Source organism: Pinus tabuliformis, chromosome 8, assembly GCF_031772625.1.
Source record: "Pinus tabuliformis cultivar Carrire ecotype Pingquan chromosome 8, CPIR1, whole genome shotgun sequence".
NCBI lineage: Eukaryota > Viridiplantae > Streptophyta > Pinopsida > Pinales > Pinaceae > Pinus > Pinus tabuliformis.
In genome coordinates, this window is record NC_142294.1 from 299673808 (window position 1) to 299962165 (window position 288358).

The 288358-nt window shown below is 39.7% G+C and overlaps 2 protein-coding genes and 1 pseudogene across 5 annotated transcripts; 1 reads left to right on the forward strand and 2 right to left on the reverse strand.

Moving 5' to 3' along the window:
* Positions 1 to 38940: 38940 nt before the first annotated feature.
* On the reverse strand, positions 38941 to 216228 carry LOC149235308 (uncharacterized). Of its 4 annotated transcripts, none has more exons than XM_089372072.1 (4): positions 215951 to 216218; positions 141187 to 141280; positions 59706 to 60071; positions 38941 to 38982 (listed from the first exon to the last, which is right to left on the reverse strand). In XM_089372072.1, the coding sequence occupies exons 3-4, from the start codon at positions 59977 to 59979 to the stop codon at positions 38942 to 38944; spliced, it is 315 nt and encodes a 104-aa protein (XP_089228198.1). In that variant the 5' UTR covers positions 59980 to 60071; positions 141187 to 141280; positions 215951 to 216218; the 3' UTR covers position 38941. The 4 variants fall into 4 exon arrangements, with proteins under 4 accessions (XP_089228198.1, XP_089228197.1, XP_089228195.1 ...); XM_089372071.1 differs by lacking the exon at positions 38941 to 38982 and adding an exon at positions 49638 to 49785 and having other exon boundaries at positions 215951 to 216220; XM_089372069.1 differs by lacking the exons at positions 38941 to 38982; positions 59706 to 60071; positions 141187 to 141280 and adding an exon at positions 179150 to 179915 and having other exon boundaries at positions 215951 to 216228.
* LOC149235309 (uncharacterized) lies at positions 78962 to 108794 on the forward strand. The gene is made up of 3 exons (XM_089460989.1): positions 78962 to 79015; positions 108007 to 108258; positions 108381 to 108794. The coding sequence occupies exons 1-3, from the start codon at positions 78962 to 78964 to the stop codon at positions 108582 to 108584; spliced, it is 510 nt and encodes a 169-aa protein (XP_089317115.1). The 3' UTR covers positions 108585 to 108794.
* Positions 121499 to 121894, reverse strand: LOC149235310 (pyrophosphate-energized vacuolar membrane proton pump pseudogene; annotated as a pseudogene).
* Positions 216229 to 288358: the final 72130 nt, after the last annotated feature.

Consider the following 288358-nt stretch of genomic DNA (forward strand, 5'->3'; position numbering starts at 1 on the left):
CCCTTGTAGCGCACTGGTATGTTCACCTCTGCTGGTGCTGCTACTTCTAGTGCTCTCCAGGATGCTGCTTCATGTTGCTTCGCTAACCATTCCACAACGAAGTTGATCGGTTCATTGAGTCTGGAGGAGTTATAACAATATCTCCATGGGTCCTCCTTCGCCCAATGACATGCCCCGTGGATCCAGTTGAACTGTACTTTCGCGCAGTGATCTTTCACAAGACAATGCAGGTCATACGAATTGTAACTTTGGAGGTCGAATGGGTACTTCTTCATCTGCTCTACTTCGAAATCCATATGCTTGAAATTATGGATCTCGTATAACCCAATGTGCAGTGGAAGAGCGGGCCAAGGTGCCTTCTTCTTCCGGTGTAGCCTAGCTGTCAATCCTGCCTAGATGTGATATGCTACTTCCTGCATGACAAGTATGTCCAAGGCAAACTTTGGTAGAACATGCGAAGGCTTCTTGGCGTTGTACATCCATATGAAGGTGCTGGACGGTGAGGCATGCCAATAAGTAATGTCTATCAGTGCCTCCATTGCTGCCTTCAACATGCAAGGTGGATCCTGTTTGAATATAATCTTGTAAACCGGGGTGACAAAATGATCGGATAACTGTGTGATAACTCCTCTGAAGCTGCATTCAGATAACATCTTACAATAAGTGTTCACAAAAGTCTCCACTGGTGTCCATGCCCACTTCAAGCCTGGGAACTCCTGTCGGGCACAGATTGCATCCAAGATGTAGGCGGACATGTAGATTTTTGCTTGCATACCTTTGGGCAGCTATTGAGCCCTTGTTATATGTTCCTTCAGCTGATGAGCTAGCATGCTAGACCAGTTACATGCTTTTCCCTCTCTGGCCAGTTGGTCTAGCGCAATCACCCAACTCTATGGGAAGGTTTCCGTGCTTTTTTAGCCATACATTCGCATGAAAATATGAACAAGTATTGATACACCTTCTGCAGTATCTTCGTCTTGTAGACCTGGTTGGATGTCATCCTGAATTTAACCAGCTCTTTCACCCAGTTCTTCAAAATGTCTCTAGAGTTGGCATTGCTACTAGGTAAGCTGAAGGGAGTCTCCATGATGGTCAAGGGCTCCGACATCTGATACATCTCATCATAATCCTGTGCCCTGAAGGTAGCAATCTCTGTCCCGCTGACACTGCTCAATGTCATTGTCTCGGGGTCAGTGTGTGAGACGATCCAATGTATCATGTCGACACATTGGAGCATGGAATACCTACATGCAATCCGGTATAAGCCAGACTTGTGGATATTCACATACACCTGACGGTCTTCGAGGTCTTCCCCAAATTTTCCTGCAAATGCATCATTGGCCTCTTGCTATTTTAGCTTGATGTTCTTGTCTAGAATCAGCTTGGTATCTTCATAGATTAGTAGACTTGCGGACACTCGCTCAACTGCTGCTCCAATTGCACTTCCATTAGTGTCCTTTGATCCTGCTCTCTTGGAGGCCATTGATCTTGAACTGCAAAGAGGCGGAAAAACACCTACTAGATTTGTAGACAAAGCGACATGCATGGCAAGAAATTTGTGAGTGAAAACCAAAGAAAACTTGAGGAAAGGCATGCAACATACCTGGGGATTTATTGGTAGGGATTGTGTAATTTCTTTTGGGAGGCTAGCTGACTGGCTGCTGGAATTGCATAATGCACAATTTCAGTTGGCAATAATTACAGATCTAGTGACAACATTGCGCAATTTTCTGGGCCAGCAGTCACTAACCCTCAGAAATGCACAATGCAAGCCTGGAGGACAGCTCCTGGTCAAAAATGCGCATTTCCTAAGAGGAAGACATAGCCTTCCCTCTCAATATTATGCAATGTTGTCTTGGTGAGGCAAAGTCCGGGCCAAGGCTGCCCAGACCAGCCGACGGGCAACTAAAAGCAAATGTGAAAGTGAATGCATGGCGATACTGAGTGTAAGCAGAAGTGAATGATCTCACATGCAAACAGTGAATGAAATATTCAGAAACGGAACAACATGCATGTTGGTGAAGCGAGTCGCTGAATCGACGACCACTCATGCAAAATAGTTTCATGCATGTGACAACAGTGAGATGTTAACGAAAACAGAAACGATGCTAGTACAAGCTAGTATGCATGTAAATGACAACAAGCGTTCAAAGAAATCAAGTAAACGACTCACACAAGCGAAAACACAAAAGGTGACATAAATGCTGCAAAAGACAAGTGAAGACCACTTACCTGTGAATAGCTGAGCTGGATGTGTCGAAGAGTCCTGAATGTGCTGTGGGATGTTAGAGCTCCAAGATCGATGTGAATAAATTAGCTCTGATGCATCGAATAAGTAAGTTCAAAGCCATGACGCGCATGCCACAAATCTAGGAGAAAGCAACACTTGGAGGAAATATTCTAAAATGATCTTTGCATGTAACCTCCAGCTACTAAAAATAGCTCCCTAAAATCTAGGGATGCTTTTTGCATTTTGCTTTTTCTATTCTGGGAAAAAGTAGCCCATGGAATGCAAGTCAAGTTTTCTTCGTCCCGGGTGGAACCGGTCAAACCAACTGCACATGCAAGAGCCTGCTCAACTGCTGGGAAAAAATGCGCATTTCTGGGAGGGAGCTGGGCTAGCTGCCTAGGAGATTTGTGCAATTTCTGGGAAGAGTAACTGACTTCTGCTCAGGATTGTGCAATTCTTGGGCTAAGCAGCCCTACTGGGAGGAATTGCGTAATTTTCTAGATGAAGCTTGACTGACAGATTTACGCAATTCTGGAGCCTAGTAGGCTTCCAGATGGAATTGTGAAATTTCTAGAGGGAAGGCTGGTTGCCCTCCAGAATTGCGCAATTTCTGGAGGGGAGGCTGGTTGTCCTCCATAATTGCACAATTTCTTAAGGGAGCTGCTCAGCTTGCAGCTGGACCAAGTACGGGGAAACAACCTGTGAGGAGAATGTAACAAGCTTTGATGGAAATGTTGTCCTTCTGCAAGAAAATCACTGAAGCTTGTGTACTTGATGAAGAAACACATGCTGTTGTGAAAGGTTGGTAGGGAGACTCCAAAACAAAGCTAATGAAAAATTTTGGAGGGTGGTTGTAGCCGCTACAACACTTGGTGACACACTGGTATAACTCCAGCTCTCTGAATGGATCTTGTTCGTGAAAAGCAAGTCTAACACCTCCGGAAGTATTGTTAAATTATTAGTTCATCTTGGTTTCACACTAGCTTGATTGTAAGGTGTAGCATCTTCCAAGCTCTTGGTTAATTGACACACATTCCAAGCCAAGGAAACACAGTTGTTTTGATTGGGGTTGAGGGGTATATTGGTGCACAAGCAGTATAGTCGTCAGAGTCTTAGTTTCATCTCTGGTGTTGCTCCGCTACTAGCAGGCCTGGACAGTACCCGGAGGGAGTCATGCAGGAACACAAACATCACTCCGATGCCAACGAACCTAGTCAGTACCCCGGTGGAGTTACTTGCATCACCTCTCTGCGCATGAATCCTTTCTCTTCTTTCGCTGATTCATTTTTCATTTTTTCTTTTTCACTTTTCATTTTTTTATTTTTTCATAATTGTTCATAACACTTATTCATTTCAGAGGTGGAAGAGGGATCCCGACTTATTGAGAGAAGAAGAGGTTGTTCCTTTAGAGAAGTAGTTTATTGTATACCTCTAACGTTCCTGTTAAGGTTTTCCCCCTCACCTTACTCTACTTGACTGATCTGACAAGGGTTAACCCAAAACGACCTTCTAGAGTAGGTGACACTAATTAGCGCACAAGCGTTGTGTTTTCACCAAGGTTCACTTTGAACAATACATATTTTCCATCGACGTATCACAGACTAAAAGTAACAAGTTCTTCATATAGAGGGAGGATGACAAATAACCAAGTAGTGATAGCTGCACAAGGTCTCTTGTACTTTACCCAGCTTGTTTCAAGAGTTAGACATGGTTTCATGCAAAACTAACCTACGAACAAAACAAGCAAACAAACAACAAAGCAAAGCAGAAGCAGTAGCAAACGCGAAAGCAAAGTAAACAAACAAGTAGGAAAACAAACAAACAAGAAAAGAAAGTAAGAAAACAAGCATGCAAGCAAACAAACTGAAAGAAAAACTACCCCTACTCCTAAGCTAAAGCTACATGGGTCTGATCACATGAAGTGATATTTCCAATGCAGCCATCGACGCATTGGTTGACCCATGTTGGTGAAGGCTTGGTCTGCAAGCAAGCCGATTGTGCGAACCAACAAACAAGAAAGATATAACAATGAAGACAAACACACTCCATGTTTAAAAGTGTCCACGGGACATAAGTGAGTGCAAGTGTGTGACATGTGGTCCGTGGAGTTGTCACGGTGCTGTGCGACACTGCGTGTAGCTTTGAAGCATACACATACTCTTGACTGTGACATGCAAGCAAACGAAAGAAACAAAGACAACTTGCGTCGTGTACGTGTGCTTTCAATGTAAGAATCCTCCAATGCATGAGCGATGGGATCGTGTAGTTCAAGTGGAGGAAGCATGATCCGTGTGTGAGATTTATCTTCAATGCATACAAATGAGTGATGAGGAGCCTCGGGTGATTGAATAGTTTCTTGATCAGAAGTGAAACCAAACTTCAGGACAACGAGGGCCTGACATAACCATCAGCTCGGGTTGAAGTGCTTCGATAGTCTGGGTGTTCTGACTTCATCATCAGATAGATCATCATAAACCGATGGCTTTGAAAAATCAACTGCGATATAATCATGATCGTGATCGAATATGGGAGTAAATGGATCACGAAAGCCACGATCAGAAAAATCAATGATTTCATCGGCACCCTCATGATTTGATGAATCAAACAGAGGGGTAGATGAAAAGCGAACAAATTCATCCTCCATGTTTTCGGAAAAGGAAGATGAAAAATCAAGTGTATTTTCAATGAATGATTCGTCCTCTCCATTGTCGAATGATGGACTGGCATCTGGTGTGTCCTGCGAGTGATAAAAAATGGGTGCATCTGTAGATGACAATATACATGTGAAATCATGGATGGCAGGTTCACCAAAGATGTCAGGAAAGAACAGAGGAGGCTCGGATGGAAGGGAGTCATCCTTCGCCGAGTGTTGATGCTCAATCTACCTGTCATACTCTTCATGAATGACAGTGCATATTGGTTGTGCAACACCAACTCCATTAGTGGCTTGATCCTCGTTCAAAACAAGTGTAGAGTTCAGAATGGAAGAACACAAGGCAGTATCATCCGAAGGAACAACCGAGTACGAAGACGAAGGTTGTGGTGCAAAATGCATATGATAACTCGATGGAATCACAACCAAATCTGCGCGAAAATTAAGCGAAGTGATGTTGGGAGGGTGACAACTGAACAAATGTGTGAGCATGATCTCCCGCATCACTTTGCAGTGGTGGAGCTGTTTAATGAGGGGACGGTGGATAGTCACTTATGACAGTGACCATGTTTGTCTGTGATTGTGCAACTCCATCACTGAAGAATGTTAAGCGAGGCTTGAGTTCAAACTTCTTCTTGGGACTAACAGATTTCTTAAGGCAATACTCGAATCGGTCCCAAAGATAGAAAAATTTCATCTAGCTCTTCGGAGCTTGAAATTGCAAATCACGGAAGCGCTTCCAAAAATCCATAGGCAATTCATGCGGAGCCTTCCATTTTTGTAACAGTTTTTGGTCAAGATGTTTTGGATCAAAATGATAGAAAGTGTCTTCAATGAGATCACAGAAGTGCTAAAGTGAGTGCACGCTGTCAGCCGACAGGCTACATAACCATCGATGTGGAGATTCATTAAGTGTGTATGCAAGCAGCACACTGGCTTATTCGTCAGAACATCCATCTTCCTCATGAAGCATGGAAAGAAAGTCATGTAAAAACTCCAGCAAGGCCACTTCGCCTTCACCATCATACGTGTAAGTGGACAAGAGTTCGAAAAACTCCCTCGTGATGGTAACAAATTCGGCATGCGAAAAACATCACGGAGGGAGAAGAGTGCAAGACTCCATGATTGATACGCAAAGGTTCAAAATGGGATGAGAGGACACAGTTTGTCATTTGGCCCTCCTTCTAGCACCATAAATGTTGACGGTGTTGGAACCGCCAACATGTCAGGGGATCTCCCTGGTAAGAATTCCCAATTAGACCTCAGACCGTTTGGTGTAGGAGTCCCAGCAGTGGGTCGTACGGTAATGCCTTGACCACGATTTCATGCAGAGGCAAGTAAGATGTCCCTATTGGTAGCAAGGGTGTGACAGTTGTGACGAGTCAAGGAAGGTGCATGAGAGGTTCTAACACATGGGGAGTGAGGTGAGTGCGCCCCTTGGAAACATGTAATAGTACTTGACTTAGAAGGGAACACACGAGCAAAGATGCATCACCAGCTGGAAAGCAAGATAACAAGCAATCCAAAGTGATGTTCAAACCAACATCACATCTGCAACAAGATTCATACAATTGCATACAAAATAGTTCATACACAAATGCGTAAGTTAAATAACATACATTTCTACAACAACCAGAATAGTCCAACTACAATAACAACATATGCATGAAAACGTGATGGCTCTGTTATATTAAGAAGTGTAAGTTCCAGTCATACAATACATCCATGTACACCCACTAGTTCCAATAGTGGAACGTTACAGCCACAACCGCCTGCTCCTCCAAAGATATATACTAGCTTTGCATAGTGGAGAAGCCAAGGCACGTTACAATACTGTCCAAGCTTTCTCTAAGATACTCCTATCAAAGCTTGGTTGACCAAAAGCATTTACAATGAGTTATGAGGGACTATTTATAGCAAAGGGAGGGATGTCCCTTGATATTCCCCTTTGTGACAGTTCATCTACCCTCATGATTCTTCATCTACTCTATGACTGTTACATCCAACTATCGACACTTGAACTTACATTTGACAATTACATTACAATGCACATGAACCCATGTGAGACAAAATGGCTTTAGAAAGCCATGCAAGGCATCACTATGACTCGGATAATCGTGGGAAGTCTAACTCTTCGACATCCTCTCAATGACCGACACTAGCGAACTGATGCCAAGATCGGTAGTCTGTGATGGTGTCTGTATACTCCAAGGTGTCATTTTTATGGAACCGGACTCTTGCCTCCATAACATCCTGGTACACTACTCAGGCTCCTCTGTCCAACTTGTCTGAAAGCACGCGCATCATTGCCTTCAGTGTGACTGGACCTGCAACATACTTGTGCATGATGTCTGCACTGATTGGCAAGTCTGGGCTGGTGGCTATGGGCATCAACTTGTCAAAGTACGAGTCAAGCTCTAGTCGTGCCTTTGTCTTCACGTGGTTGAGAGTCCCAATAGATTGGATCACATGTGCGTGCACCACAACATCCATACTCTTGAATATACGTGCATGGGAAGCCTGTATATTAGTGATGCACTGCAGGAGATCTTCATAGTTCTGGGTCTGACTCCAGATGCATGCCTTCAGCTCGACCGCTCTGGGCTTCATCATCTTAGGCAAGTGAAGCAGGGCTCCCTTGTATCTCATCATCCATGTTTACATGTAATCAACATCAGCATGCACGTTCAACAATATATGTGCTCCTCTAGCACATCACTATTGCCATCCTTTGAGATGGACGACTGCTTTATGCACAGTACCAAACTTGGAATACAACGCCCGCATGACTGTGTCAAGGGACAACACTTCATCTAGTATTTCCTTCTTCAATTCTACTTGGGTGGATACTGTAACCAATTCTCCTCCCTGCTTGGCCATCTGTAGTTCCTTCACCATTCACTTGTTCTCAACTATCTAAAAGCGAACACTCGAGCTAGTGGCTTTGGCATAAGCTCTGGTAGCATCGGCCAATGCTGTTGGATGTTTGCGCATGTCAGACACGATCACTCATTCCTCATACTGCGCAGGAGATGTGTGATATTCCGGAGTCGACACTCTGCGAGATTGCACAAATCTATGTTGAGACTCATCGAATGAGATGTTGTGCATCTCTCCTTCCATCTGATCTGCAAGGATCTCAGTGTCTCCTTGGTCGCTTAGGACTTGCTCATCTTCTGGATGCGGTGAAGCTGGTGGGTCGAACTCTTGGTGGCGAGGCATGAGGTTGGTGTCTTGCTCTAATTCTTGCCACTCCATATCCGTATCCATTTTTTCAAGTGCTCGCCCTATCTTCTGAGAGAAGTCCTGCTCCTATGATGACTCACCCTGTTTGATTATTGCTAGCTATTCTTATGAGTCCACTACTTGTATGGGCACTGTTTCACCCGTCTGCACAAGATGCGCCCTCTGCTATACCTGTTATTGTTGCACTTCCTTCTCCTGTCTACGCAGCTCCTATTCCTTCCGGAGTTGCTCCTTCAACTCATGCAACTTCTTCTTCATTTTCTCCATTCTCTGTTTCTCTCTCTGCCTTTGTGCGTTTCTCTTGTCGCGTCATTGCCTCCTTGCCTCTATAACCATAACTGCTTTCTCCATAAGTGGATTGTTGAAAATAGCAACAAGAAATGACAAAAATAGAATCCAGAATATTCCAATTTTAATTTGTCCTTGAATTAAAATTGTGAATTAAAATCGAATTTAGTCTCACCAACTGCTTGGAATTAATTAATTAATTCATTATGGATTAATTAGTTGGAGAAATTCAATTTAGAAGTCTTTATGAAGTCATGCAACAATTATCCCTTAAATTAAGGATATTATCCCTTAATTAAGGAGATAAGATTGAGTTATATTTGAGTTGTAATTAGTTAGCTCAGTTTACTGAGTTAAGTCCAATTAAATTAGTTCCAAACTGTTTGAGGAACTAATTGTGAGTTATCAGTCAGTTGATGCATGCATGCACTCAACTAGTGTACTCCAGATAACTGAAGATTCCCTCATCAGAAACTCATGCATGTCTATTCTGAGAAAGACCCAGTTGAGCTAAATGTCAAGGACAGTGTACTATCAGTTGCATGTGTTTTCTCCTATAAAGGAAACTCATGCATGTAGAAGGAACAAGGTTCCTTGAGGATTGCACAGTTCTGACAGTGTGTTAGAGCAGTGTGTGAGAGTAGTGTTCCATTGGGTGAAGGAGATCATCCCAGAGGAACTCCGCAAGGAAATAGGAGCTTAGAGGGTAGAGAGGAAGGCTTGTGAGAAGCTTTGATTGCCTGTGAGCTGGCTAGCTGTGAGAGCTAAGGTTTTGTATAATTCTGATGTATTTCCATCTTGTATGATAATACAGATAGTGGGGTTTTTAGCTGAGGCTTTCCCCTGAGTATTTTCTTTGTTTCATGTGTATTGATTCTTCTTCTTATGGTTATATGTGTTCAACTCTGATTCAGCTCAATCTTTAAGCTTCCGCAAAGCAAATTGATAGTAGAAGTAAATTATAGTATTTTGCTTTGGTATATTGCATTATCGGGTTAATCTATAATCAGATTTTCTACATAGGCCTCAGAGCGAGATTTGTAGAGAATTTGCAGAATTTCTACATGGATCTGCTCGGAACTTGCAGCTTTGCTCTTCCTCCATGCGATTGACAATCTTCCTCTTTCCCTTGTTGCGCAATGGTATGTTCTCCTCTGCTGCTGCTGCTACTTCTGGTGCTCTCCAGGATGCTGCTTCATGTTGCTTCGCTAACCATTCCACAACGAAGCCAACCAGTTCATTGAGTTTGGAGGAGTTGTAAAAATATCTCCATGGGTCCTCCTCTGCCCAATGACATGCCTTGTGGGTCCAGTTGAACTATACTCTCGCGCAGTGATCTTTCACATGACAACGCAGGTCATATAGATTGTAACTTCGGAGGTCGAATGGATACTTCTTCATCTGCTCTGCTTCGACATCCGCATGCCTGAAACTCCAGATCTCGTATAACCCAACGTGGAGTGGAAGAGCGGGCCAAGGTGCCTTCTTCTTCTGGTGCAATCTAGCTGTCAATCCTACCGAGATGTGATAGACTACTTCCTGCATGACGATTATGTCCAAGGGAAAATTCAGTAGAACATGCGGAGGCTTCTCCACGCTGTACATCCGTATGAAGGTGTCAGATGGTGAGGCATACCAATCAATAATGTCTATCAGTGCCTCCATTTTTGCCTTCGACATGCAGGGTGGATCCTGTTCGAATATCATCTTGTAAACTGGGGTGAAAAAATGATCGGATAGCCGTGTGATAAGTCCTATGAAGTTGCATTTAGTTAACATCTTATAATAAGTGTTCATAGCAGTCTCTGTCGGTGTCCATTCCCACTTCAAGCCCGGGAACTCCTGTCGGGCACAAATTGCATCCAAGATGTAGGCGGACATGTAGATTTCTGCTTGCATACCTTTGGGTGGCTGTCGAGCCCTTGTTACCTATTCCTTCAGCTGATGAGCCAACATGTTGGACCAGTTACATGCTTTGCCCTCTCTGGCCAGTTGGTCTAGTGCGATCACCCAACTCTGTGGGAAGGTTTCCATGCTTTCTTGGCCATACAGTCGGCATGCAAAGATGACCAAATATTGATACACCTTCCGCAGTATCTTCATCTTGTAGACCTGCTTGGGTTTGATCCTGAATTTAGCCGGCTTCTGCACCCAATTCTTCAAAATGTATCTAGATTTGGCATCGCTGCTGGGTAAGATGAAGGGAGTCTCCATGATGGTCATGGGCTCCGAAATCTGATACATCTCATCATAATCTTGTGCCTTGAAGGTAGTGATCTCTGTCCCGCTGACACTGCTCAATGTCATCGTCTTGGGGTCAGTGTGCGAGACGATCCAATGTATCATGTCCGCGCATGGCAGCACATAATACCTGCATGCAATCCAGTATAAGCTGGACTTGTGGATGTTCACATACACCTGGCGGCCTTCAAGGTCTTCCCCAAATGTGCCTGTAAATGGATCATTGGCCTCTTGCCATTTTAGCTTGATGTCCTTGTCTAGAATCAGCTTTGTATCTTCATAGATCAATAGACTTGCGGACACTCACTCAACTACTGCTCTTGTTGCACTTCCATTAGTGTCCTTTGATCCTGCTCTCTTGGAAGCCATTGATCCTGAACTGCAAAGAGGCACACGAACACTTGCTAGGTCTGGAGACAAAGTGAAATGCATGGCAAGAAATCTATCAGCGAAAACCAAAGAAAACTTGAGGAGAGACATGAAACATACCAGGGGATTGATTGGCAGGGATTGCGCAATTTCTTTTGGGAGGCTGGTTGATTGGCTGCTAGAACTGCGCAAAAGGAAGTCTGGGCTGTTTGGGGAGGTTGATTGACTGCTGGAATTGTGCAATGCACAATCCAGGCTGGCTGATTGGCTGTTGGAATTGCGCAATGCACAATTTCAACTGGAAATGATTGCAGGCCCAGTGACTGCATTGCACAATTTTCTGGGCCAACAGTCACCGTCCCTTAGAAATGCGCAATGCAACCCTGGAGGACATCTCCTAGTGAGAAATGCGCATTTCCTGAGAGGAAGACAGAGCCTTCCTTCTTAGGATTGAGCAATGTTGTCTTGGTGAGAAAGAGTCTGGGCCAAGGCTGCCCAGACCCGCTGACGGGAAACTGAAAGAAAATGTGAAAGTGAATGCATGGTGATACTGAGGGTAAGCAGAAGTGAATGATCATGTATGCAAACAATGAATGAAAGATTCAGAAACAGAACAACATACATGTGGGTGAAGCGAGTGAGATGCTAATGAAAACTGAAATGGTGCTAGTACAAGCTAGTATGCACGTAAACGACAACAAATGTTAAAAGAAATCAAGCAATCAATACTCACACAAGTGAAAACACAAAAAGCAATAGAAATGCTGCAAAAGACAAGTTAAGACCACTTGCCTATGAATAACTTAGCTGGATGTGTCGAAGAGTCCTGGATGTGCTGTGGGATGTCAGAGCTCCAAGATCGATGTGAAGAAATGAGCTCTGATGCGTCGAATAAATAAGTTTGAAGCTCATGACACGCATGCCACAAATCTAGGAAAAAGCAACACTTGGAGGAAAGATTCTAAAACGATCTTTGCATGTAACCTCCAGCTGCTAAAAATAGCTCCCTAAAATCTAGGGATGCTTTTTGCATGTTGCTTTTTCTATTCCGGGAAAAATCAGCCCATGCATGCAAGTCAAGTTTTCTTAGTCCCGGGTGGAACCGGTCAAACCAACTGCACATGCAAGACCCTGCTCAACTGCTGGGAAAAAATGCGCATTTATGGGAGGGAGCTGGGCTGGCTACCCAGGAGATTTGCGCAATTTATGGGCAGAGTAGCTGACTGCTGCCCAAGATTGCGCAATTCCTGGGCTGAGCAGCCCTGCTGGGAGGAATTGCGCAATTTTCTGGATGAAGCTTGATTGGCAGATTTGTGCAATTCTGGAGCCCAGCAGGCTGCCAGATAGAATTGTGCAATTTCTGGAGGGAAGGCTGGTTGCCCTCCAGAATTGCGCAATTTCTTGAGGGAGCTGCTCAACTTGCAGCTGGACCAAGTCTGGGGAAACAACCTGTGAGGGGAATGCAACAAGCTTTGATGGACAGGTTGTCTTTCTGCAAGAAAATCACTGAAGCTTGTGTACTTGACGAAGCAAGACATGCTACTGTGAAAGGTTGGTAGGGAGGCTCCAAAATGAAGCTAAGGCAAAATTTTGGAGGGTGGTTGTAGTCGCTACAACAATAGGAAAAGCGCAGTCGTAGAAAATGGTGTGTGTTATTTGCAGTGCATATTTCTAGTGACAAAGGTAAGGAAGTTGAGGGTGTATATTTCTTGAGTAGGTACTTGGTTTTACAACAGTTTCAGGATGTGTTTCCAATAGAGCTTATAGAGTTTCCGCCTCACAGAGAAGTCAAATTTTCTATTTAGTTGGTACCAGGGGAAACACCAGCATCAAAGGCACTGTATAGGATGAGCACTCCAGAGTTGATAGAACTAAAGTTGCAGTTGAAAGAAATGATTGACAAGGGATACATTAGGCCAAGTACATCAGCATGGGGTGCACCGGTATTGTTTGTGAAGAATAATGATGGTACTCTCAGGTTGTGCATTGTTTACAGGTAGTTGAACAAGGTGACAATCAAGAACAGGTACCCATTACTGATGATTGATGATTTTTTCGACCAGTTGAAGGGAGAATTAATGTTCTTGAAGATTGATCTGAGATCCTGATATCATCAAGTACACATCGAGGAAGATGACATTTACAAGACAAATTTCTAGACCAGATACGAACATTATGAGTTTGTTGTTGTTCCATTTGGTTTGACTAATGCTCTAGGTACTTTTATGTGCTTGATGAATAGTGTGTTGCATCATTATCAGGACAAGTTTGTTATTGTATTCATTAATGATATACTAGTATATTTTAAAAGTGAAGAAGAGCATGCCAAACACTTATCAACAATATTGAGATTGCTAAGAGAGCATCAGTTGTATGCTAAGCTTAGAAAATGCAGTTTATTTCAGATAGAGGTACATTACTTGGGACATGTGGTTTCCAAGGAAGGCATAGTACTATATCCATAGAAGATAAGGACTATCATGGAGTGGGAAGCTCCTAGGATTGTGGATGAGGTAAGATCATTTATGGGTTAGTAGACTATTACAAGAGGTTCATTAAGAACTTCTCATAGATTTCATATCCCATCACATCATTGCAATGGAAAGGTAAGAAGTTTGAATGGAAAAAGGAATGTGCAACAATTTTGAGCAGTTGAAACAATTGTTGATACATGCTCTAGTTCTAAAGGTTGCAGATCCGGATAGAGAATTCGTGGTATGCATAGATGCTTGCAAAAGAGGACTCGCTGGAGTTCTTATGCAGGAGGGACATGTAGTATGCTATGAGTCGTAGAAACTGAATGAGCACGAGCATAATTATCCAACACATGATCTTGAGTTAGCAATGATCATCCATGCATTGAAGATGTGGAGGCACTATCTTCTTGGCAGGAGGTTTGTACTGATGAGCGATCACAGTGGATTGAGGTATCTATTTGACCAACTGAATTTGAATGCTAGGAAAGCTAGATGGTTGGCCACGATCAATGAGTTCAATTTTGAGATCAAGTACATTAAAGGTAAAGAGAATAGGGTTGCAAATGCTCTTAGCAGGTGGATACAGGTGAACCACATAGCAGCTATGAGTTCTTATGGGACATATTTACAGGTTCGGATCTTACAGGCAGGTCAACAGGATAACAGGTACATGGAGCTCAGGCACAGGTTACAGCAAAATACAGTTACATGCATATGTATAGGTGCAAGTACAGGTGCACAGGATGTGGACTATCGTCTCACAATAGATGGCTTGATCAGATTTAGGGACAGGATATATGTGCCAGATGAAAACGAGCTCAAGAAGCTTATCTTGAGAGAGTTTCATGTGAAACCATATTCAGGTCACCTGGGATATCAGAAGACATTGACTGCGGTGAATAAGTTCTACTACTAGCCGAACTTGAAGAAAGAAGTGGCAGAGTTTGTGGCGAGATGCTTGGATTGTCAACAGGTAAAGGCAAAGTGTAAGCATCCAGGTGGGTTACTACAACCAATCTCAATTCCAAAGTGGAAATGGGAGGTCATTTCCATGGACTTCATCACAGGTTTTCCGAGAACATCTAGACAACATGATTCCATCATGGTTGTGGTGGATAGGTTGACTAAGGTAGCACACTTCATTCTAGTGAAATCTACCTATTCAGCTAGTGATGTAGCACAAGTTTTCATCAGAGATGTAGTGAGGTTGCATGGTGTTCCAAAGAATATTGTGTCAGATAAGGATGCTAAGTTCACTTCTAGGTTTTGGAAAGAGTTATTTACATGTTTGGGTAGAGAGTTGGCCTTCAGCAAATCTTATCATCCATAGAAATATGGACAGACAAAGAGGGTCAACAGGATATTGGAGGATATGTTGAGGATGTATGTTATGCATCAACAGTGAAAGTGGGAAGAGTATCTTCCACTCGTAGAGTTTGCATACAAAAATGGGTATCAGGAGTCATTGAGGATGAGTTCATTTGAGGAAGTCTATGGGCAGAGTTGTAATACTCCTATTAGTTGGAGTGATCCAGTTAACAAGGTATTGATAGGACCATATATGTTGGTAGAAATGGAGCAGCGAATGCAGGTAATCAAGAAGAATCTAAAGGCATCACATGATAGGCAGAAAAGTTATGCATATCTGAATAGGTTGTTTAAGGAGTTTCAGGTTGGGGAACAAGTGTACTTGCACATCAAGACCAAGAAGAGCTCGTTGAGGATTGGATCATGTGCCAAGATGGCACCGCAGTTTTTTGGACCTTTCAAGGTTCTTGAAAGGATTGGACTAGTAGCCTATTGACTTGCACTAAATCTGACAATGAAAGTCCATGATTTTTTCATGTGTCATTGCTTAAAAGGTATGTTAAATATGTTGATCATGTGATTTACTAGTCTGTATTGGAGGTGGAGCAAGAAGGAGAATTCCAGCCAGAACCTCGAGGTGGAGCAAGAAGGAGAATTCCAGCCTGAACCTCAGTGTATATTGCAGAGAAAGATGCTCATGCTCCAAAACCAAGCAATTGAGCAGGTTAAAGTGCAGTGGAAACACTTTGGGCCTGATGAAGCTACATGGGAGATGGTAGATCTGATGTAGGCTATGTATCCTTCTCTATTCGCTAGTTGAGCGAATGTTTTGGTATATGTGTTGGTGCGATGTTTTGGTTTATGTACATATGGATGTAAATATCGCCATGAGATGTGTTATAAAGCTCCAATAAGCAGTATGGTGTCATGTCATTATGGTTGTCATGTTAGTTTGCTTCTCAACAGGTTGATCATTGTAAATACTACAACAAGCTAAATTATAAAGCTCCATGAGCAGTATGTTTTTCTTTCAACGACCTTGTTGGTTGTAGGTGTCATGAACACCGAGGACAGTGTTCCCCCAAGGGGGAGGGTTTTGTAACAACCCTGGTCAAAATCTATGTAATAAAAGTTAATAAAGGAAAAATAATAACCATGGTCATGATACACGTATTCCAAGCTGAATGTTGGGCGAAAACATAGTGATGGGGATCACTTGTGAATAATTAATGGTTAAGGAAATTAGAAAAGGAAATGACTAAGGCTTTGGAAAGAGAAATTGGCATTAATTGGCATTTTCTTTATGAAAATAATGGAAATTTAGAGAAAATGAAGGTGAAAGGTCACATGTTGCATGTGAGGAGGAAATTGAAGGAAAATAATGGAAAATTTTAGAAAATAGAGGCCTCACTAATTAAAAGGCTTATGAGGATCAATTCATGGCTTTTTGGTCAGTTCAGTTTGGAGCTCTCATTCTTTCTCTCTCTCTCATACTCTTGGATACTTAGAGTTTTATTGGAGCACTCTTGGAGGAGTGTGGAATACTTGGGATTTGGAGCAAGAAGGCGAAGGAAGAGCAGGAAAGCGCAAGAGGACATCAAGATCAACAACTACAACAGGTTTTTCTTGCAAGTACCAAATTGCATGTATGGTTTCTTACTAGTTTTGACATGCATGACATATGCATGTGGTTTCTTCGTCAGGATTTGTCATTGACATAGAGGATTGCTTGGATTGACAATGGTTTTTCCTAGCCTTCCATTTCCTGGATAGCCATGGCGTTGTGGAAGTCTTTCCCTTTTTTTTGGTTGGTTCTCATGTTCCTTTGGTTGTGGGTTGAGTTAATAGTCTCGGAGCCTTGGTTGGACAAACACTCTGGAGCGCTTGGTCGGTTGAGTTATTAGTCTTGGATCCTTGGTTGGAAAAATGCTCTCGAGCCCTTGGTGGCTTGATTTATTAGTTCCTAGAGCCTTGGTTAGACAAATGCTCTGGAGCCCTATGACAACTTTGTTAAGTTATGGTATGTTCTATGCTTATAACAGTTTACTTCTTTTTCTTATTATATTCCACCGATTAGCAATCACATGTACATAAAGTAAAGTGAAGATAGAACATTAAACGATCGACAGAAAACAAGCCAAGACAAGAGACACAAGATGTGGCGGCTAGCCAGGGACAAACCCCACAATGTGTGGGGAAACCCTTTGATCAAATCTTCTTTTATCTTCAATAATTCAGCAGAGAGAAATAGTACAATAAATCTGATTCATATCAGCAGTAGCAAACCCTAGATCAGTAGCATCAGCATTAGCGACTTCATTATCAAACTAGGGCAGACCATATCTCACAAACCGACAGTCGGATTGACTTCATTCCACCACCAAAAGTTTCAGCTTCCAGAGGAGGTTCAGATGAACCTACAGCACAGTTCAGATGAGGAGATCTTCTAGGCCACGCAAGTCACTCTTTACTTCTGCAGTTGCAGCTTCAATTTCAGCAGTTTCCAGCTTCAAACTAGGGCAGTCGATATCTTGCAAACCGTTCGTCGGATTGACTTCATTCCACCACCAAAAGTTGCGGCTTTCAAAGGAGGTTCAGATGAACCTACAGTGTAGTTCCAAAGAGGAGATCTTCTAGGCCACGCAAGTCAATCTTTACTTCTGCAGTTGCAACTTCAAATTCAACAGCTTCCGGCTTCACATGTGTGAGAGAGAGAGACCCATTTCAGCTCAGTAGAGAAGAGACTCATATCTGCGGAGTAGAGAGAGAGAGATGTGATGAGATGAGTGAGTCCAAATGAGGAAAAGTCCTCTTATATTTATACACAACGTTGGTGGGTGAATAGATGCGACTGTTGGGCTTCTGAGCCTACATGAGTTGTAGGTCGGCTTGATAATAATTCCATAATCAAAATAAATTCATATCTCCATGAATACTTATCGGAATTGGATGATCTTTATATCAATCCTACACCTCTCGACGAGAGGAATCTAATAAAAATATTATTAGCCATGAATAAGATGACCCACATGAATTTTTGCCCTGGTTGCCAATTTTAACAAGCTTGGGTTGAATTATTAGTCCTAGAGCCTTGGTTGTACAAACGATATGGAGCCTTTGGTGGGTTGAGTTACTAGTCCTGGAGCTTTGTTGGACAAACGCTCTAAATCCCGACAACAGATATGGGTTGAGTTACTAGTCCTGGAGCCTTGGTTGGAACAAACACTCTGGAGGCATGGATAACTTAGCTAGAGACCAATTTGGTGATGGTTAGTGATGCCTGACTGTGAGGTGGAATCATTGGTTGACGGTTGAGGTGGTTTAGCCTCTGGAAGCCCTGGTTTGATTTTGATGGATTTGTTCTATGAGATCCCACATTCATACTTGGAATATGGCACAAGGGCGATTGGTTGAAGATAGATTTGGTTCAACCAATCTATGGTTGGGTGGAACGTGGAATTCTTGAATATGGTTGGCCTTTGCATTCATCAATAAGATCTCTCTTTCTCCCTTGTGTTTTATGGGTAAATATACTTGTTTATATGTGTCTTTTATAGCTGTTATATCCATGACATTTATATTGGTTATATGTTGGCTATGAATGAGTTTTATGGCAGTGAAAATGTATGGCTCTCATCATGTTTTGGTTAATCACTGAATGTACAATGAATATATGGCCTAATATATGGTAATACAGTTATTTTGATGAGGCATCAATGCTTCTTAGTGATTCTCAAATAAGTATGAGACCCCTATGCTCAAATTTGTTGTTTAAACCTCTAGAATGCATATTTGTGACATGTTTGACAAAATGCCTATCATGGCTAGTAGGGGTCCAGTCAACTCCTTGTTTAAGTATTTGCATCCGTATCATTATTTTGATGCTATTTTTCATTTTTGGAAGTTTCATGTAGTTGTGGGCAATGGCCTGAGTCCTGGCCCTAAAAAAGTGGCACAAAATCCGGAGTCATTCGCAGAGAACTACCTGGAAAAGTCCCCAGTTGCATGCATGCCTTGTTGTGGGAGTGACTAGAAAGTCCCAATCGCATGCATTCCCATGTCAAGGGAGTGACTGAGGCTTTAATGCAACAAAATATCAGTTGGTCTCAGGGTCTAGTCACCTGGATGGGATGGATGGCTCCTGGGGTTTCTGTTGCAGGTGTAGAAGGTTAGGTTGTATGTGTTCCGTCAGTTCCACTTCCTTAACTGATCCATAGAGAGTTGAATCATATCATAGTAACTCTTCATCACATGTTTACCCCGGTTGGTCGGTTACTTGGGTAGATGTGGGAGGAGGTGTTACAACAATGCAGCAAAGGGAAGCAGTCATCAAAATTCCAGCTCTCAGCATATGAACGTGGAATCAAATGCCTCTCAAGTAAAACTTTCTTACCATAATAAAAGGGAAAGCTACTAAAAGATGTAATATACTCCTAGGAAGTTCTACTTCAATGGTCAATTCTTCACTTGTCATAATTTTGGTCATAAGGTTGTTCAATGTGTCACTTATAAAACTATTATGACTAAAGAAGTAAGAAAACAAAAGAATGAGATTAGTCAAATAAATACTCTTACAATGCTTTCTCACCTCTCCAATATGAAACAAAATGTTCTTTTTGCAATAAATTTGGGCATAAAGAAACTAAATGCAGAAGCATAATGAGACCATCCCCTCAGCATGAACAAAAGGCAATAACATCCAAGGTATGGAAAAAGAAAACCATAGAATTTGAAAATTGTGGTTTAGATTTGTATGCAAGAAATAAAGAAAATCTGTGGTACATTGATAGTGGATGTTCAAAGCATATGACAGGTGACAAAGACAATTTTATGTCCTTTAATGAAATAAAGAAAGAAAAGAATGTAACCTTTGGAAATAACTCACCTGTTGCTATCAAAGGGAAAGGAATTGTTTTGCTAAAGAAGAAGGTTAAGGATGAAAATGTTTTGTTTGTTGATGGATTAAGACATAACTTGTTGAGTGTTAGTCAAATGTGTGACCAAGGGCATGAGGTTGTTTTCAGATCAAAGAATTTTGTGGTACGAAATCTCGATACAGGTAAGATCATAATAAAGGGAACAAGAACTCTAGGCAATGTCTATGTCTTGGAAGGTGGCCAAGAGCATTGTTACTTGAGCAAATCATAAAAAAGTTAGTTTTGGCACAAAATATTGGGACATCTAAGCTTCACTCAATTACACAAGTCAAGCAGAATGGGAGCAGTTCGTGACTTGCCTAACATCTCTCTACCAGAAAATAGCATATGCAAATCATGTCAATTCAGTAAGAAAACCAGAGTTCAGTTTAATGCTAAAGAAGGTACTTCAAGTAAGCCACTTGAACTTATTCATACTGATTTGTGTGGTCCTATGAGAAAGAAATCTCCTCAGGGGTGAACAATACTTCATATTATTCATTGATGATTTTACAAGAATGTGTTGGATTGGCTTATTGAAACATAAAGATGAAGCATTTGATAAGTTTAAAGTTTTCAAAGCTCTAGTATAAAATGAGTTAGATTTGAAAATAAAATTTCTTACATCTAATAGAGGAGGAGAGTTTATAGCAGATGAGTTTTTTGAATTTTGTGAACAACATGGCATCAAAAGACAATTTTCTATAGCTAAAACTCCTCAACAAAATGGAGTGGAAGAAAGAATGAACAAAACAATCCAACAAATGGCATGTGCCATGTTTGATGAGTCTGGAACGACTCCTACCTTCTAGGGGGAAGCAACACATACAACTGTTAATATCCTTAACAAAGCTCCTGTTCGAGTAAAAAATGATAAAACTCTTTATAAACTATAGTTTGGTAATCCTCCAATTGTAAAACATTTTAGAATTTTTGGAAGCAAATGTTACATAAAGAATAATGATGGTAAGCTTGTAAAGTTTGAATCTAGAGATGATGAAGGAATCCTCCTTAGATACTCCTCTAGAAGAAAAGGATATAAATGTTATAATAAAAGGCTTCAAAAGATTGTTGAATGCATAAATGTTGTGATTGATTAAGCATCCACATGTACCAAAAGGGAATCACTAGCAAAAGACAAACATGTTCCTACTACAAGACAAAAGGTTGTAGGAGAAGGAATTAGTGAAGCATCAAAAGAAGGAAATGAAAGCATAGAAACATCAAAAAAGACTCCTTCATGGTATGTTCAAAAAAATCACCCAGAATATCAAATTCTAGGTGAAAAGGGAGCTGGAATACAAACTAGAAGAACCCTTGTTGGAACTTGTAGTTACCTAGCCTTACTATCCACAATAAAACCTCAAAATGTAAATAAAGAAAAGATGAATGTTGGATTAAGGCAATGGATGAAGAACTCGATCAAATATAAAGGAACCATACATGGGAATTAGTACCAAGACCTCATGATAAAAATGTTATTGGGACAAAATGGATGTTCAAAAACAAACTAAATGAAAATGGAGAAGTAATTAGAAACAAAGAAAGACTCGTATGCAAAGGCTATGCTCAACAGGAAGGAATAGACTTTGAAGAAAAATTTGCACCAATAGCTAGACTTGAATCCATAAGAATGTTTCTTGAATTTTCAAGCTTTCATAACTTCAAAGTATTTTAAATGGATGCTAAATCTGCATTTCTAAATGGGGACCTAGAAGAAGAATTTTATATTGAGCAACCTAAAGGCTTCATCCCAGACAATGATAAAAATCTTCTTGGCAAGCTTAAGAAGGCTCTGTATGGATTAAAAAACTTGTTTGGTCAATTCAATGTCCTTGAATTGGCAATCATAAATTGTCAACCAGGGTGCGTAGACTGATGAAGTATGGGTGCACAATATGTGCTTAGAAGTTATTCATTAGGTCGTTATGTATTTGTTAAGATCTAAACTCAAGATGGGGCAGTGTTTGTTAATTGTATCAGTGTTGTAATTCTTAGGGATGTTGATTAAGTTTCCTAGGAATTAATCTCTATCCAATTGGTTTGTAGATGATGTGAGAGTGATTTTTCTAATGTAGATTGTTTGGGATTTTTGACCTTAAATCTCTATGCTGCAGCTCCTAATTCTCTAAGTGCAAAAAGAAACCTATTTTATCAGCTATGAAGGAATACTATTGAACTCAATTTTTTTAGGAGAGGTCCTCTTGCTTGTTCAATTTCTGCTCAAACAAAGTAACCCAAGCAACATCTATATTGTGAATTGAACACACTTAAATTACGCTGGATAATAAGCAAAGGAAAGAACTGTGCAGTACCAGGTATAAAGAAAATTAGATAACAGTCTAAACTAGGTATAAAGCAAATTAAAGTTCTTATGCAGATAACAATTCGCTGGCGAGATCATTATGCAGCATTGTCACACAAAACAGAGCAATTGAAGAATTAAAGGAAATCATATTGTATTTGATTAAAACCTGCCACTGTTTGTAGGGGCCCTCCACATAGTAGTTCAGAGCTTCAAATCAACACAACGCTTGCACACAAAAACCAATTCCATTCACACGAAATTCACAAACTGTTCATAAACATATCATTCGGTGCACACCCAAATAACAATGCGGCCATTAGCTTTATAGCAGGTCTCTTGGCATAACTGTATGAAGATTTTAAGCCTAATATCTCTTAATCCTATCTAAACTTATATCGTTAAACCGTCGTTTTGCTATTCTGAAAGCAAAACGATAAGGTTTCAGCTGATCTCGGGTTCTGTTCTACATTAATCCGGTGGTTGACTTGGAGTTTGACTACGATCTCATGTGCTTCTTTTAGCAAACAATTTCGAGTGGATAGGAAGGTATCCATGAGGGAGTCATCCTCTATCCATCCGCACCTTTCGCTGTTGACCTGGAACTTTGGAACCTCGCGAACAATGAAGACAGCTACGAAATCCTGGACTAGCTGTGGAAACAGACTGATTCGGTAGCCAATTGTAACTTTAATTAAAACAATAGGGTATATAGTTGAATATGAACAAGAAAACATACTAATGCATACCTTCATCAAAACCTGGTAGATATGGCTTTATTTAAGTGGTAAATATATATGAAAAAGAGAGGATCTTTAGGCAAAAAGGATGTCATGGTAGGACAATCTTCAGAGTTTACAAGGAAGGAATAGACTTTGAAGAAAAATTTGCACCAATAGCTAGACTTGAAGCCATAAGAATGTTTCTTGAATTTTCAAGCTTTCATAACTTCAAAGTATTTCAAATGGATGTTAAATCTGCATTTCTAAGTGGGGACCTAGAAGAATAAGTTTATATTGATCAACCTAAAGGCTTCATCCCAGACAATGATACAAATCTTGTTGGCAAGCTTAAGAAGGCTCTGTATGGATTAAAACAAGCTCCTCGTGCATGGTATTATCGTCTTGACATGTATCTTCAAGAAAAAATATTCATAAAAGGGTCAATAGATAGCAACCTATATATAAAATTTAATAAAGATAAACTTTTGATAGTTGTTGTTTATGTAGATGGCATCATATTTGGAAGTAATGTAGAATCTATGAGTCAAGAATTTGCTTCAGTTATGTAGCAAGAATTTGAGATGTCTCTACTTGGTGAACTAACATACTTTCTTGGTCCTCAAGTTCAAAAAACAAAGAATGGTATCTTTCTCTCACAAACCAAGTACCTCAAGCAGATTTTTAAGAAATATGGAATGGAAGATTGCAAGACTGTATGCACGCCAATGGTAACATGATGAAATCTTAGTCGAAATGATGATTCTAATTCAGTTAATCAACCAGAATACAGGTCTGAAGCTTACTCTACCTTATAGGCACAAGACCATATATTATGCATTCGGTTGGGATTGTTAGAAGATTTCAAGCAAATCCTAAAGAAACTCATCTCCAAGCAGTTAAAAGAATATTCAAGTATCTACAAGGAACTCAAGATTTTGGTTTGTGGTATCCTAAAAATGTAGACTTTGCACTACATGCTCACACAGATGCAGATTGGGTTGGAAATATTGATGATCGAAATAGTACTAGTTGAGGAGAATTTTATTTGGGACCTCACCTGGTATCATGGTTCAGCAAAAAATAAAGCTCCATCACTTTATCTACGGTTGAGGTAGAATATCTTGATGTTGCATCTTATTGTACTCAACTTCTATGGATGATGCAAACATTGCAAGACATTCAAATCACTTGTACCTATTCTTTGTGACAATACTAGTGTCATAAGTATTTATAAAAATCAAAAACCAATCATAATCCAATCAAATATCACTTTCTAAACAAAAGGTCAAACTGGAATATGTTCTTTCAAAGGAACAAGTTGTAGATATATTTACACAACCACTTCCACGTGATTCTTTTGAATAGTTCAGATAGAAACTAGGAGTGATCTTTGCTTCATCACTTTGTTAATTATTCTAACAGACATTTCATGTTTAGGGGGAGCTGAGACTTTAATTAATACAATTTAATTTATGTACGCTGATTACATGAAGGACAATTGAGTATATACACGAGTTTTGATCTATACAGTTGCGTATGTTTATCTGAGATGAAAAAACAGTGGGACAGACTCAAGGAAAGTATCTGATATGCTTAAGTTAGTTATTATTTATGGTTCTGACAGTGATTGGTTACAACATGTTAATGATGCTCAAATTTTACTTAGAGATAATGATGGTTCATGAGTTATTGTAATGTGTCATTGTTGCTTTTGATGACTTTGCTGATGGATGAGTTGGATATGATAATAACTGGCACAAGTTCAAGGGGAGCATTTGTTATGCTTCTAATAACACATTGTTGGCATTATAGTTGAGCACTACTTACTAAATGACGATATTTTTCATTGCTTGCTGACATTGATGAAGAGATATGCTAAAGATATTGTTGATGATGCTGCCTGCTTTTGTTCCTTTATGGTGTATGGTGGTTGCTGATGACAACATGGTCTTGCTACCTCACTATTGAGGTCTCCAGTTTTGGTTATAAATGTCATATCTATCTCTTGATGTAAAGGTCATGTAAAGACCCATGTTGTAAATCATTGTAAAACTCAGTCAAGTATGGACTAATAGGGTCTAGTCACTTATGTAATATTTTGGGCATTTGATGTAATGATGGGTCAAACATGTAACTCCCACTATGTTGGGTGATCCATGTAATCATGGAGTCATTGGTCATAGTAAAGGTCATAATTGGTTGAGTCATAGAGTCATGCAATTCATTTCAGAAGATTCATCATATGCTTAGGGGGAGCATAGTCAATATACAATGTTGATATTCAACAAATTAGATCTACAAGTACTCATCTCTACAAAACCTTCAATCAACATTGGTCAGCCCATTGCCCTTGATGTCAATGGGGGAGAGAAGCTTGGTTCTTAGCTTGGTGTGTTTACCAATGTGTTTGCATGTATTTACAGGTGGTGGTAACCAAACACCAAAGTGGTTGCCATCAAGTCCAAAGGGGGAGATTATTGGCATTATGGATAATGCGTTGTCCTTGATGGCAACCTACTTGATAAAGATGTCAACATTATGGTAACATGATAATTATACAGGTTGGTAAAATGTGACAGGTGAGATGTACAAAGGAATGTCAAGTTTATAGATAGAGGTATGATAAAGAAAAAGTGTGAAAAAGTATACGCGGATCTTGTGAACCAAGATCGCGTACATACGCAAGTATGGTGAAGAAAATTCGCGTACATATTCGCACCATGGTAATTGGAATACTATGGGTATTTACCATGGTATTGGCCCATAGTAATGAGCGTCCCAACTGATATTTGATCCCATCAAAGAATACCATCGACATTACTAAGAGATTGCCCTAAGGTATTGGCTAATGCCTAAGCTATATAAGGAGATGGAGATCAAAGTGTTAAGTGTGCAAGTTTTGTGTTATCTATGAATGATTTGATCGGAAACAAGTGTGCACCAAGGAGAAAAGAAAAGACACAGATTTGAAAGATCTGAAGTATGGTGTCATATGTGATTGTTGAAAATACCTAACAATGATAGATCTATGGTGATAATGATACTTTGACATGAATACGTGACATTAAGGGTTGTGAAGTATGCTTTGTGGTTGCAGTGAATGCATGATTCAATGATTACAAAACTGTACGTTGGTCTAATTTTGAGAGGTCATGTACATAAATAGATCATCTTCTAAGGAGTCGCGTGTACATTCTGTGAAAGTTCAGAATCTATACACAGGTGTCAAACATTAGAAGCACGTACATACATGAATGTGTTTTTGTAAAAGGCGCCTATATCTACTAGGATTTTTTAGTATGAACTGTTGATGATGTTTGATCAATGTTGTTATGTTTGCTGCTATCTGTCAATGAAGTCTCTCTTATGATAATATGTGTTTGACAGTACTGGTTGGGTTGAACTAATTATGGTATGGAATGTTGACTTGTGATGATATTGTTGTATGGTGATCTTTATTTGGTTTAGTGAATTGTGATGGTTTCAGTATGTGATTCAGTGTGACAGTGATTCAGATTCAGTTATTAGTATTTTGAGATTTGTACGCAGGTTTTCTTCTGGGGAGGCGCGTACATATGCATGTATTATTTAGAATAATAATGTATATGTTTTAACACATGATTGATCAGGTTCTGCAATGACAAGATTTGATTCCTATAATGAACAGAGTATGGTTTGGTATACTGGTGAATGGTTGTGCACAGATATGATCTGTTATAAATTAGTTTGATCTATTTGCATTGGTTGATTCAGATTCAATGATTGATTTGATGATTCAGTTGGTTCGGTAACTAGGTAGTTTATTTCAGAATTATTGGGAGTGGATCTAGTTTGAAACATTCTGAAAAGTGATCCACAAAGAGTTGAGGATAACAATCTTTAGAAAGGGGGTTGTAACTCCCTTCTAGTAGGAGCTGGAAAACGAGAGAAAATCGTAGCCTTTTGTAGGTAGGAGCCCACATGATGGTTAGATTCTATGTCAGTACAAGATTGTAAGGGGTTTCTTTTTAATAAAAAATAAGACAAGGACAAAAACAACGATGATTTTCTCCCACATTGGGTTTCCACCTAAAATCCTGGTGTTCATATGGTTTTTGTGTGTTGATGTTTTATCTACTTTTTAACTACTCATAATTACTAATTAATTGATGAATAATGATGCATTGATTAATTTTGAACAAATGATGAAATTAATGATCACATAATTTCTTTGGATATATGCGGGCTTCGTTAATAACGGTAGCGTACATACGCTAGTTTCCTTTATAACAGTAGCATATACAAATCATAATAAAAAATTTGGAAATTGAAGTGTGTAAAATATTGATTCACCCCCCCATCAGTATTTTTCCTAACATAGTGGTCTCAGAGCATTCATAGGCTATAAATCTATTTCTACCATGAATTTGGAGTGAATTTGGGTAACTAATATCTTGAAAACAAATTGCTACAAGATTGACAGGATTGCTACAAGATTACTACTTCTTGAGATAACTTGCTGAATGCCCAAGAAAATAAAATGAAAATGAGATGAGACAAATTTTATTATTAATTAGGATGTCTTAGGACTCCATTCCAAGTGGAATCACTCAAAAATACCCTTGTTAACATGTGCTAAAAAATAATAGAAAATTACTACTCTAAAAACCGAAAATTCAAGAATTAGTGAGCTAGTCAACCTATCAAATGCTTAACTTGATCAAGTGAAAATGTTGTGGGGAAAATTTTGTTATTAACTTGAATGTTTTATGAATCAATCCAAGAAGAATCAACTTGAAAGGAGCTCATTAACACATTCTAAAAATTAGTAGAAAATTACCACTATGTTGTTACAAGATACTTCCATAAATTCTAGATTTGTGAACTAATAAACCAATTCAAGTAGCTCAATTATGAATATGACTTTTCAAAGCTATTCTAAGGATTCATCATACTTGTGAACCTATAAATAACTTACAAAATGACTTACTTCAATCATTTAACCAATATAACCTACAATAAAGGAAGTATGAATAGTAAATGAAGAAATAGGAAAAACAAGAATAAGAGATGCACGTTAATAAGAATTAAAAATAAGAAAAATAAATTGTACAATAGGGCTCTGAGGCTCCTGGGATGGCCAAGCCCAAGGATATTCATAATCCTATGAAGGAAACCAAACTTTAGAAGCTGCAAATGACACCAAACTTCATTATTTGAATAAACCATAATACATCTCTACTAGAAATGCTAAATAACAAGTTTTCTTCACAAGAAGACTAAGAAATACATGACCCTAGAGGAAAATTCGAATTGGTACTTATACAAATTGATGGGGTAGCATTTTCCTTGAAAGGAGGAAGCCTTCCCCTCCAAAATCTCTCAAATAGTGGATCTGGTTCCCAACACTAGGAATTTGCATTAAATGACAGGGAGCACATTCATAGATTTTCTCAATCACTAGAGCTCCAATTTTTTTTCAATAATTTCATCATATCCTGTTCATTTATTATCCAATTTTGGTCCATCCTCTAGTAGGGAGCAAGCCCCTAACTTATCCCAGCCTCCAAATCTTCATAATTTGTCCAATATTCTCACAATATTTTACAAAAATAAATAATATTATGCACAAATATGCAATTATCTCTAAACCTTCATAATGAACATATTAAAGCTAAAAATATTTCATCTAATGCAAAAAGAGCGATTTAATATACTAAGGGATGGTCAGATGGGCCTTAATTTTGTCTAATTTGGAGGCCCATCAATTATCATGGGATGTTGATATCAATAATTACAATATGCTATAATGAAATATCATAACCCAAGCTATATTAAGAGATTCAAAAATTTGATGATAGGACCAAAAAACTAAAATTAATAAATTGAAAATGGGTTATCATGGGATATGAAATCAATAAATATAAAATGCTATAATAAAATATCACATCCCAAGTTATATTGGAATATTCAAGAATTTGAAAATTTGATGATATGACCAAAAAATTAAAATTAATAAGATTGATGAAAAGGGAACATGTTATTATTGTTTGTAATATAAGGAGCTAGGGGTTTCTATTTGTGTGGTCTCACATTGCAAGAATGCAAGATTGAATGTACTGTAAAAATGCTTAATCATTAAAATAAGATCACTTGAAAGGGATCATGTTATTAATTTGTACAAAACTAAGAGACATGTTTTTATTTGTCATGGTTTCAAATAAGAAGAATTCAATGAATTGTGTCTCTTTAATCAAAGAATGTGTAGGGCATCCAAAGCCACCAAGAATTTGATTTAGTTGAAAGGAGGATATCATGGGATGTTGAAATCATTAAATACAATATGCTATAATGAAATATGATAACCCAAGTTAAGTTATATGGGTATATTCAATAATTTGAAAATTTGATGATTTGGGATATTCACTAATTTGAAAATTTGATGATATGACCAAAAAACTAAAATTAATAAATTGTAGTGGTGAAATTTGAAAATTTTCTAATTAAAACAAGTGATTTAATGAAAAATAATAGTGGTTTGATGGAAAAAAACTTGTGATACTTATGGTAATTTGAATGCAACAAAATGTGAAAATAAGCTTAGCATATTTGAGTTTCACCTTTTGCCAATTTGACTTAGTGGAAGTGTTAAAAAATAGTAAATTTATATAAAAGTGATGATTTCTTTCTTTAAGGGAAAAATGAATTTTAATTAATATAACAAAAGTACACTGTTTATGGTATTCATAAGTGGTGTTATGCCTTTTACATTATATTCTTAAGTGTAGTATACCCGGGGGATAATAAGGGGTACAAAGGGAGGCACCCAAGAGAATAATGTAATGAATAATGTAAGGATGATAAATAAACGAGCCATAGAAAATAAATAAAGTGGTTAACCCACATTATGCAATGTACCACAAGTAGTTAGGAAATAATGTGATAAGACCATGGTATTGGATGTATGGTATTTAGAGACCCATGGTATTGTATGTATGAAGCCTATATAGAGGCTAGAGACTCTCCATTGAGGATGTCAAAGATTATTGTATTGACAAGCATATGGCTTGTGGAGTGATCTCCTTCCTTAAGGAGTAGTTGTATGCTGTTACCCTACCTCAAGGGTTTAATATTAATAAAGATCTGAAGTTCTATCATTATTTTGTTATTTCTTGGGCATATTTGACATTTTAATTTATTTTCAGGTCAGATCTAAGTGTCTCTAGCCTCTATATAGACTTCATAAATACAATACTATGGGTAATTACCATGGGTCTCTAAATACCATACATCTAATACCATGGGCTTATCACATTATTTCCTAACTACTTGTGGTCCCTTGCATAATGCGGGTTAACCACTTTATTTATTAATTATGGCCCATTTACTTATCATCCTTACATTATTTTCTTGGGTACCTCCCTTTGTACCCCATATTATCCCCCTTAGGTATACTACATTGCGTATGTATGTTATGAATCAACCTATCAGGTGGGAGGACTATTTACAACAGGTGGAGTTCGCTTACAATAATGGTTACCAAGTGTCGTCAAAATGAGCCCCTTTGAAGCTTTTGATGGGAGGACATGTCATGTTCCACGGAATTGGTGTAGACCAGTAGATAAACTCATGCTATGATCGATTCAGTTATAGGGAATGTAAGAGACGGTTAAGAGGATTAAACAAAATTTGAAGGTAGCTCAAGATAGACAAAAAAACTATTCAAACTTGAAAAGAACACATAAATAATTCAAATTCTGGGAACATGTTTATGTTAAAGTAAGACGTAAGAATAATTCCTTGAGTTTGGGAAGTTGTTCTAAATCAACCCCTCAGTTTTGCGAGCCATTTGAAATATTAATCAGGGTTGGGTTGGTGGCCCACCAGCTAGAATTACCAGCTCATATTAGAACTCATAATGTTTTTTCATGTATCTGTTTTAAAGAAGTATGTACACGACCTAGCTCATGTAATTGATTAGCATTTGGTATAGGTCGAACCGGAAGGAAAATTGCAGGTCGAACCACTATAAATTTTGCACTGAAGGGATATTATACTAAGGAATTGAGCCATTGCCCAAGTTTAATTGCAATGGAAGCACTTTGCGCCTGAAGAGGCCATTTGGGAACTCAAAGATGAGACCAAAAAGACGTCCTATATTGTTTGCATGAAGGTTGATGTTGGTTAAACACCGAGGATGGTGTCCCCTTTTTAAGGGGAGGGGAGATGTAATACCTCGAGAAAAACTTATCTTGTACTTTTATTTATTTCTCGAAAATTAAAAAATACATGTGTTTTAGTATTGTTTTATTTTTCTAAAAAATAAAATAATAATGAATGAAAATTTATGTTAGAACATTAATCCTCTCATAAATATGTTAAGAGGCTAACATGAGATATTAACCTCTAATTGTTAGGGGAAACAATTGAAGTTAGTTATGCCTAAAGAGGCAGAAAAACAAAAAGAAAAGAAAGGAGAATCCTCCTTCTGTCTTTTGATATTGAGATTTTGGAAGAGAAAAAAAGGATTGGGCATAGAAAACACATACCACCAAAAATAGGTTACAGGTTGGAGAGAAATACCCTGTGGTGGATCTGTACTAGGTATTGTGGTAGATTAATACGATATCTCGTTAACCTTGCCAGTGGGAGAGAAAGACCGGTAAACCCAACAAAGGGTTAACATGACGTTGTGAAAGGTTGTGGATGTAGAGAATTGCAATTATTTTTCTTCTTGGTTTTACCTAACAGTTAGAGGGAGAGATTGGGGGGGATTAACCAAACAAGTAAGTTCAAGGCTAGGAGGAATGTGGAATCCACTAGTTTATTTATGAAGTGACTTTAGATAAGTATTTTTACTTTGGAGTAAAAATAGAAGCTAAGTGTTGTTAATATGTTGAAAAAGAACAAAATTTAATACTGTTCTAAAATAAGGTATATCAGTAAATATGATGTTTAGGCTAACTTTGTGATCACCGGAAAACAAGAAACATGCATAGGTCTAAACTAGAAAACCTATGTTAACAAGTGAAATTAGAAAAAAAAAGTAATTTATGAATACTGTTAAGAAACCAACTCACAAAAGGATAGAAAATATAGATCAACGCCTTAGAATTCAGCCTCTTCGAGGGGGCAACCTCCTTTACATTACACAAATGAACAATTCTTGGATGATACAAATGACTAAACCTCCCTTCTATATATAGGAGTCTAAGGGGTCACAATATAATCAAGCCGACATAACAGTAATAACATAAGGGCACAAAAATAACAATAGTGGGTTTCTATGTGGCATACTAACAACAATATGGGGACAATATGGGCACAATAATAACAATAAGGGATACAATGACAATAGTAATGGGGGAATCACTAGTATTATAGGGGCCTAACATGCCCCTCTCCTTCCAAAAAGCGTTGTCCTCAACGCTTGAGTAGTTCTGGATGCTTTTGTATAAAATTCTCATCCTCCCATGTGGAATCTTTAGCGGATAAGTTCTTCCACTTGATGAGATACTCCAAAATTGATCGATTTCGTAGTTGTCAAGTTCTTGTTTCTGTGACTGCTTCCGGTTCCAATATGATTTTTCCTTCCTCGTCAAGTTCTAGCAATATTGTTTGAACTGGGAGCTTGTCACCTATAACCTTCTTTAAACATGAAACATGGAAAACTAGGTGCACTTGGGAAGCTGCAGGAAGCTCCAATTTGTATGCCATAGTACCAATCTTTTGCAACACCTTGTACGGACCATAATACTTTGGTGATAATTTATTATCCTTCTTAGCTTGCTTGAGGGGCATTTGCTTATATGGTTGTAGCCATAGGAATATCTAGTCACCTATATGAAAACTTCTTTCGCTGCGATGTTGATATGCCTGTTGTTTCATTCTATTCTGCACCAACGTGAGGTTATCCTTTAAGAGTTAGAGAACTTGTTGTTGATGCTTGATGTGATGTTCCACTGCTTGAACCTTAGAATTTTCTCTTAAATATGATGTGATGGATGGTGGATGATATCCATAAAGTGCCATAAATGGGGTCATTTTTGCTGCAGTATGGAAGGAAGTGTTATACCACCATTTAGCCAGAGCCAACCATTTGACCCATTGTGTCTGTTTATCCTTCCAAACATTTGTTTACTATCTCAGTTTTCCCATCAGATTGAGGATGATAAGATGAGCTATGAGCTAACTGAGTACCGAGACAAGAAAATAATTCTGTCCAAAAATTTCCAGTGAAAATGGGATCTCTATCACTTACAATAATCTTTGAGTTTCCATGTAGCTTTTGAATTGTTTCCATAAATGCAATAGAAACTGTACTGGCTTTAAATGGATGTGATAATGCACAAAAGTGTGCATACTTGGTAAGTCTGCCAACTACCACCACGATGACACTCTTTCCTTTGGACTTGGGTAAACCTGTGATAAAATCCATTGAAACCTCCTCCCAACGTTGGCTTGGAATGGATAAAGGTTGTAATAAACTTGGGGTCTTAATTGTTTCAACTTTATTTTGTTGGCAAACCAAACATTCTGCCACAAAATTTTGAATATTCGATTTAAGGCCATCCCAAAAAATTCCTTCTTAACCCTGTGGTAAGTTTTTAAAAATCCTGAGTGCCCTCCTAAGGGAGAAGTGTGCAATTCCATAAGAATATTTAGTTTGAGTTGGGAATTCTTACATAGGTATAAACGATCTTTGTACCATAACGAATCATTTTTCCAGCTAAATGTATCAGATGTACTGGGATCTTGTTGTATCTTTTGAATGAGTGCCCACACTTCTTCATCATTCTTCCATTCCTCCCTTGCTTCGTTTATCCAATCTGGTTGGATAATAGAAATGGCACACAACAATGATTCCACATCCTCATCCTTTCTTGAGAGTGCATCTGCCACAACATTTTGCTTCCATTTTTTGTAGATGATTCCAAAGTCATAACCCAACATCTTTGTGACCCATTTTTGTTTCTCTTCAGAGGACAATCTTTGTTCTAAAAAGTATTTAATACTATCATGATCCGTTTTTACCTTGAAGTGTCTTCCCATTAAGTAGGGTTGCCATTTCTTAAGTGCATGTAGTATTGCCAACATTTCCTTCTCATAAATATCTTTGTGTAAATACTTTCCCTTGATTGGACGACTTTTGAAAGCAATGGGTCTTTCATCTTGCATTAAAACAACACCAATTCCATTTCCTGAAGCATCACATTCCACAATAAAGGTTTTGTGAAGTCCGGCGTAGCTAAGACCAATGCTTGGCACATTGCCTCTTTAAGATTTTCGAAGGCCTTTGTTGCTTCTGGAGTCCATGAAAATGCATCTTTCTTCAATAATGTTGTTAGAGGTGCTACTATTCTCCCACAATTCTTAACAAACTTGCGATAATACCCTGTCAACCCGAGAAGTCCTCGCAGATGCTTTATGGATGTGGGGATTTTCCATTCCTTAATGGATTTAATTTTGCTACGGTCTACCTTAACACCTTCATGAGAAACAATATGACCCGGATATTCCACCTCTTGTACTCCAAAGAAACATTTGAAGCTTTTTGCATATAATTGTTTCTCCTCCAATAGTTTGAGCACCCTGTCAACATGTTCAACATGATCCTTCCAAGACTTGCTGTAGATTAGTATATCATCAAAAAATACTAACACAAATGTTCAAAGGAAGGGTTTGAAAATGGAATTCATCAAACCTTGAAATATAGAAGGTGCATTGGTAAGGCCAAAAGGCATGACCAAAAATTCATAATGACCCTCATGAGTTCTAAATGATGTTTTCGGAATGTCTTCAGTCTTCATTCTGATTTGATGATATCCTGAACGAAGATCCAACTTGGTGAAGTAAATTGATCCATGCAATTCATCCAATAATTCATCAATGACAGGAATGGGAAATTTTTCTTTAATAGTGAGCTTGTTGAGCTCCCTATAATCCGGACACATGCGCCATGATCCATCCTTCTTGTGCACCAATACTACTGGAGCAGAGAAAGAACTTTGACTAGGTTGAATTATACCATCCTCTAGCATTTATGCATCCATACATTCAATTTCACTCTTTTGGGCATAGGGATATCTGTACGGCCCGATGTTTGGAGGAACACTTCCTGGAATCAAATGAATAGCATGATCATGATCACGAATAGGTGGGAGACCTTTGGGAGTCTCAAATACCTTGGAATGATTGTCTAAGACTTTTTGGAGATCTGGAGAAATAGATGATTTCGATGTGGGAACCTCTAGCGAACATAATTATGCAATTACACCTCGTTGTTCCTTTTTTAGAAGCTTTGTCATACCGTTAGAGCTGATTATCTTTCCCGGTTTCCCTGCAATACCCCTTAATTCAACTTCCTTTCCTTCCGCACAAAATTTCATGAAAAGTTCTTGAAAATTAAAAGCTATTGTACCCAAGGATTGTAGCCATTGGACTCCTAGTACAACATCAACACCACCCATTGGAATGGAAAGCATTGGGCTATTCAATACATATTCTCCCATGGATAGCTTGATATTATGGCACTTTCCCGAGCAATTTATGGTTCCTCCACTTGCAACCATCACTTGACACTCTGGTGATGGATATAGGAAGCAATTCAACTACTTTGCTATCTTACAATAAATAAAATTATGGGTACTTCCCGAATCAATCAACATTATTACCTTTTTCTTCTGATATGTCCTTCTATCTTGATAGTTTTAGGAGTGGTAATTCCAGCCAATGCATTACAAGATATGGCCGGATTCATTTCTTCTTTATCTAGGGTTTGTTCCTGGAATATATTCTCTTCTTTTGACATTTCTTGTTCCTTTTCTTCCTCCTCTTCACAATCTATGTAGAATAATTTCTTCTCAGCACACTTATGACCTTTAGTGTATTTGCTATCACAACTGTAACAAAGCGCTTTTGCTCTTTTTTCTTCCAATTGTTGTGGTGTCAACCTTGTAGGTTGTAGAAGACTAGGAGCAACAACACTTCCATCTTTATAGTGTGAGTGGTAGGATTCCTGGTTGACATAATTTTTCTTTCCATTTTTCTTGCTAACCTGAATGCCTTCTCCAATGAATCAGGCTCCCAAAGGCGAACCTCATGTTGGATATTATCCTTTAAAGTCACTATGAACACATCAATCCTATGCTCATTTGGAACATATTTTACCCTTATGTTCAATTTTTGGAAGTCTTCAATGTGCTCCATCATTGAACCCTTTTGTTTGAGATTTATCAATTGGCTAAAAAAAGTGTTGCTTTTTGTATCCTCATAATGTGCTATCATTTCTTCCGTAAAAATTTCCCAAGTGAGAATTTGTTTACGAGAGAAAAGCCATCGATACCATACAAACTGATTTGATTCCAAATATAAAGTTGCAATACATACCTTTTGTGTGTTTTGCACATTATGGAGATCGAAAAATTGCTCAATCTGTAGTATCCATGTTCCGAGATCCTTGCCATCAAACTTCCTCATATCGATTTTTGGAACATGGTGGGTCTTTAATTCAACATTAGAGTCTATGAAATCATAATTAACATTTCTTTTTTTTCTCATCATGAGTTTCCTTTACTACCCTTTCACCATTAGTGACCATTTCTTGTAGCAACTTATTCAAATTTATCTTCAATTCTTCCATCTTATCGTCCATGCCATTCATCTTAGCGTCCATGCCATTCATCTTAGCTTCCACGCCATCCATCTTAACTTGCATGCCATTCATATTAGCTTCCACGCCATTCATCTTGGCTTCATTTACCTTTAGTGAGAGTGAAATTTGTTGTACTTGGTCTTGTAATTTTGATATATCATGTTGCATTTCTTCCTCTTCTTCACGAGTCATGCTAGAGCTTTCAGGTTGCTTACTAGGTGTTTCCATTTTCTTTCTTCGGGGCATTAATTAATGCTAATAATTCTTCACTATTCCCTTTGAATTCCTTCAAACTAATTTTTCAAACCAATCTTATGCAAAATTAAAAAAAAAACTACACACCTTTTTTTTCACTTTGTAAGAGCTCGATATTGAATCTGTTGTATCTCTGTAACTACGGATCTCGAATATCTGAAATCTCGTCCTGCGGTAGCCCTTTGAGTCCTCTTTCTAACCCGCAAGTTTGATCACAATTGGATTCTTCAAGGAAGATTTATGCTAAATCTCCCACGGTGACCTGATTATAGACAAGTTCAGTAGATCGAACTTGTACGACGTGCCACGTGTCACTGTTTCGACCTTAGTACCTGAAACTGATACACAGAAAACTACAGACCGTCCTCTTTAACAAAAGTTATGACGATTTTCCATAGGTCACCTGTTTGGAATGTAATTCGGGAGTATGCAAAAACCCTAACTTCATCAGATCATATCTCCACAAATATACTGATTCAAGCTCTGAAATTCAGACCCGAAGTTTATAACGATTTCGATGCAAATGGTTTTTTGTGCAGCGTCTGAAACGTCGCAAAAAAAGAGTTATAGCGAAAATTCCACGATGACCTGTTTGGAGTAGCGAAACCCTAAAATCCAAAGCTCTGATAACAAATGTTAGGAAACCAGCTCACAAAAAGATAGAAAATATAGATCAACGCCTTAGAATTCAGCCTCTTCGAGGGGGAAACCTCCTTTACATTACACAAATGAACAATTCTTGGATGATATAAATGACTAAACCTCCCTTCTATATATGAGAGTCTAAGGGGTCACAATATAATCAAACCGACATAACAGTAATAACATAAGGGCACAAAAATAACAATAGTGAGTTTCTATGGGGCATACTAATAACAATATGGGGACAATAGGGGCACAATAATAACAATAAGGGATACAATGACAATATTAATGGGGGAATCACTAGTATTATAGGGCCTAACAAATACATAATAAGTTGTTGTGTTAAATAAGTATAAAGTAAGAGAAACAAATCATAGAAATTATAAGCCCTATTGAAGGGTTACAAAACAATCTTTTATTTAAAAAAAAGGGTAAGTCTTTTATCTGTTACCATTATGCACATAATATATTATACTTACTATTATGGAAGGGTTAGGACGAGGGTTTATACCCAGGGTAGACACTTGGAATCCTAGGAGTGATGCATCGCTTTCCAGACTCCATAGAGTCAGTCGTGAGTATGGGAGGGCTATGGCACAAAACTGACAATGGTTTTCCCACTACAAGAATCCATTAATGTCTTTGGACTAACAAGTAAAATATTAGTATATGCATCATTGTGTGTATAAATATGTATATATATAGTTATTATAACTACTATTACCCCATGTCTTTCATTAAGTAATGAGTACTATATTCCATGTAATTAATAAACAACAAGAAAATAAGATGAGAGTGTCTTTGAATGACTAGGAATACAAAGATTTCTTCCTAAAAAAAAAAGAAACCCACATAATTGAAATGTTCCAGTAATGTAACCATGCATAAAGTGTTCAAGATTTATCTAGTAACTATAAACATAGTACTGACAAACATGAATTCAAAGTGGGTTCTTCTCATAATCGTTGCAAGATAAGTTAAAACTCTAAATATAGTTAATAGTTAAGCCATTGTGTCCTGTAGGAAAATATTGGAAAATAAATAATATACATTGAAGAACGCATCAGTATAAATAAGCCCTTGGACGGGTTCAGCCTTCAAGGGCCTTCATATATCTACTTTATACATTTTTCACCACAATATGGTCTTAAAGCCTACGACCATAAAAATTATTGAATATAAAACACTTTACATAGTTAAGTAAAATTTATATAAAACCCTGGCCCTCACATTTCTTCAGGCACGAATTCTCAAATAAAATAAGTTTGCCCTCACATTTCTTCAGGCACGACTTCTCAAATAAAATAAGTGCAAAACCCTTGGCCGGAACAAGGTTTAATTAAAAATAAAATAAGTGCAAAACCCTTGGCCGGAACAAGGTTTAATTAAAAATCTTTACAATTTGCAGTATGGAAATTAAGCCCAAGCTGATGCAAGGCATGGCTTGGAAAGAAGAAAATTTTGGCAATATTTATAACTTGGAACCCATGCAATGAACCAAGCAAAGTTAAAACCCTTGAGAGATAGAATTTGATAATTTGGGTCACTGCTCCTTATGCTTACCTAAGAGAAAAGTGGCCAGAGTTAGAATCATTCAAAAAATTACAAAATGTAACCTATATTTGGGCAGCTTGAGTGAGGGTTGTAAATACCTCAAGGAAGATAAAGGGATGTAGTATTTCCAACAAGCAAACCTACAAAGAACATGAGAGGATTATTGCAAGTCAACCAAAAAAAATAGGGGGAGAAAAGCACTTCAGAAAAATCAAAAATATATTCATGAATCCTAGACCAAAGTTTACCCTGTGATGGGAACAAAATTTCACCCGGCGAAGCTGGAAATATGGTCATTTTGGAGTGGTTGGAACTTAAATCTTAGGGAACAATTAACTGTCTCAAAAGGGAGGAAACCCTGGTTGGTTCTAGGCAATCCAAACCTGCCATGTCAACTAAGTAAGAGTAATGGAGTTTGGAGGAAACCTAAATAGATTATGGATTACCAAATGCAAGAAAATTGAACTGGGTGTGAGTTTTTCCACTCAAAAACCTTATGGATTTTACTTGTGAAGCCGATGTCAGAACATATGCCTCTAGTATGGCTAACTGAAGAGCCACACCATAATTCGTAAGCTAAGGAAGAATTTACAAGTAACCTCTTGAGTCAAATGAAAAGCAACATTATGGTTTGGAGCCGTAGTGCAGAGCTCCTCTCCTCGCAAGAACAAACGTCACAATGAGAACTCGATGAAGCGTTTGGGTTAGGTAGTTACCCAAACCCTTACCCGAAGCCATCTTCTCTGTCCAATTTCCAAGATTAAACCCACACCTCAAGAAAAAGTGTTTAACCATGTACCATATTGATATGACGTGTGTTCAATCTATGTGTTTTCCAAGCTATGCATGACCTCTGTGTTAAGTATAGAAACATAATCAACTTCTAGACATTGCAAGGTTTTTCACCGAAGAGGAATATATGTTAAAAATATGAGGAACCTTTATTATGAGTCTGAAAATTGAGGTGTTGCATTGTTTACAAAGGCCAATACCATGCATTCCATCGAGAACTCAAAGGAGTATAATATATACATATATATGTGTTAAGAGCAAGCATTGCGAATGGACAAAACATTAAAACAAGTGCCATAAATATATACATATAAATGTTATGTATTCTTAGGTTGCCTCCTTTATATATATATAGGAGGTCAAAGGTCTTAGGTTTCCATAATGAAACCAATTCTGAATTTAGCCGGAAGGAAGCCTTATGGACGGGCCATGCACGAACAATAAAGGTTCATAGTATAGTGTTCTATGTGCATATGAATCCATGGGAGTGAATGGAGATAAAGACAATGTATACCAAGGGGAAGGCTATATAAATTGGTTAGATAGTTGAAAATAAAAGCAAAAAAAAATTGTACAAGTTCCACGGCTGCTAGTTTTCAAAGAAAATTGAATTTATTCTTGTAAGTTCTTACAGAGAAATTTAAGGAAGTAGAATTTATTAAAGAGTTTAGACTTCTGTGATCCATATTTGATTGTTAGAGATTTTAGCAAAATCACATAGAGAATCATTTGTCGACGCGTTTCGAACCAACTAGTGTGGTTCATCGTCAAGACAAGTTGAGAAACAAATCTGAGCAATCCGTTAAATAGAGTATGCAGGTCCTTCAACGGCTATATAAACGGCTATATGAACAGGCAACGGTTAAAAAGTCCTTTAACGGTTAAAATATATAAAAATAAATAAATAAATATATATATAAATATATATTTATTATTTTTATTATTTTAGTTATTATTATTATTATTTTTAATTAATTAATTATTTATTTATTTATTTATTTACAGTAATATTATTGTATTATATTAACCTCAAGTTAATATTACTATATTAATTTTAAATTAACATTTTTGAATATTATTATCAATAATAGATTAGGGTAATTTATATTTTATTTTTATATTCTATTATTATTATTATTATTAATTTTCATTTATTTATTATATATATATATATATATATATATTTTATTTATTTATTTATTTATTTCTTCTTCTCTCTTATATATATATATATAAATATTTATTTTATTTTTATTTATTTATTTATTTTATTTTTTATTTTTTTATTATTATTATTATTTTATTTCTCTTTTTCGAATTATGTAAGTAAATTGAACAATTTTAGAAGGAGATGTTACATATGGTATCGGAGAAAGGTTTCAACATTGATACCTTTGAGGTAATCACGTTGTTATTAATTTAATAATTCCGGTGTATGTATAGAGAGAGAGAAAGAAGACAAGAAAGATAAACTTTCAGGGCACACAATGGATGAACCGCAAGGAGGAACCCACGTAGGGGAAGAAGAAATTTATGTACATTTGGGACAACATGCACAAATACCCACCAAAGAACTGTTAGATATGACGAAGAAATTTTAGTCAGAATTAATAAACTTGCGAGCAGGGCATGAGAAATTACTAAAGGCTAGCACAAAGTAGGAACAACTCAACAAAAGTTTAATAGAAAAATCAAGCCCCAAGACAGTGGAAATAGTGAGGAATGAGGAGAATCGGGGTGAGACCTCCAACAAAACACTGCTGAAAATGTGGCAGAAAGTTAGGAGGAAGGGTCAAAGGAAGCAGAGGAACACAGTTCCTCGAAAATGCAGACAAACTTAGAGAAGAAATGTAGAATATAAATGCATGGACAATTTAGAAAGATCTAACCCCCAACCTTCGATGGGGAAACGAAAGAGGTTTCTTAGGCTTAGTTGCTTAAAATTAACATATACTTTCAAGTATATGATTATTCCACATAATTAAAGGCCAACTTGGCTACATATCAGCTGTAGGGAAAGGGATCCCTACGGTGGGAAGAATGAGGGTAGTCCATAACCTAGAAGGGAAAGAGTTTGTTTGGGAAGAATTCCAACATTTATTTAAAGTGAAATACCTAACGAAGCATTATTTTGACAACAAAGCCAATGAATTTCGTCAACTGAAATTGGGGAAATGACTATGGATGAGTTAGTCAACAAGTTTACTCATTTATTGCATTATGTACCATACCTCAAGAATGAAAAGGCAAAGATACAATGATTATTAAGTTGTCTTCCACCATCGTTGAAGGAGAGAATCGAGTATGATAACCTGAAGACTATGGAAGAGGTAATCAGAAAGGCTCAAATATGTTATCAATAGGCCAAACAAAGGAAAAAAAATTAGAAATCTTGGTCCAATAAGAAAAAAGACCAGATGGCTCAAGGAGGAAAAAGTGGAAAGTCTAGGCCCTTTAAGCAGCCCAGAAAAAGTAACTATAACCGGAGTTGGAACAAAAATAGCAATCAACCAACAAAAAAACACAAGGCAAATCTCAAGTTCGGTCTAAATAAGTAGATGTCAGTAAAGGAGGTATTGGTAAGGATAATGAGCCTCTAAGGTGTTGGGGTTGTAAAAAACCCCATTTATTGTGAAACTGTCCTTACAATACCCGGTTTGTGCAAAATTTACATCACCTTTAGGAGGCCTCTACAGTCAATGACGTGGCCAGAAACATACCACGTATTAATGTGACACTAGAGGGGCGTCAAGAAGAACATCAGTCCACAATGGTGGAAATTGAAGGTACTATTTTGGACCAAACTATTTATGTATTAATAGATCTTGGCGCTAACCTAAGCTATATTACCCCTTAGGTGGTAGGCAAGTGTAAAATTAAGCCTGAAAAATATAAGAATTCCTAGCTGGTTCAACTGGCCACGAGGACAAAAAGAAAATTTACAAACTGGCTAAAGGCATGTTCAATAACTTTAAATGGAATTCAAACTACCATGAACTTAAATATTCTACCCTTGGGCTCATATGGAATTTTGATAGGGGTGGATTGGTTGAAAAGGCACCGAGCAATTGAAACTGTCTAGATAAAACTGTCACATATACAATTGAAGACGGAGAAGCGTAGGTTATAAGGGGCATACCCAGGCCTATATCTATACGGTAGATATTAACCTTGCAACAAAAAATGGTTGCAATAAAAGGATGTCAACTTTTCACAATCCAAGTGGAGGATATTTCTTTAAACAAAATTGAAAAATATGTAAATGAGTTGGAAGTTATTAAGAACTACTCGGATGTGTTTCCAGGGGAATTTTGGGCTTTCCCCCAAAAAGGGAGATAAATATCTCCATAGGATTAATACAAGGGGCAACTTCGGTGTCAAAATATCCTTATCGGATGAGTGTATCAGAGTTGATGGAATTAAAAATGCAATTGCAAGAAATGTTTAATAAGGGATATATCTAACCTAGTGTGTCACCGTGGGGTGCACCAATGTTCTTTGTAAAGAAGAAAGACAAAACCTTAAAACCTTTAGATTGTGTATTGATACAGTCAATTAAATAAGTTCACTGTTATAGATGATTTATTCGATCAAGTAAGAGGGGCGATTGTATTGTCAAAAATAGATCTCAGATCTGGTTATCACCAATTGAGGATTAAGGAGGAGGATATACGAAAAATAGCTTTCCGCACAAGGTATGGACATTATGAATTTACACTGTTACCCTTTGGACTCACCAACGCAATTGCTACCTTCATGTGTTTGATGAATAGTGTGTTTAGTAAGTTTCTAGATAAGTTTGTGTTAATATTCATAGATGATATATTAATATATTCTAAGACTCCATAAGAACACAAACAACACTTGGAAATAATGTTGCAAACCTTGCGTGAACACCAGTTGTATGCAAAATTTAGCAAGGGCGAGTTTTTCCAGGACAAGATACAATATCTTGGACATGTAATATCAAAGGAAGGTATAATGGTAGACCCCAAGAAGGTAAGGGCCATTCTCGATTGACTAGTTCTAAAAGACATGGGATATAAGATCATTTATGGAAATTATTGGGTACAACCGCATATTTATAGAGGGTTTTTACAAGATAGCGCATCCCATAACTTCTTTGCAGAAGAAAGGTGTGAAATTTGTGTGGACACAAAGATTCTAGGAAAGCTTTGAGAGACTAAAACACCTTTTGACAATAGTACCGCTACTAAAAATAGTTGATCCGGATAAAGAATTTATTGTATGTATAAATGCATATTTAGAAGTCCTTGGGGAGTTTTAATGCAAGAGAGACATGTGGTAGCTTATGAGTCCCAAAAATTAAAGGAGCATGAAAGAACTATGCGGTCTATGATTTAAAATTGGCGGAAGTTATTCACGCCCTAAAGATGTGGAAACATTATTTGATTGGCAAGAAATTCACTTAAATTACATATCATATAAGTTTGAAATATTTTTTCAGCCAATCTGACATGGATGTTATGCTAGCTAGGTGGATGGTGTTCTAGTGACTATGATTTTGACATCAAGCACATAAAGGGGAAGGAAAAATAAGTGGCAGATGCGTTGGGTTGAAGTTTAAGACACTTATGCGAGATAATTGTGAGTAGAAGTGAAACCATTTTTCCAAAATTAATAAAAACAACATTAAAATGTCAAAATTATGATATGATTTGTAACATTTTGAGGAACGAAACTGCCCAAAAAGAGCAACTAAAGTATGAAATCAATGAGGAGGGTATGTTGGTATACAAAAATAAACTATATGTTCTGAATGAAGACGAGATTAAAAGATTAATTTTAACTGGATATCACAAAAAGCCATATGCAACACATCCAAGATATCAGAAAATGATTTCTACACTTAAAAAAGGAATTTTCCAGGGATAGAATAAAGAGGGACGTTGTAGAGTATTTGGAAAGATTTCAGGAGTGCCAATTGGTGAAGGCGAAACACCGAAACCTAGTAGGATTGTTGAATCCCTTACCTATACTAGAGTGGAAATGGGAGGTGATATCACTAGATTTTATAACTGGACTGCATATAACCCAAAGGCAACATGACTTAATCATGGTAGTTGTTGAAAAATTAACTAAAGGTGACCATTTTATACTTGTTCAATCTACCTACAAGGCTATGCAAGTGGCATAAATTTTCATGAAAGAAATCTTTCGACTTCATGGCATACCTAACACCGTAATATCAGATAGAGATGCAAAATTTACCTCAAACTTTCAGAAGGCTCTGTTTGTTAGAATAGGCACACAACTTAATTTTAGTGTTGCGTACCATCCACAAACTAATGGGTAAATAGAAAGAGTAAATCAAGTATTTGCATATATGTTATGTATGTATTTTATGAATCAACCTTTCGAGTGGGAGGATTATTTACACATGGTGGAGTTCACTTACAACAATGGTTACCAGGCATCGCTCAAAATGAGCCCCTTTGAAGCTTTAAATGAGAGGACATGTCATGTTCCAATGAATTGTTGTAGACTCGAAGATAAACTCATGTTGGAACCGAATCAGCTACAGTAAATGGAAGAGATTGTTGAGAGGATTAGACAAAAATTGAAGGCATCTCAAGATAGACAAAAAAGCTATGTAGACTTGAAAAGAACACATAAAGAATTCAAAGTAGGGGAACATGTTTATATTAAAGTAAAACCTAAGAAGAGTTCTTTGAGCTTGGGAAGTTGTTCTAAATTGGCCCCTCGGTTTTGCGAGCCATTTGAAATATTAGCCAGGTTGGGCCGATGGCCTACCAACTGACATTACCAACTCATATTAGAACTCATAATGTTTTTTAATGTATTTGTTTTAAGGAAGTATGTACATGACCCGACTCATGTAATTGATCGACTTGTTGTATAGGTCGAACCAGAAGGAGAATTTCAGGTCGAGCCATTGCAAATTTTGGACTAGAGGGAGATTATACTTCGGAATTGAGCCATCGCCCAGGTTTAATTGCAACAGAATGACTTTGGGCCTGAAGAGGCTACTTGGGAAATGGAAGATGAGATGAAAAAGACATATCCTATGTTGTTTGCATGAAGGTTGATGTTGGTTAAACACTATGGACGATGTCCCCTTTTTAAGGGGAGGGGAGATGTAATACCTCTAGAAAGACTTATTTTGTAACTTTTATTTATTTATAGTAAATTAAAAAAGGTGCGCTGGAATATTGTTTTATTTTCTAAAAAAGAAAATAATAGTGAATGAGAATTTATGTTGGTATAATAAATCCTTTCAAAAATATGTTAAGAGGCTAACATGAGAGATTAACTTGTAATGATTAGGGGGAAACAATTGAAGTTAGTTATGCCTAAAAAAATTATAAATCATAGAAATTATAGAAATCATAGAAATTATTACCCTTGTTGAAGGGTTACATAGTAGCCTTTCCTTAAAAAAAGGAAAAGTCTTTTATTTGTTATCGGTATGCAAAAAATATATTTATACTTACTATTATGGGAGGGTTAGGACCATGGTTTATACCCAGGTTAGACACTTGGAATCCTAAGAAGTTTTGCATCACTTTCTGAACTCCATAGAGTTAGTCCTGAGTATGAGAGGGCTAGGACACATAGAACTAACAATGGTTTTCCCACTTCAAGAATCCATTTATGTCTTTGGAGTAACAAGTAAACATTAGTATACACATCATTGTATATAAATATGTATACATATAGTTATCATAACTACTATTACCCTGTGTTTTTCATTAAGTAAGGAATATTATATTCCATGTAATTAATAAACAACAAGAAAATAAAATGAGAGTGTCTGTGCATGACTAGGAATACAAAGATTTATTCCAAAAGGAAGACCACATAATTGAAATATTCCAATAATGTAACCAGGCATAAAGTGTTCAAGATTTATCCAGTAACTGTAAACATAGTACTGATAAACATAAATCCAAAGTGGGTTCTTCTCATAATCGTTGCAAGACAAGTTAAAAATTTAAATATAGTTAAGAGTTAAGCCATTGCATCATGTAGCAGAAGATTAGAAAAGAAATGATATATATTGAAGGACACATCAGTCTAAATAAGCCCTAGGATGGGTTCAGCCTTCAGGGACCTGCATGTATCTACTTGAAGCCTATGACCATAGAAATTATTGAATATAAAACCCTTTACATAGTTAAATAAAATATAAATAAAACCTTGGCCCTCACATTTCTTCGGGCATGACTTCTCAAATAAAATAAGTGCAAAACCCTTGGCGGGAACACGGTTTAATTAAAAATCTGTACAAGTTGAATTATGCAAATCAAGCACAAGATTTTGTAAGCCATGACCTGGGAAGAAGAAAATTTTGGCATTATTTAGAACCTGGAACCCATGTCTTGAGAGAGAGAATTTGATAATTTGGGTCATCACTCCTTATGCTTACCTAAGAGCAAAGTGGCCAAAGTTAGAATCATTCTAAATAGCCTAGAATTTGGGCGGCTTGAGCAAGGGTTGTAAATACCTGAACGAAGATAAGGGGATGTAGCCCCTCCAACAAGCGGACCTACAAGGACCATGAGAAGATGAGTGCGAGTCGACCATAAAAAAGAGGGGAAAAAAGCACTTCAAAAAAATCAACAATATGTTCATGAACCCTAAACCAAGGTTTACCCTGTGATGGGAACAAAATTTCACTTAACGAACCTGGAACTATGGTCATTTTGGAGTGGTTGGAACTTAAATCTTAGGGAACAATTAACTTTCGCAAAGGGGAGGAAAACCTTGTCACTTCTAGGCAATCCAAACCTGCCATGTTAACTAAGGAAGAATAATGGAGTTTGGAGGAAACCTAAATAGATTATGGATTACCAAATGAAAGAAAATCGAACTAGGTGTGAGCGTTTCCACTCAAAAACCTTATGGTTTTTACTTGTGAAGCCGACGTCGGAACATATGACTCTAGTACGACTAACTGAAGAGCCACGTCATAATTCATAAGGAAGTGTGGGAGGAAAGGGTATGCATTTTTTGTTCTTCCAGAAAAGTGGAAACAGAAAAACATTTCATTTTAGAATGTGAGGCCTTCAAAAACAACAGGGAAAGTTATGCAGATACGCTGACAGCTAGCTCTTGGGATAATCTATTTAACGAGGGGTTTGTCGAGAAGATGGGAGCATTTATTGTGAAGTTTCACAAAAAAAAGGCCGAATACATCAAGCAGATGAAGAAGCAATCTGTCCCATAAGCTATCTTTAATCTCGTAAACGTTAAAATAATTTCTTGCTTCTTCTTTCTTTCTAAAAGAAGGAAGAATTTACAAGTAACCTCTTGAGTCAAATGAAAAGTAGCGTTATGGTTTAGAGCCGCGATGTAAATCTCCTCTCCTCGCAAGAACAAACATCACAATCAGAGCTCAACGAAGGGTTTGGCTCGGGTAGTTACCCAAACCCTTACCCAAAGTAAATCTACTATGTCCAATTTCCAAGATTAAACCCCGATCGTTGATGACAGCGAAGATAACACCTCAAACAAGAGGGTTTAACCACGTATCATACCGATATGACATGTGTTCAATCTACGTGTTTTCCAAGCTATGCATGACCTCCGCATTAAGTATAGAAACATAATACACCTCTAGACATTGTAAGGTTTTTCATCGAGGATGAATATATGTTAAAACTATGAGGAAACTTTATTATGAGTTCGAAAATTGAGGTGTTACATTATTGACAGGTCGAAAAGGCCAATACCATACATTTGATCGAAAACTCAAAGGAGTATAATATATACATATATATGTGTCAAGAGCAAGTAATGCAAAGGGACAAAACATTAAAACAAGTGCCATAAATATATACATATAAATGTTATGTATTATTAAGTTGCCTCTTTTTTAAAAACACACACACATGAGGTCAAAGGTCTTAGGTTGCCATTCCAAATTTAGCTTAAGGAAGCCTTATGGAAGGGTTATGCACTAACAATGAAGGCTCATGATATAGTGTTGTAAGTGCATACGAACCCATGGGAGTGAATGGAGATAAAGACTAGGTATACCAACGGGAAGACTATATAAATTTGTTAGATGGTTGCAAATAAAAACAAAAAAAAATTGTACAAGTCACATCGCTGCTAGTTTTCAAAGTAAATTGAATTTATTCTTGTAAGTTCTTAGAGAGAAATTTAAGGAAGATAGAATTCCTCAAGTGCATTTTTTTTTTAATTGCGAATTATGTAAGTAAGTTTAATAGTTTTATCACGAGATGTTACATCCCCTAACTAATAGAAACAATAAAACCATGTTTACATAATTTAGATCTCGTTATGTCGAGAGACACATTCTACAGAACTTTGAACAAAGGAACATAAAACATGCAAGTATTAGACAATTAACAAGAACCCCTTAAAAAATGACTACTTCCCCTAACTAACAAACACGGTAAAACCATGTTTACATAATTTAGATCTCAATACACCCAGAGGCACATTTTACAACCCAATAAGAGGGACATGTATAATTCTTTCCATGTTCAACCTCGAGTTGACACATGTCCCTTTTAAAATAAATAAATAAATTATTTAATAAAAAACAATGTTGGCTATAATAAAAAGTAAAAATGAAATTACATGTTGGATTAGTTTTAATTAAAGTAATTATAAAATATCAATAATCTCACTTTCACTCTACTATTTGTTGATATTTATGATATTACAACAAATATGAAAGAGATATGGTATATATATATATATATATATATATATATATATATTTTCCCAGAAGGAAAAATCATAACTTTTCATTAATTTTGAAAAATTACATATAGTAGATGTCTATGGCATATGCATAACTGTTTGGCCTAATCCAGTCAAGTAGCTGTAAAAAAAATTATAAGTTATGGCTTAAGTCATTCCCAAAAGCGCTGTACATATTCACCTCACAGGGTGTACTCATTTTGTCTAGTAAGCAGAGTAGAAACATAAATATATACATATAAAGATACTGTGTATCAACTAAAAATAAACCAAAAATTTAGGGCCTATCCGCCTTGGGATATGCCCTATCAATCTAGCGTCAATGATAATACTGATACTGTTCTGCACCAAACTGTTCCTGAATCATCCACAGGCCTCTGGGGTGTGTCGTGGCCTCCTTGGATAATTTGTCAGCAGCCTCGTTACGTTCCCTGTAAATGTGTTGACAGGTGATAGAGTTAAATTGTGCCTTGAAATCCATAATTTCATCCAAGATGTTCCTAAGTGTATGAGCATGACAATTATTGATGTTATTGAACCAATTAATGATGATTTTGGAGTCTCCGAAGATCTGTAGATTAATGCATGAATGTGCCAGTGCAAAATGCAAGAGATGTCTGAGTGTGATCAGTTCTGCAAAATTATTGGTTCCCTCTCCCTCTCCTAGTGATATTTTGTAGTGGTGTTGCTCAGATAGGAATAGAATGATTCCCCCCCCCCCCCCCCCACATCCCTGTGCTTGGGCGGCTCCATCAAAGTATGCCCACGGTATGGAGTGATCGATCGTCTCAGAGGTGCGGGAGCGGATTGTAGGAGGGTGAGATTCATCAGGGATTTCATGGTAGGCTGCGATAATTTTTGTTGTTGTAAGTGGCCATCGGGCCTCTATTCCTTTGAAGATATTTCGTTCCTTGTCAGCCAGATGGACCAACAGATAAGGAGAGGGAGACATAGAGATTTTGCATCATGATTCGCAGCAGTCCAGTTGTTCCATGCTTCAAGTACCGTAAGACCTCGCCATCTGCTATGTTTGGAAAGGAGGTTTAAAACATGTTGCCACAGCTGTGCACACTTCAGGCAATGGAGAAATAAGTAGTCATTTGTCTCCTCAGCCTGTTTACAGAGAACACACAAATGTGGTCCATAGTGAGATCGGTGCATAAGGTTTGCTCCGATTGGTGTCTTGTTTTTGAGCACGTTCCACATGAAGAGTCTGGTTCTTGGTGGCGCTTTGAGCTTCCAATCTTTCCCCACCAGTCCAGAAGTACAAGTGGTTTGCGCTCATTGAGAAGGTTGGGATAGCTAACTTTTGGGGAGTACTTACCATGATCGGCAGGGGTCCAGATAAGTTGATCGAGACCTTCTTTGATGCGTACATGGGCTTCTTTCAGGGCATTTATGTACCCTTCCCAGATCTGCTGCCAGTGTTCGGGGATACCCAATTTTGAGCAGATAACCATGCCTGTTCGAAGATGGAGCTATTCTCCAAATCTGTTATCTGTGCAATCACATTGATATGCCTCTGATTTAGAAAATGGATGAGACCTGGAGGTAATTGATGCATGTTCCCCCCTCCTATCCACGGATCCATGCCTATACGGGCCAAATTGCCATAATTTATTCTCCATGCGAGACCCTCTCTGATGAAAGGCAAAGTATGCAGTATTGCTTTCCAAACCATAGATACCCCTGTTCGAGGCCGGGGGGGTATACGAATCCAGTCCATAAGATGACGAGGCCAGATATATTTGTGGTATGAGACTTCAGTCCAGAGGTTTTGTGTAGTGAGCAGGATCCAACCCATCTTGGCTGCTAATGCATGTGCAAACACTAAGAGGTCTTTGAATCCCCAACCTCCCCATTTCTTAGGGAGAGCGATGTGCTTCCATCCTACCCAAGAAATAGTTTTCCCTCTTTATATCCATTCCAAAGGAATCTACAACAGATCTTCTGAATGCGAGCAAGAATTCCTTTACGAATCCATGCCAGCGACATCCAATAAACGGGGGTAGCCTCCAAGACAAATTTAATGAGGACAAGTCGACCAGCTCTTGAAAGGAATCTGTGGTTCCAATTTGTTAGTCGCTTCTCAATTTTGATCACAAGCCAAATCCAATCTGCAATCCTGTAGCAGTGGGGTTTGATCCAGAACCCCAGGTACTTGAGGCCATCCTCTAGATGATGTTGTTGAAAGGGGAAATTTTGATGAGCAATTCTGGCTTCTAGGGGAGATGTATTGGAGAGGGTGATGGTAGACTTGGAGTGATTTGCTTCCATGCCAGTAGCCAGGGAAAAAAGAGTGAGGATATCATGGAAGGTAGATGAGTCCCGATGGCTTCCATTTAGGAATATAAGGACATCGTCAACAAAAAGTAGATGGGTGAGATAGCATTGGTCACTCATTTTCAGCCCTTGTAGTCGCCCATCCCTCTTGGCCGATGCAATGAGTCTGCTGAGGCCTTCCATTACAATCAGAAAAAGAAGCGGGGAAAGTGGATAGCCTTGCCGAAGGCCTCTCTTAGCATGGAAGAAATGAGATGCATAACCATTTATGAGGACACTGAAAGTTGCCGAGGTGATACAACACATGATCCAGTCGATGAAGGGAGGGGGGAAGCCCAAATGGGTGAGGATCATTTTGATATAGAGCCAGCTGACCCGATCAAATGCTTTAGCTAAATCAATTTTGAGGATTGCCCCTTTTAGCTTTTTTGTTTTGATGGAATGGAGGGCCTCTTGGGCAGTACCAATTGCTTCATGGATTTGTCTGTTCTGAAGGAAAGCAAATTGTTCAGGGGAGATGTGGCGAGATAGGATGGGTCTGAGCCTGTTAGCAAGAATCTTGGCAATGATTTTGTATAGACAGTTACAAAGGGAGATGGGACGAAAATCGTTGAAGGATGCAGGGGAGTCGGATTTAGGGATCAGGGCAATGAAGGTGGAGTTAATGGCCTCATACATACGCCCAGAAGTCATGCGTTCTTCCACCACCTTAAGCAGGTCTTGTCCAATGAGCTCAAAAAAAGCAAGGTAGAATTCGATTGTCCAGCCATCTGGCCCTGGACTTCTATCTTTTTTGAACCATTTCAATGTACCTTCTAGTTCCGCCTGAGTGACGGGGGATGTGAGCTCCTCAGCTGTATCCATGTCCACAAATCTGGGGAAGTGTCCCGCAATTATGACAATTTCAGCAAGAGTGGCACCAGGGGGTGCCTTGAAGAGGTTCCTAAAATGTGAATTCCCCAGGTGGGAGAGCTAATTAAAGGTAGTTTCCATGCTCTCATCTTCCATGGGCATATTCTAGATAGTATTGGTGACTTTCCTTCCCTTGGAAAAGTTTTGGAAGAACTTGGTGTTCTAATCTCCTGCTTGTAACCAGACCGCTCGACTTTGGAGTCGCCAGGTTTCTTCCTGTTCCCTCAAAATTTTTGACCTCTGATTTTCCAGATTTATTAGATGAGACTTTGCATCAGCGTATATGAATCCCCTGCTCTGGTCATCTAGAAGAGTGGCCAATGACAGTTCAATTTCAGCAAGGGTATGGTCATCCCTCTTAGATTTTTCCTTAGCCCAGTTAATGGAGAGTCTCTTGAGCTTAGAGAGGTTGGAGCAGAAGCCTTCTGCCAAAGATCTCCCCCTGAATGGCGGGTTTGTAAGCCATAAATCAGTAACTAGCTGAATGTAGGATGGGTCCGCAAGCTAGGTGGAGTTGAATTTATACGGTGCCCTTGGTTTTTGAGGGGGGCCAGAAATCTCCATATAAATGGGGGAGTGGTCCGATATACCTCCAAAACCAACCCATTGTCTGTATAGGGAGAGTTTTTGTATCAGAGAGTCCTTAATCAGAAATCGATCTAGTCTCCTGGCCAAAGCAACCTCACCCACTCTCTGATTCCGCCAGGTGGGGAGGGGTTTTATCATAGGGATATCCGTCAGATGATGTTGTTCAAGCAGCAACTCCATAGTTTCTGTAAGCGAATCCACCTGTGCATTTGTCCCCCAAGATTCCCCGAAACCTATGGAGAAGTTCAGGTCACCACCAATGATGAGATTATCCAGGGAAGTGAGTGATAGATTGAGGAAGTGGTTCCAAAAGGCCTCTTTGCTATGACATGGCCCATATACATTGATCAAGCGTAGATCTATCCCTAGTTTAGATGACAAAATGTCCATGCCAATGAAACCAGCACCCCCCCAGGAGGCCTTCAGGTTAATGGTACGGGGGTTATATCCCATGGCCAGACCTCCAAATCTCCCTATGACATCAAGGGATTGAAAGACCCATCCAAGCTTCAGAGAGCCGAGAGTGGGGGAGGTACTGTCAGCCGCTCCCAAAGTTTCTTGTAGGAATATGATATCAACAGACTCAGATTCAAAGAGTCTTCTGAGGGCTAGCATTTTGGGTGAGCTATCCAGGCCCCTGCAATTAAAGGAAATCCACTTCATGGGGGTGGATTTGAATGGGTGTTCATAGTTTTAAGAACCCGGTCAAGTGATGATTGTCTGCCCGAGGCCACTTCCGCCCTAGCAATAAGGATAGCTTTGGATAAATGGGATTTATGATCTCTGTTGGATTTGAGGGGGTGGGGAGTGGGGGTCAGGCCCAAGCCAGAGGGGGTAGAGTTGTCCTCAGATAGGGGGAGGCAAGGCCTGAGGTTGTAGGAGTGAAGGTATAGAGGAGGGGGATCAGGAGGGAAGGATGGGGGGGTGGTCGAGAGGACCGACAGGTGTGTGGCAAGGGGGCAGGGGATGGTGGAGTGGGAGTAATCCTGGACCGATGCAGATGCAGTGTGCATATGCAGTGCAGTACATGCAGGAGAAGAAATAAAAACAGAGTCAGAGAGAGGAGGAGTACCCGAGGAGCAAGCAACCTAACCAGCGGCCCTCGATCTAGTCATCGGTGAGGAGGGAGGACGGGGAGCGCTTGTAGTAGCCCGGTGAGATGGAGATCCCTTCTTGCTCATTGCCATGGCAGCATGTGGAGTCGTCCCAGGGATGGATGTAGGAGCCTTTTCCGCCTCACCTTCTGGTCCCTTAGGAGAGTCCGAGTCCCCTCGCACCAAAGGGCATTCCTTGAATAAGTGTGGCACTTGCAACATCTGAAGTGGACTCCCTCGTAATCTAGGATTTGTATCCTGGTGAAATTCTTCCATTGCAGGGTGATTTTCTCCTCCAGTCCTTCTCTCGTATCAAGGTGTACCAGAATGCGAGCCAGAGATCTGTTTCTGGATTGTATATAGGTCCTATTGTAGTCCAAGTAGGTTCCCAGCATGTTCCCGATTTGGACAAACACATCTTCAGACCAATATTGCAAGGGGAGTTTAGGTAGCCTAACCCATAATGGTCCAACCCCAATCTGTTCTCTTTCAGGATCGAAGAGCGGGCTCCAACGCTTTAGCATGACTGGGGCCATTTCGATGTGCCAGTATCGAGCAAGAGCCCAGTTGGTGTATTCCTCTTGTAGGAAATAGAGCACAAACTAGCCGCGAGGTAGAGTCTGCACTTCAGGTAGGTCTTTGAAGATGTTGCCCCAAATCTCCTTGACCCATAGGCTGTGTCGTTCTGCGGAGTAGGCATGGCCTCTAACCCTGCCCACCAGAACCTTGCCAACTGTGTTTACTACCTCGCCCATGTTCAAACCTTCTCCAAATTTGAGTGTGAGATCCTTCCCCGAGGCCTTCACACACTTTACCTTTCGCTTAACTGATCTGGGCGCAGTCGGTGGTCTTGTAGAGGGTCTGTCGTGCCTGGTGCTCCTACTGGTGACTCTGCGCAGGGTGCCAAACTTTGATGACCGGGGTTTCGAAGCACCCAGATGGGAATGTCGTGGATGTAACCGCCGCAAAGGAGCAAGGTATGCCAGGCTCAGGGATAAGTTGCACGGGCACGACGAGATGTTCTAGCCCAGATGTGGGTGTGATGTGTGGCGAGCGTAAAAGGTCACCAGGAGGCAAGGGTTCGAAGGGTAGGAATGATGGAGAGCAAGCTGCGAGCAGGTGTAGGGTCGCTGGTGAGAGCGAGGGGCAATCTAGCTCCGGAGAGTCGATGGAGAGGGTTGCGAAGGGGAGGCTGGATGTGGACGACCCAGGTAAGGTAACCACGGGAGGCGGGATGGAGCGAAACGAAGCAGTCGAATCTCAGAGAGCGGTTATAGCTAGCGTAGGGTTAGGGATTCTAAAAATAGGGATATCGGGGTTAGGGTCAATGGAATAATCAACCTCCTCGATGTCCATTTCCTCCATGCTGCAGCAAAATCGGGGGTAACAGGAAACGACGAGGTCAATAGAGGGCGTGGAGGGTATCCAACAAGTAGCGTGGGGTGACAGCAAGTCTGGAACGGAACCAACGGTTACAGAGGGTAAAAACTGCGATTAGTTGTATCCACTGTTCGGAACGATCGCCATCATCCTTCGCATGTATTGCCAATTATCGGTAAAAATATTTCACTATCACTCTCAACCATAAATGAAATATTTCCATGTTCTTGTAAGTAACCTAATTTTATACCTTGTCAAGTGGGTGTAGCTCGCATGGTAGGGAGGAGTTTCTCTTATCCTTGCCACTCGGTTCCAGTCCTACCGAAATTGACATGCTCACTCCTTGGGAGGAATTTCTACATGAAAGATAGTCGGCTCACCTAAACATGGTTGGGTTTTCCATGGATGTAGCTAGCGTCAATCTCACCTAGACATGGGTGGGTTTTCCGTGGATGTAGTTAGTATCGATCTCACCTAGACATGGGTGGGTTTTTTGTGGATGTAGCTAGTGTTGATCTCTAATACAGTGAACTATATGAAAAATAAATAAATTATATCAATTTTAAAGAGAGATAAAATAATAAAAAACTCTTATATTTTCAATTTTGAGTATGTAGAAGACACTGGTTCAAATACGGTATTGGGAAGCAAGGATTGTGAAACCTCAATATCCACGAGTTTTTTTGCCAAGTAATATTTCTATTCTCTCTCATCCATCTCTGTATATAACTCTTCTACTTTTTAAAAATATTTCAATACATGACTTAAACTATTTGAATATCCATATTAACTAATTTATTTTAATATCAACTTCATATAGAGATAATGAAAACATGAAAAATAAATAAATAAATTATTTTAATGTTAACCATAATAAAATATTTCAAAAGCCAAAGAAAAGAAGTAATTAAAAGAAAATAAATTCATTTACTTCCTAAAAATAAAAACAAGAAGAAAATGAATAATTCATTTAATTTTTAATATAAAAAATTAATATATGTCAACCAAAAAATATTTATATTAATAATAATAAATCTAATGTAAATCATAAATAAAACATTTTAATATAAAAGGTTAGATAATATTAATATGCATTTAAAAATATAATAAAAAATTTAACGTAAATCACAAATAAAACATTTCTATATAAAAGATTAAATAATATTAATATGCATTTAAAAATATATTAAATATTTTAATGTGAACGTGTTTTGATATATAAGTTATTTTTTTTTTTTTTTTTTTTTTTCTGTGTAAAGACTAAGCTATTGTATTAAAAAGAAGAAAAAGTATTTACAAAGAGGACATAGCCTCTGAGGATGCATAAGGCCACCCTCTGTCAGAAGAACAAAGCAGGTGCGAGTGGCCACCTGAATTACAAAGAGAGATTCCAGGGAAGTGAGCATAGGCGAAGCAGTTACAGGTGGCCACCTGACTTACAAAAGAGACCCCATCAAAAAAACAGCAGTAAGCTGAGTTGGCGAACCATTGAATCATAGCATGTGTCTTGTGGCTTTCTGCTGGTAGCATTGTAACGAAGGAGAGTAAAGAGACCATGATTTCCAGAGTTCTGGAGACACCACGAACTTTGAAAGGTCCCCTACCCAATAACAAAAACTGGGCGCCGCGGATAGAGAAGAAACCCCACCAAAATCTCCAAAACATGACCATTAAACAAGAGAAGAAGCAGGAATTAAGCCTTCGGAGTCTCACCTTGTGCATTGTTATCGATTTCTGGCTGGAGAGGAAGCCAGTCAAACATGGTAGCATCTCCTATATCTTCCAGGCGGATTTCCGGTGGATGAACCGGCTGCGGATGCGTGGCCAGTCCAACAACAGTCTCCACAGGATTAATGTCATCTGGAGGAGGATCTACAGCATTACCAACCTCCGCATTCGCCTGGACATTACGAATTTGAACTTGCTCCCCATCGTCCTCCTCTTGGCTAACAGTGTCCTCCTCTTCCTTCGTAGCAATCACAGTTATCATGAAGGAGACAAGCGATTGATTTCGCCTGCACTTGAAGGTGAAGCGGGAGGTATGAACCTGGCTTTCAGAAGGATCTGACTCCTCTGAGGGAGAAGAAGGAGGCGCGACAATGGCCAGCGGAGGAATTGCTCTGGCTTGAGCTTCCTGCCTTCTTCGTATCCCCCACACTCCCCCTCTTCTCGGGACTCCTCTTTGACGCGGGGCCATGAGCAAGGGAGATCTTAAGCACTTAACACTGAAAGACGAAGTGCCAGGATGCAACCCAGAACCCGTAATCCCTGAAAGGGGAGGCCAAGTCGTGACTCTTCCACACTGAAAATCCTTAAGAGAGGCCGAGACAGAATTATGGTACCGCGCTTTCCCCTGCACAGCCGAGAGTAAAGAGAGCGCACTCTGAACAGAGGTGAAACCTCTGCAACTCCTCACAAAGTCAGAATTGGGCACCTTACCACCATCATCACCAGAATTCATAACAATACACCACGCATTCCCAACCTGGAGCCAATGCTCCATAAAATAGGCATACGCTTGGAACTGTCTGGAACCAGACAGAGCATCTCCCATCGATTCAGGGTACAGGGCGCTTAAAGTCGCCATGCTTAAACCCATCTCCCACATTCCTTGCCATCTCCTCAGCATTTAAAGACTTTAATGCTTGCAGAACCGTCCTATCTAGCCACCGAATGATGCCAGCTGCCCGATGCAACATGCTCAATCGATCCTCAAGCTGCCACCCGCATCCGGGTTATAAGTTATTTTAATAGCCATGTTAAGCAAAATATTTTAATGTCAACTATGTTTATATTATATATAGTTTAACAAAAAAAATTATGTAAATTTGATAGAAAGCAATTGGAAAAATAAAATAAAAATCTTATACTTAAAATATTTCAATTAATCTAATTATTTTACATTTTTTTTAGGCAATTTTGTTTGAAATCTAGTGAAATTTGTTGAAATTACAAATTTAAACTATGTAGTCTACACAATCCAAGTGTCCAAGAGAATTTTCAAGAAATTGAATCCATTTATGCATTCAAAAATGTTGTTCAAACAATAAAAAATTACACATGTAGTCTACACAATCCAAGTGTCCAAGAGAATTTTCAAGAAATTGAATCCATTTATGCATTCAAAAATGTTGTTCAAACAATAAAAATTTACACACTTTGTCTCTCTCTATATAGTAACCACTGATCTATCAAGTGCTGAGAGTGATCAAATCTCTCTAGTTGCCAACCCTTTTTCAAGTCCTGCACTTTAAAAATGGTTGGCACCTCAAAACATTTCATCCCTCTCAGCTCCTAGTAAATCTATGGTTAAAATAAATCTATACTGACATAGTCATAATTCTGAAACATTAATGTAATCATATTATCTTACCCATCTCAAATAACCTAAAGGAAAAAATCCTGTTATCTCTCTATTACAGGAAAAGTTGGTACTCAGGCACACACCAGAATTCGGTTCTTGAAAAAGATTTTAATCTACTCCGAAGCATAAGAGAGAAACACTGTCGGACATGGTATAAATACTTCAAGATTTTAATCTACTCCGAAGCATAAGAGAGAAACACTGTCGGACATGGTATAAATACTCCCACATGAAAACACGATCCGACCATGCTCTGTGCATATACGACAAGACGGGCCTTCTTTCATAGGTTTATCACATGTACAGAAGATCCAAATCACAAGAAAAGGCTTTATATTAATAGCAAATCACTCAAATTTATTAGATGCCAATTCCAAGACAATTTATGGAAAAGTATATGCATAACTTCAATTCATTGAATAATTTTACAATCTGTAAAATTTGAAATACAAATTTCCATTTCAACATGAGGAACATGGGGATAACTAGGATTATATTTGTAAGTGACATTCAAATTCAAACCGTACATAAATGAGCTTCAATTCAATCTCATAGTGATATGATAGTAGCTTCTCGGCCTTGTCACAAAGTCATTTATGGGTGCTTGCATCTGAGAATGATTCATGCCAAAATCCTCAATCCCAGTTCTTTCCATCAAAGTGTTTGATTTCAACATACTTAATAGTACCGGGGTCAACACAATTAAGATTCAGGGCTACCCCAGCCTTACCTGGATGGTCTCGTTGGATATAGTATGAAGTTATGCCACAGATCTTGCAGAATATATGCTTTGCGGTATGAGTTCCGAAAGTGTAGGTTGTTAGACACTCTTTGGATTCTTCTTGCAACTGGAAATCACATTCTGGGACCCCAAAATAGATAAGGCCTCGCATGGAGCAATTAGAGCAATTGCATTTCCCGGCTTTAATGTCCACGGGTGCCCGTGCTTCCCATCTCACACGTCCACAGTGACAACCGCCCTTATGGACAACAAAATCGTCCATTACGAGGAACTGAGGGTCAGCTCAACGAATCTTCCACTAGCTGGGGATATGCTAATAATGCAAGCTTTACAAACGTCAAGTGAAAGCAGCACCTGTAGTGCACTGGCAACTAGTTAGATCATCTAATTAGCATTCTTGACACTAGCTTTTCAACAACATTATCTGGAGTTGGCCTAATCAAACTTTATGATTGAATGAATTTCGAATAGCTGTCCAAATAAAACCCTGCCATTCAAAAACTCAAATCTACTATACATGTGAAAGAATCAAATAAAAACCATTAGAACGTTTCATATCCATGTGTCTTTGATGTTCCAAAACGCACCAAATAACTAGGGACCTTAAAAGCATTCGAGGCATTGAAATATTTTGCTATTCATGGATTCCATTTCATAACTGCTTCCCATATTGTTCAGGATACATTCCCTGAATGTTTTCCAAAAGAAACAATCATTTTAATCCAGGCATTTTTGACTAGCAATCCAATCTTGAGGTCTAAACTTCTGTAGATGACATAAAATGAAATTCAACTTCCGTTTTAACTTCTATTTCATTCTCAAACCAGGCAGGCTTTCTATAGACAACCCTTTAATTTTTTGTGAGGTACACAAGGAAAACAGGAAAACACCAATCGGTTGAGTTATTTCTGGAACACATTTCATCCTAAGTCGCTCTTTACATCTATACGATTTCAGTGCTCACCACGGTCGTGAATGCTAATGCAGTATTCACAGCCCTGAATCTCTTTTAAATTATTGAGCTAGTTGGCTGAGGCCGAGATGAAAAATATATTATAAAAGGAAGTCAACAGAGTTTGCTATAAAATGTTTTTAAGAGAAGGAAAATGATTGGAACATAAAATTGGTGACAAAGAAATAGAAAAGATAATGCATTACTAGTCATGTTAAGTTCAAATACAGGGTATCTATTGTTTTCTAAGAATGAAATTACCTGGAGCATATACTGTAACTCAATATGTTATTTATAGCATGGACAGAAGCAACCAAGATTTCTGCCAATATTAGCACTTATCATACCCTTCCACATAGCTCGTTTAACAGATCCCAATTCTATCCATAGCCCACTAAATCTTCATGCTGGGAATGCTTTCCATCCACTTCCAAAGGAGTCTCTCAAGTTTGCAGTATTATCATTGTCACTAATGTTGTAGTATTATCTGTTAAATACTCATCAAAATGTGGACAGATCCCATAGCCCACTAAATCTTCATGCTGGGAATGCTTTCCATCCACTTCCAAAGGAGTCTCTCAAGGTCGTAGTATTATCATTGTTACTAATGTTGTAGTATTATCTGTTAAATACTCGTGAAAATATGGACAGAATTTAGATAATCGCTGAATGCATATTATTCACAATGATATACATATTTATACGATGTCTAATGACCCTTGGTTTTCATATACCAAGTGGTCTCTTGGACTCCAATGACTGTTCACATTCTAGACCATAACCCCCTTGGCGGATTAGGTGTCCAACATTCCCCCCTTAATCCGAAGGGGTATATATGAGTCCAAGAAGAGAGTTGTAATACAAAAATGCAAAGATGCATGGCAGCAATTGGCTGAATGTGCTCTTTGAAATGATGGTATAAGGTGGGAGAACTCGAGGTCTCAACCAGTGGTGGTTTAAGGATGACCACCAATATTGGAATGCTTAGTGCAGTTCCTGGAACAGTTCCAAATCTCGCTAGAAGTTGAAGTCTTTTGCTAGGGGAAGTGCTCCCTAATGTTGTGAAAAGGGAGACCATTGAAGTCTGAACCTGGAATGCTTGATGCAGTTCCTGGAACAGTTCCAAATCTGGCTAGAAGCTGAAGTCTTTGCTAGAGGAAGTTTTTTGAAAAGGGAGACCATTGAGGTCTCACCCTGTGGTGGTTTAAGGAAGGCCACCAACCAAAGGCATGCTCATGAGGAATTGCTCTGTCTCTGGCTACAACTCTGAATCTGGGTATGGCTGACTTTGGCTCTAGGCTCAGGCAGCAAGCTCAGGCTGTGGCTCAGGCTTGTTTGACGTATCTTTGAAGCTTGTAGATGACCATCAATTCCCCCTTTGTCAGATACAAGGTGAGAAGAGGAAGAAATCTCAACTACAAGGCATGTCTATACTCGAGAACAATTTTTGTGCTATGACCAAAATATCTTCTTGGTTGTTGAAGCCCATTGCCAAGAAGTGATCCATCCAAGGTGAATTTTTGTTCTCGCAGGAGGCTTGTTTCTGAAGTACCTGTTTGAATGATGAGTGTGCTTACCATAATGCTCACAAGGGTGAAGATCAAAACAATGATCTTTCACACGGCCAACTTGATCACAATGTTGACATTTGACAATTTGTGGCTATCGTGGAAGAGGAGCAAAATATGGAACAGGTGAATATGACTAGTCTTGAAGAAATCCAGCACTATGACACTGGATTGGCTTGGAATAGTCTGAGATGTAAGAGGACACATCCTTGTTATATCCAAGATTAGTTTTGTGCTTGTTACTGACAAGCTCTTCCCAAGGTTTGATGATGGGCTTGGTAAGTGCAACTTGAGCTTTTGCATCTTTCTACAAAACTGCTCCTAAAATGGGTACTTGATGTGTCAACCTCAATTTCAATTTCTTGTTGCTGATGGGAGTTTGTCTCAATCTTAAACATAGGATTGTTTTGAATAAAAACAAGTTCATAATCATGTCTTTTTTGTTGTAATTCATCTTGTTGTAGCTATGTTTCAAGATGCAAAAAAACAATTTTGTCTAGTGCATTTTGTAGACAGATTCTAATATCGGAAAGAGTGTCCTTACCGATTTGGATAGTGTTGTCAACAACAGAGTGTATCAAAGCATTTAATAACTCTAATATTTCACCAATTAGAGCCATTTTCTCAACAAAAATCATGGCTCAATAATCCCAATGAAAGTTGTAGCAAGGTTAGACAAACCCCAACTATTGAAGATTCCAAAAATGAAGAATACCAGTTGTGTATCAAACTATCATTGAATATATAATGCAGGCATAAATATCTCTGGTATATGAGAACAATTCAAATGCCACTACAGCCTCAAGGGTTAGCTCAGTTGGTCGAGTTCCCGTTGCTAAGTACCTCATCAGTTGGGAGGTCACAAGGTCAAATCTCCTCGACGCCCTTAGGGTTTGGAGGGGCTTGTTTGGCCGGTGGGTTGATCTGCCTAGATTTTTCTCGTGGATGTAGCGGCCACCCAATTTCTGTGAACCGCCCTTAAAAAATACTCAAATGCCACTACATAGAACTTAGAGCTCGGTGAGAGACGAAAAAAATGTTGCCAGTTTCCTCGACTATCTAGAAGCAGGGAATGCATATAAATATCATCATACACACCACCATCTGTAGCAGGGCAACAGGCCAGAAAGTTGAAGTCAAGAAAAAGAACCAACCATTTTAACGCTCACTATCTATCACACAACCAATAGACACAAACTTTTGTGGATTCAAGCTGAGAACAAACCACATTAACCTCAAAAAATCATTACAACACAATGCGCAGACAATTGGCCAGAAGAGAAAACTGTTTGCCACAATATTTAAGTAGGGGAGGCTATTGAAGTGAGGACGCGATTACCAAGAGGTGGAGGCTGCCAATTTCTAAACTAAAATAGTGATGTGAGGTTGACCTTCGCATTAATAAACAACAACACTATGCATGCAATACAAGAATTTCAATTTTCTTAACCCAAAGAAGAAGGGCATGTAACAAATTAACTGACTCACCTTTGGGGCTAGCAGGAAACGACTACAATCTTAAAGAAACTCCACAAATAAATTAGAGGAAGACCAGAGACTATGCATGTGTGCTTGAAGACTGGAATACGAAGAGACTATGTGTTTTACAACTACGTCAACTTGTCATAGTGTGCACAGTATGTAATATGGCTACATTTGCAACCCAACTCTTGTTACCAAATCACTATTTCCTGTGCCCAAAGCTTCAACCCATCCTTCGTTTGGTGCATCTCGCCATGCCTTGCCCTTTGTCTTTCGATTACCTTGGGGCACCTCGACAGTGTTCCCTTTTGTGATTTAAGAATCCGTGGATTGGAACGGAGGTTTGATGGCGTTCTGCGAGAAATTAATACAGTGCGAGGTTATGTTTTCCAGTGAGACAACAAACTGCAGGATATAACCGATAAAGTGGACTAACATGGCACCGAGATAAATTTAGTGCGGGAACAAGTATCAGAGATAGCAAATAAATGAAATAGTAAGTGCACAGATATCGGACAAAACGCTCTTCAAGGCAGAATCCAAAACAAAAACGGTCGAGGGCAGCAGTTCTGATGAGCAGACAAGATATGGCAGCAATTCTGATGAGCAGTGAACAAAATTGACATGGAGAAAAAGGCCACAAAAAAAATGGCCCACACTTGAGTAGGGTAGGAACTCACCCGCTCTGATACCATGTTAAACACTCATGAAAATGTGGACAGAATTTAGATAATCGTTGAATGCATATTATTCACAATGATATACATATTTATGCAATGTCTAATGACCCTCAGTTTTCATATACCAAGTGGTCTCTTGGACTCCAATGACTATTCACATTCTAAACCATAACCCTTAGCAGATTAGGTGTCAAACATTATTATATGTTCATCAAATATTATCATCAATTCAAGCCCACCATCGAGAGTTCTAGTTGTGTATCTCAGGTAACAATGTCATTTCACTAGCTATGTGGTATGGAGTTATGCCACAGATATCGCAGGGTACATGTTTTGTTGTATGTGTGTGAAAGTGTAGGTTGTCAAGCTCTTCACATTGTTCTTGTAAATCGACAGTGCATGGTGGGGCAATAAAGTTCTTGTTGTCTCACATGGAGAAATTAGAGTAATTGCATTTCCGGGATACGATGTCCATGGGTACTTGTGTTTTCCATGTCACACGTCCACAATGACAACTGCCCTATGCGCAACAAGACCATCCACTACCAATAAGTCAGGGCCAGCTCAACTTTACAAACATCTAGTATGAACATCAGTTGTTCTACATTGATAACTAAGCTGGGCCACTAAACTAGCTTTATTGACACTAACAGTTTTCAACAACATTATCTACCAATTCGCTGGTGCAGTTAATCAAATTTTATGATTCAAAAGTCTGTCCAAAGAAAACCGTTGACATCAATGTACATTATTGATTTGGGGCTTCTGCGATCTGTATTATGTGTAGTGTTGTCTTCCGGAGTCATCGCATACAAATTATTGGAATCGACGTTTCGAACCATCCTCCGTGGTTCATCATCAGGATAGATCCATGAGTGAAGAAGTCAGGACTCAGTAGTGTAAATAAATAAAGGTGAGGGTTCAAAACGTCAATTCCAATAATTTGTACACGATGACTCCGGAAGACAACACTACACATCAATGTACATGTTAACCAATCAATTTAAAAACCATTAGATCCTTCTATATCCAAGTGATTGGCATTTCCAAACAGCATCAAATAACAAGGGACCTTAAAAGGATTTGAGGCATCACTATATGTTGCTAATTCATATTATTCCATTTCAGAAATTTGTTCCATATTGTTGTTTGGGATGCATTTCTTGATTGTTTTCAAAAAGAAACAATCGTTTTACTCCAGGAACGTTTCTACTGCCATCCAATGTTAACTTCTAGCTCAAAGACACTAGTTGGAGGGATCACAAAATAAGTGTGCAGAGAATAAGATAGGGTAAGAACTACCTCTTCTCCTCTCAGATGATGACCCGTCAACCAAAAAAGGGCCATTCCGACAATAATCCACCCAGCATCCTAATTCAAAACCTGCAGATTTAACCTCCTGGAGAAGAACAACATCAGGCTTAACATCCTTCAAAACAGTTCTTACCTGCACTTTTTGGCTAGGGATAGTCATCCCTCTCATGTTCCAAGATAGAATAGGCAGCTTCTTTCAAGAGGAACTTCATTTGCTAGATCCTTGAACCTGTTATCAGTAATAAAATCTCCCAACATTGCAAGCTGGTGCCCAGGCAGTTAGGAATCTTTTCGCAAGAACTCAAGGAGCAAACTTCAGGAGTGTATGGTGGAAGCCTGCCATCTGCAGAATTGTCAAAGTTCATTTGAGGTTGGGGGAGAATGGTGGTCCGTTCAAGCTAATGGGACATTAAGGCTGCAAGGATAACACTAGAAGAGGATAGGATTTTTCTTGAGAGAGATATTTTTAACTCCCTGCAAGAAGAAGCTGCTAAGATGGAGTATTTAAATAGTAGCAAAGAATATGCAGCTAGAGGAGCCAGAGTCTATTATTTCTACAGTGGATTCAAGATGGTGACGAGCCTTCAAAGTTTCATTTTGATTCCCTAAGGAAGGAAAATGTTTCCGAATAGGTGCTTGGACTCTGGATTCCAGAACCCTGATGGTTCTTTGGAGGAAGATTTATCTCAGATACAAAATATGTTTGGGCTACACTCTCAAAATATTTTTTCTTCCTAAGCTTTATCTAATAGAGTAGTTGATGCCAAGAACTGATGTTATAAAGTCATTCCCATAAGATCTCCCTCATGGAAAGATATAGACTGAATGGTGAGATTACTACGGATAAACTTCTTGTTGCCCTGAACTTAATGAAATATGGCAAATATCCTAGACTCGGTGGCCTACCATATGAATTTTTTTTATGAGAATGTGGGAAACTATGGGTGAAGACTCGTATGAGATGACTAAGGAGGCTTTCTTTCCAGGGAAATTGTCAGAATCTTTGAACCGAGGCTTGATTAAATGCAATCTAAAGAATGTTGTCAGAGACTCTATTTGTGGGTGGCATCCCATAAAGTTGGTCAAAGTTTCTTATAAAGTCCTAGCCAAGAGAGTGGCTATGCAGTTTCAAAAAGTCATTGCAGGCATTTGTCAGATGGGAGCAAACTAGTTGTGTTCAAGGAAGGTTTACTTTAGATATGGTTATTTCCGTTTTATTTCTGTTTGAGAGGCTATGGAATGGGCCAGAGAGACTTGACAGAGTTCCATATTCATCACCGAAATGGTGCAATGCCTTGGCTTCGGTGCTCATTGTGTGGATATGGCGAATAATCTCTTTTTGCATACTTCAGCTTTTGTTTCAATGAATGACACCTTTTCTATATGTTTTAGTAGCAAATCCTCGGGTTATCTTTTTAATGCAGCTAAGATACAAGCGAAACTATAGGGTATTTCTATTTGGTACTGATATGATTAATAACAATTTTGTTGATGACCCCCTAATCTTTGTTGGTGATGATCAAGAATCGGTTAATTTTGTCAAATGTTGCCTTAACATTTTTTGCTCGAGCGTAGTGGTAAGGGACTACAAGTCAAACTTTTGGCTCATTGGGCTTAAAGATCATCCTACTAAAATTCCTAGAGCCTACATATTTATCCACCCCAACGTGATTGTCAAATATTTAGGGATTCCATTTGGTGTTGGTTTCTGCTTTGCATATGCAAGAATGGTGTTTACAAACATTGTAGTTGAAGCTTCAGTATTGGCAATACGAAAATCTCACCCTTGCTGGAAAGTCGACTATTGTTTCCACAATTCTTTAGATATCCCGTATTTACTATGTTTCTTGCTCACTACCTAACCGTACCTAGTTTGGAAAACTGGAGAAAAGCATGAGGTCCTTTTCATGGGCCAAATATGGAGGCAAAAAAGGCCTAGCTATAGGCTTAATAGATGTTACTTCTCAAGGTAGATTTCTTGTGACCAAGTGGGTAATCAAATTCCTGGAAGGTTATGCTCCATGGCAACTCCTTTTGCAATATAGAATTTCTCAAGCTCAGCATAACCTCAGAGTGTGAGGATTTTGTGGCTTATGTGATATTATTGCCTCTCCTTAGAATTTTGGGATCTTCCATTCTAAAAAGTATTTGGGGGATGATACTTGTTACCTTAAAATCTAGCAGGCCTTTTGAGAGGCCTCACAAGGCAAAGGCCAAATCTTGTTCCAACAATGAGTTGGATTTCCATTGTCACCTCAACAATCCTGCTCCTGCTCTTCAGTGGAATTTCACCACATGGGAGGCTTCCAAGTTTTCACCTAAAGGATATTCTAAGCTAGATGGCTCAAGGTGATGTGAATGAAAAGCTAAGAAAAGGTACTTTTCAATGGACAAGGGCATAATTCTTTATGTCTAGGAGCTGTGTGCCATATACAAAGCCCTAAAGAGGCACAAGTAAGGTTTTCAAGATATGGATCAACAAAGGGATGCCTAGGCATACACGCACCAAGAAAATATTTACAAATGATTTAATCAACAAAAAGAGAATGAAAACCTTCAAATTAAGTCCTATGTTGAAGCCCTAGCTAAGGTTAAGGTTTTTCTAGGGCACAAATTTATTAAGGAGGATGGCATCAGCCTTATTAGAGCAAATTCAACCATGAAAAATGCTATATTTTGAGTGCCAAGGATCAACAAAGATGAATTCAAACTACTTAAGCTCCAATGTCCATCTAATTAGTGCCCTAATTGAATTCGGCCTTATGCCCTAGCTCTAGCGGTTTGCCTTAAAGGACTTAGAAAAATAGACAAGAAGAAAAGATAAAGGTTTTTATGATTTTTGACCACTAGAAGGATTCCCATTGACTATTCCTACTTTTAAGAGAAATTAAATTTATGCTTGGAGTAAGGGGAAAACCCTAGTTTTCACTTGATAAACCCTAATTATATTTTTATGAGGGGAGAAATTAAATAGGGGAAAGCTCTCTAGGAGGTCCACTATGGTACTAAAGAAAGTCAAATTTAGCATGCAATAATCAAGCAAGATTTTCCATAAAATATAAGCAAAAAGAAAAACCCTAGCATAATTTAATCACATGAAAAACAATAAAATATATAGTTACACTTACAATTCTTCCAAGAAATAGCCTTCTTTCAATCCCAAAAAGACATCTCCAAGACACAAATCATTCTCCAATAGCAATAGCTCCAAAAAGATCACATCTCCACAAGTAGCGAGTTACATCTAGGCTAAGTCGAGCTGTCTAAAGGAGGCAAAAATCCACAACTGATGATGAGAAAATATAATGGAGTGATCCTCTATTTATATGAGGTCAATCACTTCCATTAATTTGTCCAGAAGCCCTATGGCATGTTTAATTTTGAGGGAACATGAAGAAAATGGGTTACAAGCCAACCCAATAGCTCAATACAATAAAATAAGCCACTAATAGGCCACATGTTTGGGTCGAAAATCCTCCCAAACATGACCTTCTAGGACTAAAAAAGCTCCAAAAATGCAAGAATAGATGCATCTCCAACCATCATAATCAATCATGGATTGACGGTGAGCCCTCAAATCAAGCCTCAAACATCTCCATGTGTGTAAATCCAACTCTTGGTGTCTTGTGTCATGTCCATGGGGGTTGTTACCACTCAAACTAGCAAGGGTCGGGAGGGGATCCTATAGAGCAACTACTAGGTCGAGGGATAACAATGGAGCGATAGCCCACTGTCACCTAAGCGAAGGCTCCCTGCTCTTTACGAACTTTCACCAATGGGAGGAGACCTGATATAAGGGGAATCACCAAATGAATGGATCAATAAGAGGATGAGTGATTTCAAAGGCCTATTCACAAGAGAGACTCAATTATATGGCTTTCTTGCTTGAAAAGCAAGGTGATATGCTCTATAGGAAGGGATAAGAGGATTCTTGAGGCTAGGGTTTGGGAATATATCTTGTCAAGAGGTTTCCTAGACCTGAAAATCCTAATGGAGAATTGGCCTTTATGTGATCTTTGTAAAATTAGGGATGTAAGGTTATGGGACCACAAAGTATCAAGTGGACCCAAAATTAGGTCAAGAGTGTGGAGTTGATCAACCAAGGAGGGGCTTGACCTAATTATGGAAGAGAAGAGGATCAAAGGACAAATTTTCTTTTGAAGATTGAATACAATGATCCAAATGAGGACACTAGCCAAGGGAAACCTAGGGCAAGAAACGATCCTAGAGCTAGGGCTTGCTATATCTCGGGATCCCACCATCGGAATTGCTTCAAATTTGGAGGGCCTCTAGAGGAAACCCTTAGTGCAGTTATGTACCAAAAATCGAGGTGTTTTGATGGCTACAAGGGAATTTATGTGACGCCCTAGGTGACCTATTAAGGCTAGGCCTAGAAAGAGAAAGGGAGACAAGAAAAATAAGCGTTTAGGTGACCACCAGTGGATGGATTAGTGCCTTGCCTTTGGGAGAGATGGAGTCAAGGTGAACTTGTGATTTGGAGAAACTATACCCAATCAAGGAGGCCTTTAGGCAACTTCACATGGCAATTAGGGCATGAGAGCAGCTACCCAAGGATTTTATTTTTTGATGCGCAATGTTCGATGACTTATCAAGATGTATTCAACAAAAGTAATCTCCAGGAACATTTACCCATTCATATATGACACATGAAATGATGCAACGCTTCAAAAGATCAAAATTTCCACAATTTCGCATAGAATAGTAGTAAATTTCAGACCTAGATAGAAAAAATCCCAACAACATTCATGTGACAAAGTAAATAACAAGAATAAACATGAAAAAGATCACTTACATGTACAAATGAGTATATCCAATCATCAAATTATGCCAATAATGAAGCTCCAAGACCAAGAAGATAGAATCCAAACATCAAAATTCATCCATGAAACCAAACTCGTCCTCCAAAAGGGAATGCAAAATTCTCCAAGTAGCTACTAAACCCAAATCCAAGTGATGATGAGAGAAATGAATCACCTCTCATCTATTTATAGTATTTATACCATCTCTAATTGTTAATTTTAGGTATGTTCTATGCTTAGAACAATTTATTTCAATTTTCACAATTAGCTAAATATCTTTTACAGATTAGAAATCACATCAGCATAATAGTAAATTGCAGATAGAACATAAACATAAATCGCAGAAGACAAGAGGACACAAGATGTGGCGCTAGCTAGAGACAAACCCCAATGTGGGGAAACCCTTGATCAATTCTTCTTATATGTTTTTCAATAGTTCAACACAGAGAGAGAGATAGTACATTTACAGCAGAAGTCAACACTTTGACTTATCTAAATAAGAGCATAGATCATCTCTAAGAAGATGATACATGAGGTAGCTAAACTCAATTGAAGACATGTTGCTTCAGCTGATTCCCCACGGTGACTCCCTCACCACGTTGCACCTATCATTGTGCTGCACCTCACTGTGCTGCACCATGCTGCACCCATCATCACTATGCTGCATTTCATCATGCTTCATTAATCATGACTGTACCCATCACTGTACTGCGTTATGTACCGTTGTCCCATGTACCATTGCTGCACCATGTCCAACAACACTGATCTACACCATGCTGCACCATTACTTCTGTCATGCTGCCACACTGCTTTAGCTGCTGGCTATGACTTATGGCCTAGCCCAACGGCAAGATAGATTGCAATATTCAACACTTTGACCTAATATACGACAAAATCTCATTCCAAGTTTGCTGCCAAACCACTGTGGAAATTGTCACTAGTCTAGAGCATCTAATCTGCCCTCATCTCATTGACTTCCACAGGCTGCCTTAACACTATCCAAATCTGATCCTCCTCTAGGATCCATCACCTACAAGAAATGTCATAGATAACATACCTTAGCTCACTGTTTTGAGGTCTGATTTGTTTGCTGCAAACTAGGCCTGGTTAGGGCATATCACAGTCCCTTTGCCAACCTTCTTTTCCGCCCAGATTTGCTCCAAGGTGATGCGACTGCCCTTCCTTGTGGGGATGAGACCCTTCACTGTAATCCTGGGCAGTTCTAGCCCTTACAAAGTCCTCGGCCTGCCCTCAATCCCTACGGCATGCTACAACAAGCTTCCACAGGCCTGCAACAACCTTGTTAAGGGTTTGCCCACCCTCAAACGTCCTCAAAACAGTCCCTCCTTGCCTCGGCCCTCTAGGAAGGTACCTTGGCCCTCCTAACAGCAACTCAACCTTCACAAAATGACATTGAAACAACCTCCAAAACCCACGCTGTTTTGTCCCTCTTTGTTGAGGCTTAGTCACAACAGGAAGGTGCCTTACTCGACCTATTTCAGGAGGATTTCTAGCCCAGAACAGTCCCTAATTATTGCGGCCCTCCAGCAAGGTACTTCTGTTGATCTAAAGATGATCTGAGGTTGTCATTGATGTCAACCCAAGCAACACCAGGGGCTACCCTAATCTTGCAAGGGAATTTTGACTTGACAACTTGGGCTACCCTGATCTTGTAAGGGAATTTTGACTTGACAACTTACTCTATTTTGAGTCAAGGATCTTCTAGATAGATTCTACTCGTCGAGATGTTTCCGTTGATATATGGCACACCAAGTAATTCTTTCCGGTTTGAGAAATATTCATGTTTGAAGATAGTAACCCCAGTTAGTGGGCTAAAACACTATGGGGTTGTGGCATGGCACTCATAATTGGTTTTGATCATTGAATAGTCATTAATTAATCATTTTTTAAGCTCCTAAAATCCCTCCAACATTCTCTATAGAAGCCCCTCTCAACTCTATAAAAAGAAATCTCATATATCCTCCAAATGTAGTGATTGTGGCATTTTCACTATAACTTCATTTCTGCGAAGTCTTAGATTCTGAAATTAAACCCATTTCATTTGCAATATTGATGAATGTCGTGATTGAATTTCAGATCTTGGTTCACTATATTTTTGGAGATATGATCTATGGAAGTTAGGGTTTTTGCAGGCTCCCGAATTTCATCTCAAAGAAGTGACCTTGGGAAAATTGTCATAACTCTCTCTAAGAAGAGGATTGGAATTCTGTAAAAGTGGAGGATAGTGCACGGACTGTAGTTTTTTGTGTATCAATTTCAGAGCCGGAGGAGGAAACAGTGACACGTGGCACATCGTACAAGTTCGCTCTACTGAACTAGTCCATAATTAGGTCATTGTGAGAGATTGCGCATAACTTTGTCTTGAAGAGTCCAAATCGGGTCAGATCTATGGCATTGGAAAGAAGACTCATAGGGCTTCTACAGGACTGAATATCACATGGAGGGGATCTGAAATCGCAGAGATACATCAGATTAAATATTGTGCTCCTAGAAGGAAAGAAAAACTAGATCAAGTGTTGTCAAGGGGTGCAAAGGACCAAACTTTCTAGGGCAGCGAAGAGCAAGGTGCAGCAAAATGATGTAGCAGAGGTAAGATACAGGTAAGTATCTTCTGTATATGCATGTTCATCTCTTAATTGCATTAGGTTCTTTGTATTCTAATTTGTTGTTTTTGTTTAGCACTGACATATGCTCTACAGGATGAGGTAAGTTTTGTCATTATCATGTCATGGGTATTTCCTTGAAGACGTTTTGTAGGTATTATATATTCATCAAGAGAAGACTCAATGCATAATCTAATGTTATGAAGAATGAGAAAGGGTAGCATGACGAGCAGCAATCAAGGTGCAAAACAACAACAAGAAGTTCACCACATGGAGTCTTCAAGTGGGCAGCACTGCGTACAGATATTGTAAAAGTATCATTGTACAGAGTCATTGTAAAAGTTGTACAAGTGTCTATCTGCCAAGAGTTGAAGAGGTAGTTTCAAGAGGTCTAAGATCATCATTAGGTGAATGTGTCATAGTTGGGGTTATGGTCTAGTGTGTTGTCTTCTTCTACATCATTCTATATCATTGTAAAGTGGACCATTTTCCCTGGTATGGGAGTCCATTCTTCTTTTATTCTTCTATAGGGTGGTAGGGTGGTGCTAGGCTGGTGCATGAAGTCACCAACAAGTTCAAGCCTGTGAAAACTTCAAGGTGGTAGGGTGGTGCTAGGGTGAGTTGTAGCTCATTGGGTGTTGGGGCATCCGTTCAATTGACTACTGAAGAATCTCGGGCGTTGGAGCGTCCATCCAGTGGGAGCTGGAGAAGAATGCTTTTCTAGATTCTAGGAAGTTGGAGCTTTCTTTTCAATTGGAGTTGAAGATTAAAGAATTATTAGAAAAATGTTCGGTGGTTTTTGACCCGGAGGGGGTTTTCCACCTAAAATTTTTGTGCCTCCTGTGTTCTTTTATTCACTATTGTTACTGCATAAACATTAATGATAATTGAAGATTAACTAATTCTCTGAAAAGATTTAAAAGTGCTAAGTGCTAAGGAACACTAATTCACCCCCCCTCTTAGTATTTTCCATCAATTGGTATCATAGCTTGGTTCCTTCAATAGCAGTTTAACCACTGGAAGGAGATCATGGAGCATACCAAGAATGGTGTACCTCTATTCAATGAAAATAATTATGCACTCTTGAAAGGAAGAATGGAGGTCTATCTCTTGGCACAAGGTTACGAAGTATGGGACACTGTTCAAAATGGCTTTACATCAACTGCGGATGAAAAAGGTAAGAAGAATTTGGTAAGAGAGTCAATCTTGTCTATGTAGAGTATGGATGTGTCATGTTACACTTTGTAAAAGAGTCAATCTTGTCTATGTAGAGTATCCTCCAAAAACTTGTCATCTATCCTCTTCAAGTCAGCCTACAAACAATGAAGGAACTCTCTAGAACAAGTCGGCCTACCTCCAACAGTCATGTCGGCCTAAAGGACTTGTAGTGAGGTGTATATATCTACACACTCGTCCTCCATTTGAAGTAAGTAACTCAATCGGGATTCGGTCATAGAAGAAGTGCGAGATAGAGGTGAAACAAAAGTGCGAAAAGGAGTTCAAGAATAAAAGTGCGAAGGGGGGAAAAGAGGATTCTTATGGGCAGTGCGAAGATAGGGTTTTTCTGGGCAGCGAAGGTTCTTTGATTTGGGGTAGCATCGGATGTGCTCTAATCACGAAATTTGGTGGAGAGGTTGGGGCACATGGGATCTCCAATACCCAGAAAGGGTTTGAGCAGATTCTAAATAGATCAGGAGATATTAAAATAATTAATATTTTTAATGGAGTCCCTAAGTCTAAACTTAGGGAAAATAAAATATTAATGTGTATTAATATGAATATGTGTTAGAATGGTCCAAAAGACATAGATCAAGCCAGATCTAATCTTAGCCGTTGATTAGGGTCTTAATCTTGGACGTTGAGATGTCAATAGGAAAAGTATAAGAGGCTTGAGGGTCACTTGGAGAATACACCAGAGTGATCAGTCATTCTATTCTCTAGAGCGGGGTTTGCTAAGAGAGATAGAATCAGTGATTGGGAGAGCAGTTGAGGGGCATTGAGTACAAAGAGATAGAGAGGCAGAGATAGTGTCAGGATAGCAGCAGAACAGCGAGAGAGAGAGACGCAGGAGCAGCCATTGCTCACGCAGGGCCACATAAAGGCAGCTAAGTGCTCCACAGAGCACCAGAGGGGTCAGCATAGCTGACGCAGAGGCTTAGAGAGTTGACGCAGGGCCTCCTAGGGCTGACGCAGGCCAAGATAGGCTAACATAGGGCCATCACTAGGTAGGAGAGGCTGACGTAGTCCAGATTGGGCAGACACTGGGGTTTCTGGGGAAGATTGGTGCTGAGTAGCTGCCGGAAGGATTATCCGGGTTTCAGCGAGTAGATTTGTTAGAAACTGAGAGGTATTACTGCCAAGGAAATTCTTTGTTGGGTAGGTCAGTTTCGGCACCCAGATTGTACTCTGATATTGCTTAATAAGAAAACCCTCAGATAGCTGCACCGGTTTTCCCACATTGGGTTTTTCCGGGGACATTAGTCCAAAAATAATGGTGTCATGTGGTGTGTTTGTTCTTGTTTCTTTTAGTTGCTGATTTGTAATATGTTGAGCATGCACTAGTGTTTATTTTCAGTATTTACATTGTAAATAACTTGTTAAGGAAGATAACAAGTAGGTAGGAATAAATCAGATAAAGTGCATGGAGGGTTTCTAACTAAGTAAACTTAGAAACTTCAACAATGGGCAGTGCGAAGATAGGGTTCTTCTGGGCAGCGAAGGTTCTTCTGGGCAAACAAAGGAGAAGGACTCTTCTGGGAGGCTGAGATAGAAATCTAGAGACCAAGTTTCTCTAGAGGAGACCAATGAAGACCTAGTGACCAAGATTCTCTAGGGGAAGTCGAGAAGAAGTAGTGTTAAGGATAGAGACCGTGTTTCTCTAGAAGGGAGCCGAGGAGAGCAGTTCGAGATCAAGAAGAAAGGCGAGAAAATAAAATGGGAGAGGCAAAGCATCAAGGTTAGTGACAAGGTTTTTGGGAGGATACTAGAGTCAAGAGTCTGTGTCATGGTCTTGGTACTTATCAATTGAAAATCTAGAAGAATAATTTTCATCGGGTTTTCCTCTCAAGAGGTGAGAGGTTTTGGCCCTGGCTGAGAAGCCTACATACTGTGTCACTCGTCTTTTATTGTGCATATTGGTAATTGTCTTGATGAAGAGAACACAATAATAATATAATGAAGAAAAGACTATAAGCAAAGAAGTAAAATTACATCACAAGCAATTATCAAGTAGAGAAATCCTTAACTCTGAATGCCCTAGAATTCTCAACAGGAATGGTGAACTAGGTGCATCATCCTCATCCAAAAGGTGGAACACGAGCAATCAATGAGTGGTGTTGGGGATCCATGAAGTAATCTCTGCTATGGTGGTGGCCCATGGCTCTCGACGCTCACCATACAAGTGCCAATGTGGTCATCTGGAGGGTTAGGACCCCATATAGGGAGACCAAGCCTCAAATGGAGACCCACCTGCAATCTTGCATAAGATCCAATGCGTCCCCTTGCCCTCCAATACAACAAAAAAATTAGAATAATCAAGTAAAATAGCTTACAAGTCATGGAATCAATGGGGCACTTCATGGTGGCATGCCCTTCCATAGTGGCCTTTGGCATGTACAAGTGTTTCCAAGCTCAATAATGGGGGTTAATCAAAGACCCTAGTAGGTGGTTTCAACTTTAAAGCGGGTGACATGTCCAAGGCACATCCATCAGGTGGTAGGTGGCAAATGATATAGTGATGGAATGGAGTGGGGGTCAGAGGAATGTTCCAAGCCACATGCCATGGTACAAGGGTAGCTATATAAGGGAAACCCAAACCTGGGAATATGAGTGTAGGAGGGAGCAAATCGTGGTTCATGAGTTACCCCGACCTTTGTTTTTCCACTCTTATTCATATGTCTTTTGCCTTTGATTGATTTTTCTTCATAATTGCTCAGGGCTCCAAGGGATAAGAGCATGATGTGTAGGATATAGTAGTAGGTACCCCCTTTTAAGGTGGGGCATTTCATTGCTCACCAGGGGTTGGGACAATCATGGGTTCTTTTATGTGGAGGGGGCTCATCTATGGCCCATAGGAACCAGGGTGATGGCCATAAATAAGGGGTAGAGCTCATGTTTGACTTTTGCCTACATGCTAAATTTGTATGTCTCGACCATCTTTTGCATTTTGTGGTACATTTCCTATTGAGAGTGGCCAAATTATGTTTTTTCTTTTCTTTTTAGCTGCATCAAACTCTGGGGCATCATCCCAGGCTCGACCCAAGGTGTGGACAAGAGGGGAAGGCTAACCCTATGTGAACCCAGTGGACCCGGATGGGAAAAATGATGAATGCAGTTAGAATGAGCGGAAGGGAGTGATGTATATGGTGTCGAGAAGCGGGACCACGCAACCACAATCAAGATTTCCCATGTAATGCTAACCCTAAACTTAATGGCCAGTAAAGGAGATTCCATGAGGCTAGGATACAAGGGTAACCACCAAATCGAGCGAAGGAGACAAGAGTACAGACCTAATCCATTCTTTCCGCCGAATCCCTCCACCAATCCATGCCCCAAAGTGTCCATGAAAAGTAAGGAAAATTACTCAACTATACCAATGAAAAGCCATACCTTCAAGGTCGAGAGGCCCACATTCAAACATATAGCAAATGGGCAAGGGACCACATGGCTGGCTCAGGTGGCAGAGATAATGGCACATCGAGTTATCTGGTGGCTACAAGGGGTTGCTGGATTCTGGTTGATGACCATCTAGGAGAAAAATTTTCTCCTATGGATACTACCCACAAGTGGTGGGTAACATCTAGCTTCAACTGGGACATGAGCTCTCGAAGAGGTGTGAAAAGCTACTCGAACGAGAGGTCATGAGAACACTAGCAATCTCTTGGTACCGCAGCCCTGTTACCTGCACAAATCAAAGACCAAGCACATGGGGTAGCATGTTTTTCTGGTGTCTTATGATCACCCATGCTTAGTATTAGGCCATAAAATCAACAAGAAATTAAATGCAAATTTAATCTAAATGCAACAACTCTATCATGAAAATACCATATGATTGTTAGTTCTAATGAGGAAATGTGCATGCAATGCACCCTACCCTAATATGCATATAATACAGTGTCAAGTGTCAAGGAAAGGGGTGATACGACTCAACTTGACCAGTTGTGACCAAAGTTCACCATTAAGTTTGGCAATGTAGTAAAAATCTTCCCCGACCTTCCCGTGAATCTTGACGGGCACGGGGTTTTTATCTACCAAGACCACATCCCCAACCTTATATTCCTTTTTAAGCTTCCACTTCCTCTTTGCTTCGTGATTTGGTCGCTTGAGAATATAGACTTCTTGTGAAGGGAGAATGGGAGAAGGCTTCTTAGCCTCATGTGTCTTATAATATGGGATAGGCCCTAGCTTGACCACATGAGTAGGGTAGGCAAGGTCTCTATAGAGAATGAAAGGGGTCCCATCAAATTGCAGAATGGTGACGTATGATAAGTCCATTTGAAGTTGACCACCAACAGTGGCTCCCCATTTTCTAGATAACAACATCCCCCAAACATCAGGGATATCTATGACCACAACATCCATAAGCAATGATATATTGGGGTTCATAGCCAAATAAACCTTAAGATCTTTTATGAGGCCCTCTACTTCAATGGGTTGGGAGTTGAAACCACACACACTTTTATACCTTCGAGTGATGTTAAGACCCAATTGCTTCATGACCTTTAGTGGCATGATGTTTGCGGAAGCCCTTGAGTCTAACATGCAATTATGTAGTAGAAGGTCATTGACAGCTAAGGTGAGTAGGAATGGCTCGTGTCCTGGGTTTAGATCAGGAAGGTGGATGTTTTGTAATGCTACAGGTAATTCCTCCTCTTCAAACCCCAGGGATTTCTTAACTTGCCATTGTTGTCAAGGAAGCTTCACAATCTCCTTTAATGGAACTTGTACGGTCATCTTCCCTATAGCAGTCTCTAAGTCGATATCAAGCTCAACCTCTTTACCCTTATCCTTTTTGGTGGGTTCTTTCTTTTGAGGATCCTTTTTGGGATTAACTTTCTTCGGGGATTAGGGGGAACTTTAAGGAGGAGTTCTTTGTGATTGGGATTAACTTTCTTCGAGGGATTAGGGGGAACTTTAAGGAATAGTTCTTTGTGAGGGACTTGCTTGGGAATTGAGTCATTCTTGTTGGTTTCCTTGGAGGTTGTGGGGTTTTCGTTGTTGTTCTTTCGTGAATATTGGACCCCTTTGAATCTTCCACTATCATCAGTGTTGAGGATTGACTCCTTTTTTTCTTCTTTGAGAGTAACCTCACTAATGGGAGGATGAGTATATGAATCCCCAAGAAAAATGTTGAAGGCTTCAGATTCCACGATATTACATTGCTCGTTGACTTCTTCATCATCACTCTCATCCTCATCACTTTGTTCATCTTCGGAGGACGAATCTTGCTCCACAATGTTTGTTGGAGCCAAAGTGTTGGGGACTTGAGAAGAGCTTGGCTTATCCTCTTCATTTTGCTTCCTAGGGAAAGGTTTTCCTTTTGGGATATAACTTGATTTTTGGGCCTTTTCCAAGGCAGTGAGCTTGTTCATGTAGAGCCTATCTCGTGAGTTCATTTCTTCGTTGAGTTTTTCCATTTTCTTAAGAAGCACTAAAAGGGTTTCTTCGGTTTGATCTTTGGACTTCCCCTCTTGACTTCAGCCTTAGCTTTAGGGTGTTCATCTACATCCATCTTGGAAATTCGTAGGTTTTGTTCAACTTCTATGACCATCTCTTTAGCTTCCGCCAAAGTCTCAGGTTTCTTGTCCCTTAGAGCATATGTTACATGTCCCCTCACAACTTTGATGAATTTGTCAAGTATACCAACATCAAGGGGTTTCAAATGGTCGGGAATGACCCTAACTACCCTATCAAATTTTTGAATGAATTATTTGATGTCTTCCCTTCGCCTCGATATTTGGTAAAACTTCTCCTACGCGTCACATGACCATTTTCTCATGAACTTATCCTCAAATTGGTTAGAATTGTCAATGCATCCTAGGGAGGACTAAAGTACTGTTACCGCTCAAACTAGCATGGCACCTAAGGGGGATCCCTAAAGGGCAAATGCTAGACCAAGGACAACAAATGGAGACTTAGCCCACTATCACCTCAGCTAAGGCTCCCTTTTACTTATGGACTTTCATTGATGGGAGGAGACCCAGTATGTATGGAGTCACCAATGAATGATAAGTCAATGAGTGGATATGAGTGACCCAAATAAACCCTTTCCCAGAGGAGTTTGAAGGATGGAGCTTGCTTGCTCTCGAAGCAAGGTACTATGTATTCTAGGGAAAGGAAGAGAGGATTTAAGAGTTAGGTTTATGAGATGAGACTTGTGAAGGAGTTCCCCAATCCCTAAAATCCATGTTGTAATTGGTATCCCAGATGGTTCTTGGAGAATGGTCTTTCAAAGGAGCGAGACCATATGGGGCCAAATGGACCTAGTCTAGGGTATGAGGAAAGAATATAGCAACCAATGATATTCTTACCCTAGAAAACATGGGGAAAGGATCAAAGAAAGTATTTTCACCCAAAGATGTTGCTTTGACCCTTTGAGGTACTATCATTGGGGATGGCAAGGCAAGTTTTGATCTCTGAGCTAGGGCTTGGCTTTTCTCCCAACTCCACTATCGGAATGGCTTTAAAATTGGAGAGCTAGATGAAGGACAGTGCAGGAGACCCTAGGAGATCGATTTTTTTTTGTGGCTAGCTTGTATGGAAATTGATGCCCTAGGTACCCAACTTGGCTAGACCTGGAAGGACGTGAAAGAACATGATTTTTAGTGACCACCCTTGGTAGATCAGTGCCTTAATCTTTGGGAGAATGGAGTCTATGTTGAATATGAGTAGGATTTCTTGTTTCTCAGTCAAGGAGGCCTCAAGATCACTTCAATTGCCTTCTAGATCAAGAAGCAGCCTTGCAGCTTTTATACTTCGATGTGCAAAGGGAATGGCTTATTAAGGTCAAATTCTTTGATAGAATTACCCCTAGGAGATTTCGCTCATATTACATGGCCCATACATTGAGAGATGCTATAATAGAGACAAATTCCACAAATTTAAACAGTAAATGCATGCAACAATTAGCCCTAGAACAACGAAAATCTCAATCCAACGTATATGACAAAAGTGAACAAGAATAAGATTAAAAAGCATGTACTTACATGTAAAAGATGAAGAATTTCAACCCTCACTCCGATTATCAATTTTCCTTATCACTCCATGCATTTAGTTTTAAATCCAAGCATGATAAAAATTCTAAAATCTGGGAATGACAATATTTTTTAAAAACAAAAATTTAGAGATTTCAAATCCACTGAAATTGCAGAAATAAAACACAGCAAAATTATGGCAGCCACACACAGAAAATAACACAATGATTTTTGGTCAACGTGACCCTGGAAAAACCCCCTACAACTCTTGGGGAAAACCAGTTTGAGAGCTCTTCTTTATTTCTGAAAATGCTTTTACAGAGAAACTGAATTACACAGTGAAAATACCAGCAACCACAAATTACAACTTATCTTGATTTTCGGGCTTGAACTCTGCCTTGAAAATCGTGCCAATCAGCGAATAGCCAAAACAAAAAATTTCCAGCAATAAAACAACATTAAATGTTGTACGACCTACCTCGAAAAACATGCCTGGAACATGTTGTACGGAGCGTACGGATTTCAGTAGTATGACTGCCTCAAAAATCGTGCCCAAACTTGCCTTGAAATTCTTGCCCTTGCTGTTGTCCCTCTTCCTCGTCTTCTGTGCCTCTCCTGCTATACGGTTTTGCCTTGGGATGCGTGCCAATAAACGCTGCTGCCCAAATTTGCTGAAATGTCTTCTTGTTGCTCTCCTTCACTTCCTCACTCCTCAGAAATTTTCTCCTTGCTCTCTCTTCTCTTTCTCTCAAATGCTCATAAAAGAATGATTTTATTTTTTTTTCTCTTCTCTTCTCCTTTTACTCTCTAAATGACTTTTTGGGTTACCTTAAGATCTAATCGTTGAGATTCATTTAGATCTAGGGATGAGAATAAATGTGCATTTAATTCTCACTTTCTATTTTTTAACTCACCCACTTAACTAAAGACCCACTTAGCCTTTTATTTCCATAGTCACTTTTTCACTTTCTAATTCTTCATTGACTTTAACAAAGTCACCTTTAAATTAGAATGTAACTTTACCACATATAAAGTCACTTTTAAATTAAATTGACTTTACCACTTATAAAGTCACTTTAGAAGAAAAGTACAAATAAATTTGGACACTTTTCCCTAGGCCAAAGAGCAAAGCCTTAGGGAACCACTTGTCCTCTGGTACCCAAATTTTAACACTCCCTCTTAGCGAGGAAAGTGTTCCTCACCACTCCTATCTTGTCTCTGAAGTAGACATGCTTGCCCTGTGGTAAGGCTTTGGTGAAAATGTCTGCTACCTACTCATTTGTGGAAATGTACTCGAGCTTGATAGCTCCCTTTTGGACATAGTCTCTAATGAAGTGATACTTGATCTCAATATGCTTTGATCTGTCATGAAAAACTGGATTCTCCGTGAGTTTTATGCAACTCTGATTATCACAGTAAATTACTAAAGGTCTCAAAGCCTGACCAAATAGACCAAACAACATCTTACGAAGCCATATGGCCTCACAACTAGCCAAACTAGCAGCCATATACTCTGCCTCAACTGAGCTCAATGCAACTGACTCTTGTTTACGGCTGATCCACAACACAACTGATGAACCCAACGCAAAACAGCATCCGAAAGTACTCTTCCTATCTGAAGCACAACCTGCCCAATCTGAATCCGTGTACCCTGCCAATCTCAGTCCATCACCCTGTCTATAATCCAGACCAAAATCCACAGTCCCCTACAAGTAACAAAGAATGTGTTTTGCAGCCACCCAATGCACTCTCCTGGGCTCACACATGAACTGACTCACAGTGTTAACTGCAAAACATATATCTGGTCGAGTGTTGACCAAATACATCAATTTACCAATCAGTTGTCTATATAGAGTAGGATCCACCAACTCGGAATCAGAAGCGTGAAGCTTCTTCCAGTTAGTGATCATAGGTGTAGACATGGGTTTGCAGTCCTCCATGTGAAATCTGTTAAGAATATCCACAATGTACTTCCCTTGTCCCAGGAAGAAATGCCCCTCCTCCTGCCACACCTCCAATCCCAGAAAATAATGCATCAAGCCGATATCCTTCATCTCAAACTCTGAAGCAAGATCTCTCTTGCAGCACTCAATGAGTCTCTTTGCACCAGTGATGATCAAGTCATCAACATACAACACCAGAATGAGAGGCTCCTCATCCACCACAATGAAGTATAGGTTCGGATCAGCCTCACTCTTTCTGAAACCCAACTGTTGCAAGTATGTATCAATCCTCGAGTACCAAGCTCTAGGAGCTTGCTTTAGGCCATAGAGTGCCTTTTTCAATCTGCATACATGGGACTCCTTCCCATGCACCTCAAAGCCCTGCAGCTGCTTAATATAAACCTCCTCCTGAATGAAGCCATTGAGAAATGTGGTCTTCACATCCATCTGGTGGATCTTCCAACCCATCTTTACTGCAATCGATATAATGGAGCGAATAGATGTATACCGAGCTACGGGAGCGAAGGTCTCCTCATAGTCAACTCCCTCTACCTGTGAGAACCCTCTCGCCACAAATCGAGCCTTGAACTTCTCGATGTTGCCATCTGCAACATGCTTTATCTTGTAGAGCCATCTAGAAGTAACAACTGATTTACCTTCAGGCCTCGGCACTACCTCCCAAACATCGTTCTTCATAATAGAAGAATACTCCTCCATCATGGCCTCTCTCCAGACCTGCTGGCTGGCTGCCTCCTCATAACTAGAAGGCTCGGAGTCAACAATGCTTGTTACCAATGCCATGTAACTACAGAACCACTCAGGTGGTTTACTCTCTCTAACCTGTCTCTTTGGCCCAGCAACTGATGTGGCCTCGCGCAAGGTATCTTGAAGCCACTTGGGCTTCCTCTTCCCTAAGCATACTTCTCCCACCGGAGTGAAAGAATCCTCATCATCATCAGAAGCCTGAACTCCTGAAGGCCTGCCAACTAACCTCATGCCTGAATCTGTGCCTGTAGATGCTGAAGTACCGTGCGAACTGTCCATTAGTGGACTACCCTGTGAACTGCTCTGCATGCTGCCCGAAGAACCACCCACCTAACTCTGAGAGCCACTGCTCACTGATGGCCCTGACACTGTAATCGATGTACCTCCTGATCCTTGTGACTGACTCATCTACTCCTGAGGGTCTGGTGACTCTGGATACTCTAACTCCCGTGACCTCTTGAAATCTCTCTCCTCCTCGAACTTCACATCCCACCTGACAATCACTTTCCTTTGCGCAGGAATATAAATCCGATAAGCTTTCGAGGTCTCGCTATAACCCATAAAGATGCCCTTGTCTGCAATGGGCTCTAGCTTGGTCCTGTTCTCCTTAGGGGCATAGGAATATGTAAGTCACCCAAAGATACGAAAGTGCCCAACATCAGGCTTCTTCCCAGAAAAAACCTCCTCCGGAGTCACATTCCCCAAGGCACGATGTGGACTCCTGTTCTGCAAGTACACAGCAGTGTTGCAGGGCTCTGCCCACAAAAATAAAGGTAACCCCTGATCATGAAGCATGGCTTTGGCAGCCCCTACAATGGATCTGTTCTTCCTCTCCGCAACCCCATTCTGCTAGGGGTTGTAAGGAACTGTGAACTCCCTCCTAATGCTTGTCTTAGCACAAAAATCAACAAACTCACCAAGGGTATACTCCCCTCCATTGTTCGACCTGAGGACCTTGATCTTCCTACCTGTCTGGGTCTCCACAAGAGCTTTGAACTCTTGAAACCGCTTAAAGGCCTCACTTTTGGTCTTCAAGAAATAAATCCAAGTCTTCCTGGAGTGGTCATCAATGAATAAAACATAGTACTCATAGCCACTCAAGGATACATGAGACATCCTACCACTCACATCGGTATGAATCAAGTCAAGGATCACGGTCGCTCTGCTGTCACTGTTGGGAAAAGGGGATCTGGCAAACTTCCCCATAGCACATCCTCTGCATACATCAAGGTGATCAGAATTGAAATCTGGCACATCAGTGGTGATCTCCCGCAATGTACTCAAGGCCCCATGATACATGTGCCCCATCCTGTGGTGCCAAATCTCACACAACTCTGAACTACTAGATCTGCTGTCGGTCCTATCTCGGGTGATGCTAGTCAATGGCATCAGGGGCTGGAATGAGAACTTGTACACCTTGGCATGGCGCACACCAATCACTCTAGCTGAAGAAGCTGGAGTTCCCTTAGGATATATAAGCACCTGCCCTCTCCTGAACAACACATCATACCCTTTATCCTCAAGTGCTGAGATGGATATCAAGTTCTTCTTCATTCCAGGCACATATAGAACATCTCACACTTTCAAGGGAGGTTTGGGTCCCCTAACAAATGTCAATGTCCCCACATCGACTGCTCTAACAATGTTTTCATCACCAAGTACTACCTCCATATAAGTATCATCCTCTAAAAGCTCTGAGAAGTACTCTCTGACTCCTGTCATGTGGCGGGAAGCGCCACTGTCAACATACCAAATGCTAGAAGATGCTCTGCTAGTAGTGGGGAGTGCACACTCCCTCTAAACCTGTATGGCAGGTGATCTTGCACTAGTGGCCTCACAAGCTATGAACCCAAACTCCTGATCAAAGCTCTCTGCAGAAGCTGCGATGGGTTTGTCTCTCCCTTTCTTGTTCTTCTTCTCCGACCACACAACAACATAGTGTCCCAACTTTTGACAAATCCAACATTTGACCTTGGAATAGTCCTTCTTCTTGTTCTGTTGCTTGCATTTACCTTTGCCTTTGCCTCCACGGTTGGAAGCTTGCTTCTTTGCTCTGCGCTTTTTGCCTCTTGCTAACAATGCCACATTGTCATCCTCCTCCACCTGTTTGGTTGCCCCAAGATGGTTCTTTCTGATCTCATTCTGAATGCAATCATCCCACAACCTCTCCCAATCTAGAAGGTTTTCCCGTGCAACAATGGCATCCATAAAATTCTCCCAAGTCTTGGGAAGACCATTCAAAGCAATCCTCACCAACTCAATGGGTGCAATGATCTCACCTACGACTACCAACTCATCTCTCACTGAAATGATCTTTGTGAGGTATGTTGTAGCACTATCAGTCTTAGCCATTTTAATGGCCTTCAATTTTTCCTTTAGGACCATTTTTCTGTTTTCATTTGAGCTCTGGTAAAGACTGGTCAAGGCTGTCCACATCTCATGTGCATAAGTCTTTCCTCTCACATGAAGAATGACATGATCTTTGACTCCTTCCAGAATCAATCTTTTTGTCTTAGCATTTTTTTTGTTAAACTCTGCCAACTGTACAGGGTCAGCAGGTACTGCTACTGGGTGTTGTGTGGTATTTACCATAATGCCCCAGACTTCTGCCTCCTCAAAGATGCTTTGGATTCTCTCCTTCCATGCATTGTAGTTGTTTTGCCCATCCAACCTGTCTTCAACTTTCAAACCCAAAGACATGTTTCACTGTCCTACCAAACTGAAATTTTCAAATCTGTGGTAAAGGTTTATGTTTTCTGTGTAAAAATCAACTTGCTGTAATTTTCACTTTGCTATCCCAAACTGCACTTTTCAGCCAACCAAGCTCTATTACCATGAAGAATTTCAACTCCCACTCCAGTTATCAGTTTTCCTTATCACTCCATGCATTTAGTTTTAAATCCAAGCATGATAAAAATTCTAAAATCTGGAAATGATAATATTTTCTGAAAACACAAATTTAAAGATTTCAAAACTACTGAAATTGCAGAAATAAAACACAGCAAAATTATGACAACCACACAGAAAATAACACAATGATTTTTTGTCAATGTGACCCTGGAAAAACCCCCTACAACTCTTGGGGAAAACCAATTTGAGAGCTCTTCTTTATTTCTGAAAATGCTTTTACAGAGAAACTAAAATACACAGTAAAAATTCCGACGACCAGAAATTACAACTTATCTCGATTTTCGTGCTTGAACTCTGTCTTGAAAATCGTGCCAATCAGCAAACAGCCAAAACAAAAAAATTTCCAACAATAAAACAACATTAAATGTTGTATGACATGCCTCGAAAAACGTGCCTAGAACTTGTTGTATGGACCGTACGAATTTCAGCAGTACGACTGCCTCGAAATTCGTGCCCTTGCTGTTGTCCCTCTTCTTTGACTTCTGTGCCTTTCTCCTGCTATATGGTTTTGCCTTTGGATGCGTGCCAATAAACGCTGCTGCCCAGATTTGCTGAAATGTCTTCTTGTTGGTCTCCTTCACTTCCTCACTCCTCAGAAATTTTCTCCTTGCTCTCTATTCTCTTTCTCTCAAATGCTCATGAAAGAATGATTTTTTTTTAATCTTTTTTCTCTTCTCTTCTCCTTTTACTCTCTAAATGACCTTTTGGGTTACCCTAAGATCTAATGGTTAAAATTCATTTAGATATAGGGATGAGAATAAATGTGCATTTAATTTTCACTTTCTATTTTTTAACTCACCCACTTAAATAAAGACCCACTTGGCCTTTTATTTCCATAGTCACTTTTTCACTTTCTAATTCTTCATTGACTTTAATAAAGTCACCTTTAAATTAAAATGTAACTTTACCACTTATAAAGTCATTTTTAAATTAAATTGACTTTACCACTTATAAAGTCACTTTAGGAAAAAAGTACAAATAAATTTGGACACTTTTCCCTAGGCCAAAGATCAAAGCCTTAGGAAACCACTTGTCCTCTGGTACCCAAATTTTAACAAAAGAGTATATCCAACCATTCACAATTGACAAAAGAGAAGCTCCAAGAGAAGATAAACCAATATCCACACATCAAAATTCATCCATAAAGCTCCAATTCATCCTCTAGAATAAGTGCGAAAATAAGCTCATCTCACTTATATTTATATACAACTTAGGTGTTCGAATTAGCCTCTTTGGCCTACATAAACCCCTAAAAGAAAATAATGTTTTTAATAATTCAACTTTTGGTGACAAGCCCACCAAACTTGCTCATAAATGGAAAAGTAAGCCTCTCAAGAGGTCAAATAATAATATATGCATGTCGTAGGGCCCTCTAAGAGGCCTAACGAGGTCCATGGGTGCCACAATGAAGAATAGGACCCTCAAAAGCAGTGGACAAGGGGTTGGCCCCTTATAATAACTTGTGGTGCTCCAAATGACATGTGGGGGCACACAAGTGTCTTCATGGATCTCCAAACAAATCGAAGATGCCTGTAGATTGCCTACAAGGGCTAGGATGGTGGTGTAGGTGGTGCCACATCATCGTGTAAGTCCTGGATCATCCACCACATGTATGGTGTAGATCTGGGGCTAGCCGGCATGATGGATCAGGTGCATTTTCCTTGTCCAATAAGTAAACCACGAGCAATCTCTAAATGGTTGTGGGGATCCATGGAGTGCAAATTGCTGCTGTGGAGACCCATGGGTCTCAACGCTCACCCTACATGTGTCAATGTAGCCCTCTGGAAGATTAGGACCCCGTATAGGGAGACCAAACCCAAAATGGAAACCATCTACAATCTTGCATAAGATCCAATGCGTCCCCTAGCCTTCTAGTACAAGTCATTAGAGAAATAGAGTAAGTGAACTTACCTAATCATGGACCACAGGTGGGGACTTCATAATGGCCTGCCCTTCCATAATGGGTTTCCGGATGTGCCAATGTCTCCTAAACTCCAAATGGGGTTAACCAATAATCCTATTAAGTGGTTTCTACTTCTAAAGGGGATAATATAGTCAAAGTACATCCTTCAAAAGGTGGTGGCATGTGACAAATAGGTGAATAAAGTAGGGAATGAGAAGGGACAACACTGAGTCACATGTTGGGGTACAAGGGTAGCTAATAGGAGGGAGACCCACACTTGGGTTTATAATGTGTAGGAGGGAGCAATCGTGGTCATGAGGTGCCCCGACCTTGATTTTTCCACCTTTCTTTATATGTATTTTGCCTTTTTATGATTTTCTTTAATTAACTGCTTGGGGCTCAAGGGGTTAGAGCATGATGTGTAAGATATAGTAGTGCATTCCCCCTTTTAAGGTCAGGCGGTTTATCGCCTGTCGAGGGTTGGGACAATCATGGGTTCCTATATGATGAAGAAGACTCATAGAACCTGTAGGAACTAGGGTGATGGCCATGATGATGGTGTAGAGCTCATGTATTGGCTTTTGCCCACGTGCTAAATGTATTTTGTTCCGACTATCTTTTGCATTTTGTGGTACATTTCCTTGTTGAATGTGGCCATATATGCTTTTCTCTTTCTTTTTAGTCGCATCAACCTCTAGTCTTCATTGCAGGCCATGATCCAAGGTGTGGGCAAGGGGAAGGGGCAAACTAACCGTATGTGGACCCAGGCGAAAGAAATGATGAATGGGGTAATAATGAATGGAAAGGGGGTGTTATAAGCGGATAAGGGAGCGGGACCTCACAACCAAAATCGAGGCTTCCTGTGAAATACCATCCCTGGAACCAAATGGTTAGTAAAAGAGATCCCATGGGGCTAGAATCCAAGGTTAATTCCTAAATGAGGTCTAGGGGACAAGCACAGACCCAACTCACTCTTTCTGTCGAATCCTCGCATTAATCCATGCCCAGAAGTGTCCATGATAAACAAACTACAATACTTAATTTCCAAATGACAAGGCATACCATTAGATTCATGAGGCCCACCTTCAAATATACGATCATGGCAGATGGGCGAGGGACCACATGGTTGGTTCAGGTGGCGAAGAAAATGGCACAATGAGCTAGCTGATGGTTGCAAGGGGCTGTTGGCTGCCAACTGAGGACCATCTTGGAGAAAAATTTCTCCTAGGGATATTACCACAAAATGGTGGGTAACATCTGGCTCCAACTGGGACGTGATCTCTTGAAGAAGTGGGCGAAGGTACTCGAACGGGATGTCATGAGAACTCCAACAATCTCTTGGTTACTGTAGATCTGTCACCTGCACATATAATAGATGGAAAAACAAGGGGCAGCATGCTTTCGCGGCGTCTCATGATTGCACATGCTATATGTTAGGCCATAAAATCAACATAAAATCAAATATGCCAATATGCACCTATCTACCATGAAAAATATCATATGATGTTATTTCTAATGCAGAAATCAACATGCAATGCATTCTACCCTAACATGCATATGACGAAGCTATTATTAAGTGTAATCATAAAGCCAGTGCAACCAACATATCATCAAGTCAATATAAATATATGATTACTCATGCAGCAAGTCCCAAAGCGAATGCAAACCCAAACACATGGAGGATGTTATGGGCGGGAGGTGGGAAAATATGATGCCCACATATGGATGATTATGTGAGAAGAGGTAAGAAAAGGATGTAATCTAGTCCATGAGATCTTCTCTTGCAACCAAAATATAGAGATGTCAACAACCAAGCTCATAAACTTTCGATGGATGGCGACCTCCGACATATCACTTCCATCATTGTCATGGCTTATGGCCTTCATCGGGTTATGATTAGCAGGAAAGGGAAAACGATGAGATGGAGAAACACAAGTAGGTTGCACATGATGATTACACTGGAGAGGGGAGACTATGGAGTGATCAAAACCCCGAGGGTGCGTCCAAGGAGGAAAAGTATAATCAATGATGGGCTTTTCCTTGACACTATACTCGGGAGGGGAAAAGGGCTCACAGTTACTTGAGATCATATGACCAGGGGTGAGGGAATCACTTGATGAAGACCCAAGATGATGACCAATAGGAAACAGGGAGAAAGAAGTATTGTATTCAACGGGTTGTGCTTTCCCAAAGTCATAATCTAAAGGCTCAAGTGATTTGAACATAGAATCATTCTTAGGAGAAGTGGGAGCCTTATCAATTCCCTTAGTATCAAAGATCGGGTCTCTCTTAAAAGGAAAGTTGATCACTTCCCACTACCCCTCTTTATGCAAAGGAAAATGAAGATTCTCCTTCCCAAGGGTATCAATGGGTATGTCATCATAAATAGTGCCCGAGGGGAAGGGAAGATCAATCTCATCCTCTTCCTCCTTGTCAGTGTCATAAATGGGAGCACAATCAAATTGAGGACCAACAATTTCCCATTTTTCCTTTTCAATGTGGAAATAATCTTTAATGTCATCTTTCAAGGGGCTAATGGAATCATCTCTCTCAAGGTTTTCAAATGAGGATTCATTGGGAGTAATATCCTTGAGAAACGTAGGGTTAGTCTCAATTTCACTTTCCATAAATTCATCCTTCCGAGCACATGTGTCCTCAAAATTATCATTTTCATCATGTGCACCCAAGGACTCGTCTTCTTGTTCATTACCTAGATTCTTAATGTCTTGATGATGCTCCATGAAAGCTTCCTCTTAGATGCTTAATGCAGGGTGTACTTGAAAATGTCTAAGAAAGCCCTCAACGAACTCTTCAATAGATGAAATGCTCCTAGGTTCATGATCAGGCAACCATGAGTTATGGCCATTGAGCGACCCCATGAACAATAACATAAGGACATCTTGGTGGACAACCTTCTCTCTTGAAGCATGCGCATTAAATCTTTTTACGTGGTTAATTGCAGAGAGTGGATCACCATCAAACACGGGCATCCCACGCAGCATCCTTCTCGCGACATGATTAGGATGTCCATGGATGCTAGCAATGTCCAAAGCGGGAAATTTACGAAAGAATGAACACCTATTTGAGGTATACATGAAACATATGTAGGAGTCATCAGGGTGAAATTAAAGATGCCTAGAAAATGCTTGCTTCACCCTACAATCATCGACCTTAAAGTTCAATGAAGAACTAGGGCTTCGTTCTTCCAATGGAGTCGCCAATAATGATATGTCAATATGTCATATGGGTAACAAAGCACACGTTTCGTGTCCCCGACAACGACGCCAAAATGTTACCGCTCAAACTAGCAGGGGACCTAAGGGGGATTCCTAAAGGGCAAATGCTAGACCAAGGGCAACAAATAGAGACTTAGCTCACTGTCACCTAGCTAAGGCTCCCTTCTATTTACAAACTTTCACCAATGGGAGGAGACCCAGTACATATGGAGTCACCAATGAAGGATAAGTCAATGAGTGGATATGAGTGACCCAAATAAACCCTTTCCTAGAGGAGTTTGAAGGATGGAGCTTGCTTGCTCTCTAAGCGAGGCACTATGTAATCTAGTGAAAAGAAGAGAGGATTTGAGGGTTAGGTTTATGAGATGAGACTTGTGAAGGAGTTCCCCAAGCCCTAAAATCCTTATTGGAATTCGTATCCTATATGGTTCTTGAAGAATGGTTCTTCAAAGGAGCGGGACCACACGGGGCCAAGTGGACGCAGTATAGGGTATGAGGAAAGAATGCAGCAACCAATGATATTCTTACCCTAGAAAAGGTGGGGAAAGGATCAAACAAAGTATTTTCACTCGAAGATGTCGCTTTGACCCTTTGAGGTATATCTTTGGGGATGGCAAGGCAAGTTTTGAGCCCGGAGCTAGGGTTTCGATTTTCTCCCAACTCCGCTGTCGGAATGGCTTCAAAATTGGAGGAGAGCTAGAGGAAAGGTCAACATAGGAGACCCTAGGAGTTCAATTTTTTTTTTATGGCTAGCTTGTCGAGAAATTGATGCCCTAGGTACCCCAACTTGGCTAGACCTAGAAGGAGGTGAAAGAATATGATTTTTAGTGACCACCCTTGGTAGATCAGTGCCTTAATCTTTGGGAGAATGGAGTCTATGATGAATATGAGTAGGATTTCTTGGTTCCCAGTCAAGGAGGCCTCAAGATCACTTCGCTTGCCTTCTAGGTCAAGAAGAAGCAACCTTGCAGCTTTTATACTTCGATGTGCAAAAGGAATGGCTTATCAAGGTCAAATTCTTTGATAGAATTACCCCTAGGAGATTTCGCTCATATTACATGGCCCATACATTGAGAGATGCTATAATAGAGACAAATTCCACAAATTTAAGCAGTAAATGCATGCAGCAATTAGCCCTAGAACAATGAAAATCCTAGTCCAACATATATGACAAAAGTAAACAAGAATAACATTAAAAAGCATGTACTTACATGTAACAAAGTATATCCAACCATTCACAATTGACAAGAGAGAAGATCCAAGAGAAGATACACCAATATCCACACATCAAAATTCATTCATAAAGCTCCAATTCATCCTCTAGAAAAAGTGCGAAAATCTCAAGAGAGAAAAGTGATCCCAACCAAAGTGATGATGAGCAAATGAGCTCATCTTACTTGTATTTATACACAACTTAGGAGTTCGAATTAGCCTCCTTGGCCTACATAAGCCCCAAAAAGAAAATAATGTTTTAATAGTTCAGCTTTTGGTGACAAGCCCACCAAACTAGCTCATAAATGGAAAAGTAAGGCTCTCAAGAGGTCAAATAATAATCTATGCATGTCATAGGGCCCTCTAAGAGGCCTAATGAGGTCCATGGGTGCCACAATGAAGAATAAGACCCTCAAAAGCAATAGACAAAGGGTTGGCCCCTTGTAATAACCCGTGGTGCTCCAAATGACATTTGGGGGCACACAAGTGTCCTCATGGGTCTCCAAACAAATTGAAGATGCCTGTATTACCCACAAGGGATAGATGATGGTGTAGGTGGTGCCACATCATCGTGCAAGTCCTGGATCATCCACCAAGTGTATGGTGTAGATCTTTGGCCAGCTGGGCATGATGGATCAAGTGCATCTTCCTCGTCCAATAAGTGAACTACGGGCAATCTCTGAATGGCTGTGGGGATCCATGGAGTGCAAACTGCTGCTGTGGAGGCCCATGGCTCTCAACGCTCACCCTACATGTGCCAATGTAGCCCTCTGGAGGGTTAGGACCCCGTATAGGGAGACCAAACCCAAGATGGAAACCATCTACAATCTTGCATAAAAGATCCAATGCGTCCCCTAGCCTTATAGTACAAGAAGTCATTAGAGAAATCAAGTAAGTGAGCTTACCTAATCATGGACCACAAGTGGGGACTTCATAATGGCCTACCCTTCCATAATGGGCTTCGGGATGTGCCAATGTCTCCTAAACTCCAAATGGGGTTAACCAATAATCCTATTAGGTGGTTTCTACTTCTAAAAGGAATAATATAGTCAAAGTACATCCTTCAAAAGGTGGTGGCATGTGACAGATAAGTGAATGAAGTAGGGAATTGAAAAGCGGTATCCCTGGGTCACATGCTGGGGTACAAGGGTAGCTAATAAGAGGGAAACCAACACTTGGGTTTATAATGTGTAGGAGGGAGCAATTGTGGTACATGAGGTGCCCCGACCTTGATTTTTCCACCTTTCTTTATATGCTTTTTTATGATTTTCTTTGATTAACTGCTCGGGGCTCAAGGGGTTAGAGTATGAAGTATAAGATATAGCAGTGAATTCCCCCTTTTAAGGTGGGGCGGTTCATCGCCCACCGGGGGTTGGGACAATCATGGGTTCCTATATGATGAAGAAGGCTCATAGAACCTGTAGGAACCAGGGTGATGGCCATGATGATGGGGTAGAGCTCATGTATTGGCTTTTGCCCACATGCTAAATGTATTTTGTCCTAGCCATCTTTTGCATTTTATAGTACATTTCCCTGTTGAATGTGGCCATATATGCTTTTATCTTTCTTTTCAGTACATTTCAGTCGCTTCATTCCAGGCCATGACCTAAGGTGTGGGCAAGGGGAAGGGGCAAACTAACCCTATGTGGACCAAATGGAGGAATGTGAACCCAGCGAGAGAAAGGATGAATGGGGTAATAAGGAATGGTAAGAGGGTGATATAAGCAGATAAGGGAGCAGGACCACACAACCAAAATCAGTGTTTCCTGTGAAATACCATCCTGGAACCAAATGGTCAGTAAAAGAGATCCCACGAGGCTAGAATCCAAGGTTAATTCCTACACCGAGTCTAGGGGACAAAAGCATAGACCTAGCCCGTTCTTTTCGTGAATTCCCCCATTAATCCATGCCCAGAAGTGTCCATGATAAGAAAACTACAATAGTCAATTTCAAATGACAAGGCATACCTTTAGATTCGGGAGGCCCACCTATGATCATGACAGATGGGCGAGCGACCACGTGGCTGGCTCAGGTGGCGGAGAAAATGGCACAATGAGCTAGCTAGTGGCTGCAAGGGGTTGTTGGCTATCGGCTGAGGACCATCTTGGAGAAAAAATTCTCCTAGGGATATTACCACAAAATGGTGGGTAACAGGTACCACTCCCTTGCTTGCCCCTCGAGAGACAAAGCAAAAAGCATCATGATTCTGTCTTCATGAAATATCATCCTAGGAGGAATGTTCCAATAGAGTTCTTCAACATGGTCACAGGAACTTATGGTAGCATCACCCTTAAACTTGGGAAGCCAGTTATTATACTTCTCAGGTAAAGGTTTGGGGTTTGTTACCCACCACCTATGGGTAGTGTATATAGGAGAAATTTTCTCCTAGATGATCCTCAGTCGACAGCCAACAACCCCTTACAGCCACCAAATAGCTCAATGTGCCATTGTCTCCGCCACCTCAGCCAGCCATGTGGTCCCTCAACCACTTGTCATGATTGTATGTTTGAAGGTGGGCCTCTCGACCCCAAAGGTATGACTTTTCATTGGTTTGATTGAGTAATTTTGTTTACTTTTCATGGTCACTTTTGGCATGGATTGGTGGAGGGATTTGGTGGGAAGAGTGGGTTAGGTCTGTATTCTTGTCTCCACTGCCCAATTTTGTGGTTACCCTTGTATCCTGGTCCCATGGGATCTTCTTTACTGGCCATTGGCTTCAGGTTTGGCAATATATGGGAAATCTCGATTTGGTTGTGTGGTCCCAATTCTCGATACCACCTACATCATCCCCTTCCACTCATTTTAGCCCCATTCATCTATTTTCCCATCCAGGCCCACATGTCTCCACATAGGGTTAACCTCCCCTTCCCCTTGTCCACACCTTTGGTCAGGCCTAAAACAATGCCCCGAAAGTTGATGCAGCTAAAAAGAAAAGAAAAAGCATAATTTGGCCACTCTCAACAGGAAATGTACCACAAAATGCAAAAGATAGCCGGGACATACAAATTTAGCACATGGGAAAAACCCAGACATGAGCTCTACCCCTTATTTATGGCCATCACTCTAGTTCCTATGGGCCCTAAATGAGCCCCCTCCATCATTAAGGAACCCATGATTGTCCCAACCCTTGGTGAACAATGAATTACCCCACCTTCAGGGGGTATCCACTACTACATATTACACATCATGCTCTCATCCCTTGGAGCCCTAAGCAGTTATGAAGAGAAATTAGTCAAAAGGCAAAAGGCATATGAAGAAAGGTAGCAAAACAAAGGCTAGGGATGTACCACGATTTGCTCCCTCCTAACTCATATACCCAGGTGTGGGCTTCCCCTATTACAACTACCCTTGTACCATGACATGTGGTCTGGATGATTCCCCTGATCCCCACTCTGCTCCATTATTATATCATCTGCCACCTACCATTTGAGGGATGTACCATGGACATGTCACCCCCCTTTGGAGGTTAAATCCCACTAATAGGGTCATTGGTTAACCCCCCTATTGAGCTTGAAGACACTTGTACATGCCAAAGCCCACTATGGAAGGGCATGCCACCATGAAGTGAGGGCAAGAGGACGCATTGGATCTTATGCAGGATTGCAGGTGGGTCTCCCTATACGAGGGGTCCTAGCCCTCTAGAGGGCCACATTGGCACTTGTACGATGAGTGTTGAGAGCCATGGGCCTCCACCATAGCAAAGCATACTTCATGGATCCCCAACACCACTCTTTGATTGCTCGTGTTCCACCTTTTAGATGAGGATGATGCACCTAGTTCACCATGCCCAACCGGCTCCACACATGCACCATTCACTTGGCAGATGTTCCAGAGTCCAGAGAACGTTTCCTGCTGCAGAGGGATGGCTTATATCATCATCCTAGCCCTTATAGATGGTCTACAGGCATTTTCGATCCACTTGGAGACCCATGAGGATGTCCTTGTGCCCCCACAGGTTCTTGCTTGGGAAACAAGGGGCCAACCCCTTGTCCACTATGTTTGGAGTCCAGTTCTTCATCATGGTACCCCTTGGACTTCATTACGCCTCCTCAAAGGCCCAACAACTCACTTTGTTCATCATTTGACCCTCTTGAGAGGCTTCTTATTATGTTATTGAGCTATTTAGTGAGCTTATCACCAAAAGTATTGTTATTATGCACATTATTTTATTTTAGGGGCTCAATTAGGCCAATTTAGCTAAATCGAATTCATCAAAGCGTGTATAAATAGAAGTGAGATGATTCATTTTCATCATCATCACTTGGATTGGGTTCTTATCTCTTGTGAGATTTTCGCTATCCCTTTTGGAGGAGGATTTTGGATGTAATGGATGAACTTTGATGTTTGGATATCTCTCTTTTCTTAGAGCTTCATTATTGGCATAATTTGGTGATTAGGTATACTCGTTACACATGCAAGTAATATTTTCATGTCTATTCTTGTTATTTACTTTAATACATTGATGTTGCTGAGATTTTCGCTATACTGGATCTAAAATTTATTGATTTTCTTATGCGAAAATGTGGAAATTTAGTCTTTTATAGCATTGCATCATCTCATGTATCATGTTTGAAAGTGTGAATGTTCCTAGAGATTGTTTCTATTGAACACATCTTGATAAGTCATCGATCATTGCAAATTGAAGTATAAATTCTTCTAGCAGCGGCTCCCATGCCCTAATTGCCATGCGAAGTTGTCTAGAAGACTCCTTGATTGGGTGCAGTTCCTCTAAATCACTAATTTCATCTTGACTCCATCTTCCCCTAAGGATAAGGCATTGATCCTTCCATAGGTGATCATTTTCAAAGATAATTCCTTGCACCTTCCCCTCTTTTTCTAGGTCTAGCCTCCATAGGTCACCTAGGGCATCACTTTCTCATGATTTAGCCATCAAAAGAATTCAATCTCTTTCCCACAACTGCACTGGTGTGTCCTCAAGGAGCCCTCCAAATTTCACAAAATTCCGACGGTGGGATCTTTAGATATTTCAAGCCCTAGCTCGAAGATCAATTCTTGCCCTTGGTTTCCCATTGGCTAGTGACCTCATTGGGATCATAGCATCAAATCATCAAAAGAAGATTATTTCTTTGATCCCCTTCCTTTCCCTAATTAGTTCAAGTACATCCTTGATTGATCAACTCCATATCCTTGACCTAATTTCGAGTCCACTTGGCCCTTTGTGGTCCCGCAACTTGTTGACTCCAATTCCACAAAAATCACTTAGAAGCCAAGCATTCATAAGGCCTTTGAGACTAAGGGCTTCCTTAACAAAGCATACTCCCAAACCCTATCCTTAAAAGCCCTCTTAGTCCTTCCTAGAGAGCCCATCACCTTGCTTCTAAAGCAAGCAACCCATTTAATTGAGTCTCTCTTGCAAATAGGCTTAGGAATCAGTTCTTTATCTTATCATTGACTATACGTATTCTAGTGATTCCTCACATACTGGGACTCCTCCCATCGGTGAAAGTCCGTAAAGAGAAAGGAGCCTTAGCTGAGGTGATAGTGGGTTATCGCTCCATTGTTGCCCTCGACCTAGTAGTTGCTCTATAAGATCCCCTTCTAGGACCCCTGCTAGTTTGAGCAGTAACAGGGTCATCACTCAAGTTTAGAGGGGCAAAGACACTAACCAAACACCTTTCACTTTTAGTCATTTTAGGTTGTTCTTGGTTTAGGTTAGTGCTAGAATTTGTTGCCATTTTCAGTGTAGAATCTCTGACCTTTTCAAACTCATGGAGAAGGGCAGTTCTAACAGGTGATGTAGTTCGTTCTCGCCTTCTTGCGGCGGCCCTAGTTAAAGGAGGAATGTTGTCACCTTCAAGCAAACTAGGGTTTTGACAATGAATGGAGTTGCTAGAGGAATATTTGAATTGTCGTCTATGAATCAATTCCTCAATGGTACACTAGGGAGGTAGACCTGCTTCCTTCCCGACAACGGTGCCAAAATGTTACCGCTCAAACTAGCAGGGGTCCTAGGAAGGGATCCTATAGACCAACTGCTAGATCGATGGGCAAGAATGGAGCGATAACCCACTGTCACCTTAGCTAAGGTTCCCTTCTCTTTACGGACTTTCACCATGTTGATTTTGGGTAGTATCGGATGTGCTCTAGATCCGAAATTTTGTGAAGGGGCTAGAACACATGAGATCTCCAAAACCCAGAAATCGTTTGGAAAAATCCCACCCGGATGAGGAGTTATTAAAATAATTAATATTTTTAATGGGTTCCTAAGTCTAAACTTAGGAAAATAAAAATATTAATGGGTATTAATAAGAATATGGGTGAGAAACTTCTAAGTGACGAGGATCAAGTATGCTTTAATCTTAGCCGTTGATTAGGCTTAATCTCGGGCGTTGATTCATCAACAGGAAAAGTATAAGAGGAGGCTTGAAAGTCAGTGGGAGATACACCAAGAGACCAAAGAGTTCGATTTTTCTGGGGCGTGGTTTGCTAAGAAATTCGAGATAAGTGATCTGAACTGCGTTGAGAAGGGTAGTTCAGCAGAGGGACTTCAGTCCAAGGCCGAGGATACATAGCAGAGAAACAGAGTAGCAGCAGGAGAGACCATGCAGCTCCAGAGAGGGTGACGCAAAACCTAGAGGGGCTGACGCAGTTCCTTAGAGGCAGCGCTGGGGTTTTCTGTGGGGCAGAGAGAGCAACAGTTCAGCATATCGACTTCTGAGCAAGGGAGGCTCACTGAGAGGGTGACACAGTTCCAACGCAGAGGAGAAGCCATCGCTGTCCAACACTGGGAACAACAATTGTCATCTGTGGGGTTTGATCATCAAGTTGCTGAATTTGCCAAAATATCTGTCTCTGAATAGAGGTACTTCTGCCAGGTTTATTCTCTGTTGGGTGAGCCGGATTTGGCACCCTAGTTGTATTCATAAATCTGCTTAATAATACAAACCCTCTATATGCTGCACCGGTTTTCCCGAATTGGGTTTTTCCGGGGACGATTGTCCAAAAATAACGGTGTCCCTTGTGTGATTGTCTCAGGTTATTTCAGTTCATGATCTGTATATTTGTGTAGTCTGCAATAGTGTTTTCATCGTTGTTTAAATATTTAAATAACTTGTTGAATGTAAAGAACAAGTAGGAGATGATAAACCAGTGATTGCAGTAGGATTTCTGATGTGTAGATTCAAAAATTCTCACATGGTATCAGAGCATTGCAGATCATAGGACACTGAAGACACCAGCTGAGAGATCTAGAGAATTTGCTGCAGAGAAGCAGCTGTCCTGAGTGACAGCGTTGTTTCAGAGGCAGAGGAGCAGCTGCAGGAGTGACATAGAGGCTCACACAGTGCCTACGTCAACATTTCGAGCCTGCAGAGGGTGACACAGAGCTAGAGAGGAGCCCACGCAATGACTGCGTCATCTCTCTGAAAGGTTTGAATCAGCCAGTTGTCGGGGCTAGAAGAGCAGAGCAAATTCGATTTGAGGAGCTGGTGGGACATTGTTTCTGTTGGTGCAGAAGAGTGTCTGCGGAGACAGAGCCGAGGTAGAGGGAGTCTGATGCAGGAGCATCGGAGCACACTTAATTAAAATTTAAATTCAAAGCTGTGAAAGGGGAAACGTGGACAATCATTGTAAACCGGGGCAAATTCTGTTTAAACAGAGCTAAATTGATGGAATTGATAAGTCTCTAGAAGACTTGATTAAATGTAATTATCTGCCATGTATGCGTATAGAGAGATTTAGGGGTTTGATTGAGCGATTGTGGGAGAAACTCATGGATCGTAAACGATTCCTCCCTTTGTAATTTCCTATATAAGAGAGTCTGTGTTGTGTGAAAGAGAGATATAGAGTACGCAATGTAGCCACAGGGAAATTTGTGATTCGGGCCGTGAGGCCTTAGCCTGTAATCGAGTTCTGTATATAATTGAAATATGTGTGTTATCTGGATTTTGTGTGTCTGTGTATGTTTACATATATATTCTTTACTGTAAATTGCGTGTGCAAGTGTAAGGGACGAAGTTCCTATGAACTTCGCCTTAAACAAGTATGGCAGAGATAAATTTGTGTTGTAACGTAATTCCATCGATAAGCGAACGAGAGATCCGTTGGATCTGAGAATAGATCGTTTCAATCGCAACTGGAGTCGATTGAACAGCACAGCGGAAATCGTCAGATCGACGGATAATAATGGAGGAAGAGGAATGGCGGAGATTAACACCACGTGTTAACAGAAGGATGGAGCAGTATTCCCAAGTGGGAAGTGGTATCTCGCGCGCCCTAAAGGTGGCAACAGGTATTTCTAAATTCTACGCGATTAACCTTAGCGGTCGACACGTAGCATGAGAAAACTACTTTTCTCGCATGCTCGCGACTTGATAACGATCGTGCAAGAATTTGCGCAAGATTACGCGATAGTCGTTAGATCAAGCGGGACTGACCAACAGTGGAGATCGTCCGGGCTAGTTGGTGAGCGGACGACGCGATATCCGTTGGATCTCGAGAAGTGAGATCAACGGTGCAGATTGAAGAGCTCGGCCTGAGGAAAAGTCAAAGTGGGACCGGCGGTGATTGGTCACGTTTGGTGTGAAGTCCGTTGATTAAAATGCTTATGATGTATACGTGGACCCATGACCCACAGGTCCACGCGTGAATTATGTAAAGAGGCAGCTTTGCTGTGATCACTTTGGTATCAGAGCAGAAGAAAATTCTGTGGGCAAAAGAAGGAGGTGCAAATATGTTGTGATTTGGTAAGTGTGTGGTCTTTATATTTTTGTGCAGGTCGCAGCAGAGGAAGGTGAGAAGATTTGCAGCAGCCTAGAGCAAGGAGTGCTCATATGGTTCCAGAGGAGAGAATTAGAGAGATGCCAAAAGACTGAGCTCAAAGGAGAGAAGCTTAGTGAGGTATCATGTAGCAGGGAGACTTGTTACTGCAGAGGTTTTGTTGCAACTCACGAATGTTGTTACGAAGACCAGAAGCATATGACCAGGAGGTCATAAATTTTTGTACCTCGAGACTCTGATGCAGGAGCATTGGAGCACCCTTAATTAAAATTTAAATTCAAAGTTGTGAAAGGGGAAACATGGACAATCATTGTAAACTGGGGCGAATTCTGTTTAAACAGAGCTAAATTGATGGAATTGATAAGTCTCTAGAAGACTTGATTAAATGTAATCCTCTGCCATGTATGCGTATAGAGAGATTTAGGGGTTTGATTGAGCGATTGTGGCAGAAACTCATGGATCGTAAACGATTCCTCCCTTTGTAATTTCCTATATAAGAGAGTCTGTGTTGTGTGAAAGAGAGATATAGAGTACGCAATGTAGCCACAGGGAAATTTGTGATTCGGGCCGTGAGGCCTTAGCCTGTAATCGAGTTCTGTATATAATTGAAATATGCTTGTTATCTAGATTTTGTGTGTCAGTGTATGTTTACATATATATTCTTCACTGTGTGAATGTAAGGGACGAAGTTCCTATGAACTTCGCCTTAAACAAGTACGGTAGAGATAAATTTGTGTTGTTACGCAATTCCACCGATAGGCGAACAAGAGATCTGTTGGATCTGAGAACAGATCAACAGAGGAGAGTTTCAATCGCAACTGGAGTCGATTGAACAGCACAGCGAAAACCGTCAGATCGGCCAGATCGACGGATAATAATGGTGGAAGAGGAATGGTGGAGATTAACACCATGTGTTAACAGAAGGATGGAGCAGTATTCCCAAGTGGGAAGTGGTATCTCGTGCGCCCTAAAGGTGGGAATCGATATTTCTAAATTCTACACGATTAACCTTAGCGGTCGACACGTAGCACGAGAAAACTACTTTTCTCGCGTGCTCAGAACTTGATAACGATCGTGCAAGAATCTGCGCGAGATTACGCAATAGCCGTTGGATCAAGCGGGACTGACCAACGGTGGAGATCGTCCGGGCTAGTTGGTGAGCGGACGACATGATATCCATTGGCTCTAGAGAAGTGAGATCAACGGTGCAAATTGAAGCGCTCGACCTGAGGAAAAGTCAAAGTGGGAACGGCGGTGATTGGTCACGTTTGGTGTGAAGTCCGCTAATTAAAATGCTTTCGATGTATACGTGGGCCCATAAACCACAGGTCCACGCGCGAATTATGTAAAGAGAATTTGCTGCAAAGAAGCAGTTGTCTTGAGTGACAGCGTTGTTTCAGAGGTAGAGGAGTAGCTGCAGGAGTGACGCAGAGGCTCACGCAGTGCCTGCGTCAGCATTTCGAGCCTGCAGAGGGTGACGCAGAGCTAGAGAGGAGCCCACACAGTGACTGTGTTATCTCTCTGGGCCAGCGCAGAGCTTGAAAGGTTCGAATTAGCCAGTTGTCGGGGCTGGAGGAGCAGAGCAAATTCAATTTGAAGAGTTGGTGGGACGTTGTTTTTGTTGGTGCAGAACAGTGTTTGTGGAGACAAAGCCGAGGTAGAGGGAGTCACTGCCTTGACAGATTTTGAGCCAAAGAAATCTAGATCCGGGTTGCAGCAGCAAAGGAGGATTGGAGAGGAAGTGATTCAACAGTTGGCGAGAGGATTTCTGTGAAGGAAATCAGGACTCAAAGGGAGTCTAGAGGAGCCTGTTCCTTAGAGGATTTCTTGCGCCAAAGAAATTCAGATCCAAGTCTTGCTAGATTGACAGCAGGAGAGGGAGAAAAGAACCAGTCCTATTTTTGAGCAAAAATGGCATTGAATGGGTTGAGGGATCAAGACAGATTGGATGGAGCATCCAATTTTGTCATCTGGAAGGCTAGGATCCTGGCAATCCTAGACAAGCATCGCATCAAGGACTATGCCTTGAAGGTAGTTGCTAAGCCAGTCAACGTTGATCTGTTGAAGAAGTACAAGGAGGCCCAAGCTAAGGCCAAGTGCATGATCCTAGACGGGGTCAAAGATCATGCTGTACCACGCATTGCTTAGAAAAACACAACATGGGAGATGTGGAAGGCGCTGACCACCTTGTATCAAGGATCTTCTGTCCAACGGAAGATGCTATTAGAAAATCAGCTGAGACAATACCAGATGTAGAAGGGAGAAGAGATCAATCCCTTCCTTCTCAGGTTGCAAAGCATTCACGACCAGTTGACTTCCGTGGGGTCTACAACAATTCCTAAGTTCATGGTCAGGACTGCCCTAAATGCAGTCACTAAGGACTGGGAGACTTTTGTCCAAAGTATCTTGGGCAGAGCAACTCTCCCTAGTTGGGAGGAGATGTGGGTAGCTCTTCGACAAGAAGAGCTAAGGAGGATGACAAAGACAAGGAGTAGCGGCAAGGGAGCCCAGGTCAAGGAGGAGGAGGAGGATGTAGCTCTCGCATCGTTGGGACAACAAGGGAAACATAAGAGAAAGGACATAACCAAGGTTAGATGCTTCAACTGTGGGGAACTGGGACATTATGCCACTCAGTGCCCCCGGAAGAAGGGCACAGGGGAGGCTTCTGACTCAAAGGATGCTCCAACGAAAGCTAACAAGAAAGGCGAGGATGACGATTGCGCTATTGTCACTCACTGCTTTATCAGTCTTTAGTTGCCTCAAGTGCCAAATAGCAGTGAAGTCTTAGAGATAAATCAAACCCTCTCCATTGCCTAGTGCTCAGAAAGAGCTTTCCAACGGTATATGGAAGTCCAAGGATGGACTCCTATAGCAGAAGTTAGAGCATGTTGAGGTTACCCATGGAAAGCTCAGCAATCAAAGGAAAAAACACCAAAGGACAAAGGTAAATCGCAATCGGGGTCCGGGAGCTAATCTCATCGCATATCGGCCATCCCGCAATCCCGCAGTCCCGCAGGTCCCAGAGCATACACTTAAGGTTATTGGTGGTTCGCAATGTCGAATGCCGATATCGCAGCCCGCAGTCCCGCGACATTGGCGATCGGCGGGGTTCTGAACTTAAAAGACCTGTAAACCGTTGATCTTGCGATATAGCGGTACATCGTCGGGGAGGCCGAAAAATCATTAACAAAGTAAATGCATGGAAAAACCAAGGCATGGTCACTCCCTTCTCTCTCCTCCACGTGGCGGTACGACATATCAGCGATGGGCAATCCTGCATCCCGAATCCCGCATGAACTGCATATCGGCGATTGGCAGTTCTATCACTCCCAAACAGTGTTGCACGAAGCGCCCCCCCCCCCCGGATCGAAGCTCCGAAGCGTGCCCCGTACGGAAGCGCCCAGGAAGCGCCGTACGAAGCGCGCTTCGTGAAATTTTTAGCGCTTCCTGGAATTTCCGAAGCGCCGGCTCCGAAGCGCGCTTCGGAGCAGGAAGCGTGCGCTTCACGCACGCTTCCGTACGCTTCGGCGGAAAGGGGCGCGCCCAAGGGAGAAAAACACATTTTTTTTAATTTTTTTTTTAATTATGTTCACTCAACCTTAAGGGGGTGGGTTAGGGTGAGGTTAGAGTGAGGTTAAGGTGAGGAATGAAAAGAATAAAGCCCCCATTCATTCCTCATTTTCTCACTTTGAGTTTATGAGAGTTGGAGAAGAGAAGAGAGGAGAGGAGAAGAGAAGAGAGGAAAGGAGAGGAGAAGAGAGGAGAGCTTGGAGAAGTGAAGAAGGAGGAGCTAGGAGAAGGAGGACGAGCTTGGAGCAAGAGCTTGGAGGACTTCATCTACAAGAGCTAAAGAGGTAAGTTCAAACCCCAAACTCCCTTGTTTTTTTGAAATTTTTTTTGTATTTTTCTCCTCCCTCTCCTACTCTTTCCCATTGTTTCTACTTGCTCCTTTATTTACAGGTTGCCGTTGTCCACCACCTATATCCATATTCCAAGATGGTGTTCTTTTGGCTTCTATGTATCATTCCACTCTTGGTTTTAATGATGGCAAGGGTGAGGAATAGAAGGGACGAAACAGAAGAGGACATTGGTGATGGTCCTAATAGTAGTGACCCAATGTATGATGAGGAGGAAGGGTTTGAAGAGGAAGGGGATGAACTTGAAGGGGACACTGAAACACAAGATGGGAAAGCTACATCAACACCCTTGTGGAACTATGTGACCAAACTTGATGGGGGAAAGGGTGGTGGATCTTACAAATTTGTGTGCCCTCATGGTTGTCATGGAGGAAAACCATATTGTGGTTCATATACCCGTCTGAGGAGGCATCTTTGTGGGGTGCTGGACAGTGATGAAAAAAAGGGTTCTGTGGGGGTACAAATTTGCCCAAACATTTCAACTGAAGAAAGAAGAAAATACATCCAAATAGAGATGGCTGCACAACAAAAAAACAAGAAACAAAAAACTCATTCTGAATCAAGTGCAACCTCTAAATTTGGTAGTTGCTCATCTCCTCATGGTACTTCTGCAAGCTCTGGAGGTAGAAGAACAATAGGGGATTTCCTTAATGTTGCTGGGAGGGATGATGTGGATGGAAAGATAGTCCGTTTTCTTTGTGCTTGCGGTGTACCATTCAATGTGCTTCGCTCTCCCTATTGGCATGAAATGGTAAAGGCCATCAATGAAGCCCCAAAAGGATACAAGGCCCCCAACTATGAGAAAGCTAGAACAGTGTTATTAGAAAGAGAAAAAGCTAAGGTTCAAAGAGCTTTGACACGTTTTACAAATGAGTGGGTAGATTCTGGGGTATCCATTGTATCAGATGGGTGGACAAATATTAGAAACCAACATTTGATAAATGTTCTTGGTGTTTCTTCTAGTGGTGCAGTATTTATTGCATGTCATGACTCCTCCTCCATCACTGCATCTGCACAAAACATTGCAGATCTCCTATTGAAATCAATCAAAGATGTTGGTCCGAATAATGTGGTTCAAGTGATCACAGATAATGCAGCAAATTGTAAGGCAGCAGGAAAAATTATTGAGCGTACTCATCCACACATCTTTTGGTCTGGGTGCCTGGTTCACACATTGAACCTTTTGATGCATGATATTGTGAAACACAAAGAATGTGGGTGGATTGCTGAGGTTTACAGGAGAGGGAAGCAGCTCATTAAATTCATCACAGGGCATACAAGGGTAAACTACTTCTATGGCACTTACTCCAAGTTGCAATTGCTTAAAATTGCAAAGACAAGATTTGCTAGTTATTACCTCACCTTTAGGCGGCTAGTGAAGGTGAGACAAGCTTTAACTAATCTGGTGTGTGCTGAAACATGGGATGAAATTAACACTGACATAGATGGTGCTAATGCAGTCAAGGACATTGTTCTTGACAGTTACTTTTGGGGACAAGTTAAATATGTTTTGCAATTCACCAAACCAATTTATTACATGATCAAGTTTGCAGATTCAGATCGACCAGTAATTAGGGAGGTGTATGAGCAAATGGATAGCATGTTGGGGCAGATTAAAGACATTGTTGAGCCTAGAGATATCAACTTGTACAATTATATTCGTGTAGAGGTGCAAAACCGATGGGAAATGCTAAATGTTCCATTGCATGCATTAGCATATGTTTTGACACCTAAATACTATCATCCATCATGGCTTTCAACACCAGCACCTGGGGGGGGAAGCAGGAGAAAACCACACCAAGATCAAGAGGTTCACCAAAAATATATGGCTGCATTGAGTAAATTAATCCCTGATGAGGAGGAGGCTGCATTGGTACGGAGACAGGTGAGCAACTATACGCTCAACACTGGTCCATTTGGGAGCATGCATGCAATTAAAGATCGAGAGACTTTTTCTGCTCTTGAGTGGTGGAACATGCATGGAGGGGGTACTCCACTTCTACAGAGTTTGGCATTGCGGGTGCTATCACAGGTGGTAAACACTTCTTCTGCAGAGAGGTGTTGGAGCTCTTATGCTTTCATCCACAGTGTTAAAAGGAACAGGTTGAATTTAGACCGGGCAGAGAGCTTGGTTTATGTTCATTACAACTTGCGATTGTTGTCCCATTACTGTGAAGATGCAAAGTCTAATAAAGACTTGTTGATTTGGGACAAGAATCCAGAGGAGCCCAATTTGGAGGATGGAGTGTTGCGACTAGAGCAATTAGAGGATGCTCTTATCCAGGTATGTCCATTGTGGTATGAATTTTCCAATTTTCCCTTATAAAGCATTTCTCTAATTCATGTTTTTAATTTTTTTGTTAACTAGTGTTTTTTTTTTTGCATGAATTTTTTGAGCAATTCTAGGATGATGATGACCGTGTTGATATGCCACCACCCCCACCCCCATCTGGTCCCTTGGTTCCTAGGTTCCATGGTTCAACACCAACAGCAGGGGGTTCTTCTTCATCAGTGTCAGTGCCACGACTTCCACAGGCACCATCTTCTTCATTGCCACCACGTGGAGGCCCGCCACCACGTTCTATTCGTGGTGGAAGGAGGAGAGATTAGTAGATATATTCACAATCTACTACTTTTTGTCATAGATTACTCATTAGACTTGTAGACTTGTGAATTTGAATTTTGAACCTTTTTGGCTTGGCGGTGACCAAGTGACATATTTTGTAAACATTATTATTTGAATTTTGGACATGACAAATGTTGACAGTTGCTCACTTGCTAGATAAATCATAATATGCTCTATGTTTTATGTTTTATAATATGCTTAAATGTTTTATGTTTTATAATATGCTTAAAAATTTGATGTATGTTTGTAATAGCTAGAATATAGATGATTGTTGTACATACTAGTAACTACAATGGAATCATGGATGCCATATCTATCTTGATTTATGCAAAAATATGCATGTTTTCATGTCTTCTACAATTAATTTGGTATTTGGGATGTTTGTTTTGAGTATAAATGCAAAAAAATATAAAAAAAATATATATATATATATAGCAGACGCTTCCGCGGACGCTTCGCTTCCTAGATTTTTGGAAAATGACGCTTCGGCGTCCCCGCTTCCAAAAAACGCTTCCGCTTCGCTCCCGCTTCGTGCAACATTGCTCCCAAAGCCTTGCGGGGTCACGATTCTGTGATATAGTATAAAATCGTCGAGGAGGCCGAAATCATTTTATAAAGGAAACCCATGTAAAACAGGGTTGGGCAGGCCATTTTCTCTCCTCCAGGGAGGCCACGTGGCGGAATATGATTGGCCCTTATAGCTGACATGGCAACTGATATCATCAGTGACGTGGCAATACGAAGGACACGTTTCAAGCTGATTTGGCATTTTCAGGGGTCAAATGGGGGCATTTTTGGGTGACACGTGTCACCACTCACAAAGTGACACGTGGCAGTGATGACGTCACCCCACAGATCAGCGGCCGGCATCGCGCAGAGTAAAGTTCATTCCCCCGCTGATGACCCTCCCCGGCCTACGATTGCGATATGCGGGGGATCCTCCAGGATGCGATATGATTTATTGGTTCTATCTTAGGAGGATTTCGCATCCGGACAAGTCGGTCTACGCTATGGATAAAGGTAAATGGCCTTTCCTTTCCCGCAGTTGCGATTGCGATATCCTGGTGGGTCCAATCCCGTAGATCGGCGATCGCAGGGGTCTTGGGGAAAAGCTAAAGGTAAAGCACTGTAAAGCGTCGATATGCGAGATTTCACGCAACAAAGAAAAAAGGCTCCCGCAAAGGCTTTCCAAGGCTCTAGTGCCTGAAGGCTAAGCCCTTGGTCTCAACCCTTGGTTATATGAAGAAAACAAAGTAAAGGGGGGCTATACCAAAAGAGGCCTGAAGGGGGGCCGAAACTCGCCTGTTTTACGTTATCCTGGTGTTAAAGACCGGCACCTGCAAGTCATCCGTATTACACCGTAAGCACAACACCAGGCGTATCAGAGTGCCAAAAGGGTTTTGCAGGGCTCTTAGGGCGGATGGGTCAACAGCTGTGATATTAAATGAAGTATGGGGCAACATTAAACCAGTATGGGGAGGTTCAGTAAGACTTAATGGCTCGGCATGGAGCCTCACTCCTCTACACAACGAAGGACCACCGAAACAGGCACTTGCAGCTACCCACTCCCTATTTCACATAACTGGTCCTTCACGCAATAAAGGCAAAAATGACAGAAAACAACCCCGCAGCAAAGGAACGCATCACAACAGGGACGTGGCTTGATCAAGGGCCTCCACTAGAACAGTAGGGGGACACCTCCTCCTTCATCTTTCCTTTTTTTCCTTCTTCCATTAGTTCTGCAGTTAGCATTTATTTCCAAGAAAGGGAGCAAATCCCCATTGTAATCTTTTTAGGCAGCAGGAGCTATCACAGGCTGAGGCAGCTAGTACATCAAACAGATGGCCTTTGGCTGAGATATTTTGTAACAGTAATTCCAGATCCCCCTCTTCTTATAAATAGGGGGAAGCAACATTATACAAAGGTTGGCAAGTTCTAGAATTTCTCACCCGCAGGGTCTGATTCTGAGAAGCCATTTTGGTTCAATTTGTTTTTAATGGGGGCTTCACTGATATCGTGTTGAACGTATGGGCTGGTTATTTGGACCCTTTGAGATAAATGTTGTTTCCCTGTTGATTCCAAGCATGATTAATGTGCAGCATGTTCCTCTCGGTAATCTCATTTCATCTGTGTTTTTCTTCCTTTGAAATAGTATAATGAATGCAGTTGGCTCCTCTTAAATCTATTGATTTATCTTAGTTGCTCATAGAAGATAGTACCTATTATGAATATAATTCATAACAAGTAAATAAATAAAATAAATGTAAATATTAAATAATCAAATATTTTTAGATAGAGGAGGAATGACCTGTTGTAGAGTTTTGATTAGGTTAAATAGTCATTAAGTTAAGTGAAAAGGCATGTCTAAAAGAGATGCCCAATCACGAAAGGTCACCTGCTGAGGTATAAAAGCAGGGTCCTCATTGTAACATTCATAACACATACATTTTATATATATAATAAATTATTATTACAAATACCTTTGTGTAGTTTTACATTAAAGACATCAAGCTATCAGTTTTGTTGCTTCAGTGGTATCAGAGCCATGGCGCACAATATAATGATGCGAGTCTTTGAACGTTGTTTGCAGCACAATGTGCCATTACGTTCACGTCCTGAATGCGTTAAGTAGTTTAGTAAAATTCAAGAAGCATTTCAGTGTTTAGAAAAATCAATTGCAGAAGTTAAAGCATGTCAAGAGGAGATCGATGATATGGAAGATAATAGCGACAATGAAGAAACGAAACTAGGTGAAGCAGAAAAAGAAGAAGAATTCGACCAAAATGTTGATAATGATGAATATGAAAATGATACAAATCGAGATGAGGATTTAGATAAAGTTGATCTTGATGTGAATGAGGATGATCTAGATCAAGATAATGATTCTGATTCTGATAATGGAGAGGAAGACATGAATCCACATAGTAAAAGTGGAGGAAACAATGCCAATTATGGTGAAGGGGAAGATATCAAAAATTTTGATCTGGAGGGAGACAAAGAATCTGTGAATATAAATGATATGGACACAGATAGTGAGAATGAAGAAAATGCAGGAATTCATGTTGATGGGGAAGAAGGTCCAGTAGATGTCTGCGTCATTGAATTGAGTGGAACAATTGGGGATATTAAATCAATGCCATTCATTGAGTCTTTGTGTCAACTATCATATTTAGTTGGGCCAAAAGACTTTTGTTGGGTCCATGTAAACCTTGTACCTTTTATAGGTGTTGTTGGAGAGCAGAAAACCAAACCAACACAACATAGTGTTCGGGAACTAAGAGCATTGGGGTTGACACCTCATTGGCTATTTTTTCGAAGATTTCAGCCCTTACTAGAGAATAATAAGGAGATGCTGTCTCAATTTTGTCATGTTCCAGAAAGCAACATTCTTAATATTTATGATGTATCAAACATTTGCCATGTCCCTTTATTGCCAAGGTATCAAGATTCAAAAGGCACACGCAATAATAAAATAGTTGAATATATTAAGTTTTTCTAAAACCCCAGATTCAGAAGGAATGGCACTAAAGACAGTATTAGATTGGTTATGCTTAAATATTCCTGGAAATGAGATTCCCCTGAAGTTCTCAAGCTTTGTGGTGATTAGTGTCATTTGCTCCCAAAGTATTAATAAACTAAACTGTGAGTTGAGTTTTTCATTCTTGAATTCAATGGAAGAAGAAAGGGAGGAAGGGATCAGTGCCGAGCTAATAAATATTTGTTCAATTCGACCATTGGACAGAGATATAATTAATGCATCCATTAGGAAGACAAGTCGACTTGTGACAGTGGAAGAAGGCTTTCCACAACATGGAATTGGTGCAGAGATCCGCACTTCTGTGGTTGAGGAAAGTTTTGAATATTTGGATGCTCCTATGGAAAGAATCAACTCGGTGCGTCCCGCAAAAGCTCAACGTGATTTTCCGCAGAAGCCCGACCACTGTGCGTCTCGCAGAAGCCCGGCGTCGTTTCCCGTGGAACAGGCTTACGCCGCGTCCGAAGGTTCTGAGCCGCTGTCGTTTCCCCTCGAACAGGCTTACGCCACGTCTGAGGTTCTGAACTATCGTCGATTGCTCCGTTTGTGGTGCTATCGTGGTCTATTAACGGCGGTCAACAGTGAACCCTGCCCACAATCAATTGTCGCCTTTGACTCCACCTTCGTCTTCCACCCACGTCCCTGCCATCCACGTTGTCAACTCAGCTCACATCCCAGCTGCCCGATATCCGGTTGACCCTTGCCTGCGGCGGCGACGGTGTAAATCGTGGTGGTCTGAATTCTTGATGCCTCCAGTTATCAACGTGTTGTGCTTTTTCGAATCGTGATGAGATATAGTCGTAACCCTAAGGTTACATAAGTTAAAATTAATTTAATTAATGTATAAAATTAATTTAAATTAATTTATAATTAATATAAGTTAATTAATTAATTTATATGATCTATTTAATTAAAATATATATATGTATATATATATTATTAAAAATATATATTATAAAAAAAACAACATTGTTATTAAGAAGAAAAAAAATAGAGTTATTAAAAAAAAAAAATTAGTGTTAAAAAAGAAAAAGAAAATAAAAAAATTTAGAGTTATAAAAAAAATAATAAATAAAAAAATCCAAGGAAATATTACTGATGAGCTACATGACGAGAGGATGGCCAAATTATCCAGATTATATACATCAAGGCGACAGACACTAAGTGAAGAAAATGCACAACGTTAAAGCTTCGAGGACAAAGCTTCCGAAGGGAAGGGCTATGCTATGAATATAATTCATAACAAGTAAATAAATAAAATAAATGTAAATATTAAATAATCAAATATTGATTAGGTTAAATAGTCATTAAGTTAAGTGAAAAGGCAAGTCTAAAAGACATGCCCAATCACGAAAGGTCACCTGCTGAGGTATAAAAGCAGGGTCTTCATTGTAACATTCATAACAAATATATATTCTATATATATAATAAATTATTATTATTAAATACCTCGTGTATTTTTACATTCAAGCCTCCAAGCTATCAGTTTTCATGCTTCAGTAATAGTTTTTATGCTTCAGTGCCTGTGCTTATCACAGACCTATATGTGTTATTCACTAGCATTGCAGTACCTATAAAATTACAGATTTACTTGTGCATTTGATTAACCTGTAGGACCTGTATTAGTCCAGATCTACGTTAGCTTTTGGCAAAGAATGATACCCATGTCATGTTTGATCTGAAACCTTCTTTTTCACTCCTCTATTTCTATCATTTCACCGGAAAACCATGGTTTAGGATTTTGTTTTGTTTACAACCCTATCCATCGAATTCCACTTTCTGCTTGGAACATTGTTGCCTAGGATTCTATTTGTTACAACCCTATGCATCTATTTCCTTCCTTCCTCTCCTTCTCTCCACCATTACTACAACTTCAGTTTTACGCTGTCTCATTTTCGTGTGTCGGCCACCAGAAAAAGAAGTCATTTCTCTTTGAGATTGCCCCAATATACCCCTTCATTTGGATCCATGTATTGGCTTGAGTCTACCTTAATGAAGGCCTATTGAACCAAGCCCCTCCTATTATCTTTCATTACATGGCAATTGGAGTGCTGCAAACCCCTCAAATATAACCTTTCATGCACTCCTCTATTTAAGATGTCCTAGGCACTGATCTACAATCAACCCAGAGGCCGCCTCTAGGGAGCTTTCGTGCAAGATTTAGCTACAACATCTTTTTGGCGTCGTTGCCGAGGAACGGATTAGAATATTTTTCCCTGGGTACGACAAAGTTTTACATTTCCCCTGTTAGGTGAGCAAGGGAAGTGTGGGTTGAAGATCTCTCACCTTGGCGACTCCACTGTCAAATTTATGGTAAACATCTTGGCGACTCCACTGTCCCTATCTCTATTTGATCATCCTAGATTTCAAGCAGCCCCATACTCACTCAGATGCTACAACAGCCCAAAACTCTCCCTACTTTTGAAGCTAAAATCAATCACATAGGGAGGTTTTCAAGATGGCCCTTCCTGCATTCCTGGCCAACCAATTTGCCCCACTGGATTTCTCTTCTATTGTTGGTTATCCCAATCATGTCCCTGCATGTCATGAGTGGAATTCCTATTTGCCTAGATTCAGTGGGAACACAGAGAGAAGACCTGACCAACACCTCAAAGACTTTCACGAATGCATGGAGCAACAAGGTATTTTTCTTGAAGATGTACAAATGAAGTTGTTCAAGTGGTCTTTAGATGAGGATGCTAGAGTTTGGTTTAAAACGATACCTCGTGGCAGCATATCTTCTTTGAAATGTTTTCATACAACATTCTATCAATATTTCAAAATATTTTATCCACCAAATGCTCTATTTGAAGATTGTTGCACACTTTGTAATGATGAAGATATTCCTGAGGTAAATAACCCTATTGAAGATGTATGTGAGAGCTCATTCCAAGAAGATATCTACTCACATCAAGAAGCATCTCCCCATGAGCAAGAAAGAGAAGAAGGAAACACCATTGAGTTGCCAATAAACTCTTAGAGGGCTTATTCAGTTGAGTCTGATGTTTCTCCTTCTTATGATGAATATAACTCTGATGAAGAGTCAAGTGATGCAGAGCCACAATGCTTCCAGTCAGGGGAAGCTGCGCAAGAAGAGGAAGCCCACTAGGAAGTCAGCGAAGAGCCTCCAGTTCGCAATGCTCATCTTTCGCCTAGAGAACAAGACCAAGACCCTCCTCCAAAGCATGATTCATATTATTCAGAGGAGGAAGAGATGGTCGCTAGGGTCAAAAAGGGGTCGTTTACTAGCAAGTGGGGAGAAGGCTCCCAGCAGCAAAACTTTCAAGAAGAGCCCGGAGTCGAAGGACCAAGCAGTGTCTGTGATTACTTATTGCAAAAAGGTCCTTGCCGGGAAGTCTCAGTAGGCCCTCTCGTCTCTAACTCTTGCAACTCAGAAACTGAAGATTCTACTACAGATTTCCAAGAAGGTTGGCCCGTCGACAAATGGGTAACAAATGATCAGCAACAAGCTTTTCTCGAAAAGTCTAAAGCTGTGGAGCTGAGAAGTGTTTGTGGTTGCCCTGGCCAAGAGGATATTGGTTAGCAGACTGCTCATGAAAAGGAGGCAGCTGCAAATTTTCCTTGTGAATTCCATGACCCTGTGGCTGAGTACATGAGCATATTTTTAAGCCAGCAGCAGAGGTTGTTTCAACAGCATGTATCAGGTTCCTTGTTTGAAGACTTTTCATGGTGCATGCTTGTTTTATTTTTATTTTTCAGCAGCATGAAGGCACTAGGTCCAGTACTCTAATGCTGACCTGGCTCCATTGGAGGGTTGAACACACTTAGCTGAATTAAATTCTGTGCATAAGTAGGAATGTACATAAATAAGCTCACCAGCTGAGCATTTACTTTCCAGTTGTTAGAATTTTTATTTCTGCATTTTAGATTGAGGAGGAAAGTCCCATGGAGATTTTATGATTATAAATATCCACTATATTTCTGACTCCATGCCCAATGGTGAAGGATATTGGTCTGCAGGTTCTCAACACCTTGCCAGCAAGGCACTATCCCCAGTAGGAACCAATGTTGTCACTCATTGCTTTATCAGTCTTCAGTTGCCTCAAGTGCCAAATAGCAGTGAAGTTGAAGCCATTTCCAACGCCACAAAAACTCTCAGAGATAAATCAGACCCTCTCCATTTCCTAGTGCTCGGAAAGAGCTTTCCAATGGTATATGGAAGTCCAAGAATGGACTCCTGGAGCAGAAGCTAGAGCATGTTGAAGTTACCCATGGAAAGCCCAGCGATCAAAGGAAAAAACACCAAAGGACTAAGGTAAATTGCAATCGGGGTTCGGGAGCTAATCTCATCGCATATCGGCCATCCTGCATCCACATATCAACGATCCCGCATCCCGTAGGTCCCGTAGTCCTGCATTCCTACATCCCGTAGGTCCCAGGGCATACACTTAAGGCTATCGGCGGTTCGCAGTGTTAAACGTCGATATCGCATCCCGCAGTCCCGCAATATCGGCGATCGGCGGGGTTTTGAACTTAAAAGACCTGTAAACCGTCGATCTTAAGATATAGCAGTACATCGCCAAGGAGGCCGAAAAATCATTAACAAAGTAAATGTGCAAAAAAACCAAGGCCTGGCCACTCCCTTCTCTCTCCTTCGCCTGGTGATACGGCGGTACGTCATATCAATGATGGGCAATCCTGCATCCCGCAATCTCGCATGAACGGCGTATCAGCGATTGGCGGTGCTATCACTCCCAAAGCCTTGTGGGGTCGTGATTCTGCGATATAGTATAAAATCACCGGGGAGGCCGAAATCGTTTTATAAAGGAAACCGATGCAAAACAAGGTCGGGCAGGCCATTTTCTCTCTCCTCTAGGGGGGCCACGTGGCGGAATATGATTGGCCCTTATAGCTGACATGGCAGTTGACGTCATCAATGACGTGGCAGTACGGAGGACACGTGTCAAGCTGATTCGACATTTTCAAGGGTCAAATGGGGCATTTCTGGGTGACACGTGTCACTACTCACAAGGTAACACGTGGTAGTGATGAAGTCACCCCGCTAATTGGCGATCGGTGATCGTGCAAAGTAAAGTTCATTCCCCCGCTGATGACCCTCCCTGGCCTGCGATTGCGATATGTGGGGGATCCTCCCGGATGCGATATGTTTTATTGGTTCTATCTTAGGAGGATTTTGCGTCCAGACAAGTTGGCCCGCGCTATGGATAAAGGTAAATGGCCTTTCCTTTCCGCAGTTGCGATTACGATATCCTGGTGGGTCCGATCCCGCAGATCGACGATCGCAGGTGTCTTGGGGAAAAGCTAAAGGTAAAGCACTGTAAAGTGCTGATATGCGGGATTTCATGCAACAAAGAAAAAAGGCTCCCGCAAAGGCTTTCAAAGGCTCTAGCGCCTGAAGGCTAAGCCCCTAGTCTCAGCCCTTGGTTATATGAAGAAAGCAAAGGGGGGGCTATACCAAAAGAGGCCTGAAGGGGGCCTGGAACTCGCCTATTTTACGTTATCCCGGTGTTAAAGGCCCACACATGCAAGTCATCCGTATTACACCGTAAGCACAACACCAGGCATATCAGAGTGTCGAAAAGGTTTTGTTGGGCTCTTAAGACGAATGGGTCAGCAGCTGTGATATTAAATGAAGTATGGGGGAACAGTATGGGGAGGTTCAATAAGACTTAATGGCTCGGCATGGAGCCTCACTCCTCTACACAGCAAAGGACCACCGAGACAGGCACTTGCAGCTACCCACTCCCTATTTCACACAACTGGTCGTTCACACAATAAAGGCAGAAATGACAGAAAACAGCCCTGCAGCAGAGGAACGCATCACAGCGGGGACATGGCTTGATCAGGGGCCTCCACTGGAACAGCAGGGGAACACCTCCTCCTTCATCTTTCCTTTTTTTCCTTCTTCCATTAGTTCTGCAGTTAGCATTTATTTCCAAGAATGGGAGCAGATCCCCATTGTAACTTTTGAGGCAGCAGGAGCTATCACAGGCCGAGGCAGCTAGTACATCAGACAACTGGCCTTTCGCTGAGATATTTTGTAACAGTAATTCCAGCTCCCCCTCTACTTATAAATAGGGGGAAGCAACATTATACAAAGGTTGGCAGATTCCAGAATTTCTCACCTGCAGGGTCTGATTCTGAGAAGCCATATTGGTTCAATTTGTTTTTAATGGGGGCTTCACTGATATCGTGCTGAATGTATGGACTGGTTATTTGGACCCTTTGAGATAAATGGTGTTTCCCTGTTGATTCCAAGCATGATTAATGTGCAGCATGTTCCTTTCGTTAATCTCATTTTATTTGTGTTTTTCTTCCTTTGAAATAGTATAATGAATGCAGTTGGTTCCTCTTAAATCTATGGCTTTATCTTAGCTGCTCATAGAAGACAGTACCTGTGCTTATCACAGACCTATATGTGTTATTCACTAGCATTGCAGTACCTATAAAATTACAGATTTACTTGTGCATTTGATTAACCTATAGGACATGTATTATTCCAGATCTACGTTATCTTTTGGCAGAGAATGATACCCATGTCATGTTTGATCTGAAACCTTCTTTTGCACTCCTCTATTTCTATCATTTCACCGGAAAACCATGGTTTAGGATTCTGTGTTGTTTACAGCCCTATCCATCGAATTCAATTTCTGCTGGAACATTGTTGCCTAGGATTTTGTTTGTTACAGACCTATGCATCGATTTCCCTCCTTCCTCTCCTTCTCTCCACCATTACTACAACTTCAGTTTTAAGCTATCTCATTTTCATGTGTCGGCTACCAAAAGAAGAAGTCATTTCCCTTTGACATTGCCCCGATATACCCCTTCATTTGGATCCATGTATTGGCTTGAGTCTACCTTAATGAAGGCCTATTGAACCAAGCCCCTCCTATTATCTTTCATTACGTGACAATTGGAGTGCTGCAAACCCCTCACATATAACTTTTCATGCACTCCTCTATTTAAGATGTCCTAGGCACCAGTCTACAATCAACCTAGAGGCTGTCTCTAGGGAGCTTTCTTTGTCTCTTGCTGCACTTGTGCTGCAGGTGCAAGATTTAGCTACAACATGTGCCATGAGTGCTCATGCACCTTTAGAGAAGAGGTGGGGCGACATCGAGTTGTAGTCGGGAGGACTACATGTGGGGCAGGATCCTTGAGGTGCCCAAACTCTTGGATCACATACGGCTACGGGAGCCCTTAATGACAGTAGCAAAATGACGAGTGTCGGTTGGAGCAATGTGTGATGGAGCGACAGTGGCAAAGCTAGAGTGCCAAAGTCCGAGGCAGCGCAGTGGATGTTGTAGCAGTGCGAGAGGCACAAAGCAGTTTGCAGCAGAGGTAGCTTCAGGATCACGAGGCATCCATATTGACCAGGATGTCAGTTTTTGGGTGAATTTTTCAATTGCTTACTTCTCAGCAACTGAGTTGGAGTGCAACAATTAGCAGTGGCAGTGTTATGGGCAGCATGAGGCAGCATTTTGAGAAGGAGCTGCAGTACAGATGTAGCAGTGACAGTGGCAGAGTCATGGCCAGCAGTACAGGAAGCAGCGGTGCAGTGGATGAAGGGCAGCAGGCCAAGCATCAGCAACACAGAGGACCAATGCAGTGGATCAGTGTAATGCTTCTATGGGGAAGTATTGTTAGAGCACATTCCTCGCTAAGAGAGAGTGTTAATTTTGGGTAGCATCGGATGTGCTCTAGCTCCGAAATTTTGTGGAGGGGCTAGAACACATGAGATCTCTAGAACCCAGAAATCGTTTGGAGAAATTCCACCCGGATGAGGAGTTATTAAAATAATTAATATTTTTAATGTGTTCCTAAGTCTAAACTTAGGAAAATAAATATATTAATGGGTATTAATAAGAATATGGGTGAGAAACTTCTAAGTGACGAGGATCAAGTGTGTTTTAATCTTAGCCGTTGATTAGGGACTTAATCTCGGTCGTTGATTCATCAATAGGAAAAATATCAGAGGAGGCTTGAGGGTCAATTGGAGATACACCAAGAGATCAAAGAGTTCGATTTTTCTGGGGCGTGGTTTGCTGAGAAAGTCGAGCTAAGTGATTTGAGTTGCAGTGAGAGGGGAAGTTTTGCAGAGGGACTTTAGTCCAAGGTCGAGTATACATAGCAAAGAGGCAGAGCAATAGCAGGAGAGACAGTGCAGCTCCAGAGAGGGTGACACAAAAGCTAGAGGGGCTAACACAGTTCCTTATTAGTAGCGTTGGGGTTTTTTGTGGTGCTGAGAGAACAACAGTTCAACATATCGACTTCTGAGCAAGGGAGGCTCACTGAGAGGGTGACGCAGCTCCTAGAGGAGGTGACGCAGTTCCAGCGCAGAGCTTGGAGCAGCCTATCGTTGCCCAGCACTTGGAACAACATTTGTCATCTGTGGGGTTTGATCATCTAGTTGTTGAATTTGCCAAAATATCTGTCTCCAGATAGAGGTACTTCTGTCAGGTTTATTCTCTGTAGGGTGAGCCGATTTGGCACCCTAGTTGTATTCAGAAATCTGCTTAATAATACAAACCCTCTATGTGCTGCACCAATTTCCCGAATTGGGTTTTTCTGTGGACGATTGTCTCAGGTTATTTCAGTTCATGATCTGTATATTTGTGTAGTCTGCAATAGTGTTTTCATCGTTGTTTAAATATTTAAATAACTTGTTGAATGTAAAGAACAAGTAGGAGATGATAAACCAGTGATTGCAGTAGGATTTCTGATGTGTAGATTCAGAAATTTTCACACACCGATGGGAGGAGACTCAATATAAGGGGAATCACTAGATGAATGGATCAATAAGAGGATAAGGAGTGATTTCAAAGACCTAGTCACAAGAGAGACTCAATTATATGGCTTTCTTGCTTGAAAAGCAAGGTGATATGCTCTCTTGGAAGGGTTAAGAGGATTCTTGAGGCTAGGGTTTGGGAATATATCTTGTTAAGAGGTTTCCTAGACCCGAAAATCCTTATGGAGAATTGGCCTTTGTTGGACACCTAATCCCTAATGGGTTAGTGTGGACGCTGAATGGACAAAAGTAGTCCAAGAGACCTTGGGATGTGAAACCCAACGGTCACAACAATGTACTATAAATGTATATCTCCTATTAATAAAAAATGTACTTTCATGTTTTATCATTAATATTTCTCTTGCTGCCCATGTGTGTTTAACATGGTATCAGAGCGGGCGATTGTTGGTCCTGCTCCATTTTGAGTCATTGTAATGAGCCATTATTTTCCTACGAATACTGACCTATCATTTAGGTTGCTTTGAATGCTTGTCAGTGATGCGCTCTGTATATTCTGCCAGGCAAAAACGCTTCTATTCTGCCCTGCAAAAACTCTCTGCGTAACGCTTGGTATTCCCATTGAATACCTGCTCCTACAATGCTGTCAGCGTTCCATTGCCAGCGTTCCTACAGTGCTGCCAGCGTTTTTGTGCAGCGTGAGGTTTGACAATGGAAGTCCGCAAGCAGAAGCCCATAACAGCACCAGATCGAAAGGCAGTAATGAAAGCCTTCCCGACACCCTTCCTGGCTTCTAGTGTTGTTCTTGCATTTGCGTAAGTTGCAATTTTCATTCCAAGATAGCCAAAAAGGATAGATGTCAAAGAACCAAGCAAGAAAGCTATTGTGCTGAAAATAGCATTAGCAAGGGCTGGCTTTTTGTACATCACTTCTTTGTTGTACGTGCATGGCTGACTTTTTGTACTGAATTTCTCCACTGAACCAAGGAACAGAAATATAAGGGCAGCAAAGCAGACCATGAAAATACCCATGTACTAGTACTCGGTGAATAAAAATGAGTTCGCTCCTTCAGAGATGGCGTTCTGGATCTCAGCGCATTTATTGACGACATTGTGATCGTTCAGCCCTTCCTCTTCTTCGATCAAGTACTCACTGTAGCCATTTTTGTTGTTATTGCTAGGCGTGTGTGAGTGGTCGGGTGACACCTTAACGCGGGACACCAGAACCCACTGAATTAGAGCGAACCCGATACCAATAACGGCAGCCACCGGAATTAAAATCTCCGTCAGGGTTTCAGAGAGAAGAGCGCCCCCCATTGTTAGAGACCTAAAATAAAACGCAGGGCAGCCGAAGCTGAAACGTTACCAGGAGAAGAATAGGGAGAGGCCCCTAAAAAAAAAAAATAAGAATGAACCAGGCGTTCGTTGTGCGGAATGCAGAGAGCATATGGCAGCTCAATAGACGTATTCGAACCCATGACCTCTAGCTGACGCCACATGCGCCTCTTCGTTGCGGGGGAGAAAAGTTGGGTTTGTCTGTAGAATCTTATGAGACCTGACATCACCACCACATGAAGCTCCATTTATTTTAGATATATCATTGTGGCACTGCTCAAATTAGTTGTACTCATTTACTACTGCCTCAGCCGAGGACTGTTCCATATGCAATATCATTATGGTGCGTCCAAGCTCTAACAACAATGCACCCAAATTTTGCATCATAATTCCATTTCGCAAGGCAGCAGCCTGAATCTCACTGCGTGCCAATGCATCAGTTACAATTGCTTCTGCGTGGAAAGTTGATCAAGTGAAGCTCCAGCTTGCTGAGTCAATAACTGTTGTGTGGACCGAATGACTGCTGGTGTTGGCAAACCTCCAGCAGCTGATTTTAAACTCGAATGATGGTTCTCAGTGGTTATATACCACTGTCCGCTGTCTAAACGCTTGTGAAGGCTACTCTTACGCGTGTTTAAATGCCACTTCACTCTGCGTCCATACATCCCTCGCCACTAGCTTCTTCTGCTCCAGCGTTTGGCACCTCTTCTCCAACGCTTGGCACCTCTTCGACACCAGCTTTTGGTGCAACTTCGACACCAGCATTTGGTTCTACGACATCTACTCCATTTGGTGGAACATCTACTTTTGGACAAAATCCTGCATTTGGAGGATTTCGATCACCAAGTCCTGCTCAATCAAGTCCTTTTGAAAGCACTTTTGGACAGACACAGCCAGCTTTTAGGAGTCAACCTTTTGGTGCAAGCAATCAACCTGCTTTTGGTTCAACTAGCACACCTGCATTTGGATCTACTTCAACACTTGCCTTTGGTCAGACAATTGCCTTTGGTCAAGCATCTGCTGCATCTACACCAGCTACATCGTCTTCCATTCCTTTTGGTAATAAACCACCTGGATTTGGCAGTAGCACATTTGCATCTTCACCAGGTTCTGCATTTAATTCACCATTTGGAGCGACCTCCTCATCCACCCCTTTTGGGACAGCTTCTTCAGGTCCATCTCTTTCTGGATCTTCAACAACATCAGCCTTTAGAGTGGAACCCACGCAGGAATATGTTCATAAAAAAAAATATGTCATATGGACCCAATCCTTTACTTGGAAGATTAGTTGGTATCAACAAAATAACAACTTCAGAAGCAAGCTTCTCTATTTCTGTGTTTTGTTCGTCTAGTTGAATTTCCAACAGATATTTTGGTTATCAAGGTGCGGTGAGGCGATTTTGTCGATTTCTGCATGGGAATTTAAAAGCTTTAACTGAACCTGTGGATTGTATGTGAGAATTGACAGAAACCCAGAGCAGGAGATGATGGACAGAGTTTGAGGCCATTCTTGTGATATCGTAGCGTTAACCATATGCTATCTCAATTATTGAGGCTACACAAATTTTGGAGCTTTACAAGTTGGATTTCTGGTTTGGTACGAAAGTAGGAAACGTGGTCATTTATTGATTTGATTGTTTGAATAATGGAGAAAATTCATGGATTATTGGAGTTTTTAAGCACTCTAATATTATCTACTGATGGAAGCACAGTTAAAGTCAGCAAAGACACTCTCAAAGATATTCAAACATCTTTACAACATGCACAGGAAAACATTGATTTTTTGCAACTTGAATCTCAGCTACAACGAGCAGAATTACAACAATGGAGTCATCATTCTGAACCTGTTTTTGTTCAAAACAATGAAACAGACTCCCATAAACAGCAAGTCAATATTGTTGAAGCTCATTCAGATCCAGTGCCCAATAAAGCAGCAGTTGTACATGCAGATGCAAAAACTCAGTCTGCACTTCCCAAGCCTATCATCAGACCTTGGGAACAGCTTGTCTACAACAAGCACAAAACTGGTCTTGGATATGACAAGGACTTGTCCTTTCATATTTCAGACTACTCAAAGCCCATTCAGTTTCAGAGTGCTGGATTCATTCATGACACTTCACCTGCTCCTCATGACAGTTCAGCTTCAGCTGTTCCAGACTCTGCCCCTCTTCCACAGCAACAACAACAACAGATCGTGAAATGCCAACACTGTGACCAAGTTGGCCATCTGAGAGATCACTGTGTTGATCTTCATCCATGTAAGCACTGTCATAAAAAAGGCCATTCTTCACACAGATGCTTCAAAGACAAACGTCCTGCAAGAACAAAGATTCATCTTGGATGGATCGCTTCTTGGCAATGGGTATCAACAGCCAAGAAGATATTCCAAACACATGTTAGAACTTGTTCCAGAGTATTGAACAGTCTTGCAGTTGAGTTTTCTCCATCATCTCACCTTGTATCTGACAAGGGGGGAAATGATGGTCATCTACAAGCTTCACAGCCACATCAAGCGAGCCTGAGCCACAACCTGCCACACCAGTTCCAGAGTTGTAGCCAGAAACAAAGATGCCCATGAACATGCCTTCAGTTGGCAATCTGGGACACTTCCTCTAGCAGAAGACTTCAGCTTCTTGCCAGCTTTGAAAGAATTCCAAGAACAAAATTGAGAACACTTCCTCTAGCAGAAGACTCCAGCTTCTTGCTAGTTTTGGAAGAGTTCCAGGAATTGCATTAAGCATTCCAGAGTTGTTGGTCATCCTTAAACCATCACAGGTTGAGACTTCCCTTTTCAGGTTGAAGTTCTCCCTTTTATGCGGGGTGAGACCTCCCTTTCATGGTTGAAGGTTTCCCTCTTCAAAACAATAGGAGCACTTCCTCTAGCAGAAAACTTCAGTTTCTTGCCAATTTTGGAAGAGTTCCGGGAACTGCACTAAGCATTTCAGTGTTGGTGGTCATCCTTAAACCACCGCCCTTTTTACCAACATTTCAGAGAGCACATTCAGCCTAGTGCTACCATGCATTTTTGCACAGTTTGTATTACAGCTCTCTTCTTGGACTCATACATAACCCTTCAGATTAAGGGGGGGAATGTTGGACACCTAATCCTCAATGGGTTAGTGTGGAAGCTGAATGGACAAAAGGAGTCCAAGAGACCTTGGGATGTGAAACCCAACGGTCACAACAATGTACTATAAATGTATATCTCCTGTTAATAAAAAATGTACTTTCATGTTTTATCATTAATATTTCTCTTGCTGCCCATGTGTGTTTAACAGCCTTTATGTGATCTTTGTGAAATTAGCACCATAAAGTTGTGGGACCACAAAGGACCAAGTGGACCCAAAATTAGGTCAAGAGTGTGGAGTTGATCAACCAAGGAGGGGCTTGACATAATTATGGAAGAGAAGAGGATCAAAGGACAAATTTTCTTTTGAAGATTGAATACAATGATCCAAATGAGGACACTAGCCAAGGGAAACCTAGGGCAAAAAATGATCCTAGAGCTAGGGCTTGCTATATCTTGGGATCCCACCATTGGAATTGCGTCAAATTTGGAGGGCCTCTAGAGGAAACCCTAGCGCAGTTATGGACCAAAACTCGAGGTATTTTGATGGCTACAATGGAATTTATGTGATGCCCTAGGTGACCTATTAAGACTAGGCCTAGAAAGAGAAAGGGGAGGCAAGAAAAATAAGCATTTAGGTGACCACTAGTGGATGGATTAGTGCCTTGCCTTTGGGAGAGATGGAGTCAAGGTGAACTTGTGATTTGGAGAAACTATACCCAATCAAGGAGGCCTTTAGGCAACTTCGCATGGCAATTAGGGCATGAGAGCAGCTACCCAAGGACTTTATACTTCGATGTGCAATGTTTGATGACTTATCAAGATGTATTCAACAAAAATAATCTCTAGGAACATTCACCCATTCATACATGACACATGCAATGATGCAACGCTTCAAAAGATCAAAATTTCCACAATTTCGCATAGAATAGTAGTAAATTTCAGACCTAGATAGCAAAAATCCCAACAACATTCATGTGACAAAGTAAATAACAAGAATAAACATGAAAATGATCACTTACATGTACAAATGAGTATATCCAATCAGCAAATTATGCCAATAATGAAGCTCCAATAATAAGAATATTTAATCCAAACATCAAAATTCATCCATGAAACCAAACTCGTCCTCCAAAAGGAAATGCGAAATTCTCCAAGTAGCTAATAAACCCAAATCCAAGTGATGATGAGAGAAATGAATCACCTCTCGTCTATTTATATGATCTCTAATGAGTTCAATTTGCCTAATTGGCCTAAATGAACCCCAAATAATGCAATAATAACATCCCTTGGTGACAAGCCCACCAAGATAGCTCAATGACATAAAAATAAGCCTCTCAAGAGGGCAAAATGATCAATAAAATGAGTCGTTGGGCCTTTGAGGAGGCCTAATGAAGTCCAAAGTGTGCCATGGTGAGAAAATGGACTCCACACATAGTGGACAAGGGGTTGGCCCTTTGCTTTCCAAACAAGTCACTGTGGTGCTCCCAAGTAGGTGTGGGGGCACAAGGACATACTCATGGGTCTCCAAGTGGATCGAAAATGCATGTAAACCATCTGTAAGGGCTAGGATGATGACATAAGCCCTCCCTTGTCTCCTCTAGTGAGACATCCTCATTTGGACCCTGGAACATCTGCCAAGTGCATACTACAAGTGTGGAGTCGACTGGGCATGGTGAACCAGGTGCATCATCCTCATACAAAAGGTGGAACACGAGCAATCAATGAGCGGTGTTGGGGATCCATGAAGTAATCTCTGCTATGGTGGAGGCCCATGGCTCTCGATGCTCACCCTACAAGTGCCAATGTGGCCCTATGGAGGGCTAGGACCCCGTATAGGGGGACCAAGCCCCAAATGGAGACCCATTTGCAATCTTACATAAGATCCAATTGTTATGAACAAAATATAGATATAAATAATGTAAATATAAATAATAATAACACATCATAAATAATGATAAATTAGTAATTAGTTAATGAAGAGGTATGTCCCTAAGGACATGACCGTTCATAAAGGGACACCTGCCTAGGGTATATAAGCAGGCCCTCACACTCATTGTAATCATCTCACTTGTATTCAAATATTCTTATATAATATATTATCTATTCCATGATGGACATTCTTATATACCAGATATTTTGAGTATTCTTGTTCCGTATACGAACTTTGTTCATTACATTGGTATCAAAGCATTCCTCTGAGTATACGAACTTTGTTCATTACATTGATATCAAAGCATTCCTCTGAGTATACGAACTTTGTTCGTTACATTGGTATCAGAGTTGTTCGATCCTCTAGCTGCTCCACCGCTGCACAGAGCCAGTTTGATCCGACTCTTGGCCATCGACTCTTCATCAACTTTATTATTGTTGCAATTCAAACATCTCACTACAAGTTTCTGGAGATTCTCCATCTTGTTGTTACGCCTTTGGCCACTTCAAAAAAAAAAGATTAAAAAAATTGAAAAAAAAAGTTATATAAAAAAAAATTATATAGGAAAAGAAAAGGGTCTATAAAAAAAATTAAAAATTAAAAATTAAAAAATAAAAATAAAAATAGAATAAAATAAGAAAAAATAATATATTAAGAAAAGAAAAGAAAACATATATTATAGAAAAAAAGTGCAGGTTCTCTACTATTGCAGTGGTACGGTGGCCCAACGAAGTCAGATGATTCCAATTAATTATTATACCATATATACACATTTAAACCGTTGTGAGCCTTATCTGCCCCAACCAGATGCTTTCTACACTATCGTCCACACTCCACCACCCCGCAACCGCACACAACTCACCTGTCGTCGCCAACCATAGTGAGCCGCTAACCTTGCTGAAACCACCGTCGTCAGGCAACCACACCAACTCTGCAACCGTCGTCGAATTGTAGTCGACGGATAGCCATGCCGCACTGCAAACTCGCCTACCCCACACTCATTCCCCTGTTGTACGCTACATAGTCGCCACCCCCACCGGTAGCAATTCCTCCACCACCGCAAGACGAATCACCCGCACCACATTTTCTTCCCCAATATTGACATTCTGCAGTAAGCACCATCGACCCATAGTCGCTCCAGCCGCCATCATTGACCTGAGTGCAACACATTCCGTAATTTGTCCTCGCAGTACGGCAGTGCCCAGTCTCCTCATGTTGTGCGACCACCGTTGCCACCATCGAAGCAACGAACCATTGCTCAAGCTGCCACCGCCTTAACCTTCGTCGTCATCTGCAAGTCGTTTGCACGTGTTCATTGCAAATACGAGGTGGCCAAATCATAGACATCAAATTACTGGAAATCAGTGGTCAATGAAAAATTCCACTCGCTGTCACCAGCAGCAGTCGCTGATGCACCCGCACCTTCATCCACTTCACTAACTTGCTACAATGCAACAATCTATATGTTTCATTGATTAAGCTAGCTAAGCCAAGAGATAAAAGTGCCAATTGTCCAACCATTGTGGAGTCACGACCCTCTAAAAAACAACATTAAATAAATAAATTGAGATGGACTAAATTTATGACTACAAACATTGCCATCGAATTAATAAAATTCATTCCCTCCATTAATAAAACAATCGAATTATTGACTCTGGTCGAAATTATTAAAAAAGAGTATCAAAGAAGAAAAAAAAAATAAGGGTATAAAAAAATAAGAAAAGAAAAGCAAGGGTATATACTAATTAAAAAAATAATTATTACAAAGTGGAATTTAAACGTTTAAAAAATTATAGAAAGTTTAATACTATTTAAAATTAAAGGAAAAAAAGATACATATAAAAAAATTATAAAAAAAAAGTAAAAAAAAAACAAGGAAAAAAAGGGTTATATTAAAAAAAATTATTAAAAATATTATAAAAGTGATTTGAGAAAGGAATTCAAGAAAAGAACAGAAGATGAGTTCCACACAACAATCATTATTTTGGACTAAATGTCCATTTTGTATAACATACATTGAATATCCATGGATTCATAAAAATTGCGAATTATGTTGTCCAACATGTGGAAAATTATTTAATGCGGAAGAATGTCAAGATGACGTATTGATGCAAATCACAGAACGAGAGGAAAAACTTGCAAAATTGGAACAAAGATTAATAAAGGGCGAGGAAATTTTGCGTCTAAGGGACCATAGCCAAAAGTTACTTGCGAAGGTCAAGAAGTCCAAGGAAAGAAAAAAAAATAGAAGAAAAGGAATGTGTCAAGAAGAAATTCAATGAGATTCTATCAAAGAAGAAAGAAAAATATTGCGCTTAAAAGACCTAAATCAAAGGCTATTAGAACAAATTAAGTGTTTAAAAAATGAAAAGTTCAAATGCCAAAGTAAAGTTGACTTGGAAAATGAGGAACTCTTACATCTCAAAAACCATAATCAGAGTCTACTCACTCAAATTAAGAAACGTAAAACTGATAAGAAATCATTGAACAACAAATTAGAAGAATTTATCACGAAAGAAGTGTCGAAGTCTTCAGTCCACGTTGAAGAAAAAGATACGAACATTGATCCAATCAATATCACAACTCAAGAAAATGACAAACCAGTTGAAGGAAAAACATATTCAGATGTTGCAGTTCAGAAGATGGAAATTCCAAGTGAAGATTTTGTATCCAATTCAGCAACACCGCACTAGAAGTAAATCCATAAATGCCACACCCATGATAAGGCAAAGTCAAAACAGAAGAACTCCTTATCGACATTCAAATCACAAGAGCAGACTTTTCAATCAATCTACATACTAGTATCACTCAGAACATAAACAACAAACTTATGTTCCAAGGAATACTGAAGTTTGTACAATCCACTCATGTGATAACAATTCATCACAAGTTTTTAGCCACTGCAAGATTCCACAGAAGATTAACTTAGGATGGTCTGATCCCTTCTTAGTGCGACAATTTTGTTTATCACTTAGAGGATCATATCAACTTGTATCAATGAAGATGACAGTTCTGAGACGAGAAGACATTCGAAACAAAAAAAAAGATCAAGCCTTTTCATCAGCAAGCTTTGAGGACAAAGCCTTTTTGAGGAGGAAGGCAATGTTATGAATAAAATATAGATTTAACTAATGTAAATATAAATAATAATAACACATCATAAATAATGATTAATTAGTAATTAGTTAATGAAGAGGTATGTCCCTAAGGACATGTCCATTCATAAAGGGACACTTCCCTAAGGTACATTCTTATATGCTAGATATTCTGAATATTCATGTTGCGTATACGAACTTTGTTTGTTACACCAATGCATCCCCTTGCCCTCCAATACAACAAATCATTAGAATAATCAAGTAAAAGAGTTTACAAGTCATGGAATCAATGGGGCACTTCATGGTGGCATGCTCTTCCATAGTGGGATTTGGCATGTACAAGTGTCTCCAAGCTCAATAATGGGGGTTAATCAAGGACCCTATTAGGTGGTTTTAACCTTTAAAGGGGGTGACATGTCCGTGGCACATCCATCAGGTGGTAGGTGGCAAATGATATAGTGATGGAATAGAGTGGGGTTTATCGGAATTCTCTAAGCCACATGTCATGGTACAAGGGTAGCTATAATAAGGGAAGCCCACACCTGGGTATATGAGTGTAAAAGGAAACAAATCATGGTTCATGAGTTACCCCAGCCTTTGTTTTTCCACCCTTCTTCATATGCCTTTTTCCTTTGATTGATTTTTCTTCATAGTTGCTCGGGGCTCCAGGGGATAAGAGCATGATGTGTAGGATATAACAGTAGGTACTCCCTTTTAAGGTGGGGCATTTCATTGCTCACCAGGGGTTGGGACAATCATGGGTTCCTTTATGTGGAGGGGGCTCATCTAGGGCCCATAGGAACCAGGGTGATGGCCATAAATAAAGGGTAGAGCTCATGTTTGGCTTTTGCCCACGTGCTAAATTTGTATGTCTCGGCCATCTTTTGCATTTTGTGGTACATTTCTTGTTGAGAGTGGCCAAATTATGCTTTTTCTTTTCTTTTTAGCTACATCAATCTCTAGGGCATCATTCTAGGCCCAACCCAAGGTGTGGACAAGGGGAAGGGAAGGCTAACCCTATGTGGACCCATGTGGACCCAGATGGGAAAAATGGTGAATAGGGTTAGAATGAGCAGAAGTGGTGTATATGGTGTTGGGAAGCAGGACCATGCAACCAAAATCAAGATTTCCCATGTAGTGCCAACCCTAAAGTTAATGGTCAATAAAGGAGATCCCACAGGACTAGAATACAAGGGTAACCACCAAATCGAGTGAAGGAGACAAGAGTACAGACCTAACCCACTCTTTCTGCCAAATCCCCCCACCAATCCATGCCCCAAAGTGTCCATGAAAAGTAAGGAAAATTACTCAACTATACCAATGAAAAGCCATACCTTCGAGATCGAGAGGCCCACCTTCAAACATACAATCATAGCAGATGGGCAAGGGACCACATGGCTGGCTCAAGTGGCAGAGATAATGGCACATCGAGCTATCTGGTGGCTGCAAGGGGTTGTTGGCTTCTGGCTGAGGACCATCTAGGAGAAATTTTTTCTCCTATGCATACTACCCAGGAAACCCAAAAGGGAAAACCTGCTTTCTTTGTTGTGGTATTTTATTGATTGTTCTTGAGCAATTGGATCTATTACAAAGCAATCTGTCTCTGAGAAAGTGTTCTGCTTCTTCTCACTAATCTCAGTTGATACAATTGATCTTGGCCTGCCTTGATCAATAGATCTCGACCCTCTAAGACGCAACAATTCCCCTGTTGAATAGCCTTGACTTGCCCTGCTTCTTGCTTGATCCCAGCTCCTACTTCCTTGCACACTGGAGCCCCTATTTCCTTGCGCACTTCTCCTATTTCCTAGCGTACAAGGAGCTCATAAATCTTAGGTCACTTGTGGCCCTGTTTCCTAGCGCAAATGTACTCCCATTTTGTAGGGCACAATCTCCTAAATCCTTGTGCACAATTGATGCTCAATTCTGCACTCTCCATAATCAAAGAATGATCTCACAAACTTGTGAACAAACTTGTAAAATCATGTGCCTTCGTCCTTCTCCTTATAGACCCAATTCGAGCATGCAAGGGACCTAGCTCAATTTAGAAGCTCGAGTTCTGATTGCAAGTTAATTGAGAGTCTAATTGATTCTTTCTACAATCAAAACTTGGAGTCTTAACTCGTTCTCCCTTCAATCAAGACTGAAGATTAACTCGCTCTAACTGAACTTGTGACTGCCACCTCATTCTGTAGTCAAACTAATGAAGACTCCACTTAACTAAAGCTCCAACTCTACGTATTCCATCTTGATGATTATTCCAGTAAACTCGAAATAAACTCATCCTAACTAAAGTCCAACTCATGAGTTCGCACTCATGCTAGATAAAGACAAACTGAGGTCTTCACTAGCTAAGGCACAAACTAGAAGACCTTTACTCGCTACATTTTCAAGAATTTGAAGATCTAGTTCAAGCTTGATTTGAAGTCCATGTTTTGGTGTATTGAAGGTTGGGTTCAGGTTGGAGCCTGCAATTACTGTAAGTTGGTGCTTATTGAGGATTGGTGTCCTCATCTTCTTGATGGGTTGGGACCTAGAATTTTTGTAAGTTGATGCTTACAAAGGATTGATGTCCTCACAAGAGATTGTAATAAATTAAAGATTGTTTTCAAGTATTTCTTCTTCAAATTTTGATTTGCACTTTAATCTTTGTGTTCATACATTGTGGATGATTAATTATGTGATGTGAATTCAGTTTCAAGATTAACTAAGTGAAAATTTGTCAAAAGTAATGAAATATTGATTCACCCCCCTCTTACTATTTTCAATAGTAAGCATGGAGTGAGTGTGCCCACTAGGCCTCTGCTGCTCTGTGAAGAACCACTTGAAAAAACCATCTCAAACTCAAGTAAAAGAAAACCACTCATTAGAGACAAAGACCATAAATGCATCATAGTGGACCATATTTAATTGTCAAGAGCATAGTAAGGCTTCAAATTGGGATCACCAAATATCTAACTAGATCAAGTCCTATAAAATTGTTCCCTACCTTGTTAGAGGTGGCTAGATAATCAACCCTATTAGATACTTCCAATTCCTAGGGAGAAGTGACATGTCCAAGGTCAACCCTTCAATTCATAGGTATTTGTGATAGTGGTGTTAATGGAGGGGAATGACTCCATGGCTAGGTTCCATGAACACAGTACCAGCTGATGGTGGTCCATCATCCTGAGTGCAATAGATGTATGGAGGGAGCAATCGTGGGGGCATAAGTTACCCCTTTCCTCAACCTGCTTTTTCCACCCCTTTAGTGCACCTTTTACTTCTTTTTGATAATGCTTTGATATGCAGCGTAGCTTAGGTGTCCTAGCTTGCTTTTAATGATATAACATTTATTTACCCCTTAAGGATGAGTCAGTTTTTTGCTCATCAGGGTTGGAACATGCAAGAGTTCCTTATGATGTGATGGAGCATCTAGTGATTAGGAACCGAGTGATGGCTAATGAAGGGGGTAGATCTCACGCTAGGCTTTTTCCCATGCATTAATTATGTCTCGACCATCTTTTGCATTTTAAATTTTCTTTTTCTTTTATTGTGGCCATCTTATGCTTTTATCTTTCTTGTAGTTGCATCAACCTCTACGACAAAGATTTCAAACCCTAACTCAAGGATGTGAATGTGAGGGTGTTAAATCACAATAAACCAATGACAACAAACCCAAATGATGGATGCGAAATCAAGGGAATGATGAAATATGTTAAGTATGGGGTGGTTATGGACATACTACTTCAATCCAAGTTTTCCAAGTAGTGCCCTTCCTATAACCCTAAGGCCTCAGAGGAGGTCCCACTAGACTAAGGGTAAAAGCCAAACCCCCAATAAGGTGAGAGAACAAATTTACAATCAAGATCAGTGAAACATCTAGATCACCCCTTTATCCATGTTAGAATGCCCAAAATATTAAGTAAAAGCACTCGACTACAAAATGATTAAAGTACCTGTTGAGTGGTAGCCCACCTTCATTCAAAAGGAATGTTGGATGGTGATAGGTTTATGACTCGTGCAAATGGTGGAGGAATGTGGCATATCATCATAACTAAACAATGTATAAGGCAATTGGCTAACTGGTTGTCCAAGATAGGAGAAAAGTTTTCACCTATGGGGTTATCCACTTTGGTGGGTAACAATACTCATGCATCTATGAGGGAAATTTACAGCAACAAAATTGGTTGGGGTTTGGCTAATCGATTGATTTGGAGTTGGAAACCGAAATACCAAAGTATAGTTGAAATCCCTTGCATTCAAGCTCTAAGATGAAGTAGGAAAGGGATTTTCTTTTGGAAATATTTATGGGACTTGGAATCTTGATCTTGAATTGATTGGATAACTCTTGCTTGCTAAAAATCTCGTTGAGCTTCTAATAGAGTAACTATTAGTGAGATGTAGACAATAGAACTTTATTCCTCCATAAAAGTACTACAAAACGAACATTTTTCATATCCAAAGCCCCTACATTGAATCTTGGATGCGCTTCAATGCTTACTAAAAATGGATTGCATAGTGTTCGGACCCTCAAAATCTCCTGTAAGCTCCAAGTCTTTGCCTGGTTCATTATTTATTGGGGTCTACCGAAAAAGTTTTGGTTAGCCAAAAGTGGGTTCATTGATAACAAGAGCTTGGCGTACAACAAGAAAACCCCCTAGCATATTATATGGAACTATAAATTTGCAGGAGACTACCGACAATAGGTTCATCTTCAAATCCCTACTATTTTCCTAGGCACCATCCATTGGCATGCAAGTCTTATAGGGAATTCAAAACAATTGGTTTTATTTGACTTCCTGGGTTTATGGAATTGCAATTGAATTTCATCTAGATTTAATCTTTGGAAAATGTGTTGCAAAGTATCTTTGAGAAAAATGTAAGCCCATTTCCCTTCCTTGAATCCTAGTGGGAAGAGGTACCCTCTCAATTGCTTGCCAAAGGCTACTTGTTGATTAGGGATGCCAAGAAACAAGATGCTTCTACTTATTCTGATTTGATTTCAGTCTTAATAGCGTTGATAAATCTTCACTATACATCCTCCTTTGCTCTTGCAGATATTGTCGTCCTTCTATGTGTGTGTAGTATTTTCTCCCAATAAAAAAATCTTCTGGTCTAAATTAATTGTATAGGCGATTTGAAAATAATTTGGTTTTTCCTCAATCTTAAACTTGATGAGTGTAGTATTGGCATTCCTTCATTTTCTAGTACGGTTCATAAAGAAGAGAGGAAGCCACTAATAAGTTGAGTTATTTTATAAGTGGCATTCCTTCCTCAGGTGCTATTATCCTACATCTATATGATTTGGATTTCAACATATTTTATGGATGCTACATATAGCCTAAGTGCAGTATTCAATTTTCACATTCCTCTGCTCATGCCAAATGAAAATTCCTCGGTGTTAATCATAGTGCACACAAAAACTTTTAATGCCCTTAGGTGGATATGAAGTTGAACCTCTATGAATAATCTAAAATTCCAATTATATTATTGAGCTAATAAATTGTGGTTAATCAAACAATTTTCTTATAGACAAAGCCCAAAGAATTTCCTTGAAAATGCTTTAGAGAAGGTGCATAGAGAAGATAACTGGAACACAAAATTGGTGTCATTTTATATTCAAATACATGGCACCCATTGTTTTTCGAATAGCTTGCAACATTTGTTTGTAACTTAATATGTTGTTTTACAGAATGGACAACAACAACCAAGCTTCCTGCCAATATAACATGTGGCACCTTTTAATTGTTCAACTACACAACACCCCTTTGCATAGTACTATTGTAAGATCCCTTCATATCCAGAGCCTAATGGAATTGTGTTCCATCCACCTTAAAGGTGTCCCTCAAGGTCTTGATACAGTATTATCATTAATGTTGCATCATTATCAAATGTTGCATAAACTAGTATGATCAGTTCAAACCCATCATTCAATAAGTATAAACTATAGTTGTATGCATCTCAAGTACTAAAGGCATCTCATGTTTCACCTTTTTGAAGCTTTTCGCATTCCATATGCCTTGAAATTATCAAGAGACACATTATTAGGTAGCAATAATTGGAATATTTCTTCCATTAGTGAGCAACATACATTCTTCTTGCATGAAGAATAAAACCTTTCAAAACAAGACATAAGTATCGTGTTTCATCTCAATAAAAAGTGGTGAAAAGGTGTTACCAATTCAAGTCTTCAAATTCCCCATTCAAGTTAGTGTCACCATGTGAACATACATCAAGGGCTACAAAGGACTGGGATGTGGATCTTATAGCCCATAATATAGTCTTTAAGCAACCTTAATTTATGCATACTTTAGCAACCAAAAGTGGAGCATCTAGTGCCAACAAGTTTTCAAAACTATGAGACTACTAGCTATCAAATTTGTGATATTTTGAACTCATGGATCAACCCTTTTTAATTTTATGTACTATGCCTTATAGCCTAAATGGCAAGGCCCTAGTATACTCATGAGTCAAAACGTGTCTCTTCCCTTTTTTTGTATTTAGAGGAATCGACAACTAGGTCGAGCTTGTACTCATGTGATATGGAGTCGATTATGACCACTACCACTAAACCTCTAGATGAACCTATGCGCGCCCCCAGGCATAGTCCACACAGTAAATCAGGGGATTTGAACCTCAAACCTTAAATTTTCACAACATATTCATGTAATAGTGATCGCCAATCAAGTTGCGCCCCTGGCGGCATCAAAACTTGTCCCTTGACCATTGAAGTGATAACTCTTTGAAATGTATCAAGACAAATTGTCTTACGTACCTAATGTCTCTCATGGTCTTCGAATAGTTGTATTAATATATTAAATTACCTGTAAGTTGTTTAATTCTTAGTAACTTAGTAAGTTGTGTTCTCCTCTCTTTCTCTCTATATATAGTTTCTGACACAATTTTGGTGGTGTCATTATCAGTGGTTCCCAAAACTCATACCCACTTCAGAAACCACAGTGGTTACCAAAACCCATACCCACTTCAGATAGCATAATTGATTCCAAGTTTCAGGTCATGATCTGAGTTTTAGGTCATGATGTGTTTCCCCATCCCTTCAGGGCAGTTGTTCTGCATTGCTTTTCTTTAAGTTGAATTTATATAACAACTATCAAATTAAAGAATGTTGAAGAAAAATACCAGTTCTCGCTGTTGTACACATTTTTTTGTGTTATTCCTCTTTCTTTCTCTCAGTGATTGCTTAACTCCATGTGGCTCATCTTTTTGTCTTCTTTTATTATTGATAGCTTAGGTTTAGGAGTCGTTAGGGCACTTCCACTTTATATTACATTGGTAGTACCTTTTTTTTAGTTCCTTGGACTTATTTTTGTGATCAAAGAACAAAATTATCTTATTTTAATATCTATATATTTCTACATTTACTTATTTTAAGATTTTTTATTTTAGTTTTCTCTAAAACCAAGTTATACTCTTACCTTCATCTTACATTATTTCCCTTGTCTATCTCCATTATTAATTCGTTTTACATGTTGAGCTTTAAACAAAGGTGTTTCCATGTTTTTTTTCTTTAATGTCCATCATGTTCTTACTCTTCAACTTTGCCAAGTACATAGGTCATCTCATGTCCATCATGTTCTTACTCTTCAACTTTGCCAAGTACATAAGTCATCTCACTGGAACATATTTAATTGCTCGTGTGGAACTTCAACTAAAATGTGGTTCACTATTTCACCACAGAAGTAAGACAAAGTTTGAATGCACCTTACCATTTGATATTCTATTAGTTTACCTCAAGGGTCTGAGAGTCTATTGATGTGACTCCATTTTCTTTAATAGGACAAAGGAACTTGGATGTCAATTATTGTTGGAATACTAAGAGGGGGGAGAGGGGGAGGGGGAGGGGGAGGGGTGAATCGATATTTCACTTTTTCTTACAATTTAAATTTTAAAAATCACAAGCATTAATCAATAAGATCATATGAAGAGTACACAAAAGATATATGAACAATTTATTTATATTACAAGGGAAGCTACAACTTTCGGTTTACCAACTACGACTGGAAGGACTACAACCCCAGATTTACCAGCTCTCACTAGAAGGACGCGACAACCTCCTAAAGGAAGCTACAACTTCCTTCCCTAGCACCACCTTGCCACCCTCAACAATAAAAGAAAGAACAAAATTCTTGGGCTCCCATACTAGGGATAATGACCCAAATACAACAATATACAGTCACTATTATCTTTGCCTAAACATATTCAACTTCAGATCTGCTCCAAAAGGTATGTCATTGTAACTTTGATCTCCAAAGCAACAAAATAGAATAATTCATACCTTCAATCAACTGTTTTAGATATCCCTTAGAACATAACCTTGGATTGTTGCTTTTAGTAGCTCAGATCTCCCTCAAAACTCTGCCTCAAAAAAGATTGTTGATATGCCTCAAAAGGTAACTCAGATCTGCTTCAAGACTTCTACAAGGATGACATCAGGGTTTGCTCCAAACTTCTACAAGAATAACTTCAAGATCTGCTCCAAACTTCTACAAGAATAACTTCAAGATCTGCTCCAAACTTCTACAAGAATAACTTCAAGATATGCTCCAAACTTCTACAAGAATGATGCCAAAAAGAACTTCAAAAATTGTGCCAAAATCCTTTAAAAATGTGCCAAAAGTCCTTCCATAGATAGCCTCCCCAATCCGGCCTCTCCTCGCTTCCGATTCATGAAATATGAATCCCAGAAACACTTTTTTTCTTCGTTTGTTTCAACTGATCCGAATTTTCCTTGAGCAAATTTCTAAAATGTCTCCTCCTCACACCTATATATACTGCATTCGGTGTCTAGACTAGGCCGACTTGTCCACCTGCTGGGCCGCCTTGTCCACTAGCTAGTTTGGTTTGTGCAATTGGCATAATGTATAGTGAATATTCAAAAAACCATTTCTCCTCAACCGTGAGAAGTTAGAGGGAGTTCCATATACCGTTGGAAAGGTCTCGGAATAAGCTTTCCAACCATGTATGTTATACTTCCATTTGAGCTAGGTAAATGGAGTAAAAATGCATTCAAAGATAGGGTATCCAAATGGAGCATCAAAAATCCAAAAATCATTTCTCTTCAACCGTGAGGAGTTAGAGGGAGTGCCATATACCATTGGAAAGGTCTTGATGAGGGCTACGTGATGATATAGTCCTTCCTTGAATTTGCTTTGGCTTTGACCACCTTTTCCTTGATTTTCTTTTGACTGTCAATTTTGCATTTGAGGGCTTAAACCCTTTTGCTCTTTAGGGCTTCTTGAACTATTATCACATGCTTTGATCATCCCAAAGCTAGGGCATCATCCCTAAGATTAGGGCTTTGACATCAATGACAACATTACTCAACAATGACCCATTCACCCTTTGACATCAATGACAACTTTCATCCAACAACTATTTGGCCTACTTGAAATTTGATAATTAACCTTACATTATACAAGATCCAATACATCATAATTATAATGTTAATGAGAATATTTTTATATAAGCGGTGCCTTTCTTATTAATATAATAATTGTTTGGTGATAGGATGAATAATTCTCCTGTAAAAAAGGTTTTATAAGATATAAGTTCAACCTACCATAACATTAATTATAATGTTAATAAAAATGTTTATAAAAACAGTACTTTTATTAATGTAATAATCAATTGACTGAAAAATAAATCGGTGTTTTATAAATTCAACATACCATAACATTAATTATAATGTTAATAAAAATGTTTATAGAAACAGCACTTTTATTAATATAATGCTCAATTGACTATAAGATGAAGAATAAATCAGTGTTTTATAAGTTCAACATACCATAATGTTAATAAAAATGTTTACAGAAATAGTACGTTTATTAATATAAAGGTCAATTGACTGTAAGATGAAAAATAAACCACCTCCTCTGTGAAAAATGTTTTGTAGCTGATATATGTACAAAATAAACATCAGATAAAACAGTGATTCCAACCCTTCATTAAGGCCGTTGGGACTTCCACCGACCCAATTACATATGTTGTAACTAACTTTGCTTGGGAACTGTAGAATGCTTTGTTTTAATAGCTTGGGGACAGGGGACACCCAAACGGCCCCTATTTCTAGGGAATTTTTAATCGAAATCAGATTAAAAATGCCACGAAATGAAATGATAGTTCCACAGAATTACAAATTCCAGCAATGGAAGAACTCTACTCCTAGGGTTTTGGGCCTTTGAATCCGCCCATAACCTTAAAATCCGAAAAATAAGTGCATCGGGCGGAACTTTTGGCCAGATTTCCATCGGAAATGGGACTTCTAATATACGAAATAGAATCTCTTCATTAAGGAAATTTTTTCATTATTTTTTTTCCAGCTGGAGCCTAAATAGGAGTTAGCCGTTAATGTTGAAGGGAAAAAAGATTTACCCACCAATAACCTGCTACCAGTAAAACGATGTAACTAAGATTGTACACGACTCACACAAGTAGGAATGGAGTACTGCCAACATTCTCGACCACGGGAAAATCCTATTGTAATCGTCAAGAGCCGATGAATAATCAGCCTACGGGTACATTAAATCCTTCAACTCAACGAATTTGATGCAGCAGACTTTTTACCTTCGGGGATTTGGCTGTTTATAAGAAACCCTATTAGGGTTTTTGCCTAATTATAGTTAGGGCTCTTGGGATCCTAAAACCAAAATTGGCATATTAGATTGAAAAAACAACCAAACTCCACAGCAATTAAACTAAAACAACATGATTTCTAGTAATTCAGTACCTCCAACAATTCTTGTCCTGGTAACATATCAAACTCCAATCTAAATTTAACTGCCTAACAGGTTCGTTATAATTGTAGTTATAAAAATTAGAAAACAAGTAAAGACAGACAGAATTAGAGTTATAAATATTAAAAAACAAATAAAGACAGACAGAATTAGATACGTACATAAGAGATTACAACCTGAAATGACACACACCCGCCCGCAGATAACGCTAGAGAGATCTCCGTTCTCGTTCGGTGATTTTGCTTTCATTTATTTCTGCAATTTGTTTTTTTCCCATCAAATCACAAGTCAAAGTCAAGTATAGATTATGTTACAATTCTCAATTTTAATTTTTAAAAATGTTAAAAAATAAAAAAGAGTTGTTTTAGTGCGATTTTTTGGACTTCACCATCCAGAATCTGACAGAAAAATTTGAGGTGAAATCTTAATTTGTATTATTTAAACTGGTTTTTTTTACTATATATGAATTCAGCACTCTGAAAAACTCTATGACACTTAAATTCTGCAGGGGATACCCATCAAGCTTGTGATTTCAATAAATTCATACCAGATTTTAGAAAAATTAAACCAGAAAAACTCACTTGGAAAGCTTCCAAAAAATCTTATTAAATACAACTCCAATAAAAGCAATTAAAATTAATATTTAATTATAAATAAATAGATAGAAATTAATATTAAAAAATAAAAACAATTGAGGTTATTAATATTTAATTATAAATAAATAAATTGAGATTTTTTTAGTTTTCTTCAATACTATGCAGTGTGTTTGGTTTTTTTTTCCAGATATTATGCATGAGAGTAGATGTAATTTAAGTAATAGTGTGTAAATGTGATTAATATGTTGAATGTAATATATGATTTTTAATTATATTAATATTTATGTTTATTTTAGGATTTGATTTTAAAAATTTTAATTTAATTATTAAGAATTTTTAAATAGATGGTAGAGATTTAATTTTTATAGGATATTTTAGAATATTTTTAGTAGTATATACAAATTAAAAATTGGCAAGTAATTATGTTTTTTTTTTATTTAAATTCATTAATTAAAAAAATGTCATATGAACAAGTGTCATATAAAATGAATTAGGATTATTGATAAGTTGGTATTATAACAAAGTTTATTTAAGAATCTCTATAATAAAGTGAAGTGAATATCCATGATTAAGAATCTTGTTACATGTTTTTTTTTCTAAATGTATATGCATTTAACTTATATAGCAATTCTTCTTCTCAATAATAATAATAAAATAAAATTATAATTTAATTACTTTTTATTAAAAAAAAAAAATTAGCAACTTGAAATGTATTATGAAGCAAGTGTTTTGAAGTTTATTATGGATTGATATCTATCAACATTTACCGTCTATTTAATTAATATGGTTGCACTATTATGTAACGTTAGTAATTGTTTTTAACAGTGTAAGAAGGAATATAGAGCATAGATTCATCTTAACACCGAATCTATCAAATCCCCTGAGGTGCAAACCTTTTTAAGAAGACACTTAAAGAAAGATTTGTACTTAAAGAAAATTTAATCGCTATAGAGGCTTGATAGATATGGGGTTAAGTTATATATATGTCATGTGTCACCCATGAGGTGTAGAATAGTTGGTTTGCATGGGGTTTAGTCCCTGTTAGGCCACATGTTCAAACCTCATGGGGAGGGGTTGAGGATGGAAGCTACTTTGGGGGAATTAAACTTCACTAAGGGTGTCTAGGCTTGTACATTCATGGTGATAAGCATCCCATTGTGGGTTGATCATTCTTCTCCCATCCAATAACACATCTTCTTCATCTTAAGCAACAAACTAATAAAATGTTTTAACCATAAGAAATCTTTTATTTTAATTTGTTTCATATAATGTATACATAATTAATTGAAATATTTTACTCAATATAGTCATTGAAATATTTTATTTATGACACACAATTGTTATTAATATTTTTTCAAAATGTTGGGCCACGGGGGCCATCTCAATTGGCTATCATTGTGTTATGAAGTATTGTGTAACCATGTGATTCAAGGTTCAAATCCCCATGGGGCAAACCAACAAAAAAAAAATTGTTCAAAATGTTATATACCAATTCCATATTAAGTATTTAAAGAATTAAAAATATCCCCGATACCTTGAATTTAAAAAAAAAAAAAAAAAAAAAACAACAACAACAACAACAACAAAACAAAACAAGTTTCAATGGAATAAGAGCTCTCTCTTTCTATTTGATATTGAAATATTTTACTTAACGTGCATATTGGAATCTCTTATTTATAACCCATATTGGAAAAAAAAATTGTTATTAATATCTTTTAAATGCTACATATGAGCTCCATATTATGTTTTATTTATGACTGATACTAAATTATTTTTCTGTAACACGCGCGCACACACACACCATATGTCAAATGAAATAAATGAATTGCACATCTCTTTTATACTAGATTGTAATATCAATATTTTTTTAGATAGAATGTGTGAACTCCATATTGAATGGTGAAATAATTACACGTCTCCATTATACTAAAAAGTAGAAAGTAATTGGAGGGAGAGGGTTTATTCTTAATCCTAGAGGAAAACAAGTGTTTAAGTAGTCCTAGGGGCTAGGCAAGCATACCAACAAACAAGGTGAAATGTATGGCCTCTCGCTGGGGCTAAACTTGGCCAAAGAGATGGAAATCACCAAGATTGTAATATTGGGGGGCTCTCACCTCACCATTCAAAATTTATATAGAGGCTCTTTCCCAAAAGACAATCAACTTAAACAATTTCTTTACACAATTATGAGTGACTTGGAATGTTTTCACCTTAATACTTTTTTTCATATCCCAAGATCTCAAAATATTGCAGTTGACTTACAAGCAAAAATTGTGTGTCTATTAAAAATGGGCCAGATTGACATCAATGACTCGTTTGGATGGAAAAACATCTCATGACTATATTCTCTCCATTCGTAGCATCTATGAAGTTTATTAGAGTTGCTTTACAAGCCCTTTCAAAAAATGAATTTAGTAATAAGAAAGTCTCTTTCTAAATCCCCTTCCTCCCCCATATTGGCATCAACTATATAGTTTATGGATCAAATGGTTGGAATTTCAAATGGGGTAGCATGGTTGGTTGTAAGCGCACACACCATGCAATGATCCTCCCAGTATTTTTGCATGTGTTAAGACTTACGACAAGATGATATTGCAACCAACGAGCAGATCTTACAATTGAAACTTTAATGGCTTCAAGGAGGTGGGTTATTATGGACCTTAATGGTGAAGGGATTTATATTGCGTGTGAATTCTTTGGTCCTAGGCTTAGATTCATCGTATGCATCTAGTTATGTCGCAATTTCCCTCCATGCTGGCTCAGTCTGCAATGGGATCGAGTGAATTCCCCTCTATGTCAAGTGACTATTCTCAAAGATGAGGGTGTTATTTGGTGCACTATGGGATTTATTTAGGTCAATTTTTTTTAGTTATCTATACATCTGGTAGAGAGTGGTTCTCACATAGTTTTGTGGGGAGTGATTTGTGCAGCCCAATTAAATCTAGGGTGTTGTGGGTCTCTATGTTAACTTGGGAAGCCAAACTCCTCCTCATCTGAGCTCGTGACAATGCAATTGGTTTTTCTAGCCCGTCGTGGATAATTTGGTTGGCACTGTAGACACAATTCTCCCCAAACTTGTTTGTGGCAACTCCTGTGTGCAATGGATTTCTTTGTTGGTTTGGGAAGTTATAATTTCTTGTTATTCTAGTTGTGGCAGTGCAATTGGCTTTTGGGTATACTACTAAAGAATATTCCTTGGGCAGCTCCGCTCTCCTCATGATAATAGGTACTCCTTAATCTTCTTTGTGGATTTTCTCCACATGTAGGTCTCTAAAACTTTGCTTTTGGTACTGGAAATCTCTTTATCCCTCTCTCCTATGTTTCTTGTGCAGTCAATGCCATGATCTCTTTGGCTCTCCACCTACTCTTCTTTGTGATATTAAGCCACCTCTCTCTGCTTCCTCTAGAATTCTCTCGGACGGTAGCCTTATAGCCTCTCCTTGTTGTCTCAACTTTGGTCCCTGGACTCCCCTGCCCCCTATCTATATAATGATGTCTCAGAAAGGAACTCCAAAAGTTGTTGGTGGTTGTAGCGCTTTTCATGAATGTCCACAACAATTCGTAGACTGACATCTTGAAAATACGGACTTACATTAGAAATCCCACTAGCAGGTAAACATTCTCATCGTTCTCATGGACGAATTTCAGACACTTAAGGAAAACGCCAATTGTTAGGAGGATGAAATTGATGCTCTATGTCGGCAGCTAACTGAATTGCAAATGTAGTTGGATAACATAGAAATTCAAAGCTCTATAAGTTCAACACTTAGCCACTCTCCTTAACAATATGTAACTCAATCTAAACAGACCCCTCACAACATATTTTACCCCTTTTTATCATGACCTCCTTTTCTAAATTTGTCTTTTTGTTAGGCAAATTTTGCAGAATTCATGGGAATTTGGGATCAAATGAGAGAATCAACCTACAAACAGCGCACAATAGGGGTATGTGACACCTCAAGCACCCAAACATATTTAGGGGTGAGCTCAATATCATGGGATGTATTTCAGACAATTTTGTAGCATTTGATTCTACAACTTTTGTCATAGAACAGGCTGCCCAAACATCCTTGAACTATTGGATCAAATCATATGCTGGGAAAGGAAAGATTACACTTGCTGAGAAATCAAAGATCACACTTGCTTGAAAATAAAAGAGCACACGTACTTGAAAATAAACAATACGTCTACTAAAATGGAAACCAACTAAAGTCAAAGCACTACAAGACAATGTAAACCTACTTACACATTAGCAACAAATCACTGGCACAAAACCATACCTTGATGGGCCCATGCTTCAGGTTGACCTATGCCTCTACGGTCTTAGTCGTTCAACACAGGCCAAAGACTTAAGCTTCCAAATTCATATAAAACAACACAACAAAATGAGATAATGGATATTAACACATACACAATGCATATTGTTCATGAATATATATATATATATATCCCATAAGAGTGTTAGTAACCCTTCCCAAATATCTTGAGCCACCATGAGAGCCTCTAAAGAATGGCTACATGCCAATTCGTGATACTATATAGTAGCATAACGTTGGTTGTGCCTGATAGTAGCAGAATCACCAGGGTTTTCCCTTAACCTTGCTAAGTTATTAACCACAAGGTCGTTCAATGGATACTCTTCTCAAACCATTAGTCGAGCCTCTAGTTTTGTTTTTCCATGAAAGTATGAGTCTCTTTTCCGCTTAACCCAGTTGGTGATATAGGACATAAAATCTCAGATTTGGATATCCCCAACAAAAGGGTTGGGTTTCCAACAAGAATTATCTAGCAATATGAAGTTAAATAAGTATAATTCACAAAGTATGTTATGGTCCAGTGTGTCTGAATTGTGGTATACTTCAATGAAGGTTTCAAGTTGATTTATTTCATGAGGTTGACTATCCCTAATTTGTCTTAATCAAAAAGATGCCTATAGATCATGTAAGAAAATAGGGTAATCCCTTGAGTGTACTTGGCAGGTAGAAATATTTGCATCGATCTATCAATTTGCTTCTTTCAACTTTTTTTCTTTCTGGTACAAGTCTTTCCACTTGGAAATTTGATTCTTCCATTTTTCCTCTTGAATTAGATACATTGAAAACCATCGTTGTTTTTCCTTTTCTATCACCTGTCTATGGCTCTCCTTATTGATGCCATTGTGGCATATCAGGTTTTAATTGAAGAAAGGCATAAGTGTTGGTTAATATGTCATATAGAATGACATTAATAACATGTTGGGCTTCCTTAGTGTACCCTTCAAAAAACATCTTGGCCTTGGCTGTGGAATCTTCCTTCTAATCTATGGCATGAAGTAAGGGCCCTAAATTGTTTAACATAGGCCCATGTCATTTTAATTTAGCTTTAATCTTTTCATTCTTTAAAATCAATTTCTTTGTTTGTTTGAGCAAAGCCTAATAACTAGGGATACGAAATTAAAAAGGTTTAGGGTTTACAACCTTACCTTTGTTATGCTTAACTTTCCTAGATTTTCTACTACCAGTGCAAACCTTGAAGGTTGTGGGTAGTTCCTCAGTAATTGTATGCCTTATGCTTGGAATGGGGCTACATTCTCAATGCCCTCCTCACACCTAGAATTGTGAAGTTCCTCTATAATAGTTTTAGGTACATTAAAATTTATCTCCCCAGGTGGTGTCATTTCCTCCACTGAGTCTGAAGTCTCAAAGCTAAGAGTTGGACCTTTGTCTTTCCGAGTCTGTGGAAATGTTGAAATTCTGGAAAGATGTCAATGCCCATTTGTTGAAGGGGCCTTCGAACTTACTTGTTTACTTCTAGGTATGACAATTTCTCTCGACTTACTTCTGACACCTCAAAAAAATACCTCCCATGATATATCCAACCTATGTAACTCAACTTTGATTAACATCTTGATTAGGCCCTGATGATATAACCCTAGATCAAGGTTCTTCATTTTTTTTCAAACTAATGTAGTCGTATGCATCAAGATCTTAAGCAAGAAATACACCATATTAAAGGGTTTACACCTTGTTAGGTGCATCAAGATCCTAATGTGATAATGGTAGACCAGGATATATCTCCCTTCGCACATCATGAACTTCTAAATAACAAAGAAAACATATTTCCATAGAGGAAGTAAGGCCTCTTTGTGAATACCTTTCCTTAAATATGGGAGTGGGGATGGCCTTTGCAAGAAAGACACTAGAAGTCTCCATCAATTTTGAAATTATTCAACCAATCCTCTCCATCCTGAGAAAGTTTAGTTACTACAGAAATCATCAGCTCATTAATCATGATAGTAAGTTGCATGACAAATGCTCATGCTCCATTAAAAGTCTAGGAAAACTCCAGCGCAATGGATGTGTCGTTCCCTTGGAATCGACCAAGGAATTCAACCTACCTGACTTCTACAAACACGCTCCATACCTCGGGCTTAATCTAAATATCATTGATATTTTCGAGTTCAATACAATTGATGGTGCCTCCCATGCATTTCTTCCATGTAACCCCTACACTACAAATTAGTTTTCACATCACAAACCACTCCGTAATCATACCCTATTTGAATGAATGACCATAATATGATGGGTGACTGTTTGAATGAGCCAAATCTCAACAATTTTTTTGAGCTATGAAAACAATACTTCACCTGTTGCGGAATGATGTAAGGTGGCAAACTTCTATATTTCACACAATGTATGCACCCTACTCCTGTGATCAGATATGGAATGGCCTCTGTCACGTGAACATGCCTATTTGGCATGTTCATTGTTCTAGGTAGGTCAACCTACTATCGACTTGGATGATGATGAGTCGCCTATGTAGAAAATATCGTTCAACCTACTTTTGAGTTGGATGATGACAAGTCACCTAGGTAGCAAAGATCGTTCAAGAAACATCCCTCCAATTTTAGGAATAACTCATCGTGGTATGCGTTATAGGATAATGACAAAGGCCCCATGGTATATGGTTGAAATGGGTTAAGAGAGTTTTATAGTGTGTGCTAGGAATATAGGTTAGGAAGAAAGCCTTATAAATATTTTAGGATTTAGGATTATAGAAAGGATTTAAGCCAAATTCTCCACCCCCTTGTTTTTTAATTTTAATTTTAGTCCTTAGACTTAGCATAAAGGTAGATATAGGGGTATAAAGGTTTTGAGCAAAGATTTAGTCCTTCGACTAAAAATAAGCAATAGGATAGCAGGAGGTTAAAATAGTGATTAATAGATAGGCTAGGAATGTCAAAAAGAATTTTCAATGGGTAAAATAACCAGGTACACATATTATTCTCTAAATATATTTAAAATATCTGCTTAAAGAAAAACCAAGAGGCTAGAAAAGAAAGCACTTGGATAATAGGAAAAATTGCAACGTGGGCATGTTTGCTCGACACCATGTTCATGCATTGAATGTAATTCTGCAACCCATCCTGAAAAATAATTTATATATCATTAGTGCCTTTTATGGAAAAGATAGGTGTGGATAACTTAGTAGAAATTTATTCACAAGTACTTTTTCTTTTACACTTCGTTTTTTTTCCTCCTTTTTTTTCATACTTTGCTAGCTAGTGTCCCAGTTTTCCAGCAAAATTTATCCTATTGCGCCTTTCAAAAAGGTTTTCACAGTAAGAAGGATTTTGTCCCTAGTAACTTGGCCAGAAATTGGTTTTCCAATATTACTAGGTGCTAGAAGTTCCCGAGACCAAGTTTTTGTTGCTATATTTTTTTTTTAACATGGGACTGCAAAATCAAGAGGTTGTGGGAGGGGATAGATTGACCATCTTCTCTATGAATTCTAAATCATATTACTTAACTAATTCCTTGATGAACTCCTCCTTGGACTTGGGCCTCTAATATAGCCTTAATTGATGCTCGTTAGCCATCAATGGTGTCCATTCATCACAATGGTATGAAGCCTTACAGACCCATTTTCAAACATAGTTTTAACTTGTCCCAAACATCGAGTGTAAAAATTCCCTTTAAAATCCTTGTATCTTGAATCAAATAATAGGGCTCAATCCCCTTCTTTGAATTTCTTCTTCTTGATGAATTTGTTGTGCCACTTTGCTCACTGCTACTAGATGACAACCGTATGTTGTATGGCATCCTGGTGGAATTCATCAAGTTCATTAAGTTGGTCCATGATCCGAATTTAAACAAGAACGCAACAAATTACAGATATAACCATAAAATACATAGATGCAACAGAAATAACACTTCCTTTCATTAATATCAAATAATGAAATATGCTTACAAACATAATGGAAATGAGACTAGCTTAGGTGATGGTAGCTTATCTCTAAGAAGAGATGTGGCAGCTACATGCCTCTGAACTGAGTTACAATGAGGCTCAAGGGCCTTTTTATTATTGAATAATAAGAGAAAACCCTTAACAACCAAAACCCTAACCCGAGGAGATGTAACACCAAGAGTTTATGGGCCTCGTTGGGGTTAGTTGGGCAACCAACTTCCCGGGGTCGTAACTTGGTCATACTATCTTTGTTTGACGCGCATGATACCTCGTTGGAAAGATCTCTCCAAGGACTACAACTGAATATGTGATTTCAATGAAATTTCCTAGAATAATATTGACAAAAAAATGTCGTTTAGGGCCTCAAAACAGCTCCGGAAGTTCAGGACCTGAAAAACTGCCAAAAATAGTAAACTGTGCTATAATTAAGGAAAAAAAACACTGACAAAACAATGGTGGGGTTCCAAGTGGAATAGGTGGGTGACCACCAATATCCACCTACATCATTCCTCCCCCCTTAGGAAGCAATGGTCTCCATTGCGTTGAGTTCCTCCATGAGATGAGGAAACTTCTGCTGAACTTGGTCCCTAGTGAGCCATTTTCCTTGGTGCAGGAGTTGGCCGGCTTTGACAACTCGATACAATTGGATCTTCTGCTGGCGAGTGTTCTTGATCTGCGTGTCCATGATCCGATCAGTTGCAGCTTGTTCCATGCAGTCTGGATTTAACTCTATTGGTGTGAGTTGTTCTGCAATGTCGGATGTGTCCAGTAATGGTGGAAAGTATGGCCGAAGGCGATCCACATTGAACACTGGGTGTAGGCCAAGGAATGGGGGAATGTTGAGCTCAAAAGAATTATCTCCCACAGCCTTGGTGATGGTGTATGGCCCATATCGAAGCGGGTGAATCTTGTGGTGGGGCCCAACGAGGTGCTCCTTCTGCAAATGTAGCCAAACTTTGTTGCCCACCTGGAACTTGTGTGGCACCTGATGTTGATCATGTCACTACTTGTACTTAGCATTGGCTTTTTCCAATATGTCATGGACCTATTGGCGGATGTGTTGAATGTGCTCAATGAAGCTATTTTCCTTGTCGGCTTCAGATTTGACATGAGCTGAATCTGCCTTAGTCACTGCAAATGGTATGGCCACATCAATGGGACATAGTGGCTGGAATCCCAAGCCCACCTGAAAATGGTTGTAGCTAGTTGAGCTGCGGAGAGCTCGGTTGTAGCTGTGCTGGACATAGGGGAGGCTCTCATCCCATGTGTGTGGATGCTTTGAGTTGTACATGTGCATAATGTGTATGATCATCCTGTTGACGACCTTTGTCTGGCCATTAGTTTGGGGATGGAAAGTTGTGGACTTAGTGAGCTTGGTGTCCAACATCGACTAGAGACTGGACCAAAATGTACTGAGGAACCTGTTGTCCCGATATGAGATGATAGACTATGGGATCCAAAAGTGTACCCACACTTGTTTAAAGAAGAGTTTAGCAGTGGCTTTTGCTGTGATACTCTTCTTGCAGGCTGCCATAATGGCCATCTTCGAGAATCTGTTGACGACCACAAAAGCATGGTCGTTGCCAGGCTTAGTAGAAGGAAAGCCTGACATGTAATCCATGGAGATGGATTCCCAAGGTCGACTGGGGGTAGGCAGCAGAGTATAGAGACCTTGCTTCTTGATGGTCGATTTGGCAATGGTGCAGGCAGTGCACGATCTGATGTACTTCCCGACATCCTGTCAAAGATTCAACCAATAGAAATACTTTTGTAGTACTGCTACCATTTCTCAACCCCGAAGTGCGTAGTGGACCAACTGTAGTGCGCTAACCAAATCATCTTCGCACACTCACTTGAAGGAACAAAAAGGTGTCCTAGATGGCATAATAGATCATCTTGGAGGTGAAAATCTGGAACTTGCTGACCCTCCAAGAGCGTATGGTATGTGTGGCTGAATTCTGGGTCACTTTTGTAGATAAGTGACCAATCAGAAGTCTCGTGCCCACACGAATTGAGCACGGTCGTTAACGCCATGATCGGTGGTCGGTTGAGGCAGTCTACAACATTATTTGTGCTGCCCTTCTTGTACTTGATATTCAAATGGAACTGTTGTAGGTATGTGGACCACTTATGATGGTGATCATTTTGCAACTTCCCTTATGTTTGTATGAACTAGAGGGGTCAGTGGTCTATGTGGATGACCGTTTCCTTCCCAAAATGTAATGCTTTCATTGGCGCCAAGCATACATAATGGAATACATCTCTTTGTCATAAGTGGGATACTTCTAGACTGTGTCTGGAAGTGTCTCACTGTGATATGCCACTGGATGCCCTTGTTGAGTAAGGACTGCCCCAATAGCATAGTCAGAGGCATTTGTCTCAATATCAAATGGTTGTTGCAAGTCTGGTAATGTGAGCACTAGTGCAAAGCAGAGGCGATGTTTCAACTCTGCAAATGCCTTCTGTTGAGATTTGACTAAAAGAATTTTTCTTTCGCTCCTCCTTTGGTGACTTGACTCAAGGGCCAAGTGATATGAGAGAATCCCAACATGAACCTGCGGTAGAAATTGGCAAGACCCAGAAAGTTGCGGAGCTCTGTCAGAGTGGTTGGGGCTGGCCAATCCCGAATGACTTGGATATTGGCTGGATCCACATGCACCCCCGTTCATCAATAATGTATCCCAGATACTGAACCTGGGTCATGCCAAAAGTGCATTTCTCCAAATTGGCACACAACTTGTGTTGCCGCAGTGTTTGGAGAACCTGTCGGATGTGGTGGAGGTGCTCTTCCCAACTTTGGCTAAAGATCAAGATGTCATCCAAGTATACCACTACAAATGAGTTGGTGAATGGTCGCACGATGTCATCCATCAACCTCATGAAGGTTGCATGAGAATTTTTCAACCCGAAAGGCATAACCAACCATTCGAAAAGGCCCTCCTTAGCTTTGAAGGCAGTCTTCCACACATAAGAGGGTTCAATTGATACCTGGTGATACCCTGACTTCAAGTCTATCTTGCTGAAATATTTTCCCCCCTTGAGTTGGTCCAGAAGGTCATCAATCCGTGGGATCGAGTACCCATTCTGAACAGTGATCTTGTTCAACGCCTGATTGTCAATACAGAGTCTCCAAGTCCCATCCTTCTTTTGTACCAACACGATCGGGCTCCCACAAGGTGATGGAATCAGCCGAATGTGACCTTTCTGCAGCAACTCTTGAATTTTCCTCTTGATTTGATCGTTCTCCAGAATGGAGCACCATAGATCGGTCCATTGGGTAATGACGCACCTGGGGTTAGATCGATGGAGTGCTTGACCTGACAGTGTAGAGGCACCCCTACAAGGGAGGTGAAGATGTCCTCGTACTCCTCCATGACCTTGTCCATCTGTTGTTGTCATGCGGAAGGGCCCTGTTTGGAGGTATTGGCCACCGTCTTCTTCTTTCCTTGAGGGCGTATCATCAGGAAAACAAGTTTCCCGGTTTTTGAAATGAGCTTACTGCATTATTTTGTAGTAACCAGAGAGATGGCGGTAGGCGGTGCTACCTCCGGTATCCTGTACAACTTATTTCCCAATGTAACAATAACAGCGCGAGGCCTTGACTCATACACAACATGTCGCTTCCACAAGTATGGTTGGCCTAATAATACATCATAAACATCAAGGGGAGCAACGTCACATAATACCTCATCCGTGAAGGGCTTGATGTTGTATGGAAGGTGACATTGTTGGCTCATGCACAGATCTCGTCCTTGGTGAAGCCACCTGATGGTGTACGGTTGTGGGTGTGTTGTGGTCGGTAAGCCCAGCCGCTTCACGACCTCTACTGCAATGAGGTTCTTTTGGCTTCCGCTGTCGACAATGAACTATAGCAGGGAACCCTTTACCCACATCTGGGAGTGGAAGAGATACTCCTCCTCCTCTGGATCTTCAGGTTCCTCCTTCTGGATCTTTGTGGTGGCAACGGTGGCGTTGGGCTCCGCATCAATAATCTGCTTCCCTTTGTCATTCCCCTTGTCGGGTTCTAACTCATAGTTGGAACATGCATCTGATTCTGAAGCCTTTAGCTTGGACACCAGTGACTGCTTGGCCCGACACTCACTTGTGTTGTGGGTGGAGCTTTTATGGAACTCACACCAATTTCATGTGTCCTTCTTCAGCTTCGCAATGTTGTCCTTTGCTTGTGGCCTTGGCAGGTTGTCTCGGGTCGTCCCGCCTTGGCTTTGTCTTTTTTTCTACGGTTTGGGGGAAGATTTCCCTTGCTTCGGATTCACAGATCCAAAGTCTCGCTTCTTCTGTTTAAATTTCTGCTCGATCTTGACGGTGTATTGGTACACCGTGCCAAGCGAGGAGATGTCTAGGAACTCCATCTCGTCTTGGATGTATCTATGTAGGCAGTCGTGGTACTTGAGTACCAAATGTTTCTCAGAATCCTTGATAACAAACTTCATGCGAAGGGTATGAAAAACATTGCTAAACTCCGACACATCTTGGTCCCTTCCCTACTGCAGCGTGGTCCACTTTATGTATTTATCATCGTAGCTCCCGATAGGGTAGTACTGCTCCTTGATGGCGTCCCGGAAAGAATTCCAAGTGGGAGTGGCTAAAAACAGTGAGGTTGTGCTTTCATCCTTCTGCTCACAATAGGTTTCCCACTAGTCCTTGACGTGGGGGGTGCTTTGAGAAGAGCATAAGTAATATTTTCTTGGCTGGAGAAATCATGAACAAAAAAATATCCTTCTAGCAGATTCAACCTTTTACCTACTGTGTCTGCATCTATTGGGCCCTCAAATATGGGAATGTCAAAGTTTACTTGTACCTTAAAAGGTGTGGAGCCTCCAGAGTGGCTGTTATATGTGGATGCGCTATCGATTAGTCATTGACTGTTATTGATGCCCTCCTCTTCCTCCACCCTGCAACTCCCCCTCTGAAATCGATCTCCTTCTCTTTGAGAATCGATCTTCCTTGAGATATTGATTATCTACCAGTGTGTCTCCAAATGATCCTCAAGTCTTCTCTTATACTTTTCCTGTTAATGAATCAACGGACGAGATTAAGTCTCTAATCAACGACTAATATTAAAACAGAATTGATCCTTGTCTCTTGGAAGCTTCTCACCCTTATCTTTATTAATACCCATTAATATTTTAATTATCCTAAGTTTAGACTTAGGAACCCATTAAAAATATTAATTATTTTAATAACTCCTCATCTGGTTGGAATTTCTCCAAATGATTTCTGAGTCTTGGAGATCTCATGTGTTGAATTTTCTAAGTCTATCCATTAGAAAATTAATATGTATTCTGCTAGTTTATTTCTTCTACTTGTAAATTTTGAACAAGTTATTTAAAACATTTAAATACAGAAATAAACACAATACAGTCACAACATCTATAGATCATTAGCTGAAAGAAAACAAACACACAAGTGACACCATTATTTTTGGACAAATGTCCCCGGAAAAACCCAATGCGGGAAAACCGGTGCATCTATTCTTAGGGTTTATTATTATGTAGTATTTCCTTAAGTACAATTAGCTGCCTAACCGGCTCACCCGACAGAGAAAAATACACGGTAGCAATACCTCTATAATCGGAAACAGGTATTCAGAAAACCTGTCCCACGAAACCCTCTCTGACGACTCTAAAGCACAGTGATGGCCCTTCTAGCCTCTGCGTCAGCCTTTTGCTGACATGTGTTAGCCCCAAGACCCTCTGCATCAGCCCTCTAAGGCACTGTGCAGCCTCTGGGACCCTCTGCGTCACTCCAGCAGCCTCTGTGTGGATGACGTAGTCCCTCTGGCCTCTGCATTGTCTCTGTTGGGCTCTACATGGCTTGAAATGGTTGTTTCTCTCACTCTCCCTGCTTCTGTGTTGATATCTCAGTACTATCTCTACCTCTCTGTCCAATACTCACTGCCCCTCGCTGCTAATCACTTATTCACTTTTGCTTAGAAACCCCGCTCTAACAAAATGAATGACTAATCGCTCTGATGTGTTCTTCAACTGACCCTCAAGCCTCCTCTTATACTTTTCCTGTTGGTCCTTCAACGGCCGAGATTAAATCTCTAATAAACAGCTAAGATTAGATTTGGCTTGATCCATGAATTTTGGAACCTTCTAACCCAGTTTTATATTAATATCCATTAATATTTTATTTTTACTAAGTTTAGACTTAGGAACTCCATTAAAAATATTAATTATTTTAATATCCCCCAAACCGGGTACAATATGTCCAAACCATTTCTGGGTCTTGGAGATCTCATGTGATTTAGCCTCTCCACCAATTTTCATGGCTAGAACACATCCAATGCTACCCCAAATAAACGCTACCTCTTAGCGAGGATTGTGCTCTAGTAATACTCCTCACTGAGCATCACACTGATTATCTTGCACCGGTACCTATGCTAATGCTAGGCCTCCCCACCCAACATCCTCTGTATTGTTGCATCCTATACTACTGCCCATGGCCCTGCCACTACCACTGTTGCATCTGTACGGCAGCTCCCTCTGCATCCGTGTTGCTACTGGTCCATCCTCTGAACACTGCATCTACACTGCATCCCCCTCTCATCATGTTGCATCATGCTACTACACTACAACTCAGTTACTGAGAAGTAAGTATCTGATCCACCCAACTTCTAACATCCCTGTCAAGCTAGAAACACTCCCGATGTTGAAGCTCCTTCTGCCGCTAACAAGTGCTCCCACTACTTACCTCTGCGCTGTTGCAACAACTCCCTACATCTCTCACCGTTGCAACCCTCTTTGTGCCATCTTGCACTGTTGCAACACTGAGGGAGAGGTGAAGAAATCACAGGATGGCGAGGCATGGTTGCTTGGCAGGAGGAAGCTCTTCAAGCTGCATGACTATTCAAAGAACATGAAAGCCAGAGTAGCTACATTCAGTCTAAAAGGTAAAGCAAACATTTGGTGAGAAGATGTGAAGAATGTTAGAGGTATACATGAGGAAGACTTGAATTGGAATGAGTTTGAACGATTATTCAAGAAAAATTATCTATCAGAGAGATACTTTGATGACAGGGCAAAAGAATTCTATGAGCTAAAGATGGGATCTATGACAGATGATGAGTACACTAGTAAGTTCTTGGAGCTATTGAGGTATGTGTCTTACCTCAAGGAGGAGAATATCAAGATTCAGAGATTCGCTAGTGGGTTACCAATGGCATTCAAAGACATAATTGAGTTTGATGAGCCTAGATCATTGAAGGAGGCCATCTAAAAGCTAAAGCATTGATATGAACAATTGAAGTGCAAGTCTGAGACTAAGCCAGACTAGAAAGGTAATGCAAAGAACAAGGGAAAATGGGACAAGACATGAGTAAGACCACATGATTCAGGTAATAAAGAGAATGTTGTGCCACTTAAGAGATTCAATGCATTTGGCAGAGGATATGGACATCAATCTGAGGAGCAGAGTAAGGAGCCCGTGCGGTGTTGAACTTGTGGAGGAGAGCATCGCAAGAGATATTGTCCACAGTATAAGGGTGGTAGGACTCAGATATATAATATACAGGAGGCACAAACTATTGGGGATGTTGGTCAGAGTGTCCCTCGTATCTATGCAGCATTGGATAACAAATAGGAAGACCATCAGGCATCTATCATTTATATGGATGGTAAGCTTTGTGATCAAGTTATTTATATTTTGATTGACCCTAGATCTAATTATAGCTATGTTAGTTTTGACTTGGAGGATAAGTGTGGTTTGAGTAAGGAATTGCATGAATAATCTTGGTTAGTGTAGTTGGCTATAGGTACAAAGAAGTGAGTTCATCATTGGGTAAGAGCTTATGCATTTTATTTGAATGGTATGCCTACCATAGCACATTTGAATGTATTACCGTTGGGATCATACAATATGTTGTTGGGCATGGATTGGTTGTACCTTCATAGAACCAAGGTGGATTGTTATGATAAGGCCATTGAGTTCTTGGATGACAATGGAGAACCTAGAGTCTTACAGGGAAAGAAGAAAGCCACATCAGTTAGGATGGTAACAAATATGCAGGAAAAGCGCATTCGCAGGAAAGGGTGTATGTTATTCGGTGCACATTTCTAGTGACAAAGGTAAGGAAGTTGAGAATGTAGATGTGTTGAGAAAGTACCCAGTTCTAAAACAGTTTCAGGATGTATTTCCTAAGGACATTACAAATTTTCCACCTCACACGGAAGTATAATTTTCTATTGAGTTGGTGCCAGGGGCAGCTTTGGCATCAAAAGCACCTTACAGGATGAGTACACTTGAGTTGGTAGAGTTGAAGCTACAGTTGAAGGAAATGTTGGACAAGGGATGCATTAGGCGAAGTGTATCAACTTGGGGTGCATCACTCTTGTTTGTGAAGAAGAAAGATGGTACTCTCAGATTATGCATTGACTACAGGTAATTGAACAAAGTGACCATCAAGAACAGGTATCCGTTACCGAGGATTGATGACTTGTTCTACCAGTTGAAGCGAGCAGCAGTGTTCTTGAAGATTGATTTGAGATCCGAACATCACCAAGTACACATAAAATAGGAGGAAATTTACAAGACATATTTCCAGACTAATTATGGGCATTGTGAGTTTGTTGTAGTTCCATTCGGTTTTATTAATGCTCCAGCTACATTTATGTGGTTGATGAATAGTGTGTTGCATCTGCATTTGGATAAGTTTTTTATTGTGTTATTGATGACATATTGGTATATTCTAAAAATTAGGAAGAGCGTGCCAAGCATTTAGCAGCAGTGTTGAGGTTGTTGAGAGAGCATCAATTGTATGTTAAACTCGGCAAATGAAATTTCTTTCAGACTGAGGTGCACTAATTGGGACATGTTTTCTCCAAGGAGGGCATTGCAATAGATCCAGAAAAGATAAGGGCCATCATGGAGTGGGTTGCTCCTAAGAATGTAGATGAGATAAGATATTTTATGGGATTGGCAGGTTGTTACAGGAGGTCCATCAGGAACTTCTCACAAATCACTTATCCTATTACATCATTGCAGAGAAAATGTAAGAAGTTTGAATGGACAAAAGAGTGTGAGGTTAGTTTTGAGCAGCTTAAGCAGTTGTTGACACATGCACCAGTGTTAAAGATTGCGGATCCAGACAAAGAGTTTGTAGTATCCATAAATGCTTTCAAAAAGGACTTGGTGGAGTCCTTATGTAGGAGGGGCAGGTGGTATGCTATGAGTCGCAAAAACTAAATGAGCACAAGCAAGACTACCCCACACGTGATCTTGAGTTGGAAGCGATCATACATGCATTTAATATTTGGAGACACTATATTCTGGGCCGGATATTTGTGTTGATGAGTGATCACAATGGGTTACAATATCTATTTGACCAATCGAACCTGAATGGTAGGTAGGCTCAGTGGTTGGCCACTACGAGTGAGTTCAATTTCGAGAATAGATATATCAAGGGTGAAGAGAACAAGGTGGCAGATGCTCCTAGCAGGTGGATACAGGTAAATCACTTAGCAGCTATGAGCTCCTATTGGATAGACTTACAGGATAGGATCTTGTAGGCAAGTCAGAAGGATGTCAAGTATATGGAGATTATGCAAAGGTTGCAACAGAGTACAAGTATAGGTAAATGTGGTGGTACAGGTACAGGTACAGGTCCAGGATTAGAGGATGTGGACTATTGCCTTACAATAGATGGATTGGTTAGGTTCAGAGACAGGATATATGTGTCAGATAGCAATGAACTCAAGAAGGTGATCTTGAGGGAGTTTCATGTGAAACCTTATTCAGGTCACACAAGTTATCAGAAGACATTGATTGTAGTGAAGAAATTTTATTATTGGATGAATCTGAATAAGGACGTAGCAAAGTATGTGGCTAGGTGTTTTGATTGTCAGCGTGTTAAGGCAGAATGTAAGCATCCAGGTGGACTTCTACCATCGATTATGATTCCAGAATGGAAATGGGAGGTCATTTCTATGGAATTCATCGTAGTTTTTCCGAGGATAGTGAAACAACATGATTCCATCATGGTTATTGTGGACAGGTTGACAAAGGTTGTTCACTTCATTCCAGTGAAGTCTACGTTCTCAGCTAATAATGTAGCACAGGTATTCATCAGAGATGTGGTCACACTGCATGGTGTTCCGAAGAAGATCGTTTCAGGCAGGGATGCAAAGTTCACTTCCAAGTTTTGGAAGGAGTTGTTTGCAAATTTGGGCACAAAGTTGGCCTTCAGTACAACTTATCATCCGCAGAAAGATGGACATACAAAAAGGGTCAATGGGGAATTGGAGGACATGTTTAGGATGTATGTGATGCATCAACAATGAAAGTGGGAAGAGTATATTCCACTGGTAGAGTTCACTTATAACAATGGGTATCAAGAATATTTGAAGATGAGTCTATTTGAGGCATTATATGGGCGGAGTTGCAATACTCCCAACAGTTGGAGTGATCCAGTTAACAGGGTGTTGATTGGACCAGACATGTTGGAAAAAATGGAACAGGAGATGCAGGTTATATAGAAGAATCTAAAGGTAGCATAGGATAGGCAAAAGATCTATGCAGATCAGAACATGTTATTCAAGGAGTTCCAGGTTGGGGAACAGGTGTACTTGCGCATCAAACCAAAGAAGAGCTCCTTATGATTGGATTATGCGCCAAGCTGGCACCATGGTTTTGTGGACCCTTCAGTATTGTGGAGAGGATTGACCCAGTAGCCTATCGACTTGCATTGCCTCCAACAATGAAATTCCATGATTTTTTCCATGTGTCATTACTAAAAAAGTTTGTTAAAGATGTTGATCATGTGATTGACTGGTCTATATTGCGAGTGGAACCAGATACAGAATTCCAGTCGGAGCCTCAATATATATTGCAGAAAAAGGTTCTCATGCTCTGGAACCGAGCAATTGAGCAAGTTAAAGTGCAATGGAAGCACTTTGGTCTTGATGAAACTACATGGGATATGGTGGATCATATGCGAGCTATGTATCCTTCCTTGTTTTCCGGTCGAGGCAAAGCTGTTTTGGTGTGGTGTTTTCGTATATGTCTTGGTATATGTTTTGATACATGTTTTGGTGATGTTTAATATATGTACATAAGTATATGGATGTAAATACCTCCATGAGTTGTGTTATAAAGCTCCAATAAGCGGTACGAGTGTCATGTCATTATGATGTTATATTTGTTATGTTTTCATGTTGGTTTTCTTCTCAGCGGGTTGATCATTGTAAATATTGCAACGACCTAAGTTATAAAGCTCCATTGTCAATAATTTTTCTTAGAACAATATTGTTTTTATAGTTGTTTTTGAACACCGAGGGCGGTGTTCCCCCAAGGGGGAGGGTTCTGTAACATCCCTAGTGAAAAATCCATGTAATAAAAGTTAATAAAGGCAAAATAATAACCACGGTTGATGGGACACTTATTCCAAGCTAAATGTTGGGAAAAATCATAGTAATGGGGATCATTGATGATTGATTAATGGATAAGGAAATTAACAAAGGCAATGGCTAAGGCTTTGGAAAGGAAAATGACATTTTTGGCACATTTATTTATGAAAATAATGGAAATTAAGATAAAAGGGAGGTGAAAGGTCACATGTTGCATGTGAGGAGGAAAATGAAAGAAAATACCGGAAAATGAAGAAAAAGAGGCCTCATTCATAAAAAGGCTTCTGAGGATCAGTTGGTAACCTTTTGTTAGTTCAGTTTTGGAGCTCTCTCATTATTCTCTCTCTCTCTCATACTCTTCGATACTTAGAGTTTTCGTGGAGCACTCTTGGAGGGTGTGGCATACTTGGATTTTGGATAAAGAAGGCAAAGGAAGAGGAGGAAGGCGCAAGAGAACATCGGGATCAGTAGCTACAATGGATTTTGCTTGCAGGTATCGAGTTGCATGTTGATTTGGGGTAGCATCGGATGTGCTCTAGCCACGAAATTTGGTGGAGAGGTTGGGGCACATGAGATATCCAATAACCAGAAAGGGTTTGGGCAGATTCTAAACAGTTCATGAGATATTAAAATAATTAATATTTTTAATGGAGTCCCTAAGTCTAAACTTAGGGAAAATAAAATATTAATGTGTATTAATATGAAACTGTGTTAGAATGGTCCAAAAGACATGGATCAAGCCAGATCTAATCTAAGTCGTTAATTAGGGACTTAATCTCGGCCATTGATATGTCAACAGGAAAAGTATAAGAGGTGGCTTGAGGGTCACTTGGAGAACACACCAGAGTGATCAGTCATCCTATTCTCTAGAGCGGGGCTTGCTAAGAGAGATAGAATTAGTGATCAGCAGTTGCAGCTGAGGGGCATTGAGTACAGAGAGACAGAGAGGCAGAGATAGTGCCAGGAGGGCAGCGCAGTAGCCGGGGAGAGTGACGCAGAACCAGCCAGGGCCCACGCAGGGCCATGCAAAGGCATCCGGGAGCTGTGCAAAGCCTCAGAGAGGCCAGCGTTGCTGACGCAAAGGGCCAGAAGGCTGACGCAGGGCCTCCTAAGGCTGACGCAGGGCCTCCTAAGGCTGACGCAGACCCATCCAAGGTGACGCAGGGCCAGCACTGGGCAGAGAGAGGCTAACACAGTCCAGAGAGGGCATACGCTGGGGTTTCTGGGGCAGATTGGTGCTAAGGAGCTGCTGGAAGGATTATTTGGGGTTTTAGCCAATAGATTTGTCTCAAACTGAGAGGTATTACTGCCAAGGAAATTCTCTATTGGATAAGCCAGTTTCGACACCCAGATTGTACTCTGATATTGCTTAATAAAAAAACCCTCAGATAGCTGCACCGGTTTTCCCACATTGGGTTTTTCCGGAGACATTGGTCCAAAAATAATGGTGTCATATGGTGTGATTGTTTCTGTTTCTTTCAGTTGTTAATATGTAATATGTTAAGCATGCACTAGTGTTTATTTTTAGTATTTACATTGTAAATAACTTGTTAAGTAACAGAACAAGTAGGTAGGAATAAATTAGATAAAGTGCATGGAGGGTTTCTAACTAAGTAGAGTTAGAAACATCAACATGGTATCAGAGGGTGATTGCAAATCATAGGAGGACTGAGGACATGAGCCGAGCGGAGCAATAGTAGCAGAAAAATAGTTGTCTCGAGGTGATAGAAGTTGTTTCTAACAGAGCAACAACAAGGGAATAGTGACGCAGTGCCTACATCATCAAGGGTGAACCGGGAAGAGGCAGCGCGGAGGCTAAGGAAGGACAATGGAGCCTCACGCGGAGCAACACAGAAGTTGGGAGGGCTGACGTAGTTGGCTGAGGAGGTCGGGTTGCTGGTGTCGTGATTGCGAAGAGCCTAGGAGCTCTCACCTTCATGTTGTTGGGGTTTAGAAGGCTGTGGGAATATTGTAGAGTGGAGCTGTTGAGGTACTGTAATCAGAACAGTACCTGACAGAGCAAGGCCAAGAGGAGTGAGTTGCTGCCGAGGGTTTCTAGCCGAGGAACCCGGTTCAGTGGTGCGGTTTCACAAGATGATCAAAGTAGGGGGCATCTCGACAGCGGCAGAAGGATTTCCAAGAGGTAAATCATGACTCAGAGGGAGTCCAGAAGAGAACTTCTAGACGGGAAGTAGATACTCGGAGGAGTTGAACAGAGAACTTCCAGGAGGGAAGTAGAAGAGCATCATGGCACTACACGGAGTAAGAGACCAAGATAGATTGGACGAAGCATCAAACTTCGCAGTCTAGAAGGCCATAATATTATCCATACTTGACAGAAATCATGTCAAGAACTTCACCTTGAAGGTTATAGCTATCCCAGTCGACCCCAATGATAACGACAAGTACGAGGAGGCAATGGCGAGGGCCAAGAGCATCATCCTTGACGGGGTCAAGGACCATGTAGTACCACACATTTCCGAGAAGGAAATGGCATATGAGATGTGGGAGGCCCTCGAGAAATTGTACCAGCATACTTTTGTGCAGAGAAGAATGCTACTTGACAATCAGTTGAGGTCGTATTAGATGAAGAAGGGAGAACCGATTGACACCTTCCTCAGAGAACTGAATGAGATCCGAGATCAGTTGACTGCTATAAAAGCCATGCCGAATCAGGAGTTGATGGTGAGGAAAGCCCTGAATGTTGTCTCAAAAGACTGGGAGGTATTTGTCCAGAGTATACTGGGCAGAGGGACTCTCCCAACTGGGGATGAGATGTGGGCGGCTCTTTGTCAGGAAGAGATCAGACGGCAGTTGAAGATGGGTAGCAGCAGCAAGGGGATCAAAGTCAAGCAGGAAGAGGAAGATGTTGCCCTAGCATCTGAAAGCAGGAGAAGTGGAAGAAGAAGGATCTCTCCAAGATCAAGTGCTTCCACTGTGGGGAGTTGGGTCATTATGCGACCCAGTGTCCAAGGAAGAAGAGTAAGGGAGAGTCTTCTAAGACTAAGGCAGCGCCAACAAGGGCAGAGAAGGAAGTTTTGACAGGCGATGACTGTGCCATGAGTGCACACGCACCACTTGAGCAGAAGTGGGGAGACATCGAGCTGTGGTCAAATAGACTACAGGTGATGAGGGACAGGATCCTCGAGGTACCCAGCCTCTTTGGATTTACCTTGCTACGGGAGCCCCGAAGAGGAGTAGCAGGACTAGCTGAGTCGGGTAGAGGCGGATGCAGATGGAGCAGCAGAGAGAGCTACAGTGCAGCAGTCCTGAGACAGCACGAGGCTAGCAGGTTTCAGTAGTGCGAGAGGCACAGGAGTGTTGCACCAGTACAGGATGGCACAGAGAGGTGTGCAACGTTGCGAGATGCAAGGAGTTGTTGCAACAGCGTAGAGGTCAGAGAGGGAGCACTTGTCAGCGACAGAGGGATCTTTAGGATCAAGAGGGTCTCTAGCCCAACAAAGAGGTCAGAGTGAGATTAGTTACTTACTTCTCAGTAAATGGGTTGCAGTGCACAGTGGGCAGCACGATGCAACATGATGAGAGGAGGTGCGGTGCAGATGCAGTGCTGGGAGAAAGGACCAGTAGCAGCACAGATGCAGAGGGAGTTGTCGTACAGATGCAGTAGTGGCAGTGGCAGAACCATGGGCAACAGTACAGGCTACAACAGTGAAGAGGATGGTGGGTAGCAGGCCTAGCATCAACACAGGGACTGATTTCGAATGATCAGAGTAATACTCAATGAGGAGTATTGCTAGAGCACAGTCCTCGCTAAGAGGGAGCGTTGATTTTGGGTAGCATCGGATGTGCTCTAGCCACGAAATTTGGTGGAGAGGTTGGGGCACATGAAATATCCAATACCCAGAAAGGGTTTGGGAAGATTCTAAATAGTTCATGAGATATTAAAATAATTAATATTTTTAATGGAGTCCCTAAATCTAAACTTAGGGAAAATAAAATATTAATGTGTATTAATATAAAACTATGTTAGAATGGTCCAAAAGACATGAATCAATCTAGATCTAATCTTAGCTGTTGATTAGGGACTTAATCTCAGCCGTTGATATGTCAACAGGAAAAGTATAAGAGGAGGCTTGAGGGTCACTTGGAGAACACACCAGAGTGATCAGTCATTCTATTCTCTAGAGCAGGGTTTGCTAAGAGAGATAGAATTAGTGATCGGGAGTTGCAGCTGAGGGGCATTGAGTACAAAGAGACAGCGAGGCAGATATAGTGCCAGGAGAATAGCGCAGTAGCCGGGGAGAGTGACGCAGAACCAGCCAGGGCTCACGCAGGGCCATGCAAAGGCAGCCGGGAGCTGTGCAGAGCCTCAGAGAGGCTAGCGTTGCTGACGCACAGGGCCAGAAGGCTGACGCAGGGCCTCCTAAGGCTGATGCAGACCCATCCGGGGTGACGCAAGGCCAGCGCTGGACAGAGAGAGGTTGACGCAGTCTAGAGAGGGCAGACGTTGGGGTTTCTGAGGCAGATTGGTGCTGAGGAGCTGCCAGAAGGATTATCAGGGGTTTTAGCTAGTAAATTTGTCTCAAACTGAGAGCTATTACTGCCAAGGAAATTCTTTGTTGGGTAGGCCAGTTTCGGCACCCAAATTGTACTCTGATATTGTTTAATAAGAAAACCTTCAGATAGCTGCACCGGATTTCCCACATTGGATTTTTCCAAAGACATTGGTCCAAAAATAATGGTGTCATATGGTGTGATTGTTTTTGTTTCTTTCAGTTGTTGATCTGTAATATGTTGAGCATGCACTAGTGTTTATTTTCAATATTTACATTGTAAATAACTTGTTAAGTAACGGAACAAGTAGGTAGGAATAAATCAGATAAAGTGCATGGAGGGTTTCTAACTAAGTAGAGTTAGAAACTTCAACATTGCATGTATGTTTTTCCTCACTAGTTTTGGCATGCATGGCATATGCATGTGGTTTGTTGTTTATGACCTGTCATGGGCATGGAGGATGACCGGGATTGACAGTGGATTTAACTAGCCTTGCCATTTCTTGGATAGCCATGGAGATTATGGGTTTATTTCCTTGTTTTGTTTTGGTTGGGTCTCATGCTTCCTTAACTTGGGTTGGGTTACTAGTTCATATAGCCTTGGTTGGACAAACACTCTGGAGCCCTGTAACAGCTTGGGTTGAGTTACTAGTCCCGTAGCCTTGGTTGGACAAACGATCTGGAGCCCTCGGTGGGTTGAGTTACTAGTCATGGAGCCTTGGTTGGACAAACGCTTTGGAGCCGGGTAAAATTTGTGGCTTGAGTTACTATTCTTGGATCCTTGGTTAGAACAAATGCTCTAGAGCCCTAGAAGGCTTGAATAGAGACCAATTTGAAGATGGTTTTGTGATGTTCGACCATGAGGTGGAATCAGTGTTTTGATGGGTTGAGGTGGAGGGCCTCTAGAAGCCCTAGATGATTTTGGATTGATGTGTTCTATGAGACCCCACATTCATGCTTAGAATATGGCACGAGGGTGAATGGATGAAGAGAGATTTGGCTCAGCCATTCTATGGTCGGGTGGAATGTGGAAGTCCCATCCCGGGTTTTGATTTTGCATCATCAATATGAGGTTATTTCTCCTTGTATTTATATGAGTATTATATTGGTTTATATGTGGATCATATGGTTGTGATTTCATTGGTATTTCTGCTGCTATTATGTTGGTTATGTATGTGTTTTATGACAGTAGCTATGTATGGCTCTCATCATGTTTTTACTTGTAAATGAATGAACAATGTATCTATGACCTAATGGATGAAATGGTAGTTAATGTGTTGAGGCATCAATGCCTCTTAGCGATTCTCAGCTAAGTATGAGACCCCTATGCTCAGATTTGTTATTTACACATATAAATTACATATTTGTGATATGTTTGGCGAAACTCCTATCATGGCTAGTAGGGGTCCAATAAGGTCTTATTCATGTAATTGCATTTGTATTATCATTTCCTTGTGATCTCACTATTTTGAAGGTTTCATTCAATGTTGGGAAATGACCTAGGCTCTGGGCCTGAAAAAGTGGCTCAAATCCCAGGGACACTAGCACAACACTGAGAAAAATAGTCCCTGGATGCTGGCATGCATATAGCATGGGAGTGTCCAAAGCCTCCTGGACACTGGCAGGCCTATAGCATAGGAGCTTCTGGGGGTCAAGTAGTCGAAAATCTCAGTGGGACCCAGGGGTTGGTTGGTAGAAAGGCTAGGATGGTTCTTGAGGGTCCTAATGTTGATGTTCAAGTTCTGTATGGTGTGTTTCTATTGGTTCCACTTCCTTAACGTGACTTAGGAGGTTGAATCATATCATAGTGGCCTCTCATCACATATTTACCCCGGCTGGCCGATTGCTTGGGTAGATTTGGGAGGAGAGTGTTATAGAGTGGTATCAGAGCATGTTTCACCCCTTAGATTGGATGGGTTGTGTGCGTTGGTCAGTCATGCATGTCGGTTGCATGTGTGTCTCTTATGCTTGCATTCCATGTGCTTGTTGCATTTGCATGGTGTTGATCATGGTTGTAGTGATGTCACCTTTTAGAAGTTGATTTTGTTATTTGGAGTGCATCGTCGTGAGTATATGACTGGTTACATGTTGTTATATGTTGCTTACATGTATCATTTTTGTATTATTGGTTGCATTCTTGTATGCTTGGTTACATTCTTGTATGATTAGTTACATGTATCATTCTTGTAAGCTTGGTTTCAAGTATTGTTTGTTTATGCTTGATTATATGTGTTTATGTGTGAGTGTGGTTGATTACACATTGCTTATGTATGTTAATGTTTGCATGTGGTCAAGTGTACAGTGATGTAATGGTTGTTTTCATGCATGAGGTTGTGGTATGCGTTGTTGATAAGGTCATGCATTGATGACTGGACCCTAGCTAGAATGATGGTTGCATGGTTATATGCTTATGTGTTATGTTTCTATATGATGTTATGATTATGTTATACATGTATCACGTTGATTTGTTGATCTTTCAGACAAGGTATCCTCCCCGAGCTATACTAAGGTACGTTGGTTTATTGTGATTTGGTTTAGCTGACATGATATACCTTGCAGGAAGAATATCAAATGGCTAGAAAGATGATATACTACCAAGACTCTCCCTATGAATCAAATGAGCAGTATGGTGTTGGGAATTATTCTAATTTGGCAGATACACTGAGAATCTTAAAGGAAGAAATAAGGATTTGTAAGGCAAATAATGATATAATCATATGGGCACAGGAGAAGCTAGCAGAGGTAAATGCAGTGATACTTCATAGTTTGTCAGATTATCAACGACAAGAACCACTTCGGATTGGCCATGAGCAGGAGGAAAAAACAAATGGGTCGTATGGCAATAGGTTGCATGGGGTTCACAGGTCAGATAGAGGTGACACAGTGAGAGATGGCAAATTGTTCGACACTCCGAATAGGAGAGGTGATAGACACAAGTACCATTCTAGTTCTGGTTCTGACAGGCATGATGATCGATATCGTTATCATCCGTACAAGAGGAGTGATAAGGGATACTTTCCCAATGAGTTTAAGAAAGCAAAGCCACCTACATTTGATGGAGAGGTGAATAAATTACAGGATGCAGAGGCATGATTGCTTGGCATGAGGAATTTCTTCAGGCGACATGACTATTCAAAGAACATGAAAGCTAGAGTAGCTACATTCAGTCTCAAAGGTAACACAGACATTTTGTGGGAAGATGTGAAGAATGTCAGAGGTACATATGAGGAAGACTTGACTTGGAGTGAGTTTGAATGGCTATTCAAGAAGAAGTATCTATCGGAGAAATACTTTGATGACAGGGAAAAAGAATTCTATGAGCTAAAGATGCGATCTATGACAAATGATGAGTACACTAGCAAGTTCTTGGAGCTATTGATTTATGTGCCTTACCTCAAGGAGGAGAAGCCCAAGATTCAGAGATTCACTAGTGGGTTACCAATGGCATTCAAAGACAGAATTGAGTTCAATGAGCCTAGATGATTAGAGGATTCCATCTAAAAGCTAAATCATTTCTACGAACAATAGAAGCGTAACTCTAGGACTAAGCCAGACTGGAAATTTAATACAAAGAACAAGGGAAAATGGGACAAGAAGCGAGTAAGACCACAAGATTCAAGTAATAAAGATAATGTTGCACCACCTAAGTGATTCAATGTGTCTGACAGAGGATAGGGACATTGATATGAGGAGCAGAATAAGGTGCCTGTGCAGTGTTGGACTTGTGGAGGAGAGCATCGCAGGAGAGATTGTCCATAGTATCAGGATGGTAGGCCTCAGATATATAGTGCACATGAGGCATAGACTATTGGGGATGTTGGTCAAAGCGTCCCTCATATCTATGCAGCATTGGATAACAAACAAGTCGACCATTAGGCATCTATCATTGAGATGGACAGTAATCTTTGTGATCAAGTTATTTTTATTTTGATTGACCCCTGGATCTAATTATATCTATGTTTGTCCTGACTTGGTGGATAAGTGTGGTTTGAGTAAGGAATTGCATGAAGAATCTTGGTTAGTGCACTTAGCTACAAGTACAAAGAAGTGAGTTCATCATTGGGTAAGAGCTTGTGCATTTGATTTGATTGGTATGCCTATCATAGCACATTTGAATGTATTGTCGTTGGGATCGTAGAGTATGTTGTTGGGCATGGATTGGTTGTACCTTCATAGAACCAAGGTGGATTGCTATGATAAGGCCATTGAGTGCTTGGATGACAATGGAGAACCTAGACTCTTATAGGGAAAGAAGAAAGCCACATCAGTTAGGATGGTAACAGGTATGCAGGAAAAGCCTAATCGCATGAAAGGGTGTATGTTATTCAGTGCACATTTATAGTTACAAAGGTAAGGAAGTTGAGGATGCAGATGTGTTGAGAAAGTACCCAGTTCTACAGCAGTTTCAGGATGTATTTCCTGAAGACATTACAGAGTCTAAGGATGTATACTTTTCTATTGAGTTAATTCCAGGCGCAGCTCTGGCATCAAAAGCACCTTACAGGATGAGTACACCTAAGTTGGTAGAGTTGAAGCTATAGTTGAAGGAAATGTTGGACAAGGGATACATTAGGCCAAGTGTATCACCTTGGGGCACACCGGTTTTGTTTTTGAAGAAGAAAGATGGTACTCTCAAATTATGCATGGACTACGGGCAGTTGAACAAAGTGACCATCAAGAACGGGTATTTGTTACCAAGGATTGATGACTTGCTTGATCAGTTGAAGGGAGCAGCAGCGTTCTCAAAGATTGATTTGAGATCCGGATATCACCAGGTACGCATCAAAGAGAAGGAAATTTACAAGACAACTTTCTGGACCGGGTATGGGCATTATGAGTTTGTTGTAGTTCCATTTGGTTTGACTAATGCTCCAGCTACATTTATGTGCTTGATGAATAGTGTGTTGTGTCTTTATTTGGATAAGTTTGTTATATTGTTCATTGATGACATATTGGTATATTCTAAAAATGAGGAAGATCATGTTGAGCATTTAGCACCAATGTTGAGGTTGTTGAGAGAGCATCAGTTGTATGCTAAGCTCAGCAAGTGCAATTTCTTTCAGACGGAGGTACACTACTTGGGACATGTTGTCTCCAATAAGGGAATTGCAGTAGAACTAGAAAAGGTAAGGGCCATCATGGAGTGGGTAGCTCCCAGGAATGTAGATGAGGTGAGATCCTTTATGGGATTGGCGAGTTGTTACAAGAGGTTCATCAGGAACTTCTCACAGATCGTTTATCCTATTACATCATTGCAAAGAAAAGGTAAGAAGTTTGAATGGACAGAGGAATGTGAGGCTAGTTTTCAGCATCTTAAGCAGTTGTTGACACATGCAACAGTTTTAAAGATTGTGGATCTAGACAAAGAGTTTGTATTATGAACAGATACTTGCAAGAAAGGACTTGCTAGGTCCTTATGCAGGATGGACAGGTGGTATGCTATGAGTCATGAAAACTAAACGAGCACGACCAGAACTACCCCACATATGATCTTGAGTTGGCATTGGTCATACATGCATTGAATATGTGGAGACACTATCTTCTGGGCAGGAGATTTGTGTTAACGAGTGATCACAGTGGGTTATGGTATCTATTTGACCAACCGAACCTAAATGATAGGCAGGCTTGGTGGTTGGCCATGATTAGTGAGTTCGATTTGGAGATCAGATATATCAAGGGTAAAGAGAATGGGGTGGCAGATTCTCTTAGCAGGCAGATACAGGTAAATCACTTAGCAACTATGAGCTCCTATGGGACAGACTTACAGGATAGAATCTTGCAGGGAGGTTAGCAGGATGTCAGGTATATGGAGATTATGCACAGGTTGCAGCAGAGTACAAGTACAGGTGAAGGTCCAGGTGCATAGGATGTGGACTATTGCCTTACAACAGATGGATTGATTAGGTTCAGAGACAAGATATATGTGCCAGATAGCAGTGAGCTCAAGAAGGTGATCTTGACGGAGTTTCATGTGAAACCTTATTCAGGTCACCCAGGTTATCAAAAGACATTGACTACAGTGAAGAAATTTTATTATTGGTCGAATCTGAAGAAGGATGTAGCAGAGTATGTGGCTAGGTGTTTTGATTGTCAGCGTGTGAAGGCAGAATGTAAGCATCCAAGTGGAATGCTACAGTTGATTGTGATTCCATAATGGAAATGGGAGGTCATTTTCATGGACTTCATCATAGGTTTGCAGAGGACAGTGAGACAGCATGATTCCATCACGGTTATTGTGGAGAGGTTGACAAAGGTTGCGCACTTCATTCTAGTGAAGTCTACGTTCTCAACTAGCGATGTAGCACGGGTATTCATGAGAGATGTGGTCAGACTACATGGTGTTCCGAAGAAGATCGTTTTAGACAAGGATGCAAAGTTCACTTCCAAATTTTGGAGGGATTTGTTTGCGGGTTTGGGCACAGAGTTGGCCTTCAGTACAGCTTAACATCCACAGACAGATGGAAAGACAGAATGGGTCAATAGGATATTGGAGGACATGTTGAGGATGTATGTGATGCATCTGTAGCGAAAGTGGGAAGAGTATATTCCACTGGTAGAGTTCGCTTATAACAATGGGTATCATGAATCTTTGAAGATGAGTCTGTTTGAGGCATTGTATGGGTGGAGTTGCAATACTCCCATCAGTTGGAGTGATCTAGTTAATAGGGTGTTGATTGGACCAGACATGTTGGCAGACATGGAACAGGAGATGCAAGTTATAAAGAAGAATCTAAAGGCAACACAAGATAGGCAGAAGAGCTATGCAGATCGGAACAAGTTGTTTAAGGAGTTCCAGGTTGGGGAACATGTGTACTTGCACATCAAACCAAAGAAGAGCTCCTTACGGATTGGATAATGTGCCAAGCTGTCACCACAGTTGTGTGGACCCTTTAGTATTGTTAAGAGGATTGGGCCAGTAGCCTATCGACTTGCATTGCCTCCGACAATGAAATTACATGATTTTTTCCATGTGTCATTACTTAAGAAGTATCTTAAAGATGTTGATCATGTGATTCACTGGTCTGTATTGCAAGTGGAACCAGATGGAGAATTCCATCCGGAGCCTTAGTGTATATTGTAGAAAAAGGTGCTCATGCTCTGGAATCGAGCAATCGAACAAGTTAAAGTGTAATGGAAGCACTTTGGGCCTAATGCAGCTACATGGGAGATGGCGGATTAAGTGCGGGCTATGTATCCTTCCTTGTTTTTCGGTTGAGGCAAAGAAGCTTTGGTGTGGTGTTTTGGTATATGTCTTGGTATATGTTTTGGTACATGTTTTGGTGATGTTTGGTATATGTACATATGTATATGGATGTAAATACCACCATGAGTTGTGTTATAAAGCTCCAATAAGTAGTATGGGTGTCATGTCATTATGATGTTATGTTTGTTATGTTTTCATGTTGGTTTTCTTCTCAGCAGGTTGATCATCGTAAATACCTTAACGAGCTAAGTTATAAAGCTCGGTCGGCAATATATTTTTCCTACAGCAATCTTGTGGTTATATGTGTTGTTGAACACTGAGGATGGTGTTCCCCCAAGGGGGAGGGTTATGTAACAGCCCTGGTGAAAATTCCATGTAATAAAAGTTAATAAAGGAAATTGGCAAAGGCGATGGCTAAGGCTTTGGAAAGGAAAATGACATTTTTGGCACATTTATTTATGAAAATAATGGAAATTAGGAGAAAAAGACTGTGAAAGGTCACAGGTTGCATGTGAGGAGGAAAATGAATGAAAATAATGGAAAATGAAGAAAATAGAGGCCTCATTCATAAAAAGGCTTCTAAGGATCAGTTGGTAACCTTTTGTTAGTTCAGTTTTGAAGCTCTCTCATTATTCTCTCTCTTTCTCATACTCTTGGATACTTAGATTTTTCTTGAAGCACTCTTGGAGGGTGTGGCATACTTGGATTTTGGAGCAAGAAGGCAAAGGAAGAGCAAGAAGGCGCAAGAGAACATCGGGATCAGCAGCTATAGTGGATTTTGCTTGCAAGTACCGAGTTGTGTGTATGTTTTTCCTCACTAGTTTTGGCATGCATGACATATGCATGTGGTTTGTTGGTTATGATCTGTCATGGGCATGGAGGATGGTCGGGATTGACATTGGATTTACCTAGCCTTGCCATTTCCTGGATAGCCATGGAGATTGTGGGTTTATTTCCTTATTTTTTTTGGTTGGTTCTCATGTTCCCTTAGCTTGGGTTGAGTTACTAGTTCCTAGAGCCTTGGTTGGAAAAACACTCTGGAGCCCTGTAACAGCTTGGGTTGAGTTACTAGTCTCGTAGCCTTCATTGGACAAATGCTCTGGAGGCCTTGGTGGGTTGAGTTACTAGTCTTGGAGCCTTGGTTGGACAAATGCTCTGGAGCCCCGTAAAAGTTGTGGGTTGAGTTACTAGTCCTGAAGCCTTAGTTGGAACAAACACTCTAGAGCCCTGAAAGGCTTGGATAGAGACCAATCTAATGATGGTTTTGTGATGTCCGACCGTGAGGTGGAATCACCATTTTGATGGGTTGAGGTGGAGGGCCTCTAGAAGCCCTGGATGGTTTTGGATTGATGTGTTCTATGAGATCCCACATTTGTGCTTGGAATATGGCACGAGGGTGAATGGATGAAGAGAGATTTGGCTCTGCCATTCTACGGTCGGGTGGAACTTGGAAGTCCCATCTCGAGTTTGGATTTTGCATCATCCATATGAGGTTATTTCTCCTTGTATTTCTATGAGTATTATACTGGTTTATATGTGGATCATATGGTTGTGATTTCGTTGGTATTTCTGCTTCTATTATGTTGGTTATGTATGTGTTTTATGACAATAGCTATGTATGGCTCTCATCATGTTTTTACTTGTAAATGAATGAATAATGTATCTATGACCTAATGGATTAAATGGCAGTTAATGTGTTGAGGCATCAATACCTTAGCGATTCTCAACTAAGTATGAGACCCCTATGCTTAGATCTGTTATTTAAACTTGTAAACGACATATTCGTGATATGTTTGACGAAATTCCTATCATGGCTAGTACGGGTCCATTCAAGGTCTTGTTCAAGTAATTGCATTTGTACTTTCATTTCCGGGTTATCTCATTGTTCTGAAGGTGGCATTCAATTCTGGGCAGTGGCCTAGGCTCTGGACCTAAAAAAGTGGCTCAAATCTCGGGGACGTTGGCACAGCACTTAGAAAAATAGTCCCTAGACATTGGCATGCCTATAACATGGGAGTGTCCAGAGCCTCTTGGACACTGGCAGGCCTATAGCATGGGAGCGTCTCGGGTCAAGTGGTCCAAAATCTTAGTGGGACCCAAGGGCTGGTTGGCAGAAAGGTTGGGATGGTTCTTGAGGGTCCTAATGCTAATGTTCAAGGTTTGTATGGTGTGTTTCCGTCGGTTCCACTTCCTTAACGTGACTTAGGAGGTTGAATCATATCATAGTGGCCTCTCATCGCATGTTTGCCCCGGCTAGTCGATTCTTGCATAGATGTGGGAGGACAGTGTTACACTCTTGCTCCTCGTCGGTCATTTGGCATGGTTCTAGATGTTTGTACAATTTCTCCCTCTCGAACACAAATCACTCTTGCTGAGTTCATGCTCGATGGGAGAATCCTCTAAGATTTTCTTTAAATATGCTATGTTAATTTCTTATGAACACTAGTGGATTTATGTCACTATTCACCCCACACATATTCTCTAACCATTTACTCATTGGTGTTGTGAGGTTAAATCTCTCCTTATATTAAAAGTTGTATTTTACTCCACTGGAATTAGGCTATAATCCACCCACATAGCGTTTGACTATTAAATTGTTCTTCCATAATTTATGTGATCCTTGCATAAATTTAGGTAGAAGTAACAAGTAAATATGCAATAAATTCTTTATATTTTGGCAATTAAATATATTTACCAGGAATTATTGTCCACCATAATTTATGCAATTATTTGGATAAATTTAGATAGGAGTACAAGTAAATATGTTGTACATAAAGATTGTAACAACCCCCAAAAATTTAACACTAATACCATGTTGATTTTCTTTGTTTTAATTTAAAATTTAATTTATCTTTCTTTTAACTTGTGTAGCAAGGGAATACCTCTGGAAATTACCCAAAAATCAACAATGTGGCTATAAATGACTTAATTGGTCAACTTGCTTTCTTCTTAACATTATTCAATACACTCCTTTCCCTATATTGAACAATTGGTTACTCCTTACCTTTTGACCCATCTAAGCCACATGTTTTCTTGGGACCAATAAAGCTACTCAAAGCACCTTCTATCTCAACACCATGAGGGGGACTTCTTTTTGGATATCCAATGGCATTGGATGCAATGAATAGAATCTCCAATTTTTTTATACTAGGTTTGGGAGCTTTCCTTCATGTACAATCCTTCACATGATGAAATAAATCCTAACAAGCAAAACATGAACTAGGTAGATTCAAGTATCTTACCCATTGCACAAATAACATATCCCCATCCATGAATTTGATACAAAGGGAGAATTACTTGGTGAGATTGATCTACACACATAGACATAGACTCAATTACTATGTAGAGGGTTATGGGTGACATATAAGAACCTTTCCAAATCTCTTAACAATCTACTTAAGATTTCATCACTAGAGCATATTAGTCAACTCCATCAAAGGGAGAAATAACCCAATCTAGCATCGTTGGATCAAAAACATCCCTTCAATATTGTGCATAAGAAATCACCCCCTAATTGTGCAAGTCCCCTTAATCAATACTTATGATCAACAAGTTGCAAAGCAAATAGTGAAAGATATCTACATCCAAAGCCAAAATAGGGTCCAAACTATTTTCATTCTTGTTTCTCTAGTGTTGATCTCATTATTTCTAAAAAATCATATTCTAAAGGCATTTTTAAGAGGAAGCAAAGGACCATGCCCTATTTTAAAAGTGCTTACTTTTTCTCATTGAAGACAAGTACTTGATTTAAAATGAAAAGGACATGAATTAATCTCATATTCCATGTTTGTAATTCAAAATCCCATTGGTCTAGCACCTCACCATGGTTCATACCTTGATCAAGTAACTCTAGGAACATTGGCAGATAATCCTTGTAATTAAATCTCATGATCCTCTAAATTTACTAAAATAATGACATCTTCTTCATGTTGATGGCTTACAAAATTCTTCAACCCATGATGATAAAGTATCTCTAGGAACATTGGTCAAATAATCCTTGTAATTAAATCTCATGATCCTCTAAATTTACTAAAATAATGTCCTCTTCTTCATGTTGACGGCTTACAAAGTTCTTCAACCCATGATCATCATTGTGGTCAATCATCAAATCTTGGCTTATTTGGAAATGCTATAAATGAGCCTCCAAAACATGCATTTTTGTCTGAACCATTTGAGGGTGTGCAATTGTTTGTTGATCATATTAGGCAACATGATTGATTGTTAGGCAAAACCCATTGTAAAGGACTGCTCCTTGGGAAACATTATAAACAAGCTAAGGAAAAAGTACAGGGTTAAAAGCCACACCAAATTATCTATGGATCCTATCCACTAGGGATAAGGTCCTAATCCCCAAAGTGAACACACCTTGAATCACCAACTTAGATGAATAGTTTGTTACTAAAGGTAATATATCATTCCTACTAAGGTGGGTCCTAGGATGCAAAGAAGAGTATCAGAATTTGCCATGGTTTCCAAGCCAAGATTTATGACCACCACACCTAGCTCAAGGTTCATAGTTTTTGCAATATGAATCAATACACTCTACATGACAATTGATGTACTATAATTTGTCATAGGTGAGAGACAAATAGAGGTTTTTTTATTAATGGTTACATCAATTATGTTGTTGGGAAGAAAAGGTCAAATTGGGTGCACTCATAAGATAGTTTGAAGAGTTAGCATGGATGAGGATATATTAAATCGTTAATGAAGAGACACTACAAGTATAAATTCGCTACTAGAAAATGGAACGTGTCCAATTAGAGTAGCCACTACGTTGCATTTGTTCCCTAACAACTAAGTAAAAAACCATGCTTCCTGTGGAAGAATCATACGAGTGACTACAAAAAATGACCCAATGACAATGGGAATGAAAAATGCCTCTAATCCAATAGCTATTTAGGTCATCATAGCCTAATCATTACAGAAAGGCTTTCAAATCCCTTACCATTCACAATTAATGTCTACATATCAAGGTATTAGCAAATTAGGTCATCATAGCCTAATCATTATAGAAAGGGGTTCAAATATCTTACCATTCACAATTGATGCCTACAAATCAAGGTTATCAGGAATCTTAGCTTTTATGCCTTCATGATCTACATATCTATAAATGGAGGTTTGAGTCCTTTTGAAGGCCACAAAATCTCCACAAATTTTACCGGGGTTGACAATTTCACACCAAATGTGCTTTTTGCTTTATCAAAAGGCACACACTACCATTTGCTAGTTCAATTCTCACCATTATATGAGGGTTTTGATGATGTTGCATTCAACGTTTTTACTAAAATCAAGAACAATACATTTCACTAAATTTACATATTTTAAAATTGAAGTTTAATGTATTTGTTTATTTTTTGGAAGCGCATACCAAGTAAAAAGCCTTATTGGTTATTTTGCTTCAAACAAGGCATATGTTGTATTGAGGTTAATTAAGCTAAAACATTGTGTTTAATTACATTCTGAGTAATTTTGTTCTTCATCTAGTAACAAGAAAAACTGTACTTAAATCTATCCAAATACATTTAAAATATTATAAATGTTTCTGTCATCAATAATAGTAATAATATTATAAATATTTCTGTAATAATAATAATAATAATAGTAGCAGTAGTAATAATAGTAATACTGTTATAATATTACTAATAATGGTAATAATTATAATAGTAATAATAGTAATAACAGTAATAGTAATAGTAATAATAGTAGTAATAATAATAATAGTAATAATGGTGGTGGTGATTAAAACTGATACATTGCAATTATTTATATTAAGAACCTATCCAGAAACATTCTCTGCCCAAAGAGTTTTGAGAAAAAATAAATCCCGCTGTATCTCCATTACCAAATTAAAAAGCTCATATTTTTGGTAGCGTTGTAAATTACATGATTTAACACAAATATATACTCAGAAACCATCCAGAAACATCTGTAACATTATTAATTTCTCTACCGCCAAGGAGCTTTAAGAAAATATACTGTTGTGTCTCCATTACCGGAAAAGCTCATATTTTGCCCCAGCAGAGTTGGCGGAATGCTAAAGATTTTAATCTACTCCTATGCATAGGAGTAAGATTATTGAACGTGCTATGAATATTTATGAAGAGACGGTCTGTATCTTTAATATAAGACCATGCTCTGCGTATATGCTACAGCATAGGGTTCTCCCTCGGAGGTTTATGAAAAGTAAAACGCTCATATTTTTAGGTGCCAGTCTATGAAAAGTATATGCACAACTTCAATTCTTTAAGCAAGTTTGCAATATTAGTACATAAATTCCCAATTTAACTTGAAGATGACTCGAACCATATTTGCAATGGTTAAGACTCAACCCGAACTAAACATTCAAACAAATTCAAACAGTTGATAATTGAGTCACACTTGAAGGGCCATGCTCAACACAATCTACAGGAAATGTGCCTGAACCTAATCCCATAGTCATATAGCAGCACCTTCTCTGCCTCGTCAACAAGTCATTTATTGGTGCTTACTTTTGACAATGATTCGATGCCAGATTTCTCATAGGACCCTTCCCAATTCTTTCCATCATAGTATTTGAATTCGACATGCTTGATGGTACCAGCGTCAACACAATTAACAGTCACAGCAACCCCATCCGGATTGGTTCGTGGGATATAGTATGAAGTTATGCCACAGATCTTGCAGAATATATGTTTTGCTTTATGCGTGCCGAAAGTGTAAGTTGTAAGCCACTCTCTACATTTTTCTTCCAGCTGGAAATTGCAGGCTGGGACAATAAAGTGGACATTTCCCCGCATGGAACAATCAGAGCAATTGCATTTCCAGGCTACAATGCTAACAGGTGCCCGTGCTTGCCATCTCACGCGTCCACAATGACAACCGCCCTTATGGAGGACAAGATCATCCATTATCGGCAACTGAGGGTGAGAACCAATCTCCTATTATCTTGTGACAAGCTAATTATGCAATCTTTACGAACTTCTAATGAAGACAGAACGTGTCCTGCATTGTTAACGTGTTAGATCATCTAATTAGCTTTCTTGAGTCTAGCTCTTTCAACCGCAATATCCAGAATTTCGCTGATGCAGTTAATCAAACTTTTTGATTCAATAGCTTTCAATAATGGCTGTGCAAATAAAATCCAGACATTCAGAAATAATCAGATCTAATGCAAATGTGTGCCAATCAAAGAAAAAACCATTATAACCCTTTACATTTATGTGTCTTTCATGCTTCCAAATCACGTCAAATATCCAGGTACTTCAAAAGCAGTTGAGGAATCAAAATATTTTGCTAAATCATGGATGCCATTTCATAACTGCTTCCCATATTGCTTTTCAAGATACATTCCTTGAAAGTTTTCTAACAGAATCAAACATTTTGTTCCAGACATGTTTCTACTACTAATCCAATCTTAAAGTATAAATTTACTTCTGTAGGTGACAAAATGAAATTAGGCTTCTGTTTCAGTTTTCAATCTCAAACTAGCCAGGCATTCCAGTGACATTCCTTTAATTTTTTGTGGAGTGCATAAAGAAGAAAGGAAACCACCAGTGATTTGAGTTATTCCAGGAGCAACATTTATTCCTGAGTTGCTACTGTCTACATCTGTATGATTTTAGTGATCATCATGATTTGTGGATGCAACATATAGCTTGATCACAGCCCTCTGCTCATGCCAATTACAAAACTGTGATACTAATGATAGTGCGTGCAGATTGCTAATGCCTTCAGGTGGATACGAACCTATATATGTACCTTTAAAAATGGCCTGAATATCCTTAATAGTATTGAACTAATCAGCTGGGGCCAATCAGGAAATTTTATTATTATAGATGAAGTCCTCTGGATGGCCTATAGTTGGCTCTGCGTCCCTCTCCCGGCTCTGCACTGATCCTCCTGGTACTAACTCTGCCTCTCTGCTATGTATTCACTGCCCCTCAGCTGCAACTCAGATCACTCACTCAATTTCCTTAGCAAACCTTGCCCTAGAAAATCGAGTTCTTGATCTCTCTTGGTGTCTTCTCCAACTGACCCTCAAGCCTCCTCTTATACTTTTCTCGTTGATCCATCAACGGCCGAGATTAAATCTCTAATCAACGGTTAAGATTAGATTTGGCTTGATCCGTGACTTTTGGACCATTCTAACCCAGTTTTATATTAATACCCATTAATATTTTATTTTTCTTAAGTTTAGACTTAGGAACTCCATTAAAAATAATAATTGTTTTAATATCTCCCAAACCAGTTAGATTCTGCCCAAACCCTTTCTGGGTCTTGGAGACCTCATGTGCTTTAGCCTATCCACCAATTTTCGTGGCTAGAGCACATCTGATGCTACCCCAAATCAACACTCCCTCTTAGCGAGGACTATGCTCTAGTAATACTCCTCATTGAGTATCACCCTGATCATTCAGCATCGGTCCATGTGCTGATGCTAAGCCTCCCCACCCAACATCCTCTGCACTGCTGCATCCTGTACTGCTGCCCATGGCCCTGCCACTGCCACTACTGCATCTGTACGACAGCTCCCTCTGCATCCGTGCTGCTGCCCATGGCCCTGCCACTACCACTACTGCATCTGCACTGCATCCCCTCTCATCATGCTGCATCGTGCTGCCCATAGCACTGCCACTGCTAACCGCTGCACTGCAACTCAGTTACTGAGAAGTAAGTAACTGATCCTCCCAACTTTGACATCTCTGTCAGGCTAGAAACACTCCCGATGTTGAAGCTCCCTCTGTCGTTGACAAGTGCTCCCTCTACTGACCTCTGCGTTGCTGCAACAACTCCATGCATCTCGCACTGTTGCCTCACGCTATCTGGGGACTCCTGCACTGTAGCACTCTTTGTTGCTTCATCCGCATCTGTCTCTACCCACATCCAGCAGTCCTGCTACTCCTCTTCGAGGCTCCCGTAGCAAGGTATAATCCAAGAGGTTGGGTACCTCAAGGATCCTGCCCCTCATCGTCTGTAGTCGGTCTGGCTACAATTCGATGTCTCCCCACTTCCTCTCAAGTGGTGCATGAGCACTCATGGCACAGTCGTCATCTGTCTCCACTTATTTCTCTGCCCTTGCTGGCGCTGCCTTGGTCATAGAAGCCTCCCATACTCTTCTTCCTCGGACACTGGTTCGCATAGTGACCCAGTTCCCCACAATGGAAGCATTTGACCTTGGAGAGGTCCTTCTTCTTTCTCTTCTCCTGCTTTCCCGCAGATGCGAGAGCTGCACCTTCTTCTTCCTCCTTTTTTATTCTGGCCCCTTTTCCGCTACTCCCCACCTTCGTCACCCGTCTGATCTCTTCTTGACGAAGAGCCGCCCACAGTTCCTCCCAATCTAGAAGGCTCGACCTACCCAGTATGCTCTGGACAAATACCTCCCAATCCTTTGAGACTGCGTTCAATGCGGTCCTCACCATCAGTTCCTGATCCGGCGTGGCCCCTATGGAAGTTAGTTGATCACGGATCTCCTTCAATCCACCGAGGAAGACATCTATCTGCTCTCCCTTTTGCATCTAGTATGACCGCAATTGATTTTCAAGTAACATCTTCCTCTGCACGGAAGTATGCTGGTACAATTTCTTCAAGGCCTCCCACATCTCATTTGTCGTGTCCTTCTCGGCAATATGCGGCACCACATGATCCTTGACCCCATCAAGGATGATGCACTTTGCCCTGGCCATTGCCTCCTCATACTTCTCATTTTCAGCTGGGTCAACTGGGATCGCTATCGTTTTCAAGGCGAAGTGCTTGATGTGATACCTGTCTAGAATGGACAAGATCCTGGCCTTCCAGACTACGAAGTTGGAAGCTCCATCTAATTTATCCTGATCTCTCGGCCCATTCACTGCCATCTTGTTGCTCTTCTTTCAACTCCTCTGAGTCTCTTTACTTCCCTCCTGGAAGTCCTCAGTTCGACTCCCTCTGAGTCTCGATTTCCTTTCTGGAAATCCTTCCTCCTTGGTCTTGCCCTGTTAGGTATTGTTCTAACCACAGTACCCCACCAGCTTCGCTCCGCAAATTATCCGCAACCCCCTATACCTCAGCAACCTAAAGAACTGAGCCTCTAGGCTCTGTGGAATCCCGGCACTGGCAAAATTCTACACCTCCTGGCCACAGCGTCAATCCTTATTGGCTGACAAAGATGACCGGGCATTGCATAGGTCAGGTCTGCTCCTCTCTGCCACTGCTCTTATCCTCCTCTTGGCTCGAACTGATAACGCAGGCACTCTGCGTCACCCCTTCCTTGGTGCTTTCTGCTAGGAACAGCTTCTGTCACTCGGGACAGCTGTTTTCTGCTACTACTGCTCTGCTCGGTTGATGCCTTCAGTTATCCTATGATCTGTAACCACGCTCTGATACCATGTTGGAATTTCTAAGTTTAACCCATTAGAAATTCTTCCTGTACTATTATGATTTATTTCTTCCTACTTGTTCAATTACTTAACAAGTTATTTACCATGTAAATACTGAAAATAAATACAAGTACAGTATCAACACATACAGATCATCAATTGAAATTTGAAAGTAAACAAGCACACAAGTTACACTGTTGTTTTTGGACTAATGTCCCCGGAAAAACCCAATGCGGGAAAACTGATGCAGCTATTCAGACGGTTTTATTATTATGCAGTTTCAGAATACAACCTGGGTGCCAGAAATGGCTCACCCAATAGAGAATGCCCTCGGCAATAGTACCTCTCAGTCGGAGACAGATATTCCGCTAAAACACCGGATGAACGATCCCACAGCAACAATGTAGCTTCTGTTGCTCTGCGTCACTCTGATAGGGACTGCGTCACCCTATCCGGCTCTCCAGCTCTCAGTCTGTCCCACGAAATGCTCCCAGCACTGCCTCTAGGCCCTGCATCAGCCTCTCTAGCCCAGCGTCAGCCTCTCTGGGCTCTGTGTCAGCTTCTGGAGCCTCTGCGTCAACCCCTAGACCCTCTGCATCTCACACGCTGGCCCTCTCTGGCTCTACATGGCCTCTAGCTAGCTCTGCGTCCCTCTCCCGACTTTGCGCTGATCCTCCTAGTACTAACTCTGCCTCTCTGCTATGTATTCACTGCCCCTTAGCTGCAACTCAGATCACTCATTCAATTTCCTCAGCAAACCTTGCCCCAGAAAATCAAGTTCTTGATCTCTCTTGGTGTCTTCTCTAACTGACCCTCAAGCCTCCTCTTATACTTTTCTCGTTGGTCCATCAACAACCGAGATTAAATCTCTAATCAACGACTAAGATTAGATTTGGCATGATCCATGACTTTTGGACCATTCTAACCCAGTTTTATATTAATAGTAAATACCCATTAATATTTTATTTTTCTTAAGTTTAGACTTAGGAACTCCATTAAAAATATTAATTATTAATATCTCCCATACCGGTTAGATTCTGCCCAAACTCTTTCTGGGTCTTGGAGATCTCATGTGCTTTAGCCTCAACACCAATTTTCGTGGCTAGAGCACATCCGATGCTACCCCAAATCAACATGAACAAAGTTAAAGACTTAGGCATCATTTTATATGACTTGAGGGCCAGCACATGAAATTTTCCCCTCCCCCTTCCATAAATTATTCATCACATTTCCTACCTTTCACTTAGTGACTTAGGAAGTACTCCTAGTCCTAGGATTTGTCACATGTATAAGGGTTAAGGTTGTTCCCCCATTGTAAAACTTAGGCAAATTCTAAAATTAACTTATGTTATATTGTGCTAGAAAAAATCAATATGTCTACATCGACTAATGACTTGCAAAGGAGTAGGATTCACCACTATAAATGGGTATCTTGCATTGGAATCCATGTAACATGCCTTAAAATTCATGACACTGCATTGGGATCCATGATGTTTCCTTGGGATTTGTGTCTATATTTAACCATATCTATTAGCATTGGGATCTATGTCATTTTTCTTGGGATCCATGTACTTCATTGGGATACATGACAGTACGAGTGATGACAAGTATGCTACATCATCACAACTACCACATGGGTCATTCCAAGATAGTGCCCTTGGCCAATTGGACTAGTCACTCATATGTATGATTCTATTTCTCACTCATGGACCACAAATTGGAGGTTTGTCGAGGTTGTTAAAGGTGGTTATATTTGGTCACATGAGGTTACAGGTGGTTATGACATTGGTTATCATTAACTACATTATTTTTATTGAGTGCCTTTTAGGTGCCACATGCTACTCTTCATTTGATCCTCACCTTGGGCGTTCCATGTGTCACATGATGTCACCAGTCTTTGGATGTCTTTTCACTTGGAGATGCCTTCTCCCGCACTTCATGGGGTCGGTTAGAGGAGTGCCCTGTTCCTTGGCATTTGGTTGACCATGCATCACACATTTTGAGGGGTTGTTGGCACATTTATGGAGGACACACTTATCTTCATGCCCATTTGGGCCACACATGTGGCATATTGTTACATCATTCACCATTTTGAAGAGGGTGCTCTTGTATTTGAGGTGGTTTTGTCACTACACATGGTATTTGCTCATGGATTGGACTTGAGCTCATGGTTTGAGCTAGCACATCATATTGAATCATTGAGAAGACTCTTTATCTATATAAGGAGGGAGCCTCCTCACTTTTCATTTGTTTGAGAATATTGAGAGACTTGATTATTGTGCCTCTATTTAGTATTAAGTATCTATTTTCTTTAAGGTGTGTTTCGAGGGTATTATTTTGCAAGGCTGCTTGTTTCCTTTTTAGGCATGCTGGAGGAAGGAGCTACTATAGGGTCAAAGAAAGGAACCATGCTCCACTGAGAAGGCGATTTGAGGTATAAAATTCTTATTCAATCCCTTGTAATCATATAACCCCTCGTATTTTTGCATTGAGTGTGGACATCTTAGGATTCTCCCTCTTGCATTAGGATAAGCTTAGTGTTCACATAGTAGTTCTTGGGAGAGGATTCTTAGGGACCATTCTCCACCAATTTACACAGGGAGGTGCACATGTATTCCAGAATCCAGAGATGAGAGGATCCCTCATTCAAGGAGGCCTATGTTGATGAATCTGATCAACATTTATGATCTCATGGTTTAGGCTTCAACATTATAGCTTGATTGATGTGCCATCAGTCAAGAAACCCCTGTAGAGTGCATTCTTATAGTGTTGGTGACCTTCACTCTAGGAAGAATGCATTCACTGCAGAGCTGAACTGGAAGAATGCAAAGGGTACATCACCTCCTAATTTGTATGCAAAATTTTGTAAGTGCATTAGACCATTTGCTTGACGGATGAGTTGATAATGGCAAGTTTGAGGAGGTGTGTTTCCAGGAGACTAAAAGGAAGGAATTGATGATTTTTAGCAGCTGACTCAGAATTAAAATGCTTTACATCACCAACATAAATGCTATCTCTTCATCGAATATTCTCAGATTTGACAGCCTAAGCATCCTGGATGTTCAAAAATAGATAATAAAGGGAAATTCTTTTAAATGAGGATGCATCAATCCAATTTCAAGAGTTTTCCAGCCCAGAACAAGAAGTGAGCGCTCCCTTATTTCGTCTTGACAAGGCCTATCTTGACTGTCCATAGATTGTATCATGAAATTCTTATTAACTGTTTAGCAGAGTACATAATGTGACCAGAGACTGATATACCAAAACAATAAGCACAATCTAAATTTGATAAGCCAGCAATATGGAAAAGGAGCGCTGTGCTATCACCTGTGTAATCAGGAGCCTCCAATCATTTCTAGGCTAGTTGGAGATGTTTACGACATTAATACAAGTTGAGGCATTTGAGCAAATATCAGTAGCAGAATTGAAAGTAGATGTTCCAAGTTCCAACTAATCCTATGCCAGATTTCAAATTGTGTTTAAACTTTAGATACATTCCCTGAAGACCATTTTCAGCAGAATTAAACTATTGCAGGGTCTCTATCCATAGTTTGTATGGTGTCAATGTTCAGGTTCTGTCAAATGTCGGTGATTTCAGAACAGCAATACTTCTACCTATACAGAGGTTCTTTCATCACTGTAACAGACTTCTCTTTGAAACAGCAGATTCACAGTTTCCTAAATTGGTGTGGAGGCCTAGAGCGAAGTTAAAGCAAGCAAAAAACACGATATGTGTGTGTATGTGTGTACATTATTTGAAGAAAGAGTCTGACTGCGGTTGACCTGTTCATATGATATTTAGGGCCAACTTTTTGAGGCATAAACTTTTCAATAACTGTTGATGGGATTTAGGGCTTGTTACCGATCCAGGGTTGCAAAGGTCCGTGCAACCTACTAGGATGGGCTCCCACAGTGTAAGTACTAAGGGCCCACTGTCACCTTGACCAAACCTCCACTCTTTAGGCTAAAACGCCAAAGAAGGGTTCCCACTCAATACCTCAAGCAATGCAAGTAAAATTAGTGACTTAAATGAGGCCAAATTGTGAGGGAGAGTTAATTTGGAACCATCTTACTGATTTCTGTGTAAAAATCTGCAACAGAAATTTGAAACAGAGTATGATATTGCAAGGAAACAGTATGATGGAATTTGGAAGGTCTTGGATGATGAGGCACTGGATGTTGTAGAAAAAAATCAATATCTTGAATACCAACAAGCAGATTGTTGCACCCAGACATTAGGTTTTGAACTTACGACAAATGGTGATGTATCCACCTCTATACAGGAAAAAGGACATGATCATATGCGTAAAGAAAACATCAGTATTCAAGTCAACTGTCGTAAATCTTACATGGTGGACTTCACTAGTCTTGTAAATGACTATGGTGATTGCTGTGATGAAGAAGGGAACAGGTCTGTGCCTGTAACAGAATTGCCCTATGAAGTGCAAGCTGAGAGAATTATCCTTTTAGCTGCCAACAGTCATTAAAAAATGGTGCCCATGCTTTGCAGGTGAACAGGTATGCATTACAAAGTCCAAGGAGATATCTAGTGCAAATCTTTAGCATAAAAAATATGATACAGACTCGACATTTAATAATAAAGTGGATGGTGAAGAGGTTTTCTCAGATTCTGTATGGTTGGAGAACAGATGTCACAAACTCACTCATGATAATAATTGCTCTGATCTGCATCTTGAATGCAAACAACACAATAACAAAGAATTCTTGCTAAGTATCGATGATCTTCTTGCATTTAAACCTGGAAATAACTGTGCTGAAGAGTAGCCATTTACATTGCTTCCAGAAAGCTTAGGTGACTCCCTAAACCTGGATTTGGGTATGGCACATGGTTCGGATCAATTGATTAATGAAAATTTTGACGAGTTCCAGATTGCCAGTAAAAACAACCAACAGATCTGAGTATATGCCCTCTCTCAATATGAGATAGTTATTGAGGATGAAAGTGACATCTTTTGGTTTGGACAATGACGGTATTCACATTGAGAACAAAGGATCTAGTATCCATGTTTGGGTTCCGCAGAAAGATAATGGTCACCTGAAAATTTTAAGCAATAACTGTTGATTTTCTAGTAGAAGGATAGACTACAACAATGTTCAATCTGATAACTACTTCCAATGATACAATTTTTACTTCTTTAGAGCATTCCAATCATCAAGCAGTTAGACTTTAGCGGTTTCTGCAGCTTAAGAGAAGGAAAGCTTTAGTAGATGAACTTTATTGTTTTTTTTTCTTTTGAGAAGAAAATTTGAAGTGCCAACAAGTTGGCTTTCACCTTAAATTTTCTGTATAAACATGCATGTTGGTTTTCATGTTTATACATAATTTATTATTATTTTTTTATTTAATTTTTTCTTTTGGCAAAACAAACTTAATGAAAATTTCTAAGGTGGAAAAGAAGAAGAATTCTTCTTGACCATCTTCAGTTCTGAATTATCCTGAAATATTTTAACAAATTCCTCTCTTGTTAATGGTTTCTGGTAAAGCTTGAGTCGATGTCCATTTACTAATAGAGGAGTTCTTTCTTCGTCAATAGTCCTGATTCTAACTGCACCATTGTCAAAGACATTCTCAACCTCATAAGGTCCAAGCCAATGGGTTTGGAATTTCCCTTGAAAATTTTTGAATTTTGAATCAAAGAGCAATGCCCAATCTCCCGGATGAAACTTCCTTTCTTTAATGTACTTATCATGCCATCTTGACCTCTGTTGTTGCACTAAGCTGGTCCTCTGGAAGGCCTCTTGTCTGATTTCATCGAGCTCATTTAATTGTGTCATCCTTTGCTTCTGGGCTTCTAACAAGTCAAGATCTAACTGGACTGTTGTCTTATAGGTCTGGATCTGGAACTCTATTGGAAGTAAGACTTGCTTCCCATAAACAAGTTCATAGGGAGTATGTCCTGTAGTATTCCTCCATGTAGTCCTATAGGCCCATAAGGCTTCTAGAAGCTTTTCCACCCAGTCTTTCCTGTGTAGATGTACAGTCTTTGTAAGGATAGCCTCGATCACCTTATTTGTGGACTCAACTTGTCCATTGGCTTGTGGATGGTATGGAGTTGACTTCCGATGTTTTATCTTGTATTGGTCCACAAGCTTCTGCACTAGTCTGGATGTGAACTGTGTCCCTTGATATGTTACAATTTCTCTTGGAACACCAAAACGAGTAAAAATATCCTCAAAAAGAAATGAAACTACAGTATTTTCAGTAGCAAAAGGAAGTGCTTTAGCTTCTACCCATTTAGTGACATAATCAGTACATACCAGAATATACTTCTTTTGCTTTGAAGGTGGGCTGATTGGTCCAACAAAATCCAGTGCCCATTTTTCAAATGGTTCGATAAGTACCTGTGGTTGCAATGGCATCTCATTTGAAAGAGTAGGTTTGCCCATTCTTTGACAACTGTCGCATCTCTTAACATATTCCTTGGTGTCCCTGAAAATGGAAGGCCAATAATATCCTAAAAGCAGGATTTTGTAAGCAGTTCTCTTGTCAGAAAAATGTCCTCCACATGGCTCATCGTGACAAGCTTTTAGTATCTCTGGTATTTCGTCCTCCCGAACACATCTTCTGATGATGAGGTCTGGTCCTGTCTTATATAATTCTTCATTTATCCATGAGTAGGATGTGCTATTGTGGACTATTCTTCTTTTTTCTCTAGGAGATAAATGAAATGGCATTTTTCCTGTGGCCAAATAGTTAGCAATATCTGCATACCAAGGTGATTTAGTAGATACTGCAAAGAGATATTCATCAGGAAATTTATCTTCTATGGGTCGATCATTGTTTTCATTTTGTATTCTAGATAGAAAATCGGCAATTGTGTTCTGTTTTCCTGGTCTATCTAGAATGGTTATGTTGAATTCTTGTAAAAGTAGGAGCCATCTAGTTATTCTTCCATTAGTGATTGGTTTATTCATTAGGTATCTAATGGCAGAATGGTCTGTGTGGACAAAGGTTTCATAGCCAGTTATATAATGTCTGAATTTATTAATGGCATGAATTACAACTAAGAACTCCTTTTCGGTTACAGTATAATTTAACTCTGCAGGGGTTAAATTTTTACTAGTATAATAAATGGCATAAGGAGTGAGATCTTTTTGTCCTAAAACAGCTCCTAAGGTTGAATCTGAAGCATCTGTTGAGATATGGAAAGGCAATTTCCAGTTAGGTCCTTTTAAGATGGGTGCTTCAGAAATTCTCTTTTTCAATGTTTCAAAGGCAACTTGACTGATCCAGGTGGATGTTGGTGGCCACCCACCTATCCCATTTGGACCCCCACAACTGTCTCTTTCAGCTTTTTCAGTTTCCTAAATTGTAGCACAGTTTACTATTTTTAGCAGTTTTTCGGGTCTTGAACTTCCGGAGCCGTTTTGAGGCCCTAAACGACGTTTTTTGGGAATCTGGGGCAACATGGGTCCATGGTAGTACTCGGATAGATCTTTCTAACGAGCTATCGTACGCGTCAAACGGAGATCGTATGCCAAAGTTACGACCCCGGGAAATTGATGTGCCAATTTACCCAAACGGGGCCCACAATTTGGCGTTTCATCTTCTAGGGTTAGATTTCGGAATGTTAAGGGTTTTCCATTGTTTCTCAACAATAAATAGGCCTTCGAGCCTCATTGTAACACAAAGTTCAGAGGCATGTAGCCACCACATCTCTTCTCAGAGATAAGCTACCATCGCCCTAGCTGGTTTATTTCCATTTCTGGTTGTAAGCATATTTCAGTATTTTCCATTAATGAAATGAAGTATTATTTCCGCTGCATCTTTGTGTATATGGTTATCTCTGTAATTTGTTGCGTTCCTGTTTAAATCCGAATCAGTGGTATCAGAGCGGTCTGCTTTTTCTCTGTTTTTCTTTGCATGTCCCCAACGAAGTCGGGATATAAGGAGTTAGGGCTTGAACTGGTCGAACCTTTGCAAGACTAGCCTCGCAAATCCCGACGGCCTCCCATGGCGGATGAGAAGAAAGACGAGGGGGCAGGAGATCCTATCAAAATCTTGCTCGAAGAAGCGCTCGAGCGGCAAAGGAACGCGATGATGGATAGCTTTGCGCAGATTCTTCAGCGGCTACCCAGAGGCGACGCATCGACTTCCAACAGCGACTCTGGAAATGCCACATCCTTCAAGGTACAAGTTAATTTTGAAATCCCCATATTCGAGGGTCAAATAGACGCAGATGCCATAGATAAATGGTTAAATCTGCTAGATGGGTATTTTTCTGTTCATGAATTTTCAAATCGGGAAAAGATTGTTTTCGCTCTTCTCAAAGCAGCCCACCACGTTAAGGACTAGTGGGAAACCTACTGCGAGCAGAAGGATGAAAGTACAGGCTCACTATTTTCAGCCGCACCCACTTGGAATGACTTCCGGGATGCCATCAAGGAGCAGTACTACCCTGTCGGAAGCTATGAGGACAAATACATCAAATGGACCACACTACGGCAGGGACGAGACCAAGATGTGCCGGAGTTCACAAACATTTTTCATACCCTTCGCACACAGTTGGGTATCAAAGATTCTGAGCTGCATCTGGTACTCAAATATCGTGGCTGCTTACACAAATACATCCAGGAAGAGATGGGGTTCTTGAACATCTCCTCACTCGGCACAGCATACCGATACGCTGTCAAAATCGAGCAAAAGTTCAAACAGAAAAAGCGAGACTTTGGATCTGCAAATCCGAAGCCCAAAGGACAAAGCCAAGGCGGGGTGACCCAAGACAACTCGTTGAAGCCGCAAGAAAAGAACAATACCACGAAGCCGAAGAAGGACACAGGAAAGTGGTGTGAGTTCCACAAGAGTCCCACTCATAACACAAGTGAGTGTCGAACCAAGCAATCGCTGGTGGCCGAATTGAAGGCTTCCGAATCAGATGCATGTTCTGACCCTAAGCCAGAACCTGACAAGGGGAATGGCAAAGGGAAGCAGATCATTGATGCGGATCCCAGCGCCACTGTTACCACTGCCAAGATCCAGAAGAATGAACCTGCAGATCCAGAAGAGGGGGAGCGTCTTTTCCACTCACAGATGTGGGTGAAGGGTTCGCCGCTACAATTCATCGTCGACAGTGGCAGCCAAAAGAACCTCATTTCAGCAGAGGTCGTGAAGCGGTTGGGCCTACCGACTACACCACACCCACAACCGTACAGTATCGGGTGGCTTCATGAAGGACGAGATCTGAAAGTTCGCCAGCAGTGCCGCCTTCCATACAGCATCAAGCCCTTCACAGACGAGGTATTGTGTGATGTTACACCTCTGGATGTTTGTGATGTATTATTAGGCCAGCCATACTTGTGGAGGCGACATGCTGTGTATGAGTCAAGGCCTCGTGCTGTCATTATTTCTTTGAGTAATTCATTATACTAGATACCAGAGGTAGCCCCACCTACTGCCACATCTTTGATCACTCCTAAGAAAGGCAGCAAGCTCATCTCACAGACCAGGAAATTTATCTGTCTGGTTCACTCCCAAAGTAAGGGGAAGATCGTTGCTACCTCCATGACCCCTGCAAAGGGTTCCTCCATGCAGCAGCAGCAACAAAGGGATACGGTCATGACAAAACACAGGAACAACTTCTCCTCACCCACAGAGATACCACACAAGTTTCAGGTGGGCAACAAAGTCTGGTTGCATCTGCAGAGAGAACGCCTTACCAGAACCCATCAGAAGCTCAGACCACTCCGACATGGTCCTTACAGTAGTACTAAGGCTGTGGGGAACAATGCTTTGGAGCACATCATTCCTCCATTCCTTTGCCTGCACCAAGTGTTCAATATGGACCATCGTCGACCATGCTTCCCACCATCACTAGACACATCAGAGATTGCAGGACAAGTTCAGCAGATGGAGGAACTCAACGCAATGGGGACCATTGCTTCCTAAGGGGGGAGGAATGATCCAAGTGGATGTTGGTGGCCACCCACCTATCCCATTTAGACCCCCACAACTGTCTCTTTCAGCTTTTTCAGTTTCCTAAATTGTAGCACAGTTTACTATTTTTAGCAGTTTTTCGGGTCTTGAACTTCTGGAGCCGTTTTGAGGCCCTAAACGACGTTTTTTTGGGAATCTGGGGCAACATGGGTCCATGGTAGTACTCGGATAGATCTTTCTAACGAGCTATCGTACGCGTCAAACGGAGATCGCATGCCAAAGTTACGACCCCGGGAAATTGATGTGCCAATTTACCCAAACGGGGCCCACAATTTGGCGTTTCATCTTCTAGGGTTAGATTTCGGAATGTTAAGGGTTTTCCATTGTTTCTCAACAATAAATAGGCCTTCGAGCCTCATTGTAACACAGAGTTCAGAACAATTCAGAGGCATGTAGCCACCACATCTTTTCTCAGAGATAAGCTACCATCGCCCTAGCTGGTTTATTTCCATTTCTGGTTGTAAGCATATTTCAGTATTTTCCATTAATGAAATGAAGTATTATTTCCGCTGCATCTTTGTGTATATGGTTATCTCTGTAATTTGTTGCGTTCCTGTTTAAATCCGAATCAGTGGTATCAGAGCGGTCTGCTTTTTCTCTGTTTTTCTTTGCATGTCCCCAACGAAGTCGGGATATAAGGAGTTAGGGCTTGAACTGGTCGAACCTTTGCAAGACTAGCCTCGCAAATCCCGACGGCCTCCCATGGCGGATGAGAAGAAAGACGAGGGGGCAGGGGATCCTATCAAAATCTTGCTCGAAGAAGCGCTCGAGCGGCAAAGGAACGCGATGATGGATAGCTTTGCGCAGATTCTTCAGCGGCTACCCAGAGGCGACGCATCGACTTCCAACAGCGACTCTGGAAATGCCACATCCTTCAAGGTACAAGTTAATTTTGAAATCCCCATATTCGAGGGTCAAATAGACGCAGATGCCATAGATAAATGGTTAAATCTGCTAGATGGGTATTTTTCTGTTCATGAATTTTCAAATCGGGAAAAGATTGTTTTCGCTCTTCTCAAAGCAGCCCACCACGTTAAGGACTAGTGGGAAACCTACTGCGAGCAGAAGGATGAAAGTACAGGCTCACTATTTTCAGCCGCACCCACTTGGAATGACTTCCGGGATGCCATCAAGGAGCAGTACTACCCTGTCGGAAGCTATGAGGACAAATACATCAAATGGACCACACTACGGCAGGGACGAGACCAAGATGTGCCGGAGTTCACAAACATTTTTCATACCCTTCGCACACAGTTGGGTATCAAAGATTCTGAGCTGCATCTGGTACTCAAATACCGTCGCTGCCTACACAAATACATCCAGGAAGAGATGGGGTTCTTGAACATCTCCTCACTCGGCACAGCATACCGATACGCTGTCAAAATCGAGCAAAAGTTCAAACAGAAAAAGCGAGACTTTGGATCTGCAAATCCGAAGCCCAAAGGACAAAGCCAAGGCGGGGTGACCCAAGACAACTCGTCGAAGCCGCAAGAAAAGAACAATACCACGAAGCCGAAGAAGGACACAGGAAAGTGGTGTGAGTTCCACAAGAGTCCCACTCATAACACAAGTGAGTGTCGAACCAAGCAATCGCTGGTGGCCGAATTGAAGGCTTCCGAATCAGATGCATGTTCTGACCCTAAGCCAGAACCTGACAAGGGGAATGGCAAAGGGAAGCAGATCATTGATGCGGATCCCAGCGCCACTGTTACCACTGCCAAGATCCAGAAGAATGAACCTGCAGATCCAGAAGAGGGGGAGCGTCTTTTCCACTCACAGATGTGGGTGAAGGGTTCGCCGCTACAATTCATCGTCGACAGTGGCAGCCAAAAGAACCTCATTTCAGCAGAGGTCGTGAAGCGGTTGGGCCTACCGACTACACCACACCCACAACCGTACAGTATCGGGTGGCTTCATGAAGGACGAGATCTGAAAGTTCGCCAGCAGTGCCGCCTTCCATACAGCATCAAGCCCTTCACAGACGAGGTATTGTGTGATGTTACACCTCTGGATGTTTGTGATGTATTATTAGGCCAGCCATACTTGTGGAGGCGACATGCTGTGTATGAGTCAAGGCCTCGTGCTGTCATTATTTCTTTGAGTAATTCATTATACAAGATACCAGAGGTAGCCCCACCTACTGCCACATCTTTGATCACTGCTAAGAAAGGCAGCAAGCTCATCTCACAGACCAGGAAATTTATCTGTCTGGTTCACTCCCAAAGTAAGGGGAAGATCGTTGCTACCTCCATGACCCCTGCAAAGGGTTCCTCCATGCAGCAGCAGCAACAAAGGGATACGGTCATGACAGAACACAGGAACAACTTCTCCTCACCCACAGAGATACCACACAAGTTTCAGGTGGGCAACAAAGTCTGGTTGCATCTGCAGAGAGAACGCCTTACCAGAACCCATCAGAAGCTCAGACCACTCCGACATGGTCCTTACAGTAGTACCAAGGCTGTGGGGAACAATGCTTTGGAGCACATCATTCCTCCATTCCTTTGCCTGCACCAAGTGTTCAATATGGACCATCGTCGACCATGCTTCCCACCATTACTGGACACATCAGAGATTGCAGGACAAGTTCAGCAGATGGAGGAACTCAACGCAATGGGGACCATTGCTTCCTAAGGGGGGAGGAATGATCCAAGTGGATGTTGGTGGCCACCCACCTATCCCATTTAGACCCCCACAACTGTCTCTTTCAGCTTTTTCAGTTTCCTAAATTGTAGCACAGTTTACTATTTTTAGCAGTTTTTCGGGTCTTGAACTTCTGGAGCCGTTTTGAGGCCCTAAACGACGTTTTTTTGGGAATCTGGGGCAACATGGGTCCATGGTAGTACTCGGATAGATCTTTCTAACGAGCTATCGTACGCGTCAAACGGAGATCGTATGCCAAAGTTACGACCCCGGGAAATTGATGTGCCAATTTACCCAAACGAGGCCCACAATTTGGCGTTTCATCTTCTAGGGTTAGATTTCGGAATGTTAAGGGTTTTCCATTGTTTCTCAACAATAAATAGGCCTTCGAGCCTCATTGTAACACAGAGTTCAGAACAGTTCAGAGGCATGTAGCCACCACATCTTTTCTCAGAGATAAGCTACCATCGCCCTAGCTGGTTTATTTCCATTTCTGGTTGTAAGCATATTTCAGTATTTTCCATTAATGAAATGAAGTATTATTTCCGCTGCATCTTTGTGTATATGGTTATCTCTATAATTTGTTGCGTTCCTGTTTAAATCCGGATCATTGACATTCGGAATCCCAACTGAATTCACAGTCTTTGGTGAGTAATTTAAAGAGTGGGGATGCAATTTTTGTGAAGTTTTCTATAAATCTTCTATAGTATCCGGTAAAACCGAGAAAACTTCTAACATCCTTTTGACAACTTGGCACCAATAACTTGGAAATGACTTTCACCTTAGATGAGTCTATCTTGATTCCATCTCTGGAAATATGGTGACCTAAAACAATTCCCTCGTTAAACATCATGAAACATTTTTCATGGCTTAATGAGAGGTTTGTTTCTTGACATCTTATTAAGACTTTCTCCAGGTTTTCTAGTGCTTCATTGAAAGAATCCCCATAGACTGTGAAATCATCCATGTACACTTCCACACAATCATGGATAAGGTCAGAGAAAATGCCAAGGACTGCCCTTTGGAATGTTGCTGGAGCATTACATAACCCAAAGGGAAGTACCCGGTAAGCATAAGTTCCCCATGGACAAGTGAATGTGGTTTTATCTTGATCTTCAGGGGCCACCTGAATCTGGTTGTATCCACTGAACCCATCCAAGAAGGAAAAATATTTTTTTCCTGCTAAAGTATCTAAGACCTGGTCTATGAAAGGTAATGGAAAGTGGTCTTTTAATGTTGCTTTATTCAACTCCCTGTAATCGATGCATACTCTCCATTTTCCATTCTTTTTAGGGACGATTACTAGGGGTGAAACCCACTGGCTGTCAGATATTGGATAGATGAAATTTACATTTAATAATTTCTGCAATTCTTCCTTAACAATTTCTTTTAGATTTGGGTTCATTCTTCGCTGAGGTTGTCTAACTGGTCTTGCATTTTGTTCAATGTAGATATGATGTATGCAAGTTTTAGGATCAATCCCTCTCATGTCAGTGTATTCCCATGCAAAAGCAGAAGAATGTTTCCGTAAAATTTCTATCAATTGTTTCTTTTGCATGTCTTCCAAATTTTCATTGACATTTAAGGTTTTTCCTGGAAAGATTTCTATCGAGGAATTCCCAAATTTTTCCATGGACAACAATGATACTTGTTTAGAGGAGAGATATTCATTTCGACTACGCTCATAATGTGAGGAAGATTCATTATTTTCTAGTAAATTCAAAAGTTTGTCTTCCTCTTTTACTTGTTTAGTGACAAAAATAGGTTGTATATCTTCTCCATCTTCTATCCATTCTTCAGTTTCTATATCTATTGTTGTTCTTGCAGGGGGGTATAATGTAAATTTCTTTGTAGAATTTCCATCTGAGATAAACATATCACCTGACCTATAGCCGATAAAAGCGTCTGTTGTAGCCAACCAAGGCCTTCCTAGAATTAATGGATGTCCTCCTAGATTGTTCTTGGGTGTTAAGACCATGAAATCAATAGGATATTCCCAAGAATCTAAAGATACACAAACATCTTCTAACACACCATCTGGTTTAATAACAGATCTATCTGCTAATTGCAATAAGGTTGGTGTGTATTGAAGGTTAGGAAGCCTAAGTGTGTCCATAACTTGTTTGCTCATTATGTTTATGGCTGCTCCTAGGTCAATTAGTGTGTTTGGTATTTCAGTTCCATTGATGTGAATTTTTACAATGGGGCTTCCTAGGTCTAAATATTTTTGAATTGTTGTCTTCCCCATCATAATGTCTGCAATTTTTTCAACTAACTGAATTCTTTTTATATATTTTCTTCTTCTCCCTGATCATTGTGTACTTAATTCCTTAATTGTTTTCACAAAAATTGGTATTTATTTTATGACTTGCAATAAAGGAATCTTAATACAAACATTTCTCAATTCATCCATCATATTGTAATTCGGCAAGATAATTTGTTTCTCTACTCCATCGATTTTCAACCTTTCTGGGAAAGGTGGTTTAACTGATATTGAAGGTTGTTCTATGATAGGAGCATCTATTGGAATTTCTTCTGTTTGTTTAGTTCCTTTTTGAGGGAGAGAAGTCTCCCCTTCTTCTGATTGATTCTTATGTTTTTGAAGATTAGATTTTGTTTTTTGAATGACAACAGGAGGGTTTTTTGGTAATTTTTTAACTTTAATTAAAATAATAGGGTATGAACAAGAAAACATACTAATGCATACCTTCATCAAAACCTGGTAGATATGGCTTTATTTAAGTGGTAAATATATATGAAAAAGAGAGGATCTTTAGGCAAAAAGGATGTCATGGTAGGACAATCTTCAGACTCTACAAGGTTCTTCTTCATACCAGGCACATATAGAACATCTGACACTTTCAAGGGAGGTTTAGGTCCCCTATCAAATGTCAATGTCCCCACACCGACTGCTCTAACAATGTTGTCATCACCAAGTACTACCTCCATATCAGTATCACCCTCTGAAAGCTCTGAGAAGTACTCTCTGACTCCTGTCATGTGGCGGAAAGCGCCACTGTCAACATACCAAATGCTAGAAGATGCTCTGCTAGTAGCGGGGAATGCACACTCCCTCTGAACATGTATGGTAGGTGATCTTGCACTAGTGGCCTCACAAGCTATGAACCCAAACTCCCGATTAAATCTCTCTGAGAAGCTCTCTATCTCTGCAGAAGTTGCCATGGGTTTGTCTTTCCCTTTCTTGTTCTTCTTCTCCGGACACACAACAACATAGTGTCCCAGCTTTTGACAATTCCAACATTTGACTTTGGAATAGTCCTTCTCCTTGTTCTGTTGCTTGCCTTTACCTTTGCTTTTGCCTCCACTGTTGGAAGCTTGCTTCTTTGCTCTGCCCTTCTTGCCTCTTACTAACAATGCCACATTGTCATCCTCCTCCACCTGTTTGCCTGCCCCAAGATGGTTCTTTTTGATCTCATTATGAATGCAATCATCCCACAACCTCTCCCAATTGGCAAGGTTTTCCCGTGCAGCAATGCCATCCACAAAATTCTCCCAAGTCTTGGGAAGACCATTCAAAGCAATCCTCACCAACTCAGTGGGTGCAATGATCTCACCTACGGCTGCCTATTCATCTCTCACTGAAGTGATCTTTGTGAGGTATGTTGTAGCACTGTCAGTCTTAGCCATTTTAATGGCCTTTAGTTTCTCCTTTAGGACCATTTTTCTGTTTTCATTTGAACTCTGGTAAAGACTGGTCAAGGCTGTCCACATCTTATGTGCATAAGTCTTTCCTCTCACATGAGGAATGACATGGTCTTTGATTCCTTCCAGAATCAATCTTTTTGCCTTAGCATTTTTTTTGTTAAACTGTGCCAACTGTACAGGGTCAGCAGGTACTACCACTGGGTTCTGTGTCGTATTTACCATAACGACCCAGACTTTTGCTTCCTCAAAGATGCTCTGGATTCTCTCCTTCCATGCACTGTAGTTGTTCTGCCCATCCAACCTGTCTTCAACTCTCAAACCCAAAGACATGTTTCACTGTCCTACCAAATTGAAATTTTCAAATCTATGGTAAAGGTTTATGTTTTCTGTGTAAAAATCAGCTTGCTGTAATTTTCACTTTGTTGTCCGAAACTGCACTTTCAGCCAACCAAGCTCTGATACCATGAAGAAATTTCAACCCCCACTCCGGTTATTAGTTTTCCTTATCACTCCATGCATTTAGTTTTAAATTCAAGCATGATAAAAATTCTAAAATCTGGAAATAACAATAATTTTCTGAAAACACAAATTTAGAGATTTCACAACTACTGAAATTGTAGAAATAAAACACAACAAAATTATGACAGCCACACAGAAAATAACACAATGATTTTTGGTCAATGTGACCCTGGAAAAACCCCCTACAACTCTTGGAGAAAACCAATTTGAGAGCTCTTCTTTATTTCTGAAAATGCTTTTACAGAGAAACTGAAATACACAGTAAAAATTCCAGCAACCACAAATTACAACTTATCTCGATTTTCGTGCTTGAACTCCACCTCGAAAATCGTGTCAATCAGCGAACAACCAAAACAGAAATTTTTATAGCAATAAAACAGCATTAAATGTTGTACGGCCAGCCTCGAAAAATGTGCCCAGAACTTGTTGTCCCTCTTCCTCGATTTCTGTGCCTTTCTCTTGCTGTACGGTTTTTCCTTGGGATGCGTGCCAATAAATGTTGCTGCCCAAATTTGCTAAAATGTCTTCTTGCTGCTCTCCTTCACTTCCTCACTGCTCAGAAATTTTCTCCTTGCTCTCTCTTCTCTTTCTCTCAAATGCTCATGAAATAATGAATTGATCTTTTCCTCTTCTCTTCTCCTTTTATTCTCTAAATGACCTTTTGGGTTACCCTAAGATCTAATGGCTGGGATTCATTTAGATGTAAGGATGAGAATAAATGTGCATTTGATTTTCACTTTCTATTTTTTAACTCATCCACTTAAATAAAGACCCACTTAACCTTTTATTTCCATAGTCACTTTTTCACTTTCTAATTCTTCATTCACTTTAATAAAGTCACCTTTAAATTAGAATGCAACTTTACCACTTATAAAGTCACTTTTAAATTAGAATGTAACTTTACCACTTATAAAGTCACTTTTAGATTAAATTGACTTGACCACTTATAAAGTCACTTTAGGAGAAAAGTAAAAAATAAATTTGGACACTTTTCCCTAGGCCAAAGATCAAAGCCTTAGGGAACCACTTGTCCTCTTGTACCCAAATTTTAACATAAATTCAGTAAAGCAATAGAGATCACAGTAAAAACAATGAAACAAGAGACACCAAAATTTCTTGGGACAAAACCCCACATGCGGAAAAACTGGTAATATTTCCTTACGAGAGAGAGATCAATTCATCCAAATCGTACATCAGAATATTCCAGTCAAAGGTCAACCATTGACCACATTAAATGCCAAATCAAAATCAGTCAAAAAGAGAGAAAAGTCAATGATCTGCTCACTGGTCAAAGTCTGTACAAGGGGCTGAATTTCGGCCTGAGGCTGCTGGTCAAAGGGCTGAAATTTGGTCCTCCAATTCCACAGAAAGGTTCGGTCAAACCTCAGTCAACGCCTAGAAACTGATCCAGAACTCGGTCAACAGAACCATCAAAGGTCCTGAGAATATTCGGCCTCCAAGACAGTCAAAGATTTGATCAACCCGCAGCAGAATAGTCCAATTCAACGATGGTCAAATCAAAGTGGAGAAAAGTCAAACTTCACTTGTCAACAGATGTCTTCTTCCCTTGCAAGTATGAGCAGATTGCTTGTTAGAACAGGTTGAATGATTGATGTGATGTCCAAATGAGGAGAACCTTTTGTAAATATATAGGCATTCAATTCGAGGGGTTTTGACCAAGGGTCAAACCCCTTCATGAGGTGGGGCCGACCTGACAAGATGGGACCAACTTGGTCAGCTAAAAGACAAATTATTTTTCCTTTGACTTTGATAATGAAAATACCGGCCACAGCTACAATTTTCCAACACTCCCTCTTAGCCAGGGAGGTACTTTTCATTCTCTCTATCAGATGTACAAATCTCATCATAAGGAAAGGATGATAGCATCAAGCTCGTCCCATAAGCCAAAACCAATGGCTTCAAGGTCAAAACCAAATTGACCATGGGATCAATCAATATCGTTCATGAGGCCAAACTCTCCAACCATATGAAATGGTTTCTCAGTCAAGCACAATGACTCAAGGGAGTAATCAGGATCAAACTCTCTGACCATACCAATGGTCTCCCGGTCAAACCCAATGACCTAAGAGAGTACACAGGGTCCATCTCCCCAACCATAAACAAAGGTCTCTCAGTCAAGCTCAATGACCTAAGGGAGGAATCCCTATCTCAATATCAAACTCCCCGACTATATAGTCTCTCGGTCCATGACCCAAGGGAGGAATCCTGATCTCGATGTCAAAAGAGTCAATCTCCTCAACCATATGGTCTCTCAGTCAAATACAATGACCCAAGGGAGAGTACTCAAAATCAGTGTCCCCGACCAAGCCTATTGGTCTCTCGATCAAACACAATGACCTAAGGGAGCACTCCAAGCCTCAAAACCAACCTCCCCAACCATAAGGTTTCTCGGTCAAACTCAATGACCCAAGGGAGTAACCAGAACAATCTTCCCAACCATAAACCATGGTTTCTCAGCCAAGCCCAAGGAAGATTCATGATGTTATACAATCAATGCTCTCTCTCTCCAAGAGGAATTCTCAGCCACTCCAAGCTTCTCACAAAAGCAAGCAAACTTCATTCGGGATAGTGGCTTTGTCAAAACATCAGCAACCTACTCATCAATAGAAATGTATTTGAGCCTCACAACTCTTCTTTGGACAACATCCCGAATATAGTGATACTTGATCTCAATGTGCTTCGACCTGTCATGAAAAAGCAAATTCTCAAAAAGCTTCACACAACTTTGATTGTCACAATATATCACGGTCGATTCCAACACCTAATCAAACAAACCAGGAAATGAATTTTGAAGCCAAACTGCTTCACAATGTGCTAAACAATCAATTGTATACCCAGCTTCAGTCATGCTAAGTGCAACAGAGGTCTGCATCATACTCATCAATGATATCCGGGCTAAAACAACATCCAGAAGTGCTCTTCTAGTCTTCAGAATATCCAGCCCAATTAGAATCTGCAAATCCATGCAGTCCATAGTTCAACGAGCCAATCAATAGGATCAACCAAGTCAGACTCGGAGTCTCACTGCTTCTTCAAATTTGTCATCATGGGAGTGTCCAAGGACTTGCAGTCCATCACGCCATATTTCATAAGGATCTCAACAAGGATTTCACCAATCTTCTGATCCAATGCATTGGACCTAGATCCTTCATTTAAAATTCATCTCCCTCTTACACAGGACAAAGAGGTCCTCGGCCCTTGTCTGAAACATATTGTCAACAGATAGCAGAAAAATCAAGAGCTCATCTTCAACATCTTTGTAGTACAGATTAGTATCAGCGTCGCTCTTTAACAAATATCAATTCAAGCTCGAGGTGCCTGACTTCATAGTCTTCTCCCTCTTACTGAGGTAATCCTTCGCTTTGTACTTCTAGCAATCTTCATCTTGTTAGTCGCAACTAACTTCTTTTCGACATAGATCAAGAAACAAGCTTCAATTTGGCTGATCTGTCTGCTCCCTCTGAGTCTAGAGCTCATCCAATACAATATCTCTCAACACGAGTCTTCTTGTCACAAGCTTTACTTTGTTCTTCCAATCTTTTCATCTATTGCCACAGCCTTGGCAGCCTTCAGTAAGTACCTGCAATCCTTGTTAGGAAGTCATGGAAGAACAAATACAACCAAGCAAGATATGCAAAGATAAGAGACTAATAAAAAAATAGTAATAGTAATAAACAAGAGAGATATCAAATACCTATCTTTTGAGAGCATGTCGGCTCCCTCTTGATCTTAGCCTTCTTGCATCCAACTTGCAAGTGAACCTCGTCCATATCATCATCAATATGTCATTCATTCCTTGCAGGAGCTAGGGATTCTTCTTTCAGCGAAAGCGTCCAATCCTAGGATTTTGTCCATAAACCCTTCATCCAAGACTTTTTAACTTGCTAGGGTTTTCAAACCCTAGATTCTCACTTTCATATTCAAATATTAAGACCTTGGAATACTTCATAGCTAAGAGTCTAAGACTCTCAATCTTCCAAACTCTAGAATTTTTACCTTGCAAGTATTATATTTCGACATATGCAAGATCATAGAGTCTCAATTCTTCAGCAAATAAAGATGTCATGATCAGGGATCTTCCAATGAGAGGTCTTTACCAAGACAGACCCATTATCACATAATCTTGGCTTAAACATGGTTTGATCTCCTTAACCTGAGTAGTTTATACTTCATCGAGTTCAGCACATGTCTTACTTTTCTTAAGAGGACTTCAGCCTTCAACCTTGAAGAGGAACTCGGCCTCTACTCGTTTCAACAAGCATAAGTTTCATGTCAGCAAATGGTGTTTTTGCAATTTATGCAACATTTTCAAGCATCCAAGTTTGATCAATAATCTGATTTGGGATTGCTACACATCTTTCAATGGAGTAAGACATAACAGAGTTTGCATCTTTAGCACTTTATACACAGGCTATTGAAATCAGCCCAAATCATTCTTGAATACATCATACCACCCATCATTAGATGTATGCACAACTATCCTTCATATATAATTTTTGTAAGGTATGGCATTGACACAATCTTCAGATTGGGTCATACTAGTAAATCATTAGATCCAAACAAAAATATTATGATGCAAGTTTCAGACTCGTATTTCATCCTTCCTGACAGAGCTCTTTCCCAATCAAGGGTTATACATATCTTATTTCCAAGGAGTTCAAGGAGGCAACAAACTTCAGATCAGCTTTAAAAATAATTATCCTGCTTCAGAAGGACAGATCAGTTATGCCCCATATATAGGTCACATATTTCTCTTGTGACTTTGCCATGCCAGGTTTCAAACTATTATCACCCCCCTTTTTGACTTTGCCATGCCAGGTTTCAAACTATTATCACCCCCCTTTTTAAAATATTAATTTGGCTTCAAGCTCTTGATCTCTTTACATCTTACCACTGAATCTTGAAGAAGAAGGTATTCATAGCTAATTCCTCCAAGACTAACGTAGGGAATCAGATAGGATCTTTGTTACAAACCCATAATCATTCTAATCTGAACAATTTTGATTCATTGTTACTCACATAATACAGGGGTGAGTTACAAGTTGCAAATAATGTTTTTTCATCCTTCAGGGACTACTGAGATTAGTCCTTTCATAGAGATCAAACCATACTTTTATATTTGACCTTTTTTGACAAGGCTATAAAAAAACTTTGATACATACCTTGCATTTTTGCAAACTTCGATGGTCTCCTTGAGTATCAGGCTTTATATTAGTCATAGAACAGATCTACAACACTTCAAAATGTTAGTCCTTTTTAAACTTGACTTAAGTACAGTGCCCTCCATAGTAGATGACATGATCCGGACTTCACAGAGCTTAAGTGAACTTCGGCCTTTCATTAAAAGTTGAATCAGAGGCTTAATAGGCCTCTTCCTTTGCACAGAATTCGTTCGATGGATCCTCTTTAAAGCACAAATTATCCATAGGAATATGTCATACAATTTGATGACAGATCAAGCCATAAATCAAGCTTCCTTTTCATTCTCTGTCACAGTTTGAGATTCTTGGATCTCCTGATATTATTTCAGCCTTATAATAGATCTTCAGTGCATCACAGCTTTTTTATACTTGATCCAATTCTCTTGTCATAATTTGAAGGCTCATATTCCACTGACAATTTTGAGAGGCATACTGATCTCCACATTAAGAGATTGTCAAAAAGAAAACATCCTTAAGAATTTCAACAAGGGGTTTTTGTTGAATGGTGTTGTCATTGATGCCAACATCGGGTCTTGAACGCTCTTAATATTTGTCTGATTTACATTAATTAAAGCTCCCAATGACTAAAAACCCTAGATGCCCTTGAAGCTCCAAATAGCCCCATACTTGTTGAAGATTTTTGAAGACAAAGATCAATGCATTTGCCTCCGTGACCATTGTCAATTGAAGCTCCTCGTCGTGCCGATTCAAATGGTATATTGCACACCATGGGATTCCTCACGGGTTGAGAGATATGCTTGTTCAAAGTTAAAAATCCCCATCATGTGGTCAGAACCCCAAAGTGAGGTGACATGGCAGCTTGTCATTGGTGCATGGGCTTAGAAGAAAGATATTAAGGTGGAAGGGATAATTCTTATGATCAAAAGCCCCAACATATGATAGTATGACAAATATCAAAAAAAGGACCCTCTTTAAAGAACTAAATATTTGTTGAAAAAGGTTAAGGTTAGCCCATGAAGATGTATTAAATATATGGACCAAAAGTTGGAGGAAATTTATTTGGTCCAAAAAGTAGAGGGTATCATAATTTATATTTCAAATTGATTTTTGATCTCCCGCCAAAAATTATTTCAACTTAGATTCTTAAAGAAATTCGACCCCAACAAATTTAAAAATTTGTTTTTCCTCCTTTGGTAAGTTGGCTTTCTAAAGGACCTAACCTTCACTATAAAAGGTGATCGATCTCCATCAAATACATGTGAAGTAATCACATTTTTCTCTCTCTGAAATTATTTGGATCGCAACGCCAAAGAACACAAGATATAGGCTCCAAGCCAGGGCAAAACCCCACAACTGGTGAAAACCCGAACAATCCTCTCCTTATAGAACCAGATCAAAATGAGACCTTCAAGACCCAAAGACCAAGACCTTCTCCAACCACCAAGTCAGCCCTCCATTCTCTGTCAAGATTCATCTTTAATAAGATAGCTTGATCTGTCACAAGATCCCTTCTCCCATAGTGATTCTTTGTCCTTCTTGTAGCTTGTCTTTTATGGATCTTACAGCCCTTCAACAACTCGCATATCATAGATACTACAGCTCGTATTTCACATGTACTACAGTCATTCTTCATGGAGGAAATCTGCCATAACTCGTACTATTTTTACAGAATTCTAATCACAGGAAACTAGTATCTACTCCACAGAAAAACTCGCACTTATACTTTTGCCTTCGTCCATAAACATGCCACAAAACTCACATTTATACTTTTGTCTTCATCCACGAACTTGCCACAGAACTCGCATATCTTTCCACAGAAATACCATCGAACTTACTTACGTTTTGGAGGAGGATTCACGCCCATAAATAGTTGTTCTCACATATGAACAGACACATCCCTTTGAGTGAGCTAACTTGAATAAGACTCTTTTTCTTCTTTTACATAAAAATACAAATTGATACGAGTACAAAGATAAATATGAAGACAACCTAGTTACTTTTCCAACACTCCCTCTTAACTAGGGAGGTATTCATAATGACTCAATAGGTCTGTCTCAAGTTGAAATATTCTCATAAGAAGGGATCTAGATTGATAAGCATCAAAGTATCATCAATATTGTCACATTACCAAGGCCTTAACAGGTACACTCCATCTCTCACAAGATCATAGCACAATGTTGGGAGGCATTCCATGGGACACCAGACCACCTCACCGAGGTACATACTCCACCCAGGATACCCAGATCATTTCCCTCAAGGAAATGTCTATCCATCGGACCATTCTTATCCAAGTCCATGTACTTGACTTAGGATATCCATCTTAATCCATCACAGTACATGACTCAAGAATGTTTGACTAAGATGCTTATCCAATCCACGATTCTCCTTATCCATGCCCATGTACTTGACTTAGGATATCAATCCTAATATGTCACAATACCTGACAAAAGGAGAACCATGCTTATTCAATCCATTCTCCCTATCCATGATGCATGCACTAGACTTGCAGTGGTTAGTTTTGGCCTAGTACATGATACAAGGAGAACTAGTGTCCAACCTTACTCCCTCTCAACCTGAGAGGAGAAATCCATGCTCACTCCCTCTTAAACAGGGACAATTCATCAACAAGCCTTAGCTTGTGTCATAAGTACTCATACTTCCCTTACATCAGCTACCTGCAATTGTTGTAGCTTTCTCAACCAGCCCTTTTATCACCAAGTTTGCTCATCTTGCAATTTCTTGAACTAGGGCTCTGAATCTGCCTCCAAACAATCTACAATTTTGTACTTGAGGTCTTCACCAACTGCATCCTGAACTTGTGTCCAACACTACTTCCTACATTGTTTCCTGCCTGGAAGATAATCCATTATACAATTTCTTCAACTAACTAATTATCACAATACAAGGTTAGCCAATCCATTGTTCAATCAACTTTGAACACAACTTGGCTGACCTTTCCAATCAATCTCTATCAATCAACACAGTTCCATAGACACAAATAATTCTACCCTCTAGTTGCTTCTCTTGTTTCCTCAAGATATCTAACTCTTAGAGATTGTTACCGCTCAAACTAGCAAGGGTCCTAGGAGGGGATCCTATAGAGCACTACTAGGTCAAGGGGCAACAATGGAGCAATATCCCAATGTCACCTCAGCTAAAGCTCCTTGCTTTTTACGGACTTTCACCGCTGGGAGGAGTCTCGCTATGAAAAAGAATCACTAGGAAAGATGGATCAATGATACGATGTAAAGTGATTCCAAAAGCCTATTCACAAGAGAGGCTCAAATGACAAGCTTACTTGCTTTAGAAGCAAGATGTATGGCTCTCTAAGAAGGGCTAAGAGGATACCTTGATCTAGGTTGAGAGATATTTCTTGACATGAGGTGCCCTAAACCAAAGAATCCTAGAAAGATAGGGTTTCTAAGCAATCCTTGTGAAATTGGAGTTGCAAGGTTGCGGGACCACAAAGAAGCCCTAGTGGGCCCAAACGAGGTCAAGGTTTTGGGGTTGAACAACAAACTAATGGACTTGACCGAGTTGGGGTGGAGAAGAGGATCAAAGAAATTAGATTTTTCTTGAGATTTGAATGCAATGACCCCAATGAAGGCACTAACCCAAGGAACCCTAGGGAGAAAAATGGTCTTTGAGCTAGGGTTGCAATATCTTGAGATTCCACCGTCGGATTGGTCTCAAATTTGGAGGACCTCTCAAGAAGACCCCAGCGCAGTTCTTGACCAATTTTCAAGTATTTTGGATGGCTAGAAAGAATTTCATGTGATGCCCTAGGAGGCCTACTAGGGTTAGGCCTTAGAAAAGGAGAAGAGGTGAAAAGGAATTTTCTTTCGATGATCACCTAGGACTAGACCAATGCCTAGCCTATTGGGAGAATGGAGTCTAATGAAATCAATGTTTAGAGATGCTTATTCCCAACCAAGGAGTTCCCTAGCAACTTCGTATGGCCTTTAGCAACAACTAGGTTACTTAAGGAAATTTATACTTCTTTATGCTGCAAATTGATGACTTATCAAGGCAAATCATGAACAATCATGTACCCCTAGGACAATAATTCACCATACTTCACAATAATCATATGAAAAATCCCTCACAAAGACAAGATTAGCAACTTCGCATTAACATTAGGGCAGCGACACCAACTTCATGAACGAAAATATTTCATAGATCATTAAATGAGACAAAGTACAAGATAAAAATGAAAAAGAGTACTCACAAGTATAGTGAAATTATTCCAATCATCAAAGTGCAAGAAAATCGAAGCTCCAAGACAACAATTAAGCTCTTCCAAACATCGAAATGCGTTCAAAAACCAATTTGTCCATCAAAAGGCTATAACGAAATTCCCATAAGAAACAAATTATCCAAATCCAAGTGATGATCAAATGGAATGATCATCACATCAATATATCCTCCCAAAGGGGTTCGATTTTCCTAATAAGGCCTAATAATGCCTCTACTAATAAAATAATGTGCCAAAATAACATCCCTTGGTGACAAGCCCACCAAGATAGCTCCATAATACAATAATAAGCCTCCCAAGAGGGAAAAATAGTAGATACAATAGGTCAAAGGGCCATTGAAGAGGCCTAATGGAGTCCAATGTGTGCCAAGATGAATAAATGAGCTCCAAACATAGTGATCAAGGGGTTGGCCCCTTGATATCCAAGCAAACAACCTGTGGTGTCCCCAAGTGGCTATGGGGGCACAAAACATCCTCATGGGTCTCCAAATGGATCGAACAAGCCTATATCCCATCTGTAAGGGCTAGAAGAATGGTGCAAGCCCTCCCATTGTCTCCCGCGGTGAGACACATCCTCATCTAGGCTGTGGATCAGCTACCAAGTGTGTGGTGCAAGAGTGGAGTCTACTGGGAAAGGTGGTCTAGGTGCATCATCATCGTCCAAAAGGTGGAACACGAGCAAGCAATAGGTGGAACTGAAGGATCCCATGAAGTGGCAATCTGCTCTGAGCTATGGTGGAGACCCGTGGCTCTCAACGCTCACCCTACAAACGCCAATATGACCCTCTGGAGGGCTTGGACCCCGTATAGGGAGACCAAACCCAAGACGAAGACCCACCTACAATCCTGTATAAGATCCAATGTGTCCCCTCACCTTCCAGTACAATAGATCATTAGTGCAATTGAGTAAATAAGCTTACAAACTCATGGAACCAAGTGAACACTTCATGGTGGCATGCCCTTCCATAGTGGGCTTTAGAACGTACAAGTGTCTCCAAGTTCAAGAAGAAGGTTAACCAAGGACCCTATTAGATGGTTTCAGCCTCCAAGGGGGTGACATGTCCATGGTACATCCATCAAATGGCAGGTGGCATGTGATATAATGGTGGAACGGAATGGGGCATCAAGGGAAGGCTCCAAGCCACATGCCACAGTACAAGGGTAGCCATAATAAGGGAAGCCCACACTTGGGTGTATGAATGTAGGAGGGAGCAATCGTGGTACATGAGTTACCCCGACCTTTGTTTTTCCACCCTTCTTCATATGCCTTTTTCCTTTTATTGCTTTTTCTTTTGTAATTGCTCGGGGCTCCAGGGGATGAGAGCATGATGTGTAGGATATAGCAGTGGGGAAGTTCATCGCCCACTAGGGGTTGGGACAATCATGGGTTCCTAAATGATGTAAAGGGCCAATGTGAGGGACCCTAGAAACCAGGGTGATGGCCATGATGAAACGGGTAGAACTCATGTTTGGCTTTTGCCCATGTGCTAAATTTTTATGTCTCGGCCATCTTTTGCATTTTCTGGTACATTTCCTGTTGAGAGTGACCAAATTATGCTTTTTCTTTTCTTTTAGTTACATCAACCTCTATAGCATCGTTCCAGGCCCGACCCAAAGTGTGGACAAGAGGAAGGGGAGGCTAACTCCTTGTGGACCCAGATGGGAAATATGGTGAATGGGGTTATAATTATCATTGGGGAGTTGATGTATATAGTGTCAGGAAGCAGTGCCACGCAACCAAAATTGGGTTTTCCCATGTAGTGCCACCCCTAAAACTAATAGCCAATAAAGGAGATCCCATGGGACTAGGATACAAGGCTAACCATCAAATTGCACAGAGGATACAAGAGTACAAACCAATCCCACTCTTTCCGTCGAATCCCCCCACCAATCCATGCCCAAGAGTGTTCATGATAAGTAAACAAAAATACCCAACCACACAATGAAAAGCCATACCTTCCAGGTTGGAAGGCCCACCTTCAAACATATGATCACGGAAAATGGGCGAGGGAGCATATGGCTAGCTCAGGTTGTAGAGATAGTGGCACATCGAGCTATTTGGTGGCTTCAAGGGGCTACTGGCTGTTAGCTGAGGACCATATAGGGGAAAAAAAAATCTCCTATGTATGGATACCACCCACGAATGGTGGGTAACAGGGACTTCACCAAATTTCCCTTTAGCAATGAGAAATCTACTTCAACATCACTGCTCTTAGGGTCTTCATACTCAACCCTCTTATCACTAATCAAATCAATGAACTAGGACTTCAAGTATTTTCCCACTAAACATCTCCTTGTTGTTCATAGGATGACAGAACTTAGGGCTACTTGAATAACCTCCCGCATTCAATGTTCTAAAGGTTTCCACAAATCAGCCCACCTATAATGAACTCACTAAACTAGGGTATCACCAAATATGCCCTCTTGTTATCTCTTCGCTGCTCCAAGAATGACAAACCTAGGGCTTACATAAACTGCCCTCACAACGTCCTTCTTGATCCACCAAGATGATAATACTTGGCACTTACTAGGCCAACCCAATGAACAATGACTTGTTACATAAAAATCACAATAATTAGGGCGCACTTAGCAGCCCACACAATAATGATTTTATCAAATCACAGTTTCTAAGGCATCTACACTTGTTGTCCCAAACCCTTATGAGCGGCTCTCCTCATTTAGAAATTCAACTAACATAAGAGAAAAAACTTACCTCCTTTGGGAACTCGGCACAATTCCTACGGATCAACGGTTATGATCAAAAACTCGACTTAATCTTTTCAACCTAAATCATAGTCCTCTGCAACCCCAAAGTTCGAATCTCCTATGGCCACCTCAATCACACATATCCTAGTGATCACCTTCCTTGCTAGCCCTAGGTCTTCTATGCAGAACTTCGGCCCTTGTCTATGCCTTACCACTAGCCTTGCAGCCTCATGTCCATCATTATATAGGGTCTTGGTTCTCTTAAAACTTCAGAAAATGTCACAACCAGATGCACAGAGATGATCCATAATTCGAATGCCCAAAACTTATGAACAGACCTACTCAAACTCGGCTATGAGAAAAGATAACAAGCTCATCCTCTCCCTCCTAACTAACTCAGTTCCTTGAGGTCTACAACTTCTTTGTGCTTCAACTCTTGATGAATTGCATTTGTGGATTGTCTTCTTCTTGCAGGCCTACTTGGCCTCCATAAGGACTATATTTCTATGAGATTCTTTGATCAAGATGATCCCTTTCTCAAGGTTCTATTAAGAACAATCCCTCCATGAGTATGACTAGGTTACAAAACCTAGCTTACTCGTTGAGAACTTGATCCTTCTTGACAAAAATCTTCTGAAAAAGTTGCATTGGAATGGAGGTAATGTCACTTGTTATAGAGTTAATGCCATTGTAGATGTGTTGATGCTCCGTATACACGATCATTATAATAAGCCACTATAACGTGTCACAACAAATGTACTGTAGAGATCGAGCCACAAGAATATATCTTCAAGGGATGCGAGCAACATATAAGAGATATAAATCATAGAATGCCTGGTCACAAAGTCATATGAACCTCAAGTCATCACTGTCTCACTGTTTCATGATAAGTCATAGTATACAAGCCACGGGAACCTCAGTGTGCAAGCCATAGATGACAACCACAAGAGTGTAGTTAAGAGGAGTGTGAACTTCAAATCATAAATGTAGTTGTAACAAAAGAAGCATGAGTCCACAGAGATGCTATTTGAACCACTATAATATGTAGCGAGCCATTGAACTAGAACCAATAGAATGTGAACTCCAAAAGTTCCTCTTCTCACCTTAAGCTCTAATACCATGTTGGAAAATTAAGGTATTTGTAGTATTATGTTGATTCTCCTTTACTTGATAATTACTTGTGATATTTGTTGGCTCTTTATTATTTAATTTTACTTCTTCATCAAGCAATTACCAAAACATGAAGATCACAAAGACATAAAGAACACAAGATATAGGCTCCAGGCTAGGGCAAAACCCACAATTGGGGAAACCCGAACAATCCTCTTCTTATAGAATCATATCAAAATGAGACCTTCAAGACCCAATGACCAAGACCATCTCCAAACACCAAATCAACCCTCCATTCTCTGTCAAGATTCATCTTTAATAAGATAGCTTGATCTGTCACAAGATCCCTTCTCCCACAGTGATTCTTTGTCCTTTCTGTAGCTTGTCTTTTATTGATCTTACAACCCTTCAACAACTCACATATCATAGAGGAAGTTTGCCATAGGCTATCTTTAGCCTCATGGACGTTAAAATAATTTTCTTTCTTTCTTTCTTTCTGAGATACTACAACTCATATTTCAAATGTATTACAGTCATTCTTCATGGAGGAAGTTTGCCATAACTCGTATTGTTTTTACAAAATTATGATCACAGAAAACTAGTATCTACTCCATAGAAAAACTCGCACTTACACTTCTGCCTTCATCCATGAACTTGCCACAAAACTCACATATCTTTCCACAGAAATACCACTGAACTTACTTTTGTTTTGGAGGAGAATTCACGCCTATAAATAGTTGTTCTCATGGATGAACAAACACGTCCCTTTAAGTGAGCCGACTTGACCATCTGCAGGGTCAACCATCACAGAACTCGCATTTATACTTCTATCTTCATCCACGAACTTGCCACAAAACTCACATATCTTTCCACAGAAATACCATCGAACTTACTTATGTTTTGGAGGAGGATTCACGCCTATAAATAGTTGTCCTCATGGATGAACAGACACGTCCCTTTGAGTGAGCCGACTTGACCATCTGCAGGGCCGACTTGGTCTTATGGATGTCAATTTGACTCTTTTTGACTAAACAAAAAAAAAAACTTTTTCCTTTCTCTTACAAAGAGTCCAAATGGACTTTGACTCAAATTTAATTCTTTGACTTAATCAAAACCTAGAAGTATGAAGAACATGCTTAACCTAGACTTGAGCATGAAACCCATGCTTAAATAAAACTATTTTTCTTCTTTTACATAAAAATACAAATTGATACAAGTACAAAGATAATATGAAGACCAAACCCAGTTACTTTTCCAACATAGTGAATACTTTGGAGGAATTTCTTCCTACGTATGTCCTAAAAACACTAGGTCTAGTGTAAGCCCTAATTAGGTCTCTCAAGTATAGCGAAAGCTTATTTGAAGTGGTAAATCATCTTGCAAAGTTTCTTGAGAGGTCCTATCTCTCCTTTGGAATCCTGACTCTAGGCATACCTATCCTCATTGCAAATGTCTCAAGCCCTAGGTCTTGATTTCCATCCTAGGTCTTTCTCAGAGAACTTTTCTTTCATTAAGCCTTAATTGAGCTTCTCCTTGAATGGGCTTAGTGGAATCACTTCAAGTAGATCATTGATCATTCCTTTTTCAAGTGATTCTTATCCTACCGGGACTCCACCCATCGGCAAAAGTCCATAAAGAGCAGGGGGCATTGACTGAGGTGACAATGGGTCTTTGTCCCATTGTTGTTACTTGGTCTAGTAGTTGTCCTATAAGTTCCCCTAGGGCCCTGCTAGATTGTGCGGCAATAGGTATCAACAGGGGTTATTTGGACCTCCAATGAGATGAACCTTAACCTCAATGAGTAGCCTCCTTAAGTCTCGGGTATCATTGTGTGTGTTCCAAATATGTTTTAACAAATCAAATTAAATTAATAATGAGTGTATATCCAATGAGTCATAAATAATAAACAAAGTAATGACAAAAATAAAGCGTTCATAAGACCTTTGCACAACATCATAAGAGCTCATCATCGCCATAATGGACTATAATGACAAAATTTAAAAGCACCATTACTGTAAATGAAAATCTAGTTAATAATCCAATTTCAAATTGCCCAATTTCATGTCTTCAATCTGATTCATATGCCGACATATAAAGTATCTGTTAGTGAAAAATGTTAGCACCATACCCTATTAACTCAACATTCATATAATTCTCAAACACTCATTCTTCAAAATACGATGTTCATTTGATTCCTTTAAAAAAAAAAAAATTATGTAGCTGCTCAATGTACTTCCAAAATTAGGTGACACATGTAATAAAAGGAAATGAACATACCATAGCACTAAGGAAGGCTGAAAATATGAGCTTTGATGAAACAGTTTGGTAAAATTTAATTCAACAAAATGAATAAAGTAAAGTGAAGGTCATGTAGGTTTAAAAGAAGGAAACAAATAACCATCATCACTTGTCTAAACCAAACTCGGGAGATGTCATTTAGTTCTGTGCGTTTTTTCTTTTTTTTTCAACAGGTAATCCACAACAGGTGCGCATTAAAGCAAAATATACCCAGTAGCCTGTGAACTGATTCATCGGTTGTCTATTAGTATTGTTGTTCAAATCATTTTTTCCAACAAAAAAAAAATCTGGGATCTCTGTGAATTTAGATCAAGGACGTCAAAAAAAAATAACGCTGGAGAACTCACCCTGGCACATCAAATCAAATCGGAATCAGGATTTTTATTCCATGTAAGAGGTTCTCTGTTGCGAATGAGATTATGATCTCAATGATAGAAATGAGTTATTTTTGCTTTCTAAGGGTTTGTACTCATGCCAGTGTTTGATGGCCCTAAAAATTTCGCGTGACCTCCCGCCTACCGTTCGATCTGTATGGGTGGGCCTCGAATTGTCCAATAAAATTACTCTCGGCTTAGTTGTCCCTGGGAGAGAGAGACGCGGATCTCTCGGGCACGAATACGATTATTGGTTTCCCATTATCCTTTTATGTCCCTTTTTTATTTGACTTAGATCATGATTATAAAAGCATTTTACAGCGTTATATTGACCTTGTTTCTTTTAATTATTTTTGTGTTTTTTTTTGGGTTAAGTTTTTAATTTTTTTATTATGTAATATTTTTTTAAATTAATTTAATAACTAAAAAATAAAATAAAATAATTTTGTTTAACTTCATTACTTAAAACGGTGGTTTGGAGTATGCCTTAAGTATGCTTTAAAACTGCTTGTGCTTGACTAAGAGCTCGTCTTTAATTTTGTTTAACTTCATTTCTTAAAACGATGGCCTGGAGTATCCCTTAACACTCGGACGTAAGGAAACAAGTTAATGGCCCAATACCCAAAGGTATCTGGCAAGTATGAAAGTGTGCCCCCTTATGGACCACCAACGGGTTATTCCAGGTGGCATGGTTTTCCTTCAATAACGGTGATGAGTCAGCCTGCATTCGCGGATAGTAGCTAGAGATGATTGTCCTCATTGTCTTCCTCAGACGTAAGGAAACAGGCTAATGACCCAAGGCATTTGGGAGGAGTGAAACCCTGCCTCCTTATGGACCACCAGCGGGTTATTCCTGGTGGCGTGGTTTTCCTTGAATAACGGTGATGAGTCAGCCTGCATTCACAGATAGTAGTCAGAGATGGTTGTCTTTACTGCTGGTTTGATAACAGAGTTATGATAAGTTTTCCGACCTTTAAAAAAAATTACTTAAAAAAAAACAAACAATAAATTATGTTTTAAATAAAAATTAATCCCAAATAATTTTTTTTTCAATTTAAAGTTAAAAACTAAATGAAGAAAAATGACTTAATTGATTATAGATATTTAATGAAAAAATTCTTATTAATGTATTGGAATCGCTTTTCATTCTTTTACGATTATTCCGCAAAGTGAGAGTAATGCAATTCTCTTTCACATAAATGTTGGAATAGGAATAACAATATGAAACAATAGAAAAAAAATTTACCTAAATAAAATATGAAATATTAAAAAAATATTATGACAATCACCCTAAATATTTCAAATAACTTTTGTCGAAACAAAACCATAGATAAAAAATAAAAGTTTATATTCCCAACACCTATATGTGGACCCTAACCGCTTGAGAGATGAGAGATTTGTTTGACTTTGCCTTTAAAAAAAATGGAATACTAACAAAGAAAATAAAAAAGAATACACTTTTCTTTATTACCTCCAATCCCCTCAAATAAGGTGCAATTGTGCAATTTTTTCCTCTTATGGGAGAATGAGATCTCTAAATCATCAATTACAATTTCATGAATCTTTCATAATAAAGGAAAAAATAAAAGTGATTTTCCAACTAACATGTATCCATCTAAGAAATAGATAAAAGTTAATAATAAATAAATAAAATGTGGATAAAGAAAATTGTGCTAGTTTTCCAGAAAATATATTATTAAATAGTCAAAGCATTTTATCAAAACTTCTAGAAACTCAATAATCGAGAGACTAGATGTGATGTGCTCATATGATCAACTAATTCAATTTTACATTAAATATTCTCTCAAGTGTGGATGTGGGCATATAAAAAAAAGCAAAAAAAAGAATATCCTTTATATATGCTTTAGCAAAAACATTATATTTTGAGAAATAATTTTCTAAATAATATTGTGTGAACATGAAGGTTAATGTAGATTATTTTGAGAAGAATGAAGTGCCATGTAATTTTGCGTGTCAATTGATATGACATTCAATGTATATGTTATATATAATGATTAATTAAATAATAATTAGTTATTGAAGACACATGTCCCAAGAGACATGACTATTTATGAAGGGGCACCTTGTTTAGTATATAAGCAAGGTTCTCATTTGTAACATCATATGTCATATCTCTTATACATCAAACATTCTTATATAAAAATATTACTTTGTCCTATGATAGGCATTCTTATATTCCAAATAGTTTAAATATTTCGTTGTGTATATGAACCCTATTCGTTACAGTGGTATTAGAGTTATTTGACCCTCTTGTTGCTTAACCATTGCATAGAGTCAGTTTGGTTTGTATTTTGGCCACCAACTCATCGTCAAGTTCATTATCGTTGCGATTAAGGCTTTTAGCCACAGAAAGTTTGTTCGAAGACTATCCATTCTATTGTGAGGCCTTTGGCAATTAAATAATAAATAAAATAAAAAACAAATAAAATTATAAATATATATGGAAAAAAAAAAAAGTTATAGAAAAAAACAAAACAAAGGTGTGTGTGTGTAAAGAAATAAAAGAGTCAGTGTGGTTTGTATTTTGGCCATCAACTCATCGTCAAGTTCATTATCGTTGCGATTAAGGCTTTTAGCCACAGAAAGTTTGTTCGAAGACTATCCATTCTATTGTCAGGCCTTTGGCAATTAAATAATAAATAAAATAAAAAACAAATAAAATTATAAATATATATGGAAAAAAAAAGTTATAGAAAAAAACAAAACAAAGGTGTGTGTGTGTAAAGAAATAAAAGAAAAAAAAATATTAATTAATAAGAAAAAAATCAAACACAACTACCACCTGACGACCGCATAGCCACCGTCTGAATCATTTGGTTAAACCGTACTCGTACAATTGACCCATTGGTAAATTAAAAACATTTAAGGGTCCATACAACATGCTAATTTATTGTATCAATATAGTTTTGTATGATTCTGCTCCCGCTCAACTTATTTTGTACAACATTAGTACCATTTATCCAAACACACCTTACCATACCATGCTACATTATCATGTGAATTATAGTTGGTTGTCAGATCAATTGTACAATGTATGCAACAACACAATTGAGTTACCCAATCCATACCACAATTGAATTACCCAATCCATATGGTCAATTTAAAAAATCAAGGATGGAAAGAGGGGGAGGGATTCTTCTAAAGGCCTAAGGAAAACTAGAAATCAAGTATGCTTGGGGGCTTGGGCATAAATAAAACAACCTAGCAGAGATGTATGGGTTGTATGATGGCCTCCAAATAACTAAGAACCCAAATGTCTCCTCAATCGTGATTATTGGAGATTCGCTTATAACTATCTAGTACCTCCTCAAAGGATTTGATCTGGTGAATAATCAATCCTCTCTTCTCCTTCGATGAATAAGAGACATGTTAGAGACCTTCTCTTCTAAATATTATTTCCACATCCTTAGAGGGCAGAACAAGGAGGTAGATATTTAAGAAAATAGGGCATGTCAACTAGAGCTAGGGCAATTGGAATTAAATGGCATTTCAGAGTGGAGGGTTATCCCATGAAGTTGGTAAATTCATTAGTGTGTCCCTCCCTAAAAGGTTGTGAATAATTTGAATAAGGCTCAAATAGGCAGACACCATGAGTTTCCTCGTACTCTCCATATGGCTCTTCGCACCTCTCTCATTACCAACAAAATTTCCAGTAGTAGATGTCATTTTGGCGTCATGCATTGGGAGATGAAATATAGGCAACATCATGCACTCACACCAACTGAGGTAATGGTAGATGAAAGGACAGATCCCAGTCAGTTTCAGTCCAACTCCCACGATGTGGATTTCATTCCACTGATGGTCAGATAGTTTGAATTCAAGAATAGCACGAATGTTAAAAATCCCAGAGTGTAGGAAGCTCCTTTCTCTAATAAGGCATTCATGGTTGGAAAAGATAGTTGGAATTAGCCTCCAACGAACTAAATTTTTGAGAAGGGGATCCACATAGATAAATTAGTCCATACAAAGAGCATTAAACATAGCCTCAAGGGATTTCAGGAGTCAAGTATCCAAAAGTTTCAGGGTTGGATTGATTTTCTGGGGTGGAGTGACCTTAGTCCCTCCAGGACAGATAGCTTTGTTCCTAAGATCTCAATTCTCTGCTTCTCTTTAGCATTGCACAATCCAAATCTCACTTGAAATCATGCAAACATCCTTCTCTCCTCGACATCGTGAAAGGCCTACAATTTGAGGATTCCTCCTTATTGTCAGCGACAACTCCATACTTTCTTTCAACTCAAAGAGCTAAATATGCATTCATGGACCTCCCTGGTTGAGCTTGTAGCCATCTGAGGAAAGATGGAATTGCTCCTCATCAGTGTGACAGTCAACCTTCACCTAAGCTCAATCTTTGAGCACTTCACCACTAAACATACAACACTATGTGGTGGGGACGGCCCTTCAATTACTTGAACGCCATGGCGAACCAAGACACACCTTCATTTGGCTCTAAGGGCTCATTTCAATTCCCTTTATGCCCTCATCCCCCTATCAGAGGAAAAGAAGAAATTAGAGAAGTCAACAATAAAGTGAGTCAACAGTATGATCATATTCTCTTACTCCTTGAAGAACTTCAGCAGCAGAAAGCAAAAATAAGCCAATTAGAAGAAGAAAAGGACCGATTCTGATGCCATTATGTTGATCTACATGCTCAGAGAAATGTGGATGTGGAGCACAACACAACTAGCAGTGCACCAGAGGGACCCTCAAATAAAATGTCAACTGACCCTCTAGTTAATCCATGGCTACACATTGCAAATGTGTCCTAGTCTACAAACTATTTCATCGAATTTACAGTTGTTAAAATTTTTACCTTATGTATGAAAGGGGTAAGCAAGCAGAATTATTTTTTGAATCTCCTTCAAAAATACATTTTGAAGTGGTAGCATCTCTATTAAGAAACCATGCATAGGGTAGATTAGGCTTGATTCCTCTTAACTTGATAATTATTTGTGAATCTTAGATTTCTTCTTATTGTTTGTTATGTCTTCTTCATCGAGCAATTATACAAATATTCAATCTTCCAAGAAAATAAAGAGACAAGAGACACCAAAACTAGGTTGCAAGCCACGGAAAAGCCCCATAAGGGGGAAAGCCCAACAATCTTTGTCTAATAAAATCAAGTCAAAATGAGATATCCAATACCAAGACCAAAATTGCCACCAAAAAATCAAGTCCAACCCTCTTCCATGTCATCTCTAAGAGTCAAAGTCAAATATAGGTTTGTAGTTGCCTAAGCAAAATCGTGCTCATGCACAGAATCCATCTTCCACGTGTGAGAGTATATCTCCTTTAATTTGGTATTCTTCTTCTTTATTAGGTGCATAAAGTACTTTATATGATGATAATTTATTGTACTTCAAATGGGTCAAATTGTTCTTTATATATAGTTTTCCAGGAGGTCGAATAGGTGTCACTCTAGAGGGTTAGGCTGACCTGTCCCAAGGAGTGCTAACTTGCTCATTTGGTGGACTTATGACTTAACACAAAAATTATTTTTCCTTTTCTTATAAATGACCAAATGGGACATGACTCAAATAGATTTTTCTTTGACTCATAATAAATTCTTTTTTGCTCTTTTTTATTCCATAAGCATAAAGAACATGCTTTGACCAAATATAATAATAATAATGAATATGATAAATACATTAATGATAAAATTACATTACATTATGAAGACCGACATTAGGTACAATTTCAACACTCCCTCTTAACTAGGGAGGTATTCATAATGACTCAACAGGATATTCTCAAGTTGAAATATTCATATAAGAAAGGATCTGGATTGATAAGCATCAATGATGATAGCATCATCATAACCAACATTGTCAAACTACGAAGGCCTTGACAAGTACGCTCTATCTCTCCACTAGATCAAAGCACAATGTTGGGAGGCATTAATTTGGACACCACCACCTCTCAAGGCACATACCCCACCTAGGTGTTCCAAAGGTATGACCTCACAGGACCATTTCCTAATCTCAAGGAAAAATACATCCTCCGGACCATTCTTTATCAATTCCATGTATTCAACTTAGGATATTAATCCTAATCAACCACAATACACGACTCAAAAATGTACATCCTTGATGCTTATGCAATCCACCATTCTCCCTAACCGTGTTCATGCACTAGGCTTACAACAATTAATCGTGGCCATAATAAGTGACACATGGAGAACACGGTGTACTCAACCAGGGAGGAGATCCTCCCTCCCTTTCAACCAAGGAGGAGATTTCCACAAGTTCAAGCTTGTGTCGGAAGTTATCATCCATTACATAAGCTACATGTTCATCAATGGAGATATATTGTAGCTTCACGACTCCATTTTGCACCATACTTTCGAATCATAAAGCACTCCAACCTTCCTGGTTATTTAACAATATTTCTATACTTTTAATTAATCAAATCCAACTTGTCATCTTAAACATATCATGGAGCCAAACTGCTTCACATCTGATTGTACAAACTTCCATACCATCTTCCTTCATAGTGCAACAAAATATTGCTTCATGTTCTTCTAAGAAACCATACTAGTTTCCCAACCATCAGTAGTATCTCTATCAATATCAGTATTGTCAACCCAATTGATGTGTTCTTGAATCGAATATATTAGGGAACCAATTAGCTTCCAGTACAATAATATCAAAATTCTTCAACTTCTTACCTTAGTTCTCTGATATGTCCTTCTAAAGAATTTTGATCACTACTTTTTCTGGGTTTTCTACCAAACTTTAAGTAGTATTGTATCCATCCAAGATCTTACAACTCCCTCTTTCCAGTTGAGGTAAGTGAAATTCTTCTTTTATTAAGTCTTACATTCATTCTATTATCAAATTGACTTATTTGATGCATACTTCAAACTTTTTTCTCCTTCTTCATTTACGTCTATTAAGATTCATAAAAATGTTCATGCTTTGCTACGTTTTTCCAATTCTTCCATCTGCTAATAAACTTTAGATATATCTTTTTTTTTACCTGCAAGCTTTATTAGAAAACTATGAAATAACAAAAGGAAAAGTGCATAGACAAAATAGCAACAATAGTAATTAAAGAAAGGAGATGTAGAGTACTTATCTTTTTTAGGAAGGCGAGCTCCCTCTTAAACTTGGACCTTTTTCACCAACCTTGTCCTTATATCAGCATGTTGTTATTTCTGTCATCTTCAACAACTATTTCTTCTTCTTACAACAGAAATAGTTAGTTAGGGTTTTGTTTCTAGGGTTTTCTAATTCAAACCTTTGCTAGGGTTTACAAACCCTAGATACTTTAAAGTCTTCAAGACCTGCCATTTAAGAATTGCAAATTCTACAAGCATACTAATGAGTTAGTTGCAAAACCCTAGAGATGTTATTGACAAGCCTTCTATGCATGAGATTCCATTCCTTAATCATAAAAACCTAGTCTTCATATGCAAGGAGAGAATTCAAATGCTATATGAACGAGTTCTAATATATCTATAAAAATTCATTTATAATATGATATTATCTTTCAAGAGAGCATAAGGTCGTTAGCTTGATCATGACTTAGAAACTTAGTATCACAGGTCATTGGTTGCAAGTAAAAATTATATGTACCTCGTTTAAGTTTATCTATCCGACCTTTCAGTCTTTCTATCACAGGGATCCGATCCTTTTGCAACATAGATGAATTTATTTTTCTTCAACATCTTCCTCCAACAAAGATACCTCAAACTTTTAGCCATTGAACCACAAATATTTCTACTTTCAATGTCCTTTGTCTTCGCTCACAAAGTTTGCACAAACATAGTCTATAGAGGAGGCTCAATCTCGCATAAACTTCAAACTCTTTTTAGACTTCACAGATAGGTCGGCTTCATTAATGTAATTCGTCTTTCTTTTATGTATGGGAAGGATATCAAGGCTATTTCACAAACTTATGCCACAGAATTCATCATTACGCTCTCTTGCATTGTGCCAAAGTGTTACAAGTAACATAATTCCTTAGGTTTTGATGCTTGCCACATAGATAATTTAAATGCCATGGATGGATCGAACCTTTTTTCATAGGAGTAAACTCTCTTTTCCACATAGATATATCTCAGAAATTTCGACACTTTGTTACAAGTGCAAACTTCAAAATTTCAAACCTCTTGTAGCAGGAGTAAATTATAGTCTTCGGCCTTTATGATACACATGATTCAGACTAGAACTAGACCATAGTCTAGCACACAATATTAATTACAGATTTTGACTCTTTGCATAGTGTACGAGTTTTAGAGGTTTCGATCTTCTAGAACAAAGATGGATGACATGAAATAATTTTCTTTTTCAAGAAATTGGATCATAAACTTCCTCCATAGATATAGGATCACCTTGGTGTCATCATAGATGCCTTGAATCTATACTTAGATGTCACGTCCTCAAAGGAATAGTTCCTTAGAAAAAATTCGCATTCCTCATAAATACATTGTCTTAGACAATTCATATTCCACAGAGATATATAGCTTTATTACAGAGATTCAAACTTCTTCTTTGGCATTCTAATATTATTTGAGAAGGCGTACATGGTGAGCCCTGGTATTGCACCAAGAGTGTTTCCACTCCCAACGACTCCTCAACTCTATTTATCAACCTAGGGTCCATACAAACTTCGAGGTGACAGTGTTATATACACAATAGATGGGATTCTACTCATGCCACCCTCAACTAGGACATTTGATCAATAGTGCTCCAAGACCATTCTTCCTACTGAATTAGAAGGAAAACTAACTAATGAAGGTGCAATTCAGAAGCTAGATCTAATGATAAAAAAGGAAAATGCTTTTTGAACCTCAACCTATAAATGTTATTGAATCAATTCATGAAAAGATAAGAGCTACACTACTTGCAGAAAGGGAACTACATTATCTTGCAATCAACCATCTAGCTACCAAATCTACTTGCAGACAGGAAGCTAACCTACAAAATCATAACTCAAGATTCCATGCATCATCTATCTAGCTCACACTTTCATATAAATCAATGTTCTATTTGTGCTAAATCTGTGATAAAGAAACTAATGCTATTCTATTTTGCAGTGAAGGAAAAGGATGGTTGGAGTGGCCTAGGTGTTACCCTTGATCATGGAGTCATAGTTGGGGGTCAACCTACTTCTAAACTAAGTCCAAATTGCATAAAAGGTCAAAACAGGTGGTGAAACAAGTTGTTATAGGTATGCTACAGGAAGCCCTATAATGCTACAGGAAGGTTGCCGAGAAGGTTTAGGAGGTAGGAATGATGGGTTCAAGGGATGGAAAGGTGGATGGAGGTTGGGGTAGATGGATGAAAGGTGACCAACACCCCTAGCCAAGCTCAAAGCCTTTGGAAGGCTTGTTTTGCACTAGGAGAGTTGCTCACGGTGATCTAAGGGAATGATCTCAAGAACAAAACTTTGAAGACATAATTTGGGATTCATCAAAGAGGGTGAGGAAGTCTAAGATGGAGATGGTGAAAGTCCCCTTGCCTACATATCCAAACAACCCTACAACATCACATGCATATACCCTTTTATCATTGACAAAATGAAACAACTAATAGTGGAAAAGATGAGTTGAATTTAAATGTCATCTAATCTATGCCAAAAACTCTGATCTAGTCAATAAATCAACTCCTAAGCTGCCATAAGCACACGCAAAGCAAGATGAATAACATAGATCTTTTCCCAATAAATCATAAACATACTATTTTTGGACTGTGATTGTAGATCCTTCCATTCATGCTCCCATGGGAGAGATGAGATAGAGGTTGCAATCACAAGATTTTTCAGGGGTTATTTTCTAATGAAATGCAAAAAACTAATAAACACTTTAAACTAAAAAGAAATACCAATACATAAGAGGGACCTAAGCCACTGGGGTTGGGCCCAAACCTAAGAGCCTCAGCCCTTTGGAACTAACTCATTGATTAACCAATAAGAAACTTCTCATTATCATTGCATCAATGTCAAATACATCACATAAACAGTGAAAATTAATAGTGTTAAGTGCTTGAGCTCGATAGCTTCCTAGTTGAAAACAAAGCTCGAACCCTAATGAGCTCTTTTGAATGTTTATTTATACAAGACGGTAGCTACTAGAAGCTCCCTAGAAAATAGGAATGTGTGTCTCCCAAAACTCAAGAAGGGTGGATCTCGATCTTCTTTAACTGCACTTGCTTGGATGCCAATGATCTCGTCTTGCTTGGCTACCAATGAAATCGTGCTGATTAGAGAGAGTGTGGTGATCTTGGTTGATTGAAGGAGTTAAGGAGGTGGACAACCTCCTAGAATCTCTCCCTATTGCCTTCTCTGGTCTCCTGCATGGAAATCATCTAAAAAATGATCCATTTCCTATAATTAAACCATATTAGGCCACATGACATAGAAAAACATATTTTACCCCTCTCACTAAGCATAATATAACAAAAATTGTAAATAAATGTGAGAAAAAGATAGTTCTAAAGCTGGAGGATGACATTATGACCCTTATGATGTACCTATTGATGAACCTCATCATCACCCCCTACTAAAATTGTTGCTCATCCTCTAAGCAACTTAATCATCTATGTCCATTTATTTCGTGGCCTCGGTGGCCTCCCTAATCCCAAGGCTCCTTAGATGGTGTGCCTTCTTGGGGATAGAAACCTGCATTCTTTTCTATCTTTGTCCACTCCTTCTGCTCCTCTGCTTCATTTCTTCCTTCTTGTAGGCCTAGCAGCAAGGGTGGACTAAGCTTGAGTCTTATCCAATTAAATTTTAATCTTTTCATGATTCTTTTGTACAGGGGTGTCCTCTCCAATGCATTCCTCATCCTTTTAGGAGAGTGGTATTCTCTGATCTGGAGACTGTGGGGTAAGGAATTCCATCTCCTCTGACAGGCTTGCTGGCTTTCTGTTCCCAACAACCTGAGTGTGTCTTCAAAATGTGAGATGGCTTGTTCCTGGGTGACAAGGTATCTAGGTGCTAGGTCAGCATCAATGGAGATGATGCTATGATTGCTCATGATAGCCTTGGGCTCATTAGCTCTACCCTGATATATAATGGTTCATTTTCTTCGTTTTCCATGACTCTTGTTACTTCCTCAGCTCTTTCCTCCTCATGAGTCATCCAGGATGTTAAGGCTTTCAGTGGTGTATCCCACAATTTTTCATTGTGATCCCAAATACTCATATCAGTCAAGGTGAGGTTATGAATGTAAAAATCAACCAATTTCACTCTGTCCTCCATGATAGCTTGGTTGCAAAATTCAATGAACTGTTTGTAATCTTGAAATGGCATGGACCCATGTTGTGCTGATGTTTTGATTTGGAATTGTAGCCACTTGTTACAAATCCATTTGGGCACATCACTCCCATAATTCAGATCAGTATCATTAGGGTTCATCAAACCCTAATTCAGTTGCTACATGCCCTAGATAAGTCACCATTTTGAATGCCTCCTTCCCTGAGAGTTTCTTGGCCTGAATCCCTCCAGAAATGCCTCCTTGAGGGACCAACGCAGCCTTGGACAGGGGTAAGTGCGCTTCAGTGCAGGTAGGCCCATGTCAGGGTGCTCTGCAGAGCACCTAGGCCCACTTTGACCTGCGCTGGGTGAGATTGAGCGAAATTCACATAGGGTTTTGGGAATATTCTTATCTTCTGGATCCATCTAGAAGATTCCCACACTTATCATCTCCTATGAGCTCGAAATTGGATAGGGAATGAGTTAAGTAACCTCCTATCCTCTCATCCCTTCCTCCATGGAAACTAACTCTAAGTTTGGAAGGCCATTCAATACCCTCATTTATGACCAAACCTTCTCCATTTGCCTATAAATTGAGCACTCATCTAAGTGATCAGGGGCTGGACTTTGAGAATTTGTAAGGAGATACTGTTGGTGTGAGAATTGAGAGTATAAGCAAGTGTTGTTATGCTGTCGAAGTGTTGTGATATTGATGTGATGTTGGTTGGAACCCAAGCTAGAAGAGTGACAATGGATCGGACTTCATGGTTGTAATTCTTCCTTCTACTTAATAAATCTGTTTACACTTTTTTCCATATGCTTATATTGATATATGATGTTTATATGTGTGAATGTATCTGATTCCATTTACTTATAGTCGATAGATCTCTTGCTTTGATTGGTTCTCTGTCTTCTGTTTATGCTTGCAGGTACTTGTTGAGCGAGTTAAGTTCAAGAAGGAGCGACGGGAGCCATACAAAGGAGACAAAAGGAAAGTGAAAGAACAAGTAGGTCCTTTGATTCCCTTTGTCTTATTTATCGTCTATAGAAAAAGGATAAGCGCTTTAAATCTGTTGTTCTAGGTATAGCTACCTACCTAGGGAATTAGTATTTATCCGTAGATGCAAAATTCCTCATAACACCACTGCTCTTTGAGAAAGAGTGCATAAGACTTGGATGGTTTTATGCACTGTAATGCCTCCATGGAGAGGCTTGCCATTGTGGCAAGTTGGGTTTCCTTCTCCTGCAACTTCTCCCTCAACCACCTATTTTCTGCTTGTAGCTTCTCCTTCATTGTGGACTCCCTCTCTCTTAGCTCACTTAATTCCTTGCCCATTTCAAGGACCTTTTCTTCCATGAGGCCCACATATTCCACCTTCTTAGACTTAGAAATTTGCATCCATCTGTGGGTTCTTCCTCTTTCTGCTTCTAGCTCATAGAAAAGTGGGACTGCAATTTTTTGGGGAATAATTCTCCCTCCTTCAATGAATTTATAATAGGAGCTTAGGCTAGGTTGTGGACTAGGCTCTTGGAGCTCTGGGAAGTCCTTCTCAAATTTTTTTGGGGAGGATGCTACCTCCTGTAGCTGTTGTGTCACATTATGCCCCTCCTGTTGCTCATTCTTACCCTCCTGTAGCATCCTCTGCTCCTCCTGTAGCACACTATGTTTTTCCTGTAGCTTCCCATTTTATTCTTGTTGGAGGGTGGTTGGTGTCTTGGGTTGTTTGAAGGAGGTTGATCTGGTGGTGACCTCTTCGATTTTTCTTTCAGTGAGACCTACTTCCTCTTTCTTGCTTGGGGACTCTTCAATTGTGATAGGGGCCTTTGTGGGAGTTTATGGCCTCCCTTGCTTGATCTTGGTGCTTTTCTTGGTCTTAAAATATAGGGGGACTTTCCTTTGTCTCTTCCTTTTAGGTTTGATTGGGGTGCTCAAGGTAGCTAAAGTTGCAACTACCTCTTTTTCAGTGGGTCCTAGAAATAAACTTTCTTGCTTTGGGGATATCTCTGTTTCTCTAGGCTCAGTAGTCTTCTTAGGACTTGATTTTTCCTGTTTCTCACCCTCTTCCTCTTCATCTTGTTCTTTTCCTACCTCTTCCTTTGTTCTTCCATTGTCCTTTCTGCATTTGTTTCTCTTTCCTCTTCTTCTAACCCTACTGCTTCTTCCTCTTTTGTCCTTGCCCCTTCTTCTTCTTCCTTTGTTTTTCCCTCTCTTCCCCAACACTAGAGGCTGGGGTCTCACCTAGTGTGAGGGTTTGTGTGTCAATGAAGGCTTCTCTATCCATGTCTATGAATTTGGACCAAAGGACAAGGATTCTCAATTTGTTCAAGGCATCCACCACTATCAGTTTAATGAGGCCATGGTGGCCTAGGTGTTGGTGTTTTCCCTCTCTCACTTTTTGACTCATGTCCCTGATGGACTGTAGGAGGAAGTATGGCACACTAAGCCTTTGAGCAAGAGGAAATTCTGCCTAAAATCTGAGTTCATGAAGTAATCTAAAGTGGTAGGAATAGACCACACTTAGCCTTCCCTCACAAGAGATGTATTTCAGAATATGGTAGGCCACCTCATCCCAAGGATAAGGTAGGATTTCCCTCCTAACTCCATTCTTGTCCTCGACAAGATTTTCATTGGTAGTGAAGAAATTATTTTTAGTAGTGACATTGGTGGCTTTGTCTTCTCTGCTCCATTTGATCCCTAGAGGTAGGGTTGTCACTCTGCTAATTATTTCAAGGTTGAGTGAGATAGTTAACCCCCTCACCACAGTGGTGGAACTATCCTCTGTTTGTGAGTTCAGGGCCATGGAAAATTCAAAGGCAATGTCATCATCATACCCTTTCAACAACTCGAAGAATCCTAGCCACTGGTGTCTTCTAAAAATTTCTATCACAGGAGGGTGTAGGTGGATTCTTTTAGTATCTAAGGGCTCTCTTCTGTTAAATCCTCCCCCCATCTATTCTATATGTTTTTAGCTAAGTGAGGGATAGATAATTCTTCTAATAGCTTCAATGTATAATTCATTGGCAACAGTGAGTTAAAATTCCATGTTGATGGTAATTGCCTACATTCCCCTTACTCTACTGCCCAAAAATACCTTTCAATTTCACAATTGGACTGATTTTGCCTGTAGAATTTGAAGTGAAATTTTCATACAATCTTATGAATGGATGAAGGAGATGGTGGCACTTAATTTTTATCAAATAGTATGGGATGAAGGTAATAATTGGGAGCCCAATTCGAACCTCTGTATCTTTCCTTCACCCTTTCCGTCTTCCTATAGCAGTTTCTCGGCCCTCCTGTAGCAGTTGTAGGATTTCCTATAGCTTCTTCCTGTAGCAATTGCAGAACAAGGTTTGAAACTCCTAGATAGCACCCTGAGCTTGTCCTCTCCTTAACTATTTTTGAAATTAGCGATTATGCAAAAGAATTTGAGCCCCAATACATAATATGCCATTTTCATCTTAGGCTTGGAGCATTGTGGTGACCTGGTAGTCACAACGGGTTTCCTCTTTTGGACCGTTGTCCCCACTCGGATTAATTATTCCCTATTTCCTTGTAATAACCACCCACTATCTGTGATCCCAACTCAATTGATGTGACACCTACACGTTGCATGAGTTCTTACCATCACTTTTAGTTTACTAGCTGAGGGTGGCCAAGTTAATTGGCCACCTCCAGCTTAGTAAAACATCTCCTCTCAACATTTACACATTTTATTTATTAACACATAGGGAGGAGGTGAGAGTTTTCCATATATGTGCCTACCTCATGATCGAACTAATGCAGGTATTTGGAGCTGGACCACATTACTGGCATCAAGGGATTTGAATTCTTGTGTTTCTTTCTGGTGTATTTCTTCATTGCTCCTCATGATATTTGACTGTTGTGTTTGTTGTGTGTGCAGGTACCGTGTTGATGTACAAACTGCTACTGCTGGTGGAGAATACTTATGGGAGTGAAATGAATACTTCATAGTGGCCTCATAAGTTTCCATCACCCCCCTATTGATGAGAAAAAAAAAATATTATTGCTTGCTATGATGTGTGCACAGGTTGCTACAGGAGGAGGTTTTCTTCCTGTAGCAGTCCTCTTCTTTTCCTCTAGGGTCTTCAAGCTGCATGGGGGTGATGAGAGAGGATATAACATGTCTTGAGGAAAATGCTAGGACTTTGAGGGAGTAGTGTATATTTTTAGAAATGAAGATGATGGCCTCTATGCGTTTCTCCAAATTTTTAGTGAATTTTGTGGATTTTTTTTTTTTTTTTTTTAATGAAATGGGATGGATGAGTGATAGATGGATGGTGGACCATGGTGGGGGAACCTTATTCATTATTTTAAAGGTCATTTTGGGCTTTCCTTTTCCTCGGATCTCCCTCCTGTAGCTTTTCAGAACCCTCCTGTAGCACTATAGTACCTTCCTGTAGCATTTACAGGTCCTTCTTGTAACAGTCCAGAGAGGGGGTGAAACTTGAATTTTGGGATAATGGGATGGTTGAGAGGGGTGATCACATGAGTTTAGATGATGGATATGAAGTGGATGGATGGAGGAGTGAAGGGAATCTTGAGAATTTGGGCCCTATAGCCATGGAATCTGCCATTGTCTTTAATCCTGCAAAATGACAGAAAACAATAAGCAGACATGGTGTAGATCCATTTCTTGTGTGTTTTTTTTTTTTTTTTTAAGACACACAGGCTATCGTAGAGGAGGTTTTCAACCTGTATGCTTGCCTTAGGTGCCTCAAGAGAGGTTTTTACCTAGGGATCTTTATTATTTTTCTTCTCCTTTCTTTTTTGCTCCTGGGCTGCCTTAGAGAGGTTTTCAACCCAAGAGTTGGCCTCAGATGCCTCATAAAGGTTTTCATCGAAGCCTTTTATTTTATTTTTTATTTTCTTCTTTTTACAAATATATCTAGAAATGTTGTGGACTGGAAGTTATGACACTTCCAATCACATTGACTTCTCTGTTGATTGTACTGATGAATTCTTCCTTAGACATAGGTTTTTTGTATACCTTCAGCCTGTAGCCATTGAAAAGCAAGGGAATCCCTTCCTCATCAATGGTCCTGATTTGAACAACTCCATTGTCATGACATTTTTCTATTAGGTATGGGCCTAACCATATTGTCATCAATTTTCCTTTGAAATCCTTGAACCTAGAATCATATAATAATGCCCAATCCCCTTCTTGAAAAACCTTGTCCTTGATATGCCTATCATGCCAAACCTTCCTTTGCAATTGTATAACTTCAGTGTGTAGGAGGGTATGCATTCTGAACTCATCCAAGCCATTCAATTGGAGAAACCTCTCTTGTTGTGCTTTGGTGACATCTAAGTCCAATTGGGCTGCCATTCTCAAAGTATTATACTCAAACTCAATAGAAAGCAGAGCTTTCTTTCCATAAACCAGATCATATGGAGTGAACCCAGTAGTTGTCTTCCAAGTGGTGTTATAGGCCCAAGTGGCCTCCACTAATCTATCTACCCAATCTCTCTTGTTTTTTCTCACAACCTTGGTGAGGATTCTCTCCAATGCCTATTTGTAACCTCTACTTTCCCATTTTCCTGAGGGTGATAGGCAGTAGATGTTATGTGTTTGATATGATGCTTCCTTAGAAGATTCTCAATCAGATGTGATGTGAATTGAGCTCCCTGATCGGTGACTATCTCCCTGGGGTACCCAAATTTGTAGAAGATATTTTCCCTTAAGAACTCAACCACTTTCTCCTTTGTTGCTGCTTTGACAACCTTTGTTTCATCCCACTTTGTCAAGTAATCAGTGCACATAATGATGTACTTTTTCTACCCTGATGGTGGATCAATTGGCCCAATGAAATCCATGCCCCACTTGTCAAATGGCTCCAAGGCCACCTGAGGTTGTAGAGGCATTTCATCCTTGGGTGTGGGTTTTTCCATCCTCTAGCACTGATCACATCTATTGGTATACCTTCTTGCATCTTGGTGGAGAGTTGACCAATAATAGTGAGCTTGTAGAGATTTGAAAGTTGCTATCTTGGCAGCAAAATGGCCTCGATAGGGCCCATCATGGTAGGCCGAGAGGATTTCAAGACTTCCTCTTCCATGTCACATCTCCTTAATATTTGATCTGGTCCCAACTTGAAGAGATTGCCCCAATCCAAGTGAAAGGGGCACTTTTCCTTACAATTCTGCTCTTCTCCCTAGATGATAGATTTGGAGGAAATCTTGCAGCAACTAGGTAGTTGGCTATGTCAGCAAACCATGGAGAGAGCACTAAGATAGAAAATAGGTGCTCATCTAGAAGTTGATCATCAACCATCCCTTCATCACCTGCAAGCAAAGCAAGTCTAGACAAAAAATCTGCAACTACATTTTCTTTTCTTGGCTTGTTAATGATAGTTAAATCAAACTGTTGTAACAATAGAAACCATCTAATGATTCTAGCATTCACATCAGACTTATTCATCAAATATTTAATAACTGCATGATCAGTATGCACAAAAGTTTGGTATCTAGTGATGTAGTGTCTAAATTTTTTTAAGGAGTGTACAACAACTAAGAGTTCTTTCTCAGTTACAATGTAGTTCAATTCATCCTTAGACAAATTTTTACTAATGAAATAAATGGCATAGGGTAACTTATCATCTATTTGTCCCAAGGTTGCTCCCACAGCTTTGTCAGATGCATCAGCATGGATATGGAAAGGCAGAGCCCAATTTGGACCCCTAAGTATTGTTGATTCTGGGTAGCATCGAATGTTCTATAGCCATAAAAATTGGTGGAGAGGCTAAAGCACATGAGATCGCCAATACCCAGAAATGGCTTGGGAAGATTCTAAACTTTTTGGGAGATATTAAAATAATTAATATTTTTAATGGAGTCCCTAAGTCTAAACTTAGGGAAAATAAAATATCAATGTGAATTAATATAAAACTATGTTAGAAGGGTCCAAAAGTCATGGATCAAGCCAGGGTTAATCTTAGCCGTTGATTAGGGACTTAATCTCAGTCGTTGATTAGTCAACGAGAAAAGTATAAGAGGAGGCTTGAGGGTCACTTGGAGGACACACTGAGGGAGACTAGTCAGTTCAATTTTCAGAGCGAGGTTAGCTGAGAAATTCGAACTAATGGTCTAGTGAGCAGTCAAGAGGCAGCAAGTACAGAACAGAGAGAAGGGATCAGCCACTGGAGACCAGCGCTGAGGCAGGAGAGGCAGACGCAGGGCATTTTAGGCAGATGCAACGGCAGCAGGAGACTACGCAATCACAATAGGGCCTACGTGGGTGACATAGAGAGGCCCAGGGCTGACGCAGTCAAGTAGGGGCTGACGCAGAGTATCTGGGAGCCACGCAAAGGTCATCCAAGCTGATGCTGGGACTAGGAGAAGTGCTGGAGGAATTTTCTCTCTGTGGGTAAGCCAGTTTGGCACCCTGTTGTAATGAAGAATTGCTGAATAATAAAATCCTCCCTTGCTGCACCGGTTTTCCCACATTGGGTTTTTCCGGGGATTATTGTCCAAAATATTTGTGTCAATGTGTTGATTCTTGTACATGTGTTTGTTTCTATATTACGATGTGATATCTGCAGCAGAATTTATTTTAATGTTTATTAAAGGAATTTCATAAATAACTTATTGAAGAATAAGTAGGAAAGGTAAATCAGATGTTGCAGTGATAGAATTTTCACATGGTATCAGAGTGAGTAATCAGAGATAGGAAGGGAGAATCAGTTATGGGTCAAGGCCACGATGCAGAGGCATCCACGTCATGGGACTCGCACAAATTTTTAGAATATTGCACAAGAGAAAGAGACTTCGATTTATCCATGTTGGCTTCCAGGCTGGAAGAAGAAGTAGCTTGTATGACTAGTTCTGCATCATCAAAAGTGTGGTGTATAGACAGTGGAGCCTCGTGGCATATGACGAGAATCAGGGAATGTTTCTCAGAATATCAAGAAGAGAAGATGAACTTTCAGATCACCATGGGGAACAAGGCAAAGTGTACTCTAGTAGGGAAGGGTATCATAGTTTTTCAAACAGAATCGGGAGAACGATTTCGTGCTACAAATGTGTTCCATGTACCAGGATTGGGGATGAACTTACTTTCCGTGTCGCAACTTCAAGGCAAGGGCTATGACGTATACTTCATCAAGGAGAAGGTATACGTTAAACACCTGAGCTAGAAAAATAAAGTGCAGATCAGGATCAAAAGTAACAGGTTGTATAGATTACAACTAGAATCACCAATGGAACTAATAGGCAATCATGGAGACAAGGACTTGAATGAACTATGGCATAGAATAATGGTTCATTTGCACCGTGGAGCTCTGAGAATTCTCAGGAGCACTATAACAGGCATTTCGGATCTGAGTATGGAACGAGATGATGTATGCAGAGGATGCGCTCTAGGAAAGTATGCCAAGGCAGTATTTCCTAGGAGCAAACACAGGGCCAAGAGTGTACTAGGATTGGTACACTCAGATATCTGTGAACCTATGTTCATCAAATATCTCAGTGGTGCCGAGTATTTCCTTACCTTCATTGATGACCACTCAAGAAAAACTTGGATTTATTTTCTAAAAACCAAGGACGAGGTTTTCTGTCGATTCAAAGAGTTCAAGTCTCTGGGGAGAATCTGACTGGGAAGAAAATAAAAGTTTTGCGCTCAGATAATGGTGGAGAGTATGTCGATAAGGACTTCACTGATTTTTGCACTAAGGAGGGCATAAGAAGGGAGTGGACAACTCCCTACAATCTGGAGTAGAATGGAGTAGCAGAAAGAAAGAACAGGACTATTGTAGAAGCAGCTCAGGCCATGATGTATGATCAGCGTATGCCAAAATTTTTGTGGGCATAAGCATGCAACACAACAGTCTATGTTCAGAGCAGGACTCCTCATCGGGCGTTGGGAAATATTACTGCAGAGAAAGTTTTCACAGGGAAGACACCTGAAGTCAGTCATTTTAGGATATTTGGGAGTTTAGCATATTGCCACATACTAGAGGAAAAGAGGAAGAAGCTGGATCAAACTGCAGAAAAGGGATATCTGGTGGGATATAGCGAGAACGCTAAGGCATACAGAATCTACCTTCCAGGGAGTAGGAAGGTAGTAGTTCGACAAGATGTAAAGTTCATGGAGGACAGGGCTTTCAGAAAATCTCGTGAGATGCCTTCCGAGGAGTAGTCAAAAGAGGAGCCGTTGGTTAAGCCTCTTCAACCAACAGAAGTAAAAAATTCTTCCTCAGGTCAGGAAGATTCTCAGGATGAGGAGGAAGAGCTAATAGAAGCACCTGCTGGCAGAGGAAGAACTAGCAGGGAACTTCGTCAGATTCTGCGAGATGCAGAGGACTTCATCGATGCGCCAAGAAACAATAAGAGGGAGCAAAAACAACCAAATAGATATCAAGCATTAGTAGCTCAGGATGGGGAACCTGCTAGTTTCAAGGAGGCAACTCAACATCAGGTTTGGCTAGAAGCGATGGTAGAGGAGTACAACTCCATAATGGTGAACGATGTCTGGGAGGTAGTTCCAAGGCCTCAAGACAGATCAGTGGTAGGTTCGAGATGGATCTACAAGATCAAATACACTGTAGATGGCAGTGTTGAGAAATAAAAGGCCAGGTTTGTGGCTAAGGGGTATACTCAAAAGGAAGGAATTGACTACGAGGAGACCTTCGCCCCGGTAGCCAGGTATATTTCTATTAGGACTGTGATATCTCTTGCAGCTCAAATGGGATGGGAGATTCAACAGATGGATGTCAAAACGACTTTTTTGAATGGGGTAATAGAAGAAGAGGTATACATTGAACAACCAGAGGGATTTGAGACACATGAGAAGAAGTCTCATGTATGCAGGTTGAAGAAAGCCTTGTATGGGCTGAAATAAGCACCTAGAGCATGGTATGGTCGAATCGATGGCTACTTGCAGAAGATGGGATTTGTCAAGAGTGGCGTAGATCCAAATCTCTACTATCTGGTTGTATAGAATGAGTCGCTAATCTTAGTATTGTATGTGTATGATCTCTTTTTGACAGGATTATCCAGGCTCATCGGGGACTGCAAGAAGAATCCAGCCACAGAATTCGATAGGAAGGATTTGGGACAAATGAATTATTTCCTAGGGTTGGAAGTTTGGCAGCAAAAGGGAGAGATCTTCCTTGGGCAAGGGAGATATGCTAAAAAAATCCTAAAGAGATTCAGGATGGAGGACTGTAGACCCATGGCTACTCTAATGATCACAAACTGGAAGAAGATTGATGCATCAGAAGACAAGGATGTTGATCCTGTTATCACTCAGGTTGTCCCCTGGGAAAATTCTAAGGAGGGGATACGGCCAAGGTAACCACTAACCAATCTTTTGGATGCAGATTCTAGCCAATCTGCAGCCAGAGAGGGCTCTCTCTTTATGATTTAGCTTTGTTTTGCTATATGTTAGGCTAGTTATGAAGCACAAGTATTTGTTTGGTGTTTGGATGGTGACATTCAATAAAACAGGGCTGCAAAGTATGAGAAGTTCAGACCATTGGGTTAATGGAGTCAATGAAAATAAATCTCTGGGTATGGTTTCTTTGACAAAAGGAGGAACTACAGAGCAAGATAATTAAACATGGAACAATCTTCAAGCTGGAATAAGATGAAATGGGGTCAGGGAATGAAAGGCAATTAAGAATCTTTCATTATGCTAACAGAGGGAAAATGAATAAATATTACCAAGGAGCAGTTAAGAATTCCTTAATTATATTCAGAGTGCAAGAACCAGGGAGACAGGAGCAGTCAAGAATTCCTGCCTATGCTAGTCCTGAAGAAAACATAAAAATTGACAGGAATTGAACACAGAGTACAACAAAGTAAATTCTGGGCTATTCTTTTTTCCTGTAATTTAGAATATGGTACTTAGATGATATAAAAACATAGAAACAGTAAAGCGAGAGTTAAAAAGACTTATTGTTCCACGAGGTAATTCAGGAATTCTGCAACATGTTCTTCTGCCATCAATTCCATAACCAGAGAGTTCATCAGCAAAGCATTCCAGCAATCTTTATTCAGAAGAGTTCTCAAAATTTACAGCGCAAGTCCAGAATGATATTCACCAACCAACAATAATACATCTCTAAGGGAGGTATTTATACAAAAAGAGTTACAAAATATCTTATAGAGAAAATATCACGCAATAACCTTATCCATCTACTTCTTCAAAGGAAGTAAATGACATTGAAAACAGAGCGCAATGAATGTAGGAGTAATTTCCGTTGTACTGGCTGCCTTAGGTGGTCTGATATATTTGACTTTTTAACTCAACAAGTTGGCTGGTAGCTGTCTCTTTATCTTACATTCCTGCGCTGCTGTCCCAATCCTTTCATTTGCGCCTGATTCCGCTTAAATGAGCTACAGTTCTAGCTTGATTGCCTTCCTCTGTTGTTTTCATTTTTATAATATGTGGCACGCGCATTAAATTTCATTAAATGCAGATGATCAAAAGGAGAACTAAAACTACCTTGGTAAAACCTCTAGCATGCCCTGCCACCATTGGTTTGTTGGCAACTGGTGTCTTTGTAGTTTTATTAATGTTTCATCAGCTTCAGTATACCTGTAGTAATTGGGCTGGACTTCAAAAAGATGTGTTATCTCATGCTCAATGTAGAATAGATTTTCCAATTTGTCATATAAGCTCTGTCCAGAGGGAGGTGCTGTGTCTTCTGAAGTGCTTGATGATGCTGTGATCTGATTGGTAACATATGTATTCACCCTGTGAGCATATTGTTCATGTGTCAACAGTCTCTGATTGCTGGTTAACAAACTGGGTAGACCCTTTTGCTGTAAGACTGTGAACTTTTCTGTAAAAGCATTTATTTCTATATGCATTTCTTGACATTTTCTCTCCAAATTTTGTATAAAATTCCTCATAGTCAGCACCCTTTTAACTATCAAAATGGTACTTGTTTTGTCCTTGATATCTAGAGTTGCCAGTTCTTCTTTGGTGTGAGTATTCAAAAAATTGATTAATCTGTTGGCCTGCTCAGGCATGTTTCCCAATGATGTCCTGGCCTTTTGAATCTCTATTTGGACCATTTATATCAGTTCAATTCGCTCATGGATAGTTTGTATTGATCTCCATTGATCAGTGATGGACTGGCCAATTTTAGTCCACAAAATTGTTTTGATTTCTGATAGAGTTTTATGAAGAGTAAGATCTTTCTCCAATGATTTTACCTTATTTTCCAAGGCCTTTACCTCTTTTGTTTTTTCAGCCACGACTATTTTGGATTTATCATAGCTTACCTCTAACTTTGCCAGTTTTTCTTTGGCTTCCTTTAGTTCTGCCATTTGGAGTTCTAACTCTTTTATTTCTTTCATCATCTTTTCCATGCTCATGCTGGTATCTGGTACTGTTGTTGTTGCTGTTGTTGTTGATGTAGTGCTTGGTGCTGTTGATGCTGGATCAGTAGGAGGGATTGTTGTTGTGACTGTAGAAGGAGCATTTGTAACAATTGGAGCTGTTTGAGATGGCTGAGAGGCCAACTCTCCCTGTTTTCCTTGTAGTGCTTCCTCCAATGCCTTCTCTGTTTCTGCCAATCTCTCATTCATCCTCATCAGTAAACCCACCATGTCCTCCTCTTCTTTCTGCTGTGCAACTTCTGTGGTTTGTGGATGCATTGTAATTGGTAGCTTGAGCTGCTTCCTAAGAGCTGCAATGTCTTCTTCTTTCTTTCTTATTAATGCTTGGATGCCTTTGGGATCCTTGGGATCATGTCCCGGCTCAATGATAATTTCTTCTAAGGAGTTAATTCTGTTATCCTTAGCCAAATAGGAAGCCTTTTCCAATTCCAATTGGGCAGAAGTATTATGTAATGAATTTTGCAATTTGTGAGCTAATAATGCTTTATCTTCCAAGGTGGAGTACACCATTTCTCTGGTTTGCTTATGTAATTCAATTTGGTCCATTAGGTGGATGTCTTTAGAGAGAACTTCCAGATTGGTCCTAATATAATCAGCAGCTGACTGTGGCTACTGCATTGTGGGCCTGAAGTGACTAAGGGTCATTTTCCCTTATTGAATATCATAGGTTGCCATTAGCCTTTGTTGATTTGTGGGGGCCATTCTCAGCAATTGATTATAAAGTTGGATCCTTATTGGCTCATTTCTGGCTTTTATTTCAGTAAATGCTTTCTTGATATCTGAGCCTTGCTTGCTCTACTGTTTGCTTTGTGGCTTGGTGGATGTAACCTCCACACCATGCTGCCTCTCTAGCTCTCGCTGATATGAGCTAGTTGATGTTTCCAAAATTTGAGGAGCTTGTTGTTCAGTTCTCCCCTCACCTCTCAGGTTGCCTGTTATCTCTTCTGAGAGTTCCTCTTCAGAGTAAGGATTTAACCTTTGCCTCTTTTCCCTTGCTGTTCTGCTGATCCACTTGTAGGTGTTTCTTCCTGCCTGTCTCTTTTCTTGGCTCTTTCCTCATTGAGAGGAGTTTGTAACACAGGGATTTCAGGTACCTTTGTTTGTGTTGAAGGACCTTGCCCTTGACTTTGTTCCTTTGATGCATCTGGCTGGTCTGCCATTATATCTTGCTGCTCTGAATGCTGCACTTCTTTGCCTTTGGATGTCCCTGCAGGTGGAGCACTTTCTTGGGCAGGTTGTTGTGAAGTTGTAGCAAATGATGTATCCGCTCCAATGTGTTGAGGCAATTTGAAAGGGACCTGTCCAAAAGAGTCCAGGTCAAGTGTTTTTTCAAGCCCTTTCATTGCTTTTTCTAATTTCTCTTCTTCAGTAATCTCTTCAACTAATGTGCCTTCTACCCATTCTTGTTGATTAGCATATTGTTGAATTTCAGGGATTTTGTGGTGCAGATATCCTGTGAGCTTATTTTTGACTTTTCTATAACTTATGAAATGTTCAGGGTCATATGGTGCCCAATAAAAGCTTTGTTTCAGCAAAAGTTGATCCCTTAAAATCTTATCGGCCTCTTCCCGGGCTTCCTTTTTGTTGAAGATAAAAGGGCCTAGCTGATTTCTTATTTTAAGCCGTGCCTTTTTCCTAGCACCATAGAAATGAGTTAAATCTGAGCTAATAAATTGCCGGAAGTATTCCAGGGCAAACAATCTCATAGGGACATACTTTGGCAGCTTGTAGGGGGATAATTCACAGCCATATATCCGGATCTCAATGTGATTCTGGTAGAAGTACCAGTCACCTATGTTGTAGCCCTTTGAGAGGTGTAAAATTCTCTGCATTTCAGCAGAGAGCCTGGCAGGAGGAGTTGTCATTAACAAAGCAGTGGCTGGATATATGAACAGGTCATTGAACTCACAATATGTATAAGGGGAGTTGTGGACTTCATGGAATACTGAGGTCCAGAAAATGACAGACCTTCGCTCTCCTTTAGCATCCAATTTTTTGAGGGAGATTTGAAAACTATCAGGTTGATAGTACAACAGCAAATGATATATGTAGGATGTGTATTTGAACACTCTTTCTCTGTCCAAGCTCATGAATTGCTCATGGATTTTATTAGCTATGAAGGTGGCATAATCATATTTGACAACAGGGGGCTGTCCGGGAGTAAATATGGACATCAAAACTAGGACAGTTTCATCAATATGCTCACTGGTTTTGAAGCCCAAGATGTAAGAAATCATATCAGTGATGATTGTCCCAGCTTCATTGAACCAGACCTGATTAAAAGGAGGTGGCCCAGTGGGCTGGCAGTCTGTTCTCATAAATAATTGAGCAATTCTGGTAATCTCTGAACTGGGCAGCTTGGCACCTTGGTCAAGCAAGAATCCCATGGTGAGGGGAGCCAGAGGCTGAGTTGGCTTAAAGTTCAACATCTCATTTATGGATTGAGGAGTAATATAGAAGAGGACAGTCCTAGATGGAGCCATAACTGCTCTTTGTGTGGGATCATAATTTGCACAGCATAAATGGATGAGATCAGGAAGCACATTTACTGAGGGGAGGTAGTAGATAGGCATGTTGGACTCCCAGATACCAAAGACATCAGTGTTGCTTCTGTAGCTATTCCTAATTTCACAAAAAGCTTGAAGGTGAGGCTTGTCACCCACCATATCCTTAATTTGGAAATCCCTGTCAGCAAGGGGCATCCATTCTAATTCCTTATGTGGTGCATTCAAAGGGGCAACATTCAGGGCCACTGGAGCCTCCATCTTTCAAATTGTTTTATGATTTTCAACTTGTAGTGAGGGCTTTTGCAGCAACAGTATAGTGAAATGATAGTTTGTGGGCTTTTCTGCGGAAATTGCAGGCGGAAATAAGATTAATTTCAGCTCGATGGGCGAATTTGCAGAGGGAAACACAGTTCACAGGTTTTCTTTGGAAAAAATGGGTAAAGCGGTGACTATAATGCAGAGGTTTGAAGGCAACACTGTGATTTTAATTCAAAATTTGGTTTTGCGGGCAATTTTTAGAGAAAAACTTGGAAAAACAGGGTTTAGGAGAAGAAATTGGGTAAATACCTGTTTTATGGACGCCTGGTGCGAAATGCAGGTAGAAGACTGAGCTGAGGGGCCGAGCTGCGGAGTGAATTCCCCTGGATGGCGGACTGTGCAGCGAAAATGGTGTTTTGAACGTAAATAACCATGCAGAGCTTTGCGCAGAAAAACAAAGAGAAATGGACAAAAACGACGTTTAAACGACTTTTTAACAAAATTTTGATTTTGGCGGGTTTTTGGCGCGCTTTGGTCGGGTGACGTCAGCATGACGTCATCTTTGTCGGGTAGCGGGGGTACGGAAGGTGACTTGGCGCTGACGTGGCGGACACAGCGGACGAAACAGTGACGAGGTGGCAGCTGACGTGGGTGCTGACGTGGGCGCTGACGTCAGCGGCGGGAAGGGAGAGTGGTTTATGGTTTTATCGCACCGCTTTATGTACGACGATGGTTTTTGGCAGAATGGACGCGATACAATATGGTGGTGACACGTGGACATTGTACGGTGGGAAAACCGCCGATCTCCCGGAGCCTATCGTTTGGTCATCGGGGCGCTTCCGATATCGACGTGGATCGTCCAATGGGAAAGCCCGAATCGGACGGGTGACGGAGGGGTAAGTTGGCGGAGGTTTATGACACGGGGGCCCCCGTTAATTTTCAACGTTTTATAATGTTCTCGGGGTATTTAAACTTTGGTTTGTCGGGGTGGTTATTTAATCAACCAAATGTTAATTAAATCCCATGGTTATATAAGCGTGGGGAGGGTTGTCAACAAGGTTTCAGGTAAACCTTGGACCCCCTAAACATTAACATATGGCTTTAATAAGCTCGGGGCGGGATATTAGGTTTTTGGGGTTTTTTATGTATTTTATATATAGTAGCGGTGGGGAAAACTTTATATAGGAGTTATATAAATAGAGTTAGGATGTTAATATGGCTTTATGAATGGAGAACGCTAAGTTTATAAGGTAAAAACTTAGGTTTTTAGGGAAATGAAAGGGAAATGGAAGGATCTTTTTACACAAGAAATGTGGCTTGTTTTGGCTAAGTAAACACAAAGTTCCACTTAGTATTTCTCATAAAATGGAATGAACTAGGACCACTGAGGAGATCTCACTGTCCTTGAAGGGATGTTAGTAAGTGTTCTTGGGGAAATGAGAGGGGAAATTAGTCATGCTTACATTGTTCTGCAGCCGCTTTGCCATGGTAGTTGTGATGTCTTTGAGATAGATCATATTAAAGAAGACAAAACTGATCACAGACTTGCTTCTGCAACACCAAACTGGTTACCAAGCCTAATACACCAAAAAAAATTTCTTCTTTCTTCTTGGGTGCATTTGAGCTAGCAAACCTTTTCTCTCTTGTTTTTCTTTTAACTGTCCTTCTATCTAAGTCTACCCTTATCTCTTCCAAGGGCTCAGATTTAGCTGTTGAGCTCCTTTGCTTCTCTACCTAGCTAATTACCTGCCAAGATTGAACAGTTTGGACAGGTTTCATTCTCTATTCTAAGACAAGTAAATTTAACTATGAACTTGGCCAAGATTGAGCTGTTTGGCCATTCATCAATTGTGACAAAAGTCAACTGTCTGTACACAATGAAATTCTTCAAAAATGGAACAGTAGTGGCATTTGAACTGGCACACTTTCCTGGTCTTTTGGTTGGGGTTCATTTCTTTCATTTTTCTCTTGACCATTTCCTTCTTTTTGCCCTTTGATTTTTCTTTTAGGGCATACCCTCTTTTCATTTTTTAAATTTTTTTTGTTTTTATTGAAAATATGGAACCTTTGCAGCATGGAAAGGATGACCATATTTGGCATTTCCATAGTCAATCATGAAATATGACACCTATTGGTATAGGATCCTAACAGATCCCACCTTATACAGGAAGCTCATAGGGTCCCTGATGTATTTGGTCAATACCAGGCTAGACATTTGCTACGTTGTCAACACCCTCAGTCTGTGGCTCTGATCTCATCTGAGGTAGAATATATGGTGGGCAAGCACAGCTTCGTGTGAGGCCATATGGCTTAGAAAACTACTTGTGTGATAATCAGAGTTGCATCAAGCTCTCTAAGAATCCAATGTTTCATGATAGGTCGAAGCATATTGATATCCGGTGTCATTTTGTCAGGGACTGTGTCCAACGAGGAGCTGTACAGTTGAGCTACATTCCTACAGGAGAATAGGTGGCGGACATCCTCACCAAGGCCCTTGGAAGGAAAAAGTTTGACTACTTCAAGGAAAAGATGGGGATGGTCAAAAACCTGTTTCAGTAGAAAAAATGGGAGTGATAACAGTACGGATGCAAAGAGAGTTGCAGTGCGGATGCAGTGTTGGGAGAAAGGACCAAAAATGACACGATTGTAGAGGGAGTTGTCATACAGATGCAGCAATGGCAGTGGCAGTAGCAGAGCCATGGGCAGAAGTACAGGATGCAACAGTGGAGAGGATGTTGGGCAGCAGGCCTATCATCAACATAAGGACTGATGTCAGATGATCATGGTAATGCTCAGTGAGGAGTATTACTAGAGCACAATCCTCACTAAATTGGTGGAGAGGCTAAAGACATGAGATCTCCAATACCCAGAAATGGCTTGGGTAGATTCTAAACAGTTTGGAAGATATTAAAATAATTAATATTTTTAGTGGAGTCGCTAAGTCTAAACTTAGGGAAAATAAAATATTAATGTGAATTAATATAAAAATATGTTAGAAGGGTCCAAAAGTCATGGATCAAGCCAAATTTAATCTTAGCCGTTAATTAGGGACTTCATCTTGGCCGTTGATTTGTCAACAAGAAAAGTATAAGAGGAGGCTTGAGGGTCACTTGGAGGACACACTGAGGGAGACTGGTCAGTTCAATTTCTAGAGCAGGGTTAGCTGAGAAATTCGAACTAGTGGTCTGGTGAGTAGTCAGGAGGCAGCAAGTACGGAATAGAGAGAAGGGATCAGCCACTGGAGACCAGCGTTGAGGCAGGAGAGGCAGACGCAGGGCATTTCAGGCAGACACAAAGGCAGTAGGAGACTGCGCAGTCACTAGAGGGCCTGTGTGGGTGACACAGACAGGCCTAGGGCTAACGCAGAGTCTCTGGGAGCCACACAGAGGTCATACAAGCTGATGCTGGGACTAGGAGAAGTGTTGGAAAATTTTTCTCTCTATGGGTAAGCCAGTTTGGCACCTTGTTGTACTGAAGAATTGCTGAATAATAAAACCCTCCCTTACTGCACCGATTTTCCCACATTGGGTTTTTCCGGGGACTATTGTTCAAAATATCTGTGTCAATGTGTTGATTCTTGTACATGTGTTTGTTTCTGTATTATGGTGTGATATCGGAAGCATAATTTATTTTAATGTTTATTGAAGGAATTTCATAAATAACTTATTGAAGAATAAGTAGGAAAAGTAAATCAGATGTTGCAGTGATAGAATTTTCACAAGTATGGGTGGAATGGTTAATTTCTCTTTCAAAATATCAAGGGCCTCTTAGGAGCTATTTTCTCAACAGAATTCTGAGTCCTTGGCCAGCAATCCAAACAATGGTAAAGCCACTTTACTAAAGTCCTTGATAAACCTCCTCTAATATCCAACTAAGCCCAAGAAACTGCTAAAATCCCTCTGTTTTTGAGGAGTAGGGAGCCTTTTGATGATGACAATCTTGTTTGGGTCCACTTGCATTCCCTCTTAAGATATTGAATGGCCAAGGACAGTCCCTGCATTAATTAAGAATTCACATTTCTCAGGACTAAGCGAGAGGTTCATTTCGATGCATTTCCTTGGGAATTTTCCCATATTAGAGAGAGATTCTAGGACGTCACACCCATAGGGAGTGAAATCATCCATGTAGATATCCACAGAGTCATGGACAAGCTCAACAAATATGCTCAGAACTTCCCTTTGAAAAGTGGTAGGGGCATTGCATAGACTGAAAGGGAGGACCCTATAAGCAAAGGTACCCCAAGGACATGTGAATGTAGTTTTGTCTTGATCCTCAGGGTTGATCTGGATCTGATTGTAACCACTGAATCCATCTAGGAAAGAGAAGAACTTCTTCCCTGCAAGACCATCTAAAACTTGATCAATGAAAGGCAAAGGGAAATGGTCCTTCTTGGTGGCTTTGTTTAATTCTCTGTAATCCACACAGATCCTCCACTTCCCATTCTTCTTTGGGACTAAAAATAGAGGGGACACCCACTCACTATCTGAGATGGGGTATATGAACCCTGCATCCAACAAATTTTGAAATTATTCCTTTACTATGTCCTTGAGGGCTGGGTTCATTCTCCTCTGAGGTTGGTGCATAGGTTTTCATCCCTCCTTGATGTAGATGTGATGAGTACAAACCAAGGGATGCACCCCCTTCATTTCTTTATAGTTCCAAGCAAAGGCATCTAAGTGTTCTCTCAGCATATTGCAAAACTTCTCTTCTTGGTTGACTGAGAGAGAGGGGTTAATCTTCAAGGTTCTAGATGGACCAAATTCTACAACTTTGACATGGGTAGGACTTGGGTCAACTAAGCATAATTTAGTCCAAGGACTACTCTAATACTTTTTCACAAGCTCATCAAGAGGCATGGTATTAGGGGGTTGTTTTTGGAAGATCTGGTCAATGAGGTCATCTTCATCAGGTTGCCCCCCTCCTATAAAAGCATCTAGGGTAAAAATTGGATGGGATGTCGTATGATATACTTCATCTTCCTCCTCCTCTTCTAGCCACAAGGGTAAGTCATTCATGGATGGCCGAGCAGGAGGGTACAATACCAATTGTTTAGACAAAGGCCCATTCTTAATGGTCATGTTCCTGACCCTGCAACTAATGTAAGCATCAACAATGGCTAACCATGGCCTTACTAAGATGAGACGATAGCCATTGAATTTGGTTTTGGGTTGGAGAACCAAGAATTTAGTAGGATACTCCCAGGAGTCATTGGAGACCATTACATCCTCAATAACTCCCTCAGCCACTGTGGATATATCTGCAAGTTTAAGCACTATAATGGTATTTCTCAAGGCTCCTTGGAGGTTTAGTTTTAGCATGGTTTCTTTAGTCATGATGGAAGCCCCAAGATCAATCAAGGTATCATAAATGTGCACATCTAATACTGGACTTCCAGGGTCTAAATATTTTGGAAAAATCACTCTCCCCAACATTAAATCAAATAATTAACCAATAACATTGATGGTGGAGGTGTCTCTTTTTCTCTTCCCGGGGTGTTTGAAACATTTCTCCTTGATAAGCTTATTATAGATGGGAATATCCTTATTATTGGAGGAGGAGTATTTTAACACACAGATTCTTCACTTCTCCCATAAGTTCAGTCTCTTCTGGGGTGTGCTGGCTAGGATGGATCGATCTCTACGGAAAAGGAGGTGGATTTACTTTAGGGATACTCTCTTCCTTTTCCTCTTCAAGTTCTTAAGGTGGAGATGGAGGTTGGTTATCTGGAAGTACTCTTCCAGACCTAAGGTTGATTTCTTAGATCTCCATAGCATAGGAATGGTAAGATGTCTCTCCAATGTAGACTTGTTGTGCTTGCTTGTTATTCGGGTTCGGATTGGGTTGAGCAGGCATCTGAGGTTGCTTGGGTGGAGCAGGATGAGTGAGTTGTGGTTGAGGTGGAGGTGGAGGTAGTAAAGTAGGAGGTTGGTTGAGTTGAGGCCTCCACCCTTGTGATGGGTTATTCCATTGAGGAGGTTGAGAAGCATATGGATGAAATGGTTGATTGACAGGTTGGGGAGGATATTGAGGAGAATAAGGCCAAGAAGGAGGTGTGGACCATGATGGATGAGTGGAAGAGTACCAAGGTGGCAAGGGTGCATTCTAGTTGGGATGGTAATAAGAGTAAGATGCACCTTACATGCCCTATTGGTATGGCAGAGCTCCTTGAGGCCTCCTTTGATTTATAAAAAAGAGTTGCTTAGCCCCACCTTTTTCCCCTTGGTATACAACTTTTAAATCAAGAAAAGAAGGGCATTTATATGTGGCATGGTTTTCCTCACAGACTGAGCAAACCTCTATGACATTTAATGGGCATTCATTTATGGGGTGCCTTCTAGTGCATTTAGGGCAAAAAGTATCTAAGGCTCTCTCTGCTTCCTCTTGTCTTCTATTGATCTGCATGGTATCCATTTGCAAAGCAAAGGTATGCATCATTTCACTTTTAAAGTCCTCCAACATATTCCCAATCTCATTCTTGATGGATGTTGTGGAAGGAGAGGAATTGACCAAGCCTTGACTAGCCCTACCCTTTTGCCTAACAACCCTAGAGTGATTTTTGAACAATGTTTTGATGTCGTCATAGGATAACTAATAGATGTCTCCCCCAGATAGCATGTTGAGGGTTTCCAACATGTCCTCCCTAATTCCTTAGAGAAGAACTAGCTTGAGTGATTCAGGATCAAGGGTGCATATGGCCCTCCTATAAGTGAGTTGAAATCTCTCCTCATAATCCTCTAGGGATTCATCAGGTCTAAGAGTCATTCTAAAGATTTCTTCCTTGGTTTCTTTGGACCTATAGTAGTCCCTGTACTTGTTATTAAAGGCTTGTTTCTCTTGAGCCCAGGTAGTGATGTTATCCCCAAGTAGACCCATAAACTAGCAAAAGGCTGTATCCTTAAGAGTATATGGGAATAGCTTCAACTTTTGGACATCAGAGGCATAGTCATAGGTCCTACTGACAACAACAAATTCAAACATAAAAGTATCAGGATCCTCAGAGGTTAAGCCATGGAAGTGTGGAAGGGAAGTAGGGCTTATATTCTTCATTTTGGCCTCTCCATTAGTCTCTCTGATAGGGAAAACCTCATTGTTCCTATTTTAAGCCATGGTTTGGGTAGGTGAAATGGGTTCTTCTTCTTCCCCAATAGGTTCTTCAAATATCTCAGGTTGCTCACCTAAAGGGTCTTCTAACTCCCCTGTAGTCAGAGAGGGAAGCTGACAGTCACCGAAGAAGAGTGAAGGTTGACTGTTTGAGGGTGTGGGGGTGTTTGGTAAGAATTTTCCTTGAGTATCTCTATTCCTACGAGGCATGAAAGAATTTGTTTTCTTATTTTATGTGACTTTTTCAAAACTGAATGAAAAACAAAAAAAATTCTTAAGCATAAATAACATCTACCTAGACATCTCCCTGGCAATGATGCCAAAAAGTGGTGAGCCTTGGTATTACACCAAGAGTGCTGCAACTCCCAAGGGCTCCTCAACTCTATTTATCAACCCAGGGTTCATACAAACTTCGAGGTGATAGTGCTATATACACAGTAGATGGGATTCTACTCATGCCACCCTCAACTAGGAAATTTGATCAATAGTGCTCCAAGACCATTATTCCTACTGAATTAGAAGGAAAACTAACTAATGAAGATGCAATTCAAAAGCTATCTCTAATGATAAAATGGAAAATACTTTTGAACTTCAACTTGTAAATGCTATTGAATCAATTCATGAAAAGATAAGAGTTACACTACTTGCAGAAAGGGAACTACATTATCTTGCAATCAACCATCTAGCTACCAAATCTACTTGCAAATAGGAAGCTAACCTACCAAATCATAACTCAATATTCCATGCATCATCTATCTAGCTCACACTTGCATATAAATCAATGTTCTATTTGTGCTAAATATGTGATAAAGAAACTAATGCTATTCTATTTTGTAGTAAAGGAAAATGATGGTTGGAGTGGCCTAGGTGCTTCCCTTGATCATGGAGTCACAACTGGGGGTCAACCTACTTCTAAACTAAGTCCAAATTGCATCAAAGTTAAAAACAGGTGGTGAAACAGGCTGCTACATGTATGCTACAGGAGGTTGCTACAGGTGCCCTGTATTGCTACAGGAAGGTTGTCGAGAAGGTTTAGGAGGTAGGAATGATGGGTTCAAGGGATGGAAAGGTGGATGGAGGTTGGGGTAGATGGATGAAAGGTGGCCAACACCCCTAGCCAACCTCAAAGCCTTTGGAAGGCATGTTTTTCACTAGGAGATTTGCTCACAGTGATGTAAGGGAATGATCTCAAGAACAAAACTTTTAAGATAGAATTTGGGATTCATCAAAGAGGGTGAGGAAGTCCAAGATGGAGATGGTGAAAATCCCCTTGCCTGTAGATCCGAACATCTTTGCAACATCACATGCATATACCCTTTTATCATTAACAAAATTAAACAACTAATAGTGGAAAAGATGAGTTGAATTCAAATGCCATCTAATCTATGCCAAAAACTTTGATCTAGTCAATAAATCAACTCCTAAGCTACAATAAGAACATGCAAAGCAAGGTGAATAACATAGACCTTCTTCCAAGAAATCATAAACATAGTACTTTTAGACTATGATTGTAGATCCTTCCATTCATGTTCCCATGGGAGAGATGAGATAGAGGTTGCAATTGTAAGAGTTTTGAGGGGTTATTTTCTAATGAAATATAGAAAATTAATAAGCACTCTAAACTAAAAACAAATACCAATACATAAGAGGGACCTAAGCCACTGGGGTTGGGCCCAAACCCAAGAGCCTCAACCCTCTATAACTAACTCAGTGATTAACCAATAAGAAACTTCTCATTATCATTGCATCAATGTCAAATACATCACATAACCAGTCAAAAATAGCAGTGTCAAGTGCTTGAGCTCGATAGCTTTCCTAGTTGAAAACAAAGTTCTAATCCTAATGAGCTCTTTTGCATGTTTATTTATACAAGAGGGTAGCTACTAGAAGATCCCTAGAAAATAGGAATGTTTGTCTCCCAAAACTTGAGAAGGGTGGATCTTGATCTTCTTTAACTGCACTTACTTGGCTGCCAATGACCTCATCTTGCTTGGCTTCCAATGACCTCGAGCTGATGAGAGAGAGTGTGGTGATATTGGCTGATTGAAGGAGTTAAGGAGGTGGACAACCTCCTAGAATCTCTCCCTATTGTCTACTCTGAGCTCCTACATGGAAATCATCTAAAAAATGCTCCATTTCCTGCAATTAAACCATATTAGGCCACATGACATAGCAAAACATCTTTTACCCCTCTCACTAAGCATAATATAACAAAAATTGTAAATAAATGTGAGAAAGAGATAGTTCTAAAGTTGGAGGATGGTATTATGACCCTTATGATGTATCTATTGATGAGCCTCATCAATATACAAACCATATTTTGTCCTTCTATGTTTCGTCCTCCATCCTTCTTGTAGATTGTAGAGATGGATAACTAGGTGTACAAGTTTGAATCTTCTACCAGTCACCACAAACCTCTGTCCCAAATGGTATTTTTGTCACACAATATATAGATAGTTTAGATCTTTGTCATTGAAAATTTGGGTTTCCACACAAATCATATCTTTGTTATACCATAAATAATTTGGATCATTGTCACACATAGTTTTGATCTTCTATCACACCACAAATAATTCATATCACTTCCAAAGTATCACCACAGATTCAGAATACTTCATAGATTATTATCTTTTTTAAAGTATCACCATAGGTCAAACTATTCACAAGTGCTACTAAATGTTTGTATTGCTCACAGAGTATCACCATAGGTTCAGACTGTTCACAAGTGTCAACACACATTTGGATCTACTTCTAGATTCGAATGCCCAAAAATTTCCTTCCTATTCTATGATTTCTTTCAAATTTATCCCTACTTAGGGTTTCTTAATTAGTGCTCTTGTCTTCACCATAGCTCTCATACCATGTTGAGAAACCAAGCATGCGGTAGATTAGGCTTGATTCCTCTTAACTTGATAATTACTTGTGAATGTTATATTTGTTCTTATTATTTTTTATGTCTTCTTTATCAAGCATTTATACAAATATTCAAACTTCTAAGAAAATAAAGAGACAAGAGACACCAAAATTAGGTTGCAAGCTAGGGAAAACCCCTACAAGGGGGGAAACCCAACAATCCTTCTCTTCTAGAATCAGATCAAAATGATATATCCAAGACCAAGACCAAATCTTTCACATAAACATCAAGTCCAACCCTCCTCCAAGTCATCTCCAAGAATCAAAGTCAACACAGGTCAAACCTGGTCCAAATCTGGTCATCTTCCTAAAGTTTTTGTCCTCTTCTGATCAACTTCTTGAAATTTTGGGTATGCAACAAAGGGGTCGAAAGTAGGTTTGAAGTTCCTCATCCACATAATCTATCTTCCACATGTGCACAATTCTCTCTCCTTTAATTTGATATTCCTCTTCCTTATTAGGTGCAAAAAGTAATTTATATGATGATAATTGATTTTACTTCAAATGGGTTGAATTGTCCTTTATATATAGTTGTCGGGGAGATTGAATAGGTGTCACTCTAGAGGGACACGCTGACTTGTCCCAAGGAAGGCCGACTCGCTCATTTGGTGGACTTATGACTTAACACAAAAATCAAGTTTTCTTTTCTTATAAATGTCCAAATGGTACATGACTCAAATATATTTTTCTTTGACTCATAATAAATTATTTTTGACTCTTTTTTAATCTTTAAGCATGAAGAACATGATTTGACCAAATATAATAATAATAATGAATATGATAAATACATCAATAATAAAATTAGATTACATTATGAACACCGAAACTAGTTACAATTTCAACAATTTTTACATCACTTGTAAAAATCTTGTGTTCTTGTTGTATTATGGACGCAGACTTAATGAAAAGCCTATTCATCTTTGTTTAAAAAAAAAACGATAAATGTACCTATTTGTACCAACACATCCATACACATGCTATTGTTAACTATTTAGTACATTAATCATGGGATTTGTACGATTTTAATTAGATGCAAGATAAGTGATCATTAATTATAAGAGTTCTACATATTTAGTTAATTACAATGTAAAGTGATTCATTATCCAATTTTATGAAGTGTGTAAAGTGAGGAATATTCTTATAAAAAAAGAAAAAGGTTTAACTTAGAGTGTAAAAAGGGAATCAAAGTATATTAAAGGAAAAAAGTTACATTGCAAAAAGGTATTAAAGGAATTTTTTATTATAAGTTTGGTTTTTAATTAAAGTTAAAGAGTTTTATTATAGAAAGGAAAAATATATAGATCATTACTTATAAGAGTTCTATCTATTTTAGTTAATTACAATGTAAAGTGATTCATTATCCAATTTTATGAAGTGTGTAAAGTAAGGAATATTTTTATAAAAAACAGAAAGGTTTAACCTAAAGTGTAAAAAGGGGAATCAAAGTATATTAAAGGAAAAGATTTATAGGGTAAAAAGGTATTAAAGGAATTTTTTATTAAAAGGTGCAAAAATATATTATCAAGAGAAAAGAGAAAAAAGAATTTCATTGAAGTATAAGTTTGGTTTTTAATTAAAATTAAAAAAGAGTTCTACATATTTAGTTAATCATAATGTAAAGTGATTCATTATCTAATTTTATGAAGTGTGTAAAGTTAGGAATATTCTTATAAAAAACAAAAAGGTTTAATGTAAAGTGTAAAAAGGGGAATCAAGGATTTTTTTTATTAAAGGTGCAAATAGATATTATCAAGAGAAAAGATTTTCATTGAAGTATAAATTTGGTTTTTAATTAAAGTTAAAGATTTTTATGTCTGTGAGAGAGATTTGGTTTTTAATTAAAGTTAAAGAGTTTTATGTAAGAAAGAGATTTGGTTTTTAATTAAAGTTAAAGAGTTTTATTAGAGAAAGAGAGAGATTCCATATTAGAAGTCAAAGGTAAAGAGTTTTATGAGAGAGAGAGTCCAGGTTAGAAGTTAAAGGTATTTGTTTAAGTGCTATTTCTATCTCGCTTGCCGAATATAAAAATTATATAAACCTTAAATTTGTTAACCAATTGTTGATTCTCAAGTCAAATATAATAGAAAAATTACACCTCTATAACACAAAACAATATGAAATAATCAATTTACATTTAAACATTGGAGACTTATTGACGGTGTTGGATACCGCCAACATTCAGGGGATCTCCCTAATGTGAGGTCCCAATTAGACCTCACACTGTTTGGTGTAGGAGTCCCATATAGTTGTATGGTCCAGCCACCATTGGAAAGGTTTCAAAAATGTGCCTTGGTTACAACACATACACAATATATCACAAGCACATCTTTGGGGTAGCAAGTATGTAAAATTTGTGTCACGCCAAATGTAAGATGCATAGGGAACTTCCATGGTTGGTAAAGAGAGACGAGCCTCCGGTTAGGGAAGTAATAGTAATATCCTAAGGGTGACCCAGGAACGAAGAGAAAGGCTTGTCGATTACCTACAGATTAGTTCACACGATAAACAACAATCATGAAAGCATAACACCACTCATTCAACAATATCCATCTAAGCAACGAATTAGTTCATTAGTCTTAGTATGTGATTAAACCAACATATACTGCAAACATAACAAGAATAGTCTTACTACATCCATGATACATGCATGAAGAAGTGTTGGCTCATAGAGATTCTAATTATAAATGAAAGATTCCAAGTACATTGTTACATAGGTGAAACATTAGATCCAGTAGTGGAACATGAAGCCACAACTTTCTTCTCCAAAGGATGATCTATCACCTATGCACTACAAGAGAAGCCAAGGAAATACTCCAAGAATCCAAGCCCCTTCCTTGAGTTATGAGGAGCTATTTATAACACATGACAACGACTTTTGAGTTTCCTCACAACTCTTCAACTTCTATTACATATGGGCTTCTATACAACTTTTTATATTCTATACATGACTTTTTACATTCCATATGTGGCTTTTCACATTCCGCATGTACCTCTTAAACTTCATTACATACAAATTATTACAAAAGACAAATTACTTATAAGGCGGTGGCTATATGAGATAAAACTGCTAGTAGGACAAAATGTTATCAAATTTACAAGTCATTTTCTTCCTCATGGAGCTCATTGGTGATGTATGTGTGTCATGCTCTAAAATTCATAGAGATGACTTTGATCCAAACCGACAAGTCCGCTGCATACCGCATCTTCACCTCTAGTGCTTCTGTCAATATGGTCTTGGAGCTTGATTTTACACTATTCCATAACCATGACAACTTCATGTGGGCCTTAGCTAGTATGATGACATATTATAGAATAATGTCTTTGGTGATATCCAAGCCTTCTTGTTTTGATGCTTGCTTGATTTGTTCTATGTACTGCCTAATTTCCTAAAAGATGATTTCCCTGCCTCTTATTTCTTCAAGTGATCCTATTGAAGGCATCCCATGTTTCTGTGTTAAAGACTCAAAACAGGTGTTCAATCGACCATAAGTGGAAATAGTGTTAGTCGACTGTTCTCCAAGAAGAAGGTAGTTCTGATGATGGAGTCTAAACCGCACTCTCTCTATCTCAATGACAATTATGTCCTTTCTAACCAGAAGTTGTGGAACATTTGGATATTTGGCAGCCCATTCCTGGAGTTGATCAACAAATTTGCTTGCAACATTCAGGAGATTTAAGACTCCTTGTGATTTCTTCTGTATGCCAATGAGGGGCGCCACCACTTGTTGTAGAAGTATCATCTCATAATACAATTATGTCATGGTGTCCTTCATTGGCCCAAATTCCTCCTATATGGCTGACTTTCATTCTGTTGTGTTAAAGCTGTGAGAATATAATCATTGATTTTCTGTAATGAGATGTTCTTCTTATTTCTTTACCGCAGCCAACTCTTTTCCTAATCATGCATTCTCATTCATCAAATACTCTGACTTGTCTTGTGTTGTTGTAGAAAAAGCAACATTGGCCGCCATGATTTCTCTAGGATTCCTCCTAGCATGAGTAGTTATCACCTTTTTTTTTCGGATACTGAGACTGAATTCTGAGGATCATTTGGGTAGTATCTATGCCTTTGTTGCACAATCCTTTTCTTGAGTTGATCAAAGATCACATTGCACACATCCATGACTCTTTCCTCAGGTGGAGGTACGATTCCCATTTCGTCAAATGGGAGATGACCACCCATAAGAGGTTCTGTCGGAGAACCTGGTTCATCATCTATGGGCTGGATGGTTTCATGTTCCTCCAACTCTTCCTCTATCTCTTGAGTCATTTTTTCTTCCTCCATCCTCTGTGAAACTTCCTCCTCTTGTGATTTCCTTTATCTTTCTTCTTCTGCTCTCCTTCTATCCTCTTCTTCTTCTTGTTGCTTCTTGAGAAACTCCTGTTGATTCCTCTTCTCCACTTCCTCATGTTGCATCTTTGCCTCTAATTCTCTCCTTTCTTGTTCAACTTGAATAACTCCCTTATTCAAAGGATCAAATTTCTTATTCCTACTTCTTTCTCCTATCAAATCATGCTTGATCCTTTTCCTGGGAGCTATACTCTTTGCTTGAAGAGTTGATTGTGGTGCCTCATGTAACTGTATATCTTGGGGAGAACTGGCTTCAATTCCTGGATGCTTTCTTCTTACTGGATTGTACCAGTTCCATACCTTGTCATCTTCTACTATAGACATTGATGAATAACCCCAAGCTAAACCAATCCTTTCACAATGTTGTCTGCACACTCTTCTGGGATCATATCTGTGAAGTCCTACTCCTGTATTTCTTCTCTTGTCACCTTGTGGCTTTTCAACTCATACAATCCAATCCTCAAAGGAAAAGTGGGCTAAGGCGCTTTATTCCTTCTGTGAAGGAATCCTGACAACCCTTTGCTCAACTGATAAGTCACTTCTTACAGGACCACCTTATTAGTTACATCTCGCAGCATGAGATAAGGAGAAATTTGACATCCAAAGCATCATATCTATGTACCCTCAGGAGCAACAAACCAATCCTCGATATCATGTAATGGCTCATTTACTTGATCAGGTATGCAAGGAGGATGAATCTCATGTATCATCTAAAATACAACTGCGAAGAAATGCTCTACTAATCTGTCATATGCCCCACTGAAACTTAAATTGGACAACACCCTATAGTGGAAGTAAACTGGAAACTTATCCTGCGGGGACCAGTTCCAATACATTCCTAGGAATGCATATCGCGCACAAATCCCATCAAATATAAATGCAAACATATAGAATTATGATGTTTGGTTTGACCTTAGAGATGCTTTATCCTACCTAACATGACGCTACAACTCAAACGACAATATATTTTCCCAATTGAATACTTTTCCAAGGGTAACCAACATATTGAGCATATATATTCAGTTCTCTTCAAATACCTCGGTCCTCAATGCTCTTTCACCCATGCAGCTTAGAACACATGGCAATGAGATATTGATACACATCCCTGATAATCGTGGTTGGGTAAAATAAAGATGGGCGATGTTAGAACTTAGCAGGCTCTCAACACCAAGATTTAATGATGTCACTTGTGTCGAGATCAACCCATCTAGTGTAAAAGTTCTTGTTGGCATATTCTATGGGCTTCTGCATCTTATAATAGGTTTACATGTCTTCTCCATAATATGTGGCAAGCTAACCATCGCTTTCACTTCAAAGCACCAGTTCTGAATCGTCTATGTGTGTAAGAATCCATTCAATCACTTAGGCACAGGGAATGACTGGGAACTTGCATACAATCTTGTGTATTCTAGTTTTCTTGATATTAATGTATACTTCCAAATCCCCTATTTTTTCAGAGAATTGTTTTTATATGAATGTTTCCTTAATGTCTTTCTACGTGACCTCAATGGACTTGTCTATGAATAATTGTGTGTCTTCATAGATGGGAATTGTAGACTTTGTGACTTCTACTGCTTCTTTAGTACTTGCTTCTGAGTTTTATTTAGAGGCCACTCGACGTGTAGTGGGAGACGTCGTTCCAACAGATGACGAAAGAGTAACAATACTAGGAACTTGAACACCTGTATGTGGAAGCACACTTCTAGTGAGAACGATTAGCTTTATGAAATCTTTTATCCATTATGAGCAATAACTTAGAAAATCATATTCACAGAGCCATCAATTGTAATTGAGAACATAAGCCTATCAATGACTGGAAATAACTACTTATACAGGCAATAAAACTTCATAAAAATAAGGAGGGTGCACTATCAAAGCACGAAGGACGTTTAAGGGTCATTCGAGGTTTTGAGGTGCGCTCATGCATTGAAGCAAGAGAGATAGAGGTCATCAAGAGAGCAGGGCACACTAACGAAGCACGAACGAAAATCATTCAAGCCTTCAAGGTGTGCTTATGCACTCAAGCAAGAGAGAGAGATCATAAAGGGCGAAGGGTGCACTGGAGAAGCACAAAGGAAACTCTTTCGGGCCTTCAATGTGTGCTCACACACTCAAAGAGACTAATAGGGCACAAGGGCACACTATGAAGAGACGAAGGGGTCAGGCTTCAGGCCTTAAGGCCTTCAAGGTGCATTCTTGTGCTCATGGGGACAAGGAGGGTAAAAGGGAACATGTTGAAGAGATGAAGGGGAAAATATTCAAGCCTTCAAGGTGCGCTCATGTTCTCAAGGAGAGCGTAGTTCTTCGTGAGGAGTGCTCTCTTGAGGAAAACTTGTCTTTCTAGGTGCAATTATGAGATAGATAGATTTTGGCTTCTAAAAGTGCACTCTATCTCGTAATGGCTCAAGGACAAGTTCAACAACAAGATAGAGTCATAGAAATGCTGAGAGAAAAGATCTTCAAGTTTTTATAGAGTTCAAGAATATGTAGAATCACAACCCGCAACAACATTTTGACACTTGTAGAAGCAAGAATGAACTAAAACACTAGTAAATAAACTAAAAAGAAGTGAAACTCCAACAATAAAATCAAGATCGACAACAAAAACATCAAAGGAAACCAATAGAATCAACATGCAAAACTTACTTGGAATGAAGATCGACGAAGAGCTTCTTGATCCAAAGATGTGCACCCAACCCAGATGAGAATGATTATGGGAAAGAATGATTAACTGGGTTGATTATAAATAGATTACATGCAAATCCATTCCATGCATGCTCACCACTTGTCGATGAGTGAATGAGTTAGTTAAGTGAAGTGAAGTGGGCTCCTATTTTCTAGGAGTGTGCCCACATGCAACAAGAAAGTGCATGCATGAGTTTTGAAAGGGCACATGTATATGCGTCAAAGGAATGCGCTTAAGAAGGGTGCACTAGATAAGCATGAAGGAGTGCGCTCCACTAGGGCGCAGTTGTTCAGCTCGAAGGAGTGCGCTCAACAAGAGAGAAACTCTTCGTCATCTTGAAGTGCACTTTTGTTTTCTTTGTGTGTTGAATAAGGCTAGTTTCCATGCCAAGAAAAGCTATGACTTCACCTACCCTTGGAAAATATAACGCAAGCACTTCTAAAGGTTAGGTGACGACACTTAGAAACCATTGACTTAGGAGGATGTGACACTTAGAAAAAACATAAGAATGCAAATCAAACAACGTGATGACACTAGGTAGCTTGGAATGACAGTTCATGTAGGCTCCAAAATTGAGTTAGGAAAATTTTTTGGAGGGTTGTTATCACAGTGACAACACTTGGTGACACACTGGGAGAACCCCAGCTTCTCTGCTTTGGTTTCATTTATGGATGAAGTCTCAATTTTCCAGGAAGTATTGATTCAATCAATGAGTTACCTTAACTCCCCATTTTACCTAGTTAAAAATATAGTCTTCTCCATTCTATTGGTCAGCATAACACATCATAAAGCAAGCCAATTCATTTTGATGAGAATAAGGGTAATATATAACCATAAGTCAAATACTAATCAAAGTATAAGTTTTCATTTCTGGTTTTTCTCCGCTACCAGCAGGCCTCGACAATACATTGACGGAGTCACTTCAGGAACACAAGCGTTGCTTCGCTGTCAGCGAGCCTGGACAATACCCTGACAAAGTCACTTGCTTTACCTCCCTGCGCAAGAAGCCTTTCTCTTCTTTCACCTTTTATTTTTCTCTTTTCAATAGGATTGTGCTTAGGAACTTATTATTATTTTTTTAAATGAGGTGGAAGAGGGATCTCGACTTATTGAGAGAAAACGAGGTTACCCCTTTAGATACAGGTTTATAAACCTCTGATAGTTAGTCCGCTAAATATTTTCCCCTCATCTTTCTCCATTCAAATAAAAAGGCGAGAAAACACTATTAACAAACATAACCAAGTGCAAGAATGAGAATCCTAAATAAATACAAGCATCATGGTTTTCTTATGGTTTCCCGGATGAAGGATCATATTTTCCATCCAAAAATCATTGACTTTAAAGATGTAAACCAAACCACAGAATAGGATAACAAATAAGCCAAGGGTTACATGTTACCACAACTTGCCTTTCACAAAAGATTAACCACATCATCTTGAAGCTCGAAACCAACTTTATGCAAGGGCTAATGCATCTAACTAAATGCAACCTATCCTATCCTAAAATAAATATTATAGGGTTGGGTTAAGTGAAATGGAACTTCCAATGCAGCGATAGAAGTTTCTCCTGACTTTCAGTCGAAGGATGCGAGTGTGTAAAATCTAAGTGAAATACAATGCAGTAAAACAGATAAACAACACAAAATATGCACTAACAAGTATAAACAAGAAGTGAAAGCACAATAGTGTGACACACTTAACTACTCTATTGAACGAAAGACTCCACAACAACAACATCTACCAAGTTCATGACCATACAAGACTCGATTGAATACATGAAAGGACAGGCCACGAGACATGGGTCATAACTGATAGGACTCTTTAAGGGAATATGCAATAGAATCATGGAAACAACCTTTAGGAAAACTTCATCAAGAAAGACTAATCAAAGACAAATCCATATTGTAAGAAAAATCAATAGGTTGACCACAATTTGTGTTGTCGTGCGAGTTGAACTTTTCAATGGATGATGCAGAAGGGATGTCAGATTGAAAGATTTGACAATTGTTAAGTTCATTCTCTGTTTCAACATTGCAGATTAAAGATTTGAATGAGGAGGGATATAGAAATAGAAATTAAAAAATATGATTAAATTTTCTACCATGAGGGTTTAAAAATCAAACATGTAAAAAGTGAGAACCCCTCAAGAGAGAATCGACATCCCACAAGATTAAGCAAAGTGTTTCAGTAGAAATCACATAAGAGAAATTTTTGGCCGACGTGTTTCGAACCAACAATTGTGGTTCATAATTAGGACCAGATGAAGAGGCAGACCATGGCAAAGGCTTAAATAGAGAGCAATGTAGAGACCATAATGAGAATATGGCAATATTGATGACAATAATGACCAAATTTTGCAAGAAAATCTTAAACTGACCAAAATCACAAGTACCATCGATGTGATAGGAACTTGACATAACCATTAGTCTAGGATGAAGTGTCCCATCCACCTGAATTGACCTCGAATTTTGAAAAGATTGAAAGTTAGAATGAGAGAACACGGTCAGTTTCTTGTCTTAAAAAGAGTCAATATTCAAATCACAAGATCCATAAAGTAATTGAGGCTCATTGAATGGATCTTTAAGATTACAACAAAAATCCTCAATTACAAGCATGCCATATTTTTTGTCAAAAGGAGCTATACCTGAATGGAAATCTTCAATAATCGCATCAGATTCTATTTGAAAATTTTGCAAATCTGACTCTTGTTGCGAGAACAAAGATTCATTCATGAAACTTGAGCAATCATTACCATACAATTCGGAAAAAAGGAAATGGTCATTGAATGGAGGTTCAAAGGTTCAACTTGATTAACAAGTGTAGGATGGACAAGAGGATTATCTAGATTCAAAGATGATTGGTTAACAAGTATAGAGAAATCATCATTAAGGGACATATGTGAAAGAAAAATCAATTCTTCTTCCACAAATTGATCTTCTGGCTTATTAATTAGTTTGGGTTCAAAACACAAAACATCGAAAGGAGGTGAATAGGAATAAAAGGAATATTAGGTTCTTCTTCAGGATGTTAGAGTTCCTTTTGAATGAGAGTGCATGATGAATCTGATTCAAAAGGTTTTCTTTAAATCCTTACTAGGAAACAAAACTTTTCATCGAGAAATTTCCAGTCCACATCCTCATTTAGAAATTCATATCAAATATGAAGGAAATGATCAACAAAATATTCAAGATATTCATTTGATTCCATTATAAGTTGATCGATTTCATTAAGAACATCTTAATATTCATACTCATCGAAAACACAATGAAGATCATTAACCAATTCCTTAAAATATGAGATAGAAGCAATGGGTAAAGAATAACACCATTTCTTAGCATGACCATTCAATGTAAGGTTGAAAAACCTTTCGAGGATATACTCAGAATAAACTCCAAATGGTAAACAAAACTAAACAAACTCAATTACGTAATTAAGGATGGGTGGTGTACCCTTGCCATCAAATATTAGATGTGACAAGTTCTGTAAAAATTTCGCGGGGATTAAAAGATCTAAAGCTTCGGAAAAACACCTCAGGATTATGATTTGGCATGAAGCCATTAAAGGAAATAGATTCAAACAAATTTCACAGGATTAGCTCATCACCTATCCCTCCTTCTAGCGCCAAAATGTTGATGGTGTTGGATACCGCCAACATGCAAGGGATCTCCCCGATGTGAGGTCACAATTAGTCCTCACACTATTTATTGTAGGAGTCCCATCCAACTGTATGGTCTAGCCACCATTGGAAAGGTTTTCAAGATGTGCCTTGGTTACAACACATGCACAAGAGATCACAAACACCTCTGTGGGGCAACGAGTATGTAAGCTTTGTGTGACACCAAATGTAAGATGCACATGGAACTTCTACGACTGGTAAAGAGAGATGGGTATTCGGTTAGGGAAGTAATAGTACAATCCTAAGGGAGACCCGAGAACGAAGAGAAAGGTTTGTTCGATTACCTGTAAATTAGTTCACATGATAAACAACAATCATGAAAGCATAACAACACTCATTTAATAATATCCATATCTAAGCAATGAAATAGTTCATTAGTCTTAGTATGTAATTAATCAAACATATATCACAAACATAACAAGAATAGTCTTACTACATCCACGATACATGCATGAAGAAGTGTTGACTCATAGAGCTTTTGATTATAAATGAAATATTCCAAGTACACTATTACATAGGTGAAACACTAGATCCAGTAGTGGAACATGAAGCCACAACTTGCTTCTCCAAAGAATGATCTATCTCCTATGCACTACAAGAGAAGCCAAGAAAAGACTCCAAGAATCCAAACCCCTTACTTGAGTTATGAGGAGCTATTTATAACAAATGACAATGAATTTTGAGTTTCCTCATGACTCTTCAACTTCTATGACCTATGGGCTTCTATACAACTTTTCATATTCTATACATGACCTTTTACATTCCATATGTGTATTTTCACATTCCACATGTGCCTCTTGGACTTCATTACATACAAATTATTACAAAAGAAAAATTACATATAAGACGGTGGCTATATGAGACAAAACTGCTAATAGGACAAAATGTTATCAAATTGACAAGTCATTTTCTTCCTCATGGAGCTCATTGGTGATGTATGTGTGCCATTCTCTGAACTCCGTAGTGATAACTTTGATCTGAACCGACAAGTCTGCGACATACCTCATCTTCACCTCTAGTGCTTTTGTCAATATGGTCTTGGAGCTTGATTGTACACTATTCCACATGCATGAAAATTTCATGTGGGCCTTAGCTAGTGTGGTGACATATTGTAGAATAATGTCTTTGGTGTTCTCCAAGCCTTCTTGTTTTGATGCTTGCTTGATTTTTTTTATGTACTGCTTGATTTCCTGAAAGATGATTTCCTGAAAGATGATTTCCCTGCCTCTTGTATCTTCAAGTGATCCTACTTAAGGCATCCCATGTTTTTGTGTTAGAGACTTGAATCCGTTGTGTAGTCGACCATAAGTGGAAATAGTGTTAGTCAACTGTTCTCCAAGACAGATGTAGTTCTGATGATGGAGTCTCAACTGTACTTTGTCTATCTCAGTGGAAATATTGTCCTTTCTAACCAGATGTTGCGGAACATTCATATATTTGGCAACCCATTCCATAGTTGATCAACAACTCTGTTTTCCACTTTTAGGAGCTTTAATACTTCTTGTGCTTTCTTTTGAATGCTAATGAGGAGTTCCAACGCTTGTTGTAGAAGTATCATCTCATCATACAATTGTTCCATGGTGTCCTCCATTGGCCCCAATTCCTCCTATATGGCTAACTGTCATTATGTCGTGTTAAAGTTGTGAGAAGATAGTCATTGATTTTCCATAGTGAGATGTTTTTCTTGTTTCTTTACCGTAACCATCTCTTTTCTTAATCATGCATTCTCATTCAACAAATACTCTGAGTTGTGTATGTTACTATAGTAAAAACAACATTAGCGGCCATGATTTCCTTGGGATTCATCCTAGTATTAGCAGTTATCACCTATTTTGTGGATATTGAGACTCGATTCTGAGAATCATTTGGGAAGTATCTACGCCTTTGCTTCAAGATCCTTTTCTTGAGCTGATCAAATGTGACATTGCACACATCATGACTCTGTCCTCAGGTGGAGGTGTGATTCCCATTTCGTCAAATGAGAGATGACCACCCGTAATAGTAGGTTCTATTGGAGAACCTTGTTCATCATATATGGGTTGGATGGTATCATCTTCCTCCAACTCTTCCTCTATCTCATGAGTCAATTTTTCTTCCTTCATCCTCTATGCAACTTCCTCCTCTTATGACTGCATTTGTCGTTCTTCTTCTACTCTCCTTCTCTCCTCTTCTTCTTCTTGCTACTTCCTGAGAAACTCTTCTTGCTTCCTCTTCTCCTCTTCCTCTTGTTTCATCATTTCCTCTAATTCTCTCCTTTCTTGTTCAACTTAAATAGCTCCCTTATTCAAAGGATAAACTTTCCACTTCCTCCTACTTTCTCCTGTTGAATCATGCTTGATCCTTTTCCTGAGATTTGTAATTTTTGCTTGAGGAGTTTATTTTGGTGCCTCCTATACCTGTATATCTTGGGGAGAACTGACTTCAATCCTTGGATTCATCCTTCTTACTACATTGTACTAGTTCATTACCTTCTCATATTTTGTTGTAGACATTTATGAATAACCCAATGCAAAACCAATCATTTCACAATGTTGTCTGTACACTCTTCTGGGATCATATCCTTGAAAGTCCTTGACTATAAAGTGAAAGTAGTCCAAATCTTGTATTTTTGCCTCCGCCACCTTATGGCTCTTCAACTCATACAATATGATCCCCAAAGGAAAAGTGGGCCAAGGGGATTTCTTCCTTTGGTGAAGGACTCCTGAGAACCCTTTGCTCAACTGATAAGCCACTTCTTGCAGGACCACTTTATTAGTTACATATTGCATCATGAGATGAGGAGAAATTTGACATCCAAATAATTGGATGTATGTACCTTAAGCATAGCAAAAAAATACGCGATATCATGTAATGACTCCTTTACTTGATCGGTCATGCAAGGAGAATCAATATCATGTATCATCTGAAATATGACTGTGAAGAAATGCTCTACTAATCTATCATATGCCCCTCTGAAACTCAAATTGGACAACACCCCATAGTGGAAGTAAACTGGAAACTTATCTTGTGGGGTCCACTTCTAATACATTCCTGGGAATGCATAACACGCACAGATTCCATCCAATAGAAATGAAAACATATAGAATTTTGGTGCCTGGTTTGATCTTAGAGATGCTTTAGCTTGACCAACATGATGCTACAACTCAAACGACAATATATATCTCCAATTGAATAATTTTCCACAGGTAACCACCATATTGAGCATATATGATCTGAAATTGATCTAAGACAAACAATTAAGGTATTACAGACTCATGTGCATGGATGTGCCTATATTATTTTGTGCAACGGATCGATAAGATTACGAAATACACAGGCACTGAAGCAGTTAGGGAAAACATAACAGGCAAGCATATAAACACAATAGGTTTAATAAGGAGTTCAGCTAATACTCCTGGGCTACGTCTCCCGGTCCAGCCTTCAGTGGTGGCCTCTCTATTATGTTTTCAAAGCAGAGTTTTTACAATAGTGAGCTCAATTTGAGTCTCACACAGTAGACATAAATTAGCAAGACTGTACTTGGGTTCCCCAAGTCTCTGGAGTACACAAACTCTCCTTACTGAAACTCAACCTCTATTGGTCACAGTAGTATGAGCCCAATCTGAGACTCATACATGACAGGCATATACAGAGGAGTTCACTTGAACCTCTCAAGCCTTCTCTGGAGTACACAGACTCTCTGACTCTCTCTGGCTCTGTCTGGCTCAATGCTGCCTTTGCTTCTTCTCTTTGCTCTTAGCTTTCCGCTTCTAACTTACTTGCTTCTTTCTCTGTCAGCTCGTGGCTTTAAAGCCAATCTGCTTTCTGACTGTTCATTTCCGCTTCCTGGATTTCCGGTTCCCTTGCCTCTGTCCATTTGAATCCCTCTGTTCTGCGTAATCATCACTGTATAACGCCTCACAGGGAGGTGGCCACCTATTTCATAACGAACTGAGTGTCAGTTCTCTTGGACATCTTTGAAATGACTATTTTTACTGTTAACTCCAAGAATGCCCGTGAAGCACAATCTTCTGCCAACGCATCGTCCACGTTAGACTTCAAATCCTATACAATTTTGCCTATTTACCCCGTCGAATCCAGTCATCCATCGGATTGCATCTCCGCCGTCGATCTGGAGCCTCCAGATCCTACAGTCATCGTCCATATCGGGCGGGTAAGTAACATGACGTTTACCCGTCCGATGTGAGCGGTTTTCTCTCTCTTCCACCGGACGTGTGGCACCCATTGTGTGGCATCGGGCGGGACTCGGTTGAAACCGCTTACCGCTCGAAGCCCTTCCGATATTCTGTCGGTTTTTGTGGGACCCCGCTTCTGATGGAATCGGCACGATATCCGTTGCATTTTATGACTTTTCGGGTCCGAGCGCTCTCGAGGCTTTTCCTTCTTTGATGGGTTTTCCCGGCGATATGCGATTAGCGACTTGATGTCGCTAATCGCATATCAGAAACTGCCCCCGTTTCTTGAATTGACCTTTGGTTTTGCCAATTTGCGCCAGCACGCGTTACCATGGGTCGATGATCTGCGCGCTTGACCGAGGGTCCTTGTTGCTTCGCGCTGATCACAAATTGCCACTGTCACGAGGATATCTTTGATAGCTTTGATCTTTATAATACTTTGAAACTTTGGCATGATTTTTAAAGAGTTCATGAAAAATTAGAGAGTGTTCTAGGATCCAATGCGGATCACGACCTTCCCACTGAAAGAGCTTTTGGACCACCAAAAGTTGGTTTTTAAGCATTAATCAAGTGAGGGTATAGGTTCCTCACTTGCCCAATTTCTATCCATTTTGCACTGCTTGGTTTTGAACCTTTGAGCCCAATCCTAAGGTACTCAGCATCCCCTCTACATGTAGTTCTCACCTTCCTGTCCAGGACTATATCTTCCTGCAACTCATTAAGCTATTAAGGCAACAGATCATCAATAGAAGGCAATTGACTCTGCTCTTTGGGATCTTCAATCAATGAAGGTTCAAATAGTCTCAAGCTTTTTGCATTAACAACCGATTAGATGTGCATGTAAGCTGGTAAATCAAGGCGAAAATCATTCTCACCAATTTTCTCGAGTATCTTGAAAGGTCCATACCTTATTGGCTTCAGCTTCTTACCTTCACCTTGCATTATGTATTTGCTGATATACAACCAGACTTGATCACCAACTTGGAAACTATGCTCAATCCAATGCTTATCATGCCTTGCCTTGTACTTGGCTTGGCTCTTTTCTAGCTGTTCTTGTACTGCCTGGTGAATCTCTTGGATTTGTTCAATGAACTTGGTTGCCTTGTCCACATCACTGTGTCCATCAACCGTTATGTCTTTACCAAAGACAAAATCCAAAGGAGACCTGGGTATGAAACCAAAACAGGTCTCAAAAGGAGATCTCTGTGTAGAAGAAAGTTTAGCTCGATTGTAAGCATGCTGCACATAACATAAATGTTCATCCCAAAGCTTGGGATGATTGCTGCAATAGCCTCTGAGCGACTGGATCATTGTCCTGTTGACCACTTCTGTTTGGCCATTTGTTTGCAGATGGAAAGCTGTGATCTTCTTCAGTCTAGTGTCCATCAATTCCCACAGACTCGACCAAAATTTCACAACAAATTGGGAATCTCGATCAGATACAATGGAAGTGGGTAATCCAAAATGAACCCATACATGCTAAAAGAAAAACTTTGCAGTTTGTTCAGCATTAATCTGTTTGTTACAAGGTATTAAAATACACATTTTACTGAATCTATCCACAACAACATATAAATAGTCATGACCTTTCCTAGATTTAGGCAGTCCCCCAACAAAATCCATGGAAACACTTTCCCAAGGGTGAGAAGGAACTGGTAGTGGAGTGTACAAGCCTAGTTTTCTATCGCTGGGCTTGCTTTTAGCACACATGGTACACCCTCTGACATATCTAGAAACGGTTTCATTCTTTTTGGCCAATAACAAAATCTTTGCAGCTGTGCAACTGTTTTACTTACACCAAAGTGACTTGATATTAGAGAAGTGTGTGCTTCTCGAATTATCTTTACTCTTTCAGTTTGTGAAATGCATAGCTTTCTAAAATGATACAAGAGTTGGTCCTTAACATGATAATCCAATTCTTCTACTTGTTTTCCATGACTTAAAGTTGCATATACATCTTTAAAATCTATATCTTGAGCATACTGTTCAATGTAGCTTTCATGCAATACTAAATTATGCTTAAGTATAGTAGATGCACTTATGATTGGTCTGGACAACATATCTGCAACTTTATTGTGTATTCCCTTTTTATATCTAATGACAAGATGAAACTGTTGTAGAAAACCCATCCACCTATAGTGTCTTAATAGCTGCAACTTAGTTTGTGAGTGTAAATATTGAAGTGGTTGATGATCAGTATGTATAACTGTCTCTTTGCCCATTAAATAATGTTTCCACTTTTTCACACTCTGTACTAATGCATATAATTCTTTATCATATGTGCAATAATTAACTACTACAGAATTAAATGTCTCAGAATGATAACATATGGGTTTACCGTGTTGCATCAACATTGCTCCCATGGCATAGTCATTGGCATTCGTTTCAATCTCAAATGGTCTTTGAAGATTGGGCAGTGCTAGTACTAGTGTTGTACTAATCTTTTCTTTTAAGGTGTTGAAGGCTTTCTGTTGTTTGCCTCTCCACTGAAACACCTTGTTCAATCCTGTTAAAGCATGTAAGGGAGTTTCAATCAAGGAAAAGTTAGAAATAAACTTTCTCCAATACCGTGCTGCTCCTAGGAAGCTTCTAACTTCTGTAGCAGATTTGGGTTTAGGCCAGTTTACAATGACTGCAACCTTAGAGGGATCTATCTTCAATTCACCACCCCCTACAATATGACCCAAATAATTCAAAGATGTTTTGCCAAATTCACATTTTGATAACTTAACATAAAGATTTTCTCTTTTCAAAACATCTAGAGTCTGCTTTACATGCTTCAAATGTTCTTCCCATGTTTTACTAAATATAAGAATTTCATCTAAATATACAATGACAAAATCATCAATAAAAGGTCTGAGTACATCATTCATTACTCTCATGAAAGTAGCAGGAGCATTAGTCAAGCCAAAAGGCATAACTAACCACTCATACAATCCTTGCTTTATTTTGAAAGCAGTCTTCCATGCATCTTGCTCTGCAACTCTGACCTGATGATAGCCACTATGCAAGTCTAACTTGGAAAAGTAAACAACTTCTTTCAACTGATCTAATAGATCATCTATGCAAGGAAGGGGATAATGATTTTTTATCATTATCTTATTCAGTGCTCGGTCTTATGAACCCTTTCTCGAGAAACTCCTGTACCTGCTTCTTGATTTCTGCATTCTCTAAAGCGGACAACCTATACATTCTGATGTTAGGCAGTGGAGCATCCTGTTGCAAATTAATATCATGTATTATTTCCTTTTTGGGTGGCAAACCTTTAGGTTCTTTAAATAGTAATCATATTTTGAAACAACTTTTTCTAAATCAGCTTGCTGCTTAGAATTACTGCCCTCAAATACATTGGTTTTATCAGGTTTCTTTTCCTTTACAACCATCAGTAAAAATTGTTTGCATGAATTTACAATTCTTTTCATCTGCCCTGAGTTTATGAGAGCATAATTATTCTTGAGTTTATGAGCTCTTACAATATATTCAATTCCATCTTTAACGAGTTGATACTTGTTTTCAGCTCTATATAAAATAGCTTTTCTATCATACGAGTAAGGACTTCCTAAAACAATGCCACATATATCTAAGGGAACAATATCTAACTCAACCTCATCTACAATGCTAACCCAAAAGAAAACCTAAGTTTACATTGTCTAGTCACTTGTAGCTTTGTTTTATCACATAACCAACCTAATGGATATGGCTTCTTGTGAGGTGTGGTCAATAATCCCAACTTCTTTACAATTGCCTCAGAAATTAAATTTACTTGTGAGCCACTATCAAACAAAGTATCAACCTTTTGATGTTTGGAAATAACTCTAATATGAAAAAGCTCATGTCTTTTCCTCTCATTTTCTTCATTATCAGTAGATTGTGCAGAATTACTAGTAGATGCTTCAGAATTTTTACCTTTTATACCTGTGGCTGTGATCGTTGTTTCTTCCCCTGAGTCTAACCCCAAATCTTTTTGAATCGCTGCAGCAATCTTCTTCTTTTTTCCATCGTACTTCTTGGGCCTCAGCTCCGGATGCGGAATCCAACAGTGTTCATCATCATGCCCGTCTTTCTTACAGTCAGTGCATGAAGGCTTGGTATTTTGTACAACATTTGTCTTCCTCTCTTTCCATTTCTGTTTTCTCTTTTCCTTGTTCTTTCTTGCAGTGGGTTTTGATGATCCCCCAACTTCTGGGTTCACATTCTTGCCTCTAGCCTCTAGATGGGTAGCCTGAACAGATACCTCGTCTATGCTAGTAGGATTAAACATGAGAATGGTGTGCTTTAAATAGTTGTGTAGACCACCTATATACTTCAGCAGAGTTTCAGGTGAGTCTAAAGAAATTCCTAGAATCAAAGCTCTTTTTCTAAATTCTTGGGTGTAGCCTTGTACACTTTGCCCTTTTAATTGTCAAAGAGTTTGCCAACTCATCATGGCTTGCTACATATAAGCTAGTGGATAGAACCATTTTTTAATTGCAAAAACAAATTCACTCCAGACAAAAAGAATTTTACCATGCTTCTTCATGTCAACTTGTGTCCTGCCTTCCCACCATACCAAGGCAGTGCCTCCAAGGTGTAGGCTGGCCAGCTGAATCTTACTTTTGTCTGAATCGATGCTCTGCACTCTGCAATACACATCAATCTGTCTAATCCAATTATCCAGCTTCTCTGCATTCAACTCTCCATCATATATTGGTAAGTCAAATTTAACATCTAATTTAATCAAAGACATTTTCTTTTTATTTTCAGGGCTATTAGGAGGTGTGGGAAGCTTTTCTTCCTTCCCTTTGCCTTTAGAATGGTCATGGAGGAGAGATTCTTCTGCTCCTTTATCTTGTTTGGAGTTTGATGAATCTTCATCTCTACCTTTCTTAAATTCTCTATACATTTCCTCTACCATGGCTCTCATGGTCATGAAACTATCCATGAACTGGGAGTCTGATTCCAAAGGACTTTCTTCTGCCATTTTCCTCTTAGGATAGACTCTTCCAATTTCTGGGTTAGCTTCAACAAATTCTCCTTCTCCTAATTTGAGCTTTGTCCTAGTTAGCATTCAACAACAAAAATCCAGCACAAGCTTGTCTAACCTTAGTAACCTAGAGCTTTGATACCACTTGATTTGAAATTGATCTAAGACAAACAATTAAGGTATTACAGACTCATGTGCATGAATTTGCCTATGTTATTTTGTGCAACGGATCGATAAGATTGCGAAATACACAGCCATTAAAGCAGTTAGGGAAAACATAGCAGGCAAGCATATAAACACAACGTGTTTAATAAGGAGTTCACCCAATACTCCTGGGCTACATCTCCCGGTCCAGCCTTCAGTGGTGGCCTCTCTATTATGTTTTCAAAGCAGATTTTTTACAACAGTGAGCTCAATTTGAGTCTCACACAGCAGACATAAATCAACAAGACTATACTTGGGTCTCCCAAGTTTCTGGAGTACACAGATTCTCCTTACTGAAACTCGACCTCTATTGGTCGCAGTAGTATGAACCCAATCTGAGACTCATACACGACAAACATATATATAGGAGTTCGCTTGAACCTCTCAAGCCTTCTCCGGAGTACATAGGCTCTATGACTCTCTCTGGCTCTGTTTGGCTCGATGCTGCCTTTGCTTCTACTGGTCAACTCGGCTTCTTCTCTCTGCTCTTAGCTTTCCGCTTCTAACTTACTTGCTTCTTTCTCTATCAGCTCGTGGCTTTAAAGCCAATATGCTTTCTGACTATTCATTTCTGCTTCCCGGCTTTTCGGTTCCCCTGCCTCTGTCTGTTTGAATCCCTCTGTTTTGCATAATCATCACTGTATAACACCTCACTGGGAGGTGGCCACCTATTTCATAACGAACTGAGTGTCAGTTCTCTTGGACGTCTTTGAAACGACTTTTTTTACTGTTAACTCCAAGAATGCTCGCGAAGCACGATCTTCTGCCAACGCATCGTCCACATTGGACTTCAAATCCTATACAATTCTGCTTGTTTACCCCGTCAAATTCGGTCATCCATCGGATTGTGTCTCTGCTGTCGATCTGGAGCCTCTAGATCCTACGGTCATCGTCCATATCGGGCGGGTAAGTAACATGATGTTTACCTGTTTGATGTGAGTGGTTTTCTCTCTCTTCCGCCGGACGCATGGCACCCATTATGTGGCATCGGGCGGGACTCGGTTGAAACCGCTTACCGCTTGAAGCCCTTTTGATATTCTGCCGGTTTTTGTGGGACCCCGCTTCTGAAGGAATCAGCGTGATATCCGTTGCATTTTATGAATTTTTGGGTCTGGGCGCTCTCGAGGCTTTTCCTTCTTTGAGGGGTTTGCCCTGTGATATGCAATTAGCGACTTGGCGACTTGTCGCTAATCGCATATCAGAAATTGCCCCCGTTTCTTGAATTGACCTCTGGTTTTGCCAATTTGCGCTAGCGCGCGTTACCATGGGCCGACGGTCTGCGCGCTTGACTGAGGGTCCTTGTTGCTCCGCGCTGATCACAAATTGCAACTGTCACGAGGATATCTCTGATAGCTTTGATCTTTATAAGACTTTGAAACTTTGGCATGATTTTTAAAGAGTTCATGAAAACTTAGAGAGTGTTCTAGGATCCAATTCGGATCAATATATATCTAGTTCTCTTCAAATACCTCAACGTTCATTCAGCCATGTAGCCTACAACACATGGCAATGAGATATTGATACACATCCTTGAGAATCATGGTTGGGTAAACTGCATATGGGCAGTGTTAGAATGTAGTTGTCTCTCGACACCAAAATTTAATGATGTCACTTGTGTCGAGATCAACCCATCTAGTGTAAAATTTGTTGTCTGCATATTCTGTGGTTTTTTTCATCTTATAATAGGTCTACATGTCTTCTCCATCATATGTGGAAAGCTTATCACCACTTTCACTTCGAAGCACCAGATCTAAATCATCCATGTGTGTAAGAATCCATTCAATCACTTCTGCACAGGGAATGACTGGGAACTTGCATGCAATCCTGTGTATTATGGACCACTTGATATTAATATATGCTTCTAAATCCTTTGAAGTTTTTAGAGAATTGTTTCTTCATGAATGTGTCCTTGATATATTTCCACTTGACCTCAGTGGACTTGTGTATGAGGCACTGTGTATCTGCATATATGGGAATGGTAGGCTTTGTGACTTCTATTGCTTCTTTAGTGCTCTTTTCCGAGGCTGTTTTAGAGGCCACTTGACGTGTAGCAGAAGGCATTGTTCCAACATATGAAGAAAGAGTAACAATACTAGCAGCTTGAACACTTGTATGTGGAAGCACACTCATGACGACAACAATTAGATTTATGAAATATTCTATCTATTACAAGAAATAACTTAGAAAATCATATTCGCAAAGTCATCAAATGCAACTGAGAACATAGGCCTATTAATTATGGGACATATCTACTTATACATGCAAGAAAACTTCATAAAAACAAGGAGGGCGCACTATCAAATCAAAAAGGAAGTTCAAGGGTCATTTGGGGCTTTGAGGTGCACTCATGTGCTCAAGAAAGAGAGAGAGATCAGAAAGGGTGCAAGGCATATTGACGAAGCACAAAGGAAAATCATTCGGGTCTTCAAGACACGCTCATGCACTCAAAGAGACTAAGAGGGCACAAGGGCACACTCTAAAGAGATGAAGGGGTTAGATTTCAGTCCTTTAGGCCTTCAAGGTGCGCTCATTCACTAATGGTGACAAGGAGCGTGCAAGGGTGCATGCGGAAGAGATGAAGGGGAAAACATTCAAGCCTTCAGGGCATGCTCATGCGCTCAAGGAAGGTGCAGTTCTTCGTGATGGAGTGTGCTCTTGAGGAAAAAATGTCTTTCTGGGTGAAGTTTTTTGAGATAGTCATGATTTTGCTTCCTGAAGTGCACTCTATCTCGGAATGGCTCAAGGACAAGTTCAACAGAAAGATAGAGTGATAGAAATGCTGAGAGAAAATATCTACAAGTTTTTATAGATTCCGCCACAATCATGACTTTAATATGAAGAGTTAAAGAATATGCAGATTCAGAACCTGCGACAATAATTTGACACTTGCAGAAGAAAGCACAAACTAAAATTCTAGTAAATAAACTGAAAATAAGTGAAACACCATCAAGGAAAATAAGATCGAAAACAAAAACATCAAAGGAAACTAATAGAATTGACATGTAATACTTACTTGGAATGAAGATCGACAAAGAGCTTCTTGATCCAAATATGTGCGCCCAACCTAGATGAGAATGATTAACTAGGTTGATTATAAAGAGATTACATGTAAATTCGTTCCATGCATGCTCGCCACTTGACGACGAGTGAAAAAGTTAGTTAAGGGAAGTGAAGTGGACTCCTATTTTCTAGGAGTGCACCCACATGCAACAAGAAAGCACATGCATCAGTCTTGAAAGGGCGCATGTCTTTGTACCAAAGGAATGTGCTCAAGAAGGGTGCACTGGCTGAGCATGAAGGAGTGCAATCCACTAGGGCGCATTTGTTCATCCTGAAGGAGTGCACTCAACAAGAGAGCAACTCTTCGTCATTTTGAAGTGCACTTTTGTTTTAAAAGTGATTTTCTTGCTTTCGTTTTCTTTGTGTGTTGAATAAGGCTAGTTTCTAAGTCAAGAAAAGCTATGACTTCTATCCTTGGACAAGATAAGACAAGTGTTTGTAAAGGTTAGGTAACGACACTTAGAAAACATTAACTAAAAACATTGACTTAGGAGGATGTGAAACTTGGAAAAAACATAAGAATGGAAAATCAAACAATGTGACAACACTAGGTAGCTTGGAACGACTCATGTAGGCTCCAAAATTGAGTTAGGGAAAAATTTTGCAGGTTCATTGCCGCAATTTATATCACAATTCTTTGTTCAATCCATATGGGGCAATCAAGGTGACATAATTTTGTGTTCACCCTATTTGGAATCACTAGGGTCATTCATTTTAAATACGAAGAAAAAGTTTCTAACATTTTCCTACAAGAAAAAAAAATAATGTTACCAGACCTTTACGTTGAAATCAAATTCAGTAACACCAGAAGACATAATAGATACCTCAAAAGTAATCCTTCAAGAAAGTAAAAGTCAATGAAAAATGTGTATAAGGAAGTTTACAAGATTATCAAAAACAAAAACAACGAAGTTTCTCACCTCAAGGATCACGATGAGAATTTGTGGTGTAAATTAAGAAACTTAAGAAGGATAAGAAGTCATTAGAAAACAAGGTACAACAATTTATTGAAAAGGAAGATTTGAAATATTCAAATGTGGAAATTCAAGGTTAAGAAAAAGGAACAAATACAAATCCCATTAACCTCATAGTTCAGACAAATCCAAACTCGAATGAAGCCAAAGCATACTCATATATTGTAGTTTAGACTATGAAAATTCCAAGTGAAGATTTGGTAACCAACTCAAAAACACCTGAAGTAAATCATGAAAATGCCAAAAACATGATGAAGGAAAACTAGGTCACAAGAAATCCTTATCGACATCCTCATCATAAAAGCAAACACCTTAATCAGTCAATGTGTCAGCATCATAGAGAAAGGAAACAATAGACTTATGTTATGAAGACTACTAATGTTAGCACAATTCAGTCTTATGATAAAAATTCATTCAAAGTATCCAGTAAACCTAAGATCCCACAAAATATTGATTTAGGATTGTCAAATCCTTCTCAATTCAACAATTTTGTTTATCAGTCAAAGGATTATATCATCGAAGACGACAACTCAAAGAATTTTGAAAATTGTGAATAGATTACAAGAGAAAGAAACAAATGACATGCCTTATCAACAATAAGCATTGAGGACACAACTTTTTTGAAGAGGAAGGCAATGTTATGAATATATGTATATATATATATATATATATATATATATATATATATATATATATATATATATACACACATGAATATTCGTGGAGGGGCGCCTTGCCTAGTATATAATCAGGGTCCTCATTTGTAACATCATATTTCATATCTTTTGTACATCAAACATTCTTATATAAAAATATTACGTGTCTTATGATGGACATTTTTATATCACAGATATTCTAAATATTCCGCTGCATATATGAACCATGTTCTTTACAACGTAGTCCCAAAGTTGTAATGACACATTAAGCATTGATAAATTGTTAGGCACCAACATAGATAGAATAATCTAGCACAAATAAATTAAGCCAATATTACTAAATTAGGCGAAATAAATCATGGAGGACAACCTTATGTCTATTACAAGTGTCTATAGACTAGAATATTGTTAGTTTTTGTAGCATCAGATGGTGTTCTAGTCTCAAAACTTTGTGGAGAGGCTAAAACACAGGAGTTATCCAAAACCCATAAATCATTTATGGAAATTCCCCCTTTAGATGGCTCAGTTAAACTAATTTATTGATAATTAAAAAATGCCTAAGTCTAACTTAGGAAAATTGATTAATTAATAGTAATTAATTGAGAAAGGTGAGAATTCTCTAGAAAATCACAAAAATCGACTTAGAGATGATATTATCCATAGATTAAGTTTTAATCTTCGCCATTGGAGTCCCAACTGGAGATAATAAGAGGAGGTCGATGGGTAGATGGGGGAAACACCATTGTAGATACTCAGGGATAAAGGAAGTTCGATTTCCCAGTGGCAGGTGATCCAACAGGTAGATAGAGCTAGTGATCAAGTATAAGGTGGCAAAGGGGAAACATAGTAGATTTCTGGAGGAGTTTCCAGTTTCGGAAGAGTTAGAAGAGGAGGCCGAAATTATTCTCCAGGAGGTTGCATAGGTTCTGTGCAGAGCCTCAATTTGAGCAGTTCGATTTAGTTGTGGGAAACTTGATTCAAAATCCATAAGCCAGGAAAGTTTTCAAGGGAAATGAAGAGTCACTTCCAGTAGTAGAGACAAACAAGCTGACTTGTTGAGAGAGGGTTTTTCAACCACATGTGTGAGACCTGTGCAGAGGCAACGCAAAAGGGTATGCACAGAGGTTGGACGGTTAGCCTTTGAGAGGGAGTCGATTACCGAGATTGCTTGGATACGAGGGTAAATTCCCTCAGATATTTTTGCCATTATTTCTCTCAGATAGAAAATTCCAGTTTGGCGTCATTTTATTGTACTCGAAATTTATGTTGCTGCATAATAATAAAACCCTCACTGTTGCACCGATTTTCCCGCATTGGGATTTTTCTCAACTCCTATTTTTACTTCCAAAGTATTTTATTTGGTGACGAATTTGTAATGTGAATATTTCATTATTTTGTCGTTAACAAAATAAACTGCATAACTAATTTATGAGTTAGAATAAATATTTCCATTTGTTGTGTTTCAAGGAATTTTCACATGGTATTAGAGCATATTTGACAGAAAGGAGGCTCAGAGTTGGAAGAGGAAAAATTTTTCTACTTAGAGGGAGCAACATGATGAAATTTTCAAGCGCTGCGCAGTGCCTAGCCAAGCAGTGCAAATTTTTCGACAGGGTTTGATTTTTCCAGTGCTAGAAGGAAGGAATGTTTGATTTGTCTGGGGTAGCAATTCTAGCAAGAAGAGGGAGAAACAACTTAGTATTTTTCACAAAGAAAAATTTGTTTTTTGGGCACAGAGGGTTTGCAGCAGTTTTCTAGAGAAAATTCAATATCAGGTGGAAAAGAAAGTGCGCACATAGAAGGAATTTCTCTGAGAGGGTATTTAGTTCAAAAATCCAATATTTCTAGTTGCAACAGGCATATATTCTCACTCCATAAGGGAGTGTGAATAACAGAGCTAGCAGCCAAGTAGGAGAAAGAGGGAGATTTCCATTACAAATCGATTTTTTGCAGAGATGGCCAAATATGGGCTTAGAAAATAGGATAGGTTGGAGGGAGCTTCCAACTATATCATCTGGAAGGCTGGGATGTCCTTCATGACAGATGAGCATGACCTGAAATCCTATGAAAAAAACATTGTGACAGAACCTACCGATCCAAATAAGCTGAAAGAATTCAGGAAATAAAGGGTTAAGGTGAAGCAAATGATCCTAGATGGAGTCTGAGATCATATAATCTCACATATATCTACTAAGAATACAACTAAAGAGATGTGGGATGCTCTCTTAGGCCTATATCGGAATCCTTCCGAGTAGTGAAATATGTTATTGAAAGAAAAACTGAGAAATATTTGAATGTAGAAGGGTGAAGGCATTAATCCCTTTCTCACTAGACTTTAGGATATCCGAGATGAGCTTGCAGTTGTAGCAGAGGCACCTCCAAATATAGATCTTATGTGTTTCGCCCTGAACAATGTCTTCGAGGAATGGGAAATCTTCGTCCAAGGAAAATTGGGACAAGATACATTACCAAGATGGGACCAGATGTGGTCAGACCTGTAATAGGAGGAGATACGGTGATCTCTAGTTAAGAGCTCCATCAATGACAACAACAACAAGGGATCGAAAGGTGTGAATGAGTAAGACAATGTGGCCCTTGCATCAAAGGGGAAAGCAAAAGGTCCCATTCAGGGACAAGGCACACAAGGAGATAAGAACAAGAAAAAGGATCTATCTAAGATCAAGTGCTTTAGGTGTGGAAAGTTTGGCCACTACAATACTCAGTGTCCTTAGAGGAAGAAGAACAAGAAGGAGACGCAGGATTAGGCAACAACATCCACAAAGATAAACAAGTTGTCCTCCTGGTTGGAGGAATATTATGCTATGTACACAACTATACCTCTAGGAGTGAGGTGGGGCGATATGGAGCTTTAGTCTTAGAGTTGCGCAAAGATTTGGGCAAGGTCCATTGAGGTGAGCATTAGATGGTGGTTCTACATGGATCATTACCCTTGTTATAGGGGCCCACATTTTTCAGTAGCAGGAGGATTAATGTCAATTGACACGGTCAGATTCCAGAGTGATAGTTGTAGACTAGTTGTAGTCAGATGCTGAGGAGCATAGAGAAATGTTGATAGCATAACAGGAGGGTCAGTGGATATTCAACAACAACAACACAAATTTCCCAATGGACAATGGAGAGGCTAGTAGAAATCAAAGACTCAGGAGACAATTACAATACAAAGATAGAATTGATTTAGTATTTTGGAAGCTTCTTAGTTACAGTAGCAGTAGCAACAATGAAAGGGACTTCAATTGGGTTGCTGTGAAAATGCAGAGTTGGTAGCATTACAGGATGTACAGTGCAGTGTCAACAACAACATAAATGCAACTTGAGATCATTTGCAGTGCAACAACATAGTTGGCAACATTACAATTGTACATAGTAGTGTCAGCAGCAACATAGATGCATCATGGTTCAACTACAATTAGTGGCAGATGAATCAAGTTTAGCACAATGTTGATGGATATTGGTGGACAACTATAGTTGTCAGACACAAGTAGCGTGTATAGGATGATGATGTAGAGATAGGGTGGTGTAGCAATAGTGTAGCACTAGAGAGAACACCTTCCTCGCTAAGAGGGAGTGTTAATTTTTCTAGCATCAGATGGTTTTCTAGTCTCAAAACTTTGTGGAGAGGCTAAAACACAGGATTTCTCCAAAATCCAAAAATAATTTCTGGAAATTCCACATAGAGATGGATCAATTAAATTAATTGATTAATAATTAAAAAATTCCTAGTCTAACTTAGGGAAATCGATTAATTAATAGTAATTAATTGAAAAAGGCGAGAATACTCTAGAAACTCACACAAATGACTTAGATATGATCTCAATCATCGATTAAGTTTTAATCTTAGCTGTTGGAGTCCCAAGTGGAGATTATAAGAGGAGGTTGATGGGTAAATGGAGGACACACTAATGCGGATACTTAGTGATCAAGGTAGTTCGATTGCCTACTAGAAGGTGATCCAACAGTGAGATTGAGCCAGTGATCGAGTAGCAGGTGGCATAAGGGAAACATAGTATATTTCTAGAGGAGTTTCCATTTCTGGAAAAGTCAGAAGAGGAGGCTGAAATTATTCTCCAGGAGGCTCCGCAGGGGTTGCGCGGAGCCTCAATTTGAGCAGTTCGATTTAGATATGGGGAAGCTCGATTCAACATCCAAAGGCCAAGAAAGTTTTCCAAAGTGTCAGAGAGTCACTTCCAACAACAAAGATAGGTAGGATGACTCGTTGAGAGAGGGTTTGTCAACCACACGTGTGATACTTGCGTAGAGGCAGCACAGAAGGGTCTGTGCAGAGGTTGGACGACTAGCCTTTCAAAGGAGTCAATTGCAGGTATTGCTTGGATATGGGGGTAAATTCCCTCATATATTTTTTCCAGTATTTCTCTCAGACAGAAGCGCCAATTTGGCGTCATTTTATTGTTCTCATAATTTCTGCTGTTGCATAATAATAAAAACCTTCACTATTGCACCGCTTTTCCCGCATTGGGTTTTTCCGAGGACTTTTGTCCAAAAATAATGGTGTCAAAATTTTTGTGTGTGTGCTAGTATTTCTTAATTCCTATTTTTTTATTTTTATTTATTTATTTATTTTTTTTCGCTGAAAAATTTTATTTGGTGAAGAAATTGTAGTGTGAATATTTCGTTATTTTGTCTTTAACAAAATAAACTGCATAATTAATTTATGAGTTAAAAGAAATATTTCCAATTGTTGCATTTCAAGGAATTTTCACAAAGATAAAGAATTTCGTAAGTCATCTTAGTTAGAGTAGGTAAAGGATGGCTAACTTATGAAAGAGGATACAAGGGTCACATATAAATTAATGTCCAAACTCATGTATGATGTTGACAATTTATTATGGTCCAACTACTCGATTAAACTATGGCTAGGAGTCTTCATTTATTTGCAAATCCCTGCAACAGGGATCCTTTACTACTTTGGTCTACAGACAGTTCACCTTTCTTTTAGTTTCTCTTTTCATTTTATGTAATTTTTTCTAGGTCCCCTTTTTGTCTAAATAAGCATTCTACTCTCAGCACTTAAAAGGGGGGGAAGCATAGTGAATTATTTTACTTTCTTTACTTTATTTTTCTCTTCACCTCTTTAGCCTTTTCTTTGGCTTGATTTGATTTGAGACTTGCATTCATTTTCTTAATTTTTCTTCATGACCCTTTTCTGAATGATCTTTGGTGATCCAAACATAAGTTAGGGAAATGTTTACATTTATGGATGGGAGAATAATATAATTGTTTAATGAAAAATGTTAAGTATGAAAGGGATATGACTATGTTATCCACCTTGAATTCCTAGTTGTACCTAATTACTTAGGTTAAAACACACATATCCAAAGGAAATTATGTCCTGACATGGTTTGATTTTGGGGAAAACTCCACAGTTAAGCGTGCTTGACCCAGAGGCGATCTGGGATGGGTGACCTCCCGGGAAGTCCTGGTTATCGGGAGCAAGCCTTGGAAGTGATGATTGATGCTATGTCATTTATTTCACTAGTTTCAATCCCACTTATTCACCCCTGTGAGCATCACCCGATGCAATGAGTGCTAAGTGAACTATTCAAAAATCATGAGAAATTAGTCAATTACGACTACCTCTCATGGAAATGGTTATAGATGAATGATTTACTTAATGCAGTTGAATCCAAAAAAATGATATCTAATATAATGCATTGCGAAAACCCCCAAACTTAATGGTTTGATTTATTAAGAAGGTAACATCTTTGCTTAATTATATGTGATAAAGTTACCATCTAATGCCAAGTACACTTCACAAACAACTCAAAAATTAAGCATCACTTCTAGGTAAGTGAAGCCATAGTGAAATCATGCCAATTGTGGCTTGAGATATCATATAGCACCATTTAGCACAATTGATCTTGAGATAATCAGGCACCATGAATGATATACCATTGAATCCATGAAGATTTATGAACAAAGGAATGTGGTTGATGGGATGTAGAAACAGGTACAAACAACATCAAATCAAAAAGTATGCATGTCTTTAGGGGAGTTTCCTTAAGGGAAACAATTCCCATTTGTATCTTCAATTCCAGTCTCTAACTCATCTTTCTCTCTACCTCCTAATTGAGTTTTTTTTTGAATTATCTTATTTCTTCCATTTATGTTTTCAAATCCCATTTCTCTTTGCATTTCATATATTTACCTTCCTTTTATCTTTGAGCTTTTAGACTTTGTTTAATTCCTTCTAGTTGATGTGGTGGAAAATATCTTGATGTTCATAGTCTTGGAGGGGTTTTGACTTAAATTATCATAGATTTGGTATGAGCTACTTAATTTCAATTCCACCATTTTTTCCTTACATCTGGTTTTCTTAATGGTTTTAATATTGTTCATCTCTAATTTTTTCCTTATATGAAGCTTTAATTTGAATGCATAAGATTGGAATAATTTATCTTGTGGTAACCTAAGCACTCATGTTTCAAGTTTTGCCCTGTATCCCATGTGTGCATGTGTTCATCAACATCTATTTTTTGTTGTAACTTGGTAAGTTTTGTAAACACGTTTTTGTATGCCTTGGAATATTTTATAGAATTAATCTTTAAACATGCACCAATTGAATGAGATGTATGGAACCAAGGACTTCCACCACATGTACCAGTGTTATGTCGAGCCATCAAAGTGCATGGATGATATTTCAATTCTCTCCTTCATTTTGAATGTTATGTATGTTGAAATATTCTTCTACCTTATTTATCCATTCCATGCTCTATTTTTCATTTCTATGAAATCTTAACAATTGGATCTTCATCCTTAACAATTGAATGTACTTGATGGGTTAGAGTTGCTATCTGGTAGCATTTGGAGGAATGGGAGGCAGTTTTGGGTGAATTGGGTAACATTTTGGTTGGGTTGTATTCCTGTGTTGTCAAGAAATATATGTATTTGAAGTATGGATGATTTTAATTTCTCATTGCCTTGTTCAAGATTTCAGATTGTTTTAATGTCCTTGACTTGTTTGATATTTTTCTTTAACTCATCCTCATTCTACTTCATTTTAATCTTGAATTCTCCATAATCCTATTTTGCAACTAGTTTTCATTGAGATTCTCTTCAATATTTTCAATTTTAGTGTTTCATTCTATATTAGTCACAATTTTCTTCTTAGTATATTCTAGCGTCCTTGGACTTGATTGTTAATTGGCAGCAATATGGTATGTGTTACCACTCAAACCCTCATTCAATGTGTCAAAATCTTAATCCACAAGGTCAAAACCTAAGGACAACTTCAAGAGGTTATCCATTGTCACCATGATAACTCTTTCCCACTCTTTTGGTTGATTTCTTTCCAACTCAAAGGGGCAATCACTAAATACTAAGTCTTGAATGAGGATAGATAAAGCAAAGGAGTTTCAATAGAATTACAAATCTGGTTTTATTAAGATATGTAATGTAGATTTCAAATTTATTACACATAAAACAAGGCTAATGGAAAATGCGCAAGAGAGAAGAATTATTAGCTTATAAGAGAAGATATTTATATTAATGTCTGATGAATGACCATAAAAATAGGTCAATAATTGATATTAATACAATGTGGGAGCGTAAGAGAAACTCTTAGAAATGTCTAAAATAAAAGTAAAGAATGAAACCTAAAAAATTATAACATCATAACAAATGTATAAAACTGTGACAAAGGTACGATGATACAAAACCTTAGGTGAGTTTGGCAAACTCAAGAACACGTCAACAGATAGAGAAAGAGAGAGAGAGAGGAGATCAGATAATGAGGCCAATGATGTCAAGGTCTCTTAAATCTAATGGTTGAAGGTGAGGCGGGTGAACAAAGCATTGGATTGTTGTCGAAGTCCTCTAGAACCATCGGGGGCTTCAATTTTATGATCTTGGGGAGAATGTACAAGTGAGTGATACTCCTAGCATCTAAGGTTAGAAGAAGGAAATGTTGAATGGATCTCTAGCTTCTCCTATGCATTTAAGATGTAGTCTAATGGGAAAGAGGTGCTCTACTCTAAATCCATCTAGAGTTGATTTCTCTAGAAATCTAAGAATGTGTGGCTTGAAGTATGAATTGGTACTGTCAAACTGGTCTTGATAATATCAGTTGACCTCCTGAGAAGAAACTAGAGGTCTCACCATTTTATTGTCCAGTATACTATGGAACTCTACCTACCATTTGTTGCTACAATCTAACAGATCAACAAGCAAGTATGAGGTGATCAATCTAGTTATCCCAAGAAGGGAATGTCATGCAAAAGTTGAGATTTGTAGCAAAATATTTCTCTAAATTAAGAGGGATAAGCATATATAGTCCTATTACCAGAAGAAAGTAGAGAGGGATCCCCCAAAAGCCTTATAGAAATAGTGATAGTGTCCTTTAATCTCATAGTATAGGGGACAACAAAAAAAAAGGCGTCTCTACATATCTAGCTTCTAAAGGTGACACACATGGTAGATTCAACCATATCATGGTATATGGTTATCTATCTCTATCCAGATTCAATGGGAGACAACCCAAAGTTATCCCAAAGGAATTTTGAACAAGTGCATCCAGTGATTTCATGTATAAGGGGGGCAGATGATGATGTCATTTAATAACTCCAAAAGGTGCTCTAGATAGAAGGACATCATTGAGCACAATATTGCCGAAGGTGAGGTCTAGGTGAACTGAATGAACTAGACACCCTATTTGATATCTTGATTCATAACTTTTCTAGTTGGCAAGAGATGACTTGGTGCATCAAGGAGGAGATCCAATTGGGGGAAGACACTCTAATGAGATAGTAATTGACTAGAGAAGTCACGATGTTTTAGAGAACCAACCTTGTGTCTAGCTTGAGGGAAGATCTAAAGCAAGAGCCTCTGAGGAGAAAAGTCCAAGGTAGGGATATCTCTCTCTCCCAGTGGTAATTTTTTTGAGAGATCGAACTCTATAAAGGAAGGAAACCAAACAGAAAATGACCTCAAGGTGGAAAGGGGGGAATATTGAACTCTATCTAAATGATGGGATGTAGAACCTCCTGCTTACATGTGATGATGTGCCTAGGAAGTAATGTTTTACTCTCTAAAGTTTAGTCCACTTTGTCTACAATAAGCTCGGTCCCCAAATCTCAAAGCCACAAAGAACTATGGGTCTAATAATTGCCTTAATGAGATAAAGCTTAGTCGAGATGTTTTGGAGTTGTGTTTAGAAGCACTATCTCTCAATGAAAGTCAAGGAACCATACCCTTTAATAAACCAAGGCTAGAAGTCCCGTCACAAACCAAAAATAGGTCCTATAAATTGTATTTCCAATTGAGTGTAATTTGTGGTGATTATTACCAAAAAATATAACATAATATAACATACTTAGTGCAAAGCCCCAATAGGAAAACTAGGTCTTATGGAAACAATAGATCAAATACCACTATCACCTCAATGTCTTCTATCTAGCCATTTAATGGTGTATATTATCCCCACAAAGGAGCCTTCCATAAAAATATCACCAATAAGATGTTCAACTAATAAGGGCTTAGGCAAGATGCAATTCATAATAATTGTAGGGGAAGGTACCAACCAAAGAGATGACTTGCCAAGAATTCAAATACACTTTCCTAAGACCTTTATGATTTAGAAGAAAGTTGCTAAAAGTTAAGGTTTTTATGATATTCAAATTTAGGGCATACAATGGCATATAACAACTTGGGAAACTGCCTATGAGTGATAATATCGGCAAAGGATTAAAGACTATTAAAGGGGAAAGCAATGATTAGGTAAACAATGATGTTTTTATGGCTAAAAGTGCATGACAACAATAATTGTCAAGATGCCAACCCTAATTTTGGGGTGAAAACATGCAATTTATAATGTTATATTTTTATTTTTTATATCTAATAAATGCAATCCTTTTTTTTTTTGGTAGGTAAGCACCCACGGGGATTTGAACCAGTGACCTATCACAAGGAGTGCCATAACATTGCACCCATTCACCGTCAATCCAAAGTCCCATGGGTAAATAATAATAATAAATAAGCAATCCCTTTCAATAAGGCAACAATAAATAAATAATAAATTGTTATAAAATGCAGAATTTAAGCTTGTTGAAAAATGCAACAAGAAATTCTCAATTTGATTTTACCTTGATTAAATTGAGAAAATTTGAATTTCCACATCAGACAACTTGGATGCAGTTAACTTATGTGACATGACTTGTGTCACCTATTTTACTCAGTAAATTTGATTTGGAGGATTTACAGCTTAGTTAAGCATGTTTGATTGCTAATTTGTAGCAATCAAAGTCAATTATCTCAAGTTGTTTCAAGTTAAACTAGTTCCAACTGTTGGAGGAACTAGTGGAAGGTTAGTTGTACAGTGAATTGTGCAGTGGGACTTAAGTCAAACTCAGTGATCATCCAATTAACTGATCAATCAACCCAAAATAGCTAGTGCATGCATAGAATTTGAGCTCCACAAGTTTGGTGGAGATTTCAAGGTAGTGTAACATTAGTTGTAGAATAGTCTGGAGTGTATAGGTGTTGCATACAACCTGATGATCAACTTGAGGAATTGTGCAATTCATTTTGGAGAAATTCCTAAATAATAGGGGCCTAATTTCTTAAGGAATTGCGCAAGGAAATAAGGGCTCAAGCAAAGGTTGAAATTGACTAAGTCTGGGTCAGAGCCTTTCAGTGAGCAGAGAGATAGGTTATGCACTTGCAGGGTGTGCTTAGTTGAGAAAATCAATTGTAATACATCTCTATTCATCATATTAATGCAAGCAAGAATCGGGGTTTTTAGTAGATTTCTTTCCCTATGAAAAATATTATTTGCATGTGTGTGATTTCTTATGGCATGTTTAAGATTTTTGTTCCAAATTATCAATTAATGTTCACAGAGCAGTAGAGTAGGTTTGTGTCTTGTGATTTTGATTAAAAATTAATGAGCACTTTCAAATCTATATCATAATTTCTACATGGTATTAAAGCAGGATTCACATTAGATCAGGAATTTGAAGTTTTTCTCAGGAGGTTCGAATTTGGTGTTCAATGCAACAAGATTTCTTTAGAGCTGAGAACATGGACTTCAATGGACTAAGGCTAAAGTATGCCTTGTAAGGTGCCTCTAATTTTGTTGCATGGAAGGATCACATGGAGGTGATATAGGATGGAAATGGATTGTTAGAATACATTAAGAGCGATGTTGTAAAACCACAAGAATATGATGCCCAAAACCTTGCTCAGTGGAAGAAAGATGTAGCCAAGGCGAGGAGAATAATATTAGAGGGAGTATGAGAT

Bases quoted from the DNA above. Each gene is read 5' to 3' on its own strand.
- LOC149235309 (XM_089460989.1), top strand. From the start codon at position 78,962: ATGGCTCGTGTCCTGGGTTTAGATCAGGAAGGTGGATGTTTTGTAATG. The intron at 79,016-108,006 runs GTAATTCCTCCT...GTGCTATCACAG, and splicing joins GATGTTTTGTAATGCTACAG to GTGGTAAACACTTCTTCTGC. The intron at 108,259-108,380 runs GTATGTCCATTG...GAGCAATTCTAG, and splicing joins TAGAGGATGCTCTTATCCAG to GATGATGATGACCGTGTTGA.
- LOC149235308 (XM_089372069.1), bottom strand. From the start codon at position 179,821: ATGGATGATCTTGTCCTCCATAAGGGCGGTTGTCATTGTGGACGCGTG.